At 55.5% G+C, this 282,701-nt stretch overlaps 3 protein-coding genes across 8 annotated transcripts; 2 read left to right on the top strand and 1 right to left on the bottom strand.

Moving 5' to 3' along the window:
* Nucleotides 1-19,276: 19,276 nt before the first annotated feature.
* Nucleotides 19,277-26,295, bottom strand: CMPK2 (cytidine/uridine monophosphate kinase 2; the record flags this gene model as incomplete). The annotated part of the gene is made up of 5 exons (XM_081156607.1): nucleotides 19,277-20,903; nucleotides 22,236-22,469; nucleotides 23,044-23,245; nucleotides 24,232-24,346; nucleotides 25,645-26,295. 5 exons carry the CDS (start codon nucleotides 26,293-26,295, stop codon nucleotides 20,786-20,788), a joined length of 1,320 nt encoding a protein of 439 aa, XP_081012733.1. The 3' UTR covers nucleotides 19,277-20,785.
* Nucleotides 26,296-32,027: 5,732 nt separating this feature from the next.
* Nucleotides 32,028-44,721, top strand: RSAD2 (radical S-adenosyl methionine domain containing 2). The gene is made up of 6 exons (XM_081155950.1): nucleotides 32,028-32,465; nucleotides 36,722-36,883; nucleotides 38,095-38,324; nucleotides 39,497-39,646; nucleotides 40,250-40,282; nucleotides 41,914-44,721. The coding sequence occupies exons 1-6, from the start codon at nucleotides 32,108-32,110 to the stop codon at nucleotides 42,076-42,078; spliced, it is 1,098 nt and encodes a 365-aa protein (XP_081012076.1). The 5' UTR covers nucleotides 32,028-32,107; the 3' UTR covers nucleotides 42,079-44,721.
* Nucleotides 44,722-48,626: 3,905 nt separating this feature from the next.
* RNF144A (ring finger protein 144A) lies at nucleotides 48,627-194,346 on the top strand. 6 transcript variants are annotated; one of them, XM_081156299.1, is made up of 9 exons: nucleotides 48,627-48,842; nucleotides 64,384-64,572; nucleotides 87,740-87,885; nucleotides 91,591-91,695; nucleotides 91,815-91,875; nucleotides 96,341-96,548; nucleotides 99,048-99,195; nucleotides 102,301-102,390; nucleotides 169,640-169,962. In XM_081156299.1, the coding sequence occupies exons 3-9, from the start codon at nucleotides 87,751-87,753 to the stop codon at nucleotides 169,745-169,747; spliced, it is 855 nt and encodes a 284-aa protein (XP_081012425.1). In that variant the 5' UTR covers nucleotides 48,627-48,842; nucleotides 64,384-64,572; nucleotides 87,740-87,750; the 3' UTR covers nucleotides 169,748-169,962. The 6 variants fall into 6 exon arrangements, with proteins under 6 accessions (XP_081012425.1, XP_081012426.1, XP_081012424.1 ...); XM_081156300.1 differs by lacking the exon at nucleotides 169,640-169,962 and adding an exon at nucleotides 193,907-194,346 and having other exon boundaries at nucleotides 48,628-48,842; XM_081156296.1 differs by lacking the exon at nucleotides 169,640-169,962 and adding an exon at nucleotides 105,342-109,613 and having other exon boundaries at nucleotides 48,629-48,842.
* The last annotated feature ends 88,355 nt before the right edge of the window (nucleotides 194,347-282,701 follow it).

A 282,701-nucleotide genomic window follows, 5' to 3' on the forward strand; every position in this document is an offset into this window, starting at 1 on the left:
CTCTAAAAATAGTTTCCCCTGATAACCGCGGCGTCTGACAGATGCAGGCTCTGCGGAGCCTCCCTCCGTGGGCACAGGGCGAAGCAGCATGTCCCAGTTGTTGGGTGACACTCTGGCTGAAACTGACATAGAAGAGCCCGTGACCGTGAGCCGAGGTGGGATCTTAGCTACGTGATCTCTGGGGGGAAATGGGGACTCTCCACATTGGCCTGCATGTGGGAGCTGGAGCCAGGAACATCGTCCGGGCTGAAATTTCTGCTCACCCACTTGACAGATAGTCAGCCGGAAGCACTTGTCTCAGGCAGGAAGCGATTCCATTTTTAGGAGAAATTAAGGGGAGTGACATACATACAGTGCTGAGAAGTCAGTGCCATTGCTCCGTTCCTTTCTGCTAAGCTGCAGAGACCGGCAGGGGTCGGGGACTCCCTTTCTCCACTCATTTCCACGGGACAGAGGTTCTACCCGACATGCAAAAGGTGTGGCCTCAAGTTCATTGTAGGGTGAAGATCCAACAGCAGAGGCAGGTCAAGAAGACCAGAGGCTCACCGGGCCGGCGTGGCTCAGCGGCAGAGCATTGGCCTGGGATCCAGGAGATCGGAGTTCGATTCCCGGCCAGGGCACCTGCCTGGGTTGTGGGCTCGATCCCCAGCAGGGGGCGTGCAGGAGGCAGCCCATCAATGACTCATCATTGGTGTTTCTCTCTCTCTCTCCTTTCCTCTCTCTGAAATCAATAAAGACATTAAAAAAAAAAAAAAAAGACCAGAGACCATTGCCTCCACCCTCAGACCTGCTCATGAAGTGGGGGTTCATTCCAAGGGAAGCAGGCCACTGTTTCACCCCCAGCTCTGGAGTAGTAAGTAGCTCAGAGGTTTTTCTCGGGCTGGGGGGGAGAAACTGACCAAAGTAACAGGAAGACCCAGAAGTCCCCTCCCCCAAAGACATTGCCTTGAATCAGGACCAAGTGTTTCTCAGAAACAATGGGGGTTTTGATAACAAGCAATCAAAACAATTTATCTGACAAGAGCAAAGAGCTAAACCGCGGACAACTGGTTTACCCGAGAGAACCAGGCGAGGGGACAGCCGGCAGGGCTCTCCTGATGTCAGGGCAAACCCCGCGCCCCGGCCTCAGTGTCCCCTGCAGAGGGCCCGGGTTTAACCGATTGGCCTGCAGAGCACTGTTTGCCCTGGGACCCCGTTGAGAGCAATAACCAGTCGGCGACTAGGGAGCCTAAGGGCTGGCGTAATACCCGAAGCGGCGGACAGGGAAAGGCCGTTAAAGAAGGTGCTGCTCGAACCCGGGTCGATTCTGGGGGAACGTCCCCCTGCCCAAGGAGGTCGGTCATAAAGACCACCTGCTGTATATTCCACTTCTGTGCAGTGTCTGGACGGGCAAGTCTATAAGACTGAAGGTGGGTTAACGGTGGCTCAGGGCTGGGGGTGATGAAGGGAAGGGAGCGGGAAGGTCACGGCTAATGGCGAAGGGACTTCTTTTTGAGGTGATGAAGCTGCCCTAAAATTGACTGTTGGGGTGGCTGCACGTATCTGTGAATAGACTAAAAACCACTGAATTTTGTACGTTAAATCGGTAGTCGTATGACATGTAAATTATATGTAATAAAACTGCTATAAAATCGTTGTTAGGAGGCGGAATCTTACGGCGACCTACACGTTAGGAAGCTGCAGTGGCCTCTTGTACCTTAGCAGGCACAGAATAAGTTATCAGTGAATTAGACTTGGTGCTAACACCCAGGACAAAATGTCCCTGAAACGACCCTTACGAGTTCTGACAACAGGAATCATGATTTTGATAGAATCTTGAAAGAAGCTCTTGGGGAGACGTGGGGATGGTCAGGGGTCACGGGTCCGTCCGGAGGGGAAAGACCAGACTGTGGCCCTGCCTGCGCTGGAGTCAAGGACACGTCTGGAAAGTCACGCGGGGACCAGCCCCGGCACCGAAAGGCGCGGCACGTCGAAGAAAGAGACCCCGTAAACCCAGAGCCTTCTCGGGGTGGGGACCCAAGTGTGCCGTCTGCTCCATTTATTCTACGGCAGAAGCCACCGTGGGAGAGTTTGAATAAAAACATTTTAAATACGTGGGGTGTTTTTGAGGCGACAGCTCCGGCCTGGTGCGCGGAAGGCGAGCCCGTCGGGGAGAATTCAGTAACAGCGTTTTATCAGAAGGGCTCCTCCGCCGCTGGACCTGTGGCGTTTGCCAGGGGACGGAGCTGCCGGAAGCTTCACCGCGGATCTGGAGACTCGCGCTCGCTCTCACGTCGGCCTCAGATAGCCCGCGGCCGTCTCGCCCACAGAAATGAAGAGCTGTCGGTGTTGCATCATTTAAAAACGTTAAGAAACTAAGCGCCAGATCGAAAGGCCACAGGGTCAGGGAAGGGGCCTGAATTCTGGAATAAAGCCGAGGCCGTTTCTTGTCTTTGGAGGCTTAAGTTATTGATCCCTATGATTCAGTTATTGATTGTAGTATGAAAATACGATCGAATGGAAAGTTACGTGAGAAACCAATGCCACATATAATCAAAGCCTGACGCGTTTTATTTTCACGCTCGTCTTTAAAAAAATAGCAGTGACCCAAAGTACACTGAGGGGCGGGGCCGACTTTTCCAGCCTTCCAACTGCAGACGACCTGAGTAGATGTGGTCGGCACGTAACATGTTTTCTTCGAAGCCAGAAAATAATCCGTCGTCATTGTTTCCTTTGTCGGTTCCTTATGGGGGTAAAGTCAGCGGGTGACATTTGAAAGTCACGCTGAATCTGTGCGATGATTTCACACGCGCGGTGCGGGGGCCACGCAAGCGCGACGCCTGCTCTCGGTGCTGCTGCGAAACTGTGAAGGGAAAGAGACACGATGGTCAGTTCATTGCGTTTCGGGTGAAATCGAAGGGAGGAATAAAATCCCACGGGCTCCGGTAGGCAGCGGCGACACCAGCGCACGCTGCGGGCTCCGCGTCTAACGCGCCAGCCCCGCCGCGTCTCCGGTCGGCCCCTGAGGAGCTCGGACGCGCCTCCGGGGCCAGCGTTTCTCAGTGTTGCCTGCTCGGAGCCTGTCTCGCTTCCCCGGGGATAGAATGTATAGACATTTGTTACACGGAGAAAAACAAAGCTAATACACATTGTTACGTCTCCAACCTTAGGTCATTCGTGGTTTTTTTAATTTAGAGGGACAGGAAGGGAAGAGGTAACTGTTTCATTTGCAACCAACTCTTTCCTAATAGCGCAATGTAGGCATATTTTAAAAATAGAAAATGAATCATAGTAGAATTTTATTGCCTTGAGTCTCGTAAAATCCGAGGGCAGAGCATGCGTTCGGCCCCATAAACAGAACGTTTCACGTCGACTCCCGTTTCGGAAACGCAGGGGAGTCGGAGGAGGGCACAGTTCGGGCGCCGCGGGCCATCGGGCGTCAGGTTCGCCGCAGGATGCTGGTCTTCACCGTTTTTCCTGCTAGTTTCTGTTAAAAGATGTTGGCTTCGGGGGAAGGGGCCCCCTTTTGTTTTGGGGATTTCCAGAGCGCTGCCCACTGGCTGTCCCTACGATGTCCCCACGTCCACTGATAAAGAGCCAAGAGGCCCTCGGACCTGTCACTCACTTTAGAATATCGTGGCCTTGTCGCACCTCCCTGCACTCACCCAGTCAGCTGTCGCTTACAGAGCAGTCGCCCGCGTTACCCCGCGGAACCCACCTGATGGCCTCCGGGCCATCACTTCCTTTGAATTCACAGATAAAGACACTGGAATTATTTTGCAGTTTCACGTGCACATTGGGATCTGGAGGCCGCCCCTCCTTGAATAGCCCCCCTCAGAGCTCTGAAGGGTCCAAGCTCCCCTCACGCTCCACGAGGGCCCTGGGACACCCCCCCCCCGAGTCGGTGTCTCAGGCTCGGCCACAGGCGCCCAGTTATCCGTGACCGTGTCCGAGTGCAGAGCGAAACGGGGTGGGAACGCTTTACGTGTCTGTCTGTGTTGCTGTTTAGCTCATCTCTGCAGCCCTCGCCTGAGCTAGTCCAGGGCCCGCGTCCAGCAGGTGCTAAATAGATGCTGCTGAGTGTGACTCGGCTGCTGAACAAGATGAAGCACAACAGGGTGCACTTGTCTCAGCCTCGGGGCTGGGAACGGGCGAGGAGTCTGCTATCGGCCAGACAAGGAGAGGTGTGGGTTGTTCCTCTAGGCTGGGCTTGCAAAATGACCTTTGGAAGGTCAACTCTGCCCATAGCAGGGCGGGTTCGACCACCACCGAGCGGTCAGCCACACGCCCCAGCTGCCCCTCCTGCCTGCCCACCACACTGACGCAGGCTCCCAGCTCTGCCCCCAAACCATCCGCGTTTGTAACCCAGGTTTAGAAAGAAAGCAGAGCCAAGAAAAGATCAGCTATAACATCTGTCTGCTGACAGTTCGGGTTGACAAGAAATTTCGTTAGTTAGGGCTTTTAAAGCTCATGGAAGCAAATACAAGGCAATGCCAGAAGAGACATCAGGGGTTAGCCTAGGAGCCCGTCTACCTTCTCTCTGAAAACCATGTTCTGGGCTGTCTGCTCCTGTTTTGTTCATGCCTTTGTTTCGACCAAGTCCTCCCTTCATCCAGATTGTGGGGTCGCTGAGCGGGGAGAGCGGAGGGAGCCCGAGCGAGACCTGGGGTTTACCGTGGGAGCAAGTAGGCCCCGCCTGTCGGCCTCGTGGGTTGTCCCGGGTGAGCTGCGTGAGCACCGGGCTCGGGCTCGGACGGCTCCTGTTCTCACGCGTGACTCAGCGTGTTTCCAGGTTCTTCCCCCGTGTTCCAGACAGAGAGACGGGCGGGTAAGTGACTGACAGGGACAGGGACTTGCTGTGCTCGTCTCTGACTATTAATGTTTGAGAAGCGGGTGCTCGTGTTCCAGCAGCTCCATGTACACGTTTGTACAAGCTAATGCGCCCCCGTCATTGCCCTTCCTGACAGGCACCTGCATCGGAAGACGGGTCCAGACAAGCGGCGTGGACGGCGTGCGATTCTTGAGCCTCAGGTGCACCTGTCGGGACGGTCCCCTTCCCGGGAGTGGTGGGAAGCACCGACCGTGGGCTCCGAGAGGACGCTGAGCTCCCCTGTCCGGAGCCTCCGCCTGGGAGCTGGTGGGTAGAGGAAGCTCCTGGTTTGGGGAGCGAATTGCAGGGGACCAGCTGGGCTGTAACCAGTGATTTTCATGATTTCTAGTGAAACGTCACTAGAGCCTGAGGGTCCACAGACATGACCGAGATGACACGATGGCAGATGGCGAACTGAGGAGCCTCCTGCAACCTTAGGAAGCGGTTTCACCAGAATCTTTTTATCAGATTAAGAGGATGGCGGGGGACCCCGTGAGTTCCAGGAAGAATTCTCGCCCCATCAGTCACAGGACAGCCGAAGGCGGGTCCCCTGCAGGAAGGGGCTCCTGGGAGCCCCTTAAGCCCCCTTCAGGCCCTGAGCCCTGGGACAGCTGGGCAGTCGCCTGCATTTTAACTGCGAAGTCACCAGGATTCCAACGAAATGCTATTTGTTTACAAAGACCGGCAGACCCGGCCCACAGACCGTCGGCTGACCCTGAGCTGGGTCCCAGGAGCAGGGTCTGGAGAGACCATGAACATCAGGGGGAGACCCTCAGGCCGTGAAGTTATCTGCTGGGAGCCAGGGGGCCCTGAGGGTTCTCGGCCGGCTCCGCGGTTGACGCGCCCTGCTCTCAGGACGCGGCCCATCCTGGCCTCCGGGGAGCGCGGCCTTCACCTCCGTGGGTGCTGCCCAAGTCTCCCCGCACAGGACGGCGCAGTCCTCCTGGAGGCTTCGACACAGCTACTCAGCTTCGCTGTTGTGGCGCAAAGCAGCCTTAGGCAATACAGCCTGTCGACCAGGTGGTTCTATACGGAGCTTTTTAAAAAAAATCCTCAGCAGGATACACGTTCTTCTTGATTTTAGAGAGAGAGGGAGAGAGAGAGAAACACCGATGTGAGAGGGAAGCATCGACCGGTTGCCCTCCAACCCCCCCTCGGCTGGGATCTGAGCCCGCGGCCTTCTGGTGCCCAGGGCGATGCCCCGACGGCCGAGCCACCCGGCCGGGCCCCGCGCAGAGGCTCTTCAGAGCCGCCTGGGACAACCGTTTTCCTTCGTCTCTTCTATGCGCCACTTCCGCATCTGCCTGCTAATTCTCAGGATTCTAACGTCACAAATAAACTGTTTGACGCTGAAATCATGAATTGAATTTTGATTGTTTTATTGGTGCCGGGAGGAGGTGGGTCCCCCTCTACCCATTTGTATAAAAGTCTTGCGTACCAATCGCCTGGTGGAGACGTTCCCCTCCTCAGATTCAGAGGAGAGAGGGGGTTTCACAGGCAGACGCGACTCTGTCCTCGCGAACGATGCCGCGGGAGGGGCCTGGCTCGGGGGGTGACCTCCATGCGTCACTGCTCTCGGCTATTCATCTCGGGGCTACATTAGGGCGATGGCAAACCGGTGTCGACAAATAGCCCTGAGAGTTTTGCCTGTCCTTAGTGGTTGATTACTATTATTACTCAGTCCCTCCTCCTTTCCAGCAAAGACAAGCCTTTCTTGGTCGGCATCGGGACGCGATCCGCAGGGAACGCGTCGGGTGAAGGAAACGCAGGTGCTCTTTCCAGCTACCACATCCTATGGTCGGGGCCATCGTGGATCATAACGGCCTTAATTTATAGGAATATAAATAATACAGCAGTGCGACCAGGAACCGTGATCGTATAAATCTGCCGCCGACCAGTACAAATGAACAGGCTTAAATGAAATGAACTGTAGACGCATCCCTGCACCGGCTGTGATGGAAAAAGTTTTTTAAAAGAGAGCGAGGGAGAGCGAGAGCGGGAACCACAATTGCAAAAAACATAGAAGCATCTTTGGTCGCTGACATCCAGACGGAAGCACAGGATTTTTAAAAGCCAAGTGACGGTTTTGCCAAGACGGGAGCTAAAACCCGGAGCTGGGGGTCACGTGTGCGCATCCCAGGGGCGCCCTTCCAGCGAACCGGCCCTCACGAGACTCACTCGGAGCCCGTCCATCAGAGCCTCTCGTCTGTCCCCGGGTGTCATTTCATCGGGGCTGCGTGCGGCGGGAGGCGTGGGGGCCGGAACTGCCTGCAGACAATGTAGACACATCAGGATCCCAAATCGTCACTCCTGAGCTGCTACCGGGGGCTCGCCCGCGTCCGGTGCCCTCATGGGGACCCGAGTCCAGGCCAATGGCGGTGTCTGTCTCAGGAAAAGGGGTCCTGTCTCCAGGGCTACCCCGGCCACCCCCTGCCGTCCCTGGGGCCAGGAGAAGGGAGAGCGAGGGGTGGCCGCCCTGGCCGCCGTGGAGCCACGGAAGCGCTGCTCCTGAGAGAAACGAGGCGCGTTCCCGGGAAAAGCCCGGGCGGGACGCCGGGTGGAGGGAAGCCCCCGGGTCCCCTGCGGCAGTGGGAGCAAACTTTACCCAGCCACCAAGCGCAGGTCCCGTTAGAGGATGATTCCGCCTTCTCACTCGCCACCAAATAAATGTTAATAGTGACGCCCGGCCGGGCGTGGCTCAGCGGTTGTGCGTCACCCCAAGCAATCGGGGTGCGATTCCCGGTCAGGGCACATGCCCGGGTTGCGGGCTCGATCAATGACTCTCATCATTGATGTTTCTCTCTCTCTCCCTCTCCTTTCCTCTCTCAAATCAATAAAGATATATTTAAAAAAAAAAAAATAGTGACAATACTGGAGCCCAAGAACAGACGCCCTTCTCAGGGGTCGTCGAAGGAGAAGACAGTGTCCAGTAGAAGGGCAGAGTCCCTTGAGTTCCTTCGGTCAGGTGGGGACGGGAGGGCCTAAGAAGAGGCGACTTAAAAACAACCCACACTGTTGGGGTGGTTTAGGCCTTTTCCTTCAGAGCTGATAGATAAAATCTAAAATATTCCTCCAAAGGCACCGTAGACAATTCTGTGTAATCAGCCGCATTGCTGTCCCAACACTCGGCCACGATCACAGCGCCGCTGAGTAAACGGACCATGAAACGGAAGCGTTTCAGGCCCCACATATTCTTGTACTATTATGTGCTAAAATATAAAGACACGTACGTACCAGACATGTGCAGGGCGTCCCCAAAACGCGTGTGCACACGTTCGCAGCTGACGGCTCAGTGGATGCCTCCTTCTTTTCAGCCAGACTAAGCTTAGAACAAAGGACATTCATCCTAAAATGCTACTGGGAGTTGGAAGGTACAAACACAGCCTTTGTAACAGCCGATAACTCACTTAATTTTCACTCCTTTTCAGGTTTAACTGATTTGGAATAATGGGTGAGGCCAGACTCAGCTTTGAACAAAGAACGTTTATCCTAAAGGGCCTCCAGACTTTTTTTTATGGGGACACAGAAAACATAACGTTTACGGCACAAAACCGGCAACGGTCGACGCGTTGAGGACGCACAGATACCGAACAGAACGACTCCTGACGTTGGCGATTCCACTGCTTCCCGTTATCAGCAGGGCCGGGACCAGAAGGGTCATCAGTTTGAAAACAGGCCTTGAAAAAAATTAATATATATTCATTTATGTAGATTCTTTTAAATTTTGAAAATGAACTGTATGTTAAGAAACACTGGCTTTATAATCATTCAAAGTGTGTATACGTTTTGGGGACACCCTGCGTGTACACAAGGGGATGAAATATTCTAGAGCCACCCCCCCGCCTCTGTCCTTACTGGTCCTGGGAGCTCGGCCAGCGTCGCAGCATCTCCGTGTGAACGGTGCCAGGCGGGCACTGCCTTGGCTCTGTCCTGAGCTACGTGTCCATCCCTGATGGCTCCTAATTCACGCACAGAGAGACACCAGGAAAGCTGCATTCCGATCACCCCTGAACCCGTGTTGAAAGCTGACTCCCCGAAACAGGTCCCACCCAGTCCAGCCCCATCGTACAGTCTGATGTGGGTCACAAGTTTACTCCCCTGCAAACTCGACTTTGAAGCCACCTATCTTTCTGTTACAGGGAACCGCTGCCTTACAGACATCGTTGGGGTTGGGAGCCCCTGGTTTCTGCATTAAAAGGTGCAGCCAGGTAGCAGGAGCAGAGGAATTAAGCACCAGGCACACCTAGTGGATTTTCATCCCCAGACATTCAAATATCAAGGTTTATTTCTATCTCGGATGACGGACACCTGAAGGTCAGTGCTGCCAGGCTGTGCCCATCACCAGTCCTCTCGCTTCTGGTCCACCACAGGGAGGCTCGGGCCAAACTCCCGTCCAGGGCCCAGGACCACGGGGCAGTTAGAGCCGCCCCTGTGCCCCCCTCTCTCTGTAAGTCCCTTCAGGCCAATGACCTTGACCCAGCGAGGGGCCCTTTCCTGTCCTGTTTTAGAAGCACCGGAACCTAAAGGCAGCACATAGCAGACCCCTGTGACCTCCGGCTTCCTGTGACCAAGTTACAAAGGAGACTTTTCATCGGGGCCGGATTTTATGGGCCGGGAAGAGAGGGCCCATCCTCATGAAGTCATTTCTGAAACCTCCTGCTCTCAGGCGAGTCGCAGCATAAATTAGGGAAGCACAGCCCCGTGCGTTACGGAAGCCGGACGGGTCCCGCTCCATGGAAATTCAGCAACGCTGAGCCTCAAAGGCCTACGGCGTGGCTTTGGGCCTGGTTGACAACGCGGTTCCTCAGGTCCAATTCCCTCGGTTTACGTGATTCTAAAGTCACAGCAGGAAGAGGGGCAGGAGGCTGGGCCGAGGAATCAGTGCTGCAAGGGGGCTGGGGGGCCTGGTTCTGGCTGACTGGCTGTCACGGTGCTGACCCCAGGGGCACCCGGGACCCCTCTTAGCCCCACTGCGCACAGCTGCGAGACCGGGGGATTCTAGATGTCTCATTAAACGCTCATATCTTATATAATCTAACTGAGCATCACTGAGTACTCAGGAAAACCAAGTGGCCCTGTGCCGACAGCGACGACCCCAAGGCTGTAGGGGCCTCAGGCCCTTGACTTGGAGCCGGGGTCCCGCCTCTTCTCCAGCAGCATCTCACTGAACGCTTGCTCGACGGCGGCTTCTTTTGTTATTATTATTATTGATTTTGGAGAGAGAAGAAGGGAGAGGGAATAGAGGGAGAGAAACAGCATCGATCGGCCGCCTCCCGCACACCCTACAGGGGAGCGAGCCCACAGCCCAGGCGCGTGTCCTGACCGGGAGTCAACCGGTGATCTCTCGGTTCACAGCGCGATGCTCCACCACTGACCCGCGCGGGCTGGGCTCGGCTGTATTCTTGCCAAAAACAAGCAAAGCAAAGGATAAGAAACCACACGTGCTGTCTATTGAAGCGTCAGAGGAGTTATAACATTTAAAGGCGGCCTGGAGCCCGGCCGCCCCTGGCCCTCTGGCCCCGTAAGCAAGAGCGGTCATGACGAAGCCCCTCCCAGAGCCCAGGGACGCCAGGGCCCAAACCCAGGCTGCTGCCCCTCCCAAAACCCAGCGACTGGTGAACCGGACCTCAAAGCCCCATCGCAGCAGGGAGGCCCACGGGTGACGTGGCTGGACGCAGCCACCTCTGGGTGGTGGTCACGGGTCCTGCAGCCCCAGCTTTCTGCATCTACAACGACTCAGGGTAGACGCGGATTCGCATCTATTATCTCCTTCTGGAGAACTGGTGCCCCCAGAACGGTTCTGGGAGCGGGCCCGGCCCCCCCGCGCAGACAGGCTCTCACCTGGTGCCTCCCTGCAGGAGCAGGGCAGGAATAGCCCCGCCTGACTCAGAGTCCAATTAAGAACCGAGATTTGCATCCGGCCATCTCAGTGCCTGTTTCAATCAGGAACAGCACCTCTCTCCCACCCAAGGAGAGAGACACCAGGGAGGTGGGTGTGGGTTTTTGAGGGGAGGGGAGGTGTCCTGATTCAAGGTGCTTATTGGGGGGTCAGCAATGGGCCCCATACAAGGTGCCCACGTGAGGGAGACGGCTGCTTCCTCTCCACTGGGCTCCCGTCTCTCTGCCCCCCGCCCGCCGTTCCCTGGGAGACCCGGCAGCCCCGCGCAGCTGTGACCTCTAAACTGTCAGCCCCAGATTAACTGATACCTCATCAATTTCGCTTGAACTGCATTTGCAACCCAGTCCCAGGGGGACGGCCCTGAGCATCGAACGCCAGGCGCCAGCCCCTGGAGCCAGATTTTCTTCCAAACGACGGGGGCATTTTCCAATATTCGTGCAGGGGCCTGGGCAACACACGCCTGGGGAGGTTTCTCCCTGGGGGGGAAACTCAGGAGCCTCTGATTATTCCTTGTAAATTTTTCATAAGGACATCTGCCCACCTCCACTCCCGCGAGCCGCCCTTCCCCTTCCCGCCGCCGGGCTCCTGACAAGGCATGAAAAACGAGAATGACTGGGCTCGGTCCCATTAGCCGGGAAGGGAAGCGACGGCTGGAGGCTGCCCGCTGCCTGGAGAGGGGCTGGGCCTGCTGGGGGCGGGTGGGCGCGGAGACAAAGGACCGGCGGGCGGCGCTCTCAGGTGAGGCTGCAGGCGAGTCCCCGCCTGGGCAGGTGGCCACAGCCCCACACGCGATCTGGCTGGTGAAGCCGATGTGGTGCAGAGAGGGCAGTGGGCTCTGCGGACCCCACTGATCTGGGTCGGGAAATGGGGGTGCCTGGCCCCCACCCCAGCCTTGCCGTTTCCCCCATTCATGGCAGGGGTGGCCCCCAGTGTGGGGTGGAGCAGCAGGCTCCCTGTGGGACCAGGCCCACGTCCCCCGATCAAAGCCGAGGGAAATTAAAGTGTAGAAACGGGGAGGGAGACACTCGCTGATTTGAATAATAAAAGTCATCCTTCGGAAATACCAGCAGTTTACAAGCTTTACGCCCCTATCTCTCCCCATGCGGCCGCGTGGGGAGCCAGCAGCTCCCCTCGTTAGTGCAGCAAACCCCGCTGCTGTCCCCTCGGTGCTCCCTTTGAAGTGACATGTGCTTTCATTTAGCTTTAATCTCCCAGGTGACACGAGGACCCGCACCTGCGACGGGACCGGTGGTTCTTGGGTGGGGGAGCTGGGGGGGCAGGGTGCCCAGCGGGGTCCACAGTCAGAGGCCGGCCTCCGCCCGGAGCCGCCTCAAACAGGTAGAGGCCCCGCGCGCACCTCGGGGACGCCCCCTTTTGTGCTCACTGGGCCCCCTCTTTGGGGAGCCCCTGCGCCTCCGTGGAGCAACAGCGCCGCCCAGTGGTCACTCCCGCGCCTTCCTGCGCCCACGCCCGCGCTCTGCACACGCCCAGGGAGATGACAGAGAGAACGTGAGTCGGCCTGAACTGCTCGCCCAGGACATCACATCTTTAAACAGTTTTCCACATGAAGGAGGCCTGGTGCTGGTCACAGCCACCGTGACGGGGAGATCTGAGGACCCCGGGAAGGGCAGAGCGTGCAGACCGGAGGAATGCTGCCTGTTTCGTTTTGTCTGGCTCCCCTCCCCCCGAAAATGGCTATACTGGTGACTACATATTCCAGGGAAAAACAAAATTAAATACACTTACTTCATTGCTTAATTGATTTGTGAATATTATATATATCTGAAAATCCAACTCAAAGATCTAAACAAATGAAACTTCCCCATAACGGAGTAGCTGATCGCTCAATGTCGCAGAGTTCGAAGATTTCTAGGAACATTTGCATCCGGCTATGATAGCAGGAAAAAAAGCACCCCTCAGCTACGCATGCAAACACCTAAATGGGACACGAGCAGCAGGAGAGCTGCTCAGAGACAGTGGCGTCTGAGCGAAACGCAGGAGGAGGGGCGGGAAGAGGTTCCAGGCCAAGGAACCGGACGCTCCGTCCACGTCGGGTGGGGGCTTCGTGCGTGTGATTTCAGTACATCCTCAGGACGGTCCTGGGCGCCGGACGTTGATGCCCGCATCCAGACCCAGGAAGTGGGGCCCGCCGATCAAGGACTTTCCGAAGGTCCTGCAGCTTTTGCAGCTGTGGGACATCGGGCCACCGTCTTTCCCTCATGTTCAGCTGACGTGGTTCCCCCGGGAGGGTCCTGGTCCCACCTGAGCCACCAGGTGTCCCAACAGGAACCCGGTGTCTTCGCTCCTCAGGGGAAGTGCTCGGGAGGACCAGGGAGCTGTCACCTCCTCTCAGGAGGGACAGACAAACAAGCCAAGTCCGGCGAGAGGCGGGGTCAAGATGCCCTAGGCACTGGGGGCGTCCACCCTGATCTCCCCCCTGCTCTGACCAGTGGTGACTCTGGGGGCACATTTTCCCTGAAGGCCACAGAAGGGGCGCCCCCTGGTGGAGCAGCTCGGCATCCTGCGCACAGCGGCTCTGGCACCGGCTTCCCGCGTGGCCTGGGGTCACCCTCAAGGGCAGCTTCCCCCCGAAGCAGCGCCTGCGGTCGCTCCACCAGAGGCAACAACACCTGGAAGCAGCTGCTTCCACGCCCCGGCCCTGGCGGGACCCCCACGGGGCCCAGCACTTCCCTTGGTGGAAACAGATGTCTGTCTGGGCGGCTGCCCGGTTGGCGTCATCGCCCCACGTGGCAGCTGGCGCTGGCTGTGGGCTCTCGAGGACGCCACTCGGTCGTCGTTTCAGTTGCTGGTGTAGAAAAGAGAATTCAGGCCTCTCGGCACCGCTGTGGGATTAATGGAAATAAGATATGTGGGCAGTGTGGCCAGAAGGGGCACTTGACCCATGGTGGCCCCCTTCTCCCCGCTTGTGTGTGTGGGGGGGTGCGTGGTGTGTGGGGGGGGGTGTGGGGGGGTGTGGGGGGGTGCGTGGTGTGTGTGTGTGGGGGGTGCATGGTGTGTGTGTGGGGGGGTGCATGGTGTGTGTGTGGGGGAGGTGCATGGTGTGTGGGGGGGTGCACATGCATACGTGTGCTTACCCCCCCAGAGCACAGCTCCCAGGACGGCCCGGCTGACCCCCCCGGCTATGTTGCAGCACATCCTTCCTCCAGGTTCCCTGGCCTCACGTGTGGCCGCTACGCGTCCCTGCGTGCTGTGCTCGGTGTTTCATCACAGCCCCATCTCCTCAGGGCCCAGGGCTGAGCTGACTCCAACCCAGAAGGACAGGGTGACAAGCACAGACACCGTCACTGCTGGCATCTCTCCCGCCTCCCCGCCGTGAGTCGCGCTGCAGGCCCCCGCCTGACCCGGGGTGGCCAGAACTCAGAGCCAGGCCCCGGGGTCGTGGGCACCGATGCAAAGGACCGTATTAGTTAAAAGTGGGGTGTAAATTGTAAGGCCTTTGAAGGAAGGCGAAGGAGCCGTGCTCTCTGACGAGAGCTTTCTGCACGAGCCACGTGTGAGGAAAAGACCGAAGATCTCAAACTGAAAAAAACAATCGTATTGAATCTTTAGTAATCAATGCATCCTAAACCAAGCATGGAGCTCTGATTAACCATTTTATTGGGATTCAAAAGGAAAAACGTGGCTCAGTTCAGGACCTGAGAGGCACCAAGATGCAACAACAGGCGAAAACCTGGTGAGTGTCTCCCAGGTGACCAACCAAAGGGGCTGAGTAACACGGTCCCCAAACCGCCTGGGACCTGACCGGGAACAGAGGAGACGCCATTGTCGGTATCAGTTACTTGAATTATGTTCTGTGGGGGGCCCTCTGCCGCCACGATGTCCTATATTCCTCAGCTGTGCTTCCCATCCGGCAACCTGATTAACTCGGACCCATCCCGGCTGGTCCCCGGTGTCCTGCGTTAATGAGGTCTCCGCGGGTCTGCCGGGTAACAGCTTCATGTCCCTTTTTCATTTCCTCAGGTGCTCAGAGCAAAGGGGCTACCCAGGGATTATTAAATAGAAAACGTTCCTCGTTTTTGGTAGAGCGTGAGAGCCACACATCCAACCGTCAGAGCTGAGGAGGAAGCAGATCCGCACGTGTGCCCTGTTTCGGTGGGGTGCTGTCAACGCCCATTCCTGAGGGCGGCGCCGCCTCCCGGCCACGTGTGGTTACCTGCCCGTGGCCGTCGGGTCTCCACGCTCCCAGCCCGCGGCCGGGGCTCTCAGCGGAAAGCGCGGGCCGTGCCCACTGGGGCCGGCTCCCTCCTCAGCCCGGCCTCAGGGGCAAACAGACTTAGAGGAAGGAAGACCAACCGGGAGACACGCGGGCGCCGGGCGGGGCCGCCTCCCCTGGCTCTCCCGATTCCCGATTCCCGCTCTCTGCCATCCCCCCTCATCCAAGGAGCTCAGCCGAGGTGGCCTCACTGGTGGCCCACTGCGCGCTCAGCCACATCCTCGGGGCACTTGCCTCGTCGCCCCACTTGCCTCTCACCCAGCTGTTCTCCGGTGCGTGCGAATTTGCATTCAGATGGCGGGCACGGTCCGTTTGCTAAGGTGCATTTCCGTAAGCGGCGCGTTCCAGAGTGACAGCGCATTAGTTACAACCAATTAGGAGGAAATTACCTCGGGGAGGTGCTGGGCGCCGGGTGCCGGACAGAGCCAGCGCCTGCCGCTCACGGAGTCTTACCTCCCCGGGCTCAGCCGAGACCCAGCTCCACGACACAGCCGACGCAGAGACTGAACCTTCAGGACTATAAATTCCAGTTCCTGGGCCGAAAAGGGGTCACTCCAGATCCCCATCCATCACTCACCTCCCGCCTCCACTGTCACAGACAGCATCAGATATTGGAAAACCTTACTTTTTTAAAAAAAGTATGTTTTTGTTGATTTCAGAGAGAGGCAGGGAGAGGGAGAGAGAGGAACATCAATGATGAGAGTCATTGATCCGCTGCCTCCCGCACGCCCCCTGCTGGGGATGGAGCCCACAACCCAGGCCTGTGCCCTGACCGGGCATCGCACCACGATCTCCTGGTTCATAGGTCAGTGCTCAACCGCTGAGCCACACTGGTTGGGCTTCTTCCTCCTTCCTGTCTCTTGCTGGGCACATCCAGACTTCCATGTATATATATTTAAATATACATCAGTATAGTTACAGATATGGACATGGATATATAATTGTGGACACGGATATAGATGTAGTTATGGACATAGACATGGATATGGACGTGGCTGTGGATGTGGGCGCACACGTGGACAGAGACGTGGGTGTCGATGTGGACGTGGATGTGGGCGCACGTGTGGACATAGATGTGGATGCCGATATGGGACGTGGATGCCAACATGGACATGGGCGCACGCGTGGACATAGATGTGGATGCCGACGTGGACGTAAACGTGAGTGTGGATATGGGTGCGATGGGTGTGCACTAGGCGTGGAGAGAGACAGGTGGCGTGAGCAGAGGAAGGGAAGAGAATGACGGAAGGCACTTGAGGCTGAGACGTGGGAACGGCCTCGCTTGGGGGTAGCGAAACTGGGACCTGGAGGAAGACCCGGGAGCCCTAAGCGTGAGGCACCAGGGGGTCTGCAGGGATCCCCTAGGGTGCTGCACAAAGCCTGGCCTGTAGGGGGCAGCAGAGTGTTGGCATAAATCCCGGTGGAGAGTTTACTGGGCCCAGTAGCTACAGCAGGAAATGCAAGGCCAGTGGGAGCCGCGAGAGGTGGTCACTCGGCAGTCATTAGACCCCCCAGGGAATTCAAAGCGACTTTGGTTTATAAAATGCTAATCTACCTAAAGGTTTTAGGGGAACCAGGGCATTATGTAACGCTTTGTGTACCAACGGCAGGCTTTCCCAAGTTATTGAAACATAACAAACCGGTATAGAAACAACATACCTTGTGTTGTGATCCTGGTAAAAATTTTCAGAGATTGGAGATTATAAGTGAATTTCATTCATTGTGTAATTATGAAGTCATGGCCGCTACAAGTGTGGGGAGGCGGAGGTTAGCTCTTGTCCAGCCCCACATTTTGCAAACTCGGCCCCTTACCTAAGGGCACAGACCCACTCAGCTGGGAGTGACGGGCACGTCAGCTCGCAGCCAAGAGTCTCTCATTTGTTGTTTAGTGTTCTGCACAAAACAATATTTTTATTGAAAGAGGGGCCACAGCTCTGCCCACAATTCGCTCTGTAAATGCGTCTCCTCGTTCCCAGCCTTCATCCTGGTTCTCACCTTTGTCAGCTGTCTCCAGGTAGAAACAGGCCGGAGCGACCACTGGGACTGTCTGGAGGCAGTGCATGCATCTAGCATAACCCCCGACACACGCAATAGTGCGGCGCAGGCCTGGGGAGGAGGGGTGTCGGTGGGGAAAAACGGGGACATCTTTAATACCTTCAGCAGTAAGATAAATTAAATTTAAAAAGGAAAGTTCCAACTACAGAAAATGCTGAAGGAAATATTCTTTTATGGCTTCAAAAAAATGTACATTTGTTGATGGGGTTTTTTAAACAATGTCAAAATAGAAGGTTTGAGGGTTTTTTTCCCCCAATTAAAACTCAAAAAAAGAATCTTTCTTACCTGGAAGATGAAACCATTGCCTCTGGGGGAGTTTATAGAACAGGTTCCACCTGAAGGGCATTTCATAGCTCCCTCAAAGCCCTATTGTTTTAGGAGATGGAGCCCACCTCCAATTACGGCAAAGTAAGCACCAGCGTGAACATCAGCCTGTTAGTAAACATTCGGGAGACTTCACAGGGAAGTTTACGACGTGTTACCTAAACCTCGGTATTGGGGTGACTGGTCGATTCCTGCAGGAGCCGGGACTTGTGGGAGCCACTGACCATCCCCAGCAAAAGCAGCGCCATTCGCATCTAGAGTTATGCAGGAGGGGAGCTGGGGCCGGGAGGTTTAAAGAGCAAATAAACACGGGCACACAAAAGCCCAGAATGTTTCTTAATGCCAGGTCTCAATCGGAAACCTCTCAAATCACAACTCATAAACCGGGAAGAAAATGTAGGCACACATATGTGTAGATAAATACACATCCACGCGGGTGTGCGCGGACGATGTTGGAGGCGTTGGGGATGCTGACAGTCTGCTTCCTGACAAAGAGCAGACTGGAAAAAGAATCGGAAACTCGCTTCCGCCTTGCACCTGCTGCTAACAGGTTTCCTGACCCTGGGCGGGGCAGGCCTTTCCAGGGGCCTTGTTTTCCACGATTATTAAATGAAGACATTAAGTTCTACGATCACCAGGGCCTTTCTTGGGATAGTTTCCTGACCTCAGGGCTGTATTTAAAATTCTTGAAGCAAGAAATTAGCCACTTTTAAAGACCTGCTGCTTTGACCTAGAAATGTCCTGTGTTCGTCCTCTGTGAGAGCAGACATGGAAATAAGGACAGGAACCTCCGTCGTTTCTCCAAGCACAGTCTGTGTGTCCCGAGGAAAGTGGTGATCTCAGCAAAACAGCAGCCGGCTCCCCGGAAACGGTTAAAGTGGGCTCTCCCCCGCCCCCTGGTGGAAATGGGACCTGCTGGCTCCGATTCATCTGCTTCCTTCTTCAAGAAACAAAACGGAAAGAGCTCGGCCCTAAGCGGGAATCGAAACCAAAGGCAGCCGCTTACAGGTTTCCCACACCATTCTTTTTTTTAAAGTTCAAGATCAGCAATGAAATGCTGCAAAGTAGGCTCAAACCAGGGCACAGTGTCCAAATGAAACACACAGGCCCGAGTTAGAAGTTTTGTATTTAATTTATACCCACGAAAATCTTAGTCATTTAATTAAATAGGACAAGTGTACCAGCTTTAAGCCACTGGGCAGGAAATGCTCCTTCAGTCCAGTTTGACATGCATTGTACTTTATGTAAAGTTCTCCTGAACAGTTCTTGACACCGAAGCTAAGGCAGCCCTACCCTGGGTGTGCCCTACACCTATGCCGGCCGCCGGAAGTACGTGGTGATGATGATGATGATGACCTGTGCGTGTGTCCCCCCCCTCTGGACTGTGAGTTCCTGACAGTCCATTGGCCGCTCCAGGTGAAAGGGGGCCTTGAAAATTCACTCATAGTCCTCGACAGCCACGTTTAAGGCTAAAAATCCTATTACTGTGGCAGAGAGGAGGAATCAGGGTTTGGGACAGCTACAGGTCCATCACAGGGACAGAAATGACACTCTCCTTGCAATGACACAGAGCCAAGCAGGCAATCCCTGAGTAGGAGGCGCTGTCTCCTCCCAGACTCACAAATCACACACCTAGTGGGGTTTAAAGAGCCCGAGTGTACAAGGAGTTCCGTCTTGCTGGATTAGAGGAAAATCCCATGGCTGTGTGCAATGAAGAAGGGACTGCACTCTCTCGAAAAAGTGTTTAAGCAAAACAGAGACAACCTCCCTCCCTCCAAAGGCACCTTGACGCAAATCACACTTGGCCCAGGAGCTCAGGTCTGTCCATCCACTTTCTTTCCCAAAATTTCCCTCCTCTCCCAGAGCCACCCTAGAGGGCACCTTCAGAAAATCAACACACATTGTGACACCAGCGCAGATGAGAAAAACCAGCGAGTTTATTAACCTGCAAGGTGCAGAAAGAAGGCATCAGAGGCTTATTTTTCTGGGCAGCAGCGTAAGTTTTTCATACTGTAATTAACACCAACGACACAATCAGATATCACATCTTCAAGAACCCAACACTATTTATCAGCTTTAAAGATATTTCCAACTGACATCAATTCCATATTTATATGTATAGATATATTGTTGCATAGATATACTGAGTATAAATCACCTATAGTTCTTTTGAAAAATAGTGTGATATAGTTAATATTATAATTTAAGATTCCATATGATGAACCTGATAAGGCCTTAAACATAACTTATAGATGCATCTATCTTAGAACTAGAAGAAATTTTAGGTAATCACCTGGTTCAACCAACTCCTTAAGAGAAATTAAGAATTATTCTCACATTCTAGACCAAGTTACATGGACAATTGATGTTCAATGACTCGCCCAAGGCCACAAAGCTACTAAGTTTCCTCTTCTCTCAGCTACTGTTTTCTAGCCAAACTGATCTCTAAGCTGATTTTATGTGCGGTCCTAAGACTTTCAGGTGCAAGATAATTCACTAAGAAACCTCATCCTGGGGTCTACTGTGCTTATTCAGTAAAACAATTAAATCTGTGTAATGAAAATACACAACCAGCCTTGGCTTTGGTTTCAGTTACTGACCCACAGTCCCTCCGCTATGGAAACAGGCTTGTGTGGGAAACATCAATATGGATACATTGTTGCACCGGCCAAGTTGAATGTATCCAGTTTGGGACAAAACACTCATCCTATCCAAAGCCATGTCTGCAGAGGAAAGGACAGGAATCGAAATACACAGGATGTAATTAAGAAAGGTGGTGTGTCTGTGCTCAGAGGGTCTTGGGTTGACTGTCTCTCTACTGGACTGTGCCAGGGCTGTTAGCCGCAGGCTAAGTGACCCCCGCCCACGAGATGGCTCCGTGGGAGCCCGGAAACACGGACACGATCTGCGGGAGCTCGAGGCTCCGGGACCTGGGCTGAGTCCAAGTGACAGAGCCTGGCTGGACTGGGAGGACGCCAACCCTGACCGCGTGAAGGTCTCAACAGTGAGCAGCTGTAGGCGGGGCGGGGCTGGGGGCGGGGGGCGGGGGGCGGGGGCTGAGGGCGGGGCCTCTGTTGCGTCGGGAGATCTCCCCGGTTGCTTCTGTAGACCTGACGCTTTCTGGGTGAGCCAGACCCTGGAGGCCTTTGGGAGGGATGGAGTTAAAGATAAACCGTGTGTGGTGCTGGGCAGAAAGCAGTCTCCAGGCTCTCCCTGGAACGTGACCCGTCTCAACCCCGATGGCTCCGTCGGTCAGAAGCAACCCAATAATTGAGGCAACACTGAAGTGCTCGGTCCTCAGTTCGCCGCCGCACAACATCCTTTTGCAGCTGAAGTCTGAGAAAATGTATAACCAGTCCTGGCTGAGTGGCATCAAAGAGAATCACATCCAGTCAAACGTGGCGCCGGCCCCGAGTCCCTGCCACTAATGACAGTGACTGTGGATGTGGCCTAGCACGGTCTGGAGGACCGTCTCCACGGGGGGGCTGGCATCCACCACGAGGCAGCCCGGGTCCTCCATCCGCTGGTAGGACACCTCCACCCTGGGGATGGAAGAAGGAACAGGGTTGGCACACTTTCAACACGGCTCTCCATGCAGATGGCATTTCCCACCGTGACACCGGCAGCTGAAAGCCAGGGCCCCGTCTGGTCTACCACACGGCTGCCCTTGGCAGCCAGCTCTGCCCACAGGCCACGTCTGAGACACCGTGTTTCATGCGTGACACGTTAGCGGTCATGAGCATTTATGAGTCCCTCCTGTCCGCCAAGCGTTAGGGTTCCGCCTGAGTGCTCAGTGAGCGACCTCACGAAGGACCCACTGGAACCCCCATTTTGCAGATAAAGTGGCAGGAGCTCAAAGACATGAAGTCATCTGCCCAACGACAAACGTCTTCAAACGAGCCAGATGTCACACAAGCCGGGGTTCCCCAGCACACACACTGATTTCACTATGAGCCTCCGAAAAACGTCCCCGGAATTCTTCACCTCCCGCCAGGGTCAGCCGCCTGGGTGCACGTGGAATGACGGCTGAGGGTGTCGCCGAAGCCCGAAGGCGTGGCGGCTAACACAGTGTCTCACCCGTGAGATGAAGATGGAAACAACGCCCTCCTCGCAAGTGTGTCACAAGGTTTAAGTGAGTTAATAGCAGTAAAGGGCGTGCTCTCCGCACACAGCAGGGCTGTTTGTGTATGTTGTAACAGTGCTATGCCGTGGAAACAGTGTTGCCACGGTGTTTACAGGAGCGATTCTGTGGCGGTTTCTCAGACCTGTCCTGTGGAACCTACCCACTCGCCAGGAGGCGGTCGGTGGCCCAGACTCCCCGCTACCGTATTCGTGCTTTTTAACAAACACGACAGCTGCCTGACAATCAGAAAGACCTGGCCTTGAACCCAGGGCCCCCAGTAGTACCTGTGCAAATGCAGACAAATCCTGTAATTCTCTGGGCCTCAGTCTATAGACTGTAAACTACGGCTAATGTCCCTGCAAGGATGACAGAGCATCGGAACGGACAGGGCGGCACCGAGTGGAAGTCACGGCTTCGCCGACAGTGCTCTGTGCCCCCTGCGTTACATGGGGAAACTGAGACCCAGAGACGTGCATGGTCCTGCTCAGGCCCATGCTGTTCCTGGCACCGAGGGACCAGGAAGGTGTGCTCCCCAGAGGGACATCCACGGCTTTCAAGCAATACTGTAGCCCCGTGTGACAATCCCATGTGACAATTCCATTGGAAGGAGCGGAGCTAACTTGGAGGCTGTTGCCTCTCTGGTTTGGAAAACAGGAACAAGATCATTTTGCCGGATTCCTAGGTCCGTGCCAATCCCAGCTCTCACCATGGCCAGGGACCCTTGCCACTCAAATCGAATGGTGACACCTACTTTTGACGAAATACGCTGTTGGCCTCTAGCTCCACCTCCTCTCTGGTCTTCTCCATGCCCCGGCCCTGGATCCTCTTCATCCTCTCCTCGGGGCTCACGGTCAGCAGCAGCACCAGGTCGGGCTTGAGCAGGTCCTTCGGCCACTGGTATATCGGGTGGTGGGCGGGGGGCAGGTGCTGGACAGCCCCACTCACCTCGGTGGCAATGGCGTAGGTGGCCGTGCTGTGCCAGTACCTGGGACGCAAAGGAGTGGTGAGTCCCCCGTTTCAGAAAACATCTGCGATACCTACTAAAGCGCAACACGCGCGCGAGCCCGAGCCCCCTGTTCCACCCCGGGGACTCCGCACGACAGAACGGCACCCGCGGTGCACCAGAGCTGTGTGAGGGGACACACATGACGACAGGAAGAATCCCACAGCGTAGGGGGCCAGCAGGTGTCTGCTGACCAAGCCCGTGAACCAGCCGACCACGAAAGCGCTGATGGGTGGGGCGGGGACGTGGGCCACTCTTCCGGACGCAGCACGTCCAGCCCAGTCCCTTTGGCAAGTTACATGGTCTCTCTCGGACCCGTGTTTCTCATCGGCAAGTCGGGGGCGATGTTTCCTACCCACCTGACCAAGCCACGCTTCCGGCTGTCAGTACAACGTATGGAGCGTTCTTGGCAAATTGCCAGGCGGAGTGTGGGTAACTAATGAACCACGGACGTCATTCCTATCGCTGTCACAAGACAGTTCCACTTAATAAAACGATTGTGCACTTGCACACGCGCGCGTCAGGAAGAAAACGCCCAGTTCCTCTTTATACCCACCTGTCCACAACCACGGGGGAGCTGGCCGACGCCCGAGCTATCTCAGAAGCCACGATATAATTGCCCAGAGAGTAAAAAGCTCTTCTGATGATGGTCGGCTCCTCGTCAAAGACTTTCCGCCACTGGCTGATGCACGCGGGGGGCGACTTTAGGAGAACAGCCTTGAGCGAGTCTGAAACGGCCTGGGTCACGGTGGTTTTACCTGCGGGTCACATCGGGAGCTCAGCACAGCTCAGCCCTGGCCACTGTGTCACTCCTGGGAATTTACTACCAACTCAGATGAGCAAAGACATGCTTTCAACCTGTCGCTCGAAGTGGCTGATTTGATAATTTGATTCTTTACAGAAAGTCACAGACCCTTGGGAACTTAGGATTCCTCTCCTTGGTGTTAGGAGACTTGAAAGGACACCAAACTGGGCCCAGCCGGTGTGGCTCGGTGGTTGAGCATCAACCTGTGCACCAAAAGGTCAGCGGTTTGATTCCCGGGCAGCCGAGCAGGGCACGTGCCCGGGTTTTGAGCTTGATCCCCAGTGGGGGGGGGGTGCAGGAGGCAGAAGGAGCCTCTCCTGCCTCCAAACCAGGTGGCGCTCCTGTTCCCCAAGACCAGCCTCGTCCTGGGGCCTCTCCTGCTGCCCTGGGCCCGGGCTTCTGCTTGTGTGTCGGGCTACGTGCAGGAGCCTCCGCTGTGTTTTCACACCATCCGGCAGCTCCAAAGGCTTCTCGCCCCCCCCTTCCTGCTTCTTCCGCCTCCTGTTCCCAAAGGGGCCTCTGGTCTGCCTGCGGTTCCGGACTCACCATGGTGGCTGAGGGCTCACTCCTCGCCTGTGCTGATTCCTCCTGGGAGGACCCATCCTGCCCTCCTCGCCTGACCACCCCTCTCTGGACTGAACCCACGACCCCACTGTCAACCCCTCCGAGCTCTCCCTGACCCTGCCTCTGGGCCCCTGGCCTCTGCACCCAGGCTGCACTCAGTGCTCTCCATGGCCAGCTGAGGCTCAATGCCCCAGGCCCCCAGGGAAGGGTGTATGCATCTCGGTGCCCCAGGCCTGCCCAGCCTCCCTGAGGGCACACACCAGAGGCTGCCGTCTTATCTGAACTCTATATGGTTTTTTTTTTGGCAAGACCTCTCTATTCCTGCAACTGATGGACTAATCCCATTGCCATCACTAACAGGGGGCATCCTCTTACCTGTGGCATCCAGTCCCTCGATGACGATGACTGGGAACCTGCCTTTCTCGACCTGTCTGGGGCACTGGTCCAGCAGCTCCAGCATGGCCTGGGCTTCAGGAATGAAGGGCATGCACTGCAAAACACATCCCCGCATCAGCAGTGAGGCCTCAGGCTGTTGCTGGGGCCGCGTCTAACTGCTGAGAGGGAGCCTGCCTGGCTCTGCCCGGCCCTACCTGACCCTGCCTGGCTCTGCCTGACCCTGCCTGGCTCTGCCTGGCGCAGGCGAGGTGGCAGCAGTGATGTTAGGCACTGTGCCAAGTTCACGGTGTTGTGAACCTGAGAATGGTTGGGTGGCTTTAGTTACTCTGTGTGGTGGCAGCTCAGAGAGGCAGTAACGGTCACAGTCCCTCAGTCTGCAGCCTACTGACCCACTCGGAGGACAGGAGTGACACAATTACAGAGCAGCGTCCCTCGGTGACACAAGACTACAGGCCTGGCCTGGACCAGCCTGTCAACGTGGACAACTCCACCGTGGGCCCCGAAGAGAGTGTGGGCACCCTGTGCTTTCCTAGGGGTCAGGACAGAGAAGAGGGTGGGCCTGGCACCCCCGGAGGGAGCAGAGCAGGGTGGGACCGGGAGTCAGGGTTCGTGCTCTGCATCTCCCCACTGCTTGCCCGGGCACCCCGATGCTGAGGCTCAGACACTGATTTACGCTGTGCTTGACTGGGCCAGGCTTCACCCGGACTCTGTGGGGGGGGGGGAGGGGTCCTAGTCCCTCTGTGGAAAACGGAAATGGGTGCAAAGGATGTTTAAGAAACTTCCTGAGCCCGACACAGGTAAGCAGTGCCAGTTTGGATTTCAACCCCTGTGGCTGGCCCTGTGCTCTCGGCCAGTCCGTGAGCTGGCAGAGTGAACCTAAGGCCCACAGGGCAGCCTCAGGAGCTGCGGCTGGCCCGCCCCGCCCAGCCTAGGCTCTGGGCACAGAGTCCTGGCTCCAGCGTTCCCTTGTGTCACACCACCGCCAGACAGGTATTTTACATATGAGAGAGGGAAGGACACACACAAGGTAGCGGATGGACTCAGGTGGAAGCGAAGCAGGCAGACAGTTAAGTCTAAGCTGCTTGAACCCCCACGGGAGGTCGATCTCCCCCGCACCCCACCCCTAGGGAACAATGAGATTCCTTCCCAGCTGAGGTCATCTCCCCCATGCCCAGGGCCCTGCCCTCCTGTCCTGTGTCCAGCCCGCTCGGGGCCACGGTGCCAGTTCCCCAGATCCAGGGGGCGGTGCTGGGGGGCAGGAGTCAGGAGAGGGCCACGGCTGCGGGCAAAGCCCGGCTCACGGGGAGGCCCCCCCGCCCCCCGCTCTGCCCGCCTGTCGGGTCTGGGGGATCCCCCCCCCCCCCGAGCCCTGGGAGGGTCGGGGACACTTACCGCCTCCAAAACGGCGCGGGCGGCCTCGCGGTGCGGGAAGACCGCGGAGCTGGGCAGGTCGGGCACCACCGGGTGCAGCGCGGGCTCCGGGGCGCGCCCCACGGGCTCGGGGTCCACCTGCCGCCACCCGCGGCCGTCCCGCAGCTCCCACGGGCGCTGCCACAGCTGCCCGCTCGCGTCGCTCAGGAACTCGGCCAGGCGCGGGCGCGGGGCCTCGGGGCAGGAGTCGAGCAGCGCCAGCAGCGCGCGCCGCGTGTCGGGGCTGTCGTCGGGGTCGCGCAGCAGGACGCCGGGCTGCAGGCCGCCCGCGCCGTAGCCCAGCAGCCGGCTCAGCGCGCAGCGCCCGAGGGGCCCGCGGCGCAGCTGCTGCAGGAGGCGCTGGAGCCGCCGCGCCGCCCGCACCCGGGCCGCGCAGCCCGCGCCCGCCGCCGGCACGCACAGCGAGTAGCTGCGGCCCGGCGGCCCCAGCAGCGCGGCCGCGCGCGGGTCGGGGGGCGCGCCCCCGGCGTCGGGGCCCACGGCGAGGTGCGCCAGCGCGCAGCCGGGCAGCTCGAGCGCCACGCAGCGCGGCCGCGCCATGGTGCCCGCCCCGGCCGCGCGCAGGGCCAGGAGCGCGCGCAGCGGGGCGCGCAGGCGGCGGGCGCGGGCCATGGGCGTCTCCGGGCGGGGTCCCCGCGCTCGCGGCAGGGACGGGGCGCGGCCCCGAGGCGCCGCCGGGAAACGAAAGCGAAGCGGCCGCGGGGGGGCCGGGGGCCGGGCGGAGGTGGGGGTGGGGGGCCCGGTCCCCGCGCGCCGCCCTCCGAAGGCGCCTTCCCTGGGAGCGGACCGCGCCTGCGCCGGCGGGGCGGGCAGGTGGGCGGGGCCCAGGTGCGGACCTGCGCGCAGGTGGCCGCAGGTGGCCGCGGGCGCCCGGCCCCAGGGCCTTTCCACCGCCCCCCTGGCCCGGCCCAGGCGCGGGTCCTTCCCCGGCCCGGGTTTCCCTTTCTTGGAATCGCTCCCCCCTCCTGCCGACGCCCAGGCTGGGGGAGCTCGGGTTGCGCCTCTAGGGGCCCCGAAGCTGCACCATCGGCCCAGGACCCCGAGGTCGGGGTTCGATTCCCGGTGGGGCCCGTGCCCGGGGCTGCGGGAGGCCGCCCATCATCATCAAGGATGTTTCTCTCTCTCCCCCTTCTCCCTCCCTCGCCCTGAAATCAATAAAAACATGTAAAAATAAATTAACACAGGGCCTGACATGGCCCAGGTCCCTGCTCGGGCCAGTGGGACAGAGGCCGGAGCGTTTCACCAGCAGGAAGGAAGCGGGGCCAGCGGCAGGGCGGCCTCTGGGTGGGTGTTTTCGCTCTTATTTTGATGTTTTGTTTTGTTGATGCTCGTTAGCTGACCTCTAAAAACAGCTGCCAAGCTGGCCAAGAAAACAAAGTACATGGGGAAAAATCTCGAAAATTAAGAACTGAGATCAAGACGCAAAATATGGGAGGACCCGAGAGCAACGGAACTTTATAACGGGATCCATTTGGACTGGTTGTGGGATCACGTTTAATTCTGGAACAAGGCCTTTTTGGCAAACTGGAACTATCACGGACGTGCGTGCGCCTGAAGTTTGGGTTGACAGGCGGGGACAACCCCGAGGCCACCAGGCCTTAGCCCTCGGGGAGCAGAGTCTGTTTCGCCCCTGTGAGCAAGTCGACGGTGGACATTTAGTGTGAAGAGCTGTCCGCCCGTGAACAGCACATATGGACACAGACAAGGAACCGGCTCCTTTGTGTCCCGTGGGATGGTCCCGCACCCCCAGGAGCCTTTCTGTGCTTTATTTAAGTTTTCCTCTCAATTTTCCTTTCCTCCCACCCCCTCCCTACACGGCGCTGGGGCATCCGAGCTCCATGGAGCTTAACTGGGCGCCAAGCACTGAGGATTCAACTTCCTCCTTCGTGAAGAGCAAAGTCTCTTATATTTTTGGGCTCACATTTCAAATTCCCAGGACAGAGAACCAGACGATCCCAACTCAGGTGGGTTCTTCCATCCAGTGGTCTTGCCTACGGCTTCAAGAGGAGAAGCCCGGAGCTGGGAAGATGCTCCAGAGAGGTCTTTGGAGGAATGAGTAGCAGATTTATTTATTTAAAGAAGCCACAGTCCTCAGCAATCGCACAGGAAAAAAGGAAATGACCCTACCGTCCTCCTAGGGAAGTAAAAGCAGAAAGGGGGGGTTTCACAACTATAAATGTGGCAATGAATAAATAATGAAATGGAAAAAATAACATTTATTTTGCAAGAGATACCGGTTTTTGAACCCCTGTTTAAGCAAACACACTAAGTAGACCGCTCGGGCAGTTAAGAAGAAAGAAAACGAAATGAGCATAGTAGGAACGCAGGGGAGGAAAGGAGCATGGATTATAAAGGACCCAAAAGAGAAAGAAGATTTCGTACAAGTCTCCATTAATAACTCTGCACGGCACAAGATAACCACGAACTTGGAAAATAAGAATGAACAAAACAGATCCAGAAAGAGCGATGATTCTGTAACACGAATCCCAGGAAAGAAGAGGAGACAGGTCTGGAAAACACCGGCGAGTTTTATAAGTACCTGCTTTACCGAGGAGCAGGGAAACCCTCAGCACACGGACCTCTGTTTCTCTTCTCTACAAGTTCTTTGAGGCACGTTTGTGGGCTTCTGACCCGAGGTGTTGTCTGTTGGATCGTGGCGTTGATTTTCTCTCTTACAAGAAATGCAGTTTCTATAGCTCCCTGTGAGGAAAGTGGTAACACAGCAGGAACAGAGGCTCACTCCTGGCATCTCTCCAGGGGAGCCTGGACCCAGGACTGAGCCTGGCCGAGCCTCGCCACCTGGCCCTGGAAAGATTCTTGATATTATCCGTTGATGGTCTGTGTGTGCACCTGGAGCATGCAGCACCTGAAGCCTCACCATCCTGTCCTGGCTCCTCCACACAAACGTCAAGTCCAGGGATGGGCAGCTCAGGTGGGGTCCTGAGTCTTATGAGTTCTTATGGCCAGTCAGCAAACACGAGGGTCATCTTGAGACTCATAAAACACAACACACACACACGAAAATTAAATTAAAATGTCAGGGAACTGTTATTATGAAGCACTTCAGGATTCACTTCATTTCTTTCAACATGAGCACACACTTACAGCTCTGTAAATTAGTAAAATTACACTCGTTACACGAATTAAACCTACCGGCAAGTTAGCGAACAGGAGAGTCAAAGAGTCAAAGATGATATTTGCAACACACATAACCAAGAAAGTGCAGGGCACACAACCAGTTCTTACAAATCAATCATAAAAATGCAGAAAACCCAACACAGAAACCTGGTTCACACACGTGCACGTATGTTGACCAAAAGACACGTACAAGGAATTTCATAGCTGAGAGCAAAGCATTGCAAATGCTCACCAAGCAGAACAGTAAATAAACTGTGGGGTTTTTTTTTATATGTTTTTATTGATTTCAGAGAGAGGAAGGGAGAGAGAGAGAGAAACATCAATGGTGAGAGAGTCATTGGCTGCCTCCTGCACGCCCCCTACTGGGGATCGATCGAGCCCACAACCCGGGCATGTGCCAGGGCCGGGAATCGAACCGTGACCTCCGGGTTCATGGGTCGATGCTCAGCCGCTGGGCCACGCCGGCCGGGCAACTGTGGCCTATTTAAACTGTGGAATCCTAGATCGTTGTAAATATGAGCAAGCCGCTACTAAACTCAACGTAATGGACACATCTGCAAATGCTGAGTGAAAGGAGCCGTGCGAGTCCACCTAAAATTTAAAGACAGGCAAACCTGTAGTGTGTTTGTAGAAAACAGCCCGGGGTCATCTTTGGGGCAGAGGGAGGCTTTGGGGCCTTGGAGAAGGTCTTGGAGATTTCCAGGTCTTGGTAAAGATTTTTGTTTTGATTTTTTTTTTTTTTTTAACAAGATGGTTGTTACCGACAAGCGTTCATTCTGTCAAAAGTTCGTGTGCGGTGCATCTATGAGTGAGGGTGCGTTTGTGAGATCACGCACTTTTCTTTACGCATCGTGTGCGTCGAAGAAAGATTCACCAGAGGAAACACGAGATGGTTGCAAGTAACTAAGCCGATTCCACAACCCACTAACCCACGTCGCAGCCCACGGTCGATGTTGCGGGGGGGGGGGGCACGTCAGGGAGCCTGGAAATGTTAGGAACGTCAAATGTTAGGGACCCGTGTCCCGGGATCCAGAACCATGACAGTGACCTTTGGCTGCTACCCGGTTGTGTTCGATGCCTTTGGGGACGGCCTGCTCTGCAGAGCGAGAAGTGAGGAGGGAGCTGCCTCGACCTCCCTCTCTGGCCTTAAAAAGCCACAACTTGGAAGAAGAAAGACTCCCACAGCTGAGCCGCGCTGTCCCATGGGTGGGGGGAGGCAAGTTCGGAAGAGATAAGCCGGTGTTCCAAGTTCCAAGGCGACCACAGTGACCGCGGCTGCCCTGCGCGCTTTGCGGGGGGGGGGGGGGGGGAGCACGACTTCAACTTGCTGATTTTATTTCCATTTTTCATGTATATTAATCTTTCCCCTGATACGTACCAGGCTGCCATTAAACACTTGTTGAAGGAGAGCAGGAAGGAAGGAAAGAATGCTGAATGGATGACTCGGTGAACGAGCCAACGAATCAATGAATGGACAGAAGAAACCGCCCGGATTGAACAGACGGGAGACATAATAGTAGCCCTGGCCGGTGCGCTCAGTGGTTAGAGCCTCGGCCCATGCCCTGTGGGGCGGAGGGTTCAACTCCGGGCCCGGTCGGGGCAAGCGCGGGGGGGCAGGTGGTCGATGTGTCTGTCTCCTGTTGAAGTTTCTCTCCCCTCCCTCCCTCCCTCCCTCCCTCCCTCCCTCCCTCCCTCCCTCCCTCCCTCCCTCCCTCCCTCCCTCCCTTCCTCCCTCTCTAAAAATCAATGGAAGAAATGCCCTCAGATTAGCAACCACAAAAAGAGAAATAATAATGGGCCAGCGTGGTAACCGTGGTCAGCTGCTGAGCGGCATTGCAAGTCCTCATGGCCTGGCTCAGTCCCTTACGCCCCACGTGATGTGGCGCCTCCAGGTGTCAAATAAGTCTGGCAGGCAGAGCGCCGCCCGCGCCCAGCGCCCGCTGCCACCGAGTGCGGATAAGCCTAACCCCGTGTGCCCCCCCGGCAGCGCTAACGTGCTCATGCCATTCAATCCTTAGAACGCCCGCGTGCCTTCGACACTAACACCCAGGCTTCCCAGATGCGTGCGCAGGGTGAGGCGGGTGAAGGGACCTGCCCAGAGTGGAACTTCACAGGCAACCCCCCGACAGTGTTAGGCTCAGACCTCGGCCTGGCCGCCCTCTGTCCCGTCCCAGGGACCCGGGGACGTGACTGGAAACGCAGAGGGATGTGTTTTTCACGTCGTCACACACGCAGGATGCAGCGTGAAGCTTCCCCGGGTTGCGCAGGCCCGGGCGGGACAGTGAGCGCCTCGGGGATTGCGGGGAAGTCACCGGTCGTCAGTCGCCCCGGGCGCACCTGCTTTTGGTTTCCCGCCCCAGGTCTGGTTTCCTTTCAGGCGCTGACTCGGCCTCAGCTGCCCCTCCCTCCCTGAGCGCTGGACCCGGGGCCTCCGGTGATTCACTCGCCAGGTGAATTAGAAAACCTGGTGATCTCACCGGGGAGCGGGGATCCCGGGGATAAAAATTAACCAAAGCCTCAGGGCTGGTCGGCGGCGGGCTCGGGTCTGCGGCCCCCCCAGGCTCAGGCGCTCAGACCGTTCCCACCTCCACAGCCTGGGGACAGAAGGGCACACAAAGGGAGCCCCAGGACAAAGCTCAGCGGCGCTTTCTAAGGAAACGGTCAGAGCGAGCAGGAAGCAGGCACCCTGCTGCCAGCGAAGAGGCGCCTGGGAAAGCGCTGGCTTCCCCGCGGGCTGTCAGGGCGGTGGGAGCGCTGAGACCCGCAGGGGGTGCAAATGTCCAAGCGGCACACTGTGTGTGATGACCTGAAAAAACACATCCCTTTACGTGGTCTGAAAGGGGCTCGAGGCCGGGGGATCCTGCCCGGGGGGTGGGGTGGGGGGGGGTGGGGTCATTTTTTTCATTATTTGACTTCATAGCGAACTTTCACCGTGGGGGGGGTGGCAGGGTAGAAGCTTCCAGATGTTATGTCATACGTGAGAAACACACCCAGGACCAAGGTGGCTCCCTATCGTGTCCCGTGGCTACACGCTGGAGGTGCAGGGAGATACCAGCGCCTGGCCCCGGGCCAGCGGGAGGCTGTGGACGGGGCAGCCGGCACCCGGCTCCCCAGCCTCAGTCCTGGCCCTGCTCCAACTTTCATTTTCACAAAGACAAAAATCGAAACTCAGACTCAGCTGAGCGCTAGTCCAAAGAGGTGTGTCTGCCCCCCGTGACAGTCTGCTTGCACGCATATAAGCGAGCCTGGCAGCCACGGGCAGCCACTGGCAGCCACAGCCAGCAGCATGTGGGGACTGGAGCTCCTGGCTTTTGCGGGAAAGCTGCTGGGCGCCCTGAGGAAGCCGCTGGGCTCCCTGTGGCTCGGCCTGGTGCCCCTGCTCCTGCGGCTCAGGGAGGCTTTCCGGCTGGTGGGGACTGACGGGGGGCAGGGACCGCGGGGCCGGGGGGAGCCCGAGGGGGGCGGAGAGGACCAGGAGGGCCCGGAGGACGGCAGCGACGGGCCCCTCACGCCCACCAGCGTCAACTACCACTTCACCCGGCAGTGTAACTACAAATGTGGCTTCTGTTTCCACACGGCCAAGACGTCCTTCGTGCTGCCCCTCGAGGAGGCCCAGAGGGGGCTGCGGATGCTGAAGGAGGCGGGTGAGTCCCCAGCCCCGGAGACCTCAGGGTGCCGGCCCCGGGCGGGGGCTGGGGTGGGAGACGGCTGGGGGCACACAGGCTGGTTTCCCGTCGCAGGCGAGGGCGCCGTCCCGGGAGAGGACATCTGCAGGCTAGGGGAGGGCCCCAGGTCTTCTGAAGGCAGCCCCGCAGCAGGTGGCCAGTTTGCCCGGCGTTGGGGAAGAGGCAGGTTGGGGAGTTTGGGGCGCTTTCTAGGTTTTTTTTTCTTCAAAGTACCGATGGATCAGGTTTTCCAGAAAGAGTTAAAAAAGCAAGCCCCAAACCAAAATCCAGACTTTGGCTCAGGAGCGGCGGGAGTTGAGTCTGAGGGCCGTGCTCTCAAGACCCCTCTCTGAATGTCACATTAGCCACAGGCAGGATGGCAGGAAACCGCGCGTCTCAGTTCGGAGGGGATGCCTTCCTTCCACCCCAAATCCGTCTTCCCTCACTCCTGCCGCCCTGTCTCTCCCAGAGCGCCCCCAAACCCGCCATCCCGGCAGCAGCACCCGCTTTTTTCCATTCTAGTTTAACTTTTTCATGGGAGTGGGATCTGCGTACACACAGCCGCCCACACCCTGAGGGTGCGACTCGTGACCCCGGCAGGAAAGCAACTCCCAGGTCTAGGAAGAGGGCTTCACGGTGCCCAGAGGGCTGCCTTTCTCCCCGAGGGGCCACAGACTGAGCTTCTAGCACCCAGACGGGTCTCCCCGAGGCGCCACGGGCTCAGCTTCTAGCACCCAGACGGTTTTGCCTGATTCTTCACTTCATGTAATCAAATCACACAGTTTGCATTTTCCTGAATCTGACTTTTCTTGCTCCCATCGTGTTTGCTCGGTGACCCACAGCCTCTCAGCTCTGGGGGTCCGGCTGAGGGTCTCCCCGTTTCTCAGCATTTCGTCTCATTTCTCTGCTGCCCCCACGGGAAAGCATATTATCTCGCTAAAATGCATCTGTGACGCTCTAAGTCCCCCACTTACCTCTCTTGTGCGGCTTCCTGTCCCACCCTCGTGAGCACGGCCTCCGAGGCCCTGGGGAGCTCAGTGTTGCCATCAGCACCCCCACCCCAGTGCTCCTGTCCCCGGTGCTGGGGGCACGTTACCTTACAGCCCCACTCCCCCCCCCCCCCCGACGCCCTCCGCCAAGCCTCTGGTCACCCTGTTCCTCTTCCTGGGGTGCCGGGCACCCCGGTCTCTGCTGGTGAGTGTTTAACGCTCCTTAGAATCGTCTCTGGTCCTCTCCCGGCAGAATTCAGGTCCTGGCCCCTTCTCGTGATCTGGCACCGCTTGCCACATGCGTGCACTGGAGCGCTGTTTGAACTGCAGCATTGCGTTCTGTTGTTGTTTTGTTTTTAATATCCAAGTCCCCAGAGAGTTTGAGTTCCAGTTCAGTCTTAGCATTTCTGGCTAGCAAAGGATCTAGAATGTAACAGGGGCCTAGAAACGTTTGGGGGTAGGTGAATTAGTGATGCATGAATGAGTGATGCAGTTGTGTCTTGTGGGAGTTTCTCCAACTCTTGATTCACGGAGGCCTGGACTTGAATTCCTCAGTGACCAGATTTACCCAGACGTCTAACTTTTCTGAATATCAGCTTAATGGTCTTTAAAAGGTATATAACTGTAATAATAACTCCCATACCAGACTCAAAATATGTTTACGAGCCCGGCCGGTATAGCTCAGTGGTTGAGCAATGACCTATGAACTAGGAGGTCGCAGTTTGATTCCTGATGTGGGTTTTTTTAAAAAATATATATATTTACAAAGCACAAGTACATGAATGCTTATGTATTTTTATAAACTATAAATTGTTATGAATATTTATAATTAATGCTTTCATATAATGACCTCTCAGTTTTAAGGCAATAAAAGCAAAGTTAACTAAAGTGGTTGAAGTATAGGATGGGCAGTGTGTCCTGCAAGTGCGATGTCTGGCTCATCGAGAAAAATCTATTTTGGTGATGATTAAAAATTTAAATTGAGCCCTGGCCAGGTAGCTCAGGTGGTTAGAGTGTCGTCCCAATATACCAAGGTTGTGGTGAAGGGGACATATAAGAATCAGCCAATGATGTATCAATAAGTGGAACAACTCGATGCTCCTCCCCCCTCCCGTTCTTCTCTCTAAAATCAATCAATAAAAAAATTAAAAAAAAATTTTTTAATTGACATTATAATTTAAATTCATTTTTGTTTAAATGTACAATATATTTAAAATGAAAACCTATGCCCTGGCCAGTGTGCTCAGTAGTTGGAGCGTCGGCCATGCACCAAAGGGGGGAGGCTTTGACCCCTTCCCCGCGTCTCTCCCCCGGTTCCTTCAGTGTCCTCACCTTTTCATCCCCGGACACTTCTCTCCTCAAACTCGCCCAGAGCTTCCCCGCTGGCACGGGAGTCGTCCTTCTGGGAAAATAGTTTCCCTTCCGGAGGTTACCACCCCTATTTGACCAAATCTTTAGGGAACAAAGTTTTATTGGGTTATAACGATTGTCACACAAGGAGCCCCCGAGGAGCTTGTGAATGGTGTGGTGACACCAGTGCTCACTGTCCAGTCGGAGACACAGCTGAGAGAGGAAAGGAAGGACCAGCAGCTATGGCTTGGGGGCCCCTACCCGGGATTGTTCCGGGCAAGGTGGGAGGAAGGGTGACCCTCTTTATAAAGTTCCTTGGGGAGAACACGACTCGCCACGCAGGGCCGAGGGGAAGTCCTGGGCTCAGTCACCAGACAGGAAAGGGAAACCCAGGCAGCAGCCTGTATTGTGGTTTCTGTGGGAAGAAGCAGACGGGGCAGGACGAGCCGGCCCTGCACGGGCCAGTCTGGACCACTGCAGCAGGCTCTGGGCACAGGGGCGGCCCTGCTCCTGGCCCCCGCCCGGGATGCGCAGGGCGGCCAGCAGTGCCCCAGAAGGTGAGCCCGGGGGCAGGGGTAGGAGTGTTCACATGACTGGCTGGCCAAGGAGAGGAGCTGACCAGCCTGCGGCCAGGGCCGGAAACGGGGTCCAGATTGCATTTCTAGCCTGGCCAGAGCGGCTCAGGGGTTGAGTGTTGATCCATGAAACAGGAGGTGACGGTCCGATTCCCGGTCGGGGCACATGCCCAGGTTTCGGGCTGGATCCCCAGTAGGGGGTGTGCAGGAGGCAGCCGATCGATGACTCTCATCACTCCCTCTCCCTCTGATGTTTCTCTCTCTCCCCCCCCTCGCCCTCCCTCTCTGTCTGAAATCTATGAAAGCATATTTAAAAAAAAAAATAAAAAAAAAATATAATATTTTTATATAAATATATAAATAATAAAATATAAATAATAGCACTTTTTAAAGCTGCGTTACAGCCACATGGATTAAATGGCCAAGCACCCCGTTCAATACTTCCTGGGCACAAGGCTTGTTGAGTAAATGGATTATCGAGACAGGTCCTCAGGGAACTGCGTGGCAGGCACACTGCGCGGCGTCCGCTACGGCGCGTTATTATTGCATTTCAGAAAATTAGAAAGAAAGCCCCTGGAAGAGAGCGAGCCCCGTCCTTACGAAGGGTCACGTGTGAGAGTCATCAGACCCTGAACAGGCTGAAAGCCGAGTGGGCGGAAGCCAGGCCCTCACAGCTCAGCGCGCAGAGCGAGTTCACCCAGAAGGCTCGACGCGGCCCAGCTACTGACCACCCAGCCATTTTAAAAGAGTCCAGTCCTCACTTTAATTTCTCAGTTTACAGTTTCTTTTTGCAGGAAAATCCTAAAAGAAGTTTCCAAAAGAAGGGAGTAAGTCAATAGAGAGCGAGTCCAGGTTTCTAGGGCAAAAGACGTGGCCCGTGAGGGGGAGGATCTCCCGGAACCATGCCGAGCGCCGCCCCAGGGCTGAGCGGCCGATAAGGAACATTCTAGATTGTTCTAGATTGGGGGTGGGGGAGGGTGTCCTGCTTTGCAAATCCCTGGGTGGCTTCGTCACGCCCGTGGGGCTCGGAGGCAATTCCATCACCCGTGTAGCTAACTCCCTGCATCAAGGGCACCCGTGTTGATACAGGAAGACGCCACCGACAACTGCAGGCGGCTTATTTACCTGGCGAAACCCTGGGTTACACACGGTTATCCCCAGAGGGTGGGGTTGACGGGGGCTGGACTTGGAGGAGGGGGGGAGAGTGAGAAGTTTCATTTCATTTCTGTGGCGCCGAGAACATAAGACTTTTGTCACCAAGACAGTAACGGGTGCTGGTGGCGGGAGAAACAGGAGGAACGTGTGCGTTTCGTCTCCCCAGGTATGGAGAAGGTGAACTTCTCGGGCGGGGAGCCCTTCCTGCAGGACCGGGGCGAGTACGTGGGCCAGCTGGTGAAGTTCTGCAAACAGGAGCTGCGCCTGCCCAGCGTGAGCATCGTCAGCAACGGGAGCATGATCCGGGAGCGCTGGTTCGTGAATTACGGTGAGCTCGCCCCCCACGCCCGCCTGCTGCGGCCCGGGCTCTACCGCCTTCGGGCCTGGGCCCTGGGCCCTGGGCCAGGCCTGCGGGGGGGAGGGACAGGGGACGGGGGACCGGTGAGGGAACCAAACACGCTTATTCTAACCTCTTCTCAAGCTGTGCGGCGAGTTAAGGACGCGTTGGTTCTGCAGGCGGCCGGTAAACAAGTGTGGCCAGGCAGATAACAGAGACGCCAGCCGGTGTCGCTCTCCGGTCCTTCCCGCAGGGCAGGTGCTGGGGCTTAGGCTCTAGCTTAGCGACCTGCAGGGATCATAACACAGCTCACAGCAAGGAAAATAAACACAGCTCGCAGCCTGCAAGCCCGGCCGGCCGTCTGCTATCAATTTTTTTTAAATACTTACAGAACTAGCCATTCTAGTCTCAGATAAACTAAGCTATTGGACTAACACAGCCGCTCTCACTGTCCCTGGAACCCCTGGTTTCTATCACTCGAGTGGTTTTGAGGGGTGACTTTGCAGTCAGCTGCGCACAACCCCAGAAGTGGGGAGGCTCACACTCGGTCAAGTGCGAGGACGCGGCCGGTGGTGGAAAATCCGGTGCTTGAGAGGCAGGTGGGCGGGGGACCGCTCCGGGGAGCAGCCCGGGGTTGTCTAACCACTCACCGTGCACGTGAAGCTGACACAGGATAATACTGAGCTTAAACTGTAGTTAAAATAAAATAAAATGAACTGCAAAAAAGAGACCGGTGATGGCGCGAGAGGCAACGGAAACCAAAGGAGAACTGGGCGACGCGGGGAGGGAAGTGGTGCCGCCGAGAGCGATGGCGGGGACACCAAACACAGGCTGACTCTCCCCAGCGTCCTCTGTGCTCCCCAGGGACCCGCGAGCGCAGCTCGTCCCAGGCCAGGCCGAGGGAGAGGCCGTTGGCCCCCTGCCTCCCCCAACTCCCGCCGTAGTTTCCTCAGCATCCGATGCAGCCACGGCCTGCGCACAGTAGGGTCTCCATAAATATTTAGACGGTGGTCAGATATAGCAAAGAGGTCAAGAAGGGGCCAAAGAGCGGGGCGAAGCTGTCAGGGCCCCCTACGGCGCAGCTGCGGTTCCGTGAGGAGGGGAGGCGCGGGCGCGGACCGGGGCTTCCCCGCGAGGGGCCCGCTCGGCCCCGAGGGCTTGGTCCTCCGCCGGAGACCTGACCGCCGGTCACCTCCCCTCAGGCCAGTACCTGGACATCCTGGCCATCTCCTGCGACAGCTTCGACGAAGACGTCAACGTCCTGATCGGCCGTGGCCAGGGCAAGATCAACCACGTGGAGAACCTGCGGAAGCTGCGGCGGTGGTGCCGGGACTACCGCGTGGCCTTCAAGATCAACTCCGTCATCAACCGCTTCAACGTGGACCAGGACATGCGGGAGCACATTAAGGAGCTGAACCCCGTCCGCTGGAAGGTGAGCCGGTGCCGGTCGGGGTGGGCGCCGCGGGCGCAAGGAGGAGCGGTGCCCCCCCCAAGGCGCTCCCAGGCCCCGAGGCCAAGAGCGGACGCCCCGTGACCGGGCTGCGCAGGCCGATGTCAAAGGCGGGGGAGCCCAGGACCAGGGGTGGCCGGGCAGGGAGAGAGCGAGCAAAGGAGGGAAGACTTAGGGCGTTTAGAATTACCTCCCGGATGCTGAAAACGTACTTAAATGCGGCGTAGAAGCCCCTTTACCTGAAGACCCTGCGGACCCGGGCTGCGCGCTGGCTGCCTTTGGTCAGCTGTCACCGGCTGTCACCTTGACAGTTGCCTGGGGCTGAGTTTTCCCTTTTCAGATGACGTGCTCCTTACGATGGGCAATACATCTCCCTCTCCTCTCACACACACCCCGATTTATTTACTCAAAACAAGGGTGAAAAAGACGATTAATGGCTTTGGAAATTGTCCTTTTATATTAACTGCAAAACCAACACATGCTAGAGGCCTTAATAAGGGGACACTAAACCCCGACCGCAAGGCGGCATTTCGAAAATACCTATTCCTTGGTTTGGGGATTACAGGCGATCGGCTTATCTTCTGGGTGTTTCTGTACGGTCCGTGTATCCTTCAGTGAGCCTTTTAATTATTTGGTTGTCCAAAAAAAACAATCAGATCATAAGACTGGATCAAACGTCACCTAGAGCAGCGTTTCCTTCTACGTTTCAAGGGTATCTGTGCTTTCTCAGTGCCAGGGCCAGCTTTCCTGTGCCCGGGCAACGTCTTTCTAGACTGCCCCTCAGTTTGAGGCGTCCGCTCAGGAGAGATGACGCCTGGGCCGGGGAAAATGAGGTTTGGGGTAAAAAATGATGGAGCCCTGGCCAGTGCGGCTCAGTGGTTAGAGAGTCAGCCCATGCGCCAAAGGGTCTCGGGTTCGATTCCCCATCAAGGGCCCCTACCTGGGTTGCGGGTTCGATCCCCAGCCCCGGTCGGAGCGTGTGGGAGGCAGCCGGTCGAGGTGTCCCTGTCACGTGGCTGCTCCCTCTTTCTCTGCCCCTCCCTCCCTCCCTCCCTCTCTAGAAAAATCAATGGGAAAAATTCATTAGGTCAGGATTAACATCCAAAAGCAAGCGGTGGGAAGCTGTTTGCGAAGCCCGGCCCCCTGCCTTCCAGGTCTTCCAGTGCCTCATCATCGAGGGCGAGAACGCGGGGGAAGGGGCGCTGAGGGATGCCGAGCGCTTCGTCATCAGCAAGGAGGAGTTCCAGGACTTCTTAGACCGCCACAAGGAGGTGTCCTGCCTGGTGCCCGAGTGCAATGACAAGGTGGCCCGCAGCCCACGCTGTTCCCGTCACCCCTCCCCTTTCACACTGACCCGGACAGGGCCATCCTCCCCCAGGGCCCCGCAGTGGGGAGGGGCAGCGTGGGGTGAGGCCACCAGCGGGCCTTTGGGTGAGCTCAGGGGGCCTCTCCGCCCGTGGGCACAGTGCCACCCTGGAGGGCTGGCGTGAAACGAGCTGCGATCTCTCTTCGGGTAACACAGACGCTGAGAGAGGGGGAGATTGGGTGCCTGGTGGGATCAGGCCCTGGGAACACTGGGTGATGAAGCGCAGGCTCTCCCACAGGGAGAGGAAACAGGGAAACCCCCTGGAGGCTTCGTCTTCAGAGAGGCCTCGCAGTTGGGCTCCTGGGCACGGGGCAGGGAACCTGGCCCTGGTGACTCTGGTGGGGTCTGAAGGGACCCAGCCAGCTGCCCCTGGGGTGTGCCAGGTGGGGGAGGCTCACCTTGTGGGCAACCTACCCAGAGACCCTCAGGAGGTGCTGGGCCCAGAGGTGATAAACACACACACCCCCCGCACAGGGAGGACCCCAAGCGTGCACACGGAAACCACCTGACACTGACTTTGTATTTCATTTCTCTTCTGCAGATGAAGGACTCCTACCTTATTCTGGATGAATATGTGAGTATTTCGAATGAATTCTAAGATTCTCACTTAAAATGAATGAAGGGGCAATGCAGGGTCAAGTCACGAGCGTAGAGTTAAGCCCATATTTGTCTTTGGCCAGCATTTCACGTTCGATGGTCACTGAGCCGCATTCCTGTTATAGAGCCGGACCCCCTGCGCCGAGGTCCGAGCCACACCCGTGGGCAGGATTAGCTTGAACCGGGTCCTGGGTTTGCTCTAAGCGGCAGTGATGGGCTCTCCCGTGTGGCTGTGGGCCCACGGACGTCCCATCGGAGCTGACACGCCACAAAGCCGTCCTCTGTTGTGCCATCCTGGGCTAGAGGTTCTCTGGGCACAGGGCTCCCAGGGGGCTTTGGAGGGAAGTCAGGTCACACGTCTCAGCGCCTTCGACACCTCAGAGGCTGCAGCTCATCCTCTGGCTTGACGACCTTGGCGTCGGTGAGCGAGCGGAGGTGGCAGTTCCCTCCAGAGCCACCAGCCTTATCCCTGCCCTCACCCATTTCCAAAGAAAAAAAAGCCATCCTTCCCCAAATTGGAAAATATATCACTTTCCGTGTCCCCTTGTCCCTTTTGTGGGGAAGGGGGAATCTGGATTCATGAAACTTTGCCCTTATTTCTAGACCAGCACAAATAATTCCATTTGAAGACCTGTTTTTTTTAAAACGTGAGTTCTAACAAGAACCATGATGTCAGTATTTAGCTTGGATTTGATGTCCCCAGAGATGCTTAGTGTGACTTTTAGCATTTTATTATTTATTGTTTTCAAGTACCTCAAAGATACTTCACAACCGTTTTGTTTTTTGTCTTTTTGGGGCATGGGGGGAAAGCTGAGGACACAGATGTTCAGTGTACGGGTTCAGGGGGAGACCTGGATTCAAACAGAATGTATTTGTGGAGCCCAAATGGTCACCACTGGCTGGGGATCTCCACCAAAGTCCTCAACAAACTGTCCGGTCTTCACACATTTGGAACAAACACGGTGGAGCCAGAATTTGCTTTAGGCAATTTAAGAACATTTTGACCCCACGAGCATCCCTGGAAGGGCCGTGGCCGCTCATAGAAGTGGGATGACCCCCTTCCCGTCCGTAAGGTGATTTAGGATAAAAGCTCGACCCTCAGCAGGCCTGGTCCGCGGCCCCTGCCCTGCGGCTCCTTCCTTGTGATCCCCTCTCTCTCTAAAGAATCTCGCTTTCACCAAGGTTGACCCTTGGAGGCTCTCGCCGCACCGATTTCATCCCAGCAACTTCGTTCCCTGAGAGCCCAAACACCCCGCACCGCTCCCTGTGTCTCTGCTTTCACAGCACGCTGCAGACGCCCCATTTTCCAAACCCTTTCCCGACCGCCAGCCCGCCCGCGGAGGGGCCGCACCTGGGGTGGCAGGTCTCCGGCCGTGCGCGTCCTGCGCTCGCCGATGGAGCGTGTTTGCCGGGGTCCGGGCGAGGTGCCTGGCGGGCGGCGCGGTGTCCGGGGGGCTCAGCATCCCGGGCACGGCATCTGGCCCATGGTTCTCAATAAACATTTACGGGAAGGGTTGCGAAGCCAAGAAAAAAAGATTAAACTCGAAAGCTGAGTTTTACAGGGTAAGTTACAGGGAAATATCCCAACTTCTGCCGTGCGTTTTCCAGATGCGCTTCCTGAACTGCAGGAAGGGGCGGAAGGACCCGTCCAAGTCCATCCTGGACGTGGGAGTGGAGGAGGCCATCAAGTTCAGCGGGTTTGACGAGCAGACGTTTCTGAAGAGGGGAGGCAAGTACGTCTGGAGCAAGGCCGACCTGAAGCTGGACTGGTAGGGCTGCCCGCCGGCCTCCCGGGCTCCCTGCCGCTGCGCCCGTCCCCATGTCGGACTCTGTTGCACACCGTAGCTGACATCTGTGGTCACCGAACACAGGACTCGGAGAATTGAAATCCTCGGTGACGCAGAACCATTCCCGTCAGTTAATTAGCTTACTTTAGTTTTAGTGTTTTTGAGCACCATTTACTGGGACTCCTGCATTTCCTTTTCAGAGTTGGTTTTTTTTTTTCTGGCTTGTGCATTTGATGGTTCTTTCTGGCTAAATATCGAGGTGTCAGTTTTCACATCGGGAAAGAACTGTAAACGTCCCTCCCGGTCATTCCTGCATGTGGTGACACCGCCTCCGTTTCTGCTCGTGTGCTGCTGGAACCTGGACTTCCTACCCGGGAGTGCAGAAGGGGTCGGCAGGTGTTTCAAAGTCTAAGAAATGGCTGTGTTATCAGCCTCTGGGGACGGCCCGGTGGGAGGCAGTTGTGTCCACCAACGATGCTGGGACCAGCCCAGGGCCATGCTGACCGCTCCCCGAATGCGAGCTCCCGCTCCCGCTCCCGCTCCTCCCTCTTCCGAGATTCTTAGCAAAACCAAGGTCCACGCTTCAGTTCATGTTGAAGCGGACCAGGGGTCAGGGTTTGGGTTGTAGGGTGAACCTGTTATTCAAGCCACACGAGTCCGTCAAGCAGAAACTCGTGAGTCTGTCTGAGCAGGTGGCTGTCCCCTCACCCAGGACTGGCCCGAGCTGGTGTCCAAAGCCCCGGGCCCGGGCGCAGGGGAGAGGGTGATGAAGCGCAGAGACTGTCCGTGGATCTTATGTAAATGAGGCTGTGCCCTGGTATCTTCTCGATTAACTCTGAGTTGCTTGAAATAAGACAGAGTCCAGGCCAGGATGACCGGGCCCAGGGCTTTCCCTTCTCTCACTCAGCGAGGGAGGGAAATTTCCCCTGAAACACAGTCAGGGACCAGCATCCTCTCCCTGTGGAAGCATCACGTGCAGTTTGTTTGTGTAACCGAGACAGTATCCCATGGCCTGTAAAATAATAGTTTCCTATCACTGTTTCTAAAAAAGCAAAATTATGGAAAATTTTTGGCTCAAGCAAAGAGCGAGCTATTTTAATCCAGCTGCCCCTCCACTGCCCGTCGCTAGGTGGCATCTGCCCGGCTGCTTCACCCACCTGGCAGAGCTTCAGCCCCTAATCCACTTTCAAGGCCTGCTGGTTTTGAAAGGTTTGCTCTTTGTGATGTTTTTTGTTTTTTCTCAGAAAAGATATTCCTACTTCAAATTTTAAATCATTATAATTCAACTGAAATATGTTTGTGTCCCACTGAGTTGTCATAAATTTTCTATAGGACCTTCAAACCACAGAATAAATACATACGTAAATAAAACAGCTGTTGCCATAGGGGTCCTAAATGAACACCAGCGTTTTTTATGGAAAAAAAAAAAAAGAGAAAAATGAATTAGAAAGTTTTTTTCTCCTGTGGATTTTGATAGTATCTAAGCTAGGATGATGTTGCTATAATCAGTATAAACATAAAACGGGTGTTTTTTTTTGTTGCTTTTTTTTTTTAACTTAGCATGAGTGTATTTTGCTGATCTTCACAGGATTCCACAAGAGTCAGTTCAGAAAGAAAGGGCAGGTATGTGGACGCACTGCAGGCATTGCCCGTATACAGCAGGTGCTCAATCGGTGTTCTCTGAAACAAGACCTGAGTCTAAACTCAAATCCTCTGATTTAAAGTGAATTTTTCTCCAGCTGAAGGAGACTGTTTCTCTTTCTCCAAAGGGCAATACAAAACAAAACAAAACAAAACAAAACAAAACAAATAGCTGGACTTCAGAAATAGGCTACAGGATTCTAGCTACATTTCCCGCTGAGGGATAGCACCACCCCTTCCCTGTGCACTCTCAGGATTTGCAAAGGCCCAATGTTTAACATATTCAAATCAGGGACTGGTTACCCTTGCAGTAAAATTCAAATTTGGATTATGTGACATTTTGTTTCATTTTTCCAGTTTTAAATACGAGTCTCCAGTTTTATAAAGTATGTTCACTTTTATTGGAAAAGCAGAGGGTAATTTAAAGGAGGCACCTCCCTGTAGGTGTGAAGGGCAAGTGTTCCGCCGTCTTTCCTTCTTGCTCAAGTCGACATTGTAATGATATGATTGGAATTTTGTCGTAAGAAACCTGGATACATCGGGCATTGGTAATAGCCTATTGGTTTTAAAAGTGTGAACCGTCTCTGTTATTTAGCAATCAGTGATGTGAAATCTGCCGCTTGTCTTCTGCGTGTGAAGACGAGTGAGACCCTTTGGCTGAATCCCCTGGAACGCAAGCCCGGGTTCCGCTTCTGTCCGAGTTTGGGATCGAGTTGGGGCGGAGAGAGAGAACAGTGATCCTAAAGCAAGCGAACAAGTCGCAGTGGGGCTCAGCCAGGCCACAATGCACGGCACAGGCTGCCCGCCTGCTGAAAAGGCTGTTTAACCCGTTGTGATTAGAGGGAGACAACTCACCGCCTAAGATTCTAGGACTTTGTCGAGTGTGTGTAGGCCATCTGAGTTTTTAGCGAAATGCATGTATATATTTTTTCTCTGTATCTGATGTGTCCTGAGATGTAACTTATTAAAATGTGTTTTGTACGTGCCTCCTCTCTCCGTGGGTCAGTGTGATAAAGTGTGTTTAGGGTGATTGCGTGCTTCACAAACTGCCTCTGCTAAAGGCAGGTACACATTAAAAATCAGCAATATTATCAGTTATTAATAAGCACGTTTAGACAGCCCTCTCGGCAATGACGTGGAGTGGACATGAGCCACCTGGGAAAATCGTCTTGTATTCTAAAATGAAAGGCAGCATCTTGGGGACCCAGCACCCCAAACCTGACCACGTGAGAAGGGCTGAATTCCTGCAGACAGGCAGCGAGCACAGCAACGGCCCTGGAGAGTGGTCGGGTGCTGCCCTTCTGAGCGGGAGCTGGTCAGCTGCCCCGGGAGCAGGTGTCTGGAATCCCAGAGTCCCAAGGCGATGCAGGGCTCACCCCCAGTGCCCTGGCCTCTCAGATGCCTGGGGCTGGCCCGGCATCTGCTCCACGATCGTGAACAGCCGATGCTTCCGTCACCTGCTCTCTGTCCCGCCCCCTTTCCCAGCTCTCTGCTCCCAGGGATCCACATTCCTGGCCCCAGTGTTCCCCTTGTGGCCTCTGGACCTGGGCTGGTCTTTCTTGGACATGCCCGTGTACTTGACCTCTGGTAGAAGCGCTCACTTTTCCAAGAAGGCCATGGTCTTACTACCTTCCAGACCCCGATGTGCACCAACCTTGGGCTCCAGGCCCAGGAACAGGGGTCAGATCCAGGGGCTTAAAGAAAGTAAGAAGACTCCAGGGACAGCAGGAGTCCTCTGTTATTGTGGCTGGGTTGGGTGCTCAACTCAATTTTTCCCAGTCAGGGAAAAATAACAAGAAATCACACAGAAATGCTCACAGCGAGTCCTACTCATAGGCCACTAACATGGGCCTGAAAGATCAGAAAGATTTTAACATTTTGTTCGTGACTCTAAAAACAATACATATTTGGAGTGTATTTGAAAAAGGGTCAAGTAAAATGAATAGAAATGACCCCTAATTGTATCATTCAGAGGTGACTGCTGATTTACTCCGTCTTTCAGGTTATGCGGATTTTCACAGAATCGAGTTCATGCTCAATTTTACTGTCCACGTATCTTCTGAAGGTTTGTAAAGCCAGTTAGTGTCCTTAGACCTTAATGAGAACAGCTCGTCCTCAACAGTTCACACTCACAGATGAGCGATTCAGTGGCATTCGCAAAACCACAGTTAATCTTTAAAAAACACCCACTGGATGTGGTTTTCAAGTTGTTTACATACTTGCTTATGAATGTGAGCGAGTGCACCTCAGGTTCTGGGAATTCGCTTTATCTAAAAAAATGCAATCATGAAAACAGCCTGGGAGCAAGCCTACACCTGGAGGATCTGGGAAACTGCCCGAAGGGCTTCATTTTATCATCCGGGGCCATCTCCACTGGTCCTGCTCCCAGTTCCCACCTGGGCTCTTTCCCACACCAAGCAAAATTCCACACCAGCCAGGTGTCCTACAGTTCACCTGAATTCTGACACTGTCGACCTGGAGATGGCATCGGATCCCACGATATGCACAGGACTGCCCCCACCCCTTGCATGTTACCTACTAGATCACCTGTTTATTATAAAAGGACATAACTCAGGGGCAGCCAGATGGGAGAGATGCAGAGGGTAAGGTCTGTGGGAAGGCGCCCCACTCTCCCCATTCCCCACGGGTGCACTAACCTGGGTGCTCTCCCAGCCCCACCCATTGGGGTTTCCACGGAGGCTTCATTACACAGTCACATTTGATGAAATCACTGGCCATTGACTCAATCACCTGGAAGGTCAAGGGGTGGGACTGAAGGTCGGGACCCTCTGGTCACATGGCTTGGTCTGCACAAGGCCTACAGCATCCATCACACCTGTCCTGTTTCACCCAAGCCCTGTTCAGTGGATGGAGCCCGTGACCTGCTTTAAAGCCCTTTTCCTACGTTGAACCTGTAGGACATTAATTACCCTTTGTAGCCACACCCCCAAGGAGTGCGCTCTGGGTGCCCACCTCCTGCTGCCTTGTAGTTTCCTCACTGGGTTCCTTTCGGCTGACCTGGTACCTCAATTCCTTCCCGATTCCCATGTTTCCCTGGCTCTGGGCTCCCTGCCTCAAAAGTGCTTTTGTGTCTGAGATGGCACCACGTGTGCTGCCTGCCTGCTGGGTACCTCACTTTGGCTCCTCTAAGACCCAGTGCGATGAATCACTGCTCTCAAAACCAGGTTATCATGAAGGCGTTAGTCAGTTCAGACCACAGTAAGCTGCAGTAACAAGCACACCCTAAACTTTTAATAGCTTAACACATGCGAGTTTATGTTCTTTTGGGAGGTGTCCTATGGAGAGGCAGCCCAGGCACACTGGCTGATTTCATTCTGTGGTTCAGCCATCTCAGTGGGTGGCTCCATGCTCAATGTGATGGGGAAGGGCACCAGGTAAGACGTCCTGAGTGTCTCCTCTGCCTCAGCCCAGTGGTGACACTCCTGCCAGGGTCGACTGACCAGAGTCCCCTGTCCCTGCCTGACTGCACAAGGCTGGGACATGTACCGAGGCCCATAGATACTGAGTGAGCATTCAATGTCTGCCCCCCATTACACCCAACTAATGCTGAATGTGATTACTCTCCGAACACAAAGGGCCTTTTAAAATGCTGTCCAGCCATAAGGGCACTCCACCCACAGAAGAGGCCATTGGGACCTCGAGGCTGGGGGAGAGAGGAGGCCTTTGAGAGGAGAGAAGCAGGAGTGGGCCAGGGACACTTTCCCTGAGAAGCCCGTAGAAAGGCCGGGCCCTGGCATGGCCCTGAGTGGCGGGGAGCCGGTCAGGCCTACTTGGGGTCTGGGCACTTGACGGAGAAGCTGTGTGCAGCCTGCTTGAGAAGGGCCCACGTGGTCTGGTGGAGGAGACTCAATGGGCCAGGCGGCAAAGGGCTGAGGATGACCGGTCACCTTCCCCACCACAGCACCGTAAAATCCCCAGATCCCTGTGTCCCCAGGGCGGGAGAGTCAGAACGACCCCTGGCCCTTAATTGCCTGCTGCTATTTAGAAATGAGGAATTGGACTTAAGTTCATTTTTTAGATTAAATGTGAATTTCCTGTCGTTACCGATTGTGTGATCACAAATCCATACCTTCCATGGTCTAACACGTCTTTATTTTTAGCCACGAGTGCGCCTCTTGAGCGTCTTGATTTTGTATCTAGAGGAGGAACCTCAGCACGGTTGGGCGTCTGTGTTAGAGTTCGGAGCAGACCCTGGAGGTTGCGGTGCTGAGGGAGGAAGATGCTAAGGTGGTTTCCCCGTCATTCTGGAGAGCAGGGGCCCAACTTTTGGCACGTAACAATACTTGTGTAACTTCTAGCCACCAAGGGGAGCGGCAAAGCTAATCTTACAGCAATTCTACCTTCCAAGACCTGCCACTCACCCAGCTGGAGGCCTAAGAACAGGAAGCGAATTGCTACCTGGATCTCAAGTATTCACAGAACCCCGTACCATCCAGGTGGCCCCTCTTCTCCACCCTCCAAAGCAGCCGGCAGTGGGATGGAGAAACATTCCGTGTGACCCTGGCAGAGAAGGGCCATCCATCCCCGATCAGCACCCGTTTCTTCCCAGCTTGCTTCTACCCCCTGCCCTGACCGTTGGCATCAGGGACAGTCTTCTAGGCAGCCCGGTGCCCAGCTCCTGTTCGCCTGGCCCGTGACACTGTTGGGACTTGAACCCAGCCGCTGTCCCCTGGCTGAGGGCGTTTGATCGGACACCCATTGCTTCCCAGCTTGCTTATGCCCCCCCGCCCCCCCCCCCCGGACTGTTGGCATCCAGGGACCCTCCTCGGCGGCCACCCGTCCATGCAGGTGGCCGCGGCCCACGGGGCGCCCGGTGCCCAGGCGCAGGCCCGAGGGCGGGCGGCAGGGGGCGCTGCGCGCGGGCGGCGCCGGAGCCTCCGCGCCCCGTCTTTGTGCCGTTCGCGCCGCCGCCCAGTCTCCCCGCCGGCCGCGCGCCCCGCTGGAGGCCGGGCCGGGAATAAAGGGCGGCTCCGCGTGGGGCGCGGGCGCGGACACCCGGCCGCGACTCCGGACGCGGGCGCAGCGCTCGGAGCCCCTCGGCGGCCGAGCAGGAGCCAGGACGCCGGCGCCCGGGCCGCGCGGGACCAGGTGGGTGACGCGCGTTCCCTTTGTGTCGGCATCTCGGGGGCGGAGGCGGCCGCGCGGGGCCGGGCGGCCGGGGAGCCCGTGCGCTCCGTGCCGGCGGCGCCACCCCGGCCCGGCCTGCGCCCCGGTGGCCCAGGCGCGTGGCCACTCGGGGACCGCGGGTCCCCCTCCCGGCCCCGCTGGCCCGGCGGGCGGGGGCGGGGGCGCGCGGGCCGCGGATGGCGAGGGCGGGGGAGGCACGAGCGTCCCGCTCCCCTTTCCCGCGGCCGCCCCGCCTCTGCCCCGAGGGGCCCGGGACGCCCCCCGCGGTCTCCCCTCCCCTTCCCCCCCAGGCAGCAGCCGCCCCGGCGCCCCGCCTGGCCGCTCGTGCGCCCCGAGGCCCCAGGGGCGGGAGGAGGGGGCTCTCCCGGCACCTAGTGGCCGCCGCGGGCGGGTCTGGAGCGGTCACCCCAAAGTGTCATCTCTCCCGCTCTCCTCTCTCGCTCCCCCTCCCCCACTGAATTAAAAAAAGAAAGAAAAGTGTCCATTCAGCAGCTCCCGGTGGCCCCCCTGTGCCAGGAGGGTTGGGTGAGCCCCGGGCGCCTGCGTGGGGGCTGCTGCCCGGGGAGGGGCTGGTACCTGCCCTGGAAAGTGAGCCCGAGTCTTGCTCAGACCCTCGGGAGGAGCAAGCGCTTTCCCGGGGGTGGGGGCGCAGGACCTGGTTGGGGCCGGTCAGGTGACTCAGGCCGGGGCTGCCCGCGGGCAGTTCTCCAGCCCAGGGGGGGGGGTTGTCAGTGAAAGGCCAGAGGGGAGGTGGTGCTGGCGCCTGTGGGAGCTGGCAGAGGGGGAGGCAGGGAGAGGAGGCTGGGGAGCTGGAAGCGGGGCCCTCAGAGGTGGCAAGAAGGGGCCCTGGCCAGGGGGAACTGCCCAGCAGAGGAGGAGGGGACACGAAGGGGCGTGCAGGGAACTGCCCCCCTGGTGCTGGAGGAGCCCAGGCCCTCTGTGGTGTAGTCTCTTCCCCACTATGGACAATAGGGACCTGGTCTTTTGCAGTTTCCTAGTGCCTTTTCAAGTTTCGCTTTTATTATTTTTTAAAGAGTGCTAACAGATTCTGCCCAGAGTGGTCAGATGGGGACAGATCGCGAAATCTTTGAATTCAAACTTTGGTCTTGATCCTGTGGCAGTGGGAGCCATGGATGGTTGTAGAGGAGGAGAGTGGGTGAGCATAGCCCTGCTTTGATTAAGGCTGTGTTGAGGGAAGGGGGCGTGTGTGGAGTGTGAACCTTAGAATCGGACCCTCCACACCTGCACTGCTTATTGTCAGGTTAGCCATGGACCAGGGGCCTCATGAGAAAACCGGAGGCAAATAACCTAATTTTAACGGCATGGAAAATGTCCAGACTGGGCACCAGTTGGAGTTTGGAAGTGTATGTGTTTAATGGGGCCCTGACTCTGCCGTCAGTGATCTTGGCAGGGGGAGTAAAGAAGGGTGAGCTCAGGTGTTGGGCAGAGCTGGGGCGGGCTGTGCGAATGTGCTCAGCGCCCTGGCTCGGGGAGCGCGTGGCACCGGAGCTGCGCTGGAGCGCGTGGGGCGCTGCTCTCGCGGTTTGAGACTCACACCGTTCAGCTGAAGCTGCTGACGTCTCTCTGGTGAACGTGCCGCTCGGCAGGCCAGGCGCTGGGAGCCACGTCACCTGCTCTTCCACTGTGGTTCGTAATTTGGCTCCGCTGCCTTCTCCTCCTCTCGGGAGCTTTTCTCTTTGTGGGCGAGGCAGGGGGAGGCCTGTGCTCCTAGACTGGGAATCACAGAGTGAGGTGGCCGGCGCAGACTCCCAGTTCAGCCCTTCATTGTGACTGTGAGGACACTGTAGGCTCAGAGCCGAGGTCAGGGACCCCAGCCACAGAGGGCTGTGGCCAGCCTGGCCTGGCCTGGCCTCAGCTCTCCCGCTGAGCACTCGAGCAAGAGAGGACCGGGACCGGTCAGCTGCCTGCGGTTCTAGGAGCCCGGAGCCACTCAGGATGCTGCTGAGCACGCAGACTCTTCCCGGGCACCTGGCCAAGCAAGGACCCCCTGGCTCCCTGGGGTGCCGGACAGCAGAGCGGCCCAGAGGCTGTGAACAGAGCTGGATGCTTCTAGGAAGACGAGCCTCCCCATGTTCACTCTGGGGAACTTCCTGCCTTGGAGACCCAAGAGCCACGTGGAAGGAGCCTTTCTCTAAGGCTAGAAGTCACGCCCTGGCCAGTGTGGCTCAGTGGTTATAGCGTTGGCCTGAGCAGCAGAGAGTCGTGGGTTTGATGCCGTGTCAAGGGCACGTACCTGGGTTCCAGGTCCAATCCCTGCCCCGGTCAACCTGCGAGAGGCAAGCAATCGACGTGTCTCTCTCACATCGATGCTTCTCTCTCACTCTCCCCCTCTTTCCCTCCCTCCCACTCTCTCTAAAACTCAATGGAAAAATATCCTCGGGTGGGGATTAACAACAACAACAAGAAACGACTGGAAAAGTCACTGGAGGTCACCATTCCCAGAGCCAGCCTCCTGGGTCCTGGGTCTGCATCTCCCACACATCCGAGCACCTTAATCAGAGGAAGCTGAAGCAGCTGTTCACACACCTGCTGGGGATCGGGGCTGAGGGATGGAGCTCCTGCAACTCAGGGCCCAGCTGTGTGACCCCGGGCAGGTGTCTCAGCCGCCCTGTGAGGCCCCAGCTCCCCCCGCTGTAAAACTAAGGTTGTCAAGATCCAGAATAACTGCGTGTGTGAAAGGCCTTCTGTGGGGAACCAGGATCGCGGGACTGCTCGCCCGATGCAGCGTTTGGGAGGATTTCTGCGAAAAGAACGGCTTCCTCAAGGCCATCGCGCTGAGAGGTGAGGCTTCGAGGTGGGTGGCTCAGCGATGAGAGTGGACATGCCTTCGTTCCTGGAGTTTAGACCTGACTTGGAGCTTGTTTCTGGAACGGCCTTTAGACCCCAGAGCAGGGCCTCTCTGAGGACTGAGGTAGTGAGCTGGACGCAGTGGGGAGTAACAAGTTCCCGGATCCCATGAACAGGAGGGTCCGCCTCTGCCTCATAGGCCCTGGCATTTGGCCCCGGAGAGCGGAAAGGGTGGTTAATAGTCACTGAGCGTTTCCATCTCCAGGTGCAGGCAGGAAGTGCTGGGCGTGGCCATGGTCCATTCTCAGGTGGCCCCAAGGACAGCACAGGAGCCGCTACTGTCCCCAAGAGCTCGGGGGCGGCTGCCTTTCCGGGTGTTCAGGAGGGCAGGTGGGGCTGTGCAGGCCTCATCCCGGGAGGAGAGCTCCTCTCCGTCCGCTGACCTGTGGGCCATGAGGATGGCCAGGGAGCCTGCCCTTCGGGTCTGTCTCTGCATCCAGGACACCTGCTAACTGGCCCGTGACTGGCCCCTGGTTCTCCCCACCTGCCCTCTCGTTCCAGAGTGGCCCCCTCCCCAGGGAGGCCTGCCCAGGTCCCCTGCAGACAGGGCAGCCTGCTGGTCAGAGAGGCCGCCACCCTCCCCCCGCTGGTGGTGGGAGCACGCAGACCCCTGTGCTGGGCGACCCCTCCTTCTCGCTGTAGAACATTCTCTGCACAGCCGGGCTGAAAGCAGATTCACGCAGACTTTGTAACCTCCCGGGATGCTGTGCGTTGGTCCCTCTGGTGTCCTCTGGCCTCCTGTCACTTCCCTGCCGGGACACCTTCAGCAGCTCCCCCACTGGTTAAGTCCCCACTGTGGGGTCCAGCCCGTCTTTCCCAGGCTCCTCTCTCAGCCTCCGCATGTTAGTGTGAAATCCCCGAGGATCCTAACACTCAGCACACATATCACCTCCTCACCTGGCTCTTAACGCAGGGGAATCATTAACGTGGGGACCGCAGAGGCTGGCGCAGCCAGTCCTGGCGTCTTAGGGATGGAAAAGGCAGGCCTGGGGCTCGCGCCCGGCCCTCCCTTCCAGGCCCCGCTTTCCCATCTCCCGTCTGCTGGGGAAGCTTTCTCTGTTCGACCAGGTGCTCCCCTAGCAACTTTATGCCAACTCTGCGGTTGCTCTTAAAACTCTCATCTGACTTCTGTCACTGTCTCATTTCCTCTATAAGCGATAAGCCTTATGAGGGTGGGAATTCATTCGTTCTCGTGTTCCCCCAGCGCCCATCACGGTCTTTCTAAATGCATTTTTGTTCCCTGATTAAACACAAGATAGAGAAGCCTGGTTCAAGAGGCGAAGTTTGGGGAAGTGGGATTCGAGGTACATCCTGTCCTCTCTGGGAGGTAAGCCCACAGAGCAGTCCTTGCAGGACAGGACGTGGGGAGCGTCCCAGCCGCTCAGTGGGGCGGGGGAGTGTCGGCTTGGGACAGAGGCCGCAGGCTGGCCGAGTGCGCAGCCCTGGCCTGGGAGGCGTGAGGAAGACCCTGACCGCCCTGGACAGCAGACAACCCCAATTCCAGCGTCACAGACGGCAGCCTGCCTGGGCTGGCTGGAGGTGGTCATGTCTGTGGTCACTCTGGGGTGCAGGGGATGGACCTGACCTAGCCCTGCCCGGCTCCCAGTCCAGAAGGGGAGCTGAGCCGAGGGAGAGGATGTGCCCGCCCAGGTGTGTGTCAGGGGCCCTCTGGTGAGGAAATGGTGATGGAGACTGGAGCGCGTGCCGGTGGACTTTGAGGGTGGGCAGAGCCGAGAAGAGGGGCTCTGCGGGTGCAGGAGGGACCACACAGGATTTGTTCCTGAGGCGGTAGACCAGTCAGGGCTGGTGGTGGGGCCCACGGGGACAGAAGTGTGTGGGCGCCGTCTGCTATATGAGACTGGGGTGCTGGAGGGAAAGCGGTGGCGCAATTCATGGAAAGAGGGCGCCAGGTAACCGCGGGTGGGCGTTGGTTCCCGTGGCCCTTCCTGTGCGGGACAGCAGCTGCTGAAGACACTGCCACGTGCCTGCGGAATGATCCTCCGTGGTCCTCGCTGGCTCTGGCTCTGCCGCACCTGTTTCTCGAGCCCCTTTCGCTCCTTGGGCTGTGGGGCCAGCTCCCATTCGGAAGCGCCTCTAGGGCGTGAAGCTTTGCTTTGGGGAGCGGGAAGGTTTGTAGAGCCCGGGACGGCCGATTGCCCTCTGATTGAGAACATGAGGAAGCAAACCGTCCAGTGAATGAATTTCGTGGCGGCCGATTGCCACCCAGCACTTCAGGTAGCGGTGGGCCGGTGAGCCATAGTCCGGGGTAAAAGCGCAGCTGGGAGACGCTCAGAGCTGGCGGCTCTGGATCTGGATTTTTGGCCAACACTGTGTCTGTGTCTCCCTGACCGCCTGGCAGGGCCCAGCAGCCCTGGTCCCCGCTGGCTCTCGATTGAGCTCACAGTCACTTCTTTCTCTCTGTCTCCATGAAGCGTGAGCCCCGGCCCTCAGCGCCGAGCCAGCCTGGCTGTGGTCGACCAGCGGAGTAGAGGACGGGGCTGGATGGGTGAGAGAAAGAAGGAAAGGACATCTGTGTTCCGTCAGCTCAGGGACCCTAAGAAGCCGCCTCTGTCTCCTGTCTGTTCCCTCGGTGTGCTCACTGGTGGCTCACACCGTCCCCTTGGCCTCATGCACAGACGCAGTGCGCTGTGTCCCCAAGGTCACGGTTCAGACCTGATCCCCATCGTGATGGTATCAGGAGGCGATGGGTGCCCTGGTGAAAGGGAGCCAGACCCTCTGCCCTGTGGGGACCCAGTGAGGTGCCGCCACCTGTCACCCAGGATGTGAGTCCTCCCCAGTCCCTGGCTCTGCTGGCACCTGATCTTGGACTCCCAGCCTCCGGAACTGGGAGAAATAAGCGTCCTGTTTATAAGCCCCCCATCTATGGAATTTTTGTTAAGATCGTCTGAGTAGACTAAGACAGGCAGAGGTGGCCGGTCACCAGCCACGCTGGAGCTGGGCCCTCTCTGTGGTTCTCGTCTTACCTCGATCACCTGCAGAGGTCCTGACAAGGTCACATCCACAGGTCCTGGGGTCCAGAGTTCAGCATGTCTTTTGGGGAACACAATTCAACCCCCAACGCCTGTCTACCAGGGTCAGGTGGTGCGTGTTTGCGTGGACTCGTGTGTTACTGTGTGTTTGGCGGGAAGGAACACTTACTAACAAGGGCTCAGACAAGCGGTTTCTGCCTCCTCGGAGACACGGTGATGAAGGTCATGATGAAGGTGGTGGTTGCTGGTGTCAGTCCAGCTGCCTGGGGCTGTCACCAAGACCCCAGGATCTCCTGTGTCCCTCCACCATCCTTAGCGTGTTACCTTTGCCTTCCCGTGGGCAGCCAGGGGTCCAGATGGCTCGGGTCTGTGTTTAAGGTCGCAGGAGAGGTGGGGACGTTGGTGTCAGCCACCCCTGTCCCTTTTTATCAGTAAATAACCAGCTTTCCCAGAAGTACCGGGGCTACTACCTCTGTCCATCTCATTGGTCTGGGCTTTGCGGCAACTCCCGGGAGGGAGAGACGCTGAGAAATCGAGGCTGCGGGAGCCCCGAGGACCGTCTGTGAGAGGACTGGACCAGACAGAGAGGAGAAAAACACTGCGCGGGGTGGCGGGAGGTCAGACCACGTTATGAACCACCTTCGCTTCCCCTACCTTAAGGGCCAGGGTCTAGCCCGTGCACGTGGCCGGAACACCCCGGTGCCCTGCAGTGTGGCCTGAGCGCTCCCGAACCTTCAGCTTTGGCTGCAGTGAGGACCAGGGCACCCCAGCCCTGTCCAGTTCAGCTCTGTGTCCCTTTGCAGCCTACAGGGTGCCTGGCACACAGTAGGTGCTGTATGAATATTTGTTGAACTCATTAGTCATCTTTTCCCTTCAAAGACATTCCAGTCCAGAAACAGTCTCATCCCTTCATTCTTCCTTTTGTCCATTTATCATTCATTTGGGCAAAGCTTTTTGATCCTGGGGGGTTCAAAGGCAGGTGGCGGAATATATAGCCGGGGTGAGGGCGTGGAGAGAGGGAGGGGATGGCGAGGTCTCCCCAGAAAGAGATAGGGGGTGGCCTTCCGTACGCAACAGGACACACGTTACTCTCTTAAACTTTGGGACCATATAAACTCTAGGCTCACTCTAGTAAAACCAGCGAGTTGGCACCCAGGGGAGTCCCTTTCCATCCAGCAATGTCGCTTATTGTCCGTCTCTCCTGTTTGCAAAACAGCTCAGACTTTTAGGTGCGTGCTTTTTAATATGCTGAATAAATATCGCCGTGTCCCACCCTGAGCCAGGTCCCGGCGTGTAAGGCGGGCGCTGTGTTCTTAAATGAATGTGCTCTTCCCGCCGGGCGGGGCCGGGGACGGAGTCCCTATCTGTTAATACTTTAATCACTCCCAGGATTCTTTCTCGTTGGCCCAAAGCCCGGGTTCCTTGGCAGTGACCTTGTTTTCTCCATCCCTGGCCACGTGCAGCGCATCCAGCTTTGTCCAAGAGGAATGGCTCTGCCCGCCGGGGCCGCTCGGCGGAGGCCTTGGCTGCGTCCTGCTGGCCTGGCAGATAAGGCTGGGCTCTCAGGGACCCTGTTTATCTGGGGCGGGCAGGACCTCTTACTGGTGTGGTAGGAGCAAACCAAGGGCAGACAGGCGCAGGGTGCGCCACCCAGAGCGATGCTGACCAGGCAGGAGGCACTGTCCCCATGGGCTGTAAGCCCTCGAGCCGTGGCCGGGGCCAGGGGAGCTGTGCTGCGAGCATGGAAAGCGTCTGTAGGGTTCCCAAGATCTGGCCTGAACAACAGAATGTCAGCTGTCTCAGTGAGACCTTTTATACTGATTACAAGCTGAAATGACTTCAGTTTGGCTATATTGGCTTAAATAAAACATTACTGGCATTGATGTTCCTTGCTTAGTTTTACTTTTTTATAAATGTGGACCCAGTCAATAGCAGGGGGAAGGCCTGGGGGCGGGGCAGATCCAGGGTGGAAGGGTCAATGAGGGGGAAACAAGGGGACATCTGTAATACTTTCAACAATAATGATAAATTTAAAGTTACGCACGGGCTCGCATACTTACGTGTACTGATGATGTGGAGGGACTTGGAGAAGTGTGTCTCTTCGTGGTCAGCAGGCCTTGGGCCCTCCTCTGTGCCCTTCCTGGGGGACCCGTCATTCTGGAAGAGCCAGCAGAGGTGGACCGAACAGGTGCACGTCTCCTCCTGATTTGTGCTGTGTTTCCACTGCCACTTGACAGCCCCCATTTCATCTCTTTTTAAACCATTTAAAAAAAAAAAATATATATATATATATATATATTTTTTATTGATTTCAGAGAGAGGAAGGGAGAGGGAGAGAGAGAGAAACATCAATGATGAGCGAGTCATTGATCGGCCGCCTCCTGCACGCCCCCCACTGCGGGTAGAGCTGCAACCTGGGCCTGTGCCCTGACCGGGAATCGAACCCTGACCCCCTGGTTCATAGGCCGATGCTCAACTACCGAGCTACACTGAATGGTTCTGTTTGGTTTCAGTTGCATTGGAATCGCCCTGCTATGGACTCCGTGCGTCACTGGCCCCTACCTGTTTATCCCAGGTCAGCCTGGTTGCGCTGTGAGTACCGTTCTGCAGGAGTAAACACTTTGGGTCCTCAGACAAAAATTTTCTTGGTAAACCTGAAATAATTATTATTTTCTAAGCGAAATTAGCTAGGAGGAGCACTTGCTGATGGGATGAAGCGGGCTCCCTGCTGAGCAGGAAGCCTTTAGGTATAAATCACTGGCCTCAGCAGGAGGGGACGCGGTTCTGGGCCTGAACTGGGGGCGGGACGGCTGCAGGACAAACGCCGATTCTTCTGTGCACCCTCGAGATTACTCCAGACAGTGTGCACTGTGGGGAATGTGGCTCCAGGAAGTGGTAGTAAATGTAGGAAAATAAATGGTTTATGCACAGATGCCTCTCATCTTTTCTCTTTTAAAAAAATAATGGCCTTACATGGGAAACATCTAAATGTGGTTGAGTTAACATAATGCTCTAATTAGGTAAGATTTTTGGACATTGTGGACCTGGGGACATGCTTACAACATACCGTTAAGTGGAAACAGTGGTGAGACTGAATTGTATGTGTGATGTGTGTACACGACATGGCAGCTATGCAGAGGAAAGCAACCCTAGTCACAGGGATTGTGACTTTTTTGCTTTATGTGATTTTTTATTGTGGTTATATTTCATTTTGTAGTGAAGTGAATGATTTTCGTTAAAAAGTTTTAGTTGTAAAGTCCGCCTTCCAGCACACACACATTTTATTACTTCATACACAACAAATACGTATTTCAACAAATAAATGAACCCCGTATCTCCGGTGGGCGTTTGGCTGCAGTGGGCTTGGAGAGAAACGAGGAACACACACAGAGAAAGCCCTTCTGTTACTAATAAACAAACCAAAGCAATACCAACACCAGCGATTTTCCTGAGGCTTATTTTATGTCATGACCCTGCACATCTGAGCAACGCCAGTTACTGTCAGAACTGGGACAGTCTGGCCCCTCCACGCCCAGGTCCCCTCGTACGTGGCCTGGTGGCTGTGGTCACTGTCTGAGCTGAATGCCACGAGATCTCATGGCCGAGGGCTTACAGTCCTCCCGACTTCAGATCCCACCGAGACGGCTGCCAAGACCTTTAGCCTCTGCAGATGTCCCCACTTTACTCATCTAAAAAGTGGGACTGGGACTAGGACTAGGGACACTTTTTTCTTTGGGGCTCCTCTGAGGATTCAATAAATACAAAGTTTTAAGAAAAGCTTTGAAGGAATAAGAAAATTTAAAGAAAAGCCTCGAAGGCCTACCGAGAAGACATGCACAAGTAACCCTTTGGGGTTCCACGGGAAAGGAGGCAGCCAGGTGTGAGCCGTGAGGAGTGGGTTGGGGGGCTCTGGGGATTCGGACACACGCTGCCTGAGGCACTCAGCTTCCATCTGGAAATCATTTCCTGGCTGAGTAAAAGACGGCGCTCGGGTCCGCAGGAATGGAAAATATTAGACCGACCAAGGCTGTTATTATTTTCAATGGCTTTTCAGCTAACGGTGGAACGGCCTAAATGAAATGATGCCCTATTTCCTCCTTCCCGTATTTTTCTCTTTTGAATGTGGTTTTGCTTTAAATTTTCAGTGAAAATGCCAGCAGACCATGGCATTGCTGGTGGAGGCAGCAGATGCGTGGCTGTGGGCTGAGCTTACAAGACATTCTTTCCTTGAAGGCTCACACCCCTCGCGTCCTGTGTACCCATCTTGACCTTCACAATCTAGCCCGATTGGACATTTTTCAGCTTTATTTGTCTTTCAAAGAACCAGCTCTTGACTTTGTTGTTTTTCTGTACCGTTTTCCTGTTTGTGATGACATGGACTGTGCTCCGGTGTTCATTATGTCTTTTCTTCTGCTTGCTTTAGGCTTAAATTTCTCTCCTTTCTCTAGTTTCCTAAAGAGGAAGCGTGGAGTGTTGCTTGTAGCTCTTTCTCTTTTTCTAATATATGCATTTTGCTATCCTCTACTCCTTCTGGTAAGTTGTGTTTTTATTTTCACCGAGTTCACAGTGTTTCTTAGAGTCTCTTGAGACTTCTTCTTTGGCCCATGTGTTATTTAGAAATGTGCTGTTTACTCTCCAGATACTTGGGGGTTTTCCAGCGACCTTTCCGTTAGTGACTCCTGGATGAGTCCCATTTTGATGGGAAAGCTTACTGTGTATGATTTCTGTTTTGTTTTATGATCTGTGAAGGTGTGTTTTATGGCCTAAGATGTTCCACATGAGCTAGAGGAACGTGTCTTCTACCGTTATTGGGTGGAACAGTCGATGTATCAGTGAGTCAAGTTGATGTTCGTGCTGTTCAGGTCAGCTGTGTCCTTACTGATCTTCTGCCCACTGGATCTGCCAATTATTGGAAAGAGTGGTGAGGCCTCGAATTATAACAGTTTGTTTGTCTGTTTCTCCTCGCAGGTCTGTCAGTGTTTGCTTTGTGTTTTCTGATGCTGTGTTGTTAGGTGCGTGCATGTTTACTACTGTTACGTCTTCTTGGAGAATTGATCCCTTTATTGGCATGCATCGGCCCTCGTTCGTTGTGCTCGATGCTGTTCTTTGTCCTCGAGTCTCCTTTGTCTGAAGTGAACATAGTGAGTCCAGCCTTTTTGATCGGCATCAGCATGTTATGTCTGTTTCCATCCCTTTACTGTTAACTGGAGTCTTTTTATTGGAAGTGTGTTTCTTCAGACAACATAGAGCTGAGTCTTGCTTTTTTGAAACTTATTCTGAAAATCTCCGTATTTTAACTGGTATATTTAGACTCGTCACATCTAAAGTGATTATTGTGGTAGTTGGGTTAATATCTACCATGCTTGTAATTGTTTTCTATTCATCACATCTGTGTGTTTTTTTTTCATTTTTTCCCCCCCTCTTTTGCTGCCTTCCTCGGTTCTGAGCATTTTATATAAATTTGTTTTGTCTTTTCTATTAGCATATGTTATATTTTTTTAAAGGCATTTTTAGTGGTTTTGTGGTTGCCTTGGGGTTTACTCTCTCTCTCTCTCTCTCTCTCTCTATATATATATATATATATATATATATATATGTATATGTATATGTATGTGTGTGTGTGTGTGTATATATATATAAGTTCACTTTTTTTTTAAAATATATCTTTATTGATTTCAGAGAGAAGAAAGGAGAGGGAGAGAGAGAGATAGAAACATCAATGATGAGAGAGTCATTGATCGAGCCCACAACCTGGGCATGTGCCCTGACTGGGAATCGAACCCCGATCGCCTGGATCCCAGGTCGACACTCAACCACTGAGCCACACCCGGCTGAGCTATAAGTTCACTTTCAAATATTATACTATTTGACATATAGTCATGGTATCTTATAACAGATTATTTCTGAGTCTTCTCTTCCTTCCCTGATGACATTGCTGCCATTCATTTCTCTCATCCACATGCTATAACCACCCAACACTGCTATTTTTACTGCTTCAAACAATTTTCACTTAGATCAATTAAGAATAAGAAAAATAAGATACTGTATTTTACCTTCATGTTTCCCTTCTCTAACCCCCTTCCTGTGTTTATGTTGATCTGAGCTCCTCACATAAAATTTTTCTTCTTTCTGCAGAACTTTTGATATTTCTTGCAAGGCAGACAAGTGGTGACACATTCCCTCAATTTTTGCTTGCCTCAGAAGGTGTTTATTTCACTTTTGAAGGATAGTTTTGCTGGAAATTGAATTTTAGGTTGGTGGTATTTTAATTTTAATACTTTAAAAACGACACTCTGCTCTTTTCTTGCTCATATGGTTTCCAAAGAGAAGCCTGATCTAATTTTTATTCTGATTCCTCTATAACTTTTGACCATTCTTGGTTAAATTTATTTTCTTCTCTGTTTTCCCTTTCTGTTTTTCGAATCATGCATATGTAGCACATTTTGAAATTACCTTGCAGTTTTTGGATGTTCTTTTTAAAAAAAATTCTGTGTTTTTTTTGTTGTTGTTTATATTTCGTTTGGGAACTTTCTGTTGACCTGTCTTCAGGCTCACTAAGCTTTCTCTTGGCTGTGATCAGTCTTTGGATGAGCCTAACACAGGCATTCTTCATTCTTCGCAGTGTTTTTATTCTAGCATTTACTGTGATCATTGTTTTCAATTCCATCTCTGTGCTTTATAACCCATTTACTGCTGCATTTTGTCTACCTTTTCCATGAGAGCCCTTAATATAGTAAACATAGTTATTTCAAAGTTTTGTCTGAGCCTAGTCGGCATGGCTCAGTGGTTGAGCATCGACCTGTGATGCAGGAGATCCCAGCTCAGTTCTCCGTCCGGGCACATGCCCGGGTTGCGGGCCTGATCCCCAGCAGGAGGAGTGCAGGAGGCAGCCGATCAGTGACTCTCTCATCATTGACGTTTCTCTCTCTCTCCCTCTCCCTTCCTCTCTCTCTGAAATCAGTAAAAATATTTTTTAAAAAAAAGTTTTGTCTGATAATCCCAATATCTGTGTCATACCTTTGACGCTTGCCCTGTCTCTCCAGACTGACTTTCCTTTCCTTTTGGCAAACTTGGTGGGGGTTTTGCTGTTGCTGACAGCTGAGCCAGGTGTATTTGGTAGTAGGAACTAATGTGAAACTGCTACCTATTGCTTTTTCCTATTTAATATGGAGATTTTTCCTGTCCCCACATAAAAATCTACCGTTTACTTTTTCAAAACTACACAGCTGAAGGAAGTGTTTCCCATGTTCTTTAAAGTTCGAGGGTGGACAGTTAGGGTGAGGTTTATCTCACGATTCTAAATAAACTATTTTCTTCCTGGGGTGGTGCCTGCACCATAAGAAGCTTCTTATTTTGTGCCCAGTTCCGTATTTGTTGGGTCAGTCAGTGAGCTCTTTGTGAGCAGAGTTAAGCCCAACAATCAGCCTCATTTTTATGAGTCATTTCTCAGACTCAGGAGTGATGGTAGAATTAGCCAACATGCCTTTATGTCAGTGAGAGAATTAAAAAACAACTCATTTCATTCATTGACAGTCAGCGAGCTGGTGAATGTGTTCCCTGGCTGTAATTTGACAAATAACCCCATTACTAAAGAACGTATTTGATCCCCCCCCCCCCCCCGAGAAGACAGATGTGGAATAACTGACTGCAGGGCAACTCTGAAGGGTGACTGTGGGCCTCTGTCTCCCAGCGTGCAGGCCGTTCGTGTACTGTGCCTGTGAACAGAGGTGGCTTTCTTGAAGCCGGACAAGACCTCCATTCATCTTAACGTCTAACGGATCAGACACGCGAAGGCCTCCACTTGAGGCTGCATACGTTGGCGTGTGCAGAGCTATATGGATTTTTGAAATAGTTCCTTGGAAGTTCAGCAGCAGCGAAAAGTCAGTTCTTGACTTGGGAACTGAAAGACTGGGAAGGAGCTGGGGGACTGCACTTGGCTCCCTTTTGTGTGCTCGTGGGTGAGGGATTGTAGGTAGTGGGGCTCCCACTTCCGGAGCAGGATTCTATGCGAGTGGCTAGTTAGCCCTGAGCCTAAACCTGCAGCATTGTGGAGACGAGAGGGAGAGAGACACGGAGATGGAGATGGAGGAGCGCAGGGCTAACCCCGGGGCATGTCCCGCCGGCCCCTTGCTAAGGCTTGGCTACAGGGACCCAGAATGCATTGCATGGGGCCTTGGAGTGGAATTTTCATGCAGAGTTTTCAATATGTTGTACTTACCTGATCTTTCATGAGGCCAAAGAAAAGTAATTATTTTCTCTCAATGTGTATTATCTCAGGGTCATATATTACATCAAAAACCTTTAGCTCTAAAAATTTAGGGGTATAAGAGCAGCCGGGAGAGAAAATAAGGGATACATGGAAGAGTAAGTGGTTTTCAATAGGTTTTTTGTCTTTATTTAACATTCTTCTAGAAAAGTTAGGGGTGTAAGTGTTTAACTTCAATTTGTGCTCACAAGTCAGGTTTATATAAATTGGTCTCTACGGGTTGTTTTTTTTTCTTCTGTTCTTAGACTCAATTCATGCCAAACCTGGAGGTCAAGCTCATTCGTCACTTAGGTGGATGACACCATATCATTTATTCCACGTGCATGTCCCTCTTGATGGCGTTTAGGTAGCTTTACAGCGTTCTCGCCTGTGAAGTATGCTGCCAAGAACATGCTTTTCATTGCATGTTACATATTTTTGCCAGTACAGCCGTAGAGTAAATTCTCAAGGTGGCATATGTGGGTCCAAGGAGGTATGTGTAGTTCATGTTTTTATCTATTTCCAAGTAATTTTCCAAATGGCTTCCATTAGTATGCTCCTAAAAAAATAAACAGAAGTTTCTCTTCTACCCCAGTCAACAATATTGAATTTTTATTCAGCAATATTGACGTTTTAATCATTGCCAATCTGATAGGTGAAATATGGCATCTTTTTACTTCATTTCTTTCATTGCAAGGGAGGCCCAGCATTTTTTCAAGTGTCTATGGGTTGACGTACATACACTTGGTGACAGAGATAAAATAACTTCTTTCATGCATGTTTCGCACCAGGCTGGCTTTGTCAGGTTATTTCAAACAGCCGAGGTTCTGTTCATACATTGATGTAGCGTCTCTGCTCACATCAAGGAGTGAGTTCATCAAGTTGTACTCGCAGGGGTGTGAAATCACGAGAGGCTCGCACTCCTACGAAACGAGAAACCTTGTCTGGGACCTGGGTTTCAGTTGACAAACAGCAGTGCTTTGATTTTTGAGTGGCTCGGTGGATAAGGGTGGGCCTGTAGAGATTCCTGCTCCGTCTGAACTCCTCGGGGGCAGGACCAGGTCTCATCGCCTCTGTGTCCTTCCCTGGCAGCATCTCAGCAGGTGGTCGGCGTGCAAGAGGAGGCCGGTAAACGGATGGATCGTTCCTGCAGGTGTTTCCTCTGAGACCCACTCGGCGCATCCGTGGTGCTCTGCAGGGCCGGGCACTGCACACAGCAGGGCTCCCGGGGAGGGGGCAGGGCCAGGACCCAGCGCTGACAGTCTGGGCAGCCTTGTAGGCAGAGCACGCCAAGGGCGTTGAACCGGGGCAGCCACACCTCGCATTCAGCGCATTGGGCCTATGCGTCCTCCCCGGCAGTCCGCTGTCTGAGCCCCTGCGCCCCTCTCCTGTTTTCCAGGTGCCCAGTCCCCACTGACCGTGACCCGCTCTGTCCCCCGGAGAGGAGACCTCGTCCCACTTCTCAGCACCGGCAGGCGGGCATGAGGGGAGGAGCCAGCTGAGGCGGGCAGTGCACCTGGGCAGCAAACCCAGACACCGGGACCTGGCCGGAAGACGGTCCCTCGCCTCCTCTCCGGGCTTCTCAGAGGTAACTTTGAATTTGGAAAATGAAAGCTTGGAAACCTTCATTGCCGTCGTCTCGGTGGAGTCGCAGGCTGTTGGGGGGACCACAGAGGCCTGCTGGCTGGGTCTCTGCACCACCTAAGCCGCACCCTGTGAGCAGCCGCCTGGTGCAGGTCCCGGGAGGGATGCGAAGGTGGCCCTCGGCGTGTTCCCTTAGCTGCTAGGGCAATTATAGCCATCAACGCCTTGTGAAGGTTCCCGCAGGGGCCTCCTTCACCGCTCGCCGCAGCCTTCTGAGGTCTGTGTGGTCTCGTTCTGTAGACCAGGAAACAGGTTCAGCAGATCAAAGGCCTCACCGTTTCATTCATTCACCGGAACGTGTGCACTGAGCTCCTGGCTCGCCCGGCGCTCTCCTGACTCAGAGCACAGCAAGCACACAGCCCGGCCGTCAGGAGATTCTAGGTCAGTGGGTGTGAGTGGAGGTGGGGAGGGGACAGGCACCGAGGGACCGGCCGTGTCCAGTCGGCAGCGTGGAGAAGCAGGTTACACCTTGTGCTAGGAGGCGTACACGGTGGAGTGTGCAGGGCTGGGGCAGGTCGTAGTTTTAAATGGAACGGTCAGCGAGGTCTCATTGAAAAGGTGATTTCATGGATTTACGGAGTTGTGGGGAGTCATTATTTCATGTTGGGAGCAAGAGTATTATAGTGAGAAAGCAGGGGGTTGCAGCAGCCTCGAGTCCAGTCCCTACACCCCAGGGTGCAGGAGGAGCCCCAGGAGGCAGTGGGGCTGGACAGGGTCAGCAGGGAACAGGGGGTTGGGAGAGAGGCCCTCAGGGCCCTCAGGAGGCTGACCTCACCTGGCATCGCAGACTGTTGGGGGAATTCTAGGTTTTATGATGGGAAATCAGCCGAGGAGGAGGGACAGGATTTGCATTCCATTTTTTTTAATTTAAAATATGTCTTTATTGATTTCAGAGTGAGGAAGGGAGAGGGAGAGAGAGAGAGAAACATTAGTGATGAGAGTCATTGATTGGCCGCCTCCTGCAGGCCCCCTGCTGGGGATCGAGCCCGCAACCTGGGCATGTGCCCTGACCGGGAATCGAACCCTGATCGCCTGGATCCTAGGTCGATGCTCCACTGCTGAGCCACGCCCGGCCGGGCCGCATCCCAACTTAATTAATAGGCTCGTCCCGCCTCTGCGTGGATGAGAGAGCGTGGGGTGGGGGGGCCTCGGAAGACCATTTCCAGGCATTAGGGAATCCACTGCAGTGGTTCAGACGGCAGATAACTGCGGCCTCTCTGCCGGCAGCTGGGGAAGGGGTGAGAGGTGGTCCCGTTCCGGGCGTAATTTGAAGACCCAGCCTGTAGCCTTCTGGCAGGATGGGTGTGGCATGAGAAGAAAAGTCTAGTGACAGCAAAGATTTCAGATTAAGTTGTCGCCACCCGAGAGGGGAAGTCTGCAGGTGGAGACGGTTCGGGTGCAGAGAGATCAGAAGCTCGGCTTTGAACACGTTGAGTTTGAGGTTAGGAGACACCCGAGGGATGCTGAGTGGACGGTGACATCCGGGCCTGAGCGTTGAAGACAGTGACCTGAGCTGCACTTACGTCGGGTGTCATCGGCCAACGGGTGACATTTGAAGGAGTAAGATGGGATGGAATCCCAGTGAGAGGAAAGCTGTAAGGTTTGGGCCCCGGGACATTCCAGCTTCATGAGGGGACAGCAAAGGAGACCGGGAGGGAGCGACCCGAGAGGTGGGGGGACCTAGCGTGGGGCGTCTCGGGAGCCCCTGAAGTCTTTCCGGAGGGTGGAGTGAGGAGCTGTGCTCAGTGTGCCGATGGGCCAGGTGACGTGAGGACCCGGAATTGGGTCTTGGATCAGCGCCCTGCGGGCCATTGGTGGCTTTGGCAGAAACAGTAAAATGCCATGTGGGCCCGGTGGCTACGGCAACAGGCCCAGCTGGTGTGGGCTTGGAGGGAAGAATCCGGGGGGGAGCCCGAGACGCGGATGGCTGCCCCCTCTTCTGAGAAGCCCTGCTGCAGGGGCTGTGGGGTGGGGCGGGCGAGCCCCGGGCATTGCGTTTCCTTGGCAGCAGTACCCGTGTCTCTGCAAGCTGATGGGAGGAGGAGCGGGTGCCGTGGGAACGAGGGGTGCGGAAGTGGCTCTTGCGTGGGAGAGGGCGCGGGTGCGGTGTGCGGTGGGAAGACGCGGGCAGCTCCTGGTGGGAGGGACTGACCGGTGCGTGGGTGCCGGGCCTGTGGGACTCGGGAGGCGGCTCCGCAGTCGTCTTCTGGTGGCTTCTGTTTTCTTTGTGAAATGGGAAGAGCCACCAGCCGGGATGCCGTGGCAGAGGCGGGACTGACAGTTTGTGGCGACACCCGGCCGTGGTGGCTCAGCGGTTGAGCATCGGCCTAGGAACCAGGCGGTCACGGTTCGATTCCCGGTCAGGGCACGTGCCTGGGTTTCGGGCTCGATCCCCAGCGGGGGGCGTGCAGGAGGCAGCCGGTGAATGACTCTCTCATCATTGATGTTTCTCTCTCCCCCTCTCCCTTCCTCTCTCTGGAATCAATAAAGACGTACCTAAAAAATAATCAAAGGGCCTGCGTGAGAAGTCTTCTCGAACCCTGACCATATGCTAATCTCACCCACGCGCCCCCCTGGTGATTCTGGGAACGCACTGTGGCTGTGTGACCAGCCGGCCTCGCTGCCGAGGCGGTCAGTCTGCAGCCGGTCGTCGCTGCGGGAGGAAGGACAGGGGGACGCTGGCGTTTGAAGCTGCCGCTCCCAGCAGTCATGTCCTTGGGAACTCAGTGTGTCAGAAGCTCCTTTTAAACCTCCCTTGGACGGCTTGGGGTGGGTGCGTGTTTCTCCGCAGCGCGTTCACTGCTCGGGAGAGAGACCGAGTCTCCTGGGTGTGAGGAACACAGCACAGGAAACCGCCCGCGGCGGGCACGTGGGGCCGTGGGCTCCCGCCTGTGTCCGCCACCCCCACCCATCTGTCTCCAGCAGATTCCAGCCGCGGTGAGATGGCTCCCTAGTGACAGAGGCTCCTGTTGGAGAGGCCAAGGCACCAGTGAGATTCCAGCACAAGCTCAGATGGTTTTACACCTTTAGGGTTTACAATGAGAAAGTCTCCGGGACAGAGGCCACCCCCAGGCACACCTATTTCTGTGATTGCGGGAGCTCCGTCGGAAAGATAGTTTTGTCCTGTTTGGTTTGGTTTCCTGGAGTGGAGAATGTCGTGGGTAAACAAAGAAATCTCTGAGTAGAAACATTCTCAGGGCCTTGGCCTTGAGTCAGCCTGGGGCCGGCGGCATCTGGGCCGCTGCAGCTCTGCTCCGGGCCCTGGAGTTTCAAGGCCAAGGTCGCTGAGGACTCCAACCGGAGCGGGACTTGCTCCGTTCCCAGGCCTCAGGGCGGCCCAGGGGGTTCAACCGGCAGTATTTTTAGAAACGGGAACTCCTCACGATGCTGCCCTGAGACGCTGTGGCTGCAGGTTCTGTGAAAATAAACCTTGACAACCACAGTTGCCACATTTGTCTCAGCTGCAGTTTCTCTGCGTTTGTATTTTTTGTTTTGAGAGCCTGGGTCGTTCTCATGTCTGTGCCGAGCCAGGCTGTGCTGTCCCGTCTCCCGAGGCGTCCTCGACGTTCCCACACTCCGGCTTCGGGCGGCTGGCGGCTGGGAGGACCGCAGCCCAGAGAAGGGGGCGCCCCCCCCCCCCTGGGGCAGGGCGGGTCTCTGCAGACCGAGCGAGCGGCGGACCTTTACTGGGCATCTGTTATCTGCAAGGTCACGGTGCCTGGGCTGTGAGGGAGGAAAGAGGAAACAGGGCCGGCTTCTGCTTTTATCTTTTTCTCTCACGGGTGTGAACGGCGGATGTGGGTGCGGGACACAGCAGCACTGAGGCGAGGGGGGTGGGGGCCCAGAGCAGACGCCTCGCCACCAAGGCCTGCAGAGCCTGCGGCGGGGAGGACGGGGCAGAGGGGCAGGCAGGACCCTCGGGGAGGACGGGGGCAGAGGGGCAGGCAGGACCCTCGGGGAGGACGGGGGCAGAGGGGCAGGCAGGACCCTCAGAGCCCGCGGCCTGACTCTCAGGGACTTGTGAAGGGCAGTGGCCGGATGAGAAAAACAAAAACCAGAGGGTGTTTTGGACCAATCTGACGAAAGCACTAAAGAGAGTGGAAACTTTCACCTGCCTGGTGCCCCCAGGTGCCTCCGTGTTGCTGCAGGCGACGGAGCTCCTTCCTTTTCAAGGCTGAACAACAGTCCGTTCTTCACACGCCACGGCCTCCTTGCTCGCTCATCTGTCCACGGACGCGGGTGTTTCCGTGTCGGCGATGGTGAATGCGCCGCAGTGAACTGGGGGCGCAGGCGTCTCTTCGAGTTAACGATTTTTTTTTTTTAAATATATCTTTATTGATTTCAGAGAGAGGAAAGGAGAGGGAGAGAGAGAGATAGAAACATCAGTGATGAGAGAGTCATTGATCGAGCCCACAACCCAGGCATGTGCCCTGACCGGGAATCGAACCCCAATCGCCTGGATCCTAGGTCGACGCTTAACTACTGAGCCACGCCCGGCCGGGCAAGTTAACGATTTTGTTTCCTTGGGATATGTCCCCAGGAGTGGGATTGCCGGATCATGCCCTGGTTCCGTTTTTAGTGCTTCGAGGAGCCTCCATGCTGCTGGCCGCAGGGCCTGCGCCAGCCTGCACCCCCGCCAGCCGCGCCACGGTTCCCTCTCCAGGGCCTCGCCAGCATCGGGGGTTTCTTGTCTGTCTGGGGATGGCTGTTCTGACGGTGTGAGGTGGTACTTGCTGAGGTTTCAGTTTGCCTCTCCCTGATGATGGGCGATGTTGAGCGCCTTCTCCTGTGCCTGCTGGCCGTCCGATGTCTCCTTTGGAGAAAGGTCTATTCAAGTCCTTTGCCCATTTTTCAGTTGGGCCAGTGAGAGGCGCTGTGGGTCGTGGGGCCAGATCAGCACGGACATTTGGAAGGTGGGAGTGGGGGACCCGGCCTCGCCGCTCCCTGCCCAGGAGCTCGGAAAGCGCTGACCTCCCAGGGCCCGGGTTCCTTCACTGTAAAGGGGATGACCGGACGCTCCCCTGCCATCTGGACGGACGCACCTCCGAGGGGCGGATGCGCCTGAAGGGTGGGGACGTTCTTCCTAAGGCGCAGCAGCAATTGCATGTCAGTGACTCAAATATTTGTAGTGAAACAGCAGAGGTTTTAAAACTAAATGAATCATTTTATGCTAATTTTAGCTTGTAGTATAGAAAACCAAGAGTATACTCCTAGAAAAAGTGTAATTTAAGAAAACGGACTCACCAGGAAACAGGAGTTCAAGTAATTTTACAAGCCTTGGAGAAAACTCAATGAAGGGAGGTCTTCCGATAAGGAGACGACTAGGTCTTGTTTCTAGCTGCGTATTACCAAGACCGTCAAGGGCAGGCCATTCAAATCATACACAAAATCTTGCAAAGAATGGGGGGGGAGTAAAAATAGGGGGGAAAAACTCCCTCTAAATCCGACAAAGGCAGTTAAAGGAAAAATACAGGCCAACCTCACTCGTGAGTAAAGAAACAAAAATTTAAAACAAAATAAGAGCAAATGGAACCCAGATGTTCATCCGATGAGTTTTTAGGGAGAAAAAAAACAGCAACATACAGTTGGACGAGCTGGATGTATCCTGAGCGTACAGGTAACCACAGGAGGGTGTCACAAAGGAAAGAGGGACCCACGGTCACCCTAACGGCAGAACAGCCTTCGATGAAGCTCAACGTGCATCTGTGATTAAAAACGCAAACCTCAGCTCCGCAGAACAGAAGCCTACGGGAGCTTCGTAGCTCAGTGAAGGGCATTTGGACAAGAGGGGCAGCAGGCTTCCTTCTTGACTCAACTACGACACTCCTTCCAAAAATCGGGCCGGAGGAAAGCACAGCCTGTTCCCCGATTCCGCAGGGCACCAGCTCCAACAGGAGGACGGGAAAGATGTGTGAGAGTTGGAAAGAGCAACGATTCTTCCCTGCGCAACCAGAAAAGGTCCGAGTCATCACGAAGCTATAAGAATTCTAAGTTTGTATCCATCAAACAGCTTCAAAATATAAAAAACACACAAAAACGGTACAGTTATGGACAAAATGACACATACACTCTTGTGCTCCCCGGGGCTCGGCCTCCCTCACCTCTGTGCGCCCCTGGGTGCGCTTTGTGTGGGCGCCTTCGGAGACACGGCCTCCTTGCTGAACCCTTGGGGTCTGTAGTACTTGCCCGGGGTTGTCTTCTCTTTCTCCAGTTATGCATTTTGCTTTAAATCCTATTTTGTTGGACACCTTTGTCTTGGCTGCGTTTCCCTGGATCACCTTTCTCCAGCCTTCGACTTCCACCCCTTTCAGGTTATGGTTTTACGCCTCCCAGCTTTAGGGCTCTTTCTCTTGGCTGTCAAATTTAACCCATTTATATTTCATGATCTTTAATAAATTAGGTTTTTTTTCTTTGGGTTACTTTTTTCTTTTTAAAAAAGTACATCTATGTCTCTTTGGATTCTTGGTGCATTTTCCCTCTCACCGTGTGGCAGTTACATATTATGGAATATATATATATATATACACATACATATACATATACATATATATATATATATATATACACACCCTATTAGTGGGTACTGCGGGAGCTTTACCATGAATGCAGAAAGTCTAAAATAAACATGTTAGTCCGGCCGGGCGTGGCTCAGCGGTTGAGCATCGACCTAGGATTCAGGCGATCGGGGTTCGATTCCCGATCACGGCACATGCCTGGGTTGCGGGCTCGATCCCCAGTCGGGGGCGTGCAAGAGGCGGCCGATCAATGACTCTCTCATCATTGATGTTTCTCTCTCTCTCCCCTCCTCTCTCTGAAATCAGTAAAGACATATTTAAAAAATAAAAAAATAAATAAAAAAAATAAACATCTTAGCTCCCCAGTCCTCAAAATAGACAAAAGCCTTAGACACCGTAACTGACTTAGATACTTACAAGGAAGGTGTGCTGGCTTATTGTTTTTAGTTCAGTATTTTTTTTAATTTTTTATTTTTAATCCTCTCCTGAGGGTATTTTTTTCCATTGGTTTTGAAAGAGAGTGGAAGGGAGGGAGTGGGGACCAAGAGGCAGAGGAGGGGAGAGAGAGACAGAGAGAGGGGAGAGAGACATCAGTGTGAGAGACGCATCAATTGGTTGCCTCCCGCACGTGCCCCCACCAGGGCCGGCAATCGAACCCGCAACTGAGGTACGTGCCCTTGACCAGAAATCGAACCCATGACACTTGGGTCTGAGCCAAACCAGCCAGGGCTCAATAGTGTATATATATATATTTTTAAAGAAACCTCTGTGTGCCGTGTTTTCCTCGGAGACCTGCGTTTCTAGCACACACGCGGGTTTCATTGTCAGACGTGTTTATTGGGTGTCCGAGGCGCTGGGCCAGATCCCAGTGGGGCAAGACCAGAAGCCTTTGCTCCTGAGCGCGTCCCTGTCAGGCAGTGGCCGTGCATCTCGACAGGGAACTTCGGCCTGAAGGAGGTCACGGGGCTGCCCTGGGACAGCAGTGTCCACAGTTATCTTGGGGAGGTAGCAGTGCAGGGACCCTTTCCTCAGAGGAGCCTGGGGGAGCCTGACGTTTTAAAATAAATACAAGTCAGCAGAGGCTCAGATTGGCTTGGACAACCTGAGACCTGCCCCGCCTGGCCCCAGGTAAAGTCAGGGAACCTCGGAACCCACAAAAAGCCCTCTGCGCTTAACCCCCGCCTTTCAGCAGGAGAGAAATGGGCAGCCCCCAGGGCCCTCGGGCTGGCTGAGGCTGGACCAGAATTCAGGTCTTCGTGGCCTCTTCTTGGCGCTCCTGCCGCCAGACAGCTCTTTTCTACTCCAGGGAGAGGTGCTCTTCTGTCAGGAGAGACTCATTTAGGAGGTAATTCGCCCATTTCCACCCGTAATAATTTCCCTTTTTTCTGGAGCGTGTCCAGACGTTTTGCTTGGGTGTCTTCGTAAGGCCCGGCCCTGGGTCTGCTGCCAACGTCCTTCGCGGCCTCGGGGACGGTGGAAAGGCCCGTCGAGTGTCCGGTGACAGGGCTATTGTGACTCGAAGCCTCGTTTCAGTCCCTGTCTGTTGTGGGCGTCAGGCCCCGTGCTGGTCTCGGTGCTGGTCACGGAGGGATGGAGTCTTCCAAGCAGACAGACCACATGCTATTTCTGTAAATTTCCAAAGCCCCTCCCTGTCCACCTCTCCAACCGCACGCGGGGTAGGAAGTGTGCTGGCAGCTAAAATGGGCTCCCTTAAATGCCAGCTAAATTCAGAGTGAGTACCAGACCCACACAGCTCCTGGTTCCCAGGGAAGCTGTAAAAATGTCACGCGGCGTGGGTCCCCGGGGTCCTCTGACAAGGAGGCGATCCCTCCGAACCTGTCTGAGGCTTGTGGGGGGTTCCAGAATAGCCCAGATCACATGCTGGGGGTGGGTCTGATTCCTAGGGGATTGTCTGAACCCAGGAGTTTCGGCTGCTGCCTGGCAAATTCCTTTCTTGTTTCTGTTTTCCTGGGTCGAGACGCCCAGTAAACGCCGTTTATTTCCTATAAGTTCTTTGAGGGTGGCCCCTTCCTTAATCGCCTCAGTGTCCTCTGGGTCTGGCACCTGGTAGGTGCAGAAATAGTGGTGAGCCCGGCCGGTGTGGCTCAGTTGGTTGAGTGTCGTCTCATGCACCGAGGGCTTGCAGGTTCGATTCCTGGTCAGGGCACATGCTCCCATTAGGAGGTGTAGGAGGTGGCTTGGCTTTTGTTCCGCTAGAGAAGTTGAGTCGGAGCAATTTCCCTGAGTCCCAAATACTTTTCATCAGGTTAGTGAGAGCGGCCAGGATGTGACACGGAAAGTGACGGGCAAACCCATCAGAGAGGAGACGCAGCCAGCCCTGAGTGTGAGGAGAAAGCCGTCCCAACTCGGGGTGGATGGTGACAGGGTGACTGAAGCTGGCAGACCCGGTCCTCTCCCCGCCTGCCACGCAACGCTTCTCTCAGGCCTTGGCTGCTTCACCTGTGAAAGGAGAGGCCATGCGGAGATGTCTGCAAAGGTGTGGCCGAGTGTGGCCGTGCTGCAGAGGTGTGGCCGGGTGTGGCCGTGCTGCAGAGCTGTGGCCGGGTGTGGCCAGGTGTGGCTGTGCTGCAGAGCTGTGGCCTGGTGTGGCCGTGCTGCAGAGCTGTGGCCGGGTGTGGCCATGTTGCAGAACTGTGGCCGGGTGTGGCCGTGCTGCAGAGGTGTGGCCGGGTGTGGCCGTGCTGCAGAGGTGTGGCCGGGTGTGGCCAGGTGTGGCTGTGCTGCAGAGCTGTGGCCCGGTGTGGCTGTGCTGCAGAGCTGTGGCCGGGTGTGGCCGTGTTGCAGAGCTGTGGCCTGGTGTGGCCGTGCTGCAGAGCTGTGGCCCGGTGTGGCCGTGCTGCAGAGCTGTGGCCGGGTGTGGCCGTGTTGCAGAGCTGTGGCCGGGTGTGGCCGTGCTGCAGAGGTGTGGCCCGGTGTGGCCGTGCTGCAGAGCTGTGGCCGGGTGTGGCTGTGCTGCAGAGGTGTGGCCCGGTGTGGCCGTGCTGCAGAGCTGTGGCCCGGTGTGGCCGTGCTGCAGAGCTGTGGCCGGGTGTGGCCGTGTTGCAGAGCTGTGGCCGGGTGTGGCCGTGCTGCAGAGGTGTGGCCCGGTGTGGCCGTGCTGCAGAGCTGTGGCCTGGTGTGGCCGTGCTGCAGAGGTGTGGCCCGGTGTGGCCGTGCTGCAGAGCTGTGGCCCGGTGTGGCCGTGCTGCAGAGCTGTGGCCGGGTGTGGCCGTGTTGCAGAGCTATGGCCGGGTGTGGCTGTGTGTACCTTTGCTCCTGACAGGCGCCTTGCTGCGGGGTGTCGGGAGCAGCTTCCACCTTCCCACGTGGTGTGTTTACTTCCTGAGCCTGGAAGGAGAGTCCCGGGGAGGAGAGTGCTGGCTGCGCATTACGCTGACCTTGGCAGGGAGGGCTCGTGTGAAGTCATCGCTCCATGTGATGCCAGTTAAGGGCTGTGTGTGTGTGTGTGTGTGTTTTGACATTGAAAAAAGTTTTCAAAAAATCCTGCTCTCTTATCTGAAACAGACCTGCCCCTGGATGTCCTTCCAGCGTTGTGGATTTTTCATTTGTCTTCTTTATGCCTTTTCTTGCATTTTCCCTTGAACATCCCGTGATGCATTTGCATTTGGAAAGGAAGGAACAAGTGCTTTCCCTAGTTCTCGGCTGGCGTGGGGTCAGCCGGGTTCTCGCCGCCCGCCCTCGCCTCACCAAGAGGTTGGTTGCTTCGCAGGAATTCGATTCCTATCCAGTTACGTTCCTGCCCCTACTTGTACTCAGATGTTAAAATGATAGCTTCTGCAGCGCAGATCTGACCAGGCAGAAACAGGTTATTTTCCGAGGGGGGGGAGGTGTTTGACCTTCGAGGTCGAATTCCTATGAAAGGGCATTTTCTGTCCTAGAAAGCTAACGGTGCCCTTGGACCTAATCTCCGCGCACCTGCAAGGCTCCGCGAGGGGGGCTTTTGGGGGCCCACAGGTGTTTGACATAGATTCAGCCTCCGTGGAGGTGTCAGTGGGCTTGGAGAGGGAGCCCAGCCTGCTAAGGCCACCACTCGAATTTTATTTCAAGAGACACACGACCCTGAGAAACGGAAATTCCGACCAGGGGATCTTACTGCGGGCGGCTCCCGCGAGGTCATGTGTCCCTCTCCGGCACGAGGCTGTGACTTCTCATCACTGTCTGGTCCTTCTGCCCGGCTTCTCTTTCCTCTCACATAGCAACGTCCTTCTGATCTCTAAGCTCAACCCAGAGGGCGCCTCCTCCATGAAGCCTTCCAGGTGAGGCCGGCTGGAGGTGCTGTGTCCTGCCTGGAGCTCCTGGCCGTCCCCGGCATTGTGCCAACCGTGTCCGCCGTGGTGTCTGACGGGCACGTGGAGAGCTCCTGTTATTTACTAAATCCACGTACGATTCAGTGTGACCTGTTTCACCGTCCGAGGTTCCGCGCCGGTCAGGTCAGGGTAGCAGGTGTCCCACGGACTGCGGAGATGGCCGCGCTACCTGGGACAGCTGAAGCTTCCAGCGCTGGGCGGCCGGCGGAGCGTAACTTCTCGCTTGTGCTGTTATTTTACACTTGCCTTATTTTATCAACTACACCGGCAGCTTCCTGGGACCGCGTCCCGCCTTGCCCGGTGCCCAGCACTGGCCCCCACACAGGAACCCCCCCCGGCCCCCAAACACCACAACCCCACACTCGGCGCTAGAGAAGGTGTCTGCCCAGCGCCCGCTTGCCGTGTGCCCCGTCCCAAGCGGCAGCTGATTCGCCCGCTACCTAAACAACTATGTTTAGTAAGAAATCCAGCTGCTTGTGCGAGTCTGACCCTGACAGATAGGTCAGAGCCGCTCTGGAATGTTTTCAGACTGAGGCTCTTCTCCAAACGTCGGATGTTTTCTTTCCCTCCCGGCCCGGAGCAGAAACAGAAAGGCCGTAGCCGGCCTGGAGCCCGACGGTGTCTGGCTGGTTGGTAGTCCTGGCTTCAGTCCTCCCAGGACCTGAAAAGGCTCGGCTCTGAGGTTTGTTTTGGGAGACGGGTCAATCGCCAAACAGCAAAAATATCCCCAGAAGCCTATTATGAGAAGACTGTTTTAAGGTAGAAGTTAATAGGAGCTGCGTTCCTTTTCCGTGGCAGCCTCGCGCCTGGACTGCAGGACGTCCCGGTGGGAGAGGGTGAGTGACTGACGGGGAGGCTGTTTTGTTTTTCTGTTGTTGTTTTTAATATTTTTATTGATTTTTAGAGAGAGGAAGGGGGAGAGAAACATCTGTGTGAGAAACATCCGTCGGCTGCCCCGTGCACGGCCCTGCTGGGGACTGAGCCCGCGGCCGGGCATGCGCCCTGACCGGGAATCGAACCAGCGACCTTTCGGTGCACAGACAATGCTCAACCAGTGAGCCGCACCAGCCAGGGCTGGAGAGGCCGTTTGGAGGTGCTCTGGAGGATCTCCGTTCGTCCAGATGATGTTAGCCGGGCGGGTGCTCTGCGAGGAGGACACTCGGGGTGGTGGTCGGGGGTGTCGTGCACAGAGGACCCGCAGCTGTTGCGGTGCCCAGGTCCCTCGGGCAGGCCTCCGGCTCCACGTCTGGGTGTTGCCACCTGGAAGCTTCTGTCCTTTGCGCGTCTGGGGTTGTGTCTCCCACAGACGGCTTTTCCCAAAGTGACCCCACTTTGTTGACTTGTCAGTGGCCTCGGGAGTTTTTATAGCCCCGAACTCGAGGCATTTGGGAGCCACCTCTGTCTGCTCCTTCCTCCCCGGCCATCGTCCGCCCCGAGACGTCCTCCATGCCCGTGACTCTCCGCCTTGTCCCCGCGCTCGCTCTGAGTGAGCTTCATCTCCGTTCACACATGTGTCATAGCAGAGCCTGCCCCGTCTCGGTGCATTTGTGTTTCCTCTGATGAGAGTCCGATTTATCTGACAAACGACTGCAGATCAAGCTTTGAGAGTGTTACGTGAGCCACGTAATTCCTCGTCCACAGGACACGGCTCGCTTGTCGCCTTCCACGGGATGTCTCCAGGAAGCACAGAGCTGGGCGCTGGGCTCTGAGCAGGAGAATGGGAGACCCTGGTCTGTTAGGGCTCTGAGGCCCCCACCCCACCGCTGCCCCTTCGGCGCCCGCTGGCCCGCGGTGGGCACTGCGCCCCTCTGCCCCGCGGTGGGCACTGCGTCCCTCTGCCCCGCAGCTCTCTCTGAGGCGTCCCTCGGCCTGCGGGCTGCGAGCCTGGAGATGAGCCCCTGCCCTGCAGCAGGTCGGCGAATGGGGGACACAGGTGGGAGACAGCAGCCCCGGCCTCGCCTCTGGGGACGGGGTTGCAATGAGCAGGGTGCGACGCAGGTCCCCGGGCGGTTCAGGTCCAGTCCCGTGAACCGCAGCGGCGATCCTCAGGAGGAATCCGCAGTGGCGGCTTTCACTGCCCGCCTCCCCTCGCGCGTCTGTGAGTGCTTCCTGGGACCCCGGGTCTCGGGTCAGCCTCTGGGGAAGCGGGGAAGGTGCTTCCGCGGGCTTCTCTTTCCCCGTGTGCCAAGCGAGGGAACCCGAGAGCGGGCGCGGAGAATCAGGCGGGTTGGAGGCCGGGAGGCGCTGCTGTGCTCCGAGCACTGGCACACTTGGGGCCGCTGTCTCCCACCCGGGTCCCCCATTCGCAGACCCTACTGAGTCTTGGCGGCCTCCCGTGAGCATTTCAGGGAACTCCGATGTTTTCCACGAGTGGGTCACCGGGCGCAGTGAGCCGTTGGCACCGACGCAGCAGGGAGACGGCTCCCCGCGGAAGGGCTCGCTATCCTGCGAGCGGGCGTCCTGGTCGCCCTTCAGTCCTGAGCTCCCTCCAGGCCGCCGTGAGTCCTCTCCAGGGCGCTGCAGCAGTGACACGGAGCCGAGTGAAATTCTACAGGAAGACGGAACGTAATCGATGGAGGCGACATTCTGCCAAGAGAGGTGGCGGGGGCCGGGAGCACCGCACTCGCCGTCGGCGGCCAGCCCGCCCTCGCCCACCCCGACTGTGCCCCTGCGTCCGCTCCTCCCCCCTTCGGCCCCTCCGAGAAGCCGGGAACACACGTGTCCTGGACCCCCGGCTCTCCTTACTTATGCAGCACCGCCAGCTGACCCACAGTCGCACGTGCTGGCCCAGGGCGTGTGTATTTTATTTCGGAGCCCAGAGAGCGCTGAGGACACGGGAGCGCGCCAGGTCGGAATTCGTGCCAGAACCAACGCTGGCAGCACGGCCGGCGAGCCAGTGACCAGTCAGCCCTCAGCCAGGGCAAACCCAGCTCTCCTGGATTTATTCTGGGAACACGGCAGGCGGCTCCCGTAATGGAAACGTGTCCCGCGGCCGCGGCGGTAATGAGGGCTCCGTGCTCCCGCGCAGGCTCCTGGTGCTGAAGACGCGCCTCGCGTCCGCCAGCCTGTCCCCGGCCCAGGGGACAAACACGGTTGACAAATAGTCATCTTCGCCAGCTTTCAGAAAAAACATCCCAAATTACCTGTAAATTTGTTCGCAAATCCACGTGGCCAGGATGGCGAGAGAAGGAAGTGATCTCTTCTCCAGGACAAAGAAGACGCTTCCAACCTGGTGGGTTTGCTGTCAGGCCTGGGCGCTGGGCGAACCGTCCTCCGGCACCGGGATGGGTGGCCCCTTGCCCTGTCCTCTGTGCCTCTGTCTGAATCTGTCCCACTTCCGTGCAGCAAGCGTGTGAGGCCGGCAGATTCCTGTCGGCCAGGTGAGGTCTCAGGCTCAGGGACGCGGTCGCCCTGGCATCGGGGGGGCCTCGGGTACTCTGCCCTCTGGCTCGGGACTGCCACCACCTCGCCTGTGACAGCCGCTACCAGGGAAGGTGCGCTGCGTGTGACGGTGACGGCTGTGGCCCCCAGCACGGTGTCACCTCTGCGCACGTATTCAGTCCTCACTGCAGCCCTCGGAGGCCGGCGCTGTTGGGGGTGAGCTGTGTCCCCCAGACTCACAGGTCCCAACCCAGGACCTCAGATGTGCACGTATTTGGCGATAGGGCCTTCACCGAGGGTCCAATTGAAAGGGGGTCATTAGAGGGGGCGCTCTAACCCCCATCACAGGTGTTGTCATAAAAAGGGGAACTTCGGAGACAGAGACACGCAAACAGCCTGTTTCGGTTCTTGTGAACTGGGTGCAGTTTGCTTTCTGGTCTTTTCTTGCCGGTTTGCAAACAGAAGGGCTTGCAGCCTGCTCAGGAGCCCTGGGCGCGGGAGGAGCGGGCTCATTTCCCTCCCTGCAGGTCCCCGGGGAGGAGCGGCCCCTCCTCCGGGCCCAGGGCCTCGTGCAAGTAGCAGCCAACCGTCCGGCAGCCGCCCAGGCCTGAACCCACCCACGTCCCTGGAAGCCAGACCACAGCAGCGGTGGAGAGGATCCTAAATTCGCTGGCTCCCTCCGCCTCCCCGTCTTCCCCTTCCCCACGTCCAGGCCTGGGTCGTGGGCGCAGGCCCCTCGCGGTCAGAGTCCGAAATGCCGCCATCCTCTGGTTCATTTGTCAAACTCTGGGAGACAACTCCCCCCGGCTCCGGGAGGGATGTTGCATAACCTCCCATTTCACCCCCGCTCACCTTCTCGGCTGCACATGTTTTCCTGTGTTTCTCATTTACTTTCCCCTTTCACAAGAATTTTTTGAGTGGGCTGGGCTGAGTGGAAACAGCCCCGGTTGGCTGCTTCGGTGGACGCGCTGCTATTTCTTGGAAGGGGAATGTGGGATTAGGTTCCCGGGGCAAACCCTTTCCCTTCCCAGCCCCGCCGCCCCTTTCCTGGCCTCTAGTTTGTATGAGCCGTTTTACCGATAGATCGGCCGCTTGCTGCAGGGGTGTTTTGCGACCTCGAGTGATGAGGCCGATGGCTGTGTCCAGTCCCGGGCGGGGGCCCTGAACACACCGCGGAGGCCAAGGTCAGGATCCCAGCCCTGCGCTGTGTCCCAGCCCAGCCCGGCTTGGATTGTTTGTAAACTGTTGGTGTTTGAAACAAGACCGCAGTGACTAACCTCGTGCCCTGGTCGCAGGCCGGAGGTGGGGTTTCTGGGTCAGTGGGTAAATGTAGGTAAAGTTTTGTAGCTATTCACAAACCCCAACCAATGGGGCAGGAGAGTGACCATCGACCCCCGGCGGCACCGGGAGCGGTTTTTCCCCACCAAATTTCTGGGCGTTTGCCAGCTGGATAGCTGAGGAGGTGGCATCTGGTGCGGTTGGTCTTCGCTCCCCGTCTCGTGGTTCCTGGATTGGGGGCCTTTTTCTTTTCTTGTGAACTGTCTCTTGCTTTTTTGGATCATTTTTAAAAAATATGTTTTTATCGATTTCAGAGAGAGGAAGGGAGAGGGGGAGAGAGAGGAACATGGATGAGAGAGTCATCGATCGGCTGCCTCCTGCTGGGGATCGAGCCCGAAACCCGGGCCTGTGCCCCGACCGGGAATCGAACCAGCGACCTCTTGGTTCATGGGTGGAGGCTCAGGGGCCGCCCCAGCCTGGCTTTTTTTAAAATCAGTTTTCTATTGAATTCTTGCTCTTTTATCCCCCAGTTTCTAAAACTCTGTTTTAAGGAGATTAACTCTTTGGGATCTTTTTTTTCTTTCTTCATTTTGTTTATTTATTTTTACTTTCCTTGGCTTTGCAGAAGTCTTTGAAGTTTATATAAAAGGAGGAAATATTGCAGGAAAAAGGTAATTTCTCCTCGATCAATCAGACAGCGATTTTACGAGTGTGGTGTTACCCTCCCTGTGTCGGCAGCGGCTGGCGGGCGTGTCGTTTCTATACTCTGCTTCCCACCCTCCAGAATCAGATCCCGAAGCCCCTGGTTGAAACGGCAGGTCACTCCGTGGTCACACGTCCCGTTTTCCTGCTCTCCCTGCTCGGATACCCCGTTTCAGAGGTTACGTGTGTGCACTTAGCGCTGCTTAATATTACAGAAGACTGTTGTGAACGATTCCCTGCTCCCGCTTTTTTATCCTGTGGGTAAATTCCCAGGAAAAGGGTTTACCTGACCCAAGAATTTAAACATTTTAGGCCCCTGATAAATATCGCCCGTTGCCGCTCAAAAGCCTCCTGTCGCCTACGCCCAGAGCCGCGTGTGTTCCTTAGTTTCTCCAGGACTGTAACCAAGTCATCATTCCTCAGAAAGTGTCCCATCGATCCCCAGGCAGAGAAGGAGCCTTGTCATTCACCACGTGACCGAATCAGGGAGCCGGGGAGACGCGCCGAGGTCAGGGAGCCAGCCGAGGGCAGTGTCCCGGTCCCCAGGAGGGGAAAGCAGGCGGGGCTCCCACAGGGGCCCCCCCCAGCGCACGGGGCTGCACGTGGGTCTTCAGACAAGTTTCACAGGAATCTGTTGGGCCAACGGGAGCATTTTTATTCCACTGCAGAGAAAGTCACACCCAGTGGCTCATGGTTGTCGAGCCACCTGCTGGGTAAATACTCTCCCCATCGAGCACCGTCTGCCAGGCATCGCCCAAGCCCTGTACCAGGCAGGTGATGTCGCACGGGCATGAACCGCTTGCTCCTGGCACCAGGAAGCTTCTCGCGCAGTAGAGGGGTGACCCCGGCACGGCGCCCCCCCAGCCTTTGCCCGGGCGGTGAGTTTGGAACGTGGAGTGAGCGATGCTGACCTGCTTCTGTGAATAGGCCCTTCTCTGCGCCAGGGCCTGTTGGCCGGACGTGGTGCCGTCACTCCACGCAGTGATTCTCGAGTGGCTTCTGTGCGCACTTTGGATGCAAGGGTGAGCAAAACAGGTGACGATCGCTGCCCTCGAGGAGCGTCCCTTCTGACAGGTAAACACGACAAGGTTGTGAAACGGCAGACAGGGGTCGTGCCGAACAGGGCAGGAAGGAGTGGAAGGGCGATGAGAGGTGTCGGTGGGAGTGGGCGAGGAGCTTGCCTGTAACGAGCGTCACCAGGGAGTCACTGGGAGTCGCGGAGCTGGGAGACCTGATGAAACTGTGTCGTGGCTGCATGCAGGTGTCTGGGGACCCACAGCCCCCGGCCCCCACCCCTTATTGCCTTTGCCCTGGCGGTGAGCAGGCCAGGGGAGGCGGGGAAGCTTGGGCACGGCAGGGCCAGGTGCCCGTGGTCTCCCGCAGCCCCGGAGAACGTGCGCCTGCTCCTCTCTGGACTGACAGGTGCTCTTGGGGGTGTCAGAGCCCGTGGTAACCTGGGAGTGAAGAACAGGTTGGACTTAGCGGTTCTGTTATTTTTGGTGCCATAATTTTATACTAACGATCCTCAAGTGGCCCAGAGTTTGCATCCTTGAGATCACGTAGTCCCCTTAGGCCCATTATTACTTCAGCAACTCGTCCTTCCCTGAAACAGACTTCCTCCAGGGCCACTCCTGTCTGTCCCCATGACTGAGGGCTGGGCGCCCAGGGACGCCGCGCAGGTCCTGGGAGTGAAGCCCCGGCTGTCAGCGCGCTGGAAACAAGCACGCTTTCCAGACGCGCGTGCTTGGTGCTCCCAGCAGGCGCGCCTCCTGCCCTGGAAGACGCCAGCTCCCAGGCTGGGGGTGGCGTTTTCTGGGGTAATTGGAGGTGTGCGTCTCCCTTTTCCTGCAGGACTGGTTGCGTCAGTGTATTTGATGACACTCGAGTCCCTCAGGGTGGGCTTGGAACAAAGCTCCGGGCTCAGGAAACGGAGGACCTGGGTCTGCAGCTGGAGCCCTGGCCCTGTGTGTCCGGGGCTCTCCTGCCGTCTCTGTGAATATCCTTAGGTCAGAGCTCTGTTTCTGCACCGTGGGGATCCCCGCCGTCATGTCGGAACTGATTTTGAGTAAGTTTGCGGTTTGGTTTTTTGTCTGCTGGAGCTCCCCGCGTTGTCTAGCTGAGGGATGGAGAGGGGGTGGGTGAGGTACTGGGACAAAGGGGGGCCCGGAGGGGTTGGCAGCAGTGCCCCAGCCACGTTTCTCCATCGTGACGTTGGTTCCTCTCTCTCATCTGCACTTGGGTCTCCCCAGCCGGGATCAGGAAGGACAGAGATTGGAGTGGCCGCAGTGTCCTCTGAGTCCCTGTGGGAATGACTTCTGGGACGGTGGGGAGGGGTTTGGACGTGCGGGCTAAGGAACCTGGGAGACAGAGGTCTCTGACCTGGGCGGGGTGGAGCTGTGGCCGGTGGACCCTTCCTGACCTCCTGGTCTTGGTGCTCCCCTTAGCCAGTGGTCTTCAGTCATGTCCAAGGACACACTGACGACCTAGAGCGGTGGGGAGACCCGACAGGGAGGGCAGACTATTCCTGGCTATTGAACAGTCTCCGGCACTGGCCGTGGGAACACCGAGGGGCTGTCTGTGTGGTTACGACCCGTCTTCTCCTCGGGGCGTTGAGCACCGGGTGGATGTCAGCATCTTAGCCGACTGAGTGATCGGTCATCGCTGTCACCAGGCCACGCAGTGGCTCCCTCCAGATCAGCTCTGCCCTCAACCCACCCTCGGTGTTTTGTGTCCGGTTACTGGTGCTGCATTCCACGTCGGGTGTCCTCAGTGACAGCTCCTCCTGGCCTGGGAGGTGATCGGGAAGTGAGAAAGCACACGCGGCCCCACTGAGCGTGTCTGCGGCTCTTTCCTCAATGGATCTGTTAAAGCTGGTTCCGTGCAGAGTGAGCACAGACAGCCGGTGTCCTCGCTGTCTGTGGGCCGGCCTCTGTTCATCGGGTCTGTGCCTCCCGCCCCTGTGAGCTCTGAGTGTGGGGCCTGTTACTGCGGAATGAAGAGACCACCCCCTCCCTTCCTCCCTCCCTCCCTCCCTCCCTCCCTCCCTCCTCCCTCCTCCCTCCCTCCTCCCAGGACCTCGATGCTGTGGGGCTGTGTTGGTGACACCCTTTGGGCTGTGCCGTGCACCCTTCCTGGACCACCTCTGTGTCATCAGCATATGAAAATGCATAAGGAGCTTGGTGGTTAAAAATAAACACGCAAACCTGGCCAACTCTGCTTACTCCAGTATTCCTCATATTTTACTGTTACACTTCATAATGCATCTGGGGAAAACACTGACTTAAAATATTACTTGTTCTAGTCGAGTCTGCGTTGCAATAGGCTTGTTGAGGTTAAATGAAGTCCGTAATTTAAAAACACCTCTGTATTTGGGGGCACTTTAGACTTGATTCACTGTGGATTTAGCTTTAGATTTAGATGGGAAGCTGGCGCAGGCAGCACGTCCCCACGCAGCGGGGGCTCTGAGGTCCTGCCTGCCCCCCGCGCGCCCGCTGGTCAGCAGCGCTGTGGGCCCGAGCAGGCTGCCTCCTCCTCTCTGTGCCTCGGTTTCCTCGCTTGTGAAACTGATATAATAGCAAAGATTAAAATGCAGCCCTGGCCGGTTTGGCTCAGTGGTTAGAGCGTCAGCCGGAGGACTGATGGGTCCCGGGTTCGATTCCAGCCAAGGGCACGTACCTGGGTTGTAGGCTCGATCCCCGCCCCAGGTGTGCGGGAGACAATCAGTCGATGAATCTGTCACATCCACATCTCTCTCTCTCTTTCTCCCTCTTCCACTCTCTCTGAAAAGCAATGGAAAAATATCCTCAGGTGAGGGTTTAAAAAAAAAAAAGATTAAAGTGCAGATGAATGAAAAAGCGTATGAAAGTGATAACCTAATGCCGGATGCACGTGAAGCCACCACGTGCTGTGTGTATACGGATGTAGATCAGTGGTTGTCACACGTCGCTGTGGGTGACAAGCCCCGTGAGGCCGGAGCAAACACAGATGGCTGTGTCCCCCCCCCCCGAGTTTCTGATTTGGTAGGTCTGTGTACAGCAAGTCCTCAGGCCTCGCCCATCCTCCAGTTTCGGGGAGCACACGTTGAGAACCATGGACAGGCCATGGAGACTTGGACACGGGACAGCTGAGGGCTCCGAGGAAGCGGGGAGACCAGGGACTGCGGCAGGGCGTGGGGGGATTCGGACGAGTGGTGAGGAAGGGGAAGGGGGCTTGGCTGGGGAAGGAACGCGGGTGGTGCTCGGCTGGCTTCCAGAGAGCAGGGGCTTCTTGGAGGTCATGGGGGGCAAAGGGAGGCCGTGGCTGGCCGGCAGCTGCTTTCCTGTCCTTTGCTTCCTTTGCAGGGGTGAAGGCGGGGAGGAGGGGGACCCCCAGAGGTCCACGGCCCGCAGCCCGGGGTCGGGGTGGTTCTGGCCCAGCGGCCCCCTTTGCCTTGTGGTAACCTGTGGACCGCCTCCCCCCAGCCCGTGCTGGACTCTCGCCCTCTCGCGTCTGCCTGCGTGTCCACGCAACGCCAGCCCGCGCTGAACGAGCGGCTGGTCTCCTACCCTCCTGACTTGCTTGCATTGAATGGCACTGAGAACCGACCAGATGTTCTTAAAATAGTTTGTTGTTTCACAAGACTTGACATTCCCATTAGGGAAACAAAGACTGTTTTTTCTCTCGTTGTGCATTGTGATTCTCTTAGCAAATTCCTGTTTCCAGTTCGCAGCTGCTCGGTGTTTACGAAGTCAGGCTTGGCCCATCCTGTGTGTAGGAGGGTCCGTGATGGGCTCAGACGATAGACACGTTTTTGGGGTAAAATATGTCCTGTAGTCGTCAGCATTTGAGCTGTGACTTTGGGCGCATCTCGCGGAGTATCTGCCCTGGAGGAGAGAGCACTGAGGTGGTGCCTGGAAGAAGGGTCTGGCCCGTGTCAGGAGAAGGTCACGGCCGGCCCCGAGGGGCAGGGCCGGTCCTTGCCCGGGGCAGCGGGAGCCACACTGTCTCAAGGTCAGGTGGAAATCTCGGCCCAGTAAGAAAGGAAGCGGGGGGTCGAGCCCGCGATGTGTGCTAAGGGTCACTTCTCCGCAGAGGCCGTAAACAGGAAAGGGAGCCCGGCTCAGAAGCTGGGGAGAGTGACTGCTTGACAGCCGCGACCCCACGCGGTCCCCAGCGACAGGCCCCGGTCTGTGAGTGGGACTCGCGGTGGGCGTGGGCTCCATGGGCTCCGGGTGGAAGGGCCGAGCCCTGGCTTTCTGCCCTTCTGAATCCCATCTCGGGCCGCATCCAGCCTGGCACCCGCTGCACAGCGGAGATAAAGCCAGAGGCTCTGGAAACTTCGTTTGCTGCTTCCAGAGATGACGACCGTCAGCTCGAGTGTCCTCAAAGACTGAGTTGCGAGCATATTCCTCTGCTCGGCAGTGTTCCCCTCCCTTTCGCCCGTGTCCGCCGGTGCCCGGGCCCTCGCTCCCGACAGGTAGTGGCTCGCGCTTCCAGGCAGGTGGGAGGCCCCGGGAATGCTAAGCTTGTTCTCACTCCCGGCAGCGAGTATACGTGGGCGGTGAGGGTGCGCCGGGTGTCACAGGCGGGAAGAAACCGAAACTCGTAGACGTTATGTCATTTCTCCAAAATCGTACACCAAGGGGCTGGACAGGCGGCTGACCCCAGGTCTGCTTGATTCCAGAGTGTGGTCCGTTTACCTGCCCCCGGGGCCGTGAGAATCCGACCCCAGGCCTTTCCGACACAGCCAGCAGCCGCCCCCCAGCTCTCACATGGGGAAGCCCATTGGCAGCCGCTGTCCCCTGGGGGACACTTCCAGTCTCGGGTGACCTCGGGCCCTCAGGGGATGGTGGGCGATCCTCTTTGCCAGGTGCCCGGGGCACAATTCCCCCAGAGTTGCATCATGGAGCTCTTTCCGTGGCAAAGGGTGCTCGTGGATTGGGTCTGAAGACCCAGAGCGGGAACCGTGTCCAAGGTCCTAGGGCTGTGCTGTGCTGAGTACATCTGGCCGTTGGCTGGCATTTTGTTTTCTCTTTGTGTGTCGTGAGTCTGTCATTATGGACACAACCCTCTGCTGTGGGCGTGAAGTGGGCCGAGGCAGACCTTCCACCCACGGCCTCGAGAGCCAGCAGGGAGGGCGGGGGTCTCCCGCATCCAAACCATTGCGCTCCTCGGGTCCGAGAGCAGGTTAGGGAGGAAGGAGATCGCCTTACCTGAATCCATGTGGATCCCGAGGTTCGGACAGCAGGCACGCAGGGACCGGGCGGCCAGGGATTTCATCTGAAGTCGGAACTGAGTCTCACCCCATTCTGAGTTAGGGAACAGGGGGTGCTGGTGTCATAAAGCACTTACTTACCTGTGGCAGGTACATGGTACCTGTCCTAAGGCTTAAACAAAGCTCCTAAAGGTTCAAGAGTGAGAATTTCTATCTCTAGATGCAGGAATGTGTCTCTTCAACCGACAGACAGTTACTGAGAGGCTTCTGTGGTTCGGACCTGGACTGGGAATTGGGGGTGCCCACCTTCCCCGAGTTCCCTGAGCAGCACGCAGTGGGAAAGGGTGTCCCCTGTGTCCCCCGAGCAGCATGCAGTGGGACTCTGCGTGATAAAAGCAGCTCTAGACAATACATGCTCTCGGGGGAACACAGACTGCGGTGGGTAGGGGGTGGCAGAGATGGTGTCGTGAGGATGGGAGTGGAGATCCCCCCACCGCTGGGTGTTGGGTGTCTGTGACACACCAGGCCCAGAGTGAGCAGACCTGCTGAAGACCCGGCCTTCCTGAAGCTACATGTTAGGGGATCAGCCAGGATGTAAGGAGGCAGCAGAGCTCGGGCTGTTATTGAGGGTTGGGGACCACTGGGCGGGAGGTGTGATCCCCCCTCGGCTCTGGCAGAGGCTGAGGGGCTGACTGGCTGTCCTCTCTCTTCCAGACTGCTCTGCCATGACCACGGCGTGGTACCGGCCCACGTGGGACCTGGCCCTGGACCCGCTGGTGTCCTGCAAGCTGTGTCTGGGGGAGTACCCGGTGGAGCAGATGACCACCCTGGCCCAGTGCCGCTGCATCTTCTGCACGCTGGTGGGTGTGTGCGGAGGAAACTTCTGTTGAAGAGAATTTCAGGATGAGGCTTGGCTTTCATTTTTACCGACACCGAGCTAACTTCAGACCTCGTTTTGCTAGTGGCGGGTCTCCCTTCTGAGGCCTCCCCGTGCGTATTGGAGGGATCCTCTACGTCACCCCTGTCCCCAGGTGGAACTCCGTCACAGGTGCTCCTGGTGCAGGTGCCACCAGTACAACAGAATCCCGGGAGCCCACGGTGCAGCCAGGAAAAGCTGCCTGTGGCCCGTGGCCTGTGGTCTCCTTTCCGGAGGGGAGGCTGTCCCACGCCTCATTTCAGTGAAGCAGTTGTGTGTTTGAGATCCTGACAGCGCTCACCTGGTGGGCGCGCTCAGCTGGAATATCGAGCTACCTGTCAGCTTGTGCTGGTTTAATACTAAACCAGAATGTGCGCATCTTGAAATCACAATTAAATCCTCGTAAGATGGAGCTTTATTTGGGGCCAGGTGATTTGCTCTTAATGATGATGGGACTTCTGTTTCTATCCTGCCAAACTCAGACCCAAACATTAAACTCACCCGAAAGGGAAAATCGGGTGGAGTTTACTTTCAGTTCATCTCGTTTAATTTTCCTTCCCTTTCAAGGAATGAAAAAAAAGTCCAAAAAAGAAAGACCCATTTTCTTTAAATTTAAAAAACACACCAAAGAATACTCTTTTGATTTTAGCTGCTACACGTGGACCACTCGGGTGGCCTGCTGGGGACTGAAATGTTTGGGTCGTGACCTACCACCAGACAGCCTTCCCTGCCCCGTAGCACGAGACGAGCTCTCTATTCTTGCCCACGTTTCGGGGACCTCCTTTCATCTGCCTGGGGCTCTCCTCCAGGTGGCAGCACACTTGGTGTTACCATCTCCGTTTATAAATAATTGGAGACGGAGCTTCGGGGACATTCAAGTCTCCGTCTTCTGGCTGTGCCGGGCTCGGCGCTCCGAGGGGCAGAATCTGGACCCCCCCCCCCCCCGTCCCTGGTTTGGGGAGAGCTAGTCAGTGAAGCTCAGAGGCCTGAAGGTCAGTGTGTAGCTGACGGCCAGGAAGCGAGCCTCAGAGCTCCAGGACAGGGACTGGAACCCGGAGGACAGGACACCCTTTGACATTTTTCTGAGGTGAGAAGGCTGGGAGGAGAGCGCCCTGGGACGTGGAGAGATGGGCCTCTGCCCACTGGCGCAGGAAGGGGCTCCTTTCCCTTCCTAGAGGGCGAGAGAGGGAGGCGGAGCAGGTCCCCCCCCCATTAAATAATTAGCTTCCTGCAAAAAGCCTCCCTCCCACCCACTGGAGAGAGTCCCCTCTGCCCTGGTGCCCTGGGGCCAGTTTGCTGCCTCTCAGTCACCTGCTGTCCCAGAGGGATGGCCTCCGGTGGCCTGGATTTGTCTTTGTCCCCTAGACTAGTCCACTCAGTCAGGCCAGTTTAACAGGCTTGCATTGTTTGTTGTTTGGGTTTTCTGTTTCTAGAGAATTGTAGTAAAAATAAATACCTGACTCTAATTCAGTCAAACGCTTAATTTAAGTCAGGGCCCTGAAAGGGGAAAATGGCCCTGTTTTCTCAAAGAGGGGCTGCCCGAGGACAGAGACAGCGGGACAGTTGTGACTTTTCTCATGATCATTTTTGAGGACTTATAATGTCACAGGCGGTTCCCTCTCTCTGGAGCTCAGGGCAGCGGGAGGGGAAGGAGGCCCCTGCGTGCTGATGGGTGGGGGTGGGGTGGGGGGTGTCGCCTCCAGTTCTCTTGCTCCTTGCATTGAAATGGGATAATTATCTATTAAAGGCCCTTCAGAAAATGCTTAGCAAAGACTTAGCAAAGGGCTGAGGGCTGCTCAGGAGGCACCTCCATGCCACGCCCTAGGTCAGGGGCAGAGGGCTTCCCTCAAGCCCCCCGATCCAGCGCCTTCCTCCCCCAGAAAGAGACCTGGGACCCATAGTCTCTCTCCCTGGTTTGTGCATTTGACTCTCCAGCCCAAAGCTGACCCCCTGTTGTCTTCCCGAGGCTTGAGTCAGTCCTGTCACAGTGAGGGTCCCAGAACTTGCTCCAGTATCGGAAAGGTACCCAAATGGGTGCAGGAATCCATCTCCCTCACCCCTCTGATTCTTCAGATATCAAACAAACAAGCAGACCTCTCGGTGTCTCCATTCGGTGGAGTGATGACACCTCACAAGATTCTCCTGGTTTGGTTGGTGGCTGACAGGTACAGTGGTCACCACAGAGCCTGGTGCCTTGACAGCCTTTGATCACCGATCGCTGTGATTGATCAGACGGCAGGGAAACACTCGCACCTGCTCTGTGCCGCGTCTTCATTCTTACACAAGCTTCCCCCTTCGCCCATTTCTTAGCTTTTTACCATTAGATCAGAAAACACAGTTGTGAGCCAGGTCCACTTTATATCGGGACAAAGATGGGCTTGTTTTCCAAGCTGCACGGTCAGACACGGACCTGCGTCTCTCTCTGTGTTGTAAACAGATCGACGTCCCAGAACAGTCACTTTGTAAGCTGTGCGCTGCCTGGGATGGCGGAGTGTTCGCTCCTAGGTCGTCAGACGCCCTGCTTGTCACATGCAGGTTCTTGGACAATGATGTTCAGAGTCCTCGGTGTCCCCTGGGTGTATATGTCCCACCAGCTTTAACTGCTGTGTTCTGCTTCTCGGGGCATATAAACCCTCTGACACTACGTACCGTTCTGCACGGTGTTCTGAGTGTTCCCAGCATTTTACGGGTTCACGGCATTCCAGTGTCCCCCTGAAACCTGATGTAGACAGTTATAGAAAGTAAAATAATCTGCTTGTGGCTAAGGTCTAATTTTTTTGGCATATGATGTAAGAAACAGATCACACAGATAGGCAGCAGATGGCATCAGCCACTGTTTACTCTGCAGGTGCTGTGTGCTGGGCATGCCCCAGGTGCTTTTACAGTCTTTCTTTCTGTCCCAAAAATCCACCAAGACAGATGTCCCCATTTTGTCGTTGAGGAAGCTGTGGCCAAACTCGTCAAGGACCCATCGCCTGTAGTTTCTGCCTAGAAAGACGGGGATTCCATGAGTCTGTCCAGCTCCAAAGACTGTGGTCTCTTTCTTCCCCCGTGTTGCTCATGTGCCACTTTTCATGGGGTCTTCCAGACTCTTTCTCTTGCATAAAATTCTTAACAACTGCTCTGTGAGTTGGTTCAGCCGCCCCACACCGCAGAGAGGGCCAGTGAGGCTGAGGGAGAGCAACGGGCTTGTTCTGAGCATGGAGCTGCTTGGAGCTGCAGCTGACGTCAGGGGAGGCCCGGCCAGTGACAGTCACCAGGCCCTCGTATCGAAACGGATGAGACGTTTTTGGAGGTAGAGGCTTAGTAACGTTGTGAGGCCATCATGAAACAATGGGCACCAACGTGCGGTTGAGGAGGGTGACCCCGGCCCTCCCTCCCCACCTGCCCCCTTGCTGGGAGGCTTGCTGGCCCTGTGTCTGCTGGGGTGAAGCAGGCATCTGCCCGCAGCCCGAGGCCTGTGCACCGGCCCGCAGCCCCTGGCTCCCGGGGGGCCCGTTCATATTCAGTGAGTGACTGAAGCCTCTTATTTGGTGGTAGCTGTGGGCTACGTGGTGAAAACGCAAACACTCTTTTCTATGCATCACTGTTCCTTTAACCTCGAGGCAGTGCCGCTGTTGACAGGTGCTTCTCTGTGTTTTCGTTTCAGTGCCTGAAGCAATACGTGGAGCTCTTGATCAAGGAAGGATTAGAAACTGCCATTAGCTGCCCGGATGCTGCTTGCCCGAAGCAGGGCCACCTGCAGGAGCACGAGGCACGGCTGGAGCCCCGGGGCCGGGGCGGGCGCTGGCCGGGGCCGGGCTCTGTCCCAGCTGACCGCGCACCGTGCCCTAGCCTCAGCCTGTGACACTCCTCGTGTGTTCTCTCCCTCAGATCGAGTGCATGGTCGCGGCTGAAATTATGCAGAGATATAAAAAGCTGCAGTTTGAAAGAGGTAGGCGCCCCTGCGACGAGCCAGTTACGGTGCCTGTGACAGCATCCGGGCGATTGGGGGGCATGTTTCCCTTGGGTAGGATTGGGCGTCATTTGGCTACAACAGGGGGAAAAGGGGCGGGAGTTCTGGCAGTTGGCCGTCAGTCTGACCTCTGACGAGCCGAGTTGGAAGGGTTATGGGATCCACGTGGCAGCAGGAAAGAGCTAATGACCAACAATCGTCGGGAGGGATGTGGGCTTAGGGGCTGGGACCCTCCGGAGCATTGTTCCTCAGCCAGGTTAAGGCCCAGCAGTTTGAGGGCTAAACTTTCAGACCTGCACTGAATGTAGGAGAGGCAGCCATGGCGGGAGGCCTGAGGCTAAGACGGGAGTGTGACCAACACCTTCCACCCAAAGCGTGGCCTTCCCCTGCACTCACTGTCCCGCTCCTGAGGCCTGGACTCCCAAGTGCTGTCTTATCTCCGTAAGTTTACAACAAACAGCCCTTCAAGGTCGTCCTGTCTGTTAAACTGACACCCCAGAGGCTAACGGACGCACCCTGATTTCCATCTCTAGTGGGGGGTGGGGTGGGGTGGGGTGGACTAGAGCCCTTCCCAGTGCCTGCCCTGCCCTCCTGGCTGGCGCCCAGCCTGCCCTGACCCAGGTTCTCCAGGACCAGGGGGTGGAGGAGCTGTGACAGTGATAACTGTTTGTGAGATGACCTTGCAAGTGTCACAACATTGCAGTGTCAGGGCAGGGCCTTATCTTTGCTCTCTGACGTAGGTCCTACCACAGGGATTTAAAGATTCTGTGGATTCCCCTTGGCCTCGTTTATGTGTTTATGTCCTGGGCCTCGGGCTCCTCTGAAGGGGGGCGGGATGACTGACATGTGTAGCGGATGCTCCTTTTGAAAACTTGGTTGTGAACATGCCCAAGTCTAAAACTCCTACCTCGGTTTGTAACCACTGAGGTCCGCTCTCCTCACCTGGACGGGCTCTCAGGTCCTTGTCCACATCAGGCGTCCGCTCCCGAGATCCAGCCCCGGCTCTGGGTGTACAGGAAAACCGTCCAGATGGGGGTGAATGCAGAGTAGGCCAGAGGGGTCCAGATGGGGGTGAATGCAGAGTAGGCCAGAGGGGTCCAGATGGGGGTGAATGCAGAGTAGGCCAGAGGGGTCCAGATGGGGGTGAATGCAGAGAAGGCCAGCGGGGTCCAGATGGGGGTGAATTCAGAGTAGGCCAGAGGGGTCCAGATGGGGGTGAATGCAGAGAAGGCCAGCGGGGTCCAGATGGGGGTGAATTCAGAGTAGGCCAGAGGGGTCCAGATGGGGGTGAATGCAGAGTAGGCCAGAGGGGTCCAGATGGGGGTAAATGCAGAGTAGGCCAGAGGGGTCCAGATGGGGGTGAATGCAGAGTAGGCCAGCGGGGTCCAGATGGGGGTGAATTCAGAGTAGGCCAGAGGGGTCCAGATGGGGGTGAATGAAGCATAAGCCAGAGGGGTCCAGATGGGGGTGAATGCAGATTAGGCCAGAGGGGTCCAGATGGGGGTAAATGCAGAATAGGCCAGCAGGGTCCACATGGGGAGTGAATGCAGAATAGGCCAGAGGAAAGAGTCAGGAGTCTCCTGTTCAGCTAAATGTGAAACATTTTCTAGTGTGTGATTTTTAAAAGAAATACTAAAGATATTTCCTCTTGAGGATTACTTCCCCCCCAAAAAGGAGTGTGACGCCAACTTAAAAAAACAAAAACATTGGCTTTTGATGGCATTAAAATTTCCTTTCAAGAGCTTGTTTATTTAAACGGCATCTATCATTTGGTTTTGACAGTCTGTAACTTAACTGTGATGCTGTGCGGTACACAAGTCAGTGTGTGGAGCTATAAAAGTGATTAATTTGGATTCCTGAGACTTTCAGGCTCTTCGGAAAACATTTTCCAGGGAGAATCTGGACAGAAAGTGGCGGTTATTTGGGTTCTAAGAAAATGAACTCTCTGTGACATCGAGTTTGATGTAAAAGGGCAGCGGGGTGAATGTCCTTCCTAATCATGGTAGCTGTTATTTCTCCAGTACTTCGGCTTTAGTCAAAGAGATTTTGTTTCTTTTGCATAAGAAGGAAGCCAACTTGACTCAGGTTAAAAAAAACACATCTGTCCAACCTATTACTTTAAAATGTTTTGCTAACATTACAGTTAAAAGCCAACACAAATGGGCTCAGACTTACTATGACTAAAGACCTGTCTGAATGAAATGCTAACATGTTAGAGATACAATGTAGCCATTGATTATGCCCAGTCGCCCAGCAGGTTTGGAGATAGGATCAGAAAACACGTTCAGTTTCTTTTTCTTTGCCATGTGGTCCGCGGAGGATGCCCTGGGAGAAAACTCAGGGGGTTCCATGGTTTTCTGAGAACATTTATATCCCCAGGTATCCCGTGGCTGGTTTAAGTTGCCGAGGCCGTCTCCACTGGTCTAGAGTGCCCCGGCTGATGGTGATAGGAACCCGAGGGGTCTCACTGGAGCCGCGTGGTCCCTTTGGGCTCCCGGGCAGACCAGCACTAACTCGGTGTGAAGTTGGAATTCTGTCCATGTGCTGTATGATGTTGGACATGCAGCACCCATATCGCCTGCAGGGCCCTTCCTGGGTGTGTGCGCCTGGGGCGCCCCCGGGGTGCTGGGCAGAGCTGGGCTCAGGCTCCGCACACACCAGCAGGGAGGGTGGACAGGGCTGCTAGGTACCCTGCAGGACTTTAATTCCCGAAGAGGATGTGGGGACGTCTCCTCTGACACTGAGACCTTCCCAGGACCCCCCCTGCCCCAGCACCCAGCCCAAGCATCCCTCCCTCCTGTCCCCTGTCCCCTCAGCTCAGGCCAGCAGGCAGCTGCCCCAGGCGCTGTTCCCTGAGGCAAAGGCCAAATTTTCCCATAAAGCCACCTCCTGGGATCCTAGGAAAGCAGGATTGAAACCATGAACTACTAATAATTACGCTCATTCACTCGCTGTGAGCATGAAGTTACCTTGTTACGTGAGGATCACTGCGAGAGCAGCCGTTTTCCTGAATCCCAGAGTCCTTTATACCGTCAGGTCCTTCCCAGTCTCCTGCCAGGCCAACCAATCGGATAGTTTTATGCCATTGATTGATTCACCTTAAAAAAAGAAAGGCAGAGGGGAGAGTTAGATTAGATTAGTAGTTGGCCCACCATGACCAGTGGGACAAATCCACCCGGCCCCTGGCCCGGTCTTGTTAATAAAGTTTTACTGGAACGCCATTTATGGGTCACCGTGGCGGCTCCAGCCCCAGAGCGGAGCAGCTGGACAGAGTCCGAGGGCCCTCAGAGGCTGGACTCTCACCGTCTGCCCTTCACAGAAACGTTTGCCCGCCCCTGGAGTCGACCATCTGATGGTTCGCACGCTTGCTCCTGGAGGGCTGGATCTGGCTTCCTCGGTGACCTGGGTAACGTGGCAAACACGTGTCCCGTGGCAGCCTGCAGGGTGCAGCCACGTCCAGCTCCAGCCCGTGCAGACCACAGCGAGGGCAGGTCCCGTTTCTGATGTGGGTGAGCTGGGCTGCCTGGCTGGCGGCCAGCCACACGGCCCAGGAGCTTGTGAGGCCCTTCGCTGCTGTCCAAGTTTCCCAGAAGATGCAGTTGTCTTAGGTTACTTCCCAGGGCGGCCCTGCTGGAGAGCCGAGAAGCTCGCGGCCTGCTTGCCGGCCGTGAAAGCAGCCCCGTGGTGCTCTGGCGGGATCCAGTGTCCCAAGGTTTCCTGTGGGCCCGAGTCACCCTGCAGAAGGGGGAAATGAGACCCAAAACCAGGCTCACAGGGCGGGAGGGGGAGCTCAGACCCATTGTCTAAACAAGTGAGGCTCTGAGCCGGGGTGTGAAGAAGCAGCAGCCTCGGGGTGTCCTGTTTTCCAAACCAACTTCCTAACTAATTTCACTCAGGCCGGCTCCTTAGCAACTTGAGGTCCGCGGGATGGGAACCTGGACATCACAGAGGAGTCAGCTAGTGGCTGAGGTTCAGGTTGGGGAGGGAGATGGGCTCAGGTGGATGGGCCCTGGATGAGAGGAAGTCAGCCCCTCTCCCTCTTGCCATCCCTGAGGGCCGTCCCAGGGTCCCCGCGTGCCTCACTCCGGGCCGGGCTGGGGGGCTCCCAGACACGGCATAGGCCTGCCTCAGAAACCTGTGTCCTGGGCAGGCACACGGGCAGGCGGTGCCCGGACGACGGTGTACAGGCTCTCGGAGGACCAGCAGGACCGCCCAGTGGCCACGGGCGTGTTGGGTGTAGGTGGCAGCGTCCCTAAGGGACTCCAGGGGTGTGTGGAGTGGGGTCGGAGGCGGGCGATGCCTGGAGAGGAGGAGACGGAACCGGATGGGCACCTCGTCCTGTGTTGACTGGCCATTCTCAAGGTTAAAATGTGAGGCGCTGTGTCTGAGAGCCCGTAGGGCCCTCGTCTGCAGTCTGACCTGTCCCCCTTGTCCCCTGTGCCAGAGGTGCTCCTGGACCCCTGCCGGACGTGGTGCCCGGCGTCCACCTGCCAGGCTGTGTGCCAGCTCCAGGAGATGGGGCTCCAGACACCCCAGCTGGTGCAGTGCAAGGCCTGCTCCATGGAATTCTGCTCCGCCTGCAAAGCCAGCTGGCACCCCGGCCAGGGCTGCCCGGAGACCATGCCCATCACCTTCCTGCCCGGGGAGAACAGGTAGGCTCCCAGCCCGGGGCAGGGCTGAGGGGGGAGGGAGGGGAGGGCGTGTCCTCCCTAAAGGTGCCACGGGCACCAGCCCTTTCTCTGGAGTCCCTTTCACGCCTGGGCCGGTTGGTTTGCTCACTCCTTTATTTTTCAGACCTGATTATGGGGCAGACACCGTGCAGGGCCCTGGAAACACGCGGGCGCGTAGGAAACGCCGCACTCTGCCTGTCCAGAAAGGCAGATGTAGGGACGGTTCATTCCTGGGAAGGGCTCTGCGTCCTGATTTTTTCCCAGACTCCATTGTTGAGCAGGACCCGAAACGGGGGACAGGAGCAGGGCAGGAGAAGTAGGTAGACGGTGGTTCTGAGTAGGAAAGATCCCCAGCAACCGGTTCCCGTGGCCACGTCTCCTGGAAGGTCGAGCCTGTCCGGAGAGAACCATCAGTCGCAGCTCTGTTCCTGCCCTCCTGTCCCTTCCTGTCCCCCCGTCTCCTGGTTCCTCAGCTGGGTGCCCTGGTGGGCACTGTGTCTCCATTCTTTAAATCTTAGAATTTGGTAGGTTGAACCATAAGAAACTGATAATATTCAGCTTTTTGTTGTTTTTGTCGTAAAAATGTGCAACAGCAAACGGTTCAGTTCGATAGAGTTGACCTTACACCTGTGGAGACCACGTTTCTAATAAACAAACTTCCACCATCTGCCCCAAGGTGTGGTCACCAACTGTTCCCCGTCTTCTTCTCCCCCCTTTCTGGTGTCCCCACCCCACTCCCCACAGCTGGACCCTCACAGCGGCCCTCTCGGCATCCCTGGGACACCCCCCTCCTTGGTCCTGTGAGCACATCGGTGCCTGAGCTGGGAATGCCCATCTGTGCCCCCTCCTGTTCCTGGGACTCCTTGTCACCCTTGGAGCCTAGCTCATATCCCCTCCTTTGTTCAGCTTCCCAGTTCCCAGGGCAGAGCTGGTGACCCCACCCCCTGTGTCCCCGCTGGGAGATCACGGGTGTTGATTACAGTGCCAGACATATTGTGCTTTAGTTCATCTGTTTAAGTGGCTGACTCCTCCTGACGCCGTGGCCTGCGCTTGGGTTGAACTCTGTCACCCCAGATCTTGGCATACAGCAGGCATGCCCCCCCCCCCCGAGAGGTGTGCTATCCTAGTTTGCCGCAGTCCTCACCACTCCCTCTTGTCTCCCTGGTCCTGAGGCTGACTGCCAGGTGTCATTATTAACTGAGTGTACACTCAGCTGTTTTCCCCTAATAGAGTATTTTTTGAAAGCTAAATCTCCCCTTCACCCCTGATCCCCAGCAGCACCCGGCCAGCTCTGCTCACGGACCTTATGTCTGACTCTTAAAGACATTAAGACACGTAGACGGTGATAAGCTGCCCAAGACTCCTATCTGCCTTCCTTAATCTGAGTTTATAGTGATGATAACCTGAAATGTAATCCAGGTGCCAGGAAATGTCAGAGCCATTGTCTAATCCAGGTAGATTTCTCTGCAGGCCCCAATGCACCAGAACTTACATAGTTTAGCCATTTCTATTTGAAAGAGTCTCCTGGGGAGACGCTCCCCAAGAATGCTGCCTGTGTGTGTGGCATTTCCTTCAAAACCGCTGTGAGCCCCGTGAGAAAATCGGTCCCTTACTCTGAGGTCGCACCTTCAAACCACAGCAGGGTGACCTGACCCGAGAGCCAGCCTTGGTCCTGCGGTTGGCGCCTGAAGACTCTGTGTCTGCAGAAACCAGCTTTGCTGCAGGAGCCACGTGAGCGTTTGTGCAGAGCCAGCCGGGCCGGGCCACCTCAGCAGCGCAGGGTGGGCGTCGTCGGGTCCTCAGCTGAGTGCCTGTGACCTGTGCGCAGGAGCGCAGAGCACGGCCGCGCTTCCCAGGCACCTGGCGCTCGCCGGCTGCCGCGCCCTGCGGTGTCGCGGGCACCTTCTCCCTCGCCCGCCCGAGGAGGCGGCTGAGGCTCCGGTCGGTGATAACGCAGCGAGTCCGTAGACGAGCCAGCACTTGACCCCGGGCTTAGGGGGTCGTGCTGACCCCTGCCAGCCCAGCCGGACGTCCCGGGAAGACGGGTCTGGGCAGACAAACCAGGGAGAGCTAACCCAGCTGTCGGTGTGGGTTTGTGACATTTATTTTTCTCTGAAAGTGGTAAAGCGATAAAAATGATCAGCTCCTTGGAAAGTGTACAAATGCGTGAATCGGGACATGAAACTTGACCGTAACCCCGTTTCTCAGAGGCCTGCCCCTGAGCCTTTCGTCCCATGTTGTTTGCTTGTCTGTCCCTGTATCTAAATTTAGATGATGCTACAATCGCTCTTTCCCCCCAAATTGAACTGACCGATCCACAGTTTTTCGGTGACTGTTTTCCGGAGTCTTCCTGTCTTTGGTTTTATTTTATCTCGTTTAATAACAAGTGGTCCGGGTCCCCCCGGGTGAGCCCGTGCTCCTGGCACAGGCGACAGCCCCCGGGCCCTGAGCGTGGGGCCCTGACGGGACTTCTCCCCGCAGCTCGGGGTTCAGGCTGGAGGAGGGCGAGGCGCCCATCAAACGCTGCCCCAAGTGCAAGGTCTACATCGAGCGGGACGAGGGCTGCGCCCAGATGATGTGCAGGAACTGCAAGCACGCCTTCTGCTGGTACTGCCTGGAGTCGCTCGACGTGAGTACCCCTCCGCCGCCCGCCGCGTCCCGCCAGCGCCGAGGGCCCGCGCGGTGGGACGTGAGTACCCCCAGCCCGCCGCCCGCCGCGTCCCGCCCGCGCCGAGGGCCCGCGCGGTGGGACGTGAGTACCCCCAGCCCGCCGCCCGCCGCGTCCCGCCCGCGCCGAGGGCCCGCGCGGTGGGACGTGAGTACCCCCAGCCCGCTGTCCACCGCGTCCCGCCCGCGCCAAGGGCCCGGGCGGTGGCAGCCCTTTCCCGGGGCCCCAGACCAGAGGAGGCCCCTTAGGGCCTTAGGCTGTATACAGGGTGTCCCCAAAAATGTGTACACACTTTGAGTAATTGTTAATCCCAGTGGCTTAAATCGGCACGTGAGTGCTCAGTTGTTAAACTGTGTGTATGTTTTGGGGGACACCCGTATGGTGTCTGTATAATTTTGCACTTCACTGCATTCTGATGGTTTTAGGAAACCGATCACTAAATGATGTTCTGTCATGTGGTATCTGGCGGTTCCCTGCTCCTTGTAACTTTTCCTGAAGGGGAAGGAAGGGAAAAGCCAGTTTTCTGCATGTCATCAGATGCCCTCGAAGGTATTTTCGGGGAAGTCTCGTAAATGGATGTTGACAGGTGCCGTCCTTGTCTGCCGCTCTGTCCCCGCTTCCCCGATGGAGCCACGGTCCTGGGAGGCCAGCCCTGCCGGTGGCCCCTCTGAACACAGCTGTCCCTCTGCTCTGGGGCCTGTGTCCCAGTCGGTTCTAACCAGGGTCCACCCGGGGACATATGGAACTTCTCTGAACAACAGGAAGGGGAACAACAGTCCCTATTACAAAAACCCGCCTCGGATCCCCGCAGGTCCCGGGCAGTGAGGCCCCACGGCTTCATCAGGAAGCTCACGGTCACGGTGAAATCCTTTATGCACTGGAGCAGCAGGGTGCTGCTGGCGGGAGGGGAGAGGCGCTGTTTAAACCAGCGTCCCCGAGTTCAGGAAGCCTGTCCTGAGTGTCCCAGCTGCGCTCCAGGCGGCGGCTGGCAAAGTCCGGACGCGGGGAAGCGGCCGGTCCATGTGGAGGGGCTCCTAACGCCCGATAGCACGGTCCTGGGTCCTGTGGAGGGTGCAGAGGTCCATGGGTGTAATATCCCCTGGCTGCCCTGGTCCCGGCTGGCTGGGGGTGATGACAGCTCAGGGAGGGTGGAGGCAGCGAGCGTTAGCGACCAGGCGGAGAGAAGAGAGCAGAAGGGGGGGAGGAAGAGCATGCGGAGTGCGGGCCCGAGCGTGGCCGGACGTGAACTCGGGGCCGCGAGGAGGGTCTGGGTACCGAGCCCACAGGGTTGGCTCCAGCATGAGGGCCCTGCCTCCCACCACTGTCCGGCCCCCGGGCTGGATCAGGACGGACTTGGGGGGGGAGGGTTGAGCTGGGCCCCACCCCAGACCTCTGGGCCCAGGAACTGGCGTTTTCCATAAATTCTGCTGGTGACTCGTGTGCGGCTGGGTTTGCCCATCGCTGTGAGCGGAGGTCACTGGAGACGTTTCAGCGGGATCGTGCAACGCGATTTGGTGTGCGTTTCGGAAAACAAGTTGGAAAACTGTCGAGAGCCTGTGGGCAGGACTTGGCCGTAGGCAGCCTGGGAAAAGGAGAGATGCAAGTGAAAGACAGGCTGCAGAGGCCTGTGGGGCTAACGCGGCGCTGAGGGGCGCGTAGCTGCACCTGACTGCGGGCTGTTTCGAGCCAGCACTCGCCCGTGTGACCGGCTACTTTTCCGTCATGACCGGTCAGCAAGGTGCTTAAAATGACTTAAATTAATGTAAGTGCAGACACCAGTTACCTCGTGACCGGTTGGCGAGGTGTTAAGGTTTCTGGGAGGTGAGAGCTCACGGCGGACACAGGTCCTCAGCAACAGCTTCACACAGGCGAAGGTCGGCCGCAGGAGGTTCGGTTCCTCTCTCCCTCTGCTGCGTCCCCCACGGGGTCTGGTGAGGGCTGGGGCGGGGGGTGGCAGCTGGGGCTTCTGACGTCCCTCCAAGGCTTCTCGCTCCCACCCCAGAAAATCAGGCTTCCCGATGCGCCGCTGAGCGTTCAGGCTCCAGGAGGTGGGCCGACAAGCTCAGCACACCCACGGCCAGTGCCGTTCCCAGGGGAAGGAGAGGAGGGTCCCTGGCTGCAGCTGCCCCGTGTGCTCCCGGCCTGGGATTTTAGGGGCGAGACAACAGCCACTGTGTCCCGTCTCCCTGGCGCTCGGGAGAATGGCCTGCTGTCCTCTCAGACTCCCCGGGCCTGTGATAGTCACTGTTCTCAGAAAGAGGCTGTCTGTTCACACCCCCATCAAAGGGATAACAGCCAGCAGCCCCTCCTCTGTGCTACTTACTGAGCCGTCTCTTTTTATGGATAAATGGGGGGATGGCACCTCCCGTTCACGGAGGGGCGGGGCTTGGGTCTAGGAAACCCGTTAGCACGCTCGGTCGGTACTACTTGGGGTTTGGGGTGACAAGTGCTGGGCCCGGAACTTGAACGGATTGGTGTCCTGGAGGGGAACCTGACCATCTGGTGAGGGTCAGGGTGGGCGGTGAGAGCCCCGGAGGGGGGCGGGGCAGCTGTCGCCCTGAGAGCCGGTGGGCGCTACTGCCCCCTTCTGGACAGTCGGAGAAATTGCAGAGGCTACTTCCCCGCTGGTTCAAGGCGATGGGACCCTGGCGAAGGTCTGAGCGGAGAGGACGCTTTCCAGGAGAGGTCTGCACCGATGCAGGCGGGTGGCCAGAGAGAAAGGGAACCTTCGTGTCCAGGAATAATCCAGCCTGCAGGAGAGGGAGACACGGGGGCCAGGGACTCCGGGGGACAAAGCTAGGCCAGGGCCAGGTGCCTCCAATCGATTTGATCTCGATTCTCTCTTTCCTCCAAAATCTAGAGCCGCTGGGCCAGGGCGAGGTTGGGATCTGGGGCGGGCAGCCTGGAGTGGCAGGAGTCCCGTGCGATGGGGTTTGCTCGCGCTCACCTGTCACACACTGTCTTCAGGTCCCCAGGGACCTTGGGCTTAAAGAAGGGCCCAGGACCCAGGACCCAGGACCCAGGACCCAGGCGCTAACCCCGCCCTGCCCTTCTCTTGCCTCGCAGGACGACTTCCTGCTCATCCACTACGACAAAGGACCCTGCCGGAACAAGCTGGGCCACTCCCGGGCGTCTGTGATCTGGCATCGGACACAGGTAGGGGACGCACCTGGACCTGGACCTCGGGAAGAGAGCATGTACGTGTGTGAGTACGTGTGTGCATGTGCACACGTGTGTGGGTGGTTTCCCGGAGACTTGCCCATTGGTTGGAGGTCTGCCAGCCGTGTGGTCCTCTATGCCGTGTAGGGGACAAGGGCAGGGCCTGATCTGGGGTTGGCTCCTTTCTGTGGCACCAATACTTGCGCGATGGCAATTTCACGCTGCCAGCGTGATGCCACTGAGTGCAGAATTGGGAAGAGACTCGGGAGCCGGCCCCCGCACACATGACACAGCCCTGGGTCCCTCGCCCCAGCAGGTGCTCGGCCCATGTCGATGCCACAGTCGAATTCCAGGTTGCAGTGGCTGAAGGTGTTCTGTTCACCTTACCGTGTCTTTGACTCTGGCGCAGTTTCCACGTCCTGGAACATGTTTTGTTCAAGACCCTCCCGGGGCAGAAGATTCTGAATGTGGCCATTTCATCCACCTGGGTGGTTCACTCCATAGATGAGCGTTTAGGGTGGGAGAGGCGCTGGGCTGAGACACTCGGTCTCAGTGGTTGGCTGTTCCTTTACATCGGGGTTCGCCGTGGGAATGTCGTTGTTACTCTGTGATTCCCCGGGAGCCCGGGACTGCTCCCCGTCTGCCTCCCGCAGTGTAGTCTGTGCCTGCGACGTATTTATAACGTGCCCGCTGGCTGGCTGTTTCTGTCCTGTGGTATCTGCTGCCTGTCTCGCTCTTTACTGTGGCTACTTGCTTCCTCCTGGTAGTACCTGCCTCCTCCTGCCCGCACTTGGCAAGAGATGGGTAACCCAGCTTATCAGGGGCGTGCAGATAACAGACAGGGTAGACTAAGGTGGTGATGACCTGGCCGGGAGTGTGAGCGTTCGGTCATGTTCGGGTACGTGTCTGAGTCCCTGGCCCCTCCAGGACTAACGGTTTGTTCCAGGTAGTTGAAGTCGTTCAGGAGCGCGCCTTCCCCGCCAGGTGAAAACACCTTCCTGTGCGTTTTTATGTTTTCTGAGATACCGGTGTGCCCGTGATTTCCACGAAACGTGATCAGAACTCACAGTGGGTAGTTCACCCATTGATGTTCGGACCGGCGCTGGCTGGGCAGAAAGCATGGATTCTTAGCGTCGGCACAACCTAATTTACAGACGCAGGGCAGTGTGTGTGCCTGTGTGGGATGGTGTCAGGCGGAAATCTAAGTCGGGGTACATTTCCTTTCACGCATCTGGGATGCTGCAGTATCCCAGAGCTTAGCATAGTCCTTGGAGGTCTTTCACCTTGTTTTTTATTTTATAATTGAGAAAACTGAGGCCCAGGGAGAGGTAAACACACTGAGTCAGACTTAGAGCCACGGGCTATGCATTTGTGTAATCATCCCTCTGAGCACCGGGTGGGGCCGTAACGCCACCCTCGGATCTCCATCCTGGGCTCCCCGCGCCTGGGGAGGGAGGCAGCTGGTGGAGGAGACTGACCAGTCTAAGTGCAGAGTCCAGGCCTCTGAGCAGCCTCACTGCCGGATCTGGATGCCAGCATGTCCACACTGGAGGCTTGTTGCTTTCAGCACTTTCTCATACCCAGGGGCCAACGTATGTGTTAAAATTAAGTTAACGTGCTGGGTTTTAATCTCCGGGAAAATGCAGGTCTGGTCACTCCCGGATGCTCCGTGCCCCTGCCTGTCCTGCTGTCCCATCGGGGACACCTTATCGCAGCCTTTCCTGTTTGCTGACCACTTCCTCTCCTTATAGTCGTAGCCACCTCCCTTTGAAAACAAACCCTCCTTCTCCCTAGGGCTCCCTTTACACCGAGAGCCTGACGGCAGGTTTTGTTAATCGCATTGTTGTAGCTGATTAAATTGTGGCTCTTTTCAGCAGGCTGGCTGTTCCTCGAGGGCCAACATCTGAAGTGCCTCTGTATTTGCAACACCTAGTACAGTGTCTAGCTCAGGGCAAGCTTGTGGGTTAATTGGATGTATAAATGGGTGGATGTTTGGGTGCTTAGATGGAGGGAGGGAGGGGAAGAGAAGTGAAAATAAGGAAAAATGAAAAATGGGAGGAGGTGTGAGGGGAAGAAAGGGAAGGGAAGGAATTATGGGTGGTTGGTGGATGGATGGATGATGGTGGATGGATGGGTGGATGGATGATGGGTGGATGGATGGATGATGGATGGGTGGATGGATGGATAATGGATGGATGGATGGATGGATGGTGGATGGATGATGGGTGGATGGATGGATGATGGATGGGTGGATGGATGGATAATGGATGGATGGATGATAGATGATGGATGGATGGTGGATGGATGGATGGTGGATGGATGATGGGTGGATGGATGATGGGTGGATGGATGGATGGATGGATAGTGGATGGATGATGGGTGGATGGATGGATGATGGATGATGGATGGATGGATGGATGGATGGTGGATGGATGATGGATGGATGGATGATGGGTGGGTGGATGGATGGTGGATGAATGGATGATAGATGGATGATGGGTGGATGGATGGATGGTGGATGGATGATGGGTGGATGATGGGTGGGTGGATGGATGGTGGATGGATGGATGACGGATGGATGATGGATGATGAATGGATGGATGATGAGTGGATTGATGAATAGGTTGGTGGATGAAGGATGGATGAGTATATGGATGGATGATGAGTGGGTGGAAAGATGGATGGGTGAGTGGATGGAGATGATAAATGGATGGGTGGATGTCATATAGGTAATGGATGTGTGGATGGATGGATAGATGGATATTGTATGGATAACGGATGGATGGATGTTGCATGGATAATGGATGGATGGATAAATGGATGGATGCTGATGGATGGGAGGATGAGGTGTAGGTGTGTGATGGGTGGGGTGGTTGATGTTCTATACTTTAGCTGTGGCACCTACAGACCAGCCACCTCACCCTCAGCTCCTGTGCTTCCTCTTGCAGGTCGTGGGCATTTTTGCTGGATTTGGGCTCCTGCTCTTGGTGGCCTCGCCCTTCCTGCTCCTGGCCACTCCCTTTGTCCTGTGCTGCAAGTGCAAGTGCAGTAACGGCGACGACGACCCGTTACCCACCTAGAGGAAGGCGCAGTGCTGGAGCCAGGTCCCGGCCTCCGGGGAGCGCGGCTCTCCCCCACCCCTCCCCACCATCCCCCTCACTAAACGTCTTTCTTGCCTTATGTGCCCCATTGAGCTTCAGTGTCACGCCGGATGCCGTCATTTCAGGGACGCTGTCGGAACGTTTGCCGAGGCCCCAGCGGAGTCCCCAAGGCTTGGGGGGCGGGGCTGGTGCGAACAGGGCAGGTCCTGCCCAAGGTCCCTGCAGACCGGCCAGGGGAGGTGCTCCCTGCGGCCAGAGAGCAGGACAGTCCCCTGGTTGCCTGAGACCTTCTCTTGCAAACGTCGTCACCTCCTCCTTGGCCTCAAGGTGGCGCCGAGCTGCCGAGAGAGTCTGAGGACTGCGGCTCCCTCCAGACAAGCCCGTTGCCCTGGCTCCAGAGAAGCCCCGTTTTTCACTGTTTTATTGCTAATGGCGTTTAGAAAAATCCTTTTCAGAAGGCATTCTTCCCTTCCCCACGGGGCAGGGAAAATTCAACAAGGTGCACCTGAACCATCCTATGCCTTTCGGAAACGCGCATTTTCAGAAGCCTCTGAAAGGACGTTCTGGCTCGGCCCCCCTTCCGGAGACCCCGAAAGCCCTACGCGCCCCCGTGTTCTTCCCGAGACTGTGAGGACTGAAGGCCGCCGTAGCTGTGCACCGTCACCACCGTGGTCCCGCGTGGTCGCGTTTCTCTGAAAATACGGATGCGTCTGAAGGAGCGCCCCCGCCCGAGGTCGGCCCCCCGTTTCTCCTCGCTGAGCCAGTCGGCTCCTGGGCTCCTCCCGTCTCACCCGGGTGTCCGCAGATATTTTCAGTGTCTTCAGAAACCAGGTTGCTTCTCTCGGAAGTCGTTTTGCGGGAAGTCTCCCTGGTTTGGCCTCTGTCTTCTCAAGCAGACAGTAGGTAGAAGACAGGGCCCTTGGTCCTCAGAGGCGGCCCGGGGGCTGAGGAGGCACCTCCTGGGGTGTCCCCGGTTTTTTTCAGTGACCCCGCTATTCTGCAGGAACCGTCCTTCTCACAGAGCTCCGAGCCCTGGCGCTCACCACCCTGCCGCCGCTGAAACCCTTCCATCTGCGGGTCGTTGCGACTGGGGACTTTACCACTCTGTCCCTTGCCGGCTGCGTGTGGCTGTTACCCTGGCAACAGAATGCTCGGCTCCATGACACAGGCCACCCGGTCGATTAACTCTGACAGGCGGGGAAGCCGGAGTCTCTGCAGAGAGCTGGGGTCAGCGTGGCGTTGAAATGGAGTGGACGGACTGCGACGAACTCGGGACTTCCGAGAAGAGCGGGAAGGCAGACGATGTCGATTCATTGCCCTGGAACTTTTTACCTGTTTTTATTGACTTTACAGAGGGAGGGGGAGAGAGAGAAACATCAGTGACGAGAGAGTCATTGATCAGCTGCCTCCTGCGCGCCCCCTGCTGGGGATTGTGCCCACGACCCGGGCATGTGCCCTGACCGGGAATCGAACCGGCCACCTCTGGGCGCACGGGTGATGCCCAGCCAACTGAGCCACACCGGCCAGGGCTGCAGGGGAACTTTTTAAACTGATTAAGCATTTCACAGGGGACTAAATGGGGACAAACCCTGACTTCCATCTCGGTTGTGTGCTTGTGGGGGGCACGTGTGATGGGGGGGTTTGTATCTTTCACTTGTCCCTGTGTCTACACGTCAGGTCCTGGTTCGCCTCCCCGTGTGGAAACTTCTTTATTTCTCAGCATTTCATAGGTTAAGGAAACAGGACCACCTCACGCCTCACCTCTGGCATTCGTTTCCGAGACAGGAGCCGTTTAGAAACCAGACCCTGTCAAAAATTTTCCTTACAATTGTAGCTTAAAAATTCAGTAACTAAATCAGAGCCCGCCTGAGACCGTCTCTTGGGCTGAGGCCTGGGCCGTGAGTCTGTGTAGCTGGAGGGGGTGTGACAGGGCCTGGAGGTCGGGTGGCTTTGCTGAAAGGGTAACAACTCCGTAGGGCCTGAAGAAGCTGAGGCCTCACCTCGGGATCTGAGAACCCCTTTGTCTAGCCAGTGCCCTCTAAGATGTGTCTGGAAGGTAGCAGGCGCGTGGCCGTGTGTCCAGCGGTGCACGGGGGGCCTGCACCCCATCCTGGTCCATCCTGCCTGTACTGGCTTCGGCCCACTGCCCACTGCAGACTCTGTACTGTGACCCCCGTCCCCCGGGGTGGGGCCAGAGCCTCGAAAGGCTGCGTTCTCTGGGCAAAAGCTCCAGCCGCTTTGCTCCTAGTGGGTCGGCTGTCCATCTGTCCTGGAGGACTCGGTGGCCGCATCCCACCGATCTGTAGCCCCACCCTCCTGTGCCTTCACTGCTGACGGTTTCACGAGCACACGGCGTCACCCCATTAGGGACCGGAGATCGCGGGGCCGGCGGGAGCCAGTCGCACCTGCGTGTCCTGAGCTTCTGCATCAGTGAGGCCTCACTTGTCTCAGTGACGACAGAACTAAAACTGCCCATTCCCCAGAAAGACATCAGCAGGATCGTCCTGAGGTCCTGTGTAACCTCATGGCCCCTCCTCCAGCGTCTTTCGGTCAGGAATGTCCCCCGTTGTCCACGGGGACCCCGCTGTCCGCAGGGATGCTGATCAGGCTTGATGTAAAGTGTCAGCCGAACGTGCGAGCAGGGCCCACCTTCGGATTTTAACCTGGCGGTCAGTCCCCGGTAAAACCTGGGGGGGTCCCCCACCTAGCGGGTGGCGCCCTTCCTGTCTTCAGCACAGTTTGTCTTAAGTGACGATGACATTCCCTCTCCCAGACTGTTTCCACGGGGCCCTCTGGAAGCACATGGGTGCGGATTCATTTCGAGGCCTTTCCGTGCTGGGGAGGAGGGAGGACCCGCCTTCCAGACCGACCGGGGCCGGGGGGCCCTGTGGACGCCCAGGCTGTCTCAGGCCCTTTGGAACCCGACCCCGCTGGACTGGACGTGTCCGATCTCAGGCTGGCTCCGCTGTGCGTCAGCCCGGCCAGCCGAGCCCCTCACTGCCGCTGTCACAGGAGCCCGTTGCCTCCAGACCAGGACCCACCGTGGTGTCCCCGTCGCCGAGGCTGAGTGAGGATCTGAGCGAAGGCAGGGCCTCCCTGGCGGCACAGACTTCTGTCCGCGTAGCCCCCCTCGGCCCCGGGGTGGCTGCCAGCGCCCACCCCTCCCGCTTCTCCGCGAAGGGGACAGACTCTCTCTGCTGCACGTGATCCTGGAAAACTGGTTCGGGAGCCAGGCCGATTTCTGATCAGGGTCCAGGGCTCATGGGGAAAGGGGGTCTCAGATATGCGAGAAACACTTCAAGACGAGTTTAGCTCTTTTCACCTGAATTAAAAGTTAAACATTTCACAGACTAGAGGAGGACATGTCCCCTTGGCCATCTTTAAAATATTGGGGGTTAGAAAGAACCAGGGTGAGCTTTCTGTATAGTTCTCAGACTCTCGTTTATCAATAAATACCCCTTGTATATACAGACGTCGTAACGGATTCATCGAGGGAAAACATTCTGCATGAAGGTCTCATTACAAACATACCAAAGCTAGTTTATCCCTGGTCAGGAGCCCGAGCCCCGGTGGAAATAAAATGAGGGTGTGATGACTGGTGTTGCCAAAAATGCCAACTGGAGTGCGGGGCGGGCGTCGACTTGGCGTCACAGGCGCATGGGCACTGGGAGCGCCCGTGGCCCGGGGAAGCCACGCCCACGGCCCGGCCCCTGGGTCTGCGCCCTCTGGTCTCCCTCGAGTCCAGGGGCCCTCGGGTCGGGCGGGTGCCCGCCGCGCGCCTCACTTTCCCTCCTCGGCCCACGGGGGTGTTTAAATCCTGTACAGAACGCGCGTGGGTGAGCCACGCGCTTGTACACGTGATGTATTTGACAAGCGGCGATGCGGGAGGTTTGCGTCTGGGACGTGAGTGCACTGTGTGCCACGAACACTGTGATGTGCAGGAGGCCTGTCCGAATGCCTTTTCACGTGGCGTTTTGTACTTTGGAATCCTATGGAGAAGTGTGATTTGTAATTTCAATACACATTTTAAATGTATGGTGTCTTATGTAGTCTGTCCCCCCTTCGGAAGGGATTTCTTTTTAAAGATATTTTGGCTGGAATACAGGTTCATTTTGTAAATCCTGCCTGGCTGCGTCTTTTGTGTGTCCCACGTTCTTCGAGGGTCGCGGCCTGGAGATCCTGCAAGTGCTGACGGTGGGAGGTGGGTGGGAGACGTGACAGGGCGGCCGCGGGGCTGGGACAGGGCCATAGACCTGGAGGGGCACGTGCTCCGACCCCAGGAATCGAGCCGTAGACCTGGTTCATGGGCTGACGCTCACCCCACTGAGCCACACCAGCCCGGCCACGGGACAGTCCTCGTGGACTCTGGTTGGACCTCAGTTCCCTGAGCGGACCTGGAATGCGTGAGTAGCTCCAGAAAACACTGCTGAGAAAAAAAGCTTTTAAGCAAAATAAATCTACATGCGAGTGTGTGACAGTGAAGACGGGCAGGAACCGTTACCTGCTGGGCGGGCGAGTGGGGCAGGACGGATTTCCCGGCTCGCGCCCCGGGGGAGGTTACTCGGAAGTGATCTCACCGCGTGCGGGGTTCCTGGGGTTTGGCCACAGCACCTCCTCTGGAGATTCCGTTCCAGTTGGATCCAAGGTCCTGAAAGATCCTTGTGAGCCCCCGAGGGGAGACGGCAAAACTCCAAACCCCCTCACTCCGCTCCCCGAAACATTTCCAGGGACAAGAGAATGGCAGCACCTATTTCTGTCCACGACTAATGCATTGTTGGGGCACAGACTGTAAGATAAAACTGGGGTCCTTTTATTAACGACAAAGGCGCAATCAGCGCGCGAATGAAACTCGCAGGTGGTGCTGGGCTGGGAGTCCTCACAAACCCCGACTGGGAAAAGCAGACAATGGGGACCCACAGGGGAGGGGCCTTACACAAAGCAAAGCCCTGATCCTGCAGGACGCAGGCAAACGCACCTGTCCGGCGGCACCTGCACAGAAGGGACAGTGGGGGCGGCTCAGAGGCCCGAGGGACCCTCCAGGGCAGGGGCCTGGGGGAGGACAGGGGCCGTTTCCAGATGAACACATATTTCATGGCCATTCGCCTGGGTTTGGTTGCCCTTTGTAGGGGAGACGTGATTTGAACTAAAGACGGTTTGTCCTGGGGGTGAAGTCACCACCGAGAGGTCCCCCCTTCACATCCCCCCCCAGCCCCGGGTCCAATCCTGCTGTTCTCCATCCCAGCATCTCCCTGAGCTCAGCGCCACCTCCAAAGGAACCATTCAGGTGCCCAGGTCTCGCTCATATTTCCACCTCCTTTAACCCGGCTTGATTTTAACGCTTAAATAAAAATCACCCACATGCTGCCAATGTGCCCCATCGCCTGGAGCTGGAGCCCAGAAGAGAGCGAGCCACGGACGCCTCAGCGGTGACGCTGAGACGGGAAGGACAAGCCCCTGACTCCCCCGGCGCAGGAAACCGCGGGGAGCGGTCACGGTGGTGACCCGTCTTTTATTTCTTCTCTGAGGCTTCGCTCAACAAGGGAGCTCACTGCCTCCCACGGGCCATGAGACGCGGTGACTCAGCATCTTCCTATCCTCACAAAAATGCTAGAAGTTGGTCTGATTTTGTGCCCATTTTATAGACCGGGAAAACTAAGTCTCAGCAGAGCTCACCTGCTACGGTCAAAGCCAGTGCCCCCTGGAGTCAGGATCTGAGCAGACGTTTCTCTGCCCCACAGATGGTTCTCCCCACTCCCCGCAGAACTGTCTCGTTTCCCACTGCCTCTTGCAGGCAGGGGTGGCTCATTTCTAGGGAGAAGCGCATTATGGCTCAGAAAGGGTGTCTTGTAAGTGACATAGGGGAGCAGCAAAGCCAACTAGGTCCTCTTGGCAAGGATATTACAGACATCTGGGTGTCAGGGAACCAAGGGACTCGGATCCACCCTCCATGCAATTCACTCAGCTGAATGGACTTGGCCAAGTGTTTTCTCTGATTCTCTCGTTTATTTCCCCCAATGTTGCTGTTGAAGAAACAGTGTCGCTTGTCCCGTAGTGTCCGGCGTGCTGCATTGGCGGACTGCGCCTGCGGTGCTGCGGGCCTGCTGCTTTCCTGTGCATTCCCGTGTGTGGGGTCAGATCTGGGAGCTTTGCAGAACGTACAGCAGGAGTCCTGAGGTGGGGGTGTGGTCGGCGGCTAGACAGACACGAGCAGAGCAAGGACGCTGGGCCACGGGCAGAAGGTCACCGGGGCGGAAAGCCCCTGGTGCCTAGCAACAGACAACTGTAGAGTGGGACCTCGCCCCCAGGCTGGCCTTTCCTCCCCTAGCATATCCCTGGTCATGCGGTTTGGACTCCCCAGAGATAACTTCCAGGCCTCAGTTGTATTCCAGCTCCAGGCCCAGAAAAGCAGCAAAACCGGCCACAGCTGACCTCAGGACCAGCTGCATTGGATATTGACCCCTGCCCTGGGGCCGACCAATCCCTCAGTGGAGACCACAACCCTGGAACGCTGCTGAATATTATGAGATCTTCCCCTGGGACCCCCCCTAAACTCTCTACCCTTAAAACCCTTAGGATGGAGGAGCCCCTGCACTTTCCCTCCTGGGAACACTCCTGAGCCTTCCGCCTCCCCCTTGCCCCAGGTGCATTACCATTACCTTCCCCACTCCCAAGCTCCCAGGGCCCTTCCTTTGCCTCTATAACCCGTTTCCTAAGCCCATTTCTTCTAGGAATTACTTCTCCACCTCTGTGATTTTACAAGTTAGTGTTCTCTTATAGTTGGGGTCTTGGCTCTGACTTCTTTCCCAGCCAGAACCCAAGGACCGAGGTTGCTGAACCCGGGTCCGCTCTGACCCCACCAGTCAGACACCTGGTGCCCTTCCGCCGCCTACAACATAAGGGCGCCCGGACTCGGACTACGACTCGGGTTGTGTGGCAGGATCCAGAGACGCCCCCCAGGACGGCTGTGCAGACCCGGACCGGTGCTGTGGACCGTCGGGGACCCACTGTGCCCCACCAGCTCCTCGCTTTGCATGGAGTGGGCTTGGGTGAATTTTCCTCGGAATTCTGGGCTTCTTTGTTTTAAAGTAAGAGGCTGACTTTCTTTGGATTGGAGGGGAGACGCCTGAGGTCTGCGGGGTTTGTGGGGAGTTGAAGTGCCCGGTGACTGGGGATAACCTGCGGGACAAGCCGGCCAGCGTGCAGTGCCAAAGACGGCCAGCAGGGGGCACCCCAACACGGCCTTATCCAGCCACTGGGGGTGGGAGGCAGGTGCCTTGTGAGTTTTTGTTCCTGATTTTCACTTGGGTGTTTTGTCGGTCATGCTAGTTGGAGCTTTGTGCCTGCCTCCTGCCCTCCCGCCCTCCCGCCCTGTACCTACGCAGCTTGCTTTCAGCTTCATCCAGAGTACTCCCCGCGCCCCTGAGGTCAGCCAGAATGAGGCCGGCCGGCGAAGAGGAATTTCTCCCGTGCTGTGAGAAAGGACAGTGTGGCCTGGGGGCAGCCGGGCCGGCCCTGCCTTCCCTCTGTGCTGGCTGGAGAGCAGGCCTCTGTGGCCGGCGGCCCGCCCTGGGCCCTGGGGTCATCACGGCCAGCACCAGGGACCTCGGCCGGGAAGCCCAGGCTGCAGCCGCCGGAGGTGCACAGGGACCCCCCCCCCCGCACCTGTCGGCCGCCTCCTGCCTCCCAGGGGGACCCGCCTGTTACTGTTGCTCTTTGACGTCTAAAACCCAGCTGTTGGGTGTATTGATCAGCTCTCCTCCCTGCTTCTAGCAAATGGCTTCTGCCTTCAGCTTTATGCTTTGGCTCTGCTCTCCTCACTTTTATTCTTCCCATTTTCCCCCCAGTTTCTTGTGCTGAATGATCGAACGACACCTTTCCGTGTGCACTTCTTCCGTGTGTCGTTAGGGAGCGCGTCCGTGGCCGTGGCCGTGGCCGTGGCCGTGGCCGTGGCCGCGGCCCGGGTTGGCGCTCTCTTTACAGTTAGAAATTTTGCGTTTTCGCTACTGAGGTTTTGATTTGCTCTGTGACCAAAGCGTCGTTCAATGGAAGCTTTAAAAATGTCCTCGCACGAGGCCTGTCGCACGGGCCTGGCTCTCTGACTTTGGTTTCTCATCTCCGGGAGCTTCTAAAGCTGCCTGCGGCTCTTCTGCCCCCGGCAGTGAGCGAGGCTCTGCGTGCGGCCCAAGGACGAGTCGGAGTTTAAGGGCCGCTGCGTGAAGGCTGGAGGACCTGCTGTTGCCGTGGTGCGGGCTGGACACGTGCTGGTTTCATTCGCCCGATTGAGTTTTCAGCCCCGTGCCGGGACGTGTTCTGTGCACTTCTATCGCTCACATAATGAGTGAGGTGAACTAATCTTCCGCCGCCTGTGTGTTTCCATGTGTCCGTGGACCGTCTTTAGTTCTTGCTTCATAAATGCTGATTCCGGAGTGTTTGGAGCATGAACCTGAGGTTTGTCCTGGCTCCAGTTCAAATCTTGGCTCTAACCTTGGTCCTGACTCACACCTTGCAGCGCCCGTCGGGGTTTAGGATCCGGGCCGTGCCAGTGCCAGCCCCCAGAGGACGCCGGGGCACTGTGCGGTTTTCACTGTCGCTGCCGTGTCAGCAAATGCGATGTCTGCGTTAATAACGGGGCGTGACCCGGGGCACGCCTCTCGCATGGTCCTTAATGTGGGTCCGCACCCCACAGATCCGACTGCCGAGGCCCCTCAGGCTGATCCCGCTGCCCTGCCCCTCGAGCGGCCGCTGGTTCGAAGCCCCCATCACCACGGCGCCGATTCTGCCGCTCTCATCGCCGACTCGTCAGGAATTCGCCTCCCGCCGCCGCTTCTGCTGTCAGGGCTTCTAACCCAGCTGCTCCTCTCGTGTGACCCCTGCGCCGGTCACTCCCGCAGCCAGGGCTCCTCCATCACAGTCGCTCGTGAGCATCTCAGTGGAAGAGGATGTGGGGCCGGAAGCCGGGAGACCAAGGCCTGATTCTGTTTTTGCCAAATATTCAGAATAACTGGCTTCCAGGATTTCCTCGGGGCGGCCCTGAGAGTCACACGAGATGACGTAGTGACCGTCCCGTATCAGAGACGACAGAGCCCCTGGGTCTCCCTTTGCCGTTCAGCGAGGCCTGGCCACGTGAGTGTGTGACAAGTGCTGCCTTTACAACTCAGGGAACCCACATGTCCATTTTTATGTGTATTTAATATTTAATCACCGAATTCCTTGTGATGCATAATTTCCCCTTGTTAATGCAGCCGTGAGAGGTGGCCCCGGGTGTGGCTGGCCTCAGATATTCTCTTTGCTTCTAAATCCCTTGGCCCGAGTGTCCTAAATGTATTCCAGCTTCCAGAGGTCAGCAAGCGTTTGGTGTCCCTTTGAAGGTCATTGACGGAAGGATGTTTATTCAACTGCGGCCTGCGGGCCGCCTCTGGCGCCATGGGGGGGTGCGTGCAGGTGTGTGTTGCTGAGTGTGTGATGTTTACCTGAGCGTGCACCTGATTCCACGCAGGCCAACCAGGTGCCATTCCCACCAACGTCCCCAAACACCCAGTGAGGACGCGTGGCTCTGGGGAGGCCTGGGCCCGGGCGGGGCTGGCTCTGCTGTGCGAGGGGCATAGCCACCCTTCCTGAGGCCCCGAAACATCTTTTCCTTCAGCCCGTTGCAGGTTTTGCTTTATTAGATGTTGATTAATGAGCACAGAGTCACCTGCCATTAAAGGCAGGCGCTCCTTCCTGTGTGGAAAGCTGGTGCGTGGGGCTGAGGGACAGTCAGAGTCCGCACACAAAGTCGGGGTATCCCCAAAGGGAGCCCAAACGCCCTGAGGCCGTGGAGCGTTTGGCTGGGACCCCCTCGCCTGCCCGGTCCCAACACCCCCCCTGTCGGCTCCAGCTCCTTGGTGTTTCCAGGTGGGGTTGGCTCCAGCCCGGGAATTTAAGATCTGCTTGTCCTTTATCTCATTTCCTTTCAGCTCTACAAACGTTTCATGAGCCCCTGATACGTGTCGCGTGTCTAGAGGACTAGAGTGATGGCTGGGACGCGATCCCTCCTTGGACTCGTTTAAAGAACATTTTCGGTCCCCTAATCAAGCCGCCAGTTCGTAGCTGCGTGACTGCAACGCTGAGCCCTTCCTACCCGCTGCCCACACCGAGGGGGAAGCTTAGTTTTCTTCTGTCTGTCTGTCCGTCGTTCACACGGGGGCCACGTGGCCCTCGCACGCGGCGGTTCTCCGTCTTACTGCGCGTTACAACCTGGGAGCTTTTAAGCAAACCAGCCCCAAGGCTGCACCCCAGGGACTTACCTCCAAATCCCGGGGCTGGTTAAGAGGCAGCCGAACCTCCCTAGTTTGCACGAAGGGCCCTGGAGCCGAGCGCGGTGACAGAAATCGGGGGGAGCGGGGCATTGGCGGGAACAGGGAGGCGCGGCTCCCTCGCGTCGCGCCGGCGTTTTTAGTGAGCCCGCGCAGTCGGCGGGGCCTTCTGCAGGTGAAGGCTGATCTCCTGCAGTCGGGGTTGGCGGGGTGTTTTCATCCAGTGACAAAACCCCGCTGGGGACCTGGGGCTAGAGACTGGCCCAAATTTAATCTTTTAGTTCAGCAACCTAGACATTTTCCACTGGCTCTGTCTTCAGAATCAGCCCATTGCATTGCATTATCCTCAGGAAAATGTCACGGTTATTGGGTATTTCCTTCCCCCTCCCTCCCTGCCTCCCTCCCCCTGGGTCTCTGCTGGAATAACACTGTTACAGGGGCCCATCCCTGGACAATCTAAAAATATTTCCATCCCTCCCTGACCAAGCCTGGAAATTCCTTGTCCCTTCATTGCTTTCTCATTCGTCACAACATTTAATACTGTGCTCCTCGATTTTAATCACTTACCGCCCTCGCCCCGGCCTCTACCAGAGCCCCGTCTCCTCTTCGGAGCTCACAGTACTCAGGTAAGAAACACTGTTGAAGGAAATAATAAGCGAGTCTCCGAGAAGCTCCCAGGCCTCGCGGGGACGGCCACTGTGCCCAGCCGCGGGGACGCGGGGACAGCAGTGCCATGAGCTGAGCCATATGGGAAGGACGTGGAGCCAGGTCAGGCCTGGCTGCCGGGCTGACTCCAGACCCCAAGGCCAGGGGTCTAAGTAACATTTCCCCGTTGTGGTAACGGGGGCTTAGAGGCGGGGACACCTTGCGTGTGATCCTTGCCAGCGGGAGCATCCGGGGCCACCAAGTGTGAAGGGGGGGTGGGGGTGGCGTCAGCAGCGAAGGTTTCAAACGTTCAGCGTGTTGGGAGCAGAGGGACGTGTGTGCCTGGGGTCTGGGCGGTGAAAGGGCAGGGAGGGAGCGAGGCAGGGACACGGGGCGGGGATGGAGAGCGTCCCGGCGCTGGGACCGCATGGAAAGCGGGGCCGTGGCAGGACCCGGATCCGGCAGACCCCTCTGCCACCAAGACCCCCGTGCCCGCTCCTTCGGGTGCAGCCGCCCCTCCGGTCTCCGGTCTCTTCCCTGGGGCTGGATTCTGCAGGTGCCTCGGGCGTCACCTGCAGCCCGGGAAGCTGGGAAGGCGGCGGACACCTGTCTCCACAGCACAGCCGATTACCTTTCTGGAAGTTTCTCCAGCTTCTGTTTATGGTGGCTACCTTCTGTTCCCCGGGGTTTGTTTGTTTGTTTGAAGGAAGATTAAATAACCTCACACAGCATCACGCCACCTGAAAAGAAAAGGAGCCTTGTGATTGTTTCTCAGAGGAGCTAATGAGATAAACAAACACCTCTGCCTCCTGCCCACCTCGCTCGGGCGGGTGGGGGGCCCGGCCACCGCCTCCTGCCAGCCAGCCTCCAGGCGCAAATATGCTCGGAAATCTCGGGGCTCCTGTACATGTTTATATGTGTCTATTTTATATTTACATATACCCCATTATTTATTATAGATGCAGGTGCGTAAGTCCAACTGTATTTGAAAGAAAGGCTTCTATTCTGTGTGGAGTGTGTGTGTATTCTGTGTATATACGTAAAAAGACATATGTGCTCCTATAGATAGTATTTATTTATGCATACCTCTATACAACTAATATATGTAATATTTGTACCCATGTATATAAAAACAGTAGTTTTAATGGTATTTCCAGATAGCAGAGAATTATCTCTGCAACAAAGGGCCTGCACTTAGGCCTTTGACATCTCTCTCTCCCACCTCTCCTGCTGTTATCTATGGACCCCCCAACCCTCCCCCTCTCCTATATCTATTTTCCTAACAGCACTTAAAAGGGGGCTATATTAGTGTATGTGCCCAGTAGTCACAGCTGAGAAGGGTCATCTCCTTACACCCCTTCAGCTCTCGTGTTCTCTCAGGGTCGGGTGTCTCGCCCCCCCCCCCCCCATTCGGGGAAGGCGCCTGAGTCTCTCGGCTTGAGTCTTCCTGCCACCTGGCTGTTTGGGAAGCTGGTCACCGCATTCTGAAAGCTGACCTCTGGTTTTCTGGTTCTCTGTCTTCCTTCCGTGCCTCTTACACCAGAGCCGGTGATAGGGGAGCCCTGTCGGTGGCCATTCAGGCCCAGTGGTGTGTCTGCGTCGCAATGCTCTCAGGCTATTGTGTTGAGTAGGTTTTTTAAAAGTCATGGTTCTGAAATATGAATCACATGAATAGATTGAAAAGCAAAACCACGTGGAACTTCACAGAAGGTGCTTGACCCGAGGGAGAGCTCTTCACGGTGCAAAATACAGCAGGACGCTTTCAAAAGAGATTCAAACACAACTGGCTCGGAGAATCGGGCAGCCTGGGTTCCAGAGCAGCCTCCCCTCCTCTCTCTCCAACTTCAGAGGATCCCGGAGGCCAGCGAAGGGCCCTCCTAGAGGTGAACCGTAGCTCTCCTGTCTTTACAAATACCCACCAGTCCTTTGAGGCCCAGCTCTGTCAAGGTCCTGGGTGGTCTCGGGGACCAGTGAAGTCAGGACTGAACCAGTGCCCGCCGTGGTGCTGAGTTATCCGTAGGAAGAGACATTGGGAAGCCACGTAGAGATGGTGCCGTCCGACCCCTTCGATTTGTCCACGGGAAACAGGCTCTGTCCACGCTGTACAGCTGGCTGGCAGTGGACACAGAAGGAGAAGTGACTTGTCCCAACTCAGCCCAGTGCCACTCCCACGGTCCGTTCAGTGACGCCGCGTGCCCCCCTCAGGATCGAGGAGAGCGGGGATCCAAGGACATGAAGCAGCGGGCGAGGAGAGTGGCCTTTCTGCTGAGGTCCAAACATGCGGACGCACCCGGGCCGCGCGACGGGAGGCGCTGCGCTGAGACTGCACCCCGGGGCCCGCGGGGCCTGACGGGTTCCCCGCGGCCTTTCTGGGAAAGCCGTGAACCAGGGCCCGCGTACCTGCTGGGGGCCGTCACTCTGAGACCCGCCGCGCGAACTGTGCTTTAGGCCTGGAGGTCCCTTTAGTAACGAAGTGGCTGCAGGCTCGGTCCCCAGAATCTCCATACAAGGCAAGAGCAAAGGCTCCTTATTTCTCCCCCCGCCTGCATTGCTCTCACTCTCCGGCCCGTCCGTCCTGGTGTTTGGTCTTGTTTCACTCATTTTTTTCTCTCTGGTGGAGCTCGTCGCGATCCCCCACATCTAAGAATATCCCCCCTTTGTTTACCGAGCGATGTCCTATCGCATGAGCCAGCTTCTGTTCCTGGCTCTGCGGAGAGGAGACTTGAGTGTAAAGTGTGTCCCCCGCGTGGCAAGTCCCGAGGGTGACAGAGAAAGGCTGGTGCCTTTTCAGCTCCTTCCAAGGCCCCCAACCTGGAGCACAGGTGACTAAAGCCCCTTCATTCTAAATGTGGATTCTATGGGTTTACAAGCCTGAAAGTCGCACGTTTTATCAAAACCCAGCATAACTGGGAATCGGAGCGTTATTTTCTGTTATTTCAGAACCCTCCAAGCCTTCTGCAGGCAAACATATTTACCACAGCTAATAGGACCCTGCCTCTCCACTATCATTACATTCCTCCCAAGCATCTCCAATAAGAACCCTCCAAATTACCCCCTCAGCTGGCTCATCTGCGCAGTCAATGAGCGACGTTTTATTGCTTTTATGAATTGAGCCCACTTTGCATCCAATCACTTTGCAAACATCTGTAGCAGAAGCATTGAGGGAGCTTTTGAAAAATCAATCAGAGGGGAGCAGCTTTCACTTCATGCGTGTTTTTAAAATTTATTTTAATAAAGTATGTACACATGGCGGCTCTATCTGAAATGGAATCACGATGGAGGCAGCGACTCGCGGAACACAGGCAGGGCCCCCTTCCCGGCTCCCTCCGGGTGAGCCGTCGCCTGTGGCTCGGACAGCAGAGCCCACCCGCGTCAGGGAGAGGGCATGGGGAAAGGATGAGGGAAGCCGCCCTTGCAGGGTGCTCTGGGCTCGGAGGAGCCCCCGTCTGGGCTCGGGACCCTGCGCTCAGGCTCCCATCGCCGGGGCACCTGGCCTTTCTGGTACAAGGTGGACGCGGGAGCATCTCCAGCCATCGGCAGCAGGGGGCGCCCACGGTGGCCGAGACGCCTGCGTCTTCCAGCCGGACCGGGATGGCTGGGAGGCCAAACCCTGGAGCAGGAAGGGAGAGATTTCAGTCCTTTATCCACAGGCGGTTTCAGAAGAGCCTGTGGCTGCCACCTGGCCGTTCAGAAACAGCTGTAACTCAAGCAGGCCCCCTGCGCTCAAGAGACTCCTCCGTGCGGAGGCCGAGTCCAAGCCCCTCTCCCCCCAGCCCTTCCTGGATCCCCGACTGAAGGGCTAATGCAGAGACACAGCCCCCCCTGCTCCCCAGAGCCGACCCCTCCGGCAAAGACACGTCCAAGTGACTGTTAAAACGCTGTCAGCCGCTTCGCCCTGAAACGAGACATAGAACATTTGAATTCGTAGGACACGAGACACATTCCTAAGTCACCGAAAGCTAAGCTTCATCACCAAACTCCTGGCGAATATTTACCTCTAGCTTTTATCACCCCAGGCCTTAGAATGCTGGTGTACGTACCAGAAATATTTACCTGCCTAGTTTCACATCCTGTGTGACAAATAGGTTGTTCCTACAAACACAGCGTTTAAACATGTTATTTATTTGTTTATTTTTAAACCCTCACCTGAGGATGTTTTTCCCATTGCTTTTCAGAGAGAGTGGAAAGGAGGGAGGGGGAGAGAGATACATCGATGTGAGAGAGACGCATCGATTGGTTGCCTCCCGCGTGGGCCCCGGGGGTCTCGAGCCTGCAACCGAGGTGCATGCCTTTGGCTGGAATCGAACCCGGGACCACTGAACCAAACTGGCTAGGGCCACTACATGTTATTTTTTTTTAAATATGTAATGCAACATTACTTCGACTAATAAAAAATTATTTTTGTGGCAAGAGAGTGCTTGAAAACTCTTGTGCTTAGGCAGCTGGTGACCACAACCCTGATTTAATGTTTTGTGGCTACAGCTCTGCCTAAGGAAGGGGCAGACGCTGGGAGAACTGCAGGGCGCCAGTTCCGTTTTAACTTAATCTCCGTGGAATTTTAGAAACATCGCTGGTTCAGATAACAATCCTTCCATTTCCCCGTCAGCGTTGAAATCACAGACGTCCGGTTCTTTCTCACTCTTCACGACAGACCTCAGGGAAATCTCGGTGAGATTCATGCCCCCTCGGCTCTCCACCTTCCCCCAAGTGGGTCCCCACTGCCTTCCGCGGGCGCTGAGTTTGCTCCCTTGGGATGTTTACTGTGTGTTTTAGGCCACACGTCACAGACCAGAGGGGAGGACTCTTCCTGCGTTGTCCTCGGTCTCCTGAGGCCGGCGCCTGTTGTATCTTCTTTGTTCTTGGCTTGGTTGAAAGGGACCTTCTGGACCCATCCTTGGCGGGTGGCCCGACGTGATCCCACAGGTCCTTACGTGCGAGAGATGGAGGCAGGGGAGGCGGAGGGGAGCGTGAGGATGGACGCAGAGGTCGGAGCCGAGAGCTGGACTGGGCGACCCCTGCGGGTGTCTGCGGCGTGGACGTGTTAGACTGTCCCTCGGAGGGCCAGGCTCCTCTGTTCAGGCTCCGGTTCGTGAATCGCCTGGAAATTATGAAGCTCTGGCTCCGTGCCCAGGGCTTGACTCCTGTTCCCTGGTTTGCATCCCGTGTCTTCATCTTTCCTCAGTGCCCCTCCTCCTCGACACCCTGTCTCGTGTGGCCCTCAGGACACCGCGTCTCGTGGTTTTGTGTCTCCTCCTGACCGCGCCCCCTCCGCGGGGTCCTCCCGGTGCTCAGCCCTGGGTCCTATTCCTCCCCCTGGGATTCCCTGCAGCGTCCAGACAGAAACCGTTCATTCAAACCTGACTCAACTCCGGAGAAATAAAACCTGAAAGTGGGTGAGAGCCACGTGCTCTGCGCCACGGGATGCAAATGTATGCAAATGTCCCCCTATTAGAATCATTGTCTGGCTGTTGTCCTCGCACGGGGCACATCAAAGCCACACGACCTGATTTTTGCACCTGCTGTTTAATTAAATTTACAAGGCAGACTCGCTCCCCAGCCCGCCCGGTGGCGCGCGAATCCCCCCGTCCCGCCGAGCGTCTCATTTACAGGGTCGCTGGCGGCCGGGTCCGCCGATGCTCTTTGTTAGACCGGAGATGGAAGAACGCCGTCGCTGTCGCCGTCGCCGGCACTGGGCAGACAAATGAACAGAAACAGTCGCTTCCCTCTCCCGGCCAAGCCCCTGTGATTGTTGCTCTAAAGGCGCAAAGGGAGATGTGAGTCGGAATGTTAGTACCCGCGGGAATAACATTTTTGCTCTCGCTGATTTTGCCTAATTTTCGTGGCGGGAACAAAGCTGCGTGCTCCCCCGAAGTCTGACGGGTTCACTCACTTTGGGGTGAGGAGTCCTGACCGTGGCAGGGCCAGTGCGGCTGGGGACGGACCCAGGCCCCACAGCTGTCTGTGGGAAGCTGATCGTCCTGAGAGGATTTTATCGCCCGAGGACACTGTCTGTGGGCTTTCCTCTCGGTTCCTATCCGCAGGGAAGCTTAGGGCCTGAACCGTGTGCATCTCTCCACGGCGGTGGGAGAAAGTGGTGACGCCGGCCCCTCCCTGCTCCCCGAGCGGCCGTTAGTTGTTCTGGGGCCCGCACCGCGTCTTCGTTTCCTACCGGCCGGCGCCTGGGCACAGACTTGATTTCCCCGAGGGGCGGCTCAGACGGAAAGCCCAGGGGAGACGTGTCGGGAGGAGGTGAAGGGGAATGAAAGCCGCATACTTCTTTGTATTTTTCTACGAAGTCCCCGGGCCCCAGGGCTTACATGGGAGCATAATTAATGCCTTTTCCACAGTTGCAGAGAAAATACTTGAATCAACAAAATCAACAAAATCGTCTGTTTATCTTCACCCATATCCTCTGAAGTCCTGAAGTTCCTCCAAAAACATAAATTTTGTGCAATAGGAGCAAAGCGAGCTCCGGATCCGGGCCGTGGATTTCTGAGGCGGCCAGTAGGTGGCGCCGCGCCCGCGCCCAGGGCAGCTCGGAACACGCCAGACACGCCCGGAGCTGCCCCTGCCTGGGAGACATGGGCTGAGTCCCAGGCCTGCCCGCGAATAACTCGGAGGAAGTTTTGTTTTCTGGCAATACAGATGCTAACACACCACAGAGCCTTTGGAGAGAATAACCGTGGAGGTGGCTCAGGGCTTTCGGAATAACTTAACCTTCCCCCGAGTGGAGGCGGCGTGGAAGGCTCGGGGCTAGGAGCCCGCCCCTCCGCTGCGGGCCGAGCTGATATTCTCGAGACGCGTTCGCAGGTCGGCTTTTATTTACTGACGTTTTATCACCTGAGCCTCCGATGCAGCGCGAAGGGCGAATTACTGCTGGGACGAGCTGGCCTTTGATAAATAAATGACATTTAAGCACAGAGCTCTGTGTAAGGGAGATGTCGTTGCCTGAATTTAGAATTTTTTGCGTCTCTGTTCTGCAGTGTGAGCCGTCCTCCGAGCGCCCCCGTGAGAACTCAGTGTAGCCCTTACGCAGCTCTTCACCTGACCCCGGCCGGAGCGGCGCAGCGGCTAGGACATTGGCCCCGCACACCTGAGGGTCGCCCGCTTGATTCCTGGCCGAAGGCACACATCTGGGTGGTGGGCTCGATCCCCAGCCCCGGTTGGGGTGCGTGCGGGAGGCAGCCAGTCCACGTGTCTCTCTCTTCTCTGAACAGCAAGGGAAGAACTATCCTCAGGTGAGGATTGAAAACAAAAAAATCCTTCATCTCCCAGGGGGAGCCTCGACTTCACGCTGAAACGATGGCAAAGGCTTCTGGGAAACAGGATTTACAAAGCCATGCATTTAACTAAGAGACGAAGCGACAGCTTTAAGACAAGCGAGCCTCTGACCTGAAAGCGCAGGTCTCATTTAAACGACGGCGTCCGTGGGAGACGGAGTCTTCGCATCCCTGCGTGCGTGCTGGACCCGACGCCGGCTGCAGTCCTCTTGGCCAGGGGACAGGCCTGCCGAGGAACTTGGGCTTTGCAGCCCCAGCTTGGTCCCTCCATCCTACCTCCCGTCAGGTGTCTCATCTGCTGAGAACTAGGAGCCCAAGGTCACAATCTTAAATCCCCCCCAGCCCCACCGCTATGGCTCAGCACCGTCCCCGGAGCCGTGGACGCCCGCGCACTCCGGCGCCGGCAGAGCTCACGGCCGAGGCTGCGATTCAGAGGCCCCGTCCTGGGCGCCCCTCGTCCACGCTCTGCGGGCTGTGGCTGAAGAATCAGATCGGGGACGGTGTGAACGTGCTGGCCGGTCAGAGGGGACCGTAACCCTTTCTGTCCGCGTCGCAGCCGAATCTCACGGAACAGGAAGGGGCGCTTCTGCCAGCGAGTCGGTGCAGGGCTGGGCCATCTGTGCTCAGAGAGGGGCTCGGGCCACCGGCCTCCGGCCAAGCTGCGTCCCCCCCACACCTGCCGAGACGCTCCCACTTCACACAGTGTGTTTTCCAGTCACTCTGACGGCAGACACTCCTTCCCCTGTTCCCCCAGCTTAGCCCCAGAGCCCAGCTATGGAGCCATGTCCTCAGCAAATCAAGAGAGCAAGGCCTGTGTGGCCTGGAAACTGCGTGAGGAGGGTGAGGAGGATGAGGAGGGTGAGGGAGGCACCTCAGCTCCCACCGAGAGTCACGCGTTGGAGGCCAGGGTGCTTGGCGGTGAGTTTAGATGCTGGGACTGAGCTGCTGAGCAGGGGGCCTGGCTCTGAGATTCAAATTGTCTATAACCCACCACATCGGGGGCTTAAGAGCTCAGTTAGTTCAGGGTGGCCCTGGCTGGGGTAGTGCAGTTGGTCGAGCGCCATCCTGTGCACCAAATGGTTGCCAGCTCGATGCCCGGTCAGGGCACATGCCCAGGTTGTGGGTTTGATTCCCTGTGAGGGTGCGTGTGGGAGGCAACCGATCAATGTTTCTCTCTTTCTCTCTCTCTCTCTCTCTCTCTCCCCTGCTCCTTTCCTCTCTCTCCAAAATCAATCAATCAATCAATCAATCAAATATATATAAGTTAGCTCAGGGTCATTCATTGGCGCAGCAGGCTCTGGAGTATGAAAGAAATCGTGAGAATGGGACACATCATCATGATCGGTGCTGGGAGCTCCTTATTGCTGATTAAATCCCACACTGGACAGTCTCCAGCCTGCCGGAGGTGCCTGGGTTGGGCAGCGGGACCCCTGAACCATGTCCTGCCCGTGGTTGACCAAAGCGGCCATGTGACCTGCTGGGGTGCAGCTTCAAAAGGCTTCTGTGGATGTAGATGGGGGTCGGCAGGTATAAAATACAAAGGTGCATTTAGCCTCCCAGACAACCCTCTGCAGCAAACCATGTGTCCTGCCAAACACATGCCAGTTGTGCGGGGTTTACAGGAAACTGTAAGCTCAAATTCACATAATCCGGTTGCACTGGGCACATAAGAGCAGCGACACTGTGTAAGGCGGGCGTTTTAACAATAGAGGACCAGCGAGGAACCATGGCTCAGAGTCCGGAGCGAGGAGAGTGCCCCTGAGCTGCAGCGGTCAGGGAAGGGCGGGCCCTGGGACAGGTCCCAGGGGCAGGGCTCGCGTGGAGGCAGGGGAGAGGGTCCCAGGTGAGAGCCCGGTCGTCGGGAGCTGAGGCAGGTGAGCCCTGGCCCCCGCCTTCCCGCTCTCTCCGGAGCTGCCTTGCTGTCAGTGGCAAGTGCTGGTAGATTAAGCTAATGAGCTCTCCTGCTGCGGATGGTGGGGGGCCTGTGCTTGCGCCCTGGCACCCAGCCCGAGTGATTTTTCTTTCAAATCAAGAAGCAGGCTGTCCAACATCAGGTGGAGACCTGGGCGCCGTGCGCAGCCTCAGGTTGGAGAACATCTTTGCCGCGGGTGACAGATGGCCCATCACACTGCACCCCCCAGACCTCTGGCCCCAGCGATGCTCACATATGACACCCTGGCTGCAGACACTCTGTCATCCATCCCCATTAATGCGTGATAGAACCCGCGCCAGGGCAGCCCAGAGCACCTTGCAGGGAGCAGAGCACGTGTCTGGGCTCCTGGATGACCTGCTTTCTCTGCCCAGCCAGGCCTGCGGCTGCGTTTGCACAACCTTCTCTGAATCCACACTTGATGTTGATGTTTCCCGTTGACTCAGGTCCCGGCTTGCTTCCTGTTGACTGGAAAGTTCAGCAAAGCACGACTGTGTTTTTGTTTGATGCGGCTGAGTTTGAAAGAGGTGTGTTGGTGGGTGAGAGGTTTGGCCGGGAAGCAGCTCCTGTTCCGTGGGATTCTGCAAGCCGGCTCTGTAGTCACCATTCTGTTGTTTACCGAGCTCTTTTCATTTTATTTTTTTGCTTTGTTTTGCTCCTTGTAACATAGCAGTTGAGAGTGGTGTCAATTTTAAGACTCCAGAATCCTGTCTTTACTGCAGACGCGCAGAAAAGAATTCACGCTGTTGGCTCGGGAAGCTGTTGCGGTGACGAGATCTGCTGGAGGATCACGCAGCCCTTATTCTGCCCCCTCCTTGTTGACAGAAGTCCCAGGTCTAGTGTGTTCCAGTTAAAACACCTCACTCCCCAGCCCCTCTCTGGGCTCGGAGTAGCCATGTGACTGAGTTCTGACTAATGGGACGTAAATGTGCATCTGTGTGACTTTGGGGTTATCCCTGAGGATGGAGGGGAACCTCTTCCCTCCTTTCTCCATCCTGTCCCCCAAACGTAAATGGGCTGCCCGGACCACCAGGATGTGGGAGTCTTTGTTCTGATTATAATGTTTCCTTGGAACTTGGTGAAATTTCATTCATCTGACCTGACTTTGTCTTGCTCCGTGTATTGTCAAGAACGTCGTCTAAAAGAGCAGTGGTCAATAGGAGAATTAAGCTCTAGGCTTCCAAGTCTTCCTTTTAAAATCAAAGACTTGTCATGAACTACTGAGGGCCAAAGTCACTGTTTTCTTATAAATACATCAGTGCTCAAGTTTTATAATAAATTGTACCCCGGGGTCCATCGTCTTCCCCAGAGTCAGTGAATGGCCCAAGGCGCAGACATCGCCACCAGCGCCGGTGGTCCTCCTCTTCCAGGAAACTGGTCACCTGCCCCTCTGATGGAGGACAGGCTTTGCCCTTTTCTGCTGCCCACCATCCAACTTAACTGAGAAGCTTCGTTAGCAAATGGAATTGCTAGAAGAAATGCTCCTTGTAAGATCTCTTCCTTGAAACTCCTGGGTTTCCCTCTATTTATACTCAAATAGCTAACATGGGTACAGACCAACTGGCATTCTTCTGCTTAATTAGACCCAAGGGTGAATGGGATAGTGGAAGGACCATTGAGTCTGCAGCATAGTTTAACCTATAAAGTGGGAATAGTAATAATAGTCCAATTAAACAAGATCCCAGTAAAAAGAACTTAGAACCATGTATGTCACTCAACAATTCATTACTACCATTATCACCATCACCACCATCACCATCACCACCATCACCACCATCACCATCACCACCACCATTACCACCATCACCATCACCACCATCACCACCATCACCATCACCATCACCATCACCACCACCATCACCACCATCACCATCACCACCACCATTACCATCATCACCACCATCACCACCATCACCACCATCATCACCATCACCATCACCATCACCACCATCACCACCATCACCATCACCACCACCATCACCACCATCACCATCATCATCACACATCATCACCATCACCACCATCACCACCATCACCACCATCACCATCATCACCATTATCACCACCACCACCACCACATCACTATCACCATCATTATCACCATCACCATCATCACCATCACCATCATCATCACCATCACCATCACCATCATAAGGATGAAAGGAAGTGTTGACTGTAACTCCACTCTGTGGACCAGAAAGTCTGCAATTCAGTGACAGATAACATTCTCCCGAGCATTGAATGACACCATCTCTTTCCAAATCAGGCACTGAAATCCTTCCTACTGAACTGTGGAAACTGCTCATGTGACGTATCTTATTTGCAGTCAGTAACCAGACAGGAAGGATGCGTAAACAACTCCTCTTATTGGAACAACTGTCCTTATTTGAAACAAACACTTTGCTTTCTCTTTGAAATGCACCTCCGTTAGAAAGTCACAAATCCGGTTCTCCTAATGAATTCAGAAGGCCTATGTAAATGGTTTGGGGGTCTGCACTAATGAGAAATCACCCAGTTTTAGTAAATGAGATAATTTTGTTCTTGTTTTCACTTTGCTGACCAATCAGCTAGATAAACCCGATCTATTCTCTTTACTTCCCTGGGCCTCAGTTTCCGCATTGGTAAACCAAGAAGACTGGAGATAAATAACTAGGGTGTTAGCCAGTGACGTTATTATAAAATCCTATCATCCCACAAGACATGCTCACAGTCCTTCACCTCCAGTGGGCTCGCAGCTGTTCTAATGCCACAGTAACCCAGGTGCACCTCACCTCAGCGAAGACAGAGAGCACGCAGACAGTGCCCGGCGTCAAAGCTGGGCACGACCCAACGGGCGGCTTCTATTAGGATGATTCTAGATTCGGCATTTAAAGCTACAGGTGCATTAAAAAGAAACGGGGGGGGGGGAGGCAACCCCTCTATAGAATCAGTGAACTATGAATGCAAATATGAAATGTCGTGATCGTCTTGCATAAATTTTACAGCATCGACCACAACTTTATCTGAGGCTTTAGGGTTGGGAACCAGAGAGGAACCCTTTTATAATAAAATTAAGCCATTTGTGACCAAAGACTCCACATTCCTGACTCTTAAACCTCAGAAAGCGCTGATGACGGATGAGAGAAAAGAAACGGAAAAGCAGGGCAGGCTTGCAGGAGGAGCCACGAGCAGGCGCAGCTCTGAACTGCTGGGGGCTGATTACCACACTGCTGCTCTCAGGGAAGTAAAACACATCAATATCTATTTTAATTAAGGCCTGAAGGATTCGAGCAAATTCCACAAAGTCCTTAGTCAGCACCTTAAAAAAAAAATCTCTTATTTTATCTTCGTTGAAAGCACACGGGAAGTGATTTATCTGCCTGGCCATGTATGATTTGTGGGGCTGCATAAATCAGCCTGTGAGGGGGATTCTCTCAAGTGGCAGCATATTTGTGTTTGGTGCTGCAGGTTAGGGTTTGGGAAGAAATTCATTAGCTGCCGGAGAAACCAAAACGCTTGCCGACCAATGAGATACGATGCGTGTTCCGAAGCTCCGCTCCCGGGAGGAGGCGTGAGAGGACTGGCAGTGTCCTTGGGGGCGCTGGAGAGAATGGACGCACCCTGCCCCTTAGGTCAGCCTCAGATGACCACGCTGACCGCCGCTGTCCCACTCGCGCTCATCAGATAGGTTTCCTTCAAAATCATATTTTATTGGGGGTTAAACACCGTGTCCTAGGTGCCTAAATTACCCTCCGAGTTAATTACTGATTCCAGCTGAACAGATAAAACACGGCCAAGCGACTGTCCTTCGAAAGAAGGTGAAGAGAACTGTTGTGACGTGTGGGCTTCGTCTCGCCGACTGACCCTCCCCCTGAGCAGAGAATGCACCGGCGCCGGGCTGGGCGTTTCGGCCGAGCAGAGGCTGGACACCCTGAGCCATCGGGAGAACCTCGTGAGCCTGAGCTTCACCCTTTGGCTGATCTGAAAGCTCGTTCTTCCGTCGCAGGGGGAGACACCGTCTCGTTGCTGCCGCGTGAAGCCTTTGCGTGTGGCCGTGGAAACCCCGCGCCGGGCCTCTCGGGCTCCGCAGACCTGCCTGAGCCCAGCGCCCAGAACCGCACGCCCTGACCTTCAGCCGCTTCGTCCCTGCTGGAAACAGAGGTTTTCTTTTTGTTGAAATGAAATGAAAGTATGAAGACATCTTTTAGAGAGAGGTAGGGAACCCACGTCGGGGGGAGCTGTTTGTACGATATGATCCATCAGGGCACCCACAGGAGAATACGTGAACCCCTGTGTTTGAGGGCAAGGAGCCCAGGTGCCCACCCGGGAGAGGGCATGGGGGGCGCAGGAGGTTGCAGAGGAATCTGGGTCCACATCACAAAAGTCTTCACGGGCCTGAACACGTTGGCTTTATTCTGAGTGAGGTGGGAGCCCTTGGGTGGGTCTTGAGCAGGGAGGTGACCAGACCTGACTTACGTTTTGAGAGGATCACTCACTGGGCTGGGACCACAGCAGAATGCGGGGGACCAGGTAGGAGCCACTGCAATAACCAAGCGGGAGGTGGAGGTGCCCTGGGCCAGAGCGTTGGGTGGCGGAGGTGGCCTAGCATTGCACGTTTTGAGAAACAGGGTCTTCTGGCCAATTGAATGTGTTTTCTGGAAGAAATAAAGGATTAAGGTTACTTCTGGGTTTTTGGTTGGAGCACCTGGGAGAAGAGAGTTGCCAGCAACCAGGATGGGGGTCGACTTCAGGTGGAACAGGTTTTGGGAAGAAAGGCGGCGCGGATTTAGATACGGGAGAAGCTGGAGAAAGACCTGCAGGTACTGAGCAGGTGGTCAGACAGATGAGCCCGGAATGCCAATGACACAGGGGCCGGTTAGAAAAATTAGAGGGTAGTCTAGCTTTTGATTGGTATTTGAAGGTCTTAGAAGGGGGGATATCACTGAGGCACAGGAACAGAGACAGAGGGTGAAGGACCCAGCCCTGGGCACTGGACGACTAAGAGATTGGGGGACAGACTGTAACCCCAGGAGGAGCGCCCAGTGGGTGGGCGGGAAGCCATGGCACTGCAGTGTCCTGGAGACTAAACACGAGGCTGCCGCAGGGGGAGGCGACGGGGACCGTATCCAATGTGCAGGGTAAGCGAAGGCTGAGAACCGGACGCATCGCCGCCGAGGCCGTCGGCGTCCTTATAACGTACATTTCAGGGGCGTGGTGAGGCCGAACGCTGAGCGGAGCGGGTCCCACAGAGGCTGAGAGCTCGAGCGGTGAGGGGTGTCGGACGTTACCCTGGACGGGGTTTCCTGAGCCACGGCGGCCTCGCCCAAGCAGGACAGTGAGAGGGAAAGCGCAGTTGCGTTTGAGCCATTCGAGGCCCACGGAGGGGTGTCAGGCCCGGACGGCCAGCCCTGGACGTTCTGTCGGGTGCCCTGGCCCAGAGCTGCTCAGGGTGTCCGCGCGGTGGCAGGTCACAAGCTGCGGCCAGGGTCTGAAGGAAGAGCGTCCCCTCTGCCGTGGGACGAGCAGTTTGCGCCAGATGCGGGCCAGCCCCCGGCGAGCGCCCCTGAGCTCGCTGAGGTGGCCCCTGTAGCCGGCTTTCCTGTGGGTTCTCCCTGTGCCGTTTTCCACCCCGACACAAGCTCCTCCTCGTGGCATTTCCAGCAGCACCGGCCGCTCTTTCATGTCATCAGCGGGGAGACTGAGGCGCAGTGTGCGTGACTGATTGCACAGGTCACATAGCAATTTACTGCTTAAGCCTGTGACTCCCGCCCTGGCCGGGGAGCTCTGTTGCTTAGAACAACCTCCTGATACACTCAGGTTGGGGGTTCAGTCTCCCGTCAGGGCACAGGGCACAGGGCACAGGGCACAGGGCACAGGGCACAGGGCACAGGGCACATGCAAGAAGCAACCAATGAATCTATGGATAAGTGGAGCAGCAAATCTCTCTGTCTCCTTCTCTCTCCCATCTATCATCTATCTATCTATCTATCTATCTATCTATCTATCTATCTATCTATCTATCTATCTATCTATCTATCCATCTGTCTATCATCTATCTATATCTATCTATCTATCTATCTATCTATCTATCTATCTATCTATCATCATCTATCTATATCTATCTATCTATCTATCATCTATCTATCTATCATCTATCTATCTATCTATCTATCTATCTATCTATCTATCATCTATCTATATCTATCTATCTATCTATCTATCATCTATCTATCTATCATCTATCTATCTATCTATCTATCTATCTATCTATCTATCTATCTATCATCATCATCTATCTATGTGTCTGTCTAGTTGTCTCTCTGTCTCTGTCTCTCTAATCAGTAAATAAAATTTTAAAAAATTAATAAATAAACCTGACTCCTGGCTCCCACCCACCAATCCTTTCTACGACTCCACGCTCGCTCTTGGAACTATTCTTTCAGATGCATCTTTGGTTTTAATCATCTGACTTTCGCCTTTCTTTTTAAAGTTAAGTTCCTTCCTGCTCCATGGCATTCTCAGGTTTGTCTCTCTCCGAGAGGCTTTACTCTCCTTTCGGCTGGAAAGGAATCAGCATGTGTTGTGGTATTTTTATTATTTAAATGTTTATAGTCTGCCATTTCCCGCACACCAAGTCCCCGCAGCGGAGTCAGACGGCCCCACACAGGTATCGTCTGCTCCATCTGGTCCCCGCCTTGCAGCCGGCAGGCCCCTGTATGGAGCGGCAGCTGAAGGTCCATCTGGTCTCAGGTGTGGGCCCAGGTAGAGCATATTGCAGCCTGCAGGCTGGGCCCGGAGGCGCGATCGCTGCCAGGAGGCACACATCTGAGCGCAGGCCACCGCTGAGCCAGCATCCGAGGGCAGAAGGTGTTCTTGGCCTGCGGGCCGGGCCGGCCTTCCAGGGCCGGTCGGGGACCAGGAGCCTCCTGCATCGCACATGTCAGGCCCGAAGCCGCATCCAGGAAGCTCGCCCCTCTCCCCGTCTCAGCGCCGCCGGGCCGGGTGATGGAGGGTGCGGGCGGAGGGGGCGGTGTGCCTGCACCTCCGAGGGGGACCGAGGGGGTCAGCCTTCGCTTCAAATTTGGCATTTTGTTCGAGGTGTTTGTTCTTTGTTTCATTTCTGAGAAGAGAGCATCCCTGAAGGAAATTTAGGAATTTAGAGCCCTTTTAGTCTGGGCTTTATCCATGGAACGTACACATAACGAGTTGTGCTCATGGATCTTTGGGAAATAAGAATTCCACCTGAATGTTAACATTTCTGATCCATGTCAGCGAGGGTACAGAAAAATGGGCCCGCGGTCTACGGAATGCTGGAGGATTTCGGTGAACTCCCCGTGGCAAAGAACATGCTCGTGGGCACCTTTCTGTGAGCCCAAAAAACGGACGCAGCAGAGAACTTCAGAGGGCCCTTGTTTTTATATCTGTATCAAAGTATATTGAGTACATTTTACTTCCCAACACCCATCAGTCATGTGGCTCCGCGGAGACAGATCCACGTGCTTTGCCAGGTCAGACTTTACCCACGGCCGACACCCGGGCATTAAAGGGGCATTCGGGTTGCTCCCGCTTCCTGTGCTCCTCAGCGCACAGAGAAATGGGGCGTGAGGCCACCCACCTGTGTAGACGTGACCCAACGAGGGGGTGGACCTCAAGGAGCGAGGATAGAAATGAAACGTTGAGAACATTTTACGGGGAGTGCGCGTTATTGGGTGTGATCGTCATGTTCATAAATGGGGTAGGATTATGACGTCATAGTCGAAAAGCAAAACATAATGGAGGCAACGGCTTGAAACTAGAACAGTCACATCGTTTTTTAATGATCCCTCCATGTGTCGATGGGGAAACAGGCTCAGGGAGGGGATCCCGGGTGGGGGCCGTGGAGGGAGGTGGCCGAGCCCGGGGTTGGGCTCCTCAGCACCGGCTCCTGACCGCGTTGGCCTCTGTGCACGTCCTCAGCGAGCACAGAGGATGGTGTTTCTTCTCGTGTGTGTTTGAGAGCCGCGGACTCGTCACTGGATATGGAGAGAAAATTCTGGAAGGTGAACAAAATGGAGAGAGGGGAGGAGCTTGTATGGAAAGTAGGACCTGGAGAGGAACAAACAGGGACTCCTCTCAGAAGTCACTGCAGGGCTCAGGAGGAAGAATCCTCGCTGCCCTGGACGTGCAGAGGTGCCACGTGACAGTAAGGCTGTGATTTTGTTCACGCCTCTCCCGACTTCTCCAAGGCCCAGCCGAGTCCTGTGACCGGCCCCAATTCTCAGGTTAAAAAGAGAAATCACTCACCTGCTCACCCCGGGGCGAGGGCCCCTCTCCAGGCCGGCTGTGACCGCATTTAACCCGGTCTCCCCGCAGATGGCTTGTCTGCCATTGGGGGTAAAATTAAAAAATTGTGCTTAAGTTACTTAAATTTCCAAGAAGAGAACAGATGGTGATTTGAAATAATTATGGGAGGAAATTAATGGGAGAGGAGACAATGGCAGGAAAATCAGCGCCTTCTCTGTGGGTTCAGAGTGAGGTCATCAGGGTGAGGTCATCAGAGGGACCTGCCCCACTTTGGGCCCCCTCTCCCTGCAGTCAGCCCACACGCTGTAGCCGAGGACTGTGACACCCGGTGACATTCACGCCAACTGGCAGAGGCTGTGACAAGCAGGCCTATTTTTAAGTGGCAGTTGAAACGAATTTATGTCAAGAAAAGAAAAGTGTGGGGGTGAGAGAGGAAAGGGAGAGGAGCTTTAGGGGGCCTGCCGTGAGGAGCCCGGGAACGACCGGGGAGCCTGCCCCTCCTGGGGGCTGAGCCCAGGAGCTGCTGGAGGGCACCCTCTGTCCTCACCCGCAGCACAGGCTCCTTTGAAAGTGGGTGGGCGGAGAGCCGGGGCAGCCTGGTGGTCCTGCAACATTGGGAGGCCTCAGAGATGCCCTGAACGACTTGGGGACCCTCAGCTCACAACCACTTTTACACCTTGTATGTGGACATTGTGCAACAACTGTGTGTGTGCACCTGTGAGTGGATGTGAGCGTGTGCGTGCATGTGCATGTGTGCATGTGTATGCATGGATGTGAGCATGTGTATGCATGGGTGTGAGCATGTGTGTGCATGGGCGTGTGAGCATGTGTATGCATGGATGTGAGCATGGGTGTGCATGGGTGTGAGCATGTGTATGCATGGGTGTGAGCATGTGTGTGCATGTGCATGTGTGCATGTGTATGCATGGATGTGAGCATGTGTGTGCATATGCATATATACATGGGTATGCATGGATGTGAGCATGTGTGTGCACATGTGTGAGCATGTGTGTGCATGGGCGTGTGTGCATGTGTATACATGGATGTGAGCGTGTGCGTGCATGTGCATGTGTGCATGTGTATGCATAGGTGTGAGCATGTGTGTGCATGGGCGTGTGTGCATGTGAGGCGTGTGTGCTTGCAGGGCGGAGGTGGAGAAGGCAGAGGTGAGGCCCCAGGGGACCTGTCTGGGCACAGCCCTCCCCGCTGGCAGCCTGTACTGACCCAGTTCTGCGTGTTTCACATCACGGGGCGAGCTCCCCACGAACCTCAGCTCCTACGTCCCCCGGCGCCTTGGAAGCAGGACTAGAATCTTCCCTGTGGCCCTGTATATGCTCCAGGTGTTGCCTCTTCTCTGTTCACTCATTTCCTTTGGATAGTTCTCTCCGGGGCTTTGCCTTTGGTCGGGGTTCCCCCCGGGGCAGGGACAGGGAGCGGGAGGCGGGGCCCCGGCGCTCCACCCTATTGTGGCTGTCGTCCCCCTGGATTAATTTCCTCATTTCTAGTGGGAGGGGCTTGGACCCTGCATCTCAACACCCCGGGGCTGGCAGTGCAGACGCCCAGGGTCTGCTTCAAAGGGGAACCGGGTCCAGGCGCCCGCGGAGCCTTCTCACAGCTCAGGGACATGTTTGCATTGCCCAGGAAAAGCCCCCCAGTCAGCAGGACCTAACGCCCGCCTCTTGGCTTCTGCATTAGCACCCCCCCCCAGGCATGTGCAGCCATGAACGGCATCTCGTTATTGATTTTTAAAGTGCCTTCGCTCCTCAGCTTCTAAATCCATTACGAAGAACAGAGACTGAAATTGTTCATCACCCGCGACTGCGGTGGCCCGCTCCTCTCCCCCCTCCACGTGCTCTGGGATTCAGGGACCGAAGGGGCCGCACCCAGTCCTAAAGGCCGCCGCGGGGCTCGGGCTCCGCACTTTTACTAATGGAAACTACGCCGGGGAGGCAGAGAAAGGCGCAGTCGTCTCCCCTCCCGGGTGAGCTCGGCCCCACCGTGTCCGAAGCCCCTCGCTGCGCCTGCCAGAGAGGACCGCAGAGAGCGCGATGACCCAATTGCGAGACCTCCTCCTGGGTTTCCTGCTCCCTTCGGCAGCACCGCTTGCCCAGGCCTCCGAGCGAGGGTCTTCTCGTCACCCTGAAACCCTCCGCCTCCTTCCACCCACCTCGGCCGCTGGCTCATCTGGGTCTCGGCACTTTTGAGCCTGCGGCGTGGCTGGACTCGCCCCGTCTCTCCGCCTCCGCGGCCGCCGCTGGGCAGCCCAGACCCACGGCTCTTCTCTGCAGCGTCTCCTCCAGTCTCTGACTTTCTGTGACGCGAGCAGAGGCGCGGCCTGGGAGCGCAGCGAGGACACGGACGCGCTTGGACGCGCTCAGGAGACCGCGTAGCCTCGGGGCGCAGGCTGGGTACGTGGGCAGGGGCAGAGTGTGGTCGACTTTTTATGTCTATCCTGCGGGGCAGTTTGGACAAAACGCAACGGGCTGAAGGGAGCCATCCGAGGCTTGTCCAGATGACAGAAGTCACAGGCTGTGTGTCCGTCACAGAAAGATGACCCTGCTGAGGAAGCAGAGAAGAGATGGAGAGAGGAGGTTCTCACACCGTTCAGCGGAGCCCGCTGGAGAAAGCTGCCCGCAGGCCAGCAAACCTGACATTTCCTTAGGAGACACCCGAACTATGCCTCTTACGAGAGGCACCGGGGGCCGGGGTCAGGGAGCCCGGCAGCGTCCCCGGCGCAGCAGACGCAGGCCAGCCGTCCCGTTGCAATGGCCACTTGCGGTACCAGGGCTAGGAAGACATTGGTTTTAAAAAGGTAAAACGCCCAGGGAGACGCTTCAGCGCACGTCGAATCCACCTGCGCTCTGCTGGAGGTGACTGCGGCCAGCGGCCGGTGCTCCAGGTACTCACGGCCGCCCTCCTTTTCTACCTCCCGGTCACCGAGCATCCGGGGACCCTGGCCTGGAAACGCTGTGTCTGCCTCCACGTCGCCCGCGACGGCTCGCCCCGAGGCCGGAAGCCTCGATCTCTGTCCTAGGCGGCCGTCCCTCGCCGCCGGGGAAGCTGCGTCCTGGTGGCTCCGTCTCCCCACGGTCCTCGCACCGGGCAGGTGGAGCCCGGCACCCGAACTCGTGCTGACCCGGAGGCATGAGCCAAGGAGAGGACGGGCCCGTGAACTTCGGGACAGAGTCAGGGGCAGCTTCCTTTCCGCGGAGAAGCAGAATAATTCCGCTGACACGTTATTATTTAGCGTGGAGGAATTCTGCACAACCCGTAGCTGATTGGCATGTTTTATAATAAATAACCCGTGGTTAGTAGCCCTGAGAAAGGGAGCATGAAATTCCTATCGTTGCCAGAATGAAAAACAGGCTACGTCAGGGGGACAACAGACGAGCTTTGGGAAGGAGTCACTGTAACGGGGGGCCGGGGAGGCCCCTCGAGGAGGCGGCACAGGGCGGCCCCGAGAGGACAGGTAGGATTTCGCCACGCGGGGCGCAGGGGAGCGCGTCCCGGGGAGTCTATGCAACGGCTGCTGGGAGAGAGGCGCTCCTCTGGAATTTACACTTGTCCGCTGAAATGACATCGAGCCCTGGCCGGTTTGGCTCAGTGGTTAGAGCGTCTCCCCGTGGACTGCAGGGTCCCGGGTTCGATTCCAGCCCAGGGCGTGTACCTCGGTTGCAGGCTCAATTCCCGGCCCTGGTCGGGGTGCGTGCAGGAGGCGACCAACCGATGAGTCTCTCTCATCGATGTTTCTCTCTCTCTCTCTCCCTCCTCTCTGAAACGCAATGGAAAAAATATCCTCAGGTGTGGATTAAAAATAAGAAATGACACCGAGAAAAACGCCGCTTAGTCTTGTCAATTCAGCAGAAGAAAAAACAACAGCCGTTGAACCAATGGCTTGGCAAGAAGACAAAATCCGCCGCAGACTCACCGGTGTTGCTCTGTTTCAAGTCGCCGCATTGATGTCGTGCACGCGGGGGCGTCGCCACCTCAACAGGCCCATTGTTCTGGGGAGCAGGAGACTCCCCTTCGCAGAAACAAAGCAAATAGGTTTGCGTGCGTGTTTGTGTAGCAGATGGGGCGCTACGGGGAAGCGAGACAGTGGCGAGAAATCGCCGTTCAGAGGCGGGACGCGGCTCCTTTTTCCCTGCCGCCCGTCAAGGGGGCAGAGAAGCACCGGAGTGTCGCCGCCGGCGGGGCGCACGCGGGAGGGCGGGGACGCCTCTGTTACCTGAGCAGATGCTGCGAGCGCCTTAATTCTTCCAACCGAGCAAAGTGTTCAGCACGAACTTTTAAACGGAGGGACGCCCCCCGTGTCCCATCTGCCAAAACTCGCGGCCGCAAGCCGGCAGCGGGGACACCGAGCAGGTCCGAGGTGATGACACGGGCCAGGAGCCCATATTTTCCTCGGGAAAGTGGAGACGGTTGAGTTGACAATGGACGGTCGGATGTGACGGGGTGTTTTCTGTGATGCACAATTACATCTGGATATGTGGACAAAAATCAGTTAAGGCTGGAAACTGGGATGTTTCCAGTGGCAAACTGGGTCTCTTAAAAATATTGTTTTTCAAGTGAGTGATTGTAATCAATGCGATTGTAGTCGTTACATTGTCACAACATGCCCCGTTTTAGAATTCTTTACAAAAAGGATGATGAATAGAAAATGTGATAAATGTGCTCACGCGGTTGATAAGGCTTTTTGATTTCTCTCACACTCACTCTCCTGAACCAACCAGAAATCCACACACACACACACACACACGCACACACACACGCGCACGCGCACACATGTGCACACACGCGCGCACACACACGCACACACGCGCACACACACACGCGCACACACACGCACACACACACGCGCACGCGCACACATGTGCACACACGCGCGCACACACACGCACACACGCGCACACACACACGCGCACACACACGCACACACACACACGCACACACACACGCACGCACGCACACGCACACACACACGCACACACGCGCACACACACACGCACACACACACGCGCACACACGCGCACACACACACGCGCACACACACGCACACACACACACGCACACACACACGCACGCACGCACACGCACACACACGCGCACACACACACGCACACACACACACGCACACACGCGCACACACACACGCACACACACACACGCACACACACACGCACGCACGCACCCGCGGGGCGCTATGGTCCTTGCTCTACCTGGAAGACCACGGTGAACGAGTGATTACGGTGCCCACTTACTGGCCATGTTTCTAAACGGGAAGCTCGCTCCTTTCAATCAACATTTATTAAACGCCTGCGATCGGAAGAGCGCTGCAGAAACACAGACTCCTTCTAGTATTCTCACGGCGCAGGAGGGTCCGACGCGCCCAGACCTGGGGTGGAGTCTGGAAGCGGGTGGAGCGCATCGGGAACCCGGGGCATGGGCAGGACGTAGACCTGAGGGTGCCCGTGAGACACGACGCCCGCGCCGAGCCCGCGCCCCTGGGCTAAACCTGTGGAACCCCCAGGCAGGGCTGGTAGTTAGCAAGCAATAGTTACACGAGTCAGTAGACATGAAACGGTTTCTTTCACTGCTCTAGAAAAATGTCAGTTGCTGCCCTGGCCCGTGGCTCAGTCGGCTGGGTATCGTCTCATGAACCAAAAGGTCCCTGGTTCGGTTCGGGGTCGGGGCACATGCCCGGCTGTGGGACCAACCCCCGGTCGGGGGCTGCAGGGGGCAGCCGGTCGATGTTTCGCTTCCATCTCTTTCTCTCTCTCTCCTTCTCCCTTCCTCTGTCTCTAAATATTAATTAAAAATCTTAAAGAAAACTGTCAATTATGTATATAATGATAGTGGGACACATAAGGCTCCAGACAGGGCATCTCAGCCTATTTCCCTGCCCCCCTTCAAGGCGCTTGCTGCCCACGACTGGCTCCCGCCTCTGCTTCCCGCCTCCCTGCGCGGGCGTCTTCCCACTGGCCGTGGAATGACTCACCGATGCTGCAGGCACCCTGCGCGTGGCCAGCCTGCCTGGCCGCCGTTTTCGTGAGGTCCTGGGTAAGGGAGACAGCCACAGAGAATCGGCGGGCACTTCCATTCTGAGTGCTAATTCAGCGTCATCGTGGTAAAGACTGTCTCGTGTTTTGCAGAGGCCTCCGAGCCCCTGTACGTTTGTAAGAAAGGATCACCTGCACCTGTCGTTGCTATTTTAAAGCTTGAAAAAAACACACAAAACACCAAGACTTACAAAGTCAGTAGAACAGCAACAAATAAGATCTGGGTTTAAAATTCCCCGCCCCGGGCTCTGTCCTGTGTTTGTAACAGGAGCTGGTTCAGCAGAGAGAAACCAGGAACATGGGAGCAATCAGGGACTGTCACCCAGGCCACCTGAGGTCATCCTGAATGTCGTTCATTTCCCCAAAGAAAATCCATTCTCCAGGTGCACCTTTGGGTGTGTGATGAGCGATTAAGTTTTCATCTCAGAGACCCACAGAAAGGCCCAGAGCAGAGGGTGGTTTTGACATTTTAGAGTGTGTGCTGGGAAGGCCTGACATCTGTGACCTCGATAATTGGGAGGTCCCTGGTGCGGCGCAGGGATGGGGGCGGCAGGCGGCCCGTCACACACCGTGTCAGGTTGATAAATGCGTCGTTCGATGCTCTGTCAAAACGCTCGTGCTCGCCCCGTGTGATGTCTGTGCGCACGGAGCACGGCTGACGCCATCTGCTCGCTGTGGAAGTGTGATCTCAAGCCCATTCCCCGCGTTCAAGCCAGGCCTGCGGCTTGTCCCAGCATTGAGAGGGCTCCTGCGCCCGAGAGAAGCCCAGCTCCGAGCCTGGGCTGCGTGGGGACACACAGAATTGCTCATGTCCATGGGGCCCTGGGTTCTGACATGTCACCGTCTCTGTCCCTGCTAATCGTTCAGGGAGCACTTGAGCCTCAGCTGAGAGCTGATGTTTTTATAATGAGCCATTGCCTGTATGTGTGTGTGTGCATGTGTGTGTGCATGTGTGTGTGCATGCGTGTGTGTGCATGTAGGCATGAGTCTGTATGTGTGAGTGGGTCAACACTGCGTGTTGCAAATTATAAGCCAAAAAGGACCCTGAGCACAAAGTCTAGCCCATCGTAGGCACTTAAAATATATTTATCAAATGAGTGAATAAATACAAGAAGGGCTGCTTTTGGGTAAACTGAGTCACACTCTCCGATTCCTTATTGGCATAAATCATGCCACATTTTTGTCATACACAGTTTTGGGTGTCAGCTAAGAAAACCAAATCATGAAACAAAACCCTCAATACTTGGGCTGGAATCAGGGGAGACGGGAGACCCAGACAAGGAGGCACTCGGGAAAGGCCTATTGAGATGGACACTCCTGTGATCGTTCTGATGTCTGGCTGTGTGCCGGGTGGTTAGTGGTCTCTGCACAGCATCCAGGTGCCCCAGATGCTCACTATTTAGGGAGACCTCACGGTGAATTCTTTTGCGGAAGAAAGAAAAAAATCTCCGTCCTTCCCTCCTTCCTTTGTTTCTGCCCCTCACTTGCTTTTCTTTCTTGTTTGAACGTATTTTGCGGCCCCAAAGCACCGTGCTGGGCGCAGGGTCCTGAGATGAGAGGCCAAGGTCTCACCCCAGGTGCGTGCACAGATCGGACAGGGAAGCGATAGTCGGCGCTCAGATTTTGCCTGCTGGCTTTCCTTACGGCAGAGTGGGGGGCACTGCCTTGCCTTGGTGCCATCCACATGCCCTCTCGCTGGCTCCTGTCCCCTCCCTGGCATGTCCCCGATCTCTCTGGCTCTTGCCCCCTTTCTCTCTGGCTTGCGCCCCCTCTCTTCCTGGCTCATGCCCCCTCTCTCCCTGGCTTGCGCCCCCTCTCTCCCTGGCTTGCGCCCCCTCTCTCCCTGGCTTGCACCCCCTCTCTTTCTGGCTCGCACCCCTCCCTGGCTCATGCACTCCCTGTTTCTGGCTCCGAGTCCATGCGCGGCTGTGTGTGTGTTCAGAGCCCGCTGAGCTGACAGGGAGGTTCTTTCTCTCTGCAGATTTTGTAGGTGTAACATCTCAGCCCACACAGCCCACCTGCTCCACTCTCTGTTTTATCTTTAACAACCGGTGTTTGCAACAGTGGTGCTGACTCTGGATTAGTCACTGAAGCATGAAGCAAGCGGATCAAGTTGAGATGCGGCCTGTTGGGGGAACCGGGAGCCAGCTGTCTCAGGGATGGTGGCCGGACCCTGCCCTGTCAGAGCAGGAAAGGGCCCGGGCCCTGCACAGCCACCCGAGGGGAGAGAAGTGAATTCAGGTAAATGAGGGGCCGGGGGCGCTTTGAAAGATACGATGAAGTGAAGACCTTGCGGGCATGCAGCTGCGTGGTTAACAACTCAGGTTTTCTTTTGCACTTTTTATAAAAAATTTCAAGGTTTCTCTTCCCCCAGTAGTGACCTTATGGGACACTGAGGGACAATACCCCCTACATCCCCTCCTGAGGGACAATCTGGGTGACTCCAAGGTCCAAGAAGAGCTCTCCTGAGCCTGACAGGTAGTAGCACTATTTGATAACAGGATTTTACCATAGCTTGCTAATGCTCTTCTAAACATCCTAAAATATATTTCTAGACTAGCCCAGAGAAGAGAAAATGTTGATTGTAGACTGTAAGACTTTGCTTTGCAGAATTATGTAACCATCAGCTGGAGACCCCCTTACTGGACCACAGTAAAGGAGGCTGTAGGGCTATCACTGTGGGAAACATCATTGCACGTGGCCAGGGCTGGATGGCACGCCCAAGCCTAGCTGCAAGGGAGGCGAGAAAACAAGTGACTGACCTGTTCAGAAGCTGTTATGGGAGCTGGGCTCAGTCCGATTAGGTAATTGCATTAAGACGCCTAGGGTCGTGGGGGCAGAACTTTTGTCTGACCACCCAGCACTGGGTAGGCGGTGTGGTCAGGGAAACCACAGCGCAGGCACACTGGCCAGAGCCGCTCACAGTGGCCACAGGACACCCCTCCTGCCTTTGACTCCACAAGTTGTCAGACGTCAACAGGACACCAAAGCAAGCCTATGAAAAACCTGTGGCCCTTTATAATTGGAGCTGTGGCTAAACTTTCCTAGCGGCACCTCAATATATTAGGCGACAAGGGGGAGGGAGGTGAGACCAAAAAAAAAAGGTTATTAGTGGAGCTCAAGGTGCACCTCATAAAGTCAGGTAAAGGGTTCTGGGGGGTATAATCTCCTCACAGGAATAACTAGCGAGACCTATAGGAAGAATCCTTTAAAATCAGATCTGCCTGGATTTGCCAAACAAGTATCGTAGCAACTTGGCAACAGTTTTCGAGAATTTCTGCAGTATTTCCACCTTCTCTGTTGGTTAGAAATTGGGCGACATTAAGGTGTTTCTAAAAATTGCAGGTAGCAATGACTTCATTTTGTCAGATCTTTTTTCTGTTGAAAGGAGCACGTATACAGCAGACTATATGAAACGTGTATTAACATGTCCATATTTAATTATGCCTCAGTTGCTGCCACACTCCTGTACTTGGGAATTTTAGTTATTACTATAATATTCTGATTAGCGTAGCAATTCCTCACCAGAAGTTTACTGTGTCGTTCAGGTGGAGCCGGGGGTGCAGGCCTTTCCTTCCTGTATTTGCCAAGCTGTTATTAAGGAGTGCAGGGATAGAGTTTTAATTTGAAATATTAGAGAAAAGAAAATAAATTCCTGGGTTTTCAACCAGAAAGGAAAGTACTCCTGCCAAAGTTATTATGAGCTGAGAAATGGCTCTGAATAAATAAAAGGGCCCTGGCCGGTGTGACTCAGTGAGTTGGGCGTAGTCCCATAAGCCAAAAGGTCGCCAGTTCGATTCCTGGTCGGGGCACATGCCCGGGTTACGGGCTCGATCCCCTGGAGAGAGCGTGCAGGAGGCAGCCGATCGATGTTTCTCTCTCTCCCTCTCCCTTCCTCTCTCTCTAAAATCAATAAAAACGTTCTTAAAAAAAAAAAAACAAAACACTAAAGGAAAAGCTTATGAAATTCCCCAGAGAGGAGGGCCCGAAACAGGGACCAGGCGGTCACTGCTCGGGACAGAGATGGATGGACGGCTGGAGTCAATATTTCTGAGAATTAGGGCAGAAAGGGTTCCAGGGGGAGGCAAAGAGCTCGGCCATGTAGAAGCCAACTCCTGTTTATAACTGGTGGGTCACCGAACACTGTGTGTTTCTACCACGCAGGGAAAAGTTACCGTCCCCAAGTCCTTCAGCATGTGTCATAGCCCTACAGAGTGTAGCTTCGGAGGATGAGAAATAAAATAACAGCCCAAAGAGGAAAATACTGTTAAATAAAACACAGCTGGTAGCTCGGTTTCCACATATGAATATGCATGAACCACGTGCTGATCTGTATGTAATGAGTATTAGTTTTTAAAAAAAATCAAGAACTGAATTAAGGCGCATGACGTCTGCCTCAGGATAGAGATACATGAGTTTTAGATGAGATTCCGAGGACCTGATAAACTCGCGTTCGTCTGTATTTTAATTAAGTTGCCGGGTAAACACATTTGCATAAGAAGTCGTCCAACGTTTTTTCTATACTTGAAAGAGTAACCGGGGCTCTCTCATCTCAAACCGACCCGCTATCAACAAGGACAATTTAAAGATTCAGTGCTTCATATACGCATGAAATCCCTCAACTCCCTACATATTTTTTGACATTTAATTTAAAATGATTTAAAGCATCTCACTGGGTAACCGACCTGACCCTTCAAGCGCTCGCGGTTGTAAACGAAGTCCCCACAGTAGTTTGTGGGATAAACATGAAGGAATTTTCTGTGCTGAAATTTAATCCTGGTGTTTTCTCGCCTGGTAGCTTTTCTAGAAGAGACAGCGTGACCGAGGGTGGGTCCCGGCGGCGGAGCAGCTGTGTGCGGCCATAGTGTCCCTGTTTGGACCAGGTGACCTCACCCGCAGCAATAGCTGGTCACTGAACCACGTGCCCAGCACAGGCTTTCCTCCGTCCAGGGTGGTGGCAAAAAGCAGTGAACCCTGTGCCCTTGAGACTGCAGCCATAAGACAAAGCCCGGGCAGTGCCATGGCAACTCTAGGCCACGTAGAAGCAGTTACCACGGAAAACAGAACAAAGAGCCCCCGGGGAGGCCAGGATCCCAGAGAGGAAATAGTGACGGGGACGTCCTGAGAGACAGAGCGCTCGGGAGCTTCCTGCGGGGTGGGGGGATGAGAGGGACGGACACGGACACGGACACGGACGTGCTGACGTCCCACGGTGGCTCCCTCTCCTTGTTCTTGATTTAAGAGAGTTTGACTTTGTGCCCATTTCTGATGATAAATCTCCCCGAGACAAACATACGGTAAATAATATCCAAAATAAAATATAAGGGGTGTGTTTCAAAGTTGGCCGCGGAGGGTTTGCGGAATGGCCGCTGTTTGGGCCTGGAGTGGGCGCTCCGGATGCCTGTGGCATTGGGGGAGCCCGGCAGCCGGGGTCTCCCCACGAGGAGCTCCTGGACGGTCAGCGTGCAGTCGTGGCTGTGAGGCGAGGAGCCCGGGTGGCGGGGCCCCGATTGGCAGGTTTTCCTCGGGCCGTTCTGCAAACTCTCCGGGCCAACCTGGGCGCTTCCGGCTGAGGACCCGACGTCTTAATTCGGTGGCAACGCGCCTCTCTGCAGGGCGGCGGGGTTACTGTTATGTGCACGCAGCGGGCCTTGGATTACGCCCCAAGTCGTATTTCCCGATCTCGCTGAGAATGTTTCAGTCCCCCCTTTCCTCTCCCCAGACCAACCTCAAGCAAGGTGCTCCGCAGAGAGCCGTGTTTGGCTAAGTGGATGTTTTTAGTTTTATTTATATTTAAAAAAAAAACAAGATATAGTAAATAATGCACTTTCCACACAAATTATGTCCCGACAGACCACGTCCTCGCTCTGTATGCCTGTTCTTCCGCGGTGCCCCTTGTTTCCTAAACAGCCTTCTTTCTAGAAGCTGGTGAGAGCTGCCTGGACGCCAACGTGCCAACGTGCCCACTCGGAGACTGGCACAGCCCGTGGCCCTTTTCTTTCTCCAAACAGGAGCCGCACCTCCCCCACCCTCCCTCCCTCCCGATCCCTTCTCCCCTTTGAAACGCACCCCTTATATTGTTGTAGATTTGTAGTCACTAAACACACCATTTTCATGACCGAGCCAGTATTTTACTATAGAAATTTTCGAAGGAAAAATTCCAGAAAATTGAACGATGATGAAGAAATAAGCCTCGGATCCTGAGACGGGGGCTCCCCAGTTTCCTTCCCATTTCCTCGGCCTTGTTTTCAGAGGGATTCTCTCTCCTGAGCACTCCCTGGTGACCGGCGGAGCGTCTGAGACAGAGCAGGCGGACCCGAGGATGGGCCGTCCGACCCTCAGCGCCCGCTGGGCCTCGGAAGGGCCTGTGCCTCCGCTAAATGTCATTTCAGCCACTAACGATTATTTACTTCTGGGGAAAAACGTGCTGAGGGATGTGGAGCCAACTGGTGCTTTCACTTTTGAGGCCCCTCGGTTATTGCTAAACCCCAGCTCGGGGAGGAAATGTGCCCTTGCTCCGGGCTCTGCCGCTTCCCAGGCATCGGAGGGCATCGGAGGGCATCGGAGGGCATCGCACTGCGAGGTGGGGAGAGCGTGTTTTATTGTCAAGTCCCCTGCGAGGAAACGGCGCTTCCCAGGCCCCATTCTCCTTGCACGGCGCACAGCTCACCAGGTTCCCAAATCGCAGCCATTTCATCATAAGAGTTATGCCAAGTTCATAATTCTCTTATATGCAAATAAGAAATTTAAAAAGCGCACAGATTTCCAAGTCCCCATAATGTCAGCAATTCTCCTGGCTCTGTCCCTGCAGCCCCCCAGTGCCACGTCTGCACCGTGGGGACCGTCTCAGCGCATCCACTGCACGGATTTGCACACGTGCTGAGCTCCCCTCAGGGCTGAGGGCCCTTGGGGACAGGGAATGCGGACTCTGACACTGTTTTGCACGCTGCCTTACATCTCATAGGTATAAATATATATCGTGTGCAATTATATATTGTATATAATTAACAGTATTGAGATGAATAAATATTTATTCATGAGTTATATATGTGTGTGCGTCGGTATGTATGTAGTCTACTGACTCCTGCCAGTATTTCTCAGTTAACACAATTAAGTCCAGATAACAGTGGAGGCAGCACATATACTATTAGGCATAACTCCTCTCCGCCTACAATCTCATTTTATGCTCAGATTCCAGGAATTTGGCACCTACGATGATTGTCACCTTATGCAGAACCCATTAGGTCTAAATATTTTATTATTCCTATTTCTTTTTGTTAACATGAGTTATTCAGGGTCATTTAAAAGAATTTATAAATGTATGATTTAAAAAAACATTTTTGAATCAAAAAGTTTGGGGTTAGACAGGTCTTTTATCATTCATAGTTTTAAAACTTTGTTGAAACTTTCTTTGTAATGTATGCAATTGAAAAATACTTTAGGTGGGCTTAAGAAGAACACATATTCTATGGTTTAAAGGCACCATATACCTCTATGCATATATTAGATCACATTTATTAATTATGCTGTTCAGATGTTTACATTCTCAATATCGTTTTCCCAGCATGAGTTATCCTTGAGAAAAGCTTATTAAAATATTTTCCTATGATTAAGATTTTTCTCATTTATCCTAGAAATTTGGTTATATAATTTTCTCTAGAGTATCTCAACACAAACAATTATATATGATACATAAAAATGTATTTATAGATGATAAATTTCAGTCCATACTCTATTAGCAGCTTGTTAATACTAGAAGTATCTTAGTTACAGACACACAACCCAAGGATGTTTGGTTCGTATTTGGAAGATTCTAATGAAAAGCTAACACCCTGAGAACGCGACATGGCACAGCCACTTTAAAAGAGAGTTTGCAGTTTCTTACGAAACTAAATATGCTTTTACCTCTCGATCAGCGATCGTTTCCGTAGCATTTACCCAAAGGAGTTGAACACTAACGGCCACACAAAAGCCTGCACACACGCGTCTACAGCGGCGTCTTTCATAATTGCCGAAGCTCGGGGCCCAGACGCCCTCAGCGGGTGACAGGTAAGCCTTGAGTCTTTGGGGGCATCTCTCCTGCGCCCCCTCTCCTGCGCCCCCCTCCTCCGCGCCCCCTCCTCTTCTTAGACGGTGATTTTGAGTCTGAATCTTTCTAATCCCGGGTCTTCTGTCCAGACCCAGGTCACACAAGAATTCCTCCACTCTTTGCCCCACTTAACGTTAAAGGCAACTTTCTCCTTAGAAGTCAGACTGTAGACAAACTTAGGACCCAATCTACGAAACAATAAAGGGAACAGAAATGAGAAATAATGGGAATTGTGTGAAGCATAAGGATACGAGGAAGGCGGGAAGGAAGGTTGAGACGCGTCCGCATGCGGATCGAGACGTAAGCTCCCTGCACCCGGCCCGGGGTGCGGACAGGATCCGCGGTAAGTCACAGAGCCCGTGGGATATAAAGACAGACCCTTTGGCCCGGCCGGGCGTGGCTCAGCGGTGGAGCGTCGACCTAGGATCCAGGCGATCGGGGTTCGATTCCCCGTCAGGGCACATGCCCGGGTTGCGGGCTGCAGCCGATCAATGACTCTCTCTCTCTCCCTCTCCTTTCCTCTCTCTGAAATCAATAAAGATATATTTAAAAAAACAAACAAAAAAACCCACACAGACTCTTTGCCCCATAAAAGCACATTTCTTTTCTGATGACAAAACTTAAGCAGACGTGTCTTGGTTGTTCGTCCAGAGCCCACAGCATCGCACCATCGGCAACGCCTGTGATAACATCCTCATGCTAAATGCCAGCGTGGGCGTCACAGGGCCGCTTCTAACAATACCCTTCAGTTGTTCTGGATGTATGAAAAAAAATGAGACAAAGCACCCCAAAAACCCAGTGATCAGAAAAGGCAATTTGCGGGACATTTGGGAGGAGACTGGATGGTGGTGCCCAGGCAAATGCCCCCAGCCCCGTGCCTGGCTCTGCATTTCAGTAGATTCCAGGGCACCTGGAGCAGAGGTTGCCCAGGAGCAGAGGTTGTGGTGTGTTTGTGCCACAGAATTAATTCCCATAGTGCCTATTTTTAAAAATTAAATCATAACATATAACTTAGGCAAGTTCACCTGAACAATGCAGGTTGTGACACGGGACAGGGGGCACTGAGTGTTCATCCCCACATAGCGACACCTGGCCGGAGAGCGCCCCCTGCAGCGTCAGGCCGGCGCCACCCTCAGGAGGCCAGGTGCCCACGCCCGTGCCCTAGTCCAGGACGGTCGGGCCCAACTCCACCCAGGTGGGTTGGCAGCTTCCCGCAGAGGCAGGAGGGGAGCACGTGGCCTCAGGGCACCCGTGGGGGCCGCTCCTCCCTGCCCAGCTTCGCAGGGGACCCGAGGGATGCCCGGTGTGAGGCCGCGTCCTGGCCGCTCTCAAGGGCCTCACCAGCCGAGTGGTAAAGTCTGTTCTTCGACTCGGCGGAGCCGACGGTGGAATCTAGGGCCCGACCGGGGCTGCGCTGGGTGGACTGTGGCACCGTCGGGTTTGGTCACGCTCCTCGCTCCCGCGCACTTGCGAGGTGACCCATCCGCAGCGGTGACGGTGACCCGAGGGTGACCGGCTTCTGCAGGAACGGGTGCGGGGCCGGGCGGCGAGCGGGCCTTAGGGACGCGGGTCGGAGTGTTCTCCCGGGGCGGGGCAGTGCTGTATTTTGAGGTGCCCCTAAGATGTGATGTTCCCACCCCCTCGGCCGAGAAATGGTGCCCTCTGAGAACCCCTGCTTTCGGGAAATAGTTAACTTTTCACGTAAAATGTTCATTTAAAAGACACCTACGAGCATTTCTGTTTTTAAAACCCATCTCCTGCTTATTAACACCATGGCTTAGCCAACTAGTTCCCGTAGAAAATACTCTCAGGTGTGTATTTATTTTGGAAACCTTACAGTTTTGTGTGTGTGGGTTTGGTTTTTTTTTAATAAACGGAGCCCTGCTCAAAGCGAATATACTTATAAAACGGCCACGTCTTCTGCACAGAACTGGCAGCACTGGAGGATCAGCCTGAAATAAGGATTAAGACTCAATCCAGCGAATCCTTTGCACAATTTAAGTTTCACATCTCGCAGAAGCACGTGTTGCCTATTTTTTTCTCTAATTAGTAAATTACCATATGTCAATATCCTATACATCCCCCCGAACAGATTTTTTGTCAAGTTTTATATCCATTTAAAATAATCTGCTTCAAACTGTTCGAGAACCGTGACTGCTCAGGGGGGTATAGGATCCATCTCGGTTTCCTCCAAGGCACCTTTTGCTCCTTTAAGGCTCCGCCTGGTCCGCGGTAAGTCCGCTCCCGACGTGGCCGAAGCTCAACGGCGACACCCTCCGTCCCCCCCTCCCGTCCCTCTCCGTGGGCCGCGCGCAAACCGGGAGGAGAGAAGCCTCTCGGAAGGACCGCAGCTCGGTGCCTTCGGATAACGTGCCTGCGCCGTGGCCTTTCAAGTGCGTTTGCTCCGAAAACCGGTCTTTCCCTCCCGTCCCCTCCAGCAGCTCCGAAGGCCACCGCCTCCCACGAGCGAACTCTCGCGGCTGCTCTTCCCTCGTCTTTGATCCATTCAGGACCTTTCTCCATCCTTCTCTATCAGTTTATTTCCCCATTTATATCAGATTATTTTAAACTGATATAGGTCCCACAGCCCCCCAGGCACTCAGGACTCACAAGGACACGCTCGGGGGCCTGCTGCGCACAGGGCCCCGTATCGGCCGAGCCTGGAACCCGGGCTCGCGTCATCCTGCGGCTCTCGGCCACCTGGACGGCTCCCGGGTTTATCCGATTTCCCTGTAAATTGGGTCGCAGATGTTTTCTTGCTGTAAAATGCTTCGAAACCTTTTCCTACGTTCTGTGGGAAAAGACGCCTCTCAAAATTCACGCTGAAATAATTACGCTTTTTAATTTCACTCTCAATTTATCAGAACCAGTGACAAATGCCGCGCCGCTCCGCCGGCTCCTGCCCGCGCGACTTCTCGGCCCATCGACCCTCTCAGACCGTCTGAGTCGTTCCCGCACTGCTCAGGGTGCCCGTGGAAATGCTGACGCTTTCCCCAAATCCTGGACGGGACGGGTCCCCGGGAAATGTCCCATCTCACTCGCTGGAAACTAACGCAGTGGCCCTGGCTGCCCACAGGGCTGGGCCGGGTGGCCTTGGCCATGCTCAACGGTCCTGCCCATTTCTGACTCCATTCCCTTCATGCTTAGAATTTCTAGAAATATCAGCTCCCTCCGGAGAATTTGCCGTCCCCGGGGAGGTGGCTGGTTCAGCGAAGCCGTTCCATTCATGTGGCAGGCCAGCGGCAGAGAGGAAGGCCCGGCAGGACCCGGGCCGCAGGCAGAGCCCCTGGTTTCCCTCCGTGGGGCCTCAGCAGGTCCCCTCATGCCCACCCCTCAGGGCCCCGGAGGCTGTCATTCATGGGTTCGCTCCCTCGAATCTGGACACGCGGTGAAGGGCCCATCAGCATCCACGCCTTTGTCCTGCGTGGCTTTCACACGCTGGCCCCAGCGAGCTGACGGGGACTCTGGACCGTCACAGGCCCCTAATGGACTCACGTGGCTCAGGGTTGCCCGTGGGGTCGGCGCCTACGCGTCTCCCATGGGCCCGCCTTAGGGACCTGCAGCTTCTATGGTAGACGGCGGCTTCCTGAACTTCAACAGGACAGGCTGGTCTCAGGGGCTCGGACGGTGTCGCTGTAGGAAAACTTTGACTTACGTGTTCTTAGGAAACACTGGCCGCAGCCTGACATTTGTGCATCGATTGGCCTTTGTTTTAAAAAATCTCATTTTCCTCGCCAGTGCTTCACCTGACCAGCCCACTCTCCGACCCCCTGCAGGACGTGGCCAGGCCGTGGGCACAGGCCTGCACCCTGCGAGCCCTCCTTGGGCCCCTCGCTGCCCGCCGGACCGCCCGTGGTTGCCACGGCCCCCGCTGGCCTGCTGGTTGGCCCCAGGGAAGATGGGTTTAGGTAACCTGGAGACGTAGCAGAAGAAAGAATCTGGGGGGCTGGGCTTTCCAGCAGCTCCAGCCCCAGGACAAGGCCGAGACAGGCCCTCCCGCAGGCTCCCCATTTCTCTCTCTCTGACGTTTGTGCACAGAACTTGCTGACGAAGCCTCGGCCCCCCATGGGCATCATCAGTGGCAGAATCCCTGGTCTTGGGCGGAGGCTGCGACCGGGTTATGAGTGATGCTCAGCACTGTGTTTCTAGACCCCGATGCTCAGAGAGCCCCCGAGATTTCTGCTGGCTTATTCTTTGGCTCATTTACTCAACAAAAATAACCGAGGGCCCACGATACACGAGGTGCTGTAACAAAAATAAGAAGCAGCGACTTTTCCTCTCATGAAGAATTCCATTTATTTATGCTGGAACGCGTGCGGCTCTTCTAGGAGACGCGTGGGACTGTCACGGGAACAGCTCCCACCTCTGGCTCTTGATGGGGCAGAAGCTTCAGGGAGAAGATGGACCCGGACCTTGTCCTTCTCGGAGGAAAGGGCCTCGGGCTCTGCTAGATCCGTTCCTTTTATTTCTCAGAAGACAAGGGAGATCATAAGAGGATTCCCCAGATGGGGAAATATCGCTGGGTACAGAGTGAAAAGGCCCGGAGCCGTGCTCAGCTCTGCCCCGTTCGCTGTGAGGCTGAGCAAGCATCTCTGAGGCTCAGCATCTCCCCCAGGACGGGTGACACTCTAACCCAGCCCAGCCAGACAGCGCCGATCCTAACTCGTTCAACCAAAGGGAACTCACTAGAAAGATACCTGGAGGGGGGCTCACAGAACCAGCAGGCGGCTGGAGGCTTGGGCTTGCGAGCAAGTCAAGGACCAAGGGGGTTGCCAAGGACTAGGGAGGGAAACTGAGTCACGGTGCCTGGGCCTCTGCGTGCATCTCGCCTGACCTCCAAGACCCCCTGCCCTTTTTTGGTTTTTGGCACTTTCTCACCATTAGAAGTCCTAGCTGCTGGTTGTGCTCTGGGGGATGCCGCTGAGGGTGCTCTCCTGCAGGGAGCTTGGGGTGCTGCTGGAACAGGGCGGCCCAGAGGCTCCTCTGAATTCTGCTCAGTTATACTTCCCCTTGGGGAACAAGCCTGGGAAGCCCCAGGAGCTTCTGGAATGGGGCAGTTTACTGCACACTCATTACCTGTTTAATAGAACAGGACACTCTGCTTCAGGAATCAGATCTACCCCAACAGAGCTGCAACGTTGGACGGATTTCTTTGCAAGGTAGTGAGTCACTCGTGATTAGAAATGATCAAGCCCTGGCCCGTGTGGCTCAGTTGATTGGGAGTCATCCTGTTCAGCGAAAGGCTGCTGGTTCGATTCCCGGTCGGGGCACAGGCCCAGGTTGCAGGCTCGATCCTCAGCAGGGGGCGTGCGGGATCCAGCCGATCAATGACTCTCATCATTGATGTTTCTGTCTCTCTCTCTCTTCATTCCTCTATCTGAAATCAATAAAATAAAATAAAACAAAAATTTAACATTTTTAAAAATTAAAAATGCTTACAAAGAAACAGGTAATATCAATTTTAACTCTTTCGTTAACCAAATTTATCCAAAATGTGTTTCATTTCCACATGTAGCCAACATAAAAATCACTAGCGGTCTCGTACATGTCTTTCTAATTTTGTCTTCAAGTCTGTTTTGTGTGTTACACGGACCGCTCCCCTCAAGCCGAACCAGCCCCATTTCCAGCGACACCCGCCCGTGGGTCTCTTGGCCGCCACACTGGAGAACAGGGACTAGAGGCTCCACCCTCCGGGGCGAGTGTGGGAAACGATTTCACGAAATTCTTAGGGCAGGCGGGACCCTGCTGTCTCAGGCCGTGGGGGGTTCCAACCAGGCAAGGGAGGGACAGGCCCGCCCAGCGGAGCGCCCGTCCACGCGGGGCCTCCGGTAGGTTCGTGCTGAGAGGCCCCCTCGCTGGCCCTCGGCCGTCCCTGCAGCCGGGCAGCGACTCGATTCCGCCAGGGTCCAACCCAGAGGTGACTTTCAGGAAAGCACTGAGGCGCAGGGCGGCCCTAAAACTGGTTTCCTTTCCATATCCGCGCAGTTTCCAGCAAGCTGCTCTGTTCTCCCGGGACGAGACTTTTCAGAGCTGCGGGCGGTTTTTATTTTTCTCTCGCAGCTCTTGTTGGGATTTTTTTATAGGCCCCAAGTTGTTCATAATAAGCCGCCCACTTTCAGAGGCTCGCCCCGGTGCATCTGCTCCTCGCGGGGAGCGGCGGGCGCGATCGAGTTTAGAAACACTGCGCCGCGGCGCACGCGAGCATGTGGCGGGAGCAGGTGCCACGGGCCCGCGTGAGTGTCGGGGGCGGCCGCCGGCGGGTGCTGGAGAGGCGCACGTTTGGCCTCCGCTTGAAATCCCGGGGAGGGCGGCACAACACCCGTGCGATCTCCCCGGAGCTTCAGCTTTGGAAACCTCTCCCCAAAGCTGCGTGCGTCTCTGACGGGGGCCAAGAACATATTGGCGGCTTGGGGTGTTTTTTTTTTAAGTCTCCCCCGCCCTCCTCTCTCTTTTCTCTGTTTTCTAGCATTTAGATTTTGTGATTCTCTTGTGCAGAATCAGTCTCCGCAGTTGCTTCTGCTTTATCTGACTCCAGTGCCGCAGGCAGAGCCGAGGACACGGGAGGGGAAGCAGCCAGGCCTTTGTCTAACTTATCACACGGAAAAAAGAGCCAGGGGCCCAGCCGCGCGGCTCGGCGCTTAGAGGCTCGGCCCGAGCACCGGAGGGTTGCGGGGCCGATTCCCGGTCAAGGGCCCGTACCTGGGTTGCAGGTTCGAACCTGGCCTTGGTTTTGGGGCACATGTGGGAGGCAACCAAAGGCTGCGTCTCTCTCACGTCGATGTTTCTCTCTCTCTCCCCTCCCTCCTCCCTTCCACTCTCTCTAAAAAGCAATGGAAAAAATATCCTCGGGTGCGGAATAGAAACAGGGAAAAGGCAAGATTCGAACTGCGGGCCCTTTAGAGCCAAATGACAAGGTCTCTGTGTCTACTGCAGGCAGTTACCCTGCGAGCTTCTTAGCAGACATACGATTAGGATGCGATTAGGGCTGTCAGATAAAACGCAGGACAGCAGGTCACATTTGAATTTCACACAAAAAGGGAATAACTTTTTAATATAAAGGCGTCCCAAATGTTCTATGGGGCATCTTACACTTAAAAAATATCAATGGCTACGTCTGGACTGAAACTGGGACTCGGCCAGGCGCCCTGTATTTTCATTTGCTGAATCCGGCAGCCCCAGGACGTAAGAGGCCGGCCTGCTTTTCCAGATCGGCCCTGAACCCTTGACCCTAAACGCCCCACACGCCTTCCCACTGGACAAGGCCACTTCTTACGCCCAGTGTCCCTGCAGCCCCGGGGCCCTTGTACCTGTGTCCAGCTGACCAGCGAGGGCCAAGCATTCACTGAGGGTCCTGGACGGTCCAGCAGGAATAAACCGTGGCCGTGGCTACTAAGAGGCTTATAACACAGCAGGGGGATCAGATACGTGACTACATGAGGAAGGCACAGTGTCTGTCTGCAGAGACCATGACGGTGGCCGGAGGGGAGCAGTGTGTTCCGCTCAGGAAGGTGGAAAGATGCTTTAGAGGAGCGGAGTCTCCCGTGAAATCCTAAGGGACTGAAGAGCTGTTTGGTAGAGAGCTCGGGCGAGAGGACTTCGCCTGCAGGAGATTCATCCCAGGCAGAGTCCGTGGTGACGCCGATGGGCTAGTGAGCTAATAATCCCCGGGAGCTTTCCTCTATTTCACCCTCATGAGAAAGCCCCGAGCTCCGATCGCTTCTGCTGTTTTTGCTGCATCTCCGTGAGTATTTCCACCTTCATCACAAGTGTGCACCGAATGCCATCCCTCATTTCGCTGGGACATCTGTGGGCTCCCAGAGCACAGGGGGCTTTGTGGAAGCTCCACAGAAAGAGCTAGGAGGTTCCAGGCCACTCTGGACAAAGGGTGTGCCTCTGGGTGGTGGGTGGTGGCCCCAGAAGCAGGACCAGAGCACCTTAGGAAACCTTACGTACTGAGTGATGGGGCGGGAGACCGGGAGCGTCTGGGCAGAGCTTGGGAAGGAAGGACACCAGTGATTCCGAGTCCCTTCCCTAGCACAGCGACGTGGGAAGGGCACCGTACCTGCAGGCAGCCTGCGGGTCCCACTCCTCCTGTCGCCGGGCCCGTCTGCCTCAAGCCGAGCAGCGGCGAGGCGGGGACTTCGGACCAGAAAGAGCTGGGCCCACGCCGGACTCTTCCGCTCGCCGCGATGTTGTATCCTGAGTGTTCACCCCTGTGGGAGCGATGGGGACAATAATCGCTACCAACGTCAGAGGACGGCACCGAGAGGGACGTCACGTGGGGAGAGGGTCGAATGCGGCCCGTGACCAGCGGCAAAGCTGCGCCCGGTGGGACCTGGAGCCCCCCGAGGTTCAGTGGCTCAGGAAGACCTACTTGTGCGGTGACTGGTTCCCGGCCCCTCCGCGGGGACCGCCCTGCCCCGCCGGGCTCAGGGGACCAGCGCGATGCGATGTGTGCGGCTTGGTGCTCACGTGCCCGGGACTCGCTGAGGTTGGCACCGCGGCTGCCAGGCGCTGCCATTTATTCCTGCTGGAGCCGGCGCTGGGGCCGAATCCAATCTCCTCGCACCTACGTTAGATGCCTTGGAAGAAAGGATTCCCGAAGAATATTAATATAAACTGTTATTACAGAAACCCGCCAAAGTCGCCGTCTCGTCTTGTGTCTCATCGGAGGTTGGGAAATGAAACCTTCCAGGAAACACGCAGTTGAGTGGCTCGGACTCACGCCCGTGGCGATGTGCAAAATGGGGATTTCGGGGTCTGTTGGATGCGTAGACTCACGTACCTGACGCCATAGGGAAGAGGGAGTGGGGCTAGTAGACGTGTGTCCGTTAACCGGGTCACCAGTGTCCCCGGGTGACCATCATGAAAGAGGAGGGCGAACAGAGCTTTCTGCAGACGTGGCTTCCCTGGGTGACCCTGGTCCAGGACGTCTGGGCAACTGGGGAAGGGTCTGTGCAGAGGCAGATCTCTCCTTTTTTTAAAAATATATATTTTTTACTGACTTTTAGAGAGAGAAGAAGGGAGAGGGAGAGAGAAACATCCATGTGAGCGTGAGACATGGATTGGCCGCCACCCACGTGCTCTCCACCGGGGACCAAGCCTGCGACTCAGGCCTGCGCCCCGACCGGGAATTGAACCCGGGACCCCCTGCACCGCATGACATCCAGCCAACGGAGCCGCACAGGCCAGGGCTCAACTCTGCTCCTTCCTGGAGCCGGGGTCGCGCTCCCCCGCCCGGCCCACCCGCGGGCGGCCGCCCCTCCCCGCACCGCCCGGCGAGCCCCCGGCCCCGTCGGCGGCCCCCTCGCTGCGTGCGCCGCGTGTGTGTGTTTGTCTTTTTGGGATGAAGTTTGTTTTTCCAGCTCTGACAGGCTGGCAAGGCAAACAAGGTTGCCATTTTTGTTTTGTTTTGTTTTTTCGAGTGCGGCAATTTTTAGCCCTTTGAAAACAATCCCGGGACTTGGGAGGTTATAATTTGGGTGCCATGTGGAGAGGCGCACGTTCGGCCTCGCTGCGGTGGAGCGAAGGATCCGAGCGAGGGAAGGCGGCAGGGCACGGATTCACGCGGGGATGTGTCAGCTGCCAGGGGACCAAGCTCCCGGAGATGGGGTAGAAGGGTAGAAAGGAGACACACTTTATAGGCCATTAAAAAATTACCTGAAGGATACGCTTGTGCCTGATGCACGTATGCGTAGGACGCCTGGGTAGACACTCCCCTCCTCCACCGGCCGGGCTCTCGCGGCCTCATTCTGTCGGACCCACGGAAGCACAGACCCGGGTCCGAGGGCCATGACCAGCCGTCTCAGATGAGCCCCCACAACCTACTTGAGACGCGAGAGCTCGGGAGCCACAGGGCCCCAGGTAGCTGGTCTCTGGTTCCCGACCCGGGTTCAGTCCGGGAGCCTCCACCTGAGCTTGGCCCCGAGCGGTGCAGCCTCTCGGCAGGTCCCGGTTCAGACCCATCATTTCTCAGCCAGGTCTGTCCAAAGGGAGATTATTCAAAAGAGAATCTGTGTTGAGACACAGACGGCGATTTCTTCAAGGAGGCAGCAGAGTCCAAGGGCTGCTTAGAAAGAAAATCGACAACGTACGTTAAGGGTGTTTTTGGCACAGAGGTACAGTCAGTTTACTATAATTTCTCCATCCAGACGAGAGATTACACACCAGCTCTTTGGGGGTCTGGCACCCCGATAGTTACAGGGATGGGGTGTAGGTCTCTTCCTACATCTCATCTCTGCCGTCACTCGGCTCTTTTGGTCATTGCGAGGTCACCGAGGAAAGGCGAACATCACTGGATGCTCAAGGCCACACCCCTTGGTTGGAATCTGATCAGGGGACAGGTCTTCATCTTCAGGAAAAGCCACCGAGGAGAACAGCTGAGAAGGGACGCGGGAGGCTTACGACCCGAACAAGAGGTTGTTTCACCATATACTTGTCAAGAACTGATCTTTTAAAAGCCGTGCAGGTAACGAGTCTAGACCAAGCCTGCCCTCCGGCTGTGTCTCCGTTTCCCAAATCCTCAGATGATACAGAGATATATCTGAGCTGAAACACCGGGTCCTGGGCCACCTGACGACCTGGACTGGACCTGAAATTTAATTACTCCCAGTGGCCTTGGGAGAGTCTCCAAGCCGTCACAGAAAAATAAAGCTGTTATAGTGTCTGTTTTTGCTATGAGTGTACGGCCCTTTGGGTAAGGAGCAGTGTTATAAAACCCAGCACGTTCCGAAGACAGAGCTCCGAGAAGGCCGGGGCGCGAGCCCACGCCTCCCACCCGGCACACGGCGCCCCCAGGCCAGGACCTCCTCACGCAGTCGCTTGGAAAATGCCTAATTCGCCAGGGGGAGAGTTCTGGAAAATCGTTTTTTTCTCTTTTTACCTTGTTCCATTTAAACTTTCTTTGGCACCAACAAATAAAGGACAGTTAAGCATGAGGACCAAGCCTCCGATGATTCCGTGGTGAGTGTCGCAGATGCTGATGTCAGAGAAGACCAGCGGCGAGGACCCGTGTTAAGCACCTTCGATATTCGAGGCTGCGTTAGACGAAGCCGCGAGGTCCAGGTCACGGACGTTCTACTGAAACTACTTATCTCCCGACGTGAGTGTCGCACCCGTGATGAGGGAGCAGTTTGGACGGTGGGCGTATTTTGGAAAGCGATCACGGGAGGGAGGCAGAGCACACCATGGGGGTGTTAGATGGCAGATCCGCGATAAATAGGAATATCGAATGCGTTATTTTGATGTATAGAGTGATAATTGGATTTTAAATTACCCATCTATAAAGAACAGAATCTATAGTGCAAGAAGTTGAGTTATGGAAATAATTATAAGGAGAAGCTCAGTCGGCCTTACGTATAATTTAAAAATACACACACACATATATATATACACACACATATTGGGAACATTCGGAGTTTTCATCTCCCGCCCCCAGGCTTCTCGATAAAGTCACTGCAACAAGTTGGTAAAGCACGAAGCTGGATCCATCTTACCCTCCGTCTGATCGGGAAGGATGAGAGTCAGACCAGAATTTCTAATCAAAGAGGCACCTTACAAACCCTCATTACCGTTGATTTGTCCAACAGACGCTGAATATGCCCAGGAATAAATAATTCTAATCGGACCTGAACTTCCTCATGAAACAGAAGATAGGGGAGTATTTTCCTACTCACTTTGTCAGGAGTGGCTAGTAACCAATGAGAATTCCGGCAGCAAACCAGACAAAGTCAATACGAGGAAAACATACTAAAAGTCAATAGAAAAAATCTAAAATATGGGGGGAAAATGTGAAGAGGGTGTTAGGAAGTCGAATCTAGTCCTGGAGAGAGAGGCTAATAAGTGACAGATGCTTCAGTTTACCCCGGGAGCGAGTAGTTTGCCTCAACAATCAATGCACCTGACAGCATCACCACATTACGGCAGAAAACCAGCCGAACGTGCGCAGAAGGCTCTGCGGGAGCTCGTCTAGCCCAGGAAGTCATTTCCGGGAGGAACCGGGATCTTTGGTCTCAAATAAAAAACCGTCGCATGAAGGTGTAATTGCTGCAGGTCTAAAATAATCTTGAAGTTTGGGGGGAAATCCTGTGCCAACGAAGACGAGCCTGGTGCTGTTGGCCGGGCACGTCTGTGGGCCAACGCACACGCACACACACGCTCGCACACACGTGCGCACACACGCTCGCACACACGTGCACATGCACACGCACACACGTGCGCACACGCACCGATGCTGCCCGGCTGCAGCACCCGAAACCAAGGCATCGACTTGGCCCTCAAATCGACTTTGTACTGAGGCACTGTGTTCAGGGTGGGAGAACAGAGGCGCAGAGACGGCAGACGGCCGGACTCGGCCGCGTGGTCCCCGCGCAGGCGGTGCCTGGGCCTCCCGACCGCAGCGCTGTGGGCCGCACTGCCCTGCAGCTCTCCGGCACCGCAGGCTCAGGAGACCAGGATCAAACTGTCTCCTACTTCAGCTAAAATAGAAAATGTGTCCTCCTATGTGTTGGGTTGTTTAACTCTATAAAGTCTTTACAAGCACCTGGGGAAAGAGTGTGTGTGCGATTTACCAAGAAGAGCTCGGAATGCGAATGGCCCGGTGCCCGTGAACACCCTGCTCCACTGGGAAGGAGGTGACCCGCTGTCATCCCATCGGAAGTCATACGGGTGACTGCGTGCCCACGGGGAACGCACCGGGAAGAAGGGCGCTCTTCTCAGTACAGGGCCTGTCGGCACCCGCGCCTGTGAATGGGACCTGCCTTTGTGCCCACCAGCAGAGGAGGCCAGGCCAGTGAGGAGACGCACCACGTGCCAGACGTGGTCTTTCAGAATCTGCCTGTACCAGGGCGTCCTCGCCTGTCCACCGAGACAGGCATCTGCAGAGAAAGAAGGGGACGAGCTGGGCATTTGAGACCCGGAGGCTTGGAGAGGTGCGGACCTTTCCCGGGCCCAGGGCGGCCCTGTGCCCGGTGATGACTGCTGTCCCAATCCTGTTCGTGGCACCCTCCTGTTCGTGGCACCCTCCCACACCCCAGTGCATACACACCGATCTGGGCGAGGCACTGACGTTTCTCGGAGGAGCTGTGTTTTCGCAGGAGGGTGATCTGAAAACACCCTCTCTTGGTCTCTCCTGCGCGGAGTGGCCAGCGCGGCCAGGCCGCCCTCCAGCAGCTGCTCGAAGGCGGCGCCTGGCCACGGAAGGAGGCGCCTGGCCACGGAAGGAGGCACGCCTGTCCCAGCCCGGCTGCCTGCGCGCACAGCTCTCAGCCCCCTCCCCTGGGGGGAGAGACCCAGGCTACGCTCCTGACGGCCTGTGGCCCGAAATCAAGCTCCTCCCCGCTCGGAGCCCGGGCCCGCCAGGCCCAGGTGAGCTCCCTGCAGCGCCCGGCGTGGCCGCCTCCCCGCCGGAGCCCCGAAGGGAGCAATCATTAAAATGAAACTTCGTGAGTCCCAAACCGGAGGAGACTGATGGTGCGTGGTCCCTTTTCCTCCCCGGCCATCTGGAGCCACAGCCTGTCCCGTTTGCCAGCCCAGACCCGCATCCCGTCTACGCCTGTCACTTGTCTGCTGCCCCTTTTCACGGGAGGTTCTCCACCAGGAGGGGACTCGCTGGTGTTTCCGTCCGGAGCAGCTCTGCCCGCAGCCTGGCTCCAGGGCACCTCTGCGTCTCCGCTTTCCATACGCTCTGCGGATATTTCTGCCCGCGCTCCCGGCAGAGCGGCGCGCACTCGGGGACGTCGGCTGCTGCCTTTCTCGTCGGCACCGAGATCCCGCCCGACGGAAGGGCCCGGAGCCCGCCTGAACCAGGTGCCGCCAAAGGTGCAATCTCTTTTTCAAGCAACTTCGTTAAATACGTTAAAATACAACTTCAATATACATTTTAAAGTAACAAAATAGAAACGACCCCCAACCCCCATGGATTAAGGCTGCAAGTCACAGGGACACTGCAGGTAGTCCTAACCCCGGGACCCATCTTATTTGGAGGTGGGATTGTTGGTTGTTGTAGATTAAATTAGTTAAAATGAGGTCATTCCAGAGTAGGGTCAGTTCCTCGTCCAATACGACCGGTGTCCTGATACGATGTGAAGATGCAGGAAGCAGACAGGCATGGCCCGTGGAGGCTGGGGTTTGGGTGATGCCTCCCCAAGCTGGGGAACCCGGGGGCTGCCAGACGCTGGGAGGCAGGCCCCAGAGGGAGCGGGACCCTGCCCACAGTTCCATTTCAGACTTGTGGCCTCGGGCACCGTACGAGGACCGATGTCTGCAGGACCGATGTCTGCAGGTTGAAGCCACCCAGGCTGTGGAACTGTGTCACAGCGGCCCTCGGGAATGAATTCAATGGGACTCTCTGTATACATAGCTGAACGATGAATCCTCTTCCATAAAAGCGTGTTATTTATCCAACAAACACCTATTCAACATATATTCTTCCAGGATGGCTCCATCGATCAACAAGTGATTGTTTTCTTACTAGGTGCCAGTCGTTGCTGACCCACAACCACAAACCCAGCTGTACTCTGGCGGTGGAGGGGGGCCTCTGTATAAACTCACCTGCATGGTAGATAGTAGGAGACACTCCGGGAGAGGACTGCGCACCCGCCACAGGGCACCTGGGGGGAAAACTGTAGAGGCCTCAGAGAAAAGGTGGCGTTGGACCCGCCGGTGGTGGTGGCTGGCTCCCTCGAGGTTGGGGACAGTAAGTTGAGAACCCTCATGTGGGGACAGGGTGCCCAGGACTCCCTGGAGGGACGCGAGCTGGCTTGACAAGTGAGGAGAGGCCGGGCCCAACACTGGAGGTGGTGAGAATCTGTAAGGTGGAAGGCGCGGTGTTGCTGGTTGGCGGTTCATTTCAGGTAGAAGGAAACCACGGGCAGGGGCAGGGGGGTGAGGGCGCCTGCGCCCTCAAGGAGAGTGGGCAGGGCCGATCGTGACAGGCTTCGGATGCGACCGAAGCGCCTGCCCTCGGCTGCCTGCGAGCCTTCGTGACACGGGGGCTTCCGTGACTACCGCTGTGTCAGACAGTCCTCTGAGCTGCATGGCGTCCTGACTTCCTTTCTAGACTTAAATAGGTTCATACCTATTTTTTAATATGTATCCAAAGCACTCAGTTAAATAGTCTTATTTTGTGTGGACTTCATGAGCCCTTGACCTCTGGGAAGTGATGATTGTTTCTCCACCGAGCCTGATGGATTCACCTACTACTGGCCTAGACGCCTGCCTGGAAGTGATTATTCCTGGCTCAGGCTGAGATGAGCTTTAAAAGCAATTTGAGTCATACCCCCAACTCATTAACTCACACCCCCAACTCATTAACTCACACCCCCAACTCATTAAATCACACCCCCAACTCATTAACTCACACCCCCAACTCATTAACTCCTCACACCCGCAACTCATACTCCGACCCAACCTCTCCCCCTCCCCTCCCTGCTACCTCCAGCACGTGCGTAGCCGCTCCCCGATCCCGAGGTTCAGGGGCAGAACGAGGACCCTGAGAGACACTGTTCGGTCTCACTGTCCATTTGCTGGAGGAGAGGACAGATAGAGGAACCAGAACCTCCCAGAGTCTTCACCAGGCGGCCCCGCCCCACCCCCAAGAATCATTTCAGTAAAAGGGCAGGTCACCCTTCTGGAGGGGGCGTGGAATGACCCTCAGTGGACGCCTGGCGAGGACAGTGGGCAAGAAGGCAGTTTCCCCTGTTCCCTTCCTTTCTCCGGTCACCATGGCGGTTGCCATGGAAACCACGCCCTTATGATAGTGCCTTGACCGACACAGCATCGGAGAGTGGATTTTTAGTGTGGTGGGGCGTGTGTGTGCCTGTGTGTGTGCATGTGTGTGTGTGCCTGTGTGTGTGCATGTGTGTGTGTGCCTGTATGTGTGCATGTGCGTGTGTGTGGTGGTGTGTGTGTGCCTGTGCATGTGCGTGTGTGTATGCGAGCGTGTGTGTGTGGTGTGTGTGTAGTGGTGTGTGTATGTGTGTGTGCATGAGTGTGTGGGGTGTGTGTATATGTGTGTGAGTGTGTGCATGTGTATATGTGGGGGGTGCATGCGTGTGTGTTGTGTACATGTGTGTGCATGCATGTGTGCATGCATGTGTGTGGGGTGGTGGTGTGTGTATGTGTGCATGCATGTGCATGGGTTGGTGTAAGTGTGCATGCGTGTGTATGGGTGGTGGGGTGTGTGTGCATGTGCGTGTGTGCATGCGTGTGTGTGTGTGTTAAAAAGGGACCTCTCCTGTTAGCAGCTTTCTGCTGCAGGCAGAAGCAGCGGCTCCAGGGGGAAGGTGTCTGCTGCCCTGGCAGCCTCTTCTCGGTCAGCAGCGAGACGCAGAGAAAGAAAGAAGCGGAAGAAAAAGCCGTCCGTCGGCCACCAGTTTGGTGCCCGAGACGATGGGAGATGCTTAAAGCTCAGGTCTCAGTTATTCCTCCTGTTTCATATGCAGCCATTTTCTGACTTCGTAGATGAGGAAACTGAGGTTCAGAGAAATGAGATTAGTGTCTGGCTGACGTGCAGCTCAGGCCTCAGCCCTTCGGCCGCCGAGCACGATGCTCTGTCCACGGCCTTATAACCTCCAGGCTGCGCCAGGCTGCCCGTGAGCCCTGTGGCTGTGGCCTCCTTCGGTGGTCCAGTGAAGGCTTTGGCTTGTCGTAGGCTGCGTGGCTGTGATCTGTGTCGTGTTTGATGGGACCGTTGTTTAGGGCGGGGGCTGTCCGGAGGGTGGGCCAGCTACCCTGGATAGGCTTGGGTGGGAGAAAGCCACGTGGGAATGATGGCCGGGTGAGTTTGGGTGGCTCTGGGTCACACAGTCCGAGCGACCTAGACGCCGAGACCCACCCTGTGGACGGTCAGTCCCTTGAATATCTCCGGTTGCGCATTTGCAGTGCCCTTTATTCATCATTGCTTATCCCTCACTGCTAAGCACTTGCCAGAGATAACGTGGTGGCCGTCTCACTGCCTTCACGGCCTCGGTGAAGAGGCGCCAAGTAAATCCTGACACGATATAGTGTGACAATAGCTACGAAAGACACCGGGGAGGCTGAGGCCGGCCCGAGTCAGCTGCCTGAGGGAGGCTTCTGCTCAGCGTCCTGAAGACCAAGCGAGAGCCCGTCAACTGAGCAGCCTGCGGAGCAGGCGGCAGAGCCGGGCGCTCATGGGAAACGGCGCCCCCCTGCTGGGCCGCTCAGGGGCGGGGAGCGGGGCAGGAAAAGGGGGGCCCCATCCGGAATCCTCCAGCACCTGCTGTGCCCAACCTCAGGAGAAAGCATCTGTGGCCGTAAGGTGACCACTTCCAGCAGACAAAGCCCAAATGTGGCTGCTGCCCAAAGCTCCCGCCGGGGGCGATTCGAGCAGGAGTTTTGTCCCTTAAGGCACTCGGGTAAGAGGCTCACATTGGTTAGTTTCAAGCAAATAAAACTAGTGCTCCCCCAACGATGCGTTATTATTCATCTTTCATTTACTGGCCCAATGAGCACTGATTAAAGTGACCAAACGCTATGACTGCTTCATTTCTCGGGACCCGAGTGAGACCGGGGAGGGAGAAACCGCAGGCACTGGGGGGTCTTGAAACTGCTCCAACCTTGCGGTTTGATGTCGCAATCTTCGCGACTTCTGGATCCGCGCTGCATTTACTTTAAATACTTTCCTTAAAGGGAATGTGTAGCACGTCAGGCCTAAAGCAACGCTAAAGCGACACAAGGCGTGGAGAGCCTAGTGACGGACTGAAGGCAGCGATGTGGGGCGGGCTCAGACAGGACGGACAGACAGCCGGGGGGGGGGGGGGCGGACACTTTCACACTGACCCCTTTGCAGCCGGACTGTCCGTCTTTGCCAGGGCGGGAGGAGAGCCCCATTCCTTGGTGTCCTTCAATGATAAGGACAGAGACTGAGGGCCTTCTAAATGCAGAGCGTCTCTTAGGTGCTGTGGGGACAGGCAGGGCGGGCGGGAGACAGAAAGAGAGAGAGAGGCAAGAATGTTCCACAGCAGCCAAAAATGAAGCAGAAAGGCCCCAAGGAGGCAGCCCAGGATTTCGGACCCGGAAACAGTAAGCCCGCCGTGGGCGCAGGCGGCGGGGCAGGTGCGCCGAGGCCACAGTGCGTGTGAGAGCCGGGCGGGGCCCCCGGTGGCACAGAGACGGAGGCGAGCGTGAAACTCAGACGCCGTGAGTAACTCGGGGCAGAGCGCGTGGCCCGCGGGCCGTGTGTACAGGCCCGGCGAGGTTCTCGCCTTCCCGTGGTGCCCGGTGGTCTCGGCTCTGCGCCCCCCCCCCCCCCAGCCAGGGATCAGCGGGCAGAGCCCACGCCCGCTCGTGTTCTTCGCAGGGACTCCTGAGCCTCTCGCACAAACCGAGCCTCCCATCCACAAGGACGGAGTGAAACGCGAAACCTTTGCAAGATTTAGCCGTGTTTTCACACATCCGCTCCTCACAGGCTCACGAGGGAGGTGAGCAGGGATAGTCCCCTCAGTGTTAGAACCGGAGAAGGGAACGCACACGAGAGCCGTGACACCCCGAGAGCTGTCCCTGCAAAACCGTCGTCACGTTCCCACGTGACGACAAAGAGCTGAGAGGGGCCGTGGACGGCGACGGCGGCGATCAGGGAGACGGGTGAAGCAGGACCCTGGGGTGAGGCGCTATCACCACCCGGCGGGGGCGCTGAAGCCTGGGAACCGCGTCCTGCGGAAAGGGACCCCGAGAAGAGCTGTGGCCGAACTAGGAAAGGTCGTCAGCCAGCAGTGGCCTGTGGGAGGGGAGCCGAACATGAACGACTCACGTCACCCTCCGCCCCCCACCCCACCCTCCATCATCCCCCACCGATCTCTCGCCCGGCCTCCCACCCTGGGGTCCAGGCGCCCGGCGGGCAGAGGGCGGGACAGGCCTGCAGGGGCGGAGGCCTCGGGGGGCGGGTCCCAGCTCTGAGCCTGTGGGTGTCCTCTCGCAGCTGCGACACCCACGCACCTCCCGTGACAGCGTCCGGCGGGGGTCAGGATGGTTTATGGATACCGACGGGACAGCGTGACTGCATTTCAGAGGGAACCGCTCGGGACGAGCCTCACTTTAGAATTCGCTCGTTCAAGCAGACTCTGCTCTATGGGTGCTGGTGAATTCACAAAAACGAAAACGTCCACAAACGATAACCCTGGAGCGCTGTTCCCCGCAGCGTCTTACACACGGCCTCGGCGAGCAGATGGCGCGTTACACCCGACGGTGGGACGTCGCCGGCGCGGATCCGGACGGAAGAACGAAATGAGTGTCAGCGAGTGATGAAGGGGGCGGCTGAGGAGACGGCGGGGATCTTGGGACCATAATCTTTTTTCTGAAGTCATGTATCTTTTACGAGTCGGCAGCAACCGACTGCAGTGGGTCTCGGGCTGCGCCAGCGGACAGGGAACGCGGGGAGCGGAGCGGCGTAGACGAGGCGACCGCTCAAGTGGCGCGCGGAACACACGCGATAAACCCCTCTGCGTGGAAGCCAGAGGGGCAGGGGATCATCAAGCAAAGGATGTTCACTCGCTGCGTTGTAAGGACCATTTTTCTCCCGCCTGCCAGATGCGCAAGAGAGTTGTCACTAATTTATCGTGGAGACGCCGCCCCCAGCGTGACGGGCGAGGGAAACGGGGTGGCGGCTCCTCCTGCTCTCCTGGACCCGCCCGGGGATGCGGCTGGAGGCGCGTGGCCCGCAGGGTGCGTCCTGCTTCCACTCCACGGAGGGTCCGGTGGTTCCGAGAACCCGGGCCTGGGGGTCGGAAGACTCGGCCTCCGCTCGGCTCTCCCAGGAGCCTTCGGTGGTGCGACTGCGAGTCCGAGGGGGTACGCTGAGAGAACTGAACCCCGAACTGGGACGTCACTCCCAGGGAGGAGTTTGTTAAAATGCTTGCAAAGGAAAAATGAAATCATAGGGTGACAATATGTTGGATCTGAAAAGGGGATGGGAGCCTCTTAGATGAACATAGGTCTGAAGTAATCAGAGACAGAGAGGGGGAGAGAGACAGAGACAGAGACAGAGAGAGACAGAGACAGAGAGGGACAGAGAGGGACAGAGAGAGACAGAGAGGGACAGAGATGAGAGAGACAGAGACAGAGAGGGACAGAGACAGAGACAGAGAGAGACAGAGATGAGAGAGACAGAGACAGAGAGAGACAGAGACAGAGAGGGACAGAGACAGAGAGGGACAGAGACAGAGAGGGACAGAGACAGAGAGGGACAGAGAGAGACAGAGAGAGACAGAGACAGAGAGGGTCAGAGACGAGAGGGACAGAGACGAGAGGGACAGAGCCTGAAGCTGGAGGGCAGCCTTCGTGGGGATTCCCTGGCTGGGCAGGGCAGGCTCCGGCGTTCCCGGGCTGGAGCAGACAGGACGGAGGAAGCGGATACAGGGACTTTGTTGAAAGCTCTCTGTGTTAACGGCTGTTCTCTGTAGGGACGTGTGCTCCCAGAGCCCCCGGGATGAGCTGTGCGCAGCCAGGCACAGCCCGGCCTCTCCACCGCTGCTGGGGCCAACCTCCCCCGATCTCTGCAGAAATGCCCCCCCCCCCCCCATATTCACCATCATCACCCACCGAGGCCGGGGCAGTGGGATATTTGGATGTGGCTTCCTGCTGAGTAGCTGCCCACCCCCGGGTCCAGCCCCCACCAGCCTTGGGGATTTGAGGACAGTGCGAACCCCACAAGGCGCTCAGGCTCAGCTTTGGGGATAACAGCACCCGCCCCGCCACAGCCAAACTTTTGGGGAGCCCCCAAATCGAAATGCACGTGGACGCCTGTATCAAGGGCGAGTCAAGCCTGAGCGACAATCGTCATGGCCGTCACAGTAAATGATGTATTGATCCAGCTATTTACAGAAGAGCAGAATCTTAAGACTCGAAAATATCAGAATTACGTGGAACAGCGGCTTTCGTCACAACCCCCAGGGCTTACCCAGCAGCCACAGCCACCAGCTCACCCACGTGACACTGACCTAAAGGCTCAGTTCCGTCGCATTCTCCCGAGTTTTCTCCTCAGGGCCTTTCTGAACTCCCGCCCAGGACTGAAGGAAACGGAGCCACCCTGCCTTCTCTGGCCCGTGAGGCAGGCCCCCCCCCCCTTTTAACGGCAGTTTCGGCTCTGAAACCCGAGGTCCAGGTGGAAGCGTTTGCTTGAGCTGTTTCCCCCGAGCGAGAATTGGACCGAGGGTCCTGCCGGCAGAGCCAAGGCCGCCTCTGCCAATACCTCCAGGGTTGCTCTGGAATATTACTGACACGTGTCCACCTTCCCCGAGGGATGCTGGAGGGACCCGGCTGGAAAGAGCAGAAGTTGAGATGTGACTCCGGGTGCAGGAACCCCAGGGGCGAGCAGCGGGGGAGGCCGGGACATGTCACCCTTCCCTCCGGATGTGCGCGTAGGGGCCGGGCGGTCCCAGCGCTGGGGGCTCTGCTGCTGGCTTTTCACGGGGCGCACACCTCCGAGAAAGGGCGCCTTCTGCACTGGCTTTGACACCCTGCAGGTAGCCTGAGGACAACAGCTCCCGTCTCCTGGAATTGTTCTTTGAACAAGTGCTCTCTTGATTGGAAAAGTGATGATTTTTTTCTTCTTCCCCATTTTATTTTTAGAAAAAACTGGCCGCGCAGTGGATGCCGAGGACAGCTGGAGTGCGTGGGACGTGGGGCGCTATTTTTTCCTCTCTTCTCCAGGAGCCCAGCAGATGGGTGGCTGCTTGATTATACCGGGGGCCGTGCGGGGGGCCGTCCAGCTGTTGGCCACGTAACCACGTTTACTACGGCGAAGGGCAGAGTTTCTCTTCTGGTTTTCGTTTCCCCCAGTCCTCAGCTTCTAAGGTGGTGTTTCTGGGCCACTTAAGTCACATCTGCCCACTTCCCCCGACAGGCGCAGCCGGGAGCCCCCCACGGGAGGTGAATCCCCAGCACCTTCCATGAAACACACAGGCCCTGTGAGAGCAGCAGCTGCTCCCTGGGAGGGCAGCCGAGACCCAGCCCGGGGCTCAGGAGAGCTGGGCCCGCAGCGGGATCCGGGAACGCTCCCGCGTGCCCAGGACGGAGGCCTGGGAGATCCTACGCCTCACACATCACCGACGTGATTCCGGGGACTTGGGGCTCAACACCAGGTACTGGGGCCTCGTTTATTCTCAGCTCCATCCTGAACGCAGGCCAGCGGCTCATGACTGAGCGGACGTGACGTCGCCTCCCACAATGCGGTGGCCGTGAGCATGTGGGTGACAGCCCCATGCTGTCTCGACACCGGGGGGCTCCGTTCCAAGCTGTCCCACGTGCCCTGTCTGAGCCAAAGGCCACGCACGGGCTGACGGGCATCTGTCTCTTGCTCGTGGACCTCAGCGGGCCTGGCTGGACCTGGTGAAGACGTTCGTGAGATCCGCTTGGGAAATGAGGGCTTGGGGGCCTGTCCTTTGCATCACCTGTGGAGGGTCGACTGCTGACATGCTCTCAGGCTCACTGTGATCCTATGTTGAGTCACTCACACAACAAACCCGGGCTTCTCACATGTCTTACCTCCTGGTGAAAGTGAGGCCACCACACCTCCTGGGTCCCCTGGCACATCCCTTAGAAAAGCACTTTGGACAGAGCTCTGCCTCTGCGGGGCCCTGCATCCTGCATTCTTTCCTTCCTGCATTTTCTCAGTGACACTCATGACGTCCCCACGAGGAGAGACAAGACGCAGGGACTCACCTGGTCTCGGGGAGGCGGGATTTGAACCCGTGTCTCCTGCCCCTGCAGCGTGAGGCTGTCAGTGGCTCCACTGCAGGAGCCTGGTCGTATCTGGTTCAGCTCCCCCCACGGGGACTGTCACCGCATCAGGAGCCCCCTTCCTGCCCCTGCCTGGTCAGGGACCTCTGGCCGCTGGCTCCTGAGAGGCTCCGTGGGCAGGTGACTCCCAGGCAGCCTGGAGTTTCTGCAGAAACGTCTCCGGAGCGAGGCAGGTACTCGGGCGGGCGCAGCCTCGGCTCCGCGGGGCATCTGCTCTGTTTATTTTTGCTCCTGCGCAGGATCATCGCGCCGGCTCCATCTGGGCGATCCATATTGCGCTTGGGGAGGCGGCGCCACATTATGCTTTTATGCCTTATCATCAAACACGCCTCGGAAGAAATCGCCAGGTTTGCCGGGGTTCATCTGCTCCATTTATTTTCCCCTCAACTTTATTTTGAATAAAACACCTACGGTAGATGTGATTTATGGAAATGGGTAAAACTAAACTGTTATATAAGCGTCTTTGACATCACTCGGCCCTGCTCCGCCGGGCGCGCTCCGCAGCACCTCCCGACGCCACGCTTTCCATAGGATGCGACGATTCCGGCAGCCGCAGAGCCAGAGAGATAAAACTATAACATACCCTCAAAAGCTTTAATTTCATTTTCCTCTCCTCTCCCCAAGCTTCCCATATGGAGGGACGCCAACATTTTAAAAGAAGCTTTTACTTACGAGTCTCTCTGCCCTGCTCCAAGGCAGCCCGTGTGTTTCTCGCACACGCTCCCCGGTTTTATTTGGAGAATGGCGATCTATCTTTTCTTTTTTCTTCTCCTTCACTGTGATGTCTCCTTGCGTCCTGCCCCCGGGACTGACTAAATAAAAGCACCTGCGTTCCCGCTGAGCTTGTGCCGGGCCGAGTCCTGCGCCCTGGATGCACGAGCATTATCTTCCTCTCTGCACAGCCTGTGGCTCCGGGAGGTGTCTTATCTTCACCGGGCAGATGGGAGCTGGTCTCAGGGAGCTGGAGGGGGGCCTGGCCAGCCCAAGGCACAGCTGAGACTCGCTGCCTGCCGCTGAGCTTGTGGCCGTGCCCACTGCCACAGGCGGTCTGGAGGACAAATGCCTTTGCACTCCCTGTCCCCAGGACACAGGCCACCCTGTGCGGCTGGCGCCTTGGGCAGCTGGCAGTGTCTCTTGCTAACAGAGCCCTGCCCCCACATGGCATGGCAGCCCTGGTGGGTGAGTGTTAGCCCCTTCATTCTACACAGCGAGGAAACCCAGGCCAGAGGGAAGGTGCTCGTCTACCCAGAGCGGCACATCCAGAGATGGGAAGAGCGCGATTATGAGATCTTTGAATCTGGGTCCGGCATGAATGTCTACACAATTGGTATTTGCCCATTAACAATGCGATGCCTCACCAAGTAGTTCTCACTGCCTGAACCATGACGGCTTTAGTCTCAGAGTCACAGAAGCCTTTCTGAAACATTTTACCTCAATTAAGAGCGAGACTGGAAAGTAAGGTAACTGGGAAAAGGCAGGGGCCAAACTCTGGATTCAGTGTGGAAGTAAGGCAACAACAGCCCTGTGTAGATGATGATGGTGATGGTGATGATGGTGATGATGGTGATGATGGTGGTGATGGTGATGATGGTGATGATGGTGGTGATGGTGATGGTGGTGATGGTGATGATGGTGATGATGGTGATGATGGTGGTGATGGTGATGGTGGTGATGGTGATGATGGTGATGATGGTGATGGTGGTGATGAAGATGATGGTGGTGGTGGTGATGGTGATGATGTTGATAATAGTGATGGTGATGGTGGTGATGAAAATGATGGTGGTGATGGTGATGATGGTGGTGATGGTGATGGTGATGGTGGTGGTGATGGTGATGATGTTGATAATAGTGATGGTGATGGGGATGATGGTGATGGTGGTGGTAATGATGGTGATGGTGGTGATGATGGTGATGATGGTGATGGTGGTGATGATAGTGATGGTAATGATGGTGATGGTGGTGGTGGTAATGATGGTGATGATGGTGGTGGTGATGGTGGTGATGATAGTGACGATGGTGATGATGGTGATGGTGGTGATGGTGGTGATGATAGTGATGATGGTGATGATGGTGATGGTGATGGTGGTAATGATGGTGATGATGGTGATGGTGGTGATGGTGGTGATGATAGTGATGATGGTGATGATGGTGATGATGGTGATGGTGGTGGTAATGATGGTGATGATGGTGATGGTGGTGGTAATGATGGTGATGATGGTGATGATGGTGATGGTGGTGATGGTGGTGATGGTGGTGATGATGTTGATAATAGTGATGGTGATGGTGATGGTGATGATATATCTCTCAATTTACCTGAAATATCTCTCCATTTACTTAGTTCTTCGATTTTGTTCATCTAAGTTGTATAGTTTCTGTCACATACATTTTGTACATTTAGGTTATCAAATTCATGGGCATATAATTGTTCATAGTATTCTTTTACTGTCCTTTTAATGCCCATTGGATATGTAGAGATGCAGTATGTTCCCTAACCAGTGCTATTCCCTATGTCTGAGGGACTGTCCCCTCTCCTGCCCTGCTGAGGATATACTCGACCTGCGCGGTTTTTATAAAGATGCACCTCCTTCTTCCCCCTACAACCTGAACTACAGCTTGAGGCTCCTCCCTGCTGCCCTGTGTCATTTGATTAGAGCGCCTCCAGCCTTTTATTTTAAGCATCTGCATATTTCCTCTCCGGCAAGACTATGCTCTGCAAGGGAATGATTCTAACTCACTCACTCCAGTGAACAAGTGAAAAAACCAACACCTGAACACAAGTTTGAGTTTTTGTCTTTGAAAGCTTTTCCATAATTTTTAAACTGGGTCCTATCACAGGCCTTTGAAAGTTATCCAAAGACAAGATTTTCATTTCCTGTACTTTCTCTTATTTCGTGGATGTTATAATTGCTGATTTCATTTCTCTTTCAATCATTTTATAATCGTGATATCGCATAATTACAGCATTGATCGAGTCACTTAGTAATTAATATTAAACTTGCAGCTCCTGTTGTCACTGTCTCGCCTTGCTCATTGCTTCCACCTCCTCAGAGACAGGTCTGGTCACAGGATTTGACCAGTGAAGAGCACATCACACAACAGGCTCGCGAGGCAGCCGCTGTGTCCACAGGGTTATAGCGAGAAAGGTTAGGATCGGATTGAAAGGCCTTCACAGGCCGCAGGCTAGTGCGGGGCAAAGTCAGGACCCAGCTGTTTCCCACCCCCGAGGGCTGCAGGCATATTGCGTCCACCTGGCTCTCTTGCGTCTCCTCAGCTGTCGGTCTACCCGTGAGCAGTTTTACCTCCGTCCTTCAGGCCGCCAGCCTTCTATCCCAGCAGACAGCGATGTTTTCCCTTGTCTGCCTCCTTTATCCATTTTATCTATTTAGCAAAACCCTCCGATAATTTTTCCAGTTATTTCTTCTTCCTTTGCCTCCGCTTCCTGTTTTCCGGTCTGATTAAATACTGAATTATGGGACTTAGGTATAAAGAGTGTCAGCTTTTCTTTTGCTTGTTGTTAAATGTGACCTCAACCTATGGAGCTGAGACTCTTACGCCACTTATTCCAGCAGCGTAGTTAAACACCCTGAAATACCGCGGCCCAGGACACGAGGCCGCACAGAGTCATCTTAGGCTTGTTTGGTTTCTCGCACAATTTCACTTTATTCGTGTCCTGAAAGGCCTGTGGCCGGGGGAGTGTGGCGTTTACTTTGACAAGGGAGCCGGCTATTCACAGACAGGGTGACCTTTCCCCGGGGCTTCGAGCGCGGCCTTTGCCTCTCTTTGAAGGAGAATTTCAAGTAGTTGCATCTTGACGTCCTCAGGAGCTTGTATCCCTTAGTAATTTGACTTCCCTTCTATCCGGGGAGATCGTGAGATCCTCGTCTGTTCCGCTTCGAGGTGTGTAAATGAGTTTTCTTATCAGTTCTGCCTGCCCGGGGTAGATAATTTAGCAACAGCACTGAGAGCGTCCTTGTGTGATTTCTACCCGGTTCCCTTTGCAAACGCACAGTGTGATTTCATGGACTTTTCAGTTTTTCTATTAGAAGTTGCTGAATTTGAATGAGCTCCAATCCCTCTTTTTAATAGACTGTATCAAAAGTGTTTAATCCCGTGGCATTGGTGGAACAGCGCATCGTGTCTGAGGACAAGGCCCGGGGCATTCGTGGCGAGCTTATCGGAGACTTTAAATAGGTGTCGCGTTGCAGATAGAGCGCGATGAAAGCAGGTCGGCCCCGCGGGTTATTTCGCCCCGAGTCTGAGGATCCGGCGTGACCTGCCTCCGTGAACCCACCCAATGCGGTTTATCTGATCCATTTCAACGCGAGAAGGTGAATGGCTCCCGGAGCACCCAGTGCGGCCGCACTTACAGGCTCCCACGGCCAGGCTGCTCAAGCATCGGGCGCTGAGCACTTTTAAAATTAGCACCTTGATCTTGTTAGTGGTCTGTAAACGAGAGGCCCTCGGCAATCAGATGCTCACAGATGGGCCATTTCCCATGGACCAGGGATACTTAGATCGATGCCGCCTTGCTAGGGAGGGTTGGTTGACCACGTAGCAGGGTTTTAACAGGATCCAAATGGGCCACAGAGACTCTCTTTGGACGTACAGAGGTCTCGGGCGACTCCTGTCACTGCCCATGTAGCCCTCCTTTCCTCTTCCGCTGTCACCTTCTTCCATGTCTTTGTCCCCACTGTTTACCCTCGAGGGCGGGGAGAAGAGACACTTGGGAACAGGACCCAGAACCTGTGGGTGGACATGAAACCAGGTACCTTGCTGCAGGTGGCTGGAGCCTCACGGCCTCCGTTGGGGTGGAACCTACGCTTACTGAGGGCTTTTGTCTTTGAATTGCGTGATTACTTTCTTTAGCATCTGCTGCTTCTTGCTAAGGGCTGATTAGGGATCCAGGAGGGTCACGGTACAGAGTCAAGGCATCAGAGCTGCTGAAAGGCGCGGAAACGGGGACCAGACACCGATTTCTACTCCGAGGCAGTTTAACCAGAGTCCGTCACTCTGAGCCCACCAGGCAGCCTTCCCCCGGTGGCCTGGGTGTGGAGTGGCTAGTGGCTGGGGAGGGGAGCAATGATGGACAGAGGAAGCTTCCAGAGGGTAAGTATGGGTCCCTTTCAGACACGGTCTCGCTTCAGCTAACTCTGGGCTCCTCTTTGGGGGTAAGAGTGTAGGGAGACCCCGGCTCTCCATCCAGAAGAATCCTAGACTGGAAAGTTGAACTGTTATGAGAACAAGGAAAGGAAAGATCTCCTTTCCCAGTTCCAGTCTGGATTTAGGGAGAGGGGCACAGTCTCGCCTCCACAGGTGACTCAGACCTGCTGATGCACCTGGGACACTCCTTAGCTGAGACCCCCAGTTCCAGAGTCATCTTTAATACATCTTTATTATCCAAGTAATATGCACAAATACACTTGTTAAAGTAGACGGTGTCCAAGGAGATAGAGGAGTAAATGGCTCCTCCCCTACCCTGACTCTTCTCACTCTCCTAAGTTAATCAGTTAATTTACTAAAAATTTCCACATCTGTTGACTCCACTGCACGTGTATGTGAAGACAGGGAGGGGGGGTGGTTTATAACTTTGGTAAATTAATTGATATTCCCTGTCTTAGTTCCATTATTTAGAGATGAATAGTAGCATCTCCCTAGTGGAGCTGTCAGGAGAATTAAGTGAGTTAATACTTGTAAAGCTCTTAGACCAGTTGCGACCAGTGTCAGGAAAACCATAAGCGGTCCCTAACTGTGGTTAAAAATGAAACATACACATATCCTTTCAAGATCCTATAGATCTGGGTTTACGGTGTGTAGTTTTGCACTTAATATCATGTTTTAGGGCTCCGTATATGAGAGCACACACTAGTATACCACCATTTTATAGCAATTGCATGGTATTGTATGGATGGACTGTAAATTATTTAATAATATCCTTCAGTGGGCAATTGTGTGTTTTTGCCCCAAGGGTCAGTATTTTTAAACATTTCAATAAATAATGATTAAAATGCAAGTACTTTTACTTGCATAAATAGGAAAAATGTTTGCAGAATAAAAGCAGTTGAATTTTTAGGAGGGAATGCAGACTTCCAGGCCTGAGAGAGAATGTCCAGGTGGAGGTGGAGGTGGAGGTGCATTTGGAGATGGAGGTGGAGGTGGATTTGGAGGTGGAGGTGGAGGTGGATTTGGAGGTGGATTTGGAGGTGGAGGTGGAGGTGGAGGTGGAGGTGGAGGTGGAGATGGAGATGGAGGTGGAGGTGGAGGTGGAGGTGGAGGTGGAGGTGGAGGTGGAGGTGGAGGTAGAGATGGATTTGGAGGTGGAGGTGGAGGTAGAGATGGATTTGGAGATGGAGATGGAGGTGGAGGTGGATTTGGAGATGGAGGTGGAGGTGGATTTGGAGGTGGATTTGGAGGTGGATTTGGAGGTGGAGGTGGAGGTGGAGGTCGAGATGGAGATGGAGGTGGAGATGGAGGTGGAGATGGATTTGGAGATGGAGGTGGAGGTGGATTTGGAGGTGGAGGTGGAGGTGGAGGTGGAGGTGGAGGTGGATTTGGAGATGGATTTGGAGGTGGATTTGGAGGTGGATTTGGAGGTGGAGGTGGAGGTGGAGGTGGAGATGGAGGTGGAGATGGATTTGGAGATGGATTTGGAGGTGGATTTGGAGGTGGAGGTGGAGGTCGAGATGGAGATGGAGGTGGAGGTGGAGATGGAGGTGGAGATGGATTTGGAGATGGAGGTGGAGGTGGATTTGGAGATGGAGGTGGAGGTGGATTTGGAGATGGAGGTGGAGGTGGAGGTGGATTTGGAGGTGGAGGTGGATTTGGAGATGGAGGTGGAGGTGGATTTGGAGATGGAGATGGAGGTGGAGGTGGAGGTGGAGGTGGAGATGGAGATGGAGGTGGAGGTGGATTTGGAGATGGAGGTGGAGGTGGATTTGGAGGTGGATTTGGAGGTGGAGGTGGAGGTGGAGGTTGAGATGGAGATGGAGGTGGATTTGGAGATGGAGGTGGAGATGGATTTGGAGATGGAGGTGGAGGTGGATTTGGAGGTGGATTTGGAGGTGGAGGTGGAGGTGGAGGTGGAGGTGGAGGTGGAGGTGGAGGTGGAGATGGAGATGGAGATGGAGATGGAGGTGGAGGTGGAGGTGGAGGTGGAGGTGGAGGTGGAGGTGGAGGTGGAGGTGGAGGTGGACTTGGAGGTGGAGGTGGAGGTGCAGGTGCAGGTGGAGGTGGACTTGGAGGTGGAGGTGGAGGTGGAGGTGGAGGTGCTCCTCTGCCCATGGGAATCCATGGGGCTGGTAGACACACTTCTCATCTGTCCTTCTGAATCAAGTGCTTCTGAATATATCTGCAGACCATGCTCATGATTCCAGGACAAAATAGTACTTTGGCACAATTCTATTTATATGAAAAATGGTGACCACGAAAGCAAACTGATATCCAAAGTGATAATTACATTATAATCAACTAAAAATTCCGGTCAACACCAAATATACCAGGGAGGACACCCACTGTATCGGGAGACACGAGGTCTAGGGTTAAACTTGACCTTGTGGGCTTGTGTTTGCCAGGCCCTGCGCTTTACCACCTTCTAGAAGAGAGACCACACAGGGAGACTTTGCTCTTCCTAGAAAACGTTCCCTTTAAAACCCCCAGGTGGAAATGTCAGCGTTTCCCTGGGGAATCGTCTCTTGGTTTGAGCGAAGCCAACCACTAGATGTCACTGTGTCGCAGTGGAATTTGGGTCCCGAATGTATTTTTATGGGGCTGTAAATAAAGTGTTGCTAGGGGGGGCGGGGAGGGGGGCGTTTTCAGACTGGATCCGTCTTTCTCAGCGGCCTCTTAAATGTTCATTTGGGCAGAGTCTCAGTGGGTTTGTTTGTCATCGATGGAGTTTGATTTCAAGTAAACACATGCATAAAATGTGTGTATTATATGTCAGTGTTTTCAACGGTCATCTTCTAACGCTCAGCTTTTCTGTGGCCACAACACGGAGAGCGGTTTGGGCTGAAATCTGTAAGGCGATGATTCCCAGGCTCCTGCCAGCCTCACCCGGCCTCCTGGCCTCGCTTCTCATCACGGAGACTGGACACCCACAGGCGCCGTCCAGGCTCATTCTCTCCAAGGCCTGCTCTTGACTCTCCCCCCTTCTCCCCGGTCCCTGGACGGCGGAACGACGGCGGACCCAGGAGGCAGGACGCACGCACGCAGCAGCCAGTGACACAAAATGTCGGGATCACTGTTGCCTTTTCTGCCCCTCAGTTACCAAACCCAAGCGTTTGTCACCCACCAGCTTGTCTACACTTCTGGGCTGGGAACTCCCCGGGACAGATGCTGTGGCTCACCGAGTGTTCCTCGCAGGGCAGGCGACGCAGGGTCTGGCCAGTGCAGGTCATTAACACAGCGTTGTAAGTGGCGAGAGCCCCACAAGTGGCAGAGAAGGAACACTGAGCTTGCTTTGGGGTTGTCCAGAGACCACGGGAGGGTCAGGAGGAGGGCACTCCTGGAAACAGGGCGGGGAGAAGCTGCTGGGCAGGCGGGGGCCTGGACGGTGAGGGATCCTGCCTGGTGCCCGGGAGATGAGGGCGAATGATTCAGGCACCGGGCACCAGGTTTTGATGAGCCCTCTAGCTCACTCCCATTGCCCCTGGAGCTGGGGACCTGAGGGCAGAAAGCACCCCAGCACCCTGGGGGTGGCCCTGAGCCCACCAGGCCTGCAAGCCAGTGCAGGAGCCCTGGGTGCCCAGAAAGTGCCTCTTCTGCCCCTCTCTGCCCCCTCTGCCCTCTCTGCCCTCTCTGCCCCCTCTGCCCTCTCTGCCCCCCTCTGCCCCTCTCTGCCCCTCTCTGCCCTCTCCGCCCCTCTCTGCCCCCTCTGCCCTCTCTGCCCCTCTCTGCCCTCTCCGCCCCTCTCTGCCCCCTCTGCCCTCTCTGCCCCTCTCTGCCCCTCTTTGTCCCCTCTGCCCTCTCTGCCCCTCTCTGCCCCTCTTTGCCCCTCTCTTCCCTCTCTGCCCCTCTCTTCCCTCTCTGCCCCTCTCTGCCCCTCTCTGCCCCCTCTGCCCCTCTCTGCCCCTCTCTTCCCTCTCTGCCCCTCTCTGCCCCTCTCTGCCCCCTCTGCCCCTCTCTGCCCCTCTCTGCCCCTCTCTGCCCCCTCTGCCCCTCTCTGCCCCTCTCTGCCCCCTCTGCCCCCTCTGCCCCTCTCTGCCCCCTCTGCCCCTCTCTGCCCCTCTCTGCCCCCTCTGCCCCTCTCTGCCCCCTCTGCCCCTCTCTGCCCCTCTCTGCCCCTCTCTGCCCCCTCTGCCCCTCTCTGCCCCTCTCTGCCTCCCTCCGGAACCGTTTCCTCCCCTGGGCTCTGAAAGCCTCATTGATGCTCACAGCCAGCGGCTCACCCACGGTTTCCTCAGCCCCCGGCAGCAGCGTTTCCTCTGACGTGGCCTCTGTCTCCCCTCCCCCAGGGGCCGGGGCTTTCACATTTCAAATGCCCGACAGCTGGGTGAACTGCTTCCGCTGGAGAAGGGCCCTCTGCCTGCACAATGATCGCCCCTGGCGCCCGCTATTCTCGCTCCAGCTGTGAGAGGGGCCTTTTCAAAGGACTTGGAGAAGCCGCTGTCCAGCTGCGGCACCTCAGCCCCTCCCGGCTCCCTGCAGGGCTGCATGTTAATCAGGGGCCTCTCACTGCCTGTGGGGGGGCTCCCCCAGATGCACCCCTCCCCCCGCACCCCAAGCATCCCCAGAGCCTCCTGCTCAGGCAGGTGAGCCCAGAGTGACATCACTCCAGGTGTGCACTTGGCCTGTCCCAGCTCCCCCAGGTCCATTTGGGCGCCCTGGGGTGTCCCAACCCAAAGCCCCTCTCCGAGAACAGGGCCTCTGAGCTAATGCTTACAGCTGGAGGCCTGTGAACATCAAGAAATGCATGGACCTCCTGAGGGCGAGGAAGGAACCTGGACAGCAACCGGGGGGGTGTGTGTCCTGACCGTCCACAGCTGGACGGCCGCTGGAGCAGTCCGGCCTCTCCCCACACACTCCCTGCGCCTTCCAGCCACGGGGAGAGGGTCTCACCGGTACCTGGCTTCTCTTTAGCAGGAGGGAGAACAGCGCATGACCACTGCGTCTCCACGAGGCGCCAGGTGCTTACTCACCTGCCATTCACGGTCTTCACGCTCCGTGAGGAGGGAGGCGCAGGGTCAGGATGCGGGGTGGGGTCTTTCTGAGCCTCAGGTGGTGTGAGCAGTGGGTGCAGGGCCCTGAAGCATTTTCTGGAAAAGGAAGATGGTAATTATTTTATTTATGTCTGTGGGTCATACTGTCTCCGCTGCATCTACTCAACTCCTCCGTCTTTGCAACATGAAAAACATCCGTCAATAAGACATGGGGAAACCGGCGTGCTTGTGTTCCAATAAAACTTTATTCAGCAAGACAGTAAAAAGAAGCACAGTGTTGGTTCCAGCCCCCCACCCCCTGCATATTTTCAGCACGTCCCACCTTTCGTGAAATTTACAGGCAGGTTTTTCCTCGTTGGCAGGAGCGGGCTGCTGGGCTGGGGACGCAGTCAGACGACGGCCTGGGCAGCGAGAGGCAGCGAGCAGCAGTCATCTCGCGATTTCAGTTTGACGACTGCCCGTCGCAGAACAGGCACCTGGAACCGTCAGCAGAGCTGTGTGATCTGAGGCCCGGCTTTCACTTTCAGCCCAAACCACGGCCGCTCACGCGAACCGGGCCTCGCGTGGCGTAGGCCTTCGAACAAACCTAGAAAAGCAGTTGCTAGAATGAGGAGAATTCTCGGGGTGCTCTGAGCCCTGCGGAAGGGGTGGGAAGGAGGGAAATGCTTCCCTCGCGATCCCTCCAGCTTCCAGATGCCTGTCCAACGCCCAGCAGCACCTCATGGCCACACGGGCTCTTTCGGGCGCAGGATAAGGCGGCCTTGGGGTCACGCGTGATGTCCACCGCAGGCCAGCAGGGGAGAAAATGGCCACTGGCTTTTGTACAAATCAGGGGCCACCCTCTGAAAGTACAGGAGCCCATGACGTCAGGACCACCCAGAGGGTTTGTCAGGAAGCGTCCCACTGAGAGGCAGCACCCGAGGGTGTCCAGGGAGCCGGGCAGCCCCGAGGCCGAGAAGCAGGTCAGACACCGAGGCTGCAGCACCCCGGGGGGACCTGTGCACAGAGCCCGGGAGAGCCTTGCCCAGGGGGGGCCCGGCCAGCCTCCGGGGGGCTCCTGAGAGGGGGCAGATCTTCGCAGGAGGCTCAGCTCCCAGCCCCACGTCTTGCCTGGGTCTCCTCACTCTCACTTCCGTTTACATTATGGCCATTTTCACTTTTATTTTCTCTTCTGGATGGTTTGAACACACGGAGGTTGGGGCACATTTATTTATTTTTTATTTATCTTTACTGTCGAAAGCATTACAGATGTTCCCTTCCTTCCCCATGAAGCCCCCCCCGCCCCCGGGCCTGCAGCACACTCAGGTCTGTGTCCGTCGGTTACCCAGATACACACGTAAGTTCTTCGGTTTCATTTATTTTTAGACAGAAGTTTTTATGACTAAATCCTTTCTCCCATCCCACAATTAACTGGTAAAAGTGCAAAATTAAATGAAGTGGGGCTATGATTTCACCGGTAGAGAAATGTGTAAGCCGCAGGATCTGGAGTTTTCTAAAGTTGGGTTTTAATCACTGGCTAAGGAAACGGCTTTTGGAAGTTGGTTCTCTGAGCTCTGGTTTCCACGTGCGCGACCCGGGAGCACTAGCTCACAGCTCCTGAGACTGCGCAGGCCCCGCCCTGGACGCGGCGGCTGCCGGTAAACGGAGCCAGCGGGGGTCATGCCGGCCACGGGGGTCGTGCCAGCCACGGGGGTCATGCCGGCCACGGGGGTCACGCCGGCCACGGCAGGCCCGCCTTCCTACAAGGCGAGGTCGTCCTGCCCGAAGGACAGGCTGACAGGACGGGTGACACCCTCTGAGTCTCTTTTCTGTCGGGTGGCTTCCGAACGTGGCTTTGGATGATTTTCCTGCGGGACAGATCCCAGCAGGTTCAGGGTAAAGGGCAGCGGAGAGCCGGCCCCTCGGGCCAAACGCGGGTCATCTCGTCCTGCACAGCCCGTGTTTCCTCCCTCCCTCCCCCTCCCAGAGTCTCGGGGGTCAGGAGCCAAACGTCGGACCAACTTACTGCAGGTTCTGGAGCAGGAGTAGGCGTTTGGCGATTCGTTTGTTGCTTTAGTCCAAGGAGCCCCACCGGCCGGCCGCGGAGCTCCCCGGTGGCGTCGCGAAGGCTTTTAAAGCCCCAGGACGGGCCGGTCGGCGCCCCAGGCGGGGGAGCCACAGCGAGGACCGCCCACTCCCCGCGACCGGCAGGGTCCCCTCCTGGGCCACACCGCCCGCCCTTGCTGAACGCACCGGGGGCGCTAAAGGAAACACACTCCGCTCCATGGACGCAGGCAGGGTCCCGCCAGCCGTGTTTCCCACACCAGCCTCTGCTCAGTTATTTTTTTCATCAGACATTATTTTGGGGAGTCCGCTCTGCCGGTGGGAAGGGCTGGGGGACCGGGAGAGGCCCCGTTCCCGTTCCCTGCCCTCGCCCTGGAGGGGCAGGGACCCTGCAAAGCTGTACTTGGCCCGTTGTCTCCAAAGCTGACCTTCAACACACGTCCTGTTAGTGCCCCAGGGGCCTCGCTCCAGGAGTCTTTGACTTTCTACCAGGCTGGCCCAAGGCTGCGGGTGAGGGGAGAAGAGGGAACTCTGGGGTGAACAGGAGAGTGTTCGGGTGGGAAAGCGCTGCGGGAATCGGGGTGCGAGAAAGCCTGGCCGGGACACCACAGCACCCTGTCCGTGCTTCCCCCTGGAGCCAAAGCTCCGGGGACAGGGGCCATCTGCACGACTGGCCAGCGGGGGAGCTGGACAAGGGACATCTCCTCTTGCCAAATCCCCACGGGACCCATCGTCGCTCCACAGCATCCGGGGCACTTACTGACCTGCTGGAAGGGAGAGTTTTCTCGGCAGGCGGGGAGTGACCAGCGGAGGTGGTCGGAGCGAAGGAGCCCTGGGGTCCCACGCGGGTGTCGTTTCACCAGGAGGAATAAATGAGCGCACTGTGTGTGGGGGGGTGTGGGGGGGGTGCGTGTGCATGTGCATGCGTGTGCACATATGTCCGGAAGGTGTTCAAACTCCGGGCATGTTCCCTGCAGGTTCCTTGCATCACCTTGGTCCACGCGGATCAGGACCTGGTGGGCGGCCTGCGCTCCAGCGCGAGATGGTCCTGTTTTGTTTCACTCACCTGCGTGCTCGCGTCTAGCTCGCAGAACACGGTGAAATCTCGCTAATGCCGCCCAGGCGACGGCATTTTAAACGTTTGGACCGCGCACCCGCTCAGCCGAGACTGTCACCCTAACTGCCACGACGCTTCAGCGAGACCCTAAGCGGCTTCGGCAGGAAGCTCTTTCTACATATGCTCCCCGTCAGGCGGCGTCTTAGAAAGTGTCCGCTGAGCGGCACTGACCCCTTCTGGTCAGCGGGGGGGCGGCCTCCCCGGCGCTCGGCCTGCGTCCTGTTCGCGGCCTCCGACCCTTGGCTCGCGCATCGGAGCTGAGCACTGGGCGGCGCTGACTCTGGGCCAGAACAGAAACGCCTCCCGCAGGCCCCCGGGCGTCCTGCCCATCACGGCGAGCGCGCCAGGGCGGCGGGACGCGGGATCGGGCAACAGGAGCGTCGCGTCGCCGCGTGGAGGACAGTCCCCCGGGGAGCCGTCCTGGCCGAGCGCAGGCTCCAGGGCGCCCGCCCGAGAGAGGGGCCGTCACGGGGCGCGCTCTGCCCGGAGCCGATGATTTAAACGCTGGTTATACTCCTGCGCGTTGCTGTCGATGTCCGTTTGCATTTCTGCCGGCCTCGGGCGGCCTCCGGGCTTCTTCAGCGTCGCCGGGCGCAGCTTGTACAGCAGCAGGCGTGGGCGCCGGGCGTCCGAGGGGGGTTCCCCCACGACACCCGGCGCTGTGAGCCCGTGGCACTGCCTCCCGAGCTGGCCCGCCGTCCCTGTGGCGCGTCCCCGTGTCCGTGCCCGTCTCCGCCCGTTGCCGTGTTCACGCCGCCTTGTGCGATCTCGGTGGGCAACACCTACTTTAGATTTATGGGGGCTCCGAGAAGCCCCCTCTGAGCAAGCGACTCACCTCGCGACACAGCGGGTGGCGTCTTTTCTTAACCAGAACTATCCCTCGCCGTGTACCCGGGGGTCCCTCCCGGCTGCCTGGCTGACGAGCGGCTCCATCCCAACCCTCGGGTCTCGGCGTTTCCTTTGGCCCAACCTCATGGCTTCTTGCCTCGCTTCCGCCAGCTCAGCACTTCACCCAGGCTGCTGCCTGCAGGGACATGCCCGTCCCCCCGGGAGGGGGCCGCGCTGGCCCCGAGGGGCCCGCACCCCGGCCCCCCTGGCGGAAACTCCGCGTCCAGGCCGGTGGAAGGCAGGTCGCTGCCTGGTTCCGTTATCTCTCCAGGGCGGTTGCAGGTAATCGGTTGATTACCGATTCAGATTTTTCTGTACACCAAATTCTCCGGTTATAATTAATATCGACAGTCTTTGGGGACTGAAAAGCTATTCAGGTCTTTTAACCAAGCAGCTAAATTAAATAAGTAAATAAATAAAAGTGAACATACACCCAGTGCCTGCCGTGAGCCCGTCCACACGCTTCAGGACAGCGTCTCGTAAGCAAGTTCACGGGTTCTCTTCCCCCCCATGTCGTGCCTGGGAACCCGGGGCTTGGAGGCGAGTGGCACGTTCAAGGTCCCGTGGTGGGCAAGCGACGGACCAGGCGGTTGGATCCAAGTATGTTTGACCCCAGAGCCTCAGCTCCCAACCCTCGCGCCCGGGTGTAAGCAGATATGAGCGGCTGCCGCAGAGCCCTCAGCAAGGTAATAAACTTAACAGGAGGCCCGCAGCTCCCAGCAGAAGCCCGGGTTTTTCCTGCCTTCACCTGGAGCCCCTTTTGAACACATCGGTGCTGTGTTCTCACCGGATTTGTGAAGGGGTCAAGCAGTCCCCAGGCCGCAAGGACCCTGGCAGCTGCCGGGCTGACCACTCCCTTTGCAGACTCAGCCGGTGAGGACGCGTGGTCCTGCGTGGACGCGGTCAGCTTGAACCCACGGCACGAAAGGCAGTAGGAGCTTCAGGTCCGCTTGTCCCCGAGGCTCACGGGGCCTGAGGACGTGGGCCCACGGGCACGCCCTGCACGCAGGGTCTGCGCCACTCAGCTGAGAACCAGAGGGTGGGACCCTCCACTACAGAGGGGTGAGCACGCCTGCCCTGAGCCGGGGCCCGAGGGCACCTGGGCTTTACTGTCCTGGGCAGAAACAAGCCTGCCCACCGCCCCGCAGGACACCCCGGTTACGTGAATGTTCTTGGAAACCTCGTGCGAGATGCATGGAGTCGCCGCGGAGAATCGCTTGCTGGTGGCATCTCAAGGCAAAAACATGCCCAGAAGCGAAATACGGCCACAGGTCTTCCTCCACGGACGGCCACGGCCACGGCCACGGCCACGGCGTCCATCGCTCAAGCTCCCCCTCGCAGCCGCGAGCGATGATGCGAGGAGGTGACGCGGGCTGCGGAGACAGGGAGAGGAGCCCCGAGTCCCCAGAAGGCTGCTTTTCCGGAGCAGCTGGTCTGAGTGCAAATTGCTGTAATCCATTTGGAAAATATTTTGGTAATAGGAACAAAGAGACATACGTGTCTCGATACACAGTGAATAGAAACTCCATGCCTAGGAATCAATCCCAAACAACTAATCCAAACCATGAGGAAAGATCCACATAAACTGGTTAGTATTTATTCTAGCAAAACGGGGACCGTAATCAAAAGAATGGGAAAATAATTAGACACACCACGGTGCATTGTTAAAGAAATATTGTCTCTCTATTTAAAATGATGCTTATGGAATTCTTCTACTACTAACGATAATATCTATGGTGCAATGTTAGGTTAAAAAACCAGGTTAAAACTGTACACAACCTGAGTACAAATGCGGCGAAACACCCACTCACAGGGGAAGCGGCGCAAGGGAAACTCACCGGCCGCTGCTCAGCACGAGCCGCACTGGTCGAAGTGAGATGATTCCGCTTTTCTTTTCACAATTCTCAAAAAGTTTGGACGCGTGGTTAGATTTTTTAAATAAAAGCATGTAAAAGGTTAAAGAAACGGGTCTGTCGCAATGAGGCAGGAACGTCGTCAATGAGATTAACTCTAGCTCGTGTGTCCCTGGCACAAGTGGCACCTGGACTCCGGGGAGGCCCCAGGACAGACCACCTGCCCCGAGGTCAGGGTCGCGGCCAACACCTCCCCACGGGACGGGGCTCAGCTTTCCAGTCCCCCGCTCCTCCCCTGATCCGGGTGAAACCCCAAGGACACAGTGCAGATGACACAAGTGTGACAAGGTCCCTAGACGTTCCTGTTGGCTCCTACTCCACCCCGTGGATGGCCCGTCATTCATCACTTCCCACCCTCCCCTGCCCCATTCCCTCCCCTACGCTGAGCCGGACCCCCCGCGGTTCCTTAAGCTCCTGAACGTCCTCGGCCCACTCTAGGCCCTCCAGCCGGCGTCCCTCCCTGCCTGGAGCTCTGTGTCCCCCCACCCCACTTCCACCAGACTAACTCCTGCCACACTTAGAGCCACCTCTCTGGGCCCCCGAATCCGGGTCTTCTCTCAGCGCCCCCGCCCTCTCCACACGCTAACAAATGCTCTTTCCAGGGCCTTGGGGAGTTTCACTGGGAGCCGCCCCGGAAAATATGAGACACCCGATCCTAAGAGGTCGCGACGAAGACCATCCTTTCAAATCGATGGGAACAGGGGAGGCAGGGGAGGCGGCCCCCGTCGTTTTGTGGTTTCAAGAAAGCCCGTTGATTTGATAAGTACATTTGCTCCTAAGAAGGGGCCTGACCTTGGATATTGTGACGTCACAGGGACGTCACGCTGGGCTGGTTGGGCCGCGAGCCCCCAGAGCACCAGGACCAGGGCGGGAGGCCCACGCAGGAGGTTTCGCGGGGAAGGGTGGGGTGCAAACCAAAGAGGCGTCCGCTGGTTTCCCTATGACTTGAATGCGACTGTGACTTTCTTAGCGCGAGGCCCAAATCAGCAGCCCGGCCTGGGCTCTCCTTCTGCGTCACGCCCCTCGACTTCTGATCCGAGCGAGGGTCTCACGGCGCTCCAGCTATTTATTTTACATTATTAAACAAATAATGCCCTTAATTATGTCCTTAAAAATGTAATTCTTCTAATACTGACGGGTAACCTATCTCCCTTTCCATCTGAGGTACTCAGGCTTTGGGTAAATTCCTGAAGAATTTGCTCCAAGCTATGAAAAGTGCACCCAGAGGTGGGCGCTCCGGGTGGGAGGCCTGCCTAGGAGGGGAGCCATGTCCCGGGGCTTCTCCCCCATTCCTGGGGTGGGAGGAAGGAAACACTGGCCTCTCCTATGAGCGTCTCGTCCTTTGCTCGCCTAAGAATGACTGACTGTCCCCATCGGGGAAATGCCACCTCGGACAGGTAAACTGGGTCCAACGATGTATGAAACAGATCTATGGTTAAGTAGAGAATCAGCTGACATCATGGCTACAAAGAGCATTTTAAACACATTTTAGATGAATTCTATCATGTGGACAAGAATTTTACTAACGTCTTCTTACCAACTAAAATACCTGTAGACACCTTGAATTAGAAAAAAAGAGGCAGTTCTGAAAACTTCCACGGTGGGGATTTAAAAAATCCCTTCTTGTTTTTTTGCTTCAAACCACCGTTTATCTTCCTCAGAGATCAGCCTAACCCACCACCTCCGGCTCCTCCGCTTTGGAATTCGCGAGGGAACCGCCTCGGGATCCTGTGGGGCTGGGAGCCCACCTGCTCCACACCGTCCGGGTCCGGCCGCCCTGGGGACGCCTGGCTTTCACTTCGAGCCTTTTCTTTATAAACAAGCAGGCACCTGGGCGCCTCGTGGTCAGTCACTGGAAATGGGAGGTTTTCCACGACCTGCTGCGTGCAGGGTCCTGTTCCCGGCACACAATTGATGTATTTTTTTAGGATGAAACGTTTCCAGGGTCCTCGCTGTTCGATGCTCCAAACCACGTGGACAATTTGAAGGAAAAAGCCACACGGCTGCTACGATTTTGGACCAAGGCAGTGACCGCACAGGGTTCGCCGAGGGCCTTTCTGCTGATGCGGCCGAGCCGGACGTGGCCCGAGGCCCGTCGCACGGGGTGGGTGGACGCCCGTCCTGTCACAGGGACCCGGCCGCCGGCGCCAGCGTGGGCCCCAGGCCCCTCTGCCCTGCTGCCCGCGGCCCGGGGGCGGGAGGGCCCTGTGAACACGAGCGATTTCAGCTGCCCTGGCACAGAGCCTGTGCTGCTTCAGCCGCTTCCCTGCTGCGTTTTTTCCCTTCTGAGGAAACCCGCCCGGTACCGGCGAGCCCGGCTCTGGCAAGAGCAGCGCGTGGTTACCCGCCGCCCACGCGTAACCTGCCTGCAGCCTTGATCAGCCCGCAGAGCAGCAAACAAAAAACCCGAAACACCCTCCTCCGAAAAACACCCCGCGGGGTGAACTCCTTCTGAGAAAGCGCGGCCGGTTTCCTCCAAGTGGAGAAAAAATAGCAGAAACAGGTTTTGTTCTGAAGACTCTTGTTTGCCCCGAAGCCGTCGACGCTGTTTCTGGAACAACAGGCCGCAGCCGCGGGGAGAGGTTTGGAAAGTCGGGCAGACGGCCTGAGGCGGGCTCTGCGGGCTCTGCGGGCTCTGCGGGCTCTGCGGGGCTCTGCGGGCTCTGCGGGGCTCTGCGGGCTCTGCGGGCTCTGCGGGCTCTGCGGGATCGGCAGGTTTGGAGGGCTCTGCGGGCTCTGCGGGATCGGCGGGCTCTGCGGGCTCGGCGGGCTCTGCGGGCTCTGCGGGCTCTGCGGGCTCTGCGGGCTCTGCGGGGCTCTGCGGGCTCTGCGGGGCTCTGCGGGCTCTGAGGGCTCTGCGGGGCTCGGCGGGCTCTGCGGGCTCTGCGGGCTCGGCGGGCTCTGCGGGCTCTGCGGGCTCTGCGGGATCGGCAGGTTTGGAGGGCTCTGCGGGCTCTGCGGGATCGGCGGGCTCTGCGGGCTCGGCGGGCTCTGCGGGCTCTGCGGGCTCTGCGGGCTCTGCGGGGCTCGGCGGGCTCTGCGGGCTCTGCGGGGCTCTGCGGGCTCTGCGGGGCTCTGCGGGCTCTGCGGGGCTCTGCGGGCTCTGAGGGCTCTGCGGGGCTCGGCGGGCTCTGCGGGCTCTGCGGGCTCGGCGGGCTCTGCGGGCTCTGCGGGGCTCGGCGGGCTCTGAGGGCTCTGCGGGGCTCTGCGGGCTCTGAGGGCTCTGCGGGGCTCTGAGGGCTCTGCGGGCTCTGCGGGGCTCTGCGGGCTCTGAGGGCTCTGCGGGGCTCGGCGGGCTCTGAGGGCTCTGCGGGGCTCTGAGGGCTCTGCGGGGCTCGGCGGGCTCTGAGGGCTCTGAGGGCTCTGAGGGCTCTGAGGGCTCTGCGGGGCTCGGCGGGCTCTGAGGGCTCTGAGGGCTCTGAGGGCTCTGCGGGGCTCGGCGGGCTCTGAGGGCTCTGAGGGCTCTGAGGGCTCTGCGGGCTCTGAGGGCTCTGAGGGCTCTGCGGGCTCTGAGGGCTCTGAGGGCTCTGCGGGCTCTGAGGGCTCTGAGGGCTCTGAGGGCTCTGAGGGCTCTGAGGGCTCTGCGGGCTCTGAGGGCTCTGAGGGCTCTGCGGGCTCTGCGGGGCTCTGCGGGCTCTGCGGGCTCTGCGGGCTCTGCGGGCTCTGCGGGGCTCTGCGGGCTCTGCGGGGCTCTGCGGGCTCTGAGGGCTCTGCGGGGCTCTGCGGGCTCTGCGGGGCTTTGCGGGCTCTGAGGGCTCTGCGGGGCTCTGCGGGGCTCTGAGGGCTCTGCGGGCTCTGAGGGCTCTGCGGGGCTCTGCGGGCTCTGCGGGGCTTTGCGGGCTCTGAGGGCTCTGCGGGGCTCGGCGGGCTCTGAGGGCTCTGAGGGCTCTGCGGGCTCTGAGGGCTCTGCGGGGCTCTGCGGGGCTCTGCGGGCTCTGCGGGCTCTGAGGGCTCTGCGGGCTCTGCGGGCTCTGCGGGCTCTGAGGGCTCTGAGGGCTCTGCGGGGCTCTGCGGGCTCTGCGGGCTCTGAGGGCTCTGCGGGCTCTGAGGGCTCTGAGGGCTCTGCGGGGCTCTGCGGGCTCTGAGGGCTCTGAGGGCTCTGCGGGCTCTGAGGGCTCTGCGGGGCTCTGCGGGGCTCTGCGGGGCTCTGCGGGCTCTGCGGGCTCTGCGGGGCTCTGCGGGCTCTGAGGGCTCTGCGGGGCTCTGCGGGGCTCTGAGGGCTCTGCGGGCTCTGCGGGGCTCTGCGGGCTCTGAGGGCTCTGCGGGGCTCTGCGGGCTCTGCGGGGCTTTGCGGGCTCTGAGGGCTCTGCGGGGCTCGGCGGGCTCTGAGGGCTCTGCGGGCTCTGCGGGCTCTGCGGGCTCTGCGGGGCTCTGCGGGCTCTGTGGGGCCGGCGAGCCGCTCGGCCACTCCTTCGATGGTCGACGCGCAATCACAGGGCGGCCCCGCGGAGGAGCGACCACTGTCTGGGCGCTCGCAGGGCAGAATGTCTGCATCGCGGGCCGTGCACGCGACCAAGGGTCACACAGTGTGGGAAATTAGGTCCTGAGCCGAGGGCAGTTCACACGGAGCCCGTGTGGTTAATGCCCTGGCGCCTTAACCTGGGCTCCCCCCCCCCCCCGGGAGAAACCGAGCCTGTTGGATGCGGCGTTTTCTCGGCAGCGTGGAGCCGAGAGGGGCCGCCCCGGAGCGTGGGGTGTCCTGCCCGGCCCCCAGCTGCGGACGGGTGCTGCTGTGTGGACGGGCAGGCTGCTCCCCGAGACGGGGGAGGCGCGTCGCCCCCTCGGCACCGCCTGCGTCTCACGCTCGGCGCCCCAGTGTTCGGAGCAGCCCCGGACGGAGGGTCAGCCGGCTCCCGGCCTGCGGGGCGAGGCGCTCGCTGACCTCACGGCCCCTCGCGGTGCAGGGCGCCATCACGCTCTTCGTGGTGCACGGACGTGCGGGGCGCCCATGAGCCAAGAGGCCGATCGCCCCGGGAACTGCAGGGCAGGGGGACGCCTGGGGCTGGACCCCGGTCGCCAGAGCCTGGCTTTCCGTGCCCCTCCCCTCTGCCCATCCTGCCCCCACCGAGGGCACGGGAGCTGCACCACAGCATGTGCCTCTGTGTCCGCGTGTCTGTGTCTGTGCGTCTGTGTGTCTGCGTGTCTGTGTCTGTGTCTGTGTGTCTGTGTCTGTGTCTGTGTGTTTCTGTGTCTGCGTGTCTGCGTGTCTGCGTGTCTGTGTCTGTGTGTCTGTGTGTCTGTGTCTGCGTGTCTGTGTCTGTGCGTCTGTGTGTCTGTGTGTCTGTGTCTGTGTGTCTGTGTGTCTGTGTGTCTGTGTGTCTGTGTCTGTGTGTCTGTGTCTGTGTGTCTGTGTGTCTGCGTGTCTGTGTCTGTGTCTGTGTGTCTGTGTCTGTGTCTGTGTGTTTCTGTGTCTGCGTGTCTGCGTGTCTGCGTGTCTGTGTCTGTGTGTCTGTGTGTCTGTGTCTGCGTGTCTGTGTCTGTGCGTCTGTGTGTCTGTGTGTCTGTGTCTGTGTGTCTGTGTGTCTGTGTGTCTGTGTGTCTGTGTGTCTGTGTCCGCGTGTCTGTGTCTGTGCGTCTGTGTGTCTGCGTGTCTGTGTCTGTGTCTGTGTGTCTGTGTCTGTGTCTGTGTGTGTCTGTGTCTGCGTGTCTGCGTGTCTGTGTCTGTGTGTCTGTGTGTCTGTGTCTGCGTGTCTGTGTCTGTGTGTCTGTGTGTCTGTGTGTCTGTGTCTGTGTGTCTGTGTCTGTGTGTCTGTGTGCCTGTGTGTCTGCCTGCACATGTGTCTGCCTGGCACCCTGACATTATCACTTGTTCCCCGGGAGCCAGGCAGGTCTGAGCCTGGGCATACCTGCCGAAAGCCATGCCCATCTTGGCTCTGCCCCCCTGACGTCCCCGTAAAGCGGCCCCTGGAGTCCACCTGCAGTGTGTCCTTGCCTGGCCAGGGGGACTTAGTCCCAGCCCCCTGCAGGTGGAAAATCTGTGCCCTTCCCGTCCGGCCTCCTGCCACGTGCCCCTGAGCTGGCGGGAGGGCTCCCCGCGCCTCCTCGGTGAACGTCAGGTTCCCATGGAGACCCGTCCTTTCCGAGGTGTCAGGGCCACTCGCCGTGGCTTTTCCCCAGAACCCAACTCCTGTCAGATTCAGGAGCATCTGTTCGTTTTGCTAAATGTGCCCTCGGTGCTCCACAGAGCGAAGCTGCCTGGGCCAGGGCCGCAGAGGCAGAGCTGCACCCTGGACGGACTCCCCACAGGCCGCGTCCCCGAGAAGAGGCAGGGGAGCCGGCCATGTGCTTGCCCCTCGGTCCACAGGGACGCGGCCCAGCTCCGTCCCTGCGTCAGCGACGCCCTCGCCTCCTCCCCGAAGCCTGCGAGACCTCACACGGAGAAGGTTCCTCTCCTCTACTTAGCTGTCACTGTCGCCACCTAATAAACAACTAAAAGGCGGTGACTCAGATCACAGGTGCCAGCTTGCCCTGGGCGATTGTCAGGTGGGCCCATCCCGGCTAATTTAGGTCCCCAACAGCTGTACTTGGGGCCCCTAAAGGCAGGCCCAGTGCCAGCACCCCCACCAGTCCCAGGAAACGGCACGAGGACCGGAGCTGGGCTCAGTGCATCCAGGTGACAGTGACCTGGGAGGGGCCTTGGGAGGGGACACTCAGGCTCTGCATCAGAGGCGACCTGTGCATAGGACTGTCTCTCGTGTTGGTGCGGGAAGCCCAGCTGGGTAGTTAGTGTTTGAGGAGGTCAGTGTCAGGAGTAACCCAGAAATGATGCCTTGGGAGCTCCAGGTCCCAGCCCCCGAGTGGCTTAGCGCCCAGGACAGCTATGGGTGTGGGTGTCACTGGGGAGCCCCAGCAGCGCAACTTCCCCAAGTTACCTCTGAAACTCAGGGCCTCTGCTCTAGGGCATGCAGGGCTGACTTCCTTTTGGTTCACACAATCCCGTAACGTTGTTTTGAAATGTGTTTTCCATTATAAATTAATATAGGCTCACTACGGGGCACCTCTGACTGGTGGGGATCTAGGCCTCAGTGGCCACTGCAGAATCTGAAAGAGCAACTGAGTGTCCGTCATGGACGGGGGGCTAAAGACTCCAGCGTGGGATCTGACGTGACGGCTAAAATAACGGGGTCGATGTCCCATAAAGATCTATATTGACACAGGATGAACCCTGAGTTGTGCTGAGAGCAAACACCGCGTAAGAAAGCATCTGCGTTGCGTGGTGCTGCTGGAATACTACTCTGCCGTGAAAAAGGAAACCTTGCCCTTTGCAACGGCACAGAGGGACCTGGAGAGCACTGTGCTAAGTGACGTGAGCCAGGCAGAGAAAGACGAGTGCCCCACGGTCTCACTCCTGCGTGGGGTCCAATGAACGAAATGAACTAACGAGCGAAAGAGAGACAGACCCATAGACACAGACAGCAGGCTGACAGCGGGGTGTGAAGATGGCTGGAGGGACTGAGCTAAAAAGAGAAAAGATTCACGGACACCAACGACGGCGTGGGGACTGTGAGGGTGGGGAGGTGGGGGAGGGATGGGGGACGAGTGGTGATGGAAGGAGCCTTGACTTGGGGTGGCGCACGCACAACACACCGGACAGATGACGGGTTGTGGAATTGGGCCCCGGAGACCCGTTTGGTTAACCAGTGTCGCCCCAATAAATGCGACAGAAAAAAACCATGCTGCTGCTATGTAAACACACGTGACAGTCCGTGTTCCAGACGCACACGGGAGGGACCCCCAGAACAAGCCCCCCAAGTTCTTAGGCGTTACCTCGGGCTGTGTGTTTGTGTGTGTTTTCCCATTTGGCAGGAGGTGGGAATAGATTGAGGGGTGGGAATCCAAAGAGACTTATCTTGATCTGTTATGTTTAAAATTATACCATAATGTTGTGTATTTCTTGCATGATTCATAGGAGATAAAAGAGAACAGAAAGAGGAGAGGGGTTTGGGGAGGCTCACGACTTTACTAACGCAGTCATAAAAAGCAGGGTAACATCTCATCTATCACTTTGGTCTCTTTCCAATTAAAAAATATACCTTTATAGAGCACGTACAGATGCCCCCATTCCTTCATTCACGGTTTAGTGCGTCGTCACAGAGTTTCTACCGCTGGGAATGTGCCACAGTTTATGTCACAACTCACTCTGTGGCTACTTAGTTTGTTTCTTATAAGTTTAATTTTGTTTTTAATTTATCTTTATTGATTTCAGAGAGAGGAGGGGAGAGGGAGAGAGAGAGAAACATCAATGATGAGAGAGTCATTGATCGGCCGCCCCCTGCACATCCCCACAAGGGATCGAGCCCGCAACCCGGGCCTGTGCCCTGACCGGGCATTGAACCCCGATCTCCTGGCTCCTCGGTCGATGCTCGACCACTGAGCCACGCCGGCTGGGTCATGCGAAGCATGTTTGGCGACTCTTCTTGCTTTCTTTCTGAACAGTCATTTGAGCGTTGGGCAGAAACAGGAGAAAACCCAACGCGGAAGGGGCGGGTGGGGACGAGATCACGCCGAGGGAGCGGATAATTACTGAACCTGATTCCTACAATTGTAGGCGCTGGTGAAAACGTGCGAAAGGGAAATTGTGTGAGTGCTTAGAGAATGCGGGGCCCTCCCCACGTTCCTCTTCTGACCCGACTGCTGAGAAGCTTCACTGCGGGCAGGGTGCAGGCTCGTTTCACTGTTCCCATCGTCACGGACCAAACGGCGGTGTCTGGTCACAGCCTGATCCCTCCGGAATAAAGAGCGTCGGCGAGCAGTCTCCCTCTGTAACTGCAGTTTAAAGACTGACTGATGTCTCTCCACGCATCAAAAATGGTTCCTGACACTTCGACGTAGGGAACAGTTTGGGTTATGTTTTGGGGGTTTTGTTTTCAGTTTGTTCCCCGGCTTGTGTATGGGCTGGAAGCGAGTGTTCTCATCATTGCCGGGGAGGAGGGCGGGTCCGAGGCCCGAGGCCCGAGGGAGGCGCATTTGCGCTGTTGCTTCAGTTTTCTCTCCCAACGGAAAGCCTGCGATGTCCTTACCGCCCCAGGTCCCCTCTCGCGTTCTGCGCCCTCCTCGCCAGCCTGTGGCGCTTACCTCCCTGGCTGCCTCTTGATCACAGAAGGGCTGCTGAACCTCCAGCACACGCCCTCCCACGTCCTCACTCCAGGACGGAAGGTGGCAAAAGTGACAAGAGAAAGGGTGGCATCTATTTTAGGAAAGAGAAAAACCCCCTAGAAGTCCCCAGCTGACCTGTGCTCCCATCTCCTTTGCCCACATGCGTCCCCGAGCTGTGAAAACGGTGACATGCAGCTGTTTCTGCTTTGACCCGTGGCCCCTCTGCAGGGAATCGGCGTTGGTCGGGGAGGGACAGTGGGTGGGAGCGGGGCTGAGTGTTTGCCTAACGCCCTCAGCAACCTCCTGCCGTGAGGAGATAGATCGGATCTGGCCCTCGAGAACTGCGCCGCTCCGGTGCCTGCGTAATGCAGAAATGTGTCCCCAGCCACTCGGGAGACACTTTCAGTCAGCGGCTGTGCCACCAGTGCCCACGAGGACCCACCGTTCTCCGTGCCTCTCCCTGCGGTGACAGGTGTTGGCACCAGGGTCTTGGGCGTCACCCTGACGTCTGCATCATTTCTGTGTCAAACACCCGGACGAAGGTCGTGTTTCTACCAGGGGCTGGTGCCAGGTTTGAGTTCGGGCCTTTGCCTCTGTTTGAGGAGTGGATGGCTCTCTCCGCGGCTGATAAAATGCCTCCGGGGTTGACTATAGTGACCGGCACGGAAGGACCTCGGTATCAGGGGTCCATCCGGAGGCCCCGCAGCCCAGCACGGTCACCCTTCAGCACACAGCCTGTGTGCGCTGGGTCACACCAAACCCCCCGCCCGGAGCGCGCCTTGTAAGGCAACCACGGATCAGCAGGGAGAAAACAAAAACAGAAAACAAACCACCCCCTCGGCCCCGTCCAAGCCATTTAGAGTGTGCGGTTGTGGCCGACAACCTCTCTGCATTCGAAAAGCTCCCGTCTGTCAGCACTTGGGCTTCTGTTGGACAAAAAATTAAGAGGAGACAGGTCCCCCAAGCCGGCCTGGCAGGGCCCTTTCCTAAGGGCCTGCGGACAGTCTGGATTCCTGGGCTGCCTCAAAGGGAGCTCGCGGGCCGCAATGCCGGCTTCCCTCCGAAGCCGGAGCCTTCGTTCAAAAATAGTTTCACTCCATTTAACTGCCTATTGAAGCCTCTAAATTACAGATATTAAGCCTCTGGTTTCACAACAAGCTTAATGAACAGTTCTGACAATCTATAAGCAAGGCCACTGGGAACCCTCGGGCCAGATGGAGCCACAGATTCTGAGACGTCCCCGTGGCCCACGGCGCCCGGCACCTGCCCGCAGTCCAGGGGCGCAGGGTGTCAGGTGCAGAAGGCCCGGCCCCGAGTAACCTCACCGGGCTCCAGGAAGCACCGCGCCGCGGGGGACGCCTGCCCGCTGCCACCCACGGGTCTGTGACAGATCGGGGGACGCACGCAGAATGTCCAGATGACACGGAGGACGCAAGGTGATCGGGGAGAGCCCTTAAGACGAGGCTCCTTTAAGGAGGGACAGGGAGGTGCTGTGGGGACAGGCGGGCAAAGCAAGAGCAATGACATGGAGCAAGGAGTCGGCAAAACCGGGAGGCTGGTCATCCTCTAGAAAGGAGACAAGGGACCCATAAAACGTGCGCAGAGGTGACGCGTGTCATTTCCAGCCCAAGGCAGGGAGACGCGTCCGGGCAACCCTCCCGTGTTCCTTCCCGGCTGAAACGACGGGTGCTCCAGGCGGCGGGCCTGGTCCTCACCCTGCACCCACCGCCCTCTCCGCACGAGCAGCCCGAGGGAGCATCGCGCTCCTGCGTGTCCAGCCCCAGAGGACGGGGCTGGTTCCCTCAGCGAACCAGAGGTCGCCCTGAGTCCAGATCTCGCGTTTGTCAAACACCAGGTGCTTTAGAATCGGTTCATCCGCACAAAAGCCGGCCTGATGTGGCCGCCACCCCACCCAGCATGTGCGGGTGAGGCTCTGAGGCTCCCGAGCGTCATCCGTTCCCAGTGAGGACTGGACCCCGGCCTGCGGCCCCACTGCCCCAGTGAGGACTGGACCCCGGCCTGCGGCCCCACTGGACCCCGGCCTGCGACCCCACTGGACCCAGGCCTGCGACCGTTGGCATCTGCAGGGTCCGGAGTTCGAGTCCACGGCTCCAGGACGGTCTTTGAGCTGAAGCTCTGAGCGTCTCCCCTTTGGGGGGTCCCCGTCTCGTTTCTGTTGTCACCGGCTTGGCCATTCGAGTACAGAGGGCCCCTTCCCTTTGTAAAAATGGCAAATGGAAGACGGGTGTCCTTACCCTCCGCCTTCAGCGTTGTGTCAAACACACCAGCCCCCGGCGACCTTCACAAGGAAGCTGGCGCCGTTTGTTGCAGGGTTTTCTGTGACACGCGTCACAGCGGAAGCCGAGTCAGATGTTCATTCATTTCATTCTCCAGGGGGACTTCTCCTCCCCTCGGCCACCTCCTGTCGTTACGCGTCTCTGTTCCGCTCCTTTAAGGAGCCCTGGGGTGGAGGCCAGTTATGAAAACGTGCCCAGGCCACGTGCGTACCCGGCGGGGGGCGGGCACCCGCCTCTTCCCCACGGACCTGACAATGCAGCTACTACAGACAAGGACAGACGTTAATGCTTTTCCCTGGGGGCCTCTGTTCGGAGGCCACAGGGTTTCATGAGTGAAAATGCTCTCGGATTTTTTGTTCTGGCGGCTTCTACCCGGGCTCTTGTGAGGTCCTGCGAAAGGCAATAAACCACCTGTGCACATAGCTTCTGACTGCTTTTCCATGTAAGTCAGGGCCCCACTGCTTTCTTTAGTGGCCCCGGAAAGATGCATTTCGATGGGTCTCTCTGGGGGAAGGTGCAGAACAAACCTCCTTTTCCAGACTCTTGCCCCCGGGAAGGAGGGGAGAGGAGCCTGTTCTTTCCTGCGCCTCCACAGTCGCGTGAGAATTAATGGAAATCTGGGAGCAATAGTGTGAAATGCGGGGAACAGGCCTCGCTGGACCTCGTTTTGGGTGGTGTGTCCTCGGGACCGAGTAGGGGTCCCCTGGTCCCATCCCCAAGCAAACCTGACCTTGGGGACACACAGAAAGTCAGGAGAAATGTGGGTTTCTCTTCTCTTCCTTACAGACAACCTATAAGCCCCCAAGTTTTTAAAAAAAAAATTGTGCAGATTTCCTGTTTCTTTAAAATCAGGACGAAAACTTGCTTTTGCTATGTATTTTGTGATCTTCTATATTAAAGTTAATGATATGCCAAGTCAACGGAGAGGAGGTGAACTGTGTTCCCTCAAAATTCCCAAACCGACTGACTAACGCACATGATGCCGGACCGTGACCTTATCAGGAAACAGGGCTGCTGCAGAGGTCACCGGTTACCCCGAGGCCACGCTGAGCCCTCATCCAATGGGACTGGTGTCCTTAGAGAAGCAGACGTTGGGACACAGACACACAGCCCGGGGGAACACCACGTGGACGTCAGGCCGGGATCAGGGTGGTGCTTGTCCCGGCCGAGGAGCACCAAGTCTGCCATGAAGTCTCGGATCCGGGGGGCAGGGTGGGGGGCAGACGCCCTCAGGGTCCCCAGCAGGAGACACCCCCCAGGACCTGCGGCCTCAGGGCTGTGCGACCGTGTCTGCTGGTGGAGCCTTGTGACAGCAGCCCCAGCAAACTCATACGCCTCTCAAATGGTTTTCCCTCTTTGGGATTATTTTTGGCTTAATTACAAAAGCAGAAGCACATCAGAGTAGATCTCTGGGCGCCGTGGGCGCTCAGGCTGAAAGAGCGTCTCGGACCCGCAGCCCGGGCCCACCGTTCAGGAGCCTAGCGCAGCAGGTGGGCATGCGAAGGGCATTTTCAGGGCTCTTGTTTATTGTTTGTCTTATTTCATGGATTAACCTTGTAAAGCCAGGTAGCGAGGCCTGGAAGTATTTATTAGAAATAGGTTCCAATAAATAAAATGTTGTTGGTTTTGAATTTCTCCACATCATGGTTTGGAAGTAAGTAAATAAAAAGCCCTTCGCTAGCCCCTCTGGCACACTGTCCCTGGACTCAGGGCCCACCCCTGGCCCTTCCGCATGTGGACAGAGCTTAAATGTAATTTCCTAAACTTTATACCAAGCATTGGAACCCCACAAAATCATTATACGTAACAAAAAAGCAAACACACCAGCTCCCTTTCCTTTGCTCTATAAATCTCGAAGCTGCTTTTCCTTACAGTCCTTACTTCTACACCACCTGACTTGATTACGCCGGACTTATTTTCACAAAGGCGGCTTATGATAAAATAATTAGTGAGATTCAGACTTCTAAAGGCAACACTGTGCTCAGTGAGAGCAGAGAGAAAGTGAGAATGGAAAGTAAGGGGTGGAGAGAGGGGAGAGAGAAGCTGAGTAGTGGGCTTCCCGCCAACCACGACAAATAATGAAATCTCATGAGTTACGTGGCATTCGTTAGTTAATAAACTGCATTCATTTCCTAAGACACAGATGCCACTTTCAGTCTCAAAGCCTGGAGAGAAACGTGCCGTGTGAAATCTCCCTGTAGGTGGCATTGAGAAGGTGGTAGAACAAGTCGTCACTCATTGTCCCTTAGAAATGCAGGGCAGGCCCGTGGGTCTGCCTCCCTCGCCGGCCCCGTGGGGACCCGTGGACAGAACAGGCTCATCACGGTCCCATAGGGGACGTCCGAGGACTGGGGCTGATGTTGCCCGTGTTGGCATGAGGGACACAGGACTAGGCGAAGATGTTTTCTCAGTGTGTTTTTATATTTCTCACCCAACTTCAGTTACGAATAAAGCCGGGAGAATCTTGAGAAGTGAGTAGTCGATTAAAAAATGGGCAGCTCAGCTGGGCTTGAGCACTGACCTAGGATCCAGGAGGTCACAGTTCGATTCTCCCTCAGGGCACAGGCCCGGGTTTCGGGCTCCATCCCCAGTCGGGGGCGTGCAGGAGGCGGCCGATCAATGACTCTCATCATTGATGTTTCTCTCTCTCTCCCTTCCTCTCTCTGAAATCAATAAAGATATATTTTAAAAAAATAAAATAATTTCCTACTTTAAAAAAAAAAAATGGGCAAAGGCCCTGAATAGGTGCTTCTCCAAAGAGGACCGACAGGGCCGGGAGACACGTGAAAAGATGCTCAGCGTCGCTGATCATCAGGGAGATGCAAACTAAAACCGGCAGCAAGGCACCTGCCCTCAAGGGGGTGCGGACGGGGACCCCCCCAATTTATGGAGTTCACGGAAAAGCAAATAAACCGAAAAACAGTCCATCAGCTTCAACCAGTCAAAAACAGATTATTCAGCTAGAAAAACAAAGCCAAACAGAAAGTCGGCCGATGAAAGTGAATCCAGACCCTGTGCTTTTTGTTTGTTTGCTTTGTGTATTGTTGTTTTTCAATGAAAACTCTAATTTAAAAAGAGGAGACTAAGAAGCCCCTGGCAGAAGGACTTGTTAAAAAACCCACAGCAACGATGATATTAAATGGAGAATTGTTAAGAGAAGTCCCACTAAAATCAAGCGGAGACACAAGGATATTCCTTATTCAGGATGGTTTTAGAGGAGCTCTGATAAAATTGTAAAATGTGAAGTTATTGATAGAAAAGCCAGAAATGGAGACACATTGTCCTGATTTATAGATACTGTTATAGGTTTAAACATAAAAAAGATTCACTTAAAATTGTTACAATAACTGCCCTGAGCAGCAGCATAGAAGAGATAGAGAGTAACCGTCTTCTAATAATCACTCAGAAATTAAACAGAAAATAGCAAATGGAGCTTATTCGCAACAGTGGCCTGGCCACAAATACTGGTACACAGTAAACGCCACAATGTAGCCCCACATGAAACTATGTTTACAACAGGATGTAAGGAGACTTAAGAGCAGCGACCCTTATTCTTAACGAAAAAGCCAATTCTCCAAAACGGGTTTCTTACCCTGATAAAATTTCAGCCGTAATCTGAACAAGGGTATATTTGGAAACTGGACAAATTGAATATGAAATTTATATGGAAGAATCGGTGTGTGAGGACTGCCGAGAAAATGTGAGAATATGCATAATCGAGGGGGGTGTCCCGTCAGATATGAAAATTCTCTAAGAAGCTACTGTTACGACAAAACGTGGCCGCCCAGACGAGCAGCTCGGAGGACGGACGACGGTGTCCGAGAACCCGTGGGACGTAATTTATAGCACATTTGGTGTTGCAAACAGACGAGAGAAAAATGAGGCTTTTCTATAAATTATGGTGAGAAAATAAGCTACAAGTTTGGGGGGGGGGAATAAGTTTTATGCCTCTTTTACACCATATATGAATCCCCCAAATTAACATCTTCAAAAAACAGCAGCAAGGTTAGGCTCAGCTTCTGGTCTGGTGCACACTGGCCACGCGTGGACGTGGGTGTGGGCCCAGCCTCGCGTGTGTTGATCTTGGGAAAATGAATCTCTCTCTCTTAATTTTTTTGGATAAAATGGGGGTAATAAAATTCAAGCAATGATAATCTAAAGGATAGTGACGTATTTACTGACAATCCACGTAAGAGCCCCACACCTCGCGGGTGCTGAACAAACCCCACCTCCTCGGCATCGTCTCCTGCTCCGGTTTTCCTGTATTGTTACAGGAACCTAAAGTTCCTTTTTACGTTAAATAAGACTTAGAAAAAATAATAGAGATGCCTATATCGTCTACTCAACTCCTACCTGGCGATTTTCAAAGATCTTGAATCTATGTGTGTAAATATTCACAATTGACACGTCCAATAGTTAAACATATGGACAAATAAAATGTTTTAATTTGTAGAGGTAAACTCTCACGTTCAAATGCATCTATGAATTGTAAGAAGTCACATGAAAAGATGTCTGGTATTTTTTCTGTCTGCGTATGGAATGGTGAAAGTGGTTTATTGGAGGAGCGACAGATGTGTAAAACGTTCATAAATAATTCACACAATAGGACAACTGAGAGTAATCTGGAGTCTACTCCATCAAGCGCCCTGTCTCATAAATATCTCCAGGCCCCTGCACCCCAGTTTCTCCTGCGCCGAGCGAGTAATGTCAGGGCCCCGGCGGGGTTTGCTCGGACGGTGCGCACGCGACGGGAAGGGCCCGTGAAAACCGGGACCCGCAGCGGCAGGGGCTGCTCTGGGTTCGCACACGCTGTGCCCTCGGCAGGATCCCGAGAAGCTGGGCTCCGCCTGAAGCCCGGGCCGCCCCTCCCTCTGTCCTCGTGCTCGGTGAAAACCGCCCGTGGGACGTTCCTCCTGCACGTGGGGTTTTTATTGTTTGTTTCTGTCTCCCTGCCCTGGACTGTGAGCCCCTCGAGTGTGGAAACCACACATGCTGACTCCTGTGTGTGGGTCGGGTTTGGGTTTCCGGGTTCGAGCTGCCCCTCGGGTTGGCCTCCCGGGTAGAGCCTCGCAGGCCTGGGCCACGGGCGGAGGGTGAAATCAAGGGAGGACAGGAGGTGGAGCAGCAGCGAGCCTCAGAGCGGAGGCCGCAGCGACGCAGTTCAAGGGGCTGTAGGCACTTTGCAGAGGGGATGCGAGAAATGTGGTTTAATTTCAAACATCTCACCCTGGCCTCCAGTTTGTTTGTTTCCCCAAAATGTATTAGCCTATTGAATCTGGTGATTACACACACACAGGGTGTCCCCCCAAACGTATACGCACTGTAAGAGCTGAGAGCCCAGTTTGGGAAATGCAACGCCCTCTGAAAGCTCTGCCTTTATAACTACTCAAAGCGCTGGGTACACTTTTGGGCGACATCTCCTATAGATCATCATATTTTTTAGAAGCATCTTCAGTTGCTTAATGATTCAAAATCAGCAACGGTTGTAAAATAATTTGAAGAATAAGAGAAGAAACAATACAAAGTAAAACACAGAGCGTGGAGAGCATCTGTGCCGCGACCCGCGGACGCGAGGCTGTGGGGCTGCGAGGCTGCGGTCGGCCCGCTGACCGGGGAGCGGACGTCCAGGGGCGGCCCGAGCCCAGCGCTCTCGCTGTCCGACGGGCGCTTGGCAGCTCTTCCCCGGGTCATTGTTCGCTGAGGCCAAGGACTCGCGCTGTGTGTCGGCCCCTGGCTCCGAACGTGCAAAGGCCTGACTCTGAGAATTAAAAGCGTTTCCCGTTCACCACCCCACTGAGCCGGGCCACGGCTTGGACCTGCGGCCTGGGCCGCGGGGTCACCTGGCTCCAACTCAACGCGCTCACGGCACACAGACCCGGAGGGCGGCCCTAGAAAGGTAGCTCAGAACAAACGCCAGGAGGCTCGGCCTTCACGGAACCCTGCGAGGTTGTTTCCACTTCCTGCGGCTTTCCCGCATAACCGACGCGGGTGCCTGGCAATAGCCAGAAATAGCCACCACTCAGTCAGTTATAGTCTATGGATATGATGCTGGGTCCAGTGAACTAGGCCGCAGAGGGAGACGGGGGGGGGCAGAGGGAGGTGAAGGGGCGTAAAGGGGAGATAAATGGGGGTGGCAGGAGACTTGACTTGGGGTGAACATGCCTACAGCGTTCAGAGGGTGTATATAGAATTGCACGCCTGAAACCTATATGATTTTATTAGCCAACACCACCCCAATAAAGTCAATAAAAACATTTTGATAAATATGAGACTCAGCATCAGCCAATGCCTGGCCATGCATATTTTTTTCTACGTATCATTCCAGACCCTGTAAGACCACGCAGTTTGTAACCTAACCCTTTGCATGTCTGCCTCGTCTGGTTTATCGTCTCAGAATTCAGGAGGCTGAACACGTGAGACCGCAGAGAAAAGAAACGCTCCGGGTTCCTCATGATGACTCCCCGCTAAAAACACCTCCCAGCAGCGCACGGGCTCGCGGTGGGACCTCACACTCACAAGATGTTAACGCGCTCGGATTAATCATTTCACAGGCCCACCGGAGGGTGGACAGGCGGATGGGTTTAATGTTTAACTTCCGTTAAATATTTCAAGGGCTCCCGCTCCGTGGTGGCTGCAGCCCTAACCAGGGCACCTGCCCGGGGTGCGGGGCCCCTCCAGGCACACGAGCGGCCCCAGTCGATGTCCCTAACCTAGGTCGGCCCCGCGTCAGTCTCTTGAGGTCAGGATTCATTCGTCCTACGAGGCCGTGAGGTGGTGAAGGACACCGACTCCGTTTTCCTTGTGAGCCTCCGAGCGTCACCAGCAGCCTCCCCGGGGATCTCAGCAAATGTGAAGCTAACACAAAAGAGCAGACGAGGGGGCAGGAAGCCTCCCATCGCCCCACCTGCCGCTTTCTGGGAGCAGAGGAGCCGGCAAAGCCAGGCAGCGGGAGGTGTCGCTTCCTCACCTGTAAAACGGCCGGAATCACAATCCCTGCAGCCGACCGCGACACCGGCAACGAGGCCGGCCACCTGCAGAGGCTCATGGAGAGAGGGAAACGGGCGTGGGACAGGACGGGCTCTTGTCCCGAAGCCTCACAGTTATTTCAGCCCAATTCCTCCGCCGATACGTGGATGTCCCCCCAGAGTGTCCAGAGAGGAGCTGAGGCATCAAGGCCTCAGCCTCGTGGTGGCCTCCTGAGAGCTCACGGTCCCCACGGGCTGGACTTCGGCCCACGGAGCTGTGAGCCGGGTCCCTGGGAAATTCATACTTACATCTTCCGCACGCGTGAGTTTCTGTTACGGGGCCAACATTCCCTGGGGGGCAGCAGAGATGAACAGCGCCGGCCACGGCCGTGGAGACGACCGAGCGGATCGCGGAGACAGAACCACCGTCCGGCGGATGGACTTGAACGCCAACCCCCTCCCGTGAGTGGGGCAGGGACAGCCTCTCTCAGCGCCCAGCTCTCAGCTCCCCGCCTGCGAGATGCAGGTAGAAACCCCGGCCTCGGGGCGTCGCGGGGAATTACACATAAAGGAGAGAAGATGGGAAGCGTCTGGGACGACGCCGGCCTTGCGCAGACACTCGGCAGAGGCCGGCCTGGTTCTCTGCGAAGCCCGAGGACGCAGGTGGTCGTCGCATCATTTGCTGCATCCCAAACAGCCGCAGATCCGTGGCTTAGAACGAATCCCAGGGACCCGGCTCACGGCTCCGTGGGCCAAAGTCCAGCCCGTGGTGACCGTGAGCTCTCAGGAGGCCACCACGAGGCTGAGGCATCAAGGCCTCAGCCAGCTCAGCTCCTCTCTGGACACTCGGGGGAGACATCCACGTGCAAGTTCATTTTTGGAAAAACTCAGTTTCTGGGGCATGTAAGAGTGAGGTCCCTGTCTCCTGAGACCTTCCTCAGCGCTTAGGGGCCACCCGCGTTCCTTGTCATCTGGCCCCTTCCGTGTTCGAGACAGCAAGGGGACGGGAGGGCTTTGTTTTGCTCTGAGTCCTTGACTTGGTTTTGGGTTTTTTAAGAAATATCTTTATTGGTTTCAGAGAGAGGAAGGGAGAGGGGGAGAGAGAGAGAGAAACATCAATGATGAGAGAGTCACTGATGGAGCCAACAACCCGGGCATGTGCCCTGACCGGGAATCAAACCCCAATCGCCTGGATCCTAGGTCGACGCTCAGCCGCTGAACCACGCCCGGCCCTGACTTGGTTTTTGGACCAGCCAGAGAAAGCCCTCGGCCGGGAGGCGCGACCCCAGACAGCCACCCGGTCTTACGGTGAACGGCCCCATCCCACACAACCCAACCCGGTCCCGGGGGTGACACTCAGCCAGCCCACAGGCCCAGGGGTTACAGCGGACAACGTGGGCGTCCTCTGCGGATTCTGCTAACGACGGTGGATGTCTTAACCTCGCTCCTGCTCCGTCAGTGAGAAATCGTCTGTGTGGTCGTCAACTTTCTTTTGCAAGTTTAAAAATGTCCTTTGGAAAACTGGATCGTATCCTAAGATCCACATTTCTCCCTCCAGCATCTTCCTGAAACAGCAGCTCGGAGAGACACATCCCCCTACACAAAACCCACACAAGAATATCAAAATCTGTTTGATAATGAATTTAAATTAAAAAAGAAAAAAATCCACACGCTAAAATCGTTTTTATTTTTAATGTTCCCCTCTTTTTTCAAATTCATGGACATAATGTTTCTTATTGCAACTCAGAAACATCCCGAAATAGCTGCCAAGATCTTACAAATAAACACGAAACCAAGGCTCGGGCAGGACAAAAATAGTCCGCGCTTCTGCTCGAAAGGTTGGTGGCCCCGCTGAGTCCCCCGCGGGCTGGCGCACCCTCCGCAGCCCCGGGGCGCGGCCACGTTTAACCGGGACCAGCTTCTCGGTCTGGAAACACTCGCACGTATCGGAGCTCGTGCTCTCCGCCTCAAAGATATTCCTGCATCAGTTAGAAAAGAAACACGGGAAAAGGGGACAAATGTCACAAACACGGAGGAGCAGGCCCCCGGGCAACGTAGCTCGCTCGGGGTTATCGCCACCATGAGTCCCGGCCGCGACGTGCGTGGGATTAACACGACTCTCAGCAGTGCCGGCAGGAATCCTTAGTCTCTTATTTAAATTGCCCCCGTGATGAAATGCGGGGTTTTATGCCTCACAAGGAACATTTATGATCCAGGCCGCGAGGCGAGCTCCCCTCCCCACCCCTGCCCCGGCCGGGGGGGGGGGGACCCCGTAACTGATTAATTTACGGAATGAAGAGGCAGGTCGCCCGCGAGTGTGGCGCTGAGCTCGGGCCCTGGAACGCGCGTTTTGATTCTAATTTTCGCTCTACCGTTTTCCTGTCGCGTCACAGAAAAAAAATCCCGGTTTTGATTTGAGTAGAGCTGATAAAAAATGAATCCAACCTGCAGTGGCGTCCGTGGTGTTCGTGTGACAGAGGAAAACTGTTTCCAGTCCCTACACCTCACGAAATGAAAGCCAGGGAGTTAAATTTCTCTTTTCCTCCAGATTCGCTACCAGGCCTTAGGAGACCGTCCGCGATGCCCCCCCCCTCCTCTGGGACCGCTTGCCCTTTGATTCTAGGAACATTGGCCTCTTCTATCCCTGAAACAGGCCAAGTTTCCCCGTCTTCTGGCCTCCAGGTGTTTGCACCGCAAGGCCAAATGGGAGGCCATCTCCGTGGGCCACGGCGCCCGGCTATTTCACAAAGGAGACGCCAGCCGCTCCCGCCGGCACCGCCGTTTCAAGGACGTGTGTGCGGCGGTCAGCCTGCAGCAGAGACGGTCTCTCTGGATCCTTCCCACGACCCTGACTCATGAGCTGTTGGCGTCCCTAGTAGTTTAAAACAGCTCTTTCCGGGGGCACCACGTGCACCCCCGGGTATAACTGCGTAGGACCCAGGCGTTAACGTGCCCTCCTCATGGGCACATGGTGGCTTAGCCCGGCCGTCAGGGACCCTCCAGGGTGCCAGGGAACCACCTGGAGTGATAACCCTCAGGCGCCTGCGGGCGGGGACTCCGCGGGGAATCAGGGAAACTTATAAGACAGGTATTTACACGCCCCTTTTCTGTTCTGCTGAACTGTCTGAGAAATACACCCGATAGAGGAGCATCGTTTGCTGTAGAAATTTGTGATCTGTAGCATTCAGGTTGCTACAGAAGGTAGTGGTTTTATTAAAGAGAGTTTAGCCAAAATATGAAACAAATCTTGTACCATGAAATGTTTAAACAATTGTAAGCAATCAGCTCACAAAAGGGACCATCATTCCATAACCTTAGCCCCACCCTTACAAATCCACGTGGATACCCAGGAGCAACATAGCTTTTCCATTATAATCACTCTTCCTAGAAAAACATATACATTTTCATGGAAGTGAAAAATCTCTTACTGACCAAATAACTCCCTGGCTAGAGCTGCGCGGCGTGACCAGAAGCAGGCCCCGGGCCGCTTCATCGGAAGGGGCGGGGAGGACCGGGCACGAAGCCGCCACATCGAAACCAGAACAAAATCCTCGACCAGAGTCGGCCTGAGGGTCAGACCGTGTGCGAGGGAAGAGCCCAGGGCCTGGTTAAACCCAGAGGCAGGAGCACAGGCCGGGTTTGGGTGAGGACCGTGCTCGCTGGCCGGCGCCGTGTTTACCTGCGTTCATCCCGTCGCGACGCCCCCCCAGCGGAGGAAACAAAACGCCCGGCGAGAACCACGGAAAGCTCAGAATCTCGTCTAACGCCAGACATTTCTTAAAAACCCAAATTACAGGTGCTCTCCTAACAAAGACCACAGAGGCCCATCCTTTCAGTTTCCAAACTGCCCTGCAAAGGGGCCTGAAAACCTCCAAGAGAAAGAAACGTTACTGTTCGGTCACAGTTCCTCGGGCCGCTCGGCGGTGCCCCCATGAGCAGACGTTATTTCCTGGAGACGTCCTAGGCTTACGGGAAACCTGAGCAGAAAGGAGCGCGTCCCCCACCCACCCCCCGCCGCCCCCGGGTCCCCCCTTGTTAAGTCCTCGCTGGGAGAGCCCCGTCGTCACCGGGCGAACCAGTGCTCGCCCTTTCCTGCGGAGCCGGCCCCTCACTCGGGGGCCTCCTTGCGTTTCAGGCTGCGGGCTCCCAGCTCCGACGCCCGGGCGCGTTCGTCACACGGCACAGTCGCTGCTGGGGGTGCGACGTCCATAACTATGGATGTATTTTCCTCTGGAGGCCCTGCGGCAGGTCCAGCAGGAGGCCTGCCCTCCGCCCCCGAGCGGTCGTCTCCCGGGTCCCGCTCCCCGGTCTCGTGCGGGGCCCGGCTCTGGAAGCCCGGGGGCGTCCCGCCCGCCGCGTGAACCAGCCGCCCTCCGCTGCACGTCACAGCCGCCCGGCCTCACCAGCCTCCGGTTCTCGGCTGGCGAAGCAGCTTCCCGTCTTCCCAGCGGGAGCCCCGGGGCCCAGGGACGGGGCCCTGCAGGGAAAGGAGGCCGAGGGAGGGACAGGCGCACACGTGTTCATACGTGTTTCCTGACCCTTCCTGGCAGACGTCGCAGGTCGAGCCCCGGAGTTCCTTGGGGTCAGGTCATCAGGGGGCTTCAGGGTCTGCACGTGCCCTTCGCTGCCCGGTCAGCGGCCGCGCCCGCGAGTCAAGTTCAAGCGCTGCGTGTTCACCGGGATTCCTGCGGGATCTGGGGGCGACGCGCAGACGGCAGAGAAGCCGCCCAAAGCCACCGGCGCCCGAAGGAGCTCGTGCCCGCAGCCGAGGTGCAGGTCACGTGTGTCAACGTCAGACGGGCCGCGATGACACTGTAAGGGACATGTTCCGGGGAGCTGTAACGCCCCGTTATCCGACAGAGCTGCTCAGCTTTTCCGTGTCTGGGAGACATTCAAACGTGGGCCCGGAGAAAGCGGGAAACGCGTGGCGTGACCCCGTCAGGCATCACAGCGCCCGCCCGCCCGCCCGCACGCCCGCCGGGGCTGTGTGGGTAGATCCCCTTGTCCTCGGAGCCCCTTTCATCGGCGCCACGCGGCCTGGGGCCACCTCTGCGTTTCTTTCTCTTTTTCGGTCCGGACGAGATGCTGTTGAGCGGATCTTGACGGCAGAAAGGAGAGGAGTGAGGGCAGGGGCCTCTGGGCGCTTATTTCCGCATCAGCATTCCAGGTTATTCCAGCTCCTTAATGCCACGGCCTTATTTACGGACCATTAGCGTGAAAGGCAACTGGCGGCATCGGCATGAGCCAGCCCCGAGCCGCCAGGGCGCCCGCGCCCAGAGCCCGGCAGCTCCCGCCCAGGTGCACGCCCTGCCCCTGGGCTCCGACCACGCGGCGGCCGCCACGGTTCCTTCCACGTGAAGGCTGCAGGTCCTCACGCAGCTCGGACCCCTTCCTCACCGCGGTTTCCAGCTCTGTACAGAGGAGCCGCGCAATCCCAGGGAAAGGCGCCCATACGCCCCGCGATCTTGGCTTCGTTTCCCTCTAAAATCACAGCGGAGGGGGAGACAGGCGATCTTTCCCTAACGGTCACACCGTCCCGGTTGCCCCAGGACACGGCGGGACGTGAGTGACACGCCATTGTCACCATCAAACCGGCATCAGCATCGCTTTCTTCTTACCTAACACGGTTTCCCCCCATTATCGACGTGTATTTTCTCAGCACACGACCGGGATTAACTGAGTGTCTACTCCGGGCCGGGCACCTTCCCAGGAGTAAGAAAAGACACCGATGTGCGAAACAGAAAGAATTCCCTGGGCTGGTCACCAGAACTGACACAGGGCGGTCCTGAACGTGAACTGTAATCGGAAAAAATTAAAGAAAAAAAGATCACAAAATATTCCTCCTTCCCCGAGGCTTTCCTGCTAATGAGAAAGACAGACGCCGCCGAATCGTCCGCTAGAGAAGCGTTCGGGTGTCGGGGGTCCTGCGGGAGACAAGCATGGCCGCCGCGAGGCCGGGCGCTGGCTCGGACAGCACGGGCCCTCCCTGGCCACGGTCTTCTCTCCGGAAAGCACCGGGTCAGGGGCTGGCTGGTCAGTTCTTACCATCGTCACCATGCTAGTCTTACGAGCGCAGATTTGCTCAGGCTGATGTTCCTGACATTGGTTATTCAGGATCAAATGCGCACCCTCCCCTCCGGGGCGTTCGCCTGACCTGGTTCCACCGCCGTCACCAAACTCTTCCCGTGTGTCTCCCGCCCTCGTAGCGCCCCCGGGGTTCCCCCAACGGCGCTGTTTCTGCCAGTGCGAAGTTATGTCCTGGCCCATTACCATCGGTCTTCATAGAGTCGTCCCCTCCCTCCCTTCGGAGCCACAGCGTTTCCGTCACGCCCGCTGCTGCTTCTTCCTGGGCGGTCGCAGCAACTATGCGATCGGTTCTTTGCGGCAGAGCTCGGTGTGTGGTTCTATGTACCCGGTGCCCAGGGAACCGCACGGCTCCTATCAGATGCTCAAAAATGCTGGAGGAAAGGCCAGGCGGAAAGACAGACGCGTGAGAGGGAGGAAGGAGGGACAGGGAAGGGGAGAGGAGGGGAGAGGAAGGGCCGCTGGGGAACCTGCCGGGCGCTTGGATGGTAACAGCAGCACCGGTGCAGTTCTGTTGCACCGCCTACTGTGTGTGCCGTCCCTACTGCGTGCTGGGCGCCGTGGTAGAGGCTGATAAGCAGCCCCCCCCACACCCCCACCTCCCCTCCCTCCCCCATCCCGCCCACCCCAGCTCAGAGCGGCCCTTGGCCCTCGGGAGAGAGCGGCCGAGCTCGCCCTCCGCTGCCCCCTGGTGGTCACGGCGCTCCCTTCCCCTCCGGGCTCCTGTCCTCAAATCGTCCTGATAACGCTTCTCTCCATTCTCGCCCCAGGCTGTTTCCTGGGCCTCGGAGCTTCACGTTCACGGAGTATCCGCACATTGTTCGTTTAGCAAACACCGACCGAGGGCCCTCTGGGTGCCGCGGGTGCCTGGCGTTGGGGACACGCTGAAAATAAGAGTCAATGTCTCTGTCCTCGCCGCTGTCACCACTGGACATTACGGACAAGAGGCCGGGCGGTGATGACAGGGGTCATGGCGAAGGGAGGGGACACAGAGGACCTCTGAGGGTCAGAGAGGCGCATCCTGCCCGGATGTGGGTAGTCGGGAAAACCATCCGGGGGGCGTGACGCCCACACTAGCCTTTCAGAGAGGAGGTGAAGATAACACAGTGAAGGGGGCAGCGAAGGCCGTCCCCGCTGGCACTCGCTGTGATAAAAATCATTCTAAAGGGAAGGGCTGGGGAAGCTGCTCAGACAGGATGCTCCTGGGAGTCCCCGGAGACTGGGGTGCAACGGGTCAGTAGCTGGAACCCTGCGGTGCCTGCTTTTGTGGATCTGAGGGAGAGCTCAGCGTATCTTCTGAAACGAGCCCTGCCTGAGTCCCGGCTGGCATCGCGGTGCCCGTGTCCCTTACCACCCTTTCTGAGCTCTGCTCTCGAGCTGGAAAGTACAGCTGATTGCGGGAGGTGTGTTTACACCTCGGTGACACCGAAAGGAAAGTGAGGCACAGGGCTGAGTAGCTGGGGGTTTTATCATGTTCTCTGAGCCACTTTTAATAAACTTTCCTGATACTCAGTAAAAGGATGTGGTCTCCATCAAAAGCTCTTTTCGGTAACGAAATCAACAAGAAGAGAAAAACACACCTACACAGCCCAGGTGCAGCGGCGGGGCATCGGAGGGGGCAGGGCGCGGGCTGGGGGCCTGCAGCTCCAGCCTCTCCCCCCGCAGTCAGCGCCCGGGGCACCGAGCCTCTCCCAGGGGTGAGCCCGGGAGGGCCGGGGCACTTACAGCTGCAGGTTTCCTCCCAAGCTAGAGCCCCCCACCCGCCTCCGCCCCAAAGCCCCGGCCCAGGGACTAGGCACGCAGTGGCCCCACCTCACCTGCCACAGGCCCCCTCCTGGTCAGCCAGGCATCCCCGTGGTGTGGGGTGTGGGGTGTAGAGAGAAAGAGGGTCCAGGGGGTCATCTATCAGCTACCGGAGCAAAAGCACGCAGCCCCTTACCCGGCAATGGCCAAGGCCCCGTGACCTCTGCCGTTCCCGGCATCCTCTCATTCAGGTAAATAAAATACACACGTCTTCCTGCCCATTGAGTCCCGTGTCCAAGGAATCAAAGGTGGTTGGGGTGGACAGTGTGCGGCTAACATCAGCTTTGGGGAAACCCGTTAGTTTCTCTTTAGAAATCTTCCATCTCCAGCACATTTCCCTCTGTCTGAGTTCTGCACGCGCCCTGTGACCCCGGTTTCCTTTGCACCCATTACGCTCGGGGCTCTGCATCCCGCCGGGGACTGGGCTCCCTCGCTGGGATTTCTAGGCCTCTGGGGACCACCTGTGACTTGGTGTCTGTGGCTCTCCCCTGGTTCATCTCACAGTTATTTCTGTCCCAGTTATTTTTTTCGGATTGTCCTCGGAGAAATGTTCCTTCCTGCATCCGATGGCTGACGGGGGGTAGAAAATGTTTATTGTGTCCATACTGAACCCACCATTTCCAGCCCTCTCATCGCCTCCGACCTGGTCACTTTGGACCATTTTGGGAGACCCAAAGCTACATGGTTTATCACGTTACTTTCCAGGGATGGGAACACCTTTATGTAGTGAGGTGCACCTGCTGATCCATGGAGGGGAAAGCAGGTTCTTAGGGAACCACTGGGCCTCAGACACGGGACAGACAAGTCCCCCCCTCTCTCTGCTCCTCCCAGTCGGTGAAAGAGACAGATTCTGCTTCGCAGGTGGGACAAGTGAGGGGAAAGGAGATTAAATAATTTGTCCAATGTCACATCAATAGAGTAATGGAAAATAGGTAGAGTTTTATCTGAGTCTAAAAGCATGTTTTAGCCCAATAAAGTCAACCTGAAGCAGTCGTGGCAACCCGAACAGTAGGGCGTCACACCAGGACCCCGTGTCCCTTCAGACACGCCTACCCGGACACGCTCAGCGTTTCCCAACTCGATGGGCACATTCCACACATCAAAGCATTTTATTTTAAAAGTTATTATTGAAACATTTACCAACGGAACAAGCAGCAGCTCCTGCCTGAGCCACTCTGCACCTGAGTGGTGGGTCCCGGAGAGAAGCGGGTTTGCAGCCAGTCGCCTCTGGGAGGCAGGGGGCGGCTGGTAGACCAGATGTCCTGATACCGCCCCCGAGTCTCCGTGAGGGAAACGCACAATTAACCCGACAGCGAGGAGGAGGGTCTGGCGCGATTAAAATATTTGGGCTAGTGTTTATTTCGCCGAGATACCAGCTAATCACTTTCAAAAATTCCTACGACATCTAGTTATTTGTTAAAATGGGAAACCATTTATGAGGGAGCGATCCGTAAACGGGTAAACTTGGGCAGGGTTTTCTTTGAAAAGCCTGCCTCCTGGTAAAAACCGGAGACTCCGTGATATAGACGCAGGAAGCTCGTCTTCCCTGGATGGGCGGAAGCCGGGGACGTGGCCGGAGGTAAAGAAGTCCGGCCACGGAGGGAAAGATCCTTCCAGCAGCTTCAGCAGTTCCGATGTATCCTGAGCCCCAGGAGGCTTGGGGTTTGCAGCTGCAGATAACAATTCCTCGTCTTTGTTTTTCTTCTCAAACTGAATTGCGACAATGAGGCCAGTGATTGCGGCTGGGCCGCAGACAAAAGCTGTGCTCAGAGGGTCGCCTGCTTGCCGGGCCCGGGAAGCCCGTCCTCCCGGCCACGAACAATAGGCCTTTTAACCTAACACATCGCCCCAAACCCAGCGGTAAACGCGGTTTCCGAAATTGTCAAAATCGTCGGGGTCCAACCTGCCAGCGTTGCGGGGAAATGGAGTCCCTCACGGAGGCTGAGAGAAGCGCTGCGGGGACTCCCGCTGGGAAGCTGAGGCTTGCGGGAGGTTTACTGAAGTTCACGTAGACACAAAGGGCTGTCCTGGGTTCAACTCCAGTGCCTCCTCTCCTCTATCCCGCTAGAAAAAGTCCAATTCTGCCTTCATCAAGCCCAGCGCAAAGGCCGGGGTCCCAAAGTTCTGTGCCATGCCGAGGCCTGTCCAGCTTGGTCTGGCACAGTCTGTGCTCCCAGCTGAGCTCCACAGGACGCTGTGCCCAGGCCCGAGAGGCTGCCGCAGGCCCCAGGAGGCCGCTAGGCCCGCACGTCTGCGTGTGAGAAAGGAACGTGTGTTACACACACACAGAAAGAGAGAGAGAGGGAGAGAGAGGGAGAGAGAGGGAGAGAGAGGGAGAGAGAGCTCTTTGTTAAGCTTGGGTAATATTATCTTGGGCTTGGGAGGGACCAGGCACTTTTTTAAACTCACCGATCAATTTCCCAAGCTTTTGTGGGCTTCTGCTGGGTCCTGCCCTTAACCAACCCATTCCCTAGACCCTCTGGGGGTCCGTGTCCCTTATCCAACCCAGAGGAGGAAAAGAGGGGGGTTTACAATCCCAACCGGAGACAGTGAGGCCTGAACGGAGGCGACTGTGTGGGGATGGCAGGTTGAGGACAGGTTTGCAAGATAAAGGAGAATTAAGAATCTCCGCGACCCGGGCAGAGGAGAGAGGTGGCAGAGAACCGCCCACGTGTCAGGGCTGTGTCCCCTGTCTCCACGCCTCTGCCCACAGAAGCGCCAGCAGCTTGCGCTGGTGGTCTGCTGTCGGTCCCACCAGTCGGCTGCTTCCGAGCACAGATGCTGCAGGCGGAGGCGAGAACCAGCCGCGACGGGCTCACTTCCTGTGCCGCGGGAGCGCCAGAGAGGGCAGGAGGGAGCCACGCAAGCAACGCTGCAGCCAGAGCCCGAGCTTCAAAGGTGGGAGAAGATAGGGCCGTGCCCAGTGACAGCCCTGCAGTCAGCGTGTTTACGCCATGATGACTGGAACCCAGCTTCCATGTGAAATCTGTGTAACATGCAGGTCCAGTGGTAGATCCAACTCAGCAGGAATCCTTGAAGGGGCCCGTTAGGCGATTTGCTGCTTTATATTTTCTGTGTCTGGTTATGTGCCCCAATGGCTTCTCTAGATCTAAGTGTGCACTGGAATCATAGGAGGTGCATGTTGAAGTTCAAAGACCTAGGTGATACCCCGTGGATTCTGAGTCAAGACTCATGGGGTGGGCACGAGGACCCGGCCCATTCACTACAGCAACCAAGCGGTTCAGACGCAAGTGTCTGAAGAGCGCACTGGGAAACACTGCCCTGGGACACGTGAGCCACGGGCAGCTTTATCAGGATGGTGGCTCCTAGGAAATTGTGTGTTAGAGAGTGCAAACTGTCAGCATCCTATCTTTTATTAAAATGGGGGGGAGTCAATGTCATAATATAAAAAAAGACTTTATAAAATACAAACAAAAATCCCTATAGATTTAAATATTTGTCTTCCAATTCTTTGATATTTTCTTCAACAGTATTTAATTTGCAATGGATGTCGTTCAGTGAATTCTTCATTTCGGATAATTTTCAGCTCTAGAAATTCTGTTTAATTCTTTCACGGATCTTTAATGTCTTACATCATTAGGTATGTTTACGTCCTTTAAATCTTTGCGCGTGTTTAGTGTTTATACTGGTTGTCTTACGGTTTGGGTCAGCTCGCTCCGTAATTTCTGTTATTACTGGATTGATTTACTTTGGCTCCTGGTTTTGTCTGGTTGTGTGTCACAGGTTCTTACTCTTTGTAAGCCGGTGACTTCTGACTGGAAGCTAAACACTGTGACACGCTGTTGGACACTGGCTGTTACGCTTTGGTGTGTGTTTTGTAAGACGGTTTTACTTTGCTTGGGCAGGGACCTAAGTTATTTGTGAATCATCATGATTAATTTAAGCTTCATCTGAAGTTTTCTGCAGGGCAGGGCTGGGAAAACCTATGTTCCAGGGCTGATGTAACTCAACCTATATGATGTGATTCTCCTGGAGCCTCTACCGAACGCTCCAGGCGCTTAAAAAGGTCTTTTACTCCTGCAACAAGATCCATAAAAATGCCTCCAGAGAGAAAACCAGGCAGTTATCGGGCTCCATTCATTTGTTTTCCTCACCCAGGAGTCACAGTTATACTTCGTCCACCGGCCAGTGTCTGAGTTATTCTATGTATTTTGAATTTTTTTTTGGTGGAAGTATAATGCCAACACAAGTACTTCATTGTTGAAAATGGGAGCTCTCGGATCCGTTGTTTTAAGGCTTTAAAATGTTTTCAGACAGATAGAGGTTCGAGCTAACGTAAATATAAAGTGTTTTCGGCATTTCCAACGAGAATAGCTCAGCGGAGGTGACAGTGAAATAGATACGAAGCCCTCCGTGTGGCTAAGTTCACGGCCGTCCCGCCAGGACCAATCTCAGCTGTTCCCGCGGCCTTAGGGAGGCTCCAGCGCTCTTTACAAAGGACTGAACTATGTATTCCCATTTCATAAATGTGAAACGTAATTTTTTACATTTTATTGTCAAATAAATAGTATTATTATCCAAGAGATAGGGGAGAATGAAAAGAAGACAGATACAGTTCTGTTCTCACAGAACAAACCCACGGGAGACAGCGAGCGCTGCAGATCGAGGCGCGTCCACCACCGTCTCCCTTCCTCTGCGTGTCCTTCTGGAATGAACGCATTACTTTTATAATGAGTATGTCTCAGCAAATGGTGCCGGAGCTCTTAGCTATGGAGAAGGGAAGAAAGAAACCTCACCCCTGCCTGCAATCATGCACAAGAACTAATTTAAGTGGGGTAAGGTATTTAAATCACTTCTTTTGATACTGAATTCTGGGTAAATTCTATTAAGTTATTTAAATCTTCAGTTCAAAATAAATAATAGATTTATTACAGTAAGACAGGGTGAAAAACAAGTGAAGGTCAAGGGAACATAAGGCTTTGGCCTCTAGAATCAAGAACAGCGTCCAGGCGGGAAGGGTTGGGCGCGCTGAGGCCGGGCCGGGGCAGTCGGGGTCACTTTATGGGGGAGAGTCTGAGGAAGGGTAGAAATTCGCCACACGGGGCACGGGAGAGGGGGGGTCCTGAGCCCCCAAACGCCGGCGCAGACGTGGGGACACAGAGGCGCCCGGTGCTGCGCGGGGCTGGGGGTGCGTCTCCCGCCCGTTACTGGGCGCTCTCCGTGGCCGCGCACTGTAAGCGAGTCACGTACATCACCTCTTTTAAACAGAGAAAACGCATCCATTTCCAGGTTATTACGTCAGCACCTGCCCGCCTCACGCATTCCCCTAGCAAAGTCCGGGGACTGACGCCAAGTCCTAAAATCTCTGTATTACATTCCCCCCGAAAGATGTTAGAAGCTTCCTTGTAACACTATACACGGGCCTAGAAAACACTTGTATTTTATATTATGACGAGGGGATTCCACGAGGAAGGGGGTTTGGTCCCACTTCTGCCTTCACGGGGAGCTGTTTCAGCGTTTCCTGATGGGGCTCCCTCCTCACAGTGCAGCCGTCGAGTGAACAGAAAGTGAGAGAGCAGATGAGGCCTCTCGGATCCGCTGTGATTAATGGAGGAGAGACGCTGGAGCGGGGAGCGAGAGAGCTCGCGTCTGTGCCGAAGAAAGAGACGGACGGAGCTGCTCTGCCCGGCCGCCTCCGGGCCCCCAACCCGAGGCCCCGGGGCTCCGCGTCCGCAGGTCTCACCTCAAGGTCAAGGCGCGAGGCCCACGCCTGTGCTCCCCCCGCGGCCCTGGACACCTCCTGCCAGGCCTCCGCCCGGGGAGGGACGCTCGGGGCGCCTGATGCTGAGGCTCAGAAAGTCCTGGCAACGAGAACTTTCCACCGCGAAGAGGTCCTGGCCGCGCCCGGGAGCCCTTGCGACAGGCGGTCTGTCTCAGGGGCCGAGCCCTGGGCCCTTCAGGGGTCCGAGAAATGGGCCCTTCCCGGCCGAGTGTTCGTCAGACGGGAGAAAGCACCGCGGTAGTCACGGCAGAGAGCGAGTGGTGCCGGGCTCCGGTAAATTTCCCAAATTACCTGCTGAAGCTGTTAAAGGCTCTATGAAGTATTACTTACAATTAGAAAAAAATAAAATCTGTTCTAGGCTATGAATTTGGTACTGTTTCTATGATCTTTCTGTATTTATTATTTATTATAGGTATACTTTTTATTACTTTATTCAAACTTTAAAATAAAATACATTTTCTCCAGGATTTTATTTCCAAATAAAATTACCAAAATAATGTGACTAGACTCTGGGGAATTCAATACGATCCATCCCTATTAATTTTAAAATCTGTAATATTCTTGGGGTCATTTTCAAAGGTCTGTTTCATTGCATTCAAAGATCTAAGTGAATATGCTGTAAAAGAGAAGGTTGTTTGCCAACTGATATTCCAGAATACTTTATATCCGTGATGGAAGGAGCGAGGTTAGGGGACTGCTGTCTCCTTGGCTCTGCGTGGGGGGGGGGGGGGTCCGGCGCTGTGTACAGGGCAGTGCCCGGGGCAAGACGCATGATTCCAGACAGTAGAGACGGGTTTCTTATAATACTCAATTTACAAATACATTTGGCAGCCATTCTATGACCCGCCCTGTACGAAAATACAAAAAAACCCCACCTTTTATCTTCAAGAAATGCATCAAGTCTATGAGAAATGGGATGGGCGACCCCCCAAAGCAGTTCATATAAAATCATACGTGACCCCCCGGATCGTGAGATAGGTCTGATCATTTGCATGTTTGTCCTGATTTTAGTGAACGTGTCACTTTAACCTTTGGAGTTGTTTTCTCTTGGTTTGTTTCCTAAGAAAAAGAAATGGGGAAGGAAAGGGAGGGAGGGAGGGAGGGAGGGAGGGAGGGAGGGAGGGAGGGAGGGAGGGAGGGAGGGAGGGAACTCAGCAGCTGAAGAAACGGCGTTCCCATGCGCTTCTTTCCCCCAGGTCCCGCTGGCACCCTCCTGTGCCCGCCTCCCACCCATCGTCAGCGCCCATCAGCCCAGCGGAGCCCCGGCGCCCGCTCCCGGGGCCCACCCACGGCATCGCCCCATCGGCCCACAGCCCTTCCTGGGGGTCCCTGACCCCGCTCTGACCTACGGCAGTCGCTTTCCAAAGTCTTTAACGTGGGATTTTAAAGCACGGTCTTTGAGATAACCGCTGGGTGAAGGTCCCACGTCTCCAGGGGGACAGAGCAGCCCCTCCTGGGGGGGGGGGCGCGGTCCCGGGGGACAGGCCTCAGCTGCTGCGCCACCCACTTTCCGATACAGAGGCCACCTCCCGAGAGCGTGCGTTTTAGAAACGCCGCCTGCGCAGGTTTGATGTCACGCTCAGGGTTTCGCACCGTTTCCCAGCGCGGCCCTCCCGGGGTGCGACCTCAGGCCCTGTCCTCCCGGGGCCGGGGCCCGTCAGCCCAGCGTCGTTGCCAGGGCTCCCTCTCTGTCATCCTGTCCTCACGGTCTCCGTCTTGCCCTGTGGCTTCCTCCAGCGTGAAAGCTGCAACTGCCCCTTCTGGTGACGATTCCCTCACTGCGGGCCGAGCGCCGGCTGCCACGACAAGCCGCCTGCTGAGCCACGGGGGACACAGAGGCCGGGACCTGCAGCCGCCGCCTTTGGGAGCTGGGAGTTCAGAGGGGGGGATGGGCCCTGGGAACGGCCGGTTAAACTGTCCAGGTGTGTGACAGGCTAAGCTGTCACCCGGAGGAGGGGCGGCCGCTTCTAAGGTGCTGTGAATAGGACGTGGGGCTCGGGGACCTAAGACTGACCACAGACTGAACCTCACTAATGGCTCTATATCCTCTATGTTTCCTCGCAAACGCGCAGGCGTGGCCCACAGAGCTGAGGGGAGCCGTCCGCCCGGGGCCCAGGGGCCGCCAGGGGCGCCAGCTCCCGGGTCCGACCGCTCCCCCCGGCGCGTTCCTAATCTCCGCCTCCGAGCACAAGGTAGCTGGGATCTGACGGCAAACTTTGTTTCTGATCAGCCACAAAGAAGTTTTCCAGCATCTGTTGAGCTCAGCGAGTAAGCACAATTTATAAAACAGCGAATGACTAACCCCTGTAACCATTTTAATGACCCTAAAATAAAGTGCTTAGAGCAACATCTGTCCCAGCAGCTGGGTGCTCCGCATGAGTGGGCAGCCCCGCTCCCTGGGACAGACTCTCCTCTCCCTTCTGACAGCAGCAATCGCAGCAGATCATTTTTATCGTAATCAATTTAGGTACAGTTTCTCAGGAACCATCTGTGTAGCGCTCATAGACTGTGCTTAAGAATTTAAATGTGTATATTTTTGGTCGCTTAATGTAGCATCTGCTAATGGCCACATAAGTTCCGCGTTTGATGCAGAAAGCTGTTTCCTCGTGAAGGGATTAGTCGGAGGAATACTTGGTTTTATCCCTCCACCCAAAAGCCCCTGCGGTGTGAGTGACAGATGTCACAGGGTGTCAGTTGTAGGATTAATTGCTTACAAAATAAAAACCGGAGCTGGAGTTATAAGGGAAACACAGCTCCGGCGGGACATTTTGTTGGGCCTCCATCCCCAGCTCACGGTTTTAATTAATACGGTTGCGTGGGGGCCACGGAAACTAAAGAAAAGCGTAACTTTTGATAACTCTCTTTGGTTCATTTTTATTCAGATTTTGTCTGTGGCTTTCCAGCTATGTGTTGGATAAGCGTATAAATAAATTAAATGCCTAAAGCAGCCAACATTTACTTTAGCTCTGAGGACAATTTTAGGATCGTATTAAAAGACAATTGCTCAAAAATACTACAAATGAACACTGACCGGCTTTGGCGCGGGGACGAAGGGTTTGCCTAAAAACACTGTCCACTGCGCTGGGGGTGGCACGTGTTCTGTGCTGTAACGGAGTCCGGACAGCACATTTTGAGCAGAGAGATTCCTTGTCTTGCTTAAGGATTCTGTTTTAAAATGTTTGTTTACTTATTTTAGACAGAGAGAGGGGCAGCGGGGGCATCGGCCTGGCCTGTTGTCCCACTGTCCATGCGTCCGTTGGCTGGTTCTCGTGTGCGCCCTCTCTGGGGATCAAACCCACAACCTCGGTGTGTCGACGACACTCTAACCAACGGAGCTCCCGGCCAGGGCAAGGATTCCTTTTGAATTGAGCAAATACAGCACTATTTGGATAATCTAAGGTAACATTAAGATTTCCATGGTTGGGGGGGGGGGAGCCCTTTTTTCTCTAGTAACAGACGTGTTTAGACTTTTCTCTATTGAAAGATTTTGAGAGCCCACAAAACTCACTAAGTAACCAACTGGCTAAATAAGTAAGCAAACAGAATATTGTCAGGATTCAAAGTCTGAGGTAACGCAGCACTTAAAGTTACATCCCTTCTGTGTTCACAGACCACTAAGTAGGCCTGCGGGAGCGATCGGGTCTTGTCGTCACTGCTACACACACATAGTGTGTAAGACGAGACGGGCCAGTGCCTGTGACGTGTGAGGCTGGGGTCGCGGCGGGAACGGGAAGTGGATCTACCGAGGAGGGGGCTCCCCAGCTAGAAGAAAGGAGCACCCCCTTAGTGGCTGGACCCCTTTCCTCTGTGTTCTCAACAGGCCATGACAGACGTGTCTCACTTTGGCACAAACATTGAGTACTTTGGATTGTCCACGAGACAATCCAATCAGTATCCGGCCACTTCTGTTTGACTCCCTTGCGGTCAACAGCCTTGAATTGCCAAACGGGCGAGTTGCCTGCAAGAGTATGCGGGTGACCCTAATGATCAATCACCACTCATTCAGCGTGCTGTGTGGCTCCACGTTGGCTAAGCGAAGCACTGGTAGAAGGTGAAATCAGAGCTGCTGATAAAATCGTTCCATTGCTAATTTCTGCCTCTGATGTGTGCAGATTGTTTACTCATGGAGACGTGAAGAGAGAACAGCAATGGGTGGTTACACGGGCTTAAGTTCCTAATGAGCATTGCGGAGGTGACGGGCCTGATTTTCCAACAAGATTCCTGCCGTCTATAATTCAAGTCCATTTCAGGAAATAGATCAACAGAATTAGTTTATGGTAAGTTCTGGAAACGGCAGGAGGTGAGATTCCTTAAACCATGTGCCATTTTTGGCTCCCTGATCTGGAGATCTTTCTACCCCAACTATCAATCAGCTAAATGATCTTTAAATTAATTAGATGAAAGAATTTGGTCCTGTGATCCTATGGGCTGGAAGATGTCCAGGCTATTAGAAACATCATTTCAATAATGCCATCTGCAGGAAACCCACCAAACAGACTTAACGCAGATGAACAGAATACAAACCATAACTTGCAGCCAGAGAGAGAAACCGGGTTCCCAAGCACACACATGCCTGCGCACGCACACGCACATGCCCTCAAGGCTCATATAGACACAAAAAGACAAGGAGGAGCCAGAGGGAGAGTTAAACAGGAGAAAATTAGAGACAAGGCTTCCTCCACGTGGAGATCCACATTCCTCTAAAAAATAACTTCATACTTTGAGCTCTGGTCTATGTTTTCCTGATCGCGTTTGGGATGTTGTCCCCGGGGAAGTATATCTATTCATTAGATGGACATGTGCGCGTGCGCGTCTGTGTATTTTCGAGTGTGTGATGTCAGTGTCCCGTCACAGTTTAATGAAGTGTGTCTTTACTCAGGCATGCAAATCACAAGTTTGGGGGGGCTTTTGTAGAGGATGTGCACCTACTTCCCATCCCAGACTGGCTTACTCAGCATCTCACGGGGTGTAGGAAGTGGGAGCAATAGTGGATTTCATGTCTGCACGTAGACACCAATCATCTAAGATGGAAAGAGATGGACGCCATGAGAAATGCCCGCTCCGTTAGTTCAGGGAGGGAGATCTTTCTGGTGAGAGAACCGGGAAATCTACCCTCGTAAAGGTACCATTTTACTTGAGAGATGCGTGATAGATAGGACCAGACTTGCAGGTGAAGGGAATCTGAGCAGAAGCTAATTCTTTGCTATATCTCTTTCTTGAACTTTCAGATTCCTTACAACAGCCGTATTTGTGACCTTTAACTTCTGATGGTGGAAATACCAAAGATACTGAGGGGGTGTGGCAGAGTTAGAGGCTGGCTGTGGGCTGCGATCCTCCAGGTTCCTTGCTCTGCAGGGTTTGGTCTTGTTTTGAATGAAGAGTTGGATAAAGCAGTGGTTCTCACAGTGTCATTCTTGGTTCTCGCACAAGCAACCTCAGCATCACCTGGGGATTTTTTAGACATGCAAATTCTTGGGCCGCGCCTTCATCTTACTGAATCAGAAACTCCTCGAAGCACGGGGCCCAGGCATCTGGGGCTCAGCAAGCCCGCCAGGTGTGTCTGATGCTTTCCAGTGTTTGAGAACCACAGCATGACACAATGATCACGAAACCTTCCTTTGGGGGCCAGAACTTCTCCATCCTGACCTTTGTTCCTGATAAAGTCCGGGGTGGGGTGACCCAGTCTTTCTTGGGTCACCACAGGGAACTTTGGTAGGTGCTCATCAGTGACTCTATTTATTCTTAGGGAACTTCTGAGAGTTAATCTTACTGATGATTTGTCTGCTACTTTCATTTACAAAATCACACACCATTGCAGGTCTATGGGCTCCTGCTAGGAAACTGTCAACCCTACAGTTGCTCAGCTGAGCTCATGGCAGCCCAAACTCCAGGTACAATGGGGTTAGGGAAGGGGCATCTGAGACTGTTGGCACCCAGACAGATATGACACAAAGGCTTGTTTCAGAGTATGTAGGATGGTCCAACTCTGAGCAGTCTCGTCCCTCCGAGTCAACTCTGGGATTCTTAGCAGTTGGTTGATTTCTCTGTGCGGTATACTTGGGTGAGGTCAACAGCTCTTTCCACTGTGGTAGAGACTAAAGGGGAAGTTAATGTGGCTGGACACTGACCCAAGCGCTTTTTTGTTTGGAGTTAAGGACAAGTGTCTGAGGGCTTATTGCTCTCTGTGGCTCTCCCTCCTGACCCCAGGTTTCCATGCCACTTGGGCTGGTCCTACCTACCACATTCAGACAAGAGGCTGGTGGGACTGAACCACCTCCAGTTAGAATAAAAGAACCTCAGTGTTTATAGGGCCTTGCAGATCATGCACCTCCACCTTGTCATTGTCCAGATGGCCACACTGAGGACCAGAAGGCAAGGAAAGTTGTCCAAGACCACTTGGGTGGGAAACTGCAAAGATGGCATTTGGTCTGCCATTCAGTACCCTTTTCCTTCAACATGCCACCCCTTCCAACACAGGCTGTGCCAAGCAGCCAAGAGAGGGGACTCAGGTATATCCAGGAGCAGGGAGGTGACAGTGCACAGAGCATTTCAGGGGTGAGAGCGCTCGCCCACCTAAAGCAAGAGCTCTAGCCAATTACTGCCATGTGGAAACACACGCCCAGGGCTGGCAGATCTTACTTTTTATGTGAAACTCTTGGTTTTCAAATGCTGCCTCGAATGAAAAATGATCTTGTGAGATAAACAAACATGTTTATCGGTCTGATGGGGGCCATGGGCCACCAGTTTGAAAACTCCGCCGTTTCCAGTGAAGTTGGGCCCCACACTGACTTTGCTCATTTTTTTCTCCGAGCACTTAGTTTGAAGTCATCCCTTTTCCAGCCCTCCTGCCTAGAGCAACATCTGCTCGTATCTCTCTGACCTACTTCTGTTCCTGCCATTCTTCTTGCCTGTTGTGTATAATGCCTCTCCCGTATCCAGTCTTTCAAGATCTAAGTCAAGTCACACAGCCACCATGCAGCTGTCCTTGGCAGCCTACGCCAGCCAGGGACGCTAGTGCCTTCGTGAGCAAGGCATTTGGTGAACAAGGCATTTGGTGCTCAGCTAACAACTTGTGGCAGAGGGTGGGCATATCCAACCCTGGGTGCATACTCGAATCACCTGGAGAACTTTAAAATCCACTGTCACCCAGGCCTCAGCTCCAGGAATGCTGATTTAATTGGTCTTGGGTGGGACCTTGGCCTTCTGGTATGCTCCACAGTGTTTGTGATTTGCCAGAATGGAAAACTATTGAGATGAGTAACAACAATGTACTCACGGGCATGTTTTGATTAACCAGATTATAATCAATAAAAAAGCAGGGAGGGGATTCATATTTACACTTTCCCCACAAAGAAAGGACAGTGTTATGTATAATGGTCTGATGGTCCAGAGGTGCTCATCATAGCCAGCAGATATCTAGTCCACAAGACAAATGAACATGCATTTGTGCCTGAACTGCTCAGACTCTGACTTCCCAGGCAAAGGATTTTTGGGTTTCCACCAGTTGTGAGGCACAGCCCATGCTTGGAATGAGCCAGGAAAAGGAACTGGGGCATTTTGACCAAAACTTCTCCTTATCTTCTCTGTTTCCAGATATTTTCTGATTACCTTGGTCACAACAGCAGCCTTGGAAGACAATAGTGGGATGAAAAAGGGTCAGTGTGTTCTGCAAGGGCAGTGACACAAGAGCGGCATGATACCCATATCAAGCCTTTAACATATCACCTCCTTTCTGAGCCAGGAATCAACTCTGATAGTGTAACATTGGGTAACTGTAACCCGCCCCACCATTCTTTTGACATTGTTTCTATAAATGCTGACTCACTAATATGTAGCTTGTAGATGAACAGCATGTTTGTATAAAAATCCTAGGAACTAACTTTAGAAGATGCAGACTCTGACCTTCAGTCGTCCCAGTTCTGGGATATTTGCTGACCTTCAACCATAGAACCAAAGATGACATAGAACGAATATGACAAAGACCAGGATGATGCATACCAGACCATCACTTGACCAGTTTTGAGGTCCTTTTCAGAATGGACTGTGCTACCTTGCATGTAGGGAAGTTTTAAACCCAATCCCCTTGATCTCTTTGTTCTGCTTTCCCTCTCTCTCTTTATAAAAACCTCTGCCTACACTGAAATGTTGAGATGGGCTTTGGACAAGAGTCCCCCATCTTCTCAGTTTACTGGCACCTGAATAAACCTCTTTCTTTTTTTACCAGCACCTGTCTCACGAGTTTGGCTTTCATGGCGACAGGCAGCAGAACCTTGGTTTCAGTTAAAGGCAGAATTAGGGTAGGGGGTTGGAGGCCACAGATTCTACATTAAACATTTAAAATTTGAGACATCTTCAAGACACCCAAGCTGAACTAGCAAGGAGGCTTTACGAGTATAAAAATGGAAAATATCAATTGGGGTCATCAGTCTAGATCTGGTATTTAAAACCCAAGGAATATGTGAGATTACACCTATAGAGAGTATGACAGAAGCTATTAGATAGGGGAGGAAAGGACTTCGGAAAGAGAGCCGAGGGTTCCGACATTTAGCATTTAGGAAGAATGGGGGGATTCCAAAACCCAGGAGCATCTACACACGTGAGGTTTCATCACCATGACCAAACCCTTCATTTCAGCTGTTCTCAGGGGATGGTCCCCTCTCATCTGAGACAAGCTGAGCCTGACTTCTCCCCCACATGCAGGTAGCAGCAGCTCCAGCATGCTCCTTAGTCAGAGAGCGAAGAGGAGAGGGAAACAAGCCCACTTTACAGAGGAAATTATGCAGCGGGGAGCTCACAGCGGTCCCTGCCTCTGTGCGCTCGCAGCAGCCTGGCTAAGGGTCATTAGCTTAATGAGCTATTGTATTTTTCTCTCTTTCTCTAAAAAGTCTGCTGAAACATCCTCCCAGGAGCCAAATGAGGAGGCGAAGAAATAAACAGCAGCTGATGGCTGAGGGAGCTTAGCCAGAGAGCCCTTCAGCTCAGGACATGCTGTGTGTGGGGGGGGGGGGGGACGCATGCAGGGGTGGGGGTGGGGAGCAGGGTGGACAGACAGACAGGCCTGTGGACAGTGGGACTTCTAACAGTGGGAGTGGTATGAGTAGCTCCCCAGGAGTCGCTGGCCCCAGAGGTGGCTCTGGGTTTCCATAAAGTGAGCCAGGCGAACAGATAAGTAAAGATGCAGCATTATTTCCTGATCAAAGTGATCAGAAAAGTATGACCCGTTGCCCTAGGAATGAGTCTTATTTTGAGAAACAATATTAAGCAGGTACGATAAATTACTACACACACACTAGTTCCCTATAAATGCTGACGGAAAGACTAAACAAAGCGGGTCTGTTCCCCGGCCACCAACGGGGCCTCAGGGGGGGAAGACATCTGAAGACACAGAAGACCGAGGTCTGGCCCTGCCCGGGCCGCCTCCCCCTCCCCAGATCTCCACCATCGATGCCCCCAAGACCAAGCCTGCAAACTTTGTGGTTTCTAGTCCATTGGTTATCACGCTCTTTTAAAATGACTTGTAAGCGGTACAGGCTCATTGCAAGAAACTGAAAATTGAGACTAACACAAAGAGAATGGAAATTGCATCTGGCCTACGGTGTACGAACAAGTATGTTAACATGATGGTGTATCCATCCCTCTACAGAGTCTCAGAGACCTGTGTCCACATGGCATTGTAGCCATATCTCAAATCTGCACAATTATTGAAAATAAAGTTTAAACATCTGCTTTGCTACAAACATTCTGTGACGTGTGTCATTGTCCCCTGTGGTTGGCTGCGGCCGGTCTCCGTGACTCCAACGTGCACACCCCTCAGGGCTCCCTTTGTACCCTGGTGCACGCTGTTTGCTATGTGGCCCTAGAGGGGAACTGAGAGGCCCCTCCTGCTAGGAAAGTTCAAGGTCAGGAAACGCTGCTGATGCCGGAAGACCAGGGAAGTCACTCCCTTTTTGGACAGAGGAGAGACTCTCAGCCAGGGGCTCCACTCTGTGCCTGGTGCTGTCCCTCACCTCCCAGCAGAGCCACCGCCTGGGATCCTGACCGGGAGGGGATTTGAGAGGAGAAAGGAGGCCCCACTCAGCGCTCCCCTCCCTCTCTGTAGCTCATGTGCTCAGCACCCAGGTGCCCTCAGGTGTCCTCTCTAAGCTCCCCTTTCTGAGTGGATTCCCCTTCCCGGGCTCCCACATCACAGCTTTCTTGTTCCCACCCGTCACACCCTGCTGTGACTTTCAGCTTAGGTCGTGTTTTTTTCCAAGAGTCTCTCCGTGCCTTGAGGGGAACCCGTGTCTCACTCACGTCCCCATGTCCGAGCACACGTGTCTGCAGAACCAACGAGAGTAGTTAGACGGGCGGCTCAGATCCGCCCGGACGGCTCCCTCCCCAGGAGGCTGCCCTGCTCACTTTGCTCAGGCCTGAGCTCCGTGGAGGCCGCTCCGCAGGGCGGCCTGGTTTCCCTGGGCAACCTGCTTGCTCTGTCAGCAGCATCTCTCACTGGCAGTTCTGGGGCCTGCAACTTTCGCCATATGCCGGGTGTCTGTGCCTCCGTGATCCCAGCCATGTTAATGTTATAATTAGAGCCAGAATTTATGCAGACTTTCTTCGGAGCCGCTCCTCGGGCTCGGCTGGAGCGGGTTCTCTTCCCTGCATGGCTGGGTCAGGGACATTACTCCGTTTTATATTCGGGGACAGATTGGGAGAGGGAGGGATGGGAGAGAAACGTGGCAGAGACAGAAAGATAAAAGGAGCAGACACCCCCGGGCACTGGGCACTGCCTCCATGTCCCAGGGGTCTCTCAGCTCCTGGGTCAGGACTCTGGGCGAGGTGGTCACCTGTGACATTCAGGCATGGCCACTGGTACTCAAGGGAGCCATTACCACTCACGTGTCCTCACGGGCTTTTACTTGCACTTGGTCATGTTATTGGACAACATTAATAAAAGGATCTGTAAGATCTTAATACGCTGTGTTTAGTTGTGTTTCAGTAACAAGCAAAAGACACCCCCCACCCCCCAGCTTCTGGGTCATTAAATCAAGGCTTCCATCTGATCCCGGGGAGCTTTGGCTCTGCCGCCCAGCTCCGGGCATGTCCCTGTCCCTACCTCCTGCATGAAGAAGCATCGCCTGTTACGCTCAAGGCAGAGGGACAAGAGCAGGGGGGTGTCACTACCCCCCACCCCCCAACCCAGGCCAGGATTTGACGATGTGCGTTCTTCCTCTGGTGATGGGCAGGAATGAATATCCTTTTACAGGACGGGCCCCAAATAACAGGGGGCAAGGACGGCCCCCAGCTCACGCGCCTCCGCCAGCTCCTTTGAGCTGTTTCCACTCCTGTGCCGACTCCGTTCCTCCTCCCCTCCCAGCGGGGACTTCCCGTCTCTGCGTGTCCCTGGGCCGCACACTCACCCCCAGTGTCCCCTCCTGCTGAATCCCCGACTTCGGTTCGCTCTTTGCATCGATCGGCTGCCTCCTGCACACCCCCGACTGGGGGTCAAGCCTGCGACCCGGGCACGCGCCCCGACCGGGAATCGCACCAGCGGCCTTTCGGTTCACGGGGAGATGCTCAGCGCACTGAGCCGCTCTGGCTGGGCCGGTATTAGCTCTTCCTTCCGAGCAGTGCGGCGAGTGAAGCAATAAATGACTAGCCCAGGCTCCTCAGAGTGGCCAGCAGACTATTTTTCATAGCTGGGTTTTTCATCCAGCCCCAACGTGCTGCCCTGGGGCTTTGCTTAGGTTATAAAAAGGTCGTCTTCACGCATTCATATTTTATTTCACCATCTCATGCTGGGCCATGTGGGACTGATTTGCGTCATCTACGATTCTTCGCGAATTGATGTCTTTTATTCTGTATTTCATCATTAAAAGCAACACAAAAGACCCACTGAATATACATGATAACCCCAGTTTAAAAAAAAAAAAAATGCACCAAACAGGGTGTTTTTTCCCTAAAGATCCCGGTTCTTCATTATTCAGCGCGCAAATACCAGCCCATCTGAAGCCAGGTAGCTCCGGCAGATGGGCCCGGAGTGGTGAGCGAACGTATCAATCGTGCAGGCAAGCTGGGATGCTCAAGCCGAGTTATTTTTGGGGCAGTTCGGCAGATTTCTTCTTTCTATAATAAGTGAATTTTTCTCCACAGAATTTTAAATTTAACTGATTTTTCCTCAACAAAATAAAGTTACTCCGAAAAGGAGCATCTATTAACTCTTTACTGTTAAGTTACTTCTATGATCCAACTTCACAAAGGAAAAGAGATGAAGTTTCCGTGTCTGATTATAGCTAACACCCCATAGCCTAGCAAGTGGGATAATTAGCTTGAAATAAAATATTTACCTAATCGATGTGGGAAAAGGTTGAAAAGTGACAGTTTCCTCCCAAAAAACCCACATCGAACCCCTAATACTGGTGCAGATACCGGTGGCAGTAGCTGGAGGGAAGCTGCAGGTACAGTGTGGTCAGAAAATGTTATTCCCGCATTACTTTATGTCTTTAAAATAGAGGGAGGGCCTGGCCAGTGTGGCTCAGGGGCTGAGGGTCGACCTAGGATCCAGATGATCAGGGTTCGATTCCCGGTCAGGGCACATACCCAGGTTGCGGGCTCGATCAATGACTCTCTCCTCATTGATGTTTCTCTCTCTCTCCCTCTCCTCTCCTCTCTCTGAAATCAATAAAGATATATTTAAAAAATAAAAAATAAAAAAATAAAATAAAGGGAGGGGCCCAGCCGGTGTGGCTCAGCGGTTGAGCATCGACCTGGGATCCAGGAGATCGAGGTTCGATTCCCGGTCAGGGCACATGCCCGGGTTGCGGGTTTGATCCCCAGTACGGGGTGGGCAGGAGGCAGCCGACCAATGACTCTCTTGTCATTGATGTTTCTCTCTCTCCCTTCCTCTCTCTGAAGTCAATAAAAAAATATTTTTAAAAAAAAGAAGGAGGGGAAAAAAAGAGACAGGTCATCTCCGAGTCTCTGGGCCCGCGGCGGGGTGCTGCAGGTGCGTCACCCCACGGAGGCCGCCGCTCCAGCCAGGCGTCGGCCGTCCTGCGCCCTTCCCTCAGCGCTGAGAGCAGAATCCAGCGCAGAGTCTGCACACGCCTGTCCGGGAGAGGGACAGCGCTCAGAGGCCAGCCGGACGCCAATCCCGCGTGAGCGGCTCCACTCGGCGCGGTTACAGGAGGGACATGAGCGAGCTGCGCCTTCCAGGGGCCGCAGACCGGAGCGGCCGAGGAACGTTCTAGAACAGTCAGTGCAGGAGCGGCTGCCGGGGGCGCTGAGCTGGAAGGCGGGTCCGGGTCGCGGAGGCGCTCGGGTCTCAGCAGGGATACGTGTGCGGAGCCGGGAATATCAGCTGGGTGTGCCTTCTGGAGGTCAGTCAGTCATGTGCCCACTGAATAATGTAGGGTCCTCCTTGGAAACCCGGGGACACTTGCCAGAAAGGGGCTGCTCAGCGATGACCCTCACCCGAAAGGACACGGGGAAAACAGGAAGCACCTTGGGCCGCAGATGATGCAACAGTTTTGGTCTGCTGACCCCGTCCAGTCTCCTCGGTCCTCAGAGAACATGGCAGCAGACGTGCCAGCTACGTGCCCTCATCCCCACGTTCACCGCCCCCCAGGCACGTCCACAGGGATGGCTCGGGCCCTTGAGGAGCAGCTCACTCCAGGGTCACTGAGGAGCCCGGCTGCCCAGTTTAATTCCCAGGTTAAATACGTAGCTGACCATCTCTTCTGCACAACAGCATTCATCCGAAATCAAACGGCGCTTGGAAAGCCCCCCGGGGGATATGGTGCTGGCAGGAAAAGCCTGAGCTGATACGGAATTTTTATCATTTTACATTTCTTAGCATATTCTTTTTTTTTTTTTTAAATATGTCTTTATTGATTTCAGAGAGAGGAAAGGAGAGGGAAAGAGAGAGATAGAAACATCAATGATGAGAGAGTCATTGATCGAGCCCACGACCCGGGCATGTGCCCTGACCGGGAATCGAACCCCAATCGCCTGGATCCTAGGTCGACGCTCAGCCGCTGAGCCACGCCCGGCCGGGCTCTTAGCATGTTCTTTATGACCTGTGACGCCTCCATTTGTGAGCCACTTTAAATCGGGTTTTCAGTGAGAGTGCTCTTTGGAATAGAGGCTCTAGGTCCCTGCGCAGTCCCGTCGTTTATACAGTTTGATGAAGCTGAAGCCTGTATCTCCGGCAAACAGATGTTTTCAGGGGGTTTTAGGGCAAGATGCTGGCCCTGCCCCAGATAGAGCGGTCGGTTTGTGTCTCCAAAAGACAGAGGGATGAGGGGTCCGGGGGGATGCGGGTCTTGGCAGTGCCGTTCTCGGGCGCACCCTCCCCTCCCCAGCGAACGGGTCCGTCTTCCCAGCCAGCCCCACGGGCTCCAGGTAGAGCGGCCCAGCGGCCCTGCTTGATTTAATAGATAGTTAAAAATCAGCTCTAAATACAGTGGAGTGTAACTGTGTAATGATATGTTTATGTTCAGTGAGGGGGAAAAAAGAAAGCGAAAAGAGTAACAGTTAACAGTGTCACCTCCTGTTGGGCCCAAACTGTGAGCGGCAGGAATCTGATACGGGAGGGATAAAATTAAACTGCCGGTCCCGCAGCAGACTGGTTACTCCGGCCCTTAGCTGCTCAGCACGTCACTTGCCAGGGCCTCCGCGGAGAGAGTAGAAAGCCGGGTCCCTGCGGAAGACGTGCCCCTGGGCCCCCGCCCCACCCGTCTATCTCCCCAGGTGGCCACTCAGCCACGGCCACGCTCGGGGGCCCGCAGGAGCCGGGGTGGGAGCAGAGCGAGTCTGGGGTGCATCGCCCTGGCCCGTCCGCTGCGTGCTGATGGTCAGAGGTCCCTGGGGACCCCGGCAGCACAGAGCCCCCGGAGCCGGCGCAGTCAGGGCCATGGTGCGTCGCGAAGCTCGCCCGTCCTGACTGGTCTCGGGGGACCTGTGTCAGAAGGAGGGGCGTCTCGGCGCCCGAGGCAGGGAAGGACGCGGCTGTGCTTAACACCCCCGGTGACAGCGCTGGCCCAACCAAACCCGCCTCCCCGGTGTGGGGCGCAGGGCTCTGCCCGGCATGGCCTCGCTCTTCCCGCCAGCTCCGTCTTCCGTCTGTCCCCGCACTTTGTGCTTCTGTCTCATGAAGCACGTTCTCGGTTCTGGCTCCAGCGGCCCCCTCTCCGGTCACTGACTCCCAGCCCCTCTCATCCCCCGTCGGCGTGTCCCAGGAGGCCACCCTCGGAGCCGGCTCGTCTTTATTAACGCCCCTGTCCTGAGGGTCCCCTAAAGCACCACGGCGTCAAATATCATCATAGGCAACGCCTCCCAAATTTACACCGACGCATCGAACCTCCCCTGAGCTCCACCCTCGCGTCCTCTACCTCCTACCAAAACTTCCTCCTGGACATTGAGTGAGCCTCCCACACTCAACATGGACAACGCGAGCCCTCCGCTGCCCTTTGCAAACCCGCCTTGGCCATGTCCCCGCCCCGGCAATTAGCAGCACGCTCTTCCAGGTGTGAACACCTAACGCTCGGGCGTCATCGTCGGGCCCTTTCTCCATCAGGCGCGTTCCCACGTTTTAATTCACCGCCATGTCCGTTACCACCCCCACCTCCAGGGACACCCCTCCTATGAAAACCACCCTGGTCTCTCACCTGGACCCTCACCTGGATGCAACAGCCTCCATTCGAGAAGGAGCACAGAGCCGGCCGCCGTCCCGCCCCACCCCTCCCGCGGCCCAGGGCGCTTGCAATATGCACGTCTTTGCGTTTGCTCCACCCGAGGGGTCAAGTTTTCCCCTCGCGCACGTTGGGGTCGGGCCTTCTGCTTGCTCAGGACGTGAAAGCTGATACGGGCTGAAGGACTCATTCCTAAACGTTACTCAGTATTTTCACGCGAAATTTCATTGTAAAACCAGAAGGCATGTCCATCAGACACTTAAATATCAAACAGCAGAAGTGCAGAAGGCCAGAGAGTCCGACAGACTGAATTATGAGCAAATCCAGGGATGAGGCCTGGCAGGGTCGGGTGAAACACTGCACTCAGGCCCAAGCTGCGGGCAGCCCGGGTCCGGCGAGGGGGCCGGGGCCGCCGGCCCCGTGTCGGAATAAAGGTCCCCGGCTTTCAGGGATCTCGGATCAGAAGTATCTCCAGCCTGAAAGACCGATTAAGGAAACACAGTAAACAACATTAGGAGACAACACAGCCCAGAACAAAAGAGGAAATAATTCTGTGCCCATCAAGCCACATCTGGAGCTTTCTGTTCAATTATGGGCGTCGCGTTTGGGAGGCGGAAACACTGGGGAGACCGAGCAGGAATGAGAGCTGGGCCGGGGGCGGGTGGGTTTAAACCGTTTGGGGGAGAGAGGCCAAGGCCACTTTTCAAATACCGGGAACAGAAGCTGACTTCCCCTGGGCAGGAGCCGGGGAAGGACCTGGAGCCTTAGGGCCGGAGACGCTCTCTGCTGTCCTGCGCGGGAGCCACCAGCCGGCCAGACGGGACAAGGGCAGCTCGGAAACAGGGGTCCCCCTCGCAGCTCACGTCCGGCGGAGGGGCCGCCCCCGAGAGCCCGCATAGGAGACAACGGTGCTGGCGAGACCGACACGTCTACCTCACCAACCTCGCGCTGAACACCCTCCTGGGCGCTTTGCGGGTGCCACAGCAGCCAGGCCTCGCAACGCCCGGGGCGTTCCGTGCCCATTTGACAGAGGAGGGCACTTCAGACCCAGGGCGAGGAGAGCTCTCCTGAGGGTGCGTAGTAAGCGCAGGGTCGAGATGCAGCCGCGGCCCGGCCTCACGCTGACTGCATCGTGGTCCAGGGGGCCACCGAGTTCACTGCCCCAGGGGACCGTCCCCTGGGGAAGGGCTGTGGGAGCCTGAGGCGTCCCCAGTCCTTTCAGGGGCAAACTGGGCACGTGTCCCAGAGAAAACGGGGACTGACCCTGGCAGCCGGCAGCTCGGGCCGATACGTGTCCTGGGGAGGGGGGGCCGTGCTGGAGGTACAAGCACCACCCCTCTGACCGCCTGTGCTGGGCGCCTGGAAGGGCGAGGCCCCACCCAGAGCCTCAAGCGGGCACGAAGAGAGCCACCGGGAGCAGGTGCCTGCAGCGCGGTCCCCGCCTCGGGCAGGGTGGTCAGCATCGGCCCCAGCTGACCGCCGGCGCCCGCCGCCCCTCCTGAGCCCAGATTCGACGGGGGGCCCCCCCCCACCGCCGAGCGAACAGTGCCCCTCGTATTGAAGGTACTGATGTTAATTAACTAAGTGAAAAGAAGTGTTAACGAGGTGCCCCCCCGGCCCCCCCGGCCCCCCCCGCCCGACACCGCAGCGGGTCAGCGGCTCTACGATTCACAGAAACCCGGCGTTGAACACGCGGCGACACCTACAATGGGCCGGGGGGGCGGCACCGTCTCCATCCCGATGAGGCGCGAACAAAGGGATAATTATAAGCCGTTCCCCTTATTGTTGCGCGTCAGGCGTGTGCGCCCCTCTCCCCCCGCCCCCTTTCCCCCGCACAGAAAAGTGATTCTGCTGTGGAGATGGCGCCAGGTGCGCGGGTGACCTCACACGCGCCAGATCGGGAGCTGACATCCATCACACTTTGAGATTCTGGATTTCATCATTTCCTGATCTTTCTAAAGGGATCACAGCACCTGGCCCTCGCAGCTGTAGTTCATTTAGAAAGCAATTTAAAGCCCGAGGAACGCGCGGTGCCATCTCGCCGCCTCAGCCTTGTCATTAAGCGCGACGGAGCGGCCTCCGTTCCGCAGGCACATGGCTAGGAATTAATATCTTTCAGGGCCCTCTCGGCTGAGCCAACAAAGGTTCGCGGGACCGCGCGGCGATGAGCGCGGGGCCCAGGCGAGCGAACAGCAACAGAAGCAGGCCAAGGCGGTCCCGCCGGCTCCAGGGCGCCCCAGACGCGGGGAGTCGCCCGCAGCCCCCTTGACAAGCGACGGGCGCTCTGGGACCCGCGTCGCCTCTTCTGGCCCCTGGGCGGAGCCGGCCCTCGGGGGCACACGGGCCGTGCGTCCGGCTCGGTGCTTCGGTCAGAAGTAAAAATGATGCTTTTCCACGGCTCTGCCGCGGCGGGCGCGCCCCCTGAGGGAAGATGCTCCCCCGGCTCTCGGGGCATCGGGGGCTTCCCTGCCGCTTGCCGGGCGCAGGCCCTCGGGCCAGCCCGTGGGGGGGACCCGTGCGAGTGGACAGGCGCCAGGCGACCCCGTGAGCGGTCCGGCTGTCCCAGCTTCTTTCACCCTTTAGACACATAAACTTTGGAAAGCAACCTCTGCTGCCCGCCGGTCTGTTATCTCACCCGCCCGGCGAATGGGTGGAAGCGGTGTTTCCGGAGCCCCTCGCGGAGCCAGGAGACCGGCCCGGGCAGGGTGTCCGAGGACAGCCCTGCATTTCCCCCGACGCTCAGCCAGCACAGTCCCAGGCGGGGGTCCTGGTCCCAGCCCCGAGACGGAGCGAAGTGCGAGGCCGCTCTGGGGCTGGCGCCTGTGTTTAGCAGCAGCCACGCGTGGCGTTCCACGGCGTGGTGCCTGGCGCGCTTTCGTGGTCCCTAAGCTCCCTCATCGCTTCCCGGGCGCAGGCGCTCCCTCTAAGCTTGGGGAGGCCGAGGCGCCGCGGGCCTCAGTCACGTGTCCGAGCCGGGAGGACACTGAGCTCCAGCCCGACCTCTGGGTCCAACGAGCCTGAGCCCTTGGATGGCCCTGCAGGGGTCACTCCAGCTGAATCCCCAGGAGAGTCCGTGTGCTCGGCGCCAAGCCCCGGACCCCGCTCGCCCTGCCCCACACTCACTGTGTCTCTCACACAAATCTCTCACCGGCCGAAGACGCGGGCAGAGAGGGGTTAAGTCGCTTTGGCTGTAGATGACACCCGGGCTCTGGCTGTGCGCCCGCCCTGCCTGCGGGGAGACTCGGGGCCTGACTCACTGTCCTGGGCTTGTCACGTGCTGCTGGGAGGACCCCACTGTCCATGGGACCCCACTGTCCATGGGACCCCACTGTCCATGGGACTCCACTGTCCCTGGGACTCACTCCACTGTCCATAGGACCCCACTGTCCATGGGACTCCACTGTCCCTGGGACTCACTCCACCGTCCCTGGGACTCACTCCACCGTCCCTGGGACTCACCCCACTGTCCCTGGGACTCACTCTACTGTCCCTGGGACTCAGTCCACCATCCATGGGACCCCGCTGTCCCTGGGACCCCACAGGAGTAAGACAACAGACACCCGGGCCTGGGTTCTCCTGGGCTCCACCCTGTGCCTCTGTCTGTCTCCTCTGCTCACTTTCCTCTGCACCTTTTCAATGTAATAAACCGTAACTATGAGAATAACGTGTTTTATGAGTTCTGTGACCCCCAGGACAGCCCCGGCGTCACGGTCAACGCCAGCACAGGGTCTATGTGGAGACACACATGGAGAAGGCCAGAAAATTCACAGGCAGCCCACCACCGCCCGGTGCTGAAGCAGGGTCAAAGGCCAGCTGTCTCCCCCAAGGGCTCTGGGATCATGCTCCCAGAGGGGAGGGAAAGCACTCATGGAAAAACTAGAAGAAAGTCGGAGCGTGCGCCCGGGGCTCCGGGGGGAGAGGTGCCCATCGCTGCTGCGGCGTTTCAGGGCGACACTGGGAGCTGTGGAGTCAGCCGCTTCTCCCCTGAAATAACAGTCTCCTCAAGGGCATTTGCTCAGGAGCAGATTAATGTTCACACGCCTGGAAGAAAAACTGAGCTACTGACATGCTCTTATTAGTTCTTGGGGTTTTTTCTTAACAGCCACAAGAAGCTGCCCATTTTGTAGAAATAAGAGGGTTTTTTTAAGGAAAGATGGATCTTAAAATCATTGAAAAACCAAACCATTCTCGTCGATGGCTCTTTCCTCCTTCTGTACCTCGGTTACGGAAGGAAAGTGTGTCGTGAAAACATGCGTCTCTTTCTCTCCTCGCGCAGCGGGCGCTTCACGGGCTGCGGACGCCCCCGTCCCAGCTCTTCAAAGGTTTCGCTTCAGAATGACTTTCTGCAGCCTACTTAACAGTGACCCGTCGCAGTAAACGAGGCGCTTAGCCTCAGAAAGGGTGGCAGCAACTGGCTGAACGGACCGTTTTCAAGGTGATGCTTAAAAAGAAGAAATATACCGATTATATTTTATTCCAAAAGAGCATGTGACTATAAGACACATTACAGATTTTAAACATGGTCTTTTTATGTTGACCCCCGAGCTGTATTTGCCATGAAAATAAGCGTTGCCTCGGGTTCACAAAGACTTTAAATGAAAGCACAGCGTCCAGAAAATTAGGGAGTGAGCCAGTGGTGAAATTAAGCGGTTGCTCATTTCTGATTTTGTTTGGCTTTCAGGGACGCCTTTCTGGAAAGGCCAAAGAGAAGAGTCTTCGTGGCGATGCACAGAGCCGATGACCCATCAGAAAGAGGGAACCCTCGGACCTGGGCCTGGGGGGTCTCACGAGTGACCCTGTGCACGAATGGAGCGGAAGCTGGAAGGGCTCGTCTTCGAACAGGCCGTCTGGACACACGGAGGCGACAGCGAGAGTCAGCCGAGGGCCGTCCTGACGCGGGCTGAGGGGCATAAAGCGCAGCGGACACGGGGAAGCACCCGTGGCATGGGGACCACGGGATGGCAGCCTCACCAAGAGCCACAGAAGGAGGGGGTGACGTGTGACATTCACAAGGCAGCTCTGTGGAAACGGTTCAGCCCGTTGTTTCTTAGCCTTTTAAAGAGTCAAACGCGTCGGCGTTGTGCTGACTTCAGTGGGGCACGTGCGGATTTCACGCTCCCCCGTCCGGCGCTGGGTCCCCCCGGTGCAGCGGTGACACCCGGACGGTCAGCGGAGGGGGCTCCTCGCCCTGGTTGCCAGCCGGGCTCTTTTCTCTGACAGAAAAATTCAGTCCACTCTTGCAGACCTCATATTGGGTCTCACTTAAGCGGGGAAATAGAATATATAACTTTTTTTCTGTCTTCATTTGTGAATTTTATGCTCTCAGAGGCACCTTGTAAATGGTCTGATAGCACAGCTTGGGACTGAGTTGAACTGAAACATTTGGAAGAGAGGAAAACGTTGAATATTTGAAAAGATGCTTTGTATTGTCTACATTTCCGTATTCGCATCTGTTCGTTAATATTAACATTCGACGGTATGATTTACTTAAAGGGGATCTAAGGCTCCTCAGTTGGTGGTGGGGATCAAGAGCTGTTATCATTGTGGCTTAGTAGGTGCCCAGATCCTGGTAATGATTTTATCACTTTCTGCACTAGGACCGCGATTTCTTCGTGATCTCTGAAAATATATACGTGCTTTCTCCTTGGTATCAGTGCCATGTGTGATTATGTCTTCTCTTCTCTGTCCTATTTTATAATCTTTGAGGGAAGAGCCAGTGTGTAAATTATATTTGTGTCCCTCCCAGTGTGTCTAACAGTGTCTTTCATATAAAGGACGTCCTGTAATTATTTATAGAGGGAATGAATGAATGAACAATACCAGAAATGTCGTCAGTGAATTAAAAGGTCTAATCTATTACTTTGATATATTTCAGCAAGTTATTAATTTTTGTATTCACTGAGACAAATAAAAAAATTAGTTGATAGTCACATGCTTGGGAGGGTTTAATTCTGGTGACTTTTTGAAATGGAAATGTTCTTGGTGCCCATAAATAGCATATACGTTATTTGTTGTGCTCTATGGTTTTGTCATGATAATAAAATATTGTTTGGATATAAAAAAGATCGGACGAAACTAGCCTGGGTGGTGTCCAAACCATCTGTTTAGGTCCAAGAAACACTCGTAGGGAATGAATGCGTCTATAATGAGCGTGCGACTTCCAGAGTCGAAACCTTAAGTGCAGAACTCAAGAGCAGTCCTCGGATGGCCGCTCTCGGCCCACCTACCAAGGAGGAGAAGGCGGGTCACCATGGCGGGCAGGTGCATTTTCCACCAAAACTAAAACATTGAAATGGAGGTCGCAGGTAGAATTACCTCCCTTTTTTTCATGGCTAGAGTATCTTTACCACAAATCTGAAACCCAAACCTGGCTGAGTAAGCACCACAGTTCCTCTCCCTGGGGGTGGCCCGCCCTCCAGCGTGGCCTTCTGCCCTCTCTGGGTTGAGCAAGAAGGATTGTCTTAACCCTCAATTCATCAGACATTTTTCTTAACATCCCCACCAAAAGCCAGGCACTGTGCAAATTGTTGGTGATATAGCAGCGAACCGGACAAACTTTACTATTCCCTTTGAGGAGATTTTTGTAAAATGAACACAATCTTTGGAATCAAAGCTGTATTTGAATCTAACGATTTACACCTATAAGCTAAGCCAACAGATAACGTTTGAAAAAAATCAATCAACGATTTAGATCCAGAAAGAATGATGCCATCAGAACAGCAGATTTGTCTTACCCTCCCTCTGGAAGGGTACCAAGGGGATGCAGGCAGGATCAGGACTCCGTGTGGTCAACAGGGACTGAAAAACGAGGCAGAGACCAGAGCTGTGCTGACGGTCAGCAGACATAATTACTCAATGAAACTAAATTTGCTTAGGTCACCTGAAGAGTGAAGACAGCCCTTCACCTACTCAAAGACAAGGAGAAATATGACCTCTGTCCTGTTAAAGGCAAGAAAAACTCCAATGGTCTCCAAATGCTTTTTTTTTTTTTACAGTAAAAATTCCCCCAATTCAAAACCTGCTAGCTACATACAGATGAACTATAATCTAAGTGTTGTTGGAAAAATAACTACAAAATAAATCTTAAACGTAATGCAATTAGATCAGATTGAAAACATGGTTTTTCTTGTGAATATCAATGTCTCCACTGTTATCAAAATTTGGGGGCACCAAGCAGAAGGGTCAACCACGGTGATCCAGACTTACTCTCACTAACAGGGACTGGGAGAGACTTATTCTATTCCGACTACAGTTATCAGACGAGTGCCAAACTGTCAAACCAACGGAGAGCTTTTATAATGAATTGATGTTAGATTTTGTCAAGTACTTTTTTTGCATTTACTGAGTTGACCACATGCTTCCCCCACCCTTATTCTGTTAATATGCTGAATTGCACGGATTGCTTTTCAAATGTTAAACTGACCTTGCATTCCTGGAATGAGCCTCACTTAACCGTGATACATTGTCATCGATATTGCTAGATTTTACTTGCTAATATTTTCTTGAGGTATTATATCTATATACATTGAAAGTAATTGGTGTATAGATTTTGGTTTGTAATGTAATTTTTATGGTCACTTACAGAGGTGTCTAAACCCCTCACCACGGATTTGTTTTGGATATCGATACTGATGACGCCACGCATACACACACCAACAGGGTAGAAAAAGAGTTATTTCATACATAGGTGAGGTCTCTGAGGACAGCAGGGAAGGCCTCTAATGCTGGTCTGAAATGGCTTGGGAGAGAGTCCGGAAAGGAGCCAGCCTGAGTCTTAATTAGGGTTAAGGCTTGGGCCTGGTTTGAGTTCCTACTCGTGGGAAGGAAGATAAGATCTTCCTGATAAGATTTCCTGATAAAAGATTTTCTTATCAGAAGGCCTCCAGTCAGGAAGTCCGATGAATATCTAGCTCACCATTCTGATGCTCTTACTGGTTAGTGCTTGGAAACAATATTATATAGTTTCCCTAAGTTTACTGACTTTAAACAGATAAACTAATCTCTAACATTAATATACTTTCTACCATTTGTAAATTACTTTTACAAACTTTTTAACTATTATACAACTGAACTTCATTAAGAACTCTGGGTGGACAGCAGAATTGATATTATTGCCCCCTTTATGGATGGAGAATCTGGAAGTCATATAGCTAAAAAAATGCCCCAGTTCTCACGAGTGAGCTGGAACCATTTGGCCCTTAATTCAGTGTCATTTCTATCAACACCAAGTTTAGATTATTTCAATCTATTCGACAGAGCGAGGAGCAAGACACAAGGAGATAAGAAGCTGACACTAAAATTTCCTAAAACACATTTCAAGTGTAGGAGGTGTACACATATCTTTAAGCTCCCTGGGTGTAACCAGACTTGGCCTGGTGGTCTTTTAAGTGGAGCATTTTATGTCTGTACCACCTGGTGATTCATCGACTCAACAGGGCAAAGACATGAAAAGTCCTCTCAATGCTATTGGTTTAGTAAATTCTCTATGACTTCGGAAACGATCGGTTACTTTCAGCACCTTCTGGTTCCTGGACTTCTTTATTGATTTCAGAGAGAGGAAAGGAGAGGGAGAGATAGAAACATCAATGATGAGAGTCATTGATCGAGCCCGCAACCCGGGCATGTGCCCTGACCGGGAATCGAACCCTGATCGCCTGGATCCTAGGTCGACGCTCGGCCGCTGAGCCACGCCCGGCCGGGCTGGTTCCTGGACTTCTTAAAAAGAAGTTTACATCCGTGAAAGTAGATTGTCAGCGTAGCTAAAGAAGGGATCGCATCAACATTCACGAGCGGTCAAGAGCTCGGGCGCCTTGGACCTGTTCCCCCACCAGCTCTGCGTCCGTGCTGCCTTCCTTTTACGGGTGACCATCAGGTGTTTCAAAAGTGGTAGATCAGTGATGTGATACCTAGACACTCGGACACGGCAAGTCTTTGTGGAAACTTGGGCAGCTAGTTTTTGAAGTAGAAGGAACTCTGTCACTATTTTCTCGGATGTTTAGTGAGGCCTGGAGAGGACATGCAGCTTTCCAAGGTCACCAGGTCCATAGGTGTACAGCTGAGGGTCTCTCCACGGTCCCACAGGCGGTGAGTCTCTCATCCCCACGCTCCGCCTTCCTCCCACAAGCCTGGAAACGATGCTGACACCCACGCGTCCTGCTGTACGGAGGAGGTGCTGTGTTCGGCGTGGGCACTGGGCATGGATGATCACTTGTAAAACGCACAGTTGGAAGATTCACGAGCCTCCTGCAGAGCAATCATTTCACAGATAAACACACAGGTGCCTTGGGACCCACTCCTACCTGCATCAATTTCCCAGAGGAGCTCTCGCTCAATATTTAAATAGAAAAATAGGACTTTAAGAGAGTTTACAACTGAGGGTCCCAAAGAGCGGTTCCTGGGCACACAGTTATATGGGTTACATGGCTCATTCCTTAGGGCTCTGTCTGCTCAAATGCCTGGGACAGCAGCCACTTCTTGGGATCTTCAGGGTCTCACCACACCCCAGGTTAGAGGAAGAAATTTTGGGGACATGAGGCAGGAGGTGCTAGTGGAGAGGCCTAGTCCAACGGCCTCTCTTCTGGATGAGCTGTGAACTAAATCTGTGGCTGTTTAAGAACCAAGAATGAGAAGGTCCCAGAGACATGGGGCTCCTGGCTCCCCGACGAGCTCTTCTCCTCCGGTGGGATGCTGCACTGTGGTGTTAATGACATGCTTATAGCTCCCCAAATTGAACACTAGATTTCTCTCTTTCTTTGTACTGAATGCTCCCCATTTCATGACTGCCTTTGATGACTTGTTGGGCTCTTTGGGCTCCTCCTTGACACCTGACGTCTGGGCTCCGGGAAGCTGGATGCTTTGAGGGCAGCCACAGCCTGGTCAGCAGACTCGGACACGCTCCAAGTCAAGTAGCCTCCAGGGCACTGGTAGAGCCTGGGAAGGCGACTGGTGTGTGCACTACGGGGGATGCTCTCAGAGAATATTGGCAGCAATTCCATTGCTATACAGCTGCAAAACACGTTAAAGGACCATGTGGCATAAAAACTGAAAAATGTTGATTGAGGACATATTGCCCGTGATTGAATGCTGAAGGAGACCTGCTGACGGGAAAAATGGGCGTGCAACAGAGAGGGGGGACGAGAGGAGAGGCCTGGGAAACAGGCTCGCCCATTTCTCCAGCTGCAGAGAAAGATCTATCAGTCCACAGCCAACGTGATTTGGAGTGAGAGCGTGTGAGGTCTACCAGCAAGCCAGTCCTACGAATCTAGAGAGATCTTGTAAGTAAAGGAGGCCACTTTCTCCATCGTAACCAAAACTAGTGTTTCCAATTCTTAGATATTAATCATACAGGGATAGAACAAGCGGTATATTGGAACTGATCCCCACCCGCTTTAGAGGGCATCTCTTTTCAAATCTCAATGTGGTTAGTGTGAAGTCAGTCCCAGGGGGAGTGTTTACACCATGGGGTTTGGCAATAGCTACAGATCAAGGCCTTTTCATCTCCCCCAGCCCTAGAGATAGTTACTAAACTTCCACCAGCACACAACTGGATAAAATGTTTTTTCACAGCTAAAGTTACTTTTATTTTTCTCATATCCAGTAAAGATTATATTTTTCTGTGTGTTTTGTAGACTCCAGCATGCCCATGGATTTGTAAAATAATCAGTATTCACAAAAGAGAGGGAGGGGAAACTGCTCTAAATCTGAAGTCTGTGTCCACCTTCTTCAGATGGATTTAGATTCCAAGGTCTATATATTCTTCGATTCCATATGGCACCACGAGGTCTTGGTAAATATCACTCAATGGCTCCGATTTAGTAACAGTCACACATAGATGTATTCAAGTCCTCTGCCATCTGCTGGACTTGGTAAATGAGTCGGTCGGACCCCGTCCAGGGAGCTGTGTTCATAGATACCCACCTCTAACCTGCCTGGATAGCTTGTGTCAATAGGTTCTCCCTGATTGTTCAAAGATTAATAAGACATTTATTTTCTTAAAAGTGGCATTAATTGCCCAGCCGGGCGTGACTCCGTGGTTGAGCATTGGCCCAGGATCCAGGAGATCGAGGTTCGATTCCCGGTTGGGGCACATGCCCTGGTTGTGGGCTTGATCCCCAGCAGGGAGCGTGCAGGAGGCAGCCGATCAATGACTCTCATCATTGATGTTTCTCTCTCTCTGTCTGCTGGCCCCTCTCAAAGATGCGTTCCAGGGCAGGGGAGATTCACTAAGTGTTGAATGCTCAGTTGAACTCTAGTGTTCAACTGAGAACGTGAGGGTGGGGGGTTAGAAATGAGCTTCCCACTCCTGCCCCAAGTCCACACCACCCCTATCACCAAGTTGGTACTTGACTCCGGTTTCTAGACTTGGTGCCCTACACACCGACATTCTCTTGGAGCAAGGTCCCGAGACTAAAGCCACGGCTGTGCCCCGAGTCCAGAGCCTGGTTTTACGCGATGGGGAGACACACAGTGGGAGACAGACCTGGTATAGAAAGAGCCGAGCCCGAACATGAGGGCGCTACAAGGACTCGGGGTGATTTCCGACCGGCTCGCTCTCTGCCAGGCACCCCAGGCTGTTTCTGCTCCTCAATTTTGAATAGCATGGCATTTTAAACGATCATTTTGTTCTCCCGGCCCCCTGCTCCCCAGTCACAAAAGAAGGAATTTAACCTCATATCCTCGCTCCGAAATTAGCTCTATTGTGGAAAGATGACAGCTGTATCCCGGCTTCAAGAGTTTCGCGTTGGAACTAAACAGCGCCTCTCAAGCCATTGCGTGGCTTCTAACAGATCTGTAATGGTCCCTCCGCAAACCATTGTGGGAAGGCTCGGGTAAGTAAGATAAAGAGGCTCCGCGCCTGCAGCGCTGCTTTTACGGGCTAGGTCAGAGCGCTCGCTCCACGCTGCTCGCTCCCAGTCGACTCGCCTAATGGTCTGTCTCCTCGGCGAACAGATGCCCGGCCTCATGTCGGAACCAGACCGCGCCGCCGCGGAGCTGCTCGCGGGCCCCGTTCTCGCCGAGCCGCTTCCCTGGCAGATGGCGCGATGCCGCGGGCGCACTCCTTCCCGTTAATTACCAGCCCTCGCCGCAGATGGAAATGTCAGTCAGCCTCCCAGGTCCCGGTTCCCGCCGTCGCCTCGGCCCACAGCCCTCCACCTAGGCAAGATGCTGCCAACACACACCATGTGTTTTCTGACTGCTGACTAGGCAGGCAACGAAAACCAACTTGCTTCATGAATATTCATGGCGGGATGGCGAAAGTTCTGTTCATCTGCGGGGCTTGTAGAGCGGCTTCAAGGGGGGCTGCACCTTCCCTGGGTTCCTGCCCCCGGCCGGGCAGAGGGAGCTGCCCAGGCGGGCGCCGTGGCAACGCGGGGGGGCCGTGAGGCGCGGCCGTTTGGAGCCTTCCGTGGGCGCGTCGGCTCGGACCGACGTCCTTCCCACACCTTTAAGGGTCACTTGGTTACTCCGGTCCTGCTGGAACCGACCAAGAGTCGCCCAGCCGAGCCGCGGAGCCGGCAGCTGCGGGTTTTCGTTAAACCCGGTTTATCTCACCCGCAGGCAGAGGACCAGGTGCGGGGCCCCTCGTCTGGCCTCGTGTTTAAACATGCTGGGCGCGGGTAGGTGGGCCCCACCCGTCAGTCTTCGTTCATTAAGTCAGGCCCCTGTACCCTCCCTGGAAACCCCGGCAGCCATCAGACAGGGGTATTTTTTCAGGTTTATAGGAGGTTAGGGCTCAGGCTCTGAGAGGAGGGGGGGGGAGGCGTGAGCCGCGCCTTTCACGGGAGGCGATTCAGACGGAGGGTGATCCATCGTTCACCCTCTCGGGGCGCCTGCCGAAGGGGCGGCCGGCGGGGCGATGGGGAACGTCGCCGGGGCTCAGTGCCGCCTCCCCAGCGGGCTTGCCTCTCTCCGTGGTTTAACCAGAGAAACCAACATCGATTTTCCCAAACATGGGCCAAAGGGCGTGAAGCTGAGCAGGATCACCTCCCTGAGGGTAAAAGCGTCAGCCCAGGGGAGGGCTAAGGGGGCGTGAGGGCTGTGTGGGGCTCAGAGGTAGCTTTCACGAGTCCTGAGGAATTTTTAAATTTTTACTTTTTTTACAAACCGTGAAGTTCTTTCCTTTAGGTCTCTCTTGTTCTAAATGCGGCTCCGCCCCACGGGGTTTCTGCTGGGGAGGAAAGACCAGAGTGGGAACAGGAGGCAAGGGCGCTCCTGAGCCGGAGGCCTGTGTGTCCAGGGTCCACTGGAGACGCTCCTGGCGACAGTTATGAAACCAAAGCCTTTTTTCCCAGGTTTCTTTTGAAGATTAGATTTATGTGCCTCTCACGTTTAGAAGAAAAAAAGCACGTTAAGTATTTTATAGGCCGAACGGAGATGGGGTCTTTCTGAACAGGGCCCCTGAAATAACCTGTGCTACACATACTCATAAGGTGCTGGAAACGTACACATCTCCTGGGCGGGTATCGGGACGATGGCAGGGGTGTAGCCCAGCTCTCCATCCCCTGGTGCAAAATTCACCTTGAGGGCGTCTGGCAATGAAAGCTGCACGTGGTGGCGTCGGGTAAGTGTTTAACAGGCTCAGCAAGTTAATAATAATAATAATAAATGTTAATAATAAATATATATGGATATGATTTCATTACAAAATTCCCTCATATAAAGGTGTATAGCACGTAATTCACAGATGGTAATAAAACACCCAATGCTCTTTATCACAGACTCTGCATGTTCACCTGACTCCTCCAGCAGGCTTCCGTCGACATTTGCCAAATTCTTGCATCTGTCGCCAGTCCACAGTTGCCATTCAACATGATCTGAAAGCTGAGTGGCCTCCGTTTCTGATGCTCTTTCCCCGTTAAAGTATCGTGAAGCCTGATATGTAATCTGTTGTCGACCTGCCGCCCCCTCTCACACCGATTGTATTCATCCCACGGAAACCTCTCAGCTTCATAACCACGGATGTTAGAACGTCCCTCGCTGTCCCACGACTGGAGTGACCTCTCTGCCTAATGGGATGACAGCGCCCAAATACGGGAGGATCGTTTCTTCAAAATCTCTGTGCGATCCACGGGTCGTGACCGCAGCACACTTCTACGCTGGATCCACATCATTAACCTTTTCCCCATCGCTTCCCAAGCCTACTGGTCCTAAGCGATAAGTCAAAGTTGATCTGTAGCGTCTGCCCATGTCTGTGGTATAAACACTCCAGCGTGACGTCCCTGGATGCCAACTGGAGAAGAGGTAGACACAGTACATTGGTTTTTTTTAAACAATGGCCATCTTTAACATCCAGCTTAAAAATCCTTGAAACTTAGCAACAGGCTAGTGCAAGTCAGCTCAGTCATACTGCTTCGAGCTCCCATCTCCGACTTCTTCACCGCGGGGCGATGTCACGGGGCACGTGTGTGTTTACAGTGTTTGCAAATGCGCCGGGTGACGTACATGTACAGCCTTGCTCAGAAAGGAGCTTAATCCGTCGCTGGAGAAATGGGGCTGAAGGGGTGTGACGTCAACAGAGCAGGTCGGAAAGAGGAAATACAAGTGCCTGGAGAGTGTGATGCTGTGGCTGGTCCGCGCTCTGCGCACAGGGAATTTAATGGGGAAATAAGACTTCAGGGGAGGGCGGGGCTTTTCCAGCAGCTGGGTCAGGGCAGGTGAGTGAGGGGCTTGGCCTGAACTTGGGCAATGAGGAGACTTGGTGAGACAGAGAGAAGAAAACATTTCAGGAATTAATCCAAGGAAAACTTACTGATTGATCACTAGTCACCATAAATGTTATATTTTATACTAATAACAATCCTCAAAAGACACAAAAGATGTCTGAAGGATATTTCATCTTCTATGCGGACGAAGGGACCCAAAGTAAGTCTCAAAACTTTTGAGGGTATTGAAAGTACTGAGTTTTCCTGAAGAGCTGTGGGTCGGTAGTTAGAAAACAGTCCGGGGCTGTGACGTGCAGCGTAGGGAAGGTAGTCAATTATACCGTAGTAACTAAGAATTGTTATTTGTGAAAAAAATAAACCCCCAAATTTCTAAAAGAAAAATGATGAAAAATATGATCTCTCTCTCTCTCTCCATCCATCTGTCTAACTAAGTAATGAACTAATTATCTAGGGAAACCATGAGAGGGAGGAAAGACAGGTTAATAGTGACCATGACTTAGTAGCAGGTTAAATAGTGATTTGGGAGCTCAACACTTTTCCGTTTTTCTCCATTAAGCAAGTGAACTCGGGAAAGAAATACAGAGCTTCCCAGGGGAGCAAGGTTGGACCCGGACCTGCACCCCATCCTGGTTGGAATCTCCATCGTCTGGGTGACGCTGGCTGACAATTCCTCGCTCCGAGGTCTCAAGGTTCATGTCCTCAGGGCGGTAACAACCGGATACTCACGAGGTCACAGGGAGGATCTGAGGATTGGCGAACGTACCTCAGAGAGACTTTGTGTATGTGCGGCAGGGGCTATGTACCCGCCAGTTCCCTTCCCCAATTTCAACCCCCTTCTAAGTGGTTCCAAGTAATGAAATCAGAAGATCAAACCCAGATCTTTGCCAGTCTCATTAATTTTATCAAAGAGCCGCCCCCGCCCCTTCTGGACCTCGCGAGGGGCCCGGGCCTGGAATGCTCGTGAGCCTCCGAGCGCGGGGCCGTCCAGCGCGAGCTTCCAGCCTCCCCAGAGCATCTGCTCGGAGGCATCACGCTCCAAGTTTGCCAGAAGCGATACCGTGTGTACTGCCTGCTCGGGGTGCCTGGGCAGATCTTAAAGCAGGGAAGGAGCATCTCAGACGCGATCCCCGGGACCGCAACCACGACAGATGTTGGTCTGGGGACCTGGAGCTTAGACAGAAAAGTAAGACCACATCCTTCAAACACGTGACAGCACCTCGGCCTGGAAATGAGGTGGGACCTGAAGACGGGCCTCTGAGACAGAAAGCTCAGAGGAGGCGGCGAGGAGACGGCGTCCACTGAAGAGAGGAAAACGCGAAGCCTGCTCCTGGCCATCGGAGGAAGCTGATGTCATCCAGGCAACTCCGGGGACAGCGCAGGTGCCAGCGATGGAGGCCACATGGCGTCTAATGAGGCCAGGCCCAGTGCGGCTCAGCAGGGCGGGTGAGCGGCCAAGTTCCGCCCGAGGACAGCACCAGCCTCGACAGCTGGTGAGAGAATTAACTTCAGGCCAACCAAGCGGACCCAGGCGGAGGGACATGTGAATCTCCCCTTATGGCCATGAAAAGAAGGGAACATCTTAGGGAGCAGAGCCACTGTAGCCCTTTATTTTCTTTCTCTTTTTAAAATATTTTTATTGAGTTTTAGAGAGAGAGGAAGGGAGGGGGGAGAGAGAGAGAAACATCAATGACGAGAGAGACTCATCGACTGGCTGCCTCCTGCACGCCCCCTACTGGGCATGGAGCCCGAAACCTGGGCATGTGCCCTGACTGGGAATCGAACCGGCGACCTTTGGGTGCACAGGTGACACCCAAGAGACTGAGCCACAGTGGCCAGGGCTCCTTTACTTTCTCTTAGTTTCTCCTGGCGGGCTCCTCAGGGTGCAAGGGGAATAGGAGAGAGCGCCCCAAGGAGCTTGGAGGGTGTGGATGAGCCACAGGCCGGTGCTGAGAGCCGCGCAGGAGCCGGGCGTTTCAAGGCAGAGGCCACTTTCGTGGAGGAGAACTCGGCGGGTGGCACGGGCTCTGGAGAGCAGAGCACTTTATGTCTCCAGCTCTGACAACGGTGCTGGGCCCCCAGGATTTGCACAGAAAATGTTGCTGACTTGTCCCACGGTGCCTCCGCTTCCGAGGTTTACCTGCAGACGGCGAGGGCCGTGGGCACTGTCTCCTGTCCTTGGACGCGCCCTAACGGAGGCTGCAGGCTGGTCGGGGCGGAGCGCAGAAGGGGCCCTGGCCTTGGCGGGGAGCCTGCCCACCCCCATGGGAACGTGGGGGGGGAGCCAGTCCGAGCTCTGTCCCGCCACCTGGTGGCTGCGCCTCTGAGTTGCAGGGGCAGTTGGCTCCCAGGGAGCCTCTGAATGGCCGAATCTGCACAATCCTCCTGAGGTGGAGCCGTTTGGACAAACGTCAGGGAGGGACGTGAGCGCTTCGGAAGGACGGGCAGGATAAAACGTAAGCCTGTGCGGTGAGAGCAAATAGCTTCCCTGGTGAGCAGGAGGCCGAATCGCGTGGGAGGGGGCAGGAGGCAGGCGCCCGGGGCAGCACGCGGGGAGCGGGCAGGGGACCCCCCCCAGCCAGCCACGGGGTCACTCCAGGAAGAGCCGTCTCAGCGCCAGGCTGAGGGTCACCATTCCCGCGCAGCCCAGGACAGAGGTCGGCCAGCGTCCGGTTCCCTTCCCTCCACGACATTGTGAAACCCACGCTTAGAACCCTCCCCGCGACGCCACAGCCCTCGGCTCTCTCGAGCAGCAGCGGGCCCCCTTCCCCTTTTCTTACCGCTCCTGTGTTACCCTTTCCCACCCCCTCCTTTATTCAGCGGGTGTGGGGCACCCTCTCTGTGCCCCTGAGGGTGCTGTGGGGGGATGCAGACAACACCGGCACGGGGATGACAGAGGGAGAAACAGCGATGACCCAGCCGCAGCCCAGGGAGCCGAGCGCGACGTCAGGCCAGCCCTCGGGCCCCGGGGAACAGGGGGCAGCAGCTGCGGGGCAGGTAACGTCCGGGGGATGCCCGGGTGCGGGGCAGTGAGCAGGGCCGAGAAGGGGCAGATGGGGAAGTCGTATGGGAGACATTTCAGGTAGAAGAAGGGCAGGGAAAGGGGGATTTTAATAAAAAGCCACGTCGATGGAAATGCGAGGGTGATTACTCCAGGTACAGAGGGGGCCGGAGATGAGTGCAGAGGCCTGCAAAGGATCGGGCCCAGAAGGAGACGCTGACGGCTGTGAATTTTACTCTGACAACCCGGAGCCCTGTGAGAATTTTGAGCGGCCACCTGACAAACGCAGACGGACGTCGGCAAAGATCACTCGTGTGCAGTAGCCGAGGAAGATGCCGGAGGCCCAGCCGCACAGCCCAGGGGGCTGCAGGGGGAGCAAAGCCCCCGAGGAAGGAAGGAAGACGGAAGAGGTGTTCGGGAGACAGGCCCGGCTGACCTCGGCCGCCCTGCGGTGTGTGCTGGCACCTGAGACGCCTGGATCGGCGCCTAGATGGGGTCGACCAGATGGCCGCCCCACATTCTCAGCCTGAAAGTGCTGGACGTGAGCCACCTGGGGAGATGGTCACTTCCGATCTGTGCCTCTGGAGGAGCCAGTCGCCGTGTCCCCGGGCACTGGGCACGCAGGAGGGGGCTGGGGGCTGGAGCTCACCCCGCCCCCACCGGTCTCCCCTCCCTCCGGTCCTTCCTGCTGTGCGCGTCCTCGGACTTCTCAATTCTAAGCTCTCTGGCTCGTCTTCCTCTTAGATTGTCCTCTGAAGATGAATTTATTCAGACTCCAGGAAAGACAGCTGTGGGGGGCGGGCAGTGAACCGTGTTCTGAGGTGTCAGTCACAGGGGTGCTCCGAGCGGTGAAGGGAAGTCCCAAGCGGAAGCTCCGTTGCTGGGGACAGGGATCGACTTGCTTGTGACTGAAAACCCCTAAGTGGCGCCAAGGATGTGCTCAATGGTTTGGCTACTTTCCAGAGAGTGATTTTACCAATGCAGTTGCCCAGGTGTCTGTCCACACGAGCCGGGCGGGGACAGGAAGACACACTTTCCGGAAGGAAAAGGGTTCCTGCTGTCATCCCAGGAGGAACGCAGGGAGGTCTTTCTCTGAGCAGCAAGTGAGCGAGTCTTAACTTTGAGCCCAACTAGATTTAGGAACTGTCCAAATTCACACCAATCCAGGGGTGATGGCCAGGGAATCTGATGCCCCCCATTTGTTAAAGAGGAGAGAACTCTCAACCCATTGAGAGAATGATGAAGACTCAGTATTCGGGTGCTTCTGACCTGCCCTCCCCCAGACGTCCTGTGTGACTAGGTGACCACTCTGGGTCCGTTCCACTTGGGGCTCCTTTGAAGCCTTCCCGCGCTGGAAGGCCAGCAGCTGGAGGGGACGCAGGCACATTTGCGACATGCTCTGCGTCCTTTCCTCCCCGCGCCCCTCAGGGCCGCGTGCTGTGACTGATGCGCGGGGAGGAAGGCGGCTCTGGAGCTGGAGTATTCTGGTGATCGTGTTTACCGCGGGGAGAGCGCGTCTGCGTTAAATAAGTCAAAACACAGTGCGTGGAGTTGGGAACGGTTTCTTGAGTGCTGTGAGGACGGGGCTCGATATAGAAATGATGGAATGTCCAAGTTGCAGCAGTGAGAGAAGGCAAACCATCTGCTCCAACCAGCTCCTATCCCCCTGAAAATGCTAATCGCATGGCAGTGGGATGATTAAACTGCATGTAAAAAATTCCTTTTTGGTAAGAGGTGCTTTGCTGTTCAGGGAGACGGTACTGCCCACAGGTGGAAGGGACAGGGTTACCTGGACCCGGTGGCCCTGTGAGTCACAGGGTCTCCAAGGCCTTACGGGCCTCCCAGGCTCAGCTCTGCCTCTGTGTTCGAAGATGCTGCAGAGAAGGGAATTCACTCACCCGGAGGCCCACAGATATTAATGAGGGGTCCAGAGCCCATTCCGGATGAGGTGACCTGACACCCCCTCTTCTAGTGGACAGTAGAGTCCCACCTGATTGGAAAACAACACTTGACCACACCCAGTCAGAGCCACACTGACCGCAGAACCGAGGGACCTTCTCAAGTCCAGCTGCAGAGCCCATCTGCTCGTGATATGGGCAGAGTAACTGCGGGTAAGAGAGGCAGAGTCACCGGTTACCCCACCCCAAAGCTCTGAATGGAATACACAGCACACACATAGGCACACTCACACACACACATGCACATGCTCACACATGCACATCCACACACACACACATGTGCACACACATCACACACATTCACACACACAAACATGCACACACTCACATATGCACACACACACTCACATAGTCACACACAAGCACTCACACTACATGTATTTGTATGTATTAATTTATTATATACCTATACATTAAAATCAGCACTTAAGTAGCTACTATGTAGCAGACTCTACATTAAATAAATTACGTAACAAGTGTGCAAAACTTCCTAATGCAGATATTATTACGAGTAGCACTTGGCTGAGAGAGACAAGTGGCTAATTCAAGGGCGCTCTGCCGATAACTCAAGGACATTTCTGTGACTCTAAGTTCTGTTCTTATTGCCGTCATCACCACCCTATAGGCCCATATCAGGAACCAATTAAACAAGGTTTTAGATCTACCCAACCTCTTGGCATTTAATTATATCATAAGCTAGTTCTATACCAGAAATGCTATGGCATCGATTCAAATATTAACTGCTGCTATGATAAGGAAACTGAAAAGTCACTTAAGTCAGGCATTGGAAAGCATTTTATTGATTTTTTTTAGTTTTTGTTTGAATTTTTATTAGGGCCATATACCAAGCTCTCTGAAAAACATTCTCACACGTTATTTGATTCTGTATTTTCAACAACCCTGAGAGGTAAGTCCTATTATTTCTGTTTTACGAACAGGAAAACAGGGGAGGTGATGATTTTGAGTTTGTCCAAAGACCCAGGGGCAGGAGGTGACGGAGCTCGAGTCTGAACCAGCCACTCGACCCCACGTCTGAGCTTCCTGCCGCGTCTTAGCTGCCACGTCTTAGCTGCCACGTCTTAGCTGCCACGTTCTGACTCAGGGCCCCAGCTGGCTGCTCCTGGAAGCCTGGCCAGGTGTCTGCTCCGACGACACTTTCAGAGACTTTTTAAAGGAGATCTCATGAAATAACCCTATTATTAGTGTTATCATCATTATTGTCATACTCCTTTCTCTGAAATGATTTCCATAAAATATTTTGACTAAAGAAGGGGAGACCTTGAAAAATAATGTGAATCCCTCCCCTACCACAGAAACCCAGATGGCCTTGAGTTAAGTGGAGGAAGACACCACAGTCACCACCAGGAGTGCCACCCATGCCACGCAGCCACCCATGCCACGCAGCCACCCATTCCTTGCAGCAGCAGACATGAACAAATAAAGGTGCCACTGCTCCAGGGAGGTTCAGAAAGTCCTTCTGTCTGTCCCCACCCAACACGAAAGCAGCTCCAGGTGAAGAATTGGCCGTGCAGCCATGTGCTCGTCTCTGGCCCAGATGCCCCGTGTCCATGAAAAGAGAACGACCACCACTGTGTGAGCCATTCTGGGGACATCACAGAAGCCTAGAAACCACCCTGAGTGTCTTTATTCAACTTTCTCTCGTGGCCCCGAAGCACAAATCAAACAGGGTGCAGACGTTTTAGCGGAGGTGCCATTTGAGTCCTGAAGGGGACACGTACAGGGAGCTACGCCAAGACCCCTCTGCCCACATTAGCTCACGGACACCTGGGACCAGAGGGAGCGGTTCCTTGGCCACTATCCTTAACTGTAAATTAATTCAAGTCGACAGAATCGGAGGTTAGATTTCCTCGGTTGCACTGAACACAGTGCTCAGTGGACACGTGGCTCCGTGGCTACCACCCCGGAGAACACAAACTCTGACTGTGTCCACCATGGGACGAAGGGCTAGCGGACGATGCTGCCTTCAGTGCTCAGTGTACACACTTAAAAACCACTGCGTCCACACTTACAAAGTTCTTTAATGTAAGACGCTGGGCCCCATGGACTTCAGCAGCTCGCTTTACATTGGAGGAGAAACGCTAGTGACTCTGCTAATAGGTGAGCCGCCCTGGACGCTGCAGGCAGAGGCTGGTGCCGAGTGTGCTGGGGCTCCTTTCCCGCGCGAATCAGCCCCGTGGTGGCTGATCAGGTCCCCCAGGGTCTCATGCCGCACCCAGCATGTAGTGGAGACTCAGGGCCTGTTTGTCTATAGATTCGGAAATGTCATCAAGCGGAGCACTGACCTATCTACACTGTTTATCTCAGTAACTGGGCCTAGAGGCCATGAGACCCCAGCTAGGTGAGTCTTGGCGAGGCATCTCCCAGTCGCCTCCACAGAGCCAAGGGGACGGGAGCCTGGAGGACAGGGAGCCGGGGCAGTGGGAGGCTGGGGGGCCTCCCCGTGGGGTTCTCACACCAGCAAAGGGAGATGAGGTTTGGGGCCACCCTGACTACTCAACGGGCACTAACCTTATGTGTTTGTGGCAGAAACAAATAAGGCCACCGGGGGGAAAATGAAAGAATTTATATATCAAAAAGGCATTAAAGTGTTTGCATAGGAAAAAGCCAGGATCTCTGGGGTTTCCTGCCAGTGCTGTTAAGATTTCTATTTTGAAGCACATTTGGAGGACAGGGGCCGAGGGGTCCACCATACTGTCAGCAGTGACCCTCTGAAGGGTGGGGCCTGAGGTGGACGAAGGTTACCCCAGAGCCGCCAAGAGGTAAATGAGCACAGAAACATGCCAAGGACCTGGCGGTCACAAAGAAATCAGGACAGACAGAGGTGTGGGGTCCCCCGCAGCCGTTCCAGAAGCCGATCCCTCTCCGGCCTGCTCTCCCGTCTCTATTTAAAGCAAGCAGCAGTCACGTGTGTACACTGTGTTTCAAAGCCATTTCCTCCAAGAGTTAATATAACCACCGTACAAGGGAAAAAGGGGCCCATCTATCCTCACATTACCCAGGAGCCTTTGCCTCTGTAGAGGCTCAGCGGCATTTGCTCCTAAGAGCTATTTTTTCCTCAACAACAATAGCGCAGGTGCTTGGCCTCCGGCGACACGGGCTTCACCCCAGGCAGGGAGGCGGCTGCACACCTGTGTCTCCCCTTTATCTGCTCCTGGCCTGGCTCATGGGCCCCGCGTCAGGATGGTGTGGCCAGGCTGTGAGGTGCCCCAAGCCCTGTTCTAGACGGTCTCTGTCTCACACATGCGCACACGGACGGAGCTGAGCGGTGGAGATGACTTAGAAAGGGCCCTGTGCTGAGGGACCAGGGGAGAGAGGAGGCAGCTTTAGCTGACCCGTGATATGCATCACAGACGGGGCTGGAAAACCGAGACGCTGTTGTGTGCTCCAGGGGGGGACGGGAGTCCCTGGGAGGGACACCAGATCTCCAGTCTCGAGGAAGGCGGAGGAAGGACCGCCGCCCCCGGGAGCCCGCACGTGCCCGCTGTCCTGGATCAGCAGAGGCGACTCGTCACATCCCCACGTAGAACGCCGGCTGCTTTCACCACAGGACGCCCGCCCGGTGCGCGGGGTCACCCCCCGACTACTCCCCGCGACGCAAGGAGCCCACATTTTATTCCAACTCTCTATTCCCCTCACATTACCTCCTGATTTGCCCTGGCACAGAATGGCCACATAAACTGCAATTGTTTTTTGCTTGGTTTAACTTAAAAGTAAATAATAATGAATTATTAGACTTAGATACATTTTCAAAAATCAGACTCCCCTTCCGTTAAAGTGGTTGACATTATTCTAACATTTATATATTTTTTAGGTATGATTTTTGTAATCCTATTAGGAAGCCAGTATCCTATAAACTTGTCCAATTTTTTTCTTCATCAAAACTTTTAAAAATTCTAGTCTCGTGACAACGTAGATCCCCCGCGAGCAGCTCCGACCGTAAACGCTCCGTTTCTGAGCCGGCGCTCAGCAGGCTCCCCCCTCCCCGGTCCAACAAAAGGCTCTAAAGGCGCACTTGATGTTTTTGAGTTGCGAGCATCAAATTATTGAATGTAAACTTATTCTCATATTTCATGTTGCTTATTTAAATATTTAGAATATGGTTTTAATTACCATGAAACTTTACTAAACATCCACCTGTCAGTAAAAAAAACAAAACGATTATTTTTGTTAGATTCGCATTCTTCCGAAAGGGAAACAGGTGTGGAAACCGGCAGGTATTTACCCAGCAACAGGGAATAAAGGATATCTGCGAGGCGGGGGGCGGCACCAGGGTGATCTCGGAGCGAGCGCGGGGGCCGGGACTCAGGCCAGCGGCCCGAGGTGCGGGAGAGCCCACCGCCCTCCCGGCCTCCTCCCCCTCGGGCCTCAGGCCCGAGCCCACACCTCCCCGCCTGCGTCCGGGTGACCTCGGGTGCCATGCACGGAATGAAGGCCTCGGGCTTTTTAAGAACCAAGGGGTGGCGAGGAGGACAGTCAGGCGAGATGCCCGCAGCGCAGTGGGGCGAGTGTCCAGGGCACCCCACGGGGGCTCGGCACCAGCTTGTAGCCTCAGCACCGGGGCCGCAGGTTCAGAGCGGACGTCCGCAGGCTCACGCGGTCAGGAGCGCCTGCCCGTAATCACATTTGGCGGCGATCCCTAAAGAAAGGCGGGGGAAAGAGCTCACCTAAAACGGGGTTTTCAACAGTGACCCCCGGCCGCACGCCGGAGCCTGAGAAACGCTGTAAGCCCCCGACACCCAGGTCATGGCCCTGACCGAGGACCGAGGAACCTCAGATCCGCAGGCGACCCCAACGGGCAGCCACGCGCGAGACAAGCGGCTCGAAGGGACACCAGGCCCTGCTGCGGCCTCTCAGTGCGACTCTTTCCCATTTCTCTCCGGCTGTTATTTCCACCCCCTGCGATGTGTGCGCGACACTGTGGCCTCACTCCTCCCTACGCCTCAGAACAGGTAGAAACAGGCGAAACTTCTCCTGCTTTCGGTGTAAGACAAAGAGAGAAAAATGGCCCGCTCAAAACAAAAATGAAATAATAACAAAACAATAAAAGCAAATAATGCAAGCAGCACGGCACTTTGCCAAGGGTCTAAATTTCCGACCGAAAGAGAAGCCTGCACGTCACCACGGCGTCACCGAGACTCTGAGCCGTGGAAGCTTTACCCTAACCCCACAGGGAACATTCTGATTCTCTTTCCTTTGAGGGACTGTCAAGATACCTTTAAGAAAAAAGGGTAATCGAAGCTGTAAACCTAATTAAAATAACAGTACAATTTGCTTTGGGGCAGATTCGAACACTTCCACATTTTTTCCGGACACCATGGTTTTCAAGGACACCGGAGACAGAGATCAGTGTGAAGCTGGATCGTCTCCTTACAGCACCCTGAAGGTTTCATCTGAAATGTTTCAGGAGGGGGAGCTAGTTAGCTAATTGCTTGCCGAGAGTGACGGAAACTTTGCGGGAAGGAGATGCTTTTGGAGCTGAGGGAAAGCCCTCCGAGAGCCGGTTCCCGCCCAGGGCCCTGCCCCCGCCCGCCTCCCCAGGGAAGCCCTCAGGCCAGCAACGGGTGGTAGCCGATCGAGGCTTGACAAGCAAAAGGAAAATAGGATTTTTGGATCAGGTGTTTCCCCGAAAGGCAACTACGAAAACCATTGCCATGACACTCGAAGTCACGCGGTTCAGAGCAGCTAAGGGAGTGGGTGACACAAACAAGCTCTCCGCTCATGGCCTCGGACCTGGTGGGAGCAGAGCCCAGATAGTGACACTGCCAACTGCAGAGCCAGGCGTCTAACACGTCCCTGGGGCGTATCTCCCGTCCGCCAGCGTGTGGCAATGCACCAGGGGGCCCGTGAGCACACTGGGCATGTTTGTCCCTAGGGGTGGCCGTGGCAAAGTTCTGTGCATCAGCTTTCCCCCTCTCTCCTCCGTTTCTTTCCTCTCTCGCAGCCCATTCCTCAGATCCCCCAAGGGCCCCCCTGCCTCCCTCTTCTTGCTGCATTTTTTCCAACCAGACCAGACTTAGCTACTTGGTGTTTTTTCTGTCTATTTCCTCCTTTTCTTGTCTGTTTAGAAAATAAATTTTCACCGACACTCCCACCTGTGCAAGGGGCCCCTCCCTCAGGCACAGCAGGAGGCTAGGGAACGGTTCCTGCCACACTCTCCCAGCAAAGGTAATGCTCTCCTTTTCATGCAACTAAATCGAAACTGGTTTCATCACCTGGATCATAATCCCTGAGGGCTGATCAACATATTTTAAGAAAGTGATTTACTCCTATTATTTATCTTAGCATCAAGCTTATTAGCAAAGGAAAGCTTACGGGTGTTAGAGTATTTCACCTAAAAATAACTCAAGGTGTTTTATGACAAGTGTCTCTGGAGAGTTTTCCCAAAGACTAACAGTGTCTTCTTTGGCTGGGAAGTCCAATTTTCAGATGGGGAAGATTTGTTTAAAAGTTCAACCTGTGCTGTCACTGACTGTCAAGGTTGGGGAGGTGATGAAGACCAGGTGGCCTGTCCTGGCCACATCACACTGAGAGCACCAGCTGGAGTGACCAGGTGGCTCACCCACAGCCACATGCCTGGTGTCAGGGGTGACTCTGGAGCTGGCTTTTCTCATCTCTGCTTGGTATTTGTCATTAAAATCCACTCACAGGAGCACAAGCAAACCAACCCACCTTTCCTATGTTCCAGGTAGATAAATTTTCAAAACTCTCTATTTAAAAACACATCTTAAAAATATCTTTTTCTAAGTTCTGTTTGGGATAAAAGACATTGAAAGCCTCTAACTGGACGTTCAGGCTTCACATTTCTAAAAATTGGTAAACAAAGTTTATACTTTGATATTCATTCTATTTTCTACCATTCTCTCAGGACAGATCAGGTTTATTATATCCTCAGATCACAGGTCTTCTTAAATAATAATGAAGATATTATTTCTCAAACTTGAATAGGGCTTTGCATAATTATACATTTTAAGGTGCTTTGCTTTGTAGCAGTAGACAATGACAACCGAAAAGTGGTCTGGAAGAAGGGTACAAACACCTCAAACGTGGGGTGTTGGCATTGTCATGGGGCAGCAGGGGGGCTGGACATGTAGGGATAAACTGACACTAGGGATTGAAAGATGGTCACCCTCGCTTTGTAGTAATGAAACAAGTAACAAAACTACTGTTTGCATTAACCTGGAAAGTAAAAACTGTACCAAATTAATCTATGCATTCAATGAAATTTCTAAGCAGAATATCGAAAGTGCCAATTGGCTTCTGTTGGTTGCATGTGATAAGACATGAAAAGATAGGGTGAGCTAAAGAGAGAACTATTCGGTATGCAAGCAGAATTTCCAATCTATACTTACTAGGTTGAAAATAAAACTGTTTCACATTTCCAGGCTCTCCAGTTGGCACAAGACTCCCAAGATAAGAAACGGCCTCAGGGTAAAGTGTAAATCAAGGGTGTGGTTCTAAGGCCCTTTGTTAAGATCCCAGAAAGACCCCAACCTGGTAGACTATCTCAACTAGGAAAAAGCACTTCTAAGAATCTTAAAAGTGTTGCTTCGCTGCAGCTGTAGTCTAGGCCCAAAGTAGAGAGTATTCACTTAAAAAGAGTTATGGACATGGTTTCAGGGACAGGAACTGGTGTGCAATCAGCTTTGTAGAAAGCCTGCAACGATTTTAACGGTATTGTACAAGTTTAAACTAAAAGGGGCAGAAATCCTTCAAAAAGTAAAGATACTTCTGGGGCTCTCAACTTTCTACAGACAAGAAAAAGGGCTGAGAAAACTGTTCTGATTTTTTTTTTAAAAAGGGGGAGGCTACTTGGTATAGGAAAGAAAAGATGTTTTAGAGGGAAAAATCCCAGAGGGTGGAACCAAAAACCATAGAAAATCATGAATTAGAAAACTATTCCCGAGAGGCAGAATCACCCTCATCAAGGAAGATTTCCTGCTGCTAGACATGGAAACTCACATGTGATCAGCTGGATTTCAAAATTGCTATGGACCAGTGACCTCTATGTGCCCCCGTCCTTTTCTATTCAGAGTGTCTGTTGCAGTCATCCTGTCTCCCTCTCACCATGTGTGTAGGTGTGGAAAGCAGCTGCCTGTCTTTTTAATTCACAAGTCTCTGAATCAAAAGGAGAAGTGTTCCACGGAGCCTGATCCACATCTGGGCTTGATGTAGACCATGGGATCATGCACTTCCAACCCACTCTTGTGACTTGATGAGTTTGGGGTAGGGGTCTTGTTATACCAAGGATGCCCAGTGAACCAAACCTTCCAGTACCCACGCTCTTAAACACTCTAGGCTTGACCAAGAAACTTCTTCCAGCCCATGGGCATCAGCAAATATGTGACAAGCAAAAGCTTAATAAGCTTCCATTTGGTTGGGGTCTTGCCTTCCCAGAACACTGCTTCCACTCTGAGGAAGTTCAGTCCAGACCTGTTGTTTTAAGGATAAAGCACCACAGGGGGAGAAGGTCCCACAGGCTGGATGCCATCACGAGATAGCCCATGTGAGTCCAGCGTGAGGATCACCAGCCAACCCAGAGAATCACGACAAATAATACATTATGTTTTTTGGACTAAGATCTGTGACAGTTTCCTACTCAGCAAGAGGTAACTGAAACGGGACTTTTTAACAGCAACAGAAAAAGCTAGAAGACCATGAGCAACATCTTCAAATTTATCGTGGGAAAAAGAAATTTTCACCTGGAATCGTATTTATATTCAAACCATCAAATAAGACAGTGTGGAATAATGAATGTCTTCAGATAAGCAAGTTCTCAAAATTGTACTTCTATGTACTTTTTGTTGGAAGGTGAACTCTAATAAATGAGGAATGAGCCATGAGAGAAGAAGAGATGAATTCCAAGAAAGAAATAATTAACCCAAAGGAAATAAAAAGTGAGCAGGCAAATTCCCAAGATAATTGAAAAGGGAGTTCCCATGGGAGCAGCTATGCACAGGCCTAGCTCATTAGAGGAAGAAAACAGAAGATTCCTAATGGGATGTCTTCCAGAAAAAAAAAATTCAATATGTTAATAGGAGACTTCATTTTCAGCTAGGGAGGTGTAGAGTGAATTAATTATGACTACTTAGACATCTAAATGGATAAAAGAGATAACATATTAGAACAAAACAAAAAATTACAAGAAGAAAGTCATCATCATAATGCACAGAAATCATCCATGTTTTGGGAAGGGGTGTGGCCGTGTCTGTGTGAGGGTGCCCACAGGCACACCTGTGCCTGCATTAGGGGTGGGGGTTGGCAGAGAGCTGGTTCCTCATTTTACACATTAGGAAGTCGATAAATAATATCTAAAGTGGAAAAATCAAGACATAGAAGCACGTGGATGCTGTGTAGAAATATGTAGGTCACTGCCACAGGAAAAATAGCCAGAAGGGTTAGGAGGGGCACCTCTCTGAGGGGGGAATGGATGTGAGAGAGGTGGCACACAGGGTGCTGGTTTTGTCCTAAATGTTACAGAGCTATGTGACTCTTCAACATCTTTGACTCCACAAAAAACATTTATTATCTGAACATCTGTGTCTGTGATTGAAATTCACAATCACTGCAAAAGTTCTTATTTTTCTGGATGAGCAGATAGTCCAAGGATACTTTGGGGAGAGAGATAAAAAATCAGAGGAGGGTGGCCCACGGCCCCAAAAGTGGAAATTCTGGAAACAATGAAGGGCATTATCTTAAATGTTACTGATTCAGTGACTGTGTGTCCAGGCCAAAGAGAACACCCTGCAGGGCACCAGAGAACAAGTTCCATCACCTTCTAGAGCTGAGGGATGCAGGTAAGTAATAGGAGGGGCAGAGTCTGAGGCCTGGGCTCTCTCTGTCTCCATGGACAGGCTTTCCAGTTTCTGTGTGTCCAGGCATGGTCAGCTGGCTCCTTTGCTAATGTCTTAATACTTTTAAAAATCAAGAATCCTTACTGAATTTCTTGAATCTCTTCTGCATCTATTAAAATGACTTTTTTTCTTCTTTCAGATATTAATGTGATAGCATGTAGTAGATATTTGGATATTGAGCCTTCAATGCATTGCTCAGATGCACCCTCCCCCATAAAATGCAAACTCTACTGAGGCAACGGTTCTTGGAGGTCACCAGTGGATCTTCAGGGCCTAGAACACACGCATTTACTCGGTAGTTGGTGACAAACTGATGCAGGTGGTGATTCCAGTCCAAGGCCCATTGCAGCCGGGCCACCTCTTCTGCAAATGAGTCTCGCGGGAACAGGGCCTCTCTGTTGGCTTGCTCCTGCCCTAGGGCTGCCTGGGTGCTGCTGGGTAAAGCTGAACGATTGCAACAGAAGGCCCATGGCTCACAACACCTGAAACAGCCACCATCTCAGCACTTATGGAAAAGCCTGTGATCTCCGGCCTAAATGATGCAAACCTGGGAGCAAGGTCTCCCTTCCTAGCCTGCCGTGGGAGTGCCGTTTCCCCTGGCGGAACTGTGTGTTGAACCCCCGGTCTAACCAAAGGTGAACAGGACCTGCTTTATTCCCGCCAAAGATCCTGCCCTGTCCCCGCCCAGCGCCAGGGCCAGTTCGTTTCAGGGGAAATGGTGCCTCTCATGCCTGACACGCTGAGCGGTGACCGTGGGGGTTGAAGGCAGAGCAGGGGTGTTTCAGTGGCAGGAGCCGTGGTGGTCGGGAAGCCCTGGGCTCCCCAAGACCAGGACGTGGCCCAAGCCAGGTGGCCCTGCTTCCCCAGGAGCCGCCAGCCCCCGCCTCCCCTGCACGCTGGGCCGGCTCCCGAGGAGGGGCAGTAAATGTCACTCTGCAGAGCTCCATGACCAAATTAGTCCGGGCCCCCGTCGGCTGCTGTCTGGCAGCCTCACTGCCAGCCGGGCTTGTTTGCTGGGAAACAGCCCAGGCCTCGGGTGGGTGAGGAACCACAGGCCCCGAGGCCCCGGGTCCGGGCGAGGACCCACCGCCAGGCGCGCGGCCGGCTTCACTGCCAAATAAGGCAGCTCCGGCCACCGGCTGGTCCACAGGCCACTGGGGAGCTGGGTGCTCTGCTCCCAGCAAGGACCCACCCCAGGGTCCTGAGGGATGAGCACCCCCACTGTGGGGCTCTCCCAGCCGGGTAACAACACCCGGGCAGGACAGCACCAGGCCCTGCTCTCTGACAGACCATTTCCCCGAGACGCACAGGTTCAGGCGCCACCCGCAAGGCAGCTCCCTCCAGGGGGGCTGCGCCACCTTGGCTGGAACCGTCTCTGCCCGCAGAAATCTGGAGCAAGCCCTCCTCCCTGGCCCCCCAGCAGCCCCTTGATTGGGTGGGGGGTCCCCTCAGCTCCTCTGAGCACCTTCCTCCCTTATCCTGAGAGCGTTTATTGAATTAGTGAGTTCCATTGAGTGATTTAACAAATGGCAAATAACAAAGCCTATTATATGAGCACCTCTCCCACCACACACCCATGCACGCACACATGCATACATACACATGCACACACACAGACACACGCGTGCACACGCAGAGGCACGGAGAGGCCTGTCTTTGTGCACGATTCACCTGGCACAGGGCTTGGGCACGCGGAGAGCTGTGGACTAGGGAGAGTGCTGAGTTAGAGCCAGAGGGGCCGACCCCCATTATATTCCCGCCCAGTGGGGCTCAACCCCTGATGGGAGGAGTCAGTTCTCAGACAGGGGACCTGCCTCTCCCACCGGCTTGCACACAGCCCTGGGATAGCGTTTACCGTTGACTCCGCGCCCGACACGTGGCTCAGCAGCGGGCCCGCCCGCGCGGGAGGCGCCCGACGGTGCGCGCTCCGTTAAACGGAGGGAGGAGCGGATGCCCGACCAGCACATGGCCAAGGGAATGCAGAGCGGGAAGGACCGATCGGCGAAGACTGAGCGTCGATCGGTTTACCCGCCGCGGTTTTAACTGGCTCAGGCCCAGAGCCACGGAACCCACCAAAAGATCCTACGCAAGAAAGGTCAAGATCTCAGCTCCCCCAGATCGAAACCTCACCGGTACGTCCGCATTCAAGCCCAAAGCTCAGCCGCCTCTGCGGGGCCTCGGGGCAGGCCCGGCCAGGTGTGGCCTCACGCCAGCCACCTGTTTTTGTTTTCTCGAAGATGAAGACAGAGACAGAAGGTCCATTGTGAGGTTGTGGGAAAAATTAGCTGGATGGCCGGACGTTAAACCTCAGATTACGTAACACATTCCCCTAAATATCGGTGACTCCGCAGCTGCCGATACACGGGGCTGGGTGCAAACATGTTGCATAAACTGGAATTCACAAGGGAACATTGAGTTATGTCAGCGACGTTATAAAGATGAAGAAATGGAAGAGCCGTGGGAAAGGTTGAGAAAAACTGTGACCGCGGCCCGAAGGGTGTGTGCTTTTCTCCCGAAGGCTGTGAGGCAGCCAATAGAGAGAAACGGAGGCTGACATGCGGGAAGGGCCTGTGTCCACATGAAAAGGCCCTGGCCGGGGGCTGGACGTCACCCAGAGCCACACAGTAACCTGTCCGGTGCCGTCCGAGGAGGGTGAGCGAGCATCATTTACGATTCCGCGTAAGATCCCCTGACTCGGGGCCTCGGAGGGAGCGCGGTCGGTGGGGAGGACACCCCGTGGGCTCCTCGGGGAGGAAGTCACCGCGCGCACAGACGCGGCATTGTCAGGGCCTCTGGGACACAGTCGCCTCATTGTGTGGACTGTCCCTCCCTGCCAAGCCCGAGACCACAGCAGCTGGCGCTCCTGCACGTGGAGGGGCCGGGACTCCGCAGGAGGAGGAAGGCAGAGCCCGTGCCAGGTGCAAGCTTTGGACGCTTCAAGTTGAGCAAACTTTTTAGTTTCAGCAACGCTGCTCAGAACAGTGCTTCCCAGGGTTGGCCTGAGCTGGACGGGAGCCCGCGAGCTGCCGGAGGTGGGGCTGGCGCGAGGTTTCCTGGGGTGGTAGCTTCGTTCTAACCGCCCCCCCCCCCCCGTCAGCAGCCTGCCCTCCTTCCAGGTGTGGGGGTTCGGCCAGGAACCCTGCCCCCCCCGGGGTCACAGTGCAGCGGCACTCCTCCGGGCAGGGCCCCCCAGACCCCCTCGGCGTGGACACCGCCTCTGGTCCTTTCCCCCCTCCTCCATCACTCCGATCTGTGCTCTCTCTCCCAGGACACCTGGACCGTGCTCCCTGCCTCACGTGTAAGCAAAGCCATGTTTTCTGCCAACTGGATGGAAGAAGAGTCGTCACAATGCTCGGTCCACGCTCTTGGTCCAGAGACGAGGCCACTTTCAAGGGCTCTGCGTGGCTTCCCGAATTTATGCTGAGTCAGCGAAGCATGTGCGGCCAAATGAAGACCCGCGCAGGGCTGCTCCTCCCGCAGCGCTCGGCGGAGGGAGGGCCAGGCAGCGTGTTTTAAAGTCTTTTCATTGAAACACAACGTGCGTCTCGAAGGCACATGACCAGCAGGGCTCCTCTCAGCGAGCTGCACGCGCGGGACACACCCAGTGACGGGCGCGGCCGTCTGAGGGCCGCCAGCCCGGCACCCCGCTCGCCCCCCGTCTCTCGCCGTCTGCGCGCAGGTTCCGTGTTTGCGAAACGGTCCTGGGCGGGCACGTGTGTGCAGCTGGCTTCTGCCCAGCGTCATGTCTGTAAGTTACGCCCGTGTTTCGGGGGCACGTCTGTTCCTTCTCGCCCCTGGGTGGTATTTACGTACGAGTGAACCATGATTTATCTCTTCTAGTTTTCCTTCAGTGACTTATGGGAACATAACTCACATGCCACGCGACCCACGCATTTCAGGCGCACAATTCGATATTTTTTTAGTACATTCACGGGCTGTGCAACCATCACCAGAGTCTAATCCCAGAACGTTTTGCTCTCACTGAAAGCCACCCGGACCGCCGGCGGCCCAGCTCCACCCCCCAGGCCCCCCGCCCCCCGCGGCAACCACGACCCTGCTTCCCGACTCTATGGATCTCCGATCCCGGGCTAAAGGAGGGGACTCATACGACGGGAGGCGTGATGATTTCAAGTTCGCTCGCTGTTGAACGTCTCAGAACTTAACTTCTTCCTATCACTGAGTAATATTCCACCGCACGGACATTCCACTCTTTATCAACGCATGCACCCATCAGCGGATGGGCATTTGGGCTGTTTCTCTAAGTTGGCTCTTGAAAAATAATGCTGCAATGGACTCTACACACAAGCAGGGGGTTCGGGATGATTCGCATTTAAAAGACCAGAGATCCAACAGGCGTCCTCGCAGAAGGAGCAGCAGGGCGATGGGGAGCGTTCGGGGCAGCCATCCACCCTGTGAGGGCACAGCCCACGGGCAGGAGGGCCCAGGCCACCAGCTGACCCTGGACTCTGTCTCTGCCCTTGTCAAGGCCATTACCATGTGTCTGCAGATGCCTACGGAGAAATCCACAGTCCTACAAATGTGTGTGAAGGCTCTGATCTCATGAAGACATTTAATTTCTTTTTTACTTATAGTTTCTGAGCATAATAGAGTGAAAACAGCTTGAGCTTTATTTTTAAAAAATTAAACCAACCTTGATTTAAATTCTGGCTGCATCCCACATTAGCTCCTGACCTTCTGCCAGGTTCCTTATCACCTGTGAGCCTCAGTCTGTGCACCAAGAAAATAGGACTCGTAACAACAGGTTGCTGTAGGGCCGGGCGGCACTCCCTGGAGGGAGCCATGCCCAGGGCCCTGGGGTGTCCAGGACGCGGGGAAACGCCTTGGCTTTTTCCCGACTTCTCGGATTTAATAACTCACCCTTTGACGCTAACCTGCAGCTTCAACTGTCTACCTGGCATATTTATGATCCCGCTGAATCTCGACTTGTGAAGCTCTTTGAAGGCGCGTCCGCCTGGGACAGCAGCGAGGCCTTGTGTTGGGATGGCCGGGAGCCAAGGCAAATGTTTAGACTTGGCTGAGGGCTCGGTGTTCAGTTAGTGCTCGATGCTTTAAAGAAAATGCAAAGCCGGAGCTTTTTTGGGAACAGAGGGGCTGGCTGCTCAGGCGGCACAGGACGGCCACTGAGGGGCACTGCCTCCTGGAGGCGGGTGGCGAACACCTGACCCCCAGACTCCCATGCAGCCGCCCCTGGGAGCCCCTCGAGCAAGTGCAGCCCTGAGTGCAGGGAGCGATGTTTGACTTGGCCCCCGCCACACAAACCTGGGGGTGGGCACGGCCCGGAGGAAAACAGCCCCGACTCCGTCTCTGGTCACCACGGTGCTCAGGGCCACCTGTGGGCTTCACAACCTGCCCCCCTTTCCCACAGCCTCCTCGCCAGTTAGCTCGCGTCCCGGGGAAATGAGATCCCCTTGCCCCTTGCTCCAGTGCTCAGGGCCTGCGCTGGGTTGGCGCCTAAAGGCACTCACCTGTGCGCACCCGGAGCCGGGCGCCGGGCCAGCTGCGCCCTCGGAACCTCTGTTAATTCCGGGTTTCTCTCCCGTTTCCACGCAGCTGTAAATATGCAAGTTCATCGCAACGGGGAAGGGACTTGCATTCATCAGGCACCTGCTTCGAGCCAGGTGCTTTCACACGGAACCCTGTTTAATCCTCAAAGCACCTGGGTGACAAAGGAGCGAATGTCTTTATTTGATGCAGACGGTCAGGTGACAGGTCAGAGGAGCCAGGACTTGGACCCAGCCCTCCAAGTCTAGGTTCATGATCCTGGCACTGTCGCTGCCGCCCCTTAACCTTGGTCTGGAGAGAGCAGCAAGCGGGGACGAGCGACGGGAATCCAGCCCGAGTTCCGCCATTGGCCGCACGGGGACAAAGGCTCCTTCCACCTCCGTGTCTCCGACTCTCTCTTTATACGATGAGGGTGGACAAGCTGCCTCTCGGGGCCCTTCCTGCTTTAACACCCCTTGGGCTAGATTAACGACCCCAGAGACGAAATGTGGGGAGCAGGCGCCCTTTGCTCCCATCGGTCAGTCCCTCCCAGAGGAAGCTCCGGGTGTCACCTGGGGATGGACAGCCCTGGTCCCCACAGAATTCCATGAGGTCCATGGCTGGGTGGAGACTGAAGTAGGGGTGGGGGTCTCTCTACCCCAGGACGGTCTTTAATAAAGGCGGTTTGTACGACCGGAAGGGGCAGCCCACCGATGTCTCCGATGACACGACCAAGGGAGGCTGGCACGTGCCAGGCACTGCCGTGCATGGTCATCTCATTGATCTGCCTCACCTCCCCCCACAGCGGGAGAGAAACACGGCCGTTTTCTGCGTGTTGCGCACATGGGAGGAAACGGAGCTCATGGGGTTTGCACACGCAGCCGTGGAGGGAGGAGCGGGGCCTGGCCCCCCGTGACCGTCAGAGGTGCCTGGACAAAGGCAGGCGGCTGGGAGCTGCTGGCTGAGAAACGTGCACTGTATTTTGAAAGAAGAAATAAAACTGGGGGCCCTTGGCCGGCCACCTCGCCTGGGTCGTTTCCTTTCATTCCCTCAGCAGAGCTTTGGCGAGGTGACGTCTTAAGGGAACCCTGGCCCAGAAGTTGGAAGAAACTTGCTAAGGCAAGCAGACGTCTGACCCCCTGGTCCCCTGCTGACCACAAGCCCTGGGCTCTGTTGGCCACCATGGCAGGGTCTCTGCCCAGCCCTTCCCCCTGCCCCGGGCCCACCTCCTGCGTCCTGGTAGGAATCAGAATCAGAATCCACCGCCATTCTCATTCGGGGAGGGTACTTCAATGACGTGACAGGCTGACAGGCTGTTGAAAACAAGCCCACGCGGCAGCACAGCCTTTATAACTGTGTTTTAATTATTTCTTTACAGACCTGCTTCTCCATTCATCCAAGAGGTGCTTGAGTGTGGGAAACACACCTTTCACCTCTGCTCGCCAGGTCCCAGCTCAGGTCCCTGTGCCCGCAGGCGGGCACCTTCCCTTCCTCCTGCTCTGTGAGCAGGCGCTCACGGCGCCCAGGTTAAATGCCAGAAGGCAAAACTGAAAGCGTGTTCCCACTGCCAGGTGGGGCCACGGGGCTGATGCTTATCTCTGAGACCCACCCGGGAGCTGGGTTTGCCCAGAGGCCCTGGGAAATCGCTGGAGCCGGGGAGCCGGTGGAAGTGGCTGATTTAAAATGCATTCAGGGACCGGAAACCTGGATGAAGTAAGGCTTTGAACATACACGCACGCAGCGCGGTGCATGGATTGTGTTTACGGGACCATGTTAGCAATTAAACGGAATTGACTTCACTAGCACAATTGCAGCTTATAGTTTCAGTAACCACTTGAGAGAGAGAGAGAGAGACAGGCTGACTGACTGACAGGTAGATAGAGGTTGTTGCAAGTGAGGACCCGTTTCTCAGTGCCGCTGACTCCCCTCCCGGGTGCAGCAGAAACGGTGCTCTTCTGGTGTTTAAACCTCACATTATACCTGCTTCGTAACTCGGTGCCTCGTCCCATGGATTCCCACGTGTCCCTAACCTCTACTTACTCACTGAAATGCATGACAATCTGTTCAGAGAAACGCAAGCTAATCCCGTGCGAAATTAGGCAACTGCCAAATGGTTTCAACCTGGTAGAGAGGGACAATCTTTGGGGCTGTTTGAACCCCTTCAAATAATGCACCAAATTTAATCAGAAATTATTCACCTTCTTAAATCATCAAGAAACAAACAAACCACCACCAACACAACCCTGGAAAATGCCAAACGCCGGCGCTGAACCTGAGACCGCACACCCCTCACTGGCTTAGAAACAGACGCCGCGCCCTTGGAACCGGCGAGCACAGGTGCGCAGGGAGCCCCGCAGCTCGCTCACCTCCGGCGGCAGCCCGGGGCCCGCGGCGGCAGGGACGGCGGCCGCCACAGTGAGGAGGTGCTGGCTTTAGGAAAACACCAGGCGGACAGGAGTCTGGGGGAAGAACACCCAGTGCCCTCGGAAGGGTCAGTTTAATTCCAGAGCTACTGTTTTCACTATAAATAGGGACACCCAGAGCATCAGGACAGAGCGAGATGGATGGTGTGTGCGTGCGTGTGTGTGCGCTCGTGTGTGCATGTGTATGTTAGTGTGTGTGCACGTGGATGTGAGTGTGTGCATGTGTGTGTGTGAGTGATTGTGTGTATGTGTGTGTGAGTGTGTGAAAGTGTGTATATGGGAGTGTGAGTGTGTATGTGTATGTATATGCATGTGTGTGTGAATGTGTGAACATGTGTGTGTAAGTGGGTGTGTGAGTGGGTGTGTGCGCATGTGTATATGAGTGTGTGCACGTGTGTGTGTGTGAAAGTGTGTACATGGGAGTGTGAGTGTGTGTGTGCATGTGTGCATGTGAATGTGTGTGCATGTGTATATGAGTGTGTGCATGTGTGCATGTGAATGTGTGTGTGCCTTCACCGGAAACAGACACGAGGTGGCAGGAGCGGGGTGGGGGGGGCAGTGCCGAGCGTAAATGAGACCAGATCACGGCACTGAGTTACCAAGACCCACTCCCCGGACAGTCGCTGCGTCGGAAGGACTGTCACAGACTCAGAGAAGCTCGAATGGCAGCCCCCGGACCCCTCGCCGCAGCTGCTCCCCACAGCCCAGCTTGCTCCCTAAAGAGCCATATCTTCGGGGCCCCCTCCAACTCGTGTTTCTCACAAGCTCCCAGGTTATTCTAGCGTGAGTCTCGGTTTAGCGACTCTTCATTTACATCTTTTAGTCTATAAATGAGCAGAGTACAGCTCAGACGCGGGCCAAAGCTGCCCAGGGCCCCCATCTGGGGAGCAGCACAGTCCCAGTTCCCGCCAGGCCTCCGATTATTCCTGCCCGAGGGAGCCGGGTCCCCAGGGTTCCCAGGACACACACGCAGCGCTTGCCTCACTCAGGTTTCACTTTGAAACCCATTTGTTTAGGAAAGAGGACTCTCCTCTCCCTTGGCAGGCTGCCTTCTCTTCCACCACAAATAACTCTTTCTTTCAAACAAAGCTAAGCTTTCTAAAGCTGGGAAAATCCGTCCTGATCACAGTGCAGTTTCCCTCTTGTAGGTTCTATGGAGAGCGAAAGCCATCGTCTACCCTCCGGCCTGGGCGAAGTGGAGATGTCTCAGACCTCAGCCCAAACAGGTGACAGGGTGATTTTTATTTCATTGGTCTAAAAATGTAGAGTTGCCCTGGCTGGCGTTGCTCAGTGGCTAGAGCATCGGCCTGTGCATCAGAGGGTTTTGGGTTCAAACATTCCCTGTCAAGGGCAGGTACCTGGGTTGCAGGTCCAGTCCCGGCCCCCAGTCGTGCTGGACGGAGTCGATGTGTCTCTCTCATGTTGGTGTTTCCCTCTCTTCCTCCCCCTTCCACTCTCTAGAATCAATGGAAAAAAATATCCTCACTCCTCAGGAGATGATTAAAAATAATTATTATTATTATTAAAATTAAAATAAAAATATAAATAGTTCTCATTATGGCCTTGAGCCAGGCCTGGAATTTTTTCCTGTTAAAGTCAGGAAGTATTTTCTTGACATGGTCTCTGTCAACACCACTCACCTCTGCTACCGACAGGCAGCCACAGGTGACGACTGCCAATAACGCTTTATTCACAAAATTGGGCAAAGCACTGGATTTGACCTGCAGGCCATCGTTTGCTGGCCTTTGGTCTAGGAAATCCAAAGATCTAAAAAACAATTTATCTCTAAGCATCTCACAGTCCAGTTTAGGTGGAAGACACGGGTTGGAAGTAAGACCATGCAGAGTCTAAGGGGAACGGCCTGGTTCTTGGGGCTGCCTTTGGCTCCTGGGCTGCCGTGACCGAGTCCCGCAGGTGGTGGCCTCAAACCTCAGGGACTTACTCTCTCACGGTTCTAGAAGCCTGAAGTCCGAAATCAGACCTCAGGACAGTGCTGCCCCCACCCCCCAGAGGTGCTAGGGAAGGATCTCTCCTCGCCTCCTCCGGCCTCTGGTTTGCTTACAATCCTTGGCTGTGGACACCAGACCCCAGCTTCTGCCTGGTCATCACAGGGCATTTTCCGCGAGCATCTGTGTCTCCCCTCTTCTTACAAGGACACGAGTCCTTTTGGATTTAGGGAACATCCTATTCCACTATGAAATCATTTTAATTAATTATATTTGCAAAAACCCCTATTTCCCTATAAGGTCACATTCACAGGTACCAAGATTTCGGACTTCAACTTACCCTTTTGAGGACACAATTCAATTCACAACAGGGCCCAGGACTGTCCTTTAACTGTTACATCCCGTCATAGACACTCAACCAGAGGACTTTCTCCCGGCACCTTCCACCACTCTATCCCACCCAGACCTGACTTGGGGATGGAGGGTCTGGGGGAAAAGTGAACAACATTCAGTGCAGCCCATCATCTGGGGACATTCACGAGACATCCACACACGAAGGATTTCCGTGAGAAATGGCCCTAAGCTGGTAAAACCTGTACATACAGCCACAAATTTTGTCCCACATCCTACAACCTTTCTTCTGTGTTTGAGCACAAGGCAAAATAATATGGGAACCTCTGGTCAAACCTACCAGCCCCTCCGTTCCCACATCCCCCGCTGTCACTTCCCTGCTGCTCTCAAGCCATTGGAACAGCATCTCACGGTGGCAGTTCCTCCCTGCATCCCTCATCCCTTTTATGCCCCGAGCAGTTACATCTCAGCTCTTGTCTCCAAATCTTTGAGGGGCCACAAGAGAAAAAAATAATCCTCTATTGTTGCGTGTTATTCATGTTAGAAAATCTCGCTTCTGGCTCAACCCCAGTCACCGCAGCCCAGGACGTGTGGGAACAAATTCGAGGGCACCAAAGCCTCCTGGTGAGTCACGAGTGGAGACCACGGGCTGCTGTGCAGTGTCAGGTGGGCTGTGAGTGACTCAACAACAGTTCAGGAAAGCGAAGCTCACTGGAACGTTTCTCCCGGCCTCCACTCCCCAGCCACCCAAGGCTGCAGCTAATGTGCCTCTGGAAGACGCTCTTGCTCACAGTCCAAAATACTCAGGGAAAAAGGCATAAAGCTGACGTGTGGCTTGGGCCTTTTCCCGGGAGATTCCTCCCTAAAAACTTACATATGTTCCACTTTATTGTTGTACTTGCAGAGAAAGGGAATTTGAACCTATGGAATTATTATAATTTTACATAAAAAGGCAACTCTGAGAACTATTTCTACGCACAGATTAAACTAATTTACTCACTCAGAGGTCCTGACCGATGAGCCTCCAAAGTGGCCCAGAGGAAAGCTGGCTACTCCCATGTCAACGTCCCCCGTGTTACAATAGTGCTGTTTTCCTCTGAGCAGAATGATCCTGATGAAAATACCAAGCCTTATTCATCACCCATGCCTGGTTTTGGTATACTTGTTTCCATCTTTTGAGAAGCACCATATGGATGTGAAATTTGTCAGCCGCACGTCTGCGTTGGGCAGTCACATGTGTGCCCCTAAGTAGACTGTGTCCACTATCACAGTGCCACAGGGTTAGGAACCCACAGACGGACACAAAAACCGACTTTGTTGGTTTTGGCCAGAGGAGGGGACACTGTGGTCAGTACACCTGAGTGAGTGGGTGAGAGGCAGGTCAGGGATGCCGTACAGGGGGGTGAGAGGCGGAAATGCCAGTGGGGACAACGGTCATTGGGTCCATCCACCCAGCCTAGTGGCCAAGGGGGGCCATGCACCTGGTGGAGGAGGCCACCGGTCCTCCCTTCCCTGCAGGATGGCAGTGGCAAGTGCCTGCAATTGAAGTCTCAAACCATGTCCTCAGCTCCCTGCTCCTCAAAGAAATGACCAAGGAGCTGGAAGGGGCAGAGAAGAGGTACATGCTCCCTAGTCCTGAGGCCGGACAAATGCCAGAAAAGTCGTGGTCCCTGTCGTTGGGGCCAGTGGAGTCTGCTCTGAAACAGGGACATTCAACCTAAATTAAGGGACTCTCTGGCATGCAGAGCACTTTTTAAAAAAAATCAATGAGAGAGAGAGAGAAACATCAACGTGAGACCGCATTGCATTCCACCCAGCTCTAGAGAGCACTAGCAAGTCATGTAGTTTTGCTGACGATTTCAAACACAGAAGTAATTCTCTACCCCAATGGCTTCTGAAGCCAGCAGCTTCCACCCAAACCCTGGAAATAAGGCAAATAGTGAAGACTGCGACCTCTCAATATCATATGGGGCAGAGGCCACCCAAAAATAATCTGGAAATATATACCGTGTTTAGCTACTTCCCATCAATTGAAGGCCTTAGGCTTGTGAAGCTGTGTGTTGGTTTGTGGATGTCTGCTTGTTAGACGTGTTGTGATTTCTCTGCTGGAGCAGTGGCTCCAAAGGCTGTGCCCCGTTGGGCACTCACCAGCGGTATTCTCCGCGCCTGTGTCCATAGTTAGCTTCTTGACTAGTGTTTCAATCTGATGTAACATCTACTGGCTCACCCATTAATTGATGGGTAAATAAAAATCTCTGACCAGTGCTTATTTTATATTTACTTGAGACTAGTAAATTTAACTCTTTGGAAGTTATATTTTAATAGCTCTTACTTAATCTGAATTAAAAAAAACACAACACTTGAAATTAGCCTTTGCACCTCCCAAAATGCAGCTCCTCGACCACAGTTGGTTTTAAAAACTGATCCCAGCCCTCCTCTGAGGCCTTCAGGGCTTCAGGGCTCAGGGAAGAACATTTCTCTTTGTCGTGATCCCTGTTTCCTCTGCCGTGTGTGCGTTTCATCCGGTGACATTACGACCTCCCTTCCTCGGCACCCCTGCCCCGTGCTTTCCCCTCTAAACGCAGATGGTGCACGTTCCCCCCCCTTGGTTTCCCTGGCCTCCGCCCTAGCTTTCTGACGTCACACCTTGCCAGGTGCCATTGGTAGCTCAGGCGGCACTCATTTCACGTCCCAACAAACGTCCGCACGCTCGCTCTCTGAAGAGCTTCTCAAGAAGATCCGAGTCCTGTCCTCCGCTGGCAGGAATCCAGCTCCTAGGAGACTCCGGAGCATCGGGGCTGTGGAACCGTCACAGCACAGTCAATGGCTACGGTCAAAGGACCCAACTTCAAGGACCAATCGGGGATCTACAGGCGTTGTCCCTACCTGTAGAGCGAGCGTGTGCGTGTGCGTGTGTGTGTGCGTGTGTGTGTGAACGTCGTAACCCAAGGCTGGGGTGGGGGTGAGATGAGCTCTGTGCGTGTGGCTCAGCCTATTTCTTCAAACATTCTGAATGATAATTAGCTTTGATTTTTACATCTATTCACAACGATAGCAGAGGGCAGTGCACAGCAGAAAGGGGGCTGCAAGCTTTCCACTTAGCAATTAATTCTATTATTAAATGCTAAGAAAAAAATAAGCGCCTGCCAGCTGCAGCCTCAGTATGTCTCCCCAGAAACGGTAACGAGGAGGCTGGGGGAGCACAGTGTCTGTTCCTCCCCCGCCCTCGCAGAAGACGACGCCCAAGGCCTGCTGCTCCGTCCCTGTGAAAACGCAACCCCTCTGCCGGGCAGGCGGCTGGGCCAGCGGCCCCCAGGCGGCGTCTCTGTGACGGACCCATTTTGACAGCGGAGCCTCTACCCTCGCGGTCTGGGCTGAGCGAGGCGGGGAGTGGAACACACGGGCCACCTGGAGCATCCCCAACAGGAGGCGCCTACGCAGCCCCGGACCCCCCTGAATGAACTGGAGTGGGGTGAATGCGGAGGGGGAAGGGGCAGGGCCCGGGAGCGCCGCGGAGGGCGGCCGGGGCGACGTGTCTGCATTGGGTGGAGCTGTCCCCGACCCTGGCTGTGGAGTCGCTTCCCTGAGTCACACCTGAGGCGTAGTAAATAAATATGCGTCCACCCAGGTCTGGCTAATTCCTGCTCCGCCCTCAACACGTGATGAAACAGAGACTCGATTCACCCATCGGGGTCACTGCACGGGGAGGGACACGGCTTCTTCCCACGGAGAGGCTCGTGGGGGCAGAAGAGAAGTTCAGCCTCCAAGTCATTAATAATTTAGGCCTCAAGCAGACTTAGGTGAATGTGGTTTTAATTGCTTGGGACTTAAGGGAAAACTGTGACGTATTAGGGACAGGGTGGGACTCGAAGGAAACTGAAACCAGGCATCCTGTGCCTACCGGCTGTGTGGCCCTGGGGACACTGACACCCCTCCAGACCTCAGTGTGACTGTCTTTAAAGTGGGCGTCACGACGCCTCTTTTGCGGGGACATCATAAAATATGTGGAAGGAGGTCTGACATGTCGTAAGTTTTTAACAACGACTTTTTTTATGTTTTGAAGCCGCAGGAACGTCGCATGCGCTGCTTCCTCTGACTTCGGTTTCCCGCTGCCCAAACCTGCCTCCCGACGTCCTTCAGACGAGCTCGGCCCTGTCTCCTCAAGGAAAACTTACTTAACTTCCCCAGTTCGGGCTGGAGGCCTCCGCCGCAAGTCCTCAGAGGTCTCTTTGCACTGAGATTGCAGTAAGCTAAGTAGCAACTGCATATGTATTAGCTCTAGTATTGATCTTCCCCCCATTTGATTTCCAGCTTCATAAAGTGGGGGGCACCTCCGGTATGCACCCCATCCTTGACCCCGCAGCTGACAGTACCTGGGGTGGGGACAGAGAAGCATCAGGCACTAGGATACCTCAGTGCCTCAGACCGACATCACCCTCACCTGCCACGTGCGTGTACAGGAGTGTGTCACACGCACACGCACACGCACACATACATGAATCACACTGAGGGTGGCACCCCCCATCTCCTGCACAGACAGACGTCACCCGCTTTCCCCAGATGAGCCACAGGTTGGCCCAGGAGCTTAGGAGGAGGGAGGCTGCCGCAGGAGGTGGTGTGTGTTTTTTTGAAAATGAGTGTTTCAGAGGCAGATTGTTGATACGGTTTTTCATTTACCATTTATAGCTTTTGTGATTTGGGGCAAGATGCTTCCCCTTGGTGAGAGCCAGTTTCTCATCTATAAAACAGAGATTATAAAACTATATTACAAAAAAACAGCCTGCATTACAGTGCTGTTGATGGATTTGAAATTATATGTGTAGAGCGCTCTCCAGCGAAGGCCGTAAGCCCGGGTTTAATACTCTCCGCCTGTTTTAATTAAGGTGTCCTCCGCCGGCTGGTTCCCACGGCCGCCCTGAGGGTCGGTCAAACGCAGACATTCAGCGAGTAGGCTCTGGGGGGCTGGACTGGATCGGAGGGCTCGCCTGCTTTGAACGCAGCCCTCCTTTCATAATTCTTTTTTAACTTTTATATATTAAAATTCCTTCGAACCCTGTCCCCTTTTATAAACATACCCAGGCTGTGGGCTGGATCCCTGGTAGCGGGGGTGTGGGAGGCCGCTGATCGATGTTGTGCTCTCACACTCTCGTTTCTCTCTCTCCCTCTCCCTTCCTCTCTCTCTAAAAATCAATAAACTATTTTTAAAAGTAGGATCCTTGTGGATGTAATTAGTTAGGATGAGGTGACACTGGAGTAGGCCGGACTGGTGTCCTCGCCAGAAGACACCAAGAGGCACAGACGCAGACTCGGAAGGAGGCCGTGTGGGGTAGAGGCAGAGATTGGGGTAACCAACGGACAAGCCAAGGGACAGTGTGGTTTGCAGGCCACCGTCCAACGTGGAAGAGACCGGGGAGGACGGTCCCCTAGAGCCTCGAGAGAGAGAATCGCCCGTGTGGCAACCTGGCTTGAGAGGCCTGGCCTCAAAACTATGACTAAATAGTTTTAAGCCACCCAGTCCCTGCTAATTTGTTCCAGCAGCTCTGGGTAACTGATAGAAACATCAGCCGTCCAATATAAAGTATAACCTGAGTTGGTGTCACAAAGCAAAGCGCGTCAGCCACACAGGAAATCACATTTTCACGCCATCAGCACCCCCGCCGTTTAAGTAACTTTTAAGAGAGATTTATTCTCTCTCCAACTTGTTCACCGGACGAATACTTGCTGAGCGCGTATTTGAACCAAGGCCATTCTGAGCGCGGAAGGTCCGTGGGCGAGCAGGGCGGACAGAGCCCGGGCCCCACAGAGCTGACCTTCCCGGGGCGGCCGGCGGGGCCGTCAAATCCGCAGCTCGAGGGCTTCGTCCGGCTCCTCTTCTGCTAAATGGTGACATGGATTCTAACCCGATAACTTAACAGGTTTCGTAACGGTTTGCGGAAAGGATTGGTGCAGCCGTGTAGAGTAGATAGGTGTCCCCTGACCCGGGAAACGGGGGAGACCTAAAAATCGCCGAAGGCATTGTACCCAAGACAGCGTCTGGGAGATCTCCGGCGATCGCTCTGTGGGCCTCCTCGGCTCTTTCCCTAGAGCTTGAAAACTGTTTAATGTGCCCTTTCTAGCCAAACGCCTGTCAAACCCTATTTCTACTCGATTTTAATTAGGAGCAAGAACTAATACCCTCTTAATTAATTGCGCATCTCCCCTCAATTCCTCTGCCACTTCTTCCTCCGCCAGACAACCCCAGACAGACCTGCTGCGGAGGTGAGGAGCCTGCTGGTCCGAGACCACGAGGAAAACAAGACAGAGCCGCCGACGCCGGGGATTCGAATTCATTCGCACGCTCTCCACGCGTGATAATTCCAACGCGCTTTGAGCGGCCGCCTCGAAAAATAGGCGCGTTGTCCAGCAAGTACCCACCAGTCTCTGCCGATAGCTCCCTCGTCATCCGTGAATCGCCAGCAAGACCTGCCTCCGCTGGGCCACCGCGTTCCCCACTCACCCAACAGACACTGCAGACCGTCCCCGACTCGCGAAGCTCCAACTAAAAACGTTTCACCCTTGCAGCGGTTTCTACGCAATCAGTGGAAACCGTATTTCAAATTTTTATCTTTTCCGGGCTAGCGACGCATGGCCCTGTGCTCCCTCAGGACGCCGGGCAGCCAGCCGGGCGCCATCCCCAGGGCGACCAGCCTGCGGGCCGCGGCGCACGGCGTCGCAGTGTCCTGTGGATTCTGTGTGTCCGCATCCCATCGCGTCTACACACGCCCCGGTGTGTCTCCTGCAGCCGGCGAAAGAGGAGGAAGGCACCTAAAGGTGCTCCTGGACTCATGGCGGGGTCACGGCCCGACGGCAAGCGTGCGCCCAGGGCCTGCTCAGGGTGCAAAGCGGGCTGGGCTGAGCGACGGTGCGCGGCCGGGGAGGCCCGTTAACGGCATTTCCGACTGATGAGGTTCTGAGCCTGCGGTGGGTTTGTCGGGAGGTAACCCCAGCCTGAGTCAAGCGGCGTCTGTGGTTTGTAGCTGGAGGCCTGTGGCTGGAGCCGGGGAAACAGCTGATAACCCCGGACTTGCGCCCGTGGGGCGCCTTCTCTGCAGGCATTCGTGGTTGTCAACAGGACCGTGGCAGCTCCGTGACGCTGGTCACCGTTCTTCAGTCCTGTTTGCGTGAAATAAACCCTGGCGCCGTTTAGCGGAGACAGTTCCCGGCACATAGCGAGTTGGGGCCTTGGAACAGCCATTTGGTTGAATGAAAACGGTTTCTTCCCACAGAGACGAGGGGCTTGGTGAATGAGATGAACGGTCCTAGATCCACACCCGAATCAAGTTATAAACGACAAAACACAAATGAAACGAACTGAAGCCAACCGCTCCCAAGGCAGTTCCACGCAGGCAGGGGCACCACAGGCGCCTCTGGTTCCCGGGGACAACGCGAGGGCCTCAGGGCCCAGGGAGCCTGCGCAGGGGACCGGCTGGCACAGGACGTCTCGGGGTGGCGTGTGGTCAGAGCTCCAAGTGTGGGGGCCAAATTCATTCTGATTGATGCCAGTGGTGAAGGACCATTTGTTAAGCAAAAACAGACAAGTGAACCTTAATAAAAGTAATAAATTTATTTTATTTATACAAAGGAGACGGCAGCCCCCTTTTCGTGGCTTATCATTGCTGAGCAAACCCACGAGTCGTATCTACGACGCAAGTGCTTTGATGTTTTGTTGTTGTTAATTCTCACCGGAGGATATTTTTTCCACTGATTTTTGTTTTTTAGAGAGAGTGGAAGGGAGGGGGAGAGACAGAGGGAGACGCATGACGGGCTGCCTCCCACACACGCTCCTCCCGGGGCCGGGAATCGAGCCTGCAGCCAAGGCGTGTGCCCTTGGCCAGAATCGAACCCAGGACCCTTCAGTCTGAGGGCCGAGGCTCTACCCACTGAGCCAAACCGGCCAGGGCCACCACGCAAGTATTTTAAAATCTTTCACTCTACCTTTGATGGGAATATACTAGCATTTAGGCCCCACCCGGCCACGCGTTAGTGCCTCAGACACAGGTCCTACGCTGGGAGAAACGGGCTGAAAACGGACGCGAGCCTTATAAAACCCCTGCCCGCGGGCGTTCAGCCAGCCAGGGGCCCTTGGTGTTACCACGCGCTGACCTCTCCCTTCGTGGGAAGGACAGGAACCAGGCTGACAGGTGCCCGTCGCCCTTCAGCCGCTAACGCAGACCAACGTGTGGGTGACCCTCTGGGCGTCGGGGTAATAAATGCCAGCTACCTGCTATATCAGGAACAGCCACCGCCCCCAAAGCCAGCCCGATCCAGGTCACCCCACGGCCTGCCCCGTCCACCGCCAGCTATGCCAGGGGGAGAACCGGAGCCCAGGGCCCTGCGGCAGGAGAAAGGGGGCTGGGGGCAGCTCG

The sequence above is a fragment of the Miniopterus schreibersii genome (genome assembly GCF_964146895.1).
Source record: "Miniopterus schreibersii genome assembly, chromosome: 13".
Taxonomy (NCBI): domain Eukaryota; kingdom Metazoa; phylum Chordata; class Mammalia; order Chiroptera; family Miniopteridae; genus Miniopterus; species Miniopterus schreibersii.

What these genes read in the sequence shown, in the direction of transcription:
- RSAD2 (XM_081155950.1), top strand. Translation starts at nt 32,108, where the DNA reads ATGTGGGGACTGGAGCTCCTGGCTTTTGCGGGAAAGCTGCTGGGCGCC. An exon ending in GCGCTGGTTCGTGAATTACG is followed by an intron (nt 36,884 to 38,094) that starts GTGAGCTCGCCC and finishes ACCTCCCCTCAG; the next exon opens with GCCAGTACCTGGACATCCTG. An exon ending in TGCCCGAGTGCAATGACAAG is followed by an intron (nt 39,647 to 40,249) that starts GTGGCCCGCAGC and finishes TCTCTTCTGCAG; the next exon opens with ATGAAGGACTCCTACCTTAT.
- RNF144A (XM_081156298.1), top strand. Translation starts at nt 87,751, where the DNA reads ATGACCACGGCGTGGTACCGGCCCACGTGGGACCTGGCCCTGGACCCG. An exon ending in GCTGCATCTTCTGCACGCTG is followed by an intron (nt 87,886 to 91,590) that starts GTGGGTGTGTGC and finishes TTTTCGTTTCAG; the next exon opens with TGCCTGAAGCAATACGTGGA. An exon ending in AAAGCTGCAGTTTGAAAGAG is followed by an intron (nt 91,876 to 96,340) that starts GTAGGCGCCCCT and finishes CCCCTGTGCCAG; the next exon opens with AGGTGCTCCTGGACCCCTGC.